The 262,263-nt window shown below is 39.5% G+C and overlaps 2 protein-coding genes and 1 pseudogene across 5 annotated transcripts; all 3 read left to right on the top strand.

Moving 5' to 3' along the window:
- Nucleotides 1-24,052: 24,052 nt before the first annotated feature.
- C9H9orf40 (chromosome 9 C9orf40 homolog) lies at nt 24,053-31,229 on the top strand. The gene is made up of 2 exons (XM_049895219.1): nt 24,053-24,784; nt 28,500-31,229. The coding sequence occupies exons 1-2, from the start codon at nt 24,368-24,370 to the stop codon at nt 28,656-28,658; spliced, it is 576 nt and encodes a 191-aa protein (XP_049751176.1). The 5' UTR covers nt 24,053-24,367; the 3' UTR covers nt 28,659-31,229.
- A 38,875-nt stretch (nt 31,230-70,104) lies between these two features.
- On the top strand, nt 70,105-261,858 carry TRPM6 (transient receptor potential cation channel subfamily M member 6). Of its 4 annotated transcripts, XM_049896191.1 has the most exons (40): nt 101,732-101,758; nt 128,039-128,118; nt 131,680-131,718; nt 144,029-144,206; nt 147,185-147,398; nt 150,788-150,912; nt 157,005-157,176; nt 160,190-160,358; nt 162,219-162,342; nt 166,209-166,281; nt 166,402-166,502; nt 169,553-169,687; nt 170,702-170,755; nt 173,369-173,509; nt 176,264-176,365; nt 177,965-178,242; nt 179,547-179,775; nt 185,796-185,948; nt 202,699-202,845; nt 206,184-206,312; nt 207,960-208,211; nt 209,760-209,934; nt 210,439-210,553; nt 213,568-213,761; nt 218,652-218,784; nt 226,675-227,114; nt 227,217-227,822; nt 228,005-228,117; nt 229,528-229,651; nt 233,423-233,514; nt 235,040-235,098; nt 237,107-237,132; nt 241,132-241,182; nt 242,886-242,951; nt 245,373-245,659; nt 245,945-246,027; nt 247,043-247,248; nt 252,060-252,111; nt 257,920-258,026; nt 260,894-261,858. In XM_049896191.1, the coding sequence occupies exons 1-40, from the start codon at nt 101,741-101,743 to the stop codon at nt 261,025-261,027; spliced, it is 5,976 nt and encodes a 1,991-aa protein (XP_049752148.1). In that variant the 5' UTR covers nt 101,732-101,740; the 3' UTR covers nt 261,028-261,858. The 4 variants fall into 4 exon arrangements, with proteins under 4 accessions (XP_049752147.1, XP_049752148.1, XP_049752146.1 ...); XM_049896190.1 differs by lacking the exon at nt 101,732-101,758 and adding an exon at nt 70,105-70,286 and having other exon boundaries at nt 226,675-227,822; XM_049896189.1 differs by having other exon boundaries at nt 226,675-227,822.
- Nucleotides 88,435-94,258, top strand: LOC126083082 (translationally-controlled tumor protein-like; annotated as a pseudogene).
- Nucleotides 261,859-262,263: the final 405 nt, after the last annotated feature.

Here is a 262,263-nt window from a genome sequence, read left to right as displayed (position 1 = left end):
AGCTAACATAGTCAATCATGGAAAACGAAAGCTTTTCAAACACAAGCTACCAGCTGGGAGAATATTGTCAGAAACCATCTATCTGATAATCTAATAACCAAAATACATATAAAGCTTAACAAAAAGGCAAACAACCCAGTCAAAAAAGGGGCAAAGTTCTGGAATAGACATTTCACAAAAGAGGACATTCAAGTGGCTACCAAACACATGAAAAGATGCTCAACATCATTAGCCATTAGAGAGATGCAAATCAAAAACACAATGAGATATTTCATTCCCAGCAGGATGGCTAAGATAAAAAAAATAATGAATGTTGGCAAGGATGTGGAGAGTTTGAAACATCCATTGCTGGTGGGAAGGCAAAATGGTACGGCCTTGCAGAAAACAGTGTTGCGGTTCCTCAAAAAACTAAAGATAGAATTATTATCTGATCCAGCAATTCCACTCCTGGGTATATACCCAAAAGACCTGAAAGCAGAGAGACAGATACTTTCATACACCAGCGTTCATTGCAGCTGTATTCACGGTAGCCAAGAGGTGGAAACAAATGTTCAACAACAGATGAATGGATAAACACAAAAATGTGTATACATACAATGGAATACTACTCAGCCAGGAAAACGTGAAGTCTTGATGCATGCTACCGTATGAACAGAGCTGGAAGACATCATGCCGAGTGAAATAGGTCAATCATGAAAGGACAGACACTGTATGACCTCACATATAAAAAAAAAACAAGAAAAGGCAAATGAAACCAGTTTATTAGTGGTTGCCGGGCGGGGGGTGGGGAGGGGATCATTACTTATGCAGTACTGACTTTCAGTTTATGGTGATGGAAAAATTCCACTGATTCAGGGTCGTGTTGCACAGCCGATTAATGTAATTGATGTCAATAAAAAGGTGAATTGCCCAAAGTTGTGTGGTGTTATTTACACTGATGGAGTAGCTGCTGAAGCTGTTTATGTACAACCAAATAACTCATGGGATTTGGTTTCTTGGTTTGGAGATTTAGGGTCATGGTTTCATGGGACATCCCAGTTAATTGGTGACTAATGTGTTTAGTGCTTCTGTTTTACTTCCTAATTTGTTGTGTAGTGCCTGGGGTCTTAAAAGGTTGCAAGCAGCCATCCAAAGAACAGTTGGTCTTTTGGCCTGGAGTAACAGAATAAGAGAGTCAGGAATTGGAGGAGGAAATGGAATGTATGGCTAATTGCCTTCATGAACAACTGCTTCCTTTGCCATGAGACCAGAAGAACTGGATGGTGCCCAACTACCTTTACTGAACAATTTTTTGTTTTGTTTTGCTGTGTGTATGTGGTTTAAGTGAAAGTTTACAAATCAAGTCAGTCTCTCATACAAAAATTTATATACACCTTACTATATGCTCCTAATTGCTCTCCCCCTAATGAGACAGTACACTGCTTCCTTCCACTCTCAGGTTTGGTGTCCATTCCGCCAGCTTCCGACCCCCTTTGGCCTCTCATCTTCCTTCCAGATAGGAGATGCCAACATAGTCTCATGTGTCAACTTAATCCAAGAAGCTCATTCTTCACCACTATCATTTTCTATCCCATAGTTTTTCCAGTCCCTATCTGAAGATTTTTCTTTGGGAATGGTTCCTGTCTTGGGCTAACAGAAGGTCTGGGGACCATGACCACCGGGGTCCTTCTAGTCTCAGTCAGACCATCAAGTCTGGTCTTTTTATGAGAATTTGGGGTCTACATCCCACTGCTCTCCTGCTCCCTTAGGGGGTTCTCTGTTGTGTTTCCTGTCAGGGCAGTCATCGGTTGTAGCTGTGCAACATCTAGTTCTTCTGGTCTCAGACTGATGTAGTCCGTGGTTTTTGTGGCCCTTTCTGTCTCTTTGGCTTATATTGACCTTGTGTCTTTGGTGTTCTCCATTCTTTGCTCCAGGTGGGTTGAGACCAATTGATGCATCTTAGATGGCCACTTCCTGGTGTCTAAGACCCCAGACGCCACACTCCAAAGTGGAATGCAGAATGTTTTCTTAATAGATTTTACATGCCAATTGACTTAGCTGACCCCTGAAACCATGGTCCCCAAGCCCTCGCCCCTGCTATGCTGGCCTTCGAAGCATTCAGTTTATTCAGGCAACTGCTTTTGGTTTAATCCAGTTGTACTAACCTCTCCTGCATTGTGTGTTGTCTTTCCCATCACCTAAAATAGTTCTTATCTACTATCTAATTAGTGAGTACCCTCTCCCTTCCTCCCTCCCTCCCTGCTCTTGTAACCTTTAAAAGAATATTTTCTTCCCCGTTTAAACTGTTTCTCAAGTTCTTATAATAGTGGTCTTATACAATATTTGTCCTTTTGCAACTAATTTCACTCAGCATAATGCCTTCCAGATACCTCCGTGTTATGACATGTTTCACAGATTCATCACTGTTCTTTATCGATGAGCAGTATTCCATTGTGTGAATATACCATAATTTATCCATTCATGTGTTGATGGGCACCTTGGTTGCTTCCATCTTTGCTATTGTAAACAGTGCTGCAATAAACATGGGTGTGCATATATCTGTTCGTGTAAAGGCTCTTATTTCTCTAGGATATATTCCAAGGAGTGGGATTGCTAGATCGTATGGTAGTTCTATTTCTAGCTTTTTAAGGAAGTGCCAAATTGATTTCCAAAGTGGTTGTACCATTTTACATTCCCACCAGCAGTGTATAAGTGTTCCAATCTCTCCACAGACTCTCCAACATTTATTGTTTTGTGTTTTTTGGATTAATGCCAACCTTGTTGGAGTGAGATGGAATCTCACTGTAGTTTTGATTTGCATTTCTTAATGGCTAATGATCATGAGCGTTTCGTAATGTATCTGTTAGCTACCTGAATGTCTTCTTTAGTGAAGTGTCTGTTCATACCTTTTGCCCATTTTTTAATTGAGTTATTTGTCTTTTTGTAGTTGAGATTTTGCAGTATCATGTACATTTTAGAGATCAGGTGCTGATCAGAAATGTCATAGCTAAAATCTTTTTCCCAGTCTGTAGGTAATCTTTTTACTCTTTTGGTGAAGTCTTTGGAAACCCTGGTGGCGTAGTAGTTAAGTGCTACAGCTGCTAACCAAGAGGTCGGCAGTTCAAATCCACCAGGCGCTCCTTGGAAACTCTACCGGGCAGTTCTACTCTGTTCTGTAGGGCTGTTATGAGTCGGAATCGACTCGATGGCAGTGGGTTTGGTTTTGTTTTTTGGTTTTGGATGAGCATAGGTGTTTGATTTTTAGGAGCTCCCAGTTATCTAGTTTCTCTTCTGCATTGTTAGTAATGTTTTGTATACTGTTTATGGTATGTATCAGGGCTCCTAACATCTCTATTTTTTTCTTCCATGACCTTTATCGTTTTAGATTTTATATTTAGGTCTTTGATTAATTTTGAGTTAGCTTTTGTGCATTGTGTGAGGTATGGGTCTTGTTTCATTTTTTTGCAGATGGATATCCAGTTATGCCAGCAGCATTTGTTAAAAAGGCTGTCTTTTTCCCCATGTAACTGACTTTGGCCCTTTGTCAAATATCAACTGCTCATATGTGGATGGATTTATGTCTGGATTCTCAATTCTGTTCCATTGGTCTATGTATCTGGTGCCGTACCAGTACCAGGCTGTTTTGACTACTGTGGCATATAATAGGTCCTAAAATCAGGTAGAGTGAGGTCTCCCACTTTTTTCTTCTTTTTCAGTAATGCTTTACTTCTCTTTTGTTTTTTACTTATCTGGGGCCTCTTTCCCTTCCATATGAAGTTGGTGATTTGTTTCTCCATCTCAATAAAAAATGTCATTGGAATTTGGATCGGAATTGCATTGTATTTACAGATCGCTTTTGGTAGAATAGACATTTTTTACAATGTTAACTCTTCCTATCCATGAGCAAGGTATGTTTTTCTACTTAATGTAGGTCTCTTTTGGTTTCTTGCAGTAGTGTTTTGTAGTTTTCTTTGTACAAGCCTTTTACATCTCTGGTAAGATTTATTCCTAAGTATTTTATCTTCTTGGGGGCTAATGTAAATGGTATTGATTTGGTGATTTCCTCTTTGATGTTCTTTTTGTTGGAGTAGAGGAATCCAGCTGATTTTTTATGTGTTTATCTTGTATCCTGATACTCTGCTGAACTCTACTATTAGTTTCAGTAGTTTTCTTGAGCATTCCTTAGGGTTTTCTGTGTATGAAATCATGTCATCTGCAAATAGAGATACTTTTACTTCTCCCTTGCCAATCTGGATGCCCTTTATTTCTTATCTAGCCTAACTGCTCTGGCTAGGACCTCGAGTACAATGTTGAATAAGAGTGGTGATAAAGGGCATCCTTGTCTGGTTCCCGATCTCAAGGGGAATGCTTTCAGACTGTCTCCATTTAGGATGATGTTGGCTATTGGCTTTGTATAAATGCCCTTTATTATGTTGAGGAATTTTCCTTCTATTCCTATTTTGCTGAGAGCTTTTATTATGAATGGGTGTTGAACTTTGTCAAATGCCTTTTCTGCATCAATTGATAAGATCATGTGATTCTCGTCTTTTGTTCTATTTATGTGGTGGATTACATTAATTGTTTTTCTGATGTTGAGCCGTCCGTGCATACCTGGTATGAATCCCACTTGGTCATGGTGAATTATTTTTTTTGATATGTTGTTGAATTCTATTGGCTAGAATTTTGTTGAGGATTTTTGCATCTAAGTTCATGAGGGATATAGATAGGTCTGTAATTTTCTTTTTTTGTGGTGTCTTTACCTGGTTTTGGTATCAGGGATATTCTGGCTTCATAGAATGAGTTTGGGAGTATTCCATCCTATGCTCTGAAATACCTTTAGTAGTGGTGTTAACTCTTCTCTGAAAGTTTGCTAGAACTCTGCAGTGAAGCTATTTGGGCCAGGGCTTTTTTTTTGTTGTTGGGAGTTTTTAATTACCTTTTCAGTCTCCTCTTTTGTTATGGGTCTATTTAGTTGTTCTACCTCTGTTTGTGTTACTTTAGGTAGGTAGTGTGTTTCTAGGAATTCATCCCTTTCTTCTAGGTTTCAAATTTGTTAAGAGCATAATTTCTCATAGTAATCTGATGATTCTTTTAATTTCAATTGGGTCTGTTGTATTATCGCCCATCTCATTTCTTATTTGAGTTATTTGCTTCCTTTCCTGTTTTTCTTTTGTCAGTTTGGCCAATGGTTTATCAATTTTGTTAATTTTTTCAAAGAACCAGCTTTTGGTCTTGTTAATCCTTTCAATAGTTTTTCTGTGTTCTGTTTCATTTAATTCTGCTCTAATTTTTATTATTTGCTTTCTTATTATAATATTTCTTATATCTGCTCTAATTTTTATTATTTGCTTTCTTATAATAGTTCTCATATGGAGTTGGAATCGAATTGATGGCACTGGGTTTTTTTTTTTTTTTTTGGTTTCTTCTGGTGCCTGAGGGGTTCTTTTGTTGCTCTCTATTTGTTCAAGTCATAGGGATAATTCTTTGATTTTGGCCCTTTCTTCTTTTTGTATGTGTGCATTTATAGATATAAATTGACCTCTGAGCACTGCTTTCACTGTGTCCCAAAGGTTCTGATAGGAAGTGTTTTCATTCTCGTTGGATTCTATGAATTTCTTTATTCTATCCTTAATGTCTTCTATAACCCAGTCTTTTTTGAGCAGGGTATTGTTCAGTTTCCAAGTGTTTGATTTCTTTTCCCTGCTTTTTCTGTTATTGATTTCTACTTTTATGGCCTTATGGTCAGAGAAGATGCTTTGTGATGTTTCAGTGTTTTGGATTCTGCTAAGGCTTGTTTTATGATCTAATATGTGGTCTATTCTAGAGAATGTTCCATGTGCCCTAGAAAAGAAAGTATACTTGACTGCTGTTGGGTAGAGTATTCCGTATATGTCTATAAGATCAAGTTGGTTGATTGTGGCATTTAGACCTTCTTTGTCTTTATTGAGCTTCTTTGTGGATGTCCTGTCTTTCATCGAAAGTGGTGTGTTGAAGTCTCCTACTATTATTGTGGAGCTGTTTATCTCACTTTTCAATGCTGTTAGAGTTTGTTTTATGTATCTTGCAGCCCTGTCACTGGGTGCGTAAATATTAAATATGGTTATATCCTCCTGGTATATTGTCCCTTTAATCATCATATAGTGTCCTTCCTTATCCTTTGTGGTAGATTTAACTTTAAAGTCTATTTTGTCAGAAATTAATATTGCCACTCCTGCTCTTTTTTGATTGTTGTTTGCGTGATATATTTTTTCCCATCCTTTGAGTTTTAGTTTGTGTCTGTGTTAGGTGTGTCTGTTGTAGGCAGCCTGTAGATGGATCGTGTTTTTTAATCCATTCTGCAACTCTCTGTTGCTTTATTGGTGCATTTAGTCCATTTATATTCAGCGTAAATATGCATAGGTATGGATTTAGTGCTGTCATTTTGATGTCTTTTTTTATGTTGTTGACAGTTTTTTTCCCACTTAAATTTTTGTACTGAGTAGTTTATATATTGTCTTTTTCTCATATTCACTGTTGTTGATTTTGTTTCTGCTGATTCTCTATTTTTTTCTTGTATTTTATTTTGATGTGTAGGATAGTTTGTCTCCTTTGTGGCTACCTTTGTATTCTCCCCTATTTTTCTAAATTTAAAACTAACTTTTATTCCTTTGTATCGCCTTGTCTTCCTCTCCATATGAAAGATTTATGACTACATTTCTTAGTCCCTCTTTATTGTTTTAATGTTGTCATCTTTTACATAATAACATCGCTGTTTCCCTGTTTTGAGCATTTTATCTTGATTTATTTTTGTGATTTTCCTGTCTGGGTTGACATCTGATTGCTCTGTCCAGTGTTCTCTAGTCTTGGGTTGATACCTGATATTATTGATCTTCTAACCAAAGAACTCCCTTTAGTATTGTAGTTTTTGTTTAGTTTTTACAAATTCCCTAATCTTCTGTTTATCTGGAAATGTCCTAATTTCATCTCCATATTTGAGAGACAGTTTTGCTGGATATGTGATTCTTGCCAGGCAATTTTTTTCCTTCAGTTTTTTATATAAGTCATCCCATTGCCTTCTTGCCTGCATGATTTCTGCCAAGTAGTCTGAGTTTATTCTTATTGACTCTCCTTTGTAGGTGGCTTTTCATTTATTCCTAGCTGCTCTTAAAATTCTCTGTCTTTGGTTTTGGCAAGTTTGATTATAAAATATCTTGGTGACTTTCTTTTAACATCTACCTTTTGTGGGGTTCGATGAGCATCTTGGACAGATACCTTCTCATCTTTCACGATATCAGGGAAGTTTTCTGCCAACAGATCTTCAACAATTCTCTGTTTTCTGTTATCCCTCCCTGTTCTGGTATTCCAGTCGCTCTTAGGTTATTTCTCTTGATAGAGTCCCATATGATTCTTAAGTTTTCTTCATTTTTTAAAAATTCTTTTATCTGATTTTTCTTCAAATATGTTGGTGCCAAGTGCTTTATCTTCACGTTCACCAGTTCTGCTTTCCAGTTGCTCAGTTCTGCTCCTCTGACTTTCTGTTGTCTAATTCTGTAATTTTATTGTTAATCTGAATTTCTGATTGCTGTCTCTATGAATTCTTTCAGCTTATTAAAATATTCCCCCAAATTCTGATAAAAAAAACCAGACTTAATGGTCTGACTGAGACTAGAAGAATCCCGGTGGTCATGGTCCCCAAGCCTTTTGTTGGCCCAGGACAGGAACCATTCCCGAAGACAACTCATCAGACATGGAAGGGACTGGACAATGGGTTGGAGAGAGATGCTGATGAGAAGTGAGCTACTCGTATCAGATGGACACTTGAGACTGTGTTGGCATCTCCTGTCTGGAGGGGAGATGGGAAGGTAGAGAGGGTTAGAAACTGGCAAAACAGTCACGAAATGAGAGACTGGAAGGAGGGAGCAGGCTGACTGATTGGGGGAGAGTAAATGGGAGTATGTAGTAAGGTGTTTATAAGTTTATATGTGAGAGACTGACTTGATTTGTAAACTTTCACTTAAAGCACAATTAAAAATTATTTAAAAAATTTTTTTTCATTATGTTCTGAATAACCTCTTTAATTTCTTCAGCTACTTTATCTGTGTGTTCCTTGTCTTGTTCTGCGTATTGTCTGATCTTCCTAATTTCATTCCTGATGTCTTGGAGAGTTCTGTATAGTAATCTTTTGAATTCTGAATCCAGTAATTCCAGGAAGGCACCTTCATCCAGATGATTCATTGATTCTTTGTTTTGAGAGCTTGTTGAGGTGATCATGGTCTGTTTCTTTATGTGACTTTGTATTGACTGTTGTCTCCAAGCCATCTATAAGTTAATGTATTAGTTTATTTTATGTTTGCTTACTGTATCCTAGCTTCTTGCTTTGTTTCATTTTGATATGCCCGAATAGTTTGCTTGAGTGAGCTAGCTTGATTAATTTTGCCTTTGGAGCTCTGACATCCTGTCACCTGATGGTTAGAGTTGTTATCAGGTGTATTAGTCTAGGAGTCCATTTACTTTTCTTGTATGAATTTAGCTCAGTGTCCAGGTAGGTGATCATCAAGTTTGTGGTAGAGGCTCTGTCCTACAATCTTAAGAGGGGCAAGGGTGATTGGTGTAGGGACCAGTATCTGGTTGAAGCAGGGGGTCACACTCTGAACAAGGCGGGGGCTGGGAATTGTCACCCACGTGTCTCTGAGGAAATCACGTTCCTCTTCCCTAGAGTGTACAGGTGGGTGGGTTCTGCAGACGGACTGTGGACACCCAATGTTTTGGGTTGTAATGACTGGCAGGTACCAGTTATCCTTGGACCCCTGTCATCGGTGGCTGGGTGACTCGAGTGGAGCCACCAGTCCTTAGGCCCCTGATGTAAGTAGGTGAGGGCCCTGTTTAATAGGGATAGCGGTGTCAAACATCAAACACCCACCTCTCTGCAGCACATCTGAAACAGTTGTAATCTGCCAGTAAGGGCCTACTCTCCTGAAATAGGCCCACACAGGTCCATGCAGTGGGGAAAGTTATTCAAAGTCCATGGACCATTTATGCCTGGACAGGAGCCGCCTCTGCCCTGAGGTCCCCAGGTTAGTGGAGCTGGCAAATTATCTTTTCCCCCAATTGTAAATTTATTCCTTTTTCAAGGCTGGGAGGATGGCTCCAGGTGCTCAGCAGGGCCTAACACGGACCCAGAGAAATCAACAGCCACTGAATCTGGCTTGGAGGCAGCGGGTGCAGTAAAATATATGCAAGTACTTAGCTTTTGCCAAGAGCGCCGTTCTTCTCTGGTTCCAAAGGTGTGAGTAGGCTGTGCAGCTGGCTGCTTTTCCTTGAGGACACTGCAGCCAAATGCTACTACCAGCCCGTCGCAGCCACTCCTGGGAATGATGCCTGAGGGATCCCAGCCATTCAGGTCTGGTAACTTCTCTCTGGTTCTGAACCATCTCTTCCTCCTGCTGCTGCTCAGTCTGTTTTCTAACTTTGCCTTTGATGTTCAGGGCTCCTAGATTGTCATAAATACAATCGTTTCACTTGTTTTTTCGGGTCTTTGTTGTAAGAGGGAATCACAGGAAGCATCTGGCTATTCTGCCACCTTGCCCCGCCTCCTCTTTACTGAAGATTTTGATCATTCTATAGAAGAATCCTGATCAAAATGGGAAAAATGGAGAACAAAACTTTAAATTCCCAGGGTGGCTGGATGAGCTCTGAAACTACTGCCCTGACATAGTCTTTATACTTTATACCAAAAATAGGTCCTGAAGTTTTCTTAAAACCAAACAATAGTTTAGCTTAAGTAGTAAAGAATGTCTGCCTTGAGTATTGTGTTTTTTAAGACCTATCAATATGGAATCAAATTGACAACAGCAACTCAAAAGATTAGATAGGAACCTTATGGTGCAGCAAGTTTATTTTAATGGGGGAGGAACAATTCATAAAAGGAGGGTGAGAATGGTTGCACAGCTCAAAGAACGTAACCAGTGTCACTGAATTGTGCACATAAAAATTGTTGAACTGATGTATGTTCTGCTGTGTATAATATCAACAAGAACAAAAATAAATTACTAAAAAACAAAAAAATAGAAAGCTTTTCCCCTAAGATCAGGACCAATACAAGGATGTCCACTTTGACCACTGGTATTCAAAGAAAAGTATTTTCTTTATAATTGCCAGACCAATTAGGCAAGGAAAAAAAAGAACGAAAAGGCATGCAAATTGACAAGGAAAAAGTAAACTATCTCTACTTGCAGATATGACTGTATACACAAAATCACATAGACACCATTAAAAAACTATGAGTTAATAAGCTAATTTAGTAAAGCTGTAGAGTACCAGGTCAACACAAAAATTTAGTTGGGTTTCTATACACCAGCAATGAATAATCAAAAAAGGAAATTAAGAAAACAATTCCATTTACAGTACAACTCATAAGAATAAAATGTGTAGGGATAAATTTAGCATAGGAGTTCATTGAAAACTACGAAACATTGCTGAAAGAAAGACCTAAAATAAAAGCCATAACCATTTCATGGACTGGAAGATTTAATATTGTTAAGATGATATTACTCTCCAAAGCACTCTAAAGATTTAATGTAATACCTATCAAAATTCCAGTAGCATTGCATAAATGGAAATGGCAATCTTCAAATTCATATGGAACTGCAAGGAGCCCCAACTAGCCAAAACAACGCTGAAAAAAGAAAAACAAAAGTGTAGGATTCATGCTTCCTGATTCCAAAACTTACTACAAAGTAACAATAATCAAAACAGTGTGGTACTGGAATAAGAACAGACATACAGACCAATGGAATAGAACTGATAGTCTAGGAATAAACCCATACATTTATGCACAACTGATCTCCAACAAACATATAAAGACCATTCAACAAGGAAAGAACAGTCTCTTCAACATATGGTACTGGGATACCTTGATTTCTCCGTGCAAAAAAAATGAAGCTGGACTCTACCTAACACCACATACAAAAGTTAACTCAATATGAATCAACAATCTATAAGAGCTAAAACTATTAGAAGAAATGGGTAAATCATGACTTCAGATTTGGCAATTGATTCTTAGGTTCAACAGCAATAGTGTGAGCAACAACAAAAAAAGTAAACTGGACTTCATCAGCAATAAAAACTTACACATCAAAGGGCGTTATCAAGAATGTGGAAAGACGACCTATAGAATGGAAGAAAATGTTTGCATTTGCCCATCTTGTATCTTACGAGGGTTTAATATCTAGAATAAAGAACTCTTACAACTCAACAACAAAAAGACAAAAAATTGGGCAAGTGATAAGCTATATCAACAGCCTACAAGCACATGAAAAGATGTTCAACATTATTAGTCATTAAGGAAATGCAAATAAAAACTACAATGAGAAGTCACACCTACTAGGATGGCTTTAATTAAAAAAAAAAAAAAAGGAAAATCACAAGTGTTGACAAGGATGTAGAGAAATAACACTTGTATATGTCTGGTGGGAATGTAAAATAGAGCAAGTGAGAAATAGTGCAAAGAGTATGGCAGCTCATTAAAAGTTTAAACACAGAGTTGCTGTTATAACCCAGCAATTCCACTCCTAGGTACATACTTAGAGAATTGAAAACGTATATCCACACCGAAACCTGTACACGAACATATATAGCAACATTATAATAGTCAAAAGGTGGAAACAACCCAATGGCCATCAATGGATGAAAGACTAAATTATGGTAAATACAATGGAATATTATTGAACCATAAAAGAACAAAGTATTGATATGTGCTACAACTTGGATAAACCTTGAAGCATTATTTAAGGGAAGGAAGTCAGTCACCAAAGGTCACTTATTGTATGATTTCTTTCATATGATATGTCTAGAAGAGGCAAATCCATAGAGAAAACAGTTTAACAGTTATCAGGGAGTGGGGAATGGGTAGTGATTACTTAAGCGGCACAGATTGTTTTTCTGGAGCGATGAAAACATTTTGAAACTAGAGAGGTGGTGTTTGTACAACATTGTGAATATATGATGGTTAATTGTATGTTATGTGAATTTCACCTCAGTAAAAAAAATTTTTTTAAGAACCACAATAAAAACTAATAGAAGAGAGGTTTAGGACCAGTCATTAGTAGAAAGAACCCTACACTTGACACTCAAACACTCTGGGTTTATTTTCCTGAACTATTGTTTGTGATCTCAGGCAAACCTCTCTGAGTTTGTGTCCTCATCTGTAACAAATAAACATTTGTCCTCATCTGTAGGATAGGATTAATACCACTTATTTCAAAGGGTTTTCATGAGGTCATATGAGCTAAAATATATGTGAAAGCACATGGTATATTCAATGTGTTGACTACGGTGTAGTGGTAGAAAAAGACGAAGATTGTAACAGGACGTTGTTGTCAGGTGCCGTTAAGTCAATTCCCACTCATAGCAATCCTTTGTACAACAGAAGGGAACACTGCCCGGTCCTGCCCCATCCTCACAATCGTTGTTAAGCTTGAGCCCATAGTTGCAGCTACTGTGTCAATCCATCTCGTTAAGGATCTTCCTTTTTTTTCACTGACCCTCTACTTTACCAGGCATGATGTCCTTCTCCAGGGACTGGTCCCTCCTGATAAAAACCAACCAAACCAAATGCAGTGCTGTCGAGTCGATTCCGACTCATAGCGACCCTGTAACATGTCCAAAGTGCATGAGATGAAGTTTTGCCATCCTCGCTTCTAAGAAGCATCCTGGCTGTACTTCTTCCAAGATATTTGTTTGTTCTTCTGGCAGTCCATGGTATATTCAATATTCTCCACCAACACCATAATTTAAATGCATCCATTCTTCTTCGGTCTTCCTTATTCATTGTCCAGCTATCACATGTATATGAGACGACTGAAAATACCATGGCTTGGGTGAGGCGCATCTTAGTCCTGAAAGTGAAATCTTTGCTTTTTAACACCTGAAAGAGGTCTTTTACAGCAAATTTGCCCAATGCAAATTTGATTTTTGACTGCTGCTTCCATGGGTATTGATTGTGGATCCAAGAAAAATGAAATCCTTGACATCTGTTTATCATGATGCTGCTTATTGGTCCAGTTTCGAGGATTTTTGTTTTATGTTGAGGTGTAATCCATACTGATGGCTGTAGTCTTTGATCTTTGTCAATAACTGCTGCAAGTCCTCTTCACTTTCAGCAAGCAAGGTTGTGTCATCTGCATACTTCAGTTTGTTAATGAGTCTTCCTCTAATCCTGATGCAGTGTTCTTCATATACTCCAGCTTCTTGGATTATTTGCTCAGGATACAGACTGAATAAGTATGGTGAAATCATACAACCCTGATATACACCATTTCTAATTTTAAACCATGCAGTATCTCCTTGTTCTGTTCAAATAACTGCCTCTTGGTCTATGTACACGTCCCGCATGAGCACATTAAATGTTCTGGAATTCCTGTTCTTCGTAGTGTTATCCATAATTTGTTATTAGCCACACTGTCAAATGCCTTTGTGTAGTCAATAAAAGACAGGTAAACATCTTTCTGGCATTCTCTGCTTTCAGTCAAGGTCCATCTGATATCAGCAATGATATCTCTTGTTCTACGCCCTCTTCTGAATCTCGCCTCAATTTCTGGCAGTTTCCTGTTGATGTACTGCTGCAACTGCTTTTCAGTTCTCTTCAGCAAAATTTTGCTTGCATGATTAATTTCCATATTCTTTTGGATCACCTTTCTTTGTAATGGGCACATATGTGGATCTCTTCCATGTGGTTGGCCAGGTAGCAGTCTTCCAAATTTCTTGGCATAGATGAGTGAGTGGTTCTAGCGTTGCATCAGTTCGTTGAAACATCTCAATAGGTGTTCTGTCAATTTCTGGATCCTTGTTTTTTACCAGTGCCTTCAGTACAGCTTAGACTTACTTCTTCCCTCAGTACCATCAGTTCTTCATCATATGCTGCCTCCTAAAATGGTTAAACATAAGCTTAGTAGCAGGTTACTAGCCACCATCTTTTTTAAAAACAAAGAGTGTACTTTGTGGCTGCATCAGGCAGTTGGTGTTGTTGCACCAGGCCATGGCCTCTCTGAATACTCTGTCAGCTATTAGTCTTTGAAGCTATGATTTCTCTTTCTCCTTCTGGGGTTCTATATTTCTGCTGGGCCACTCAAGAGGGGACAATCCACAGAGCAGTAATTAAAAGTGACACTAATAGGAAGTGGCAGTGCAGGCATAGAATACATCAAATCCATTATCAATTCAAATGTGCTAGCCACAATAATATATTGAATTAGTTCAAAGGGGTCAAGCAACAAGGTTATTTTACTTCCACTCCCCACTGCAAGCCCTACCCAAACCCCATCAGTGGAATTTGGGTACTTTTCTCCCCTACAGTAACACAGACCAATAAGCCTAACACATGCATCAGAGCAACAGCACAGCCACCAGAGACCAAGTTATTCCCCATCTGGGAGTGCAGGGGGGTGGAGGAGGCTAGTCACGGGAAAGAGAAGGAGCGATGGTGCTGAGGAAGATATTTAATTGTTGGCCTTTTCCTCCCTGTCACATCCTGCTCCAGGGTCAATGCTTGAGCCATGGGTTTACTTCTTTCCTCTCCGCTCCCTCCTCCACCCTATTGACTTCCAGCATCTGAGGAGCAACCAGCCTCCAGGACTCTACTTTCTGCCTATGCACACCACTGTGCTCTTCTCTGCAGTCCTCCGGCTTTGACTAACCTGGCAACCAGAGCCCTGTCCTCATTACCATCCAAGTTGAACTGTGGCAGGGGTTAGGTACAGGAAGCATAGTTGGCATTGCACTCTTAGACAAGGCTTTTCATTCACTTTTGCTTTTGAGCGGCCACCTGCTCTCAGCTCAACCAAACGAACCTGTTTTCAGGATACCAAGACTCTCTATTGAATAGCAGGGTCTTCATTGCTGAGATTAATTTCAGCTTTGGGGGCTCCTTGCCTCAGCAGCCACAGCCGTTGCCTTTTGGCTGTGGGGTTTGCTGCTGTGTTTGTCATGGTAACATCCCTTCTCCTGCCTGGAGGAGCTAGCTGTAATCAAGGCACCATTAGGGTGAGTTGTTTTAATCCTGCTCTCAATGCTCAGCAACAGGAAGTAGGGGACCCTTAAACTTCCCTACGTCACTCACAGTTTGGACAAGAGCACTTGCTACTGGATTCTAAGGAGTCTTGCAATATTCCTGAAGTGGCCTGCAGGGCCTTATCCTTCCTAATCCATAAAGCCGTGTCAGTCAGCATACCATCCTTGCCAACAAAACTGTGGCGTCTAGGATTTACCTTTACCCTATTTACAAGCTAGTTTTTTTTTTTAAGTTAGCTTGTTACTGTTTCCTGGATGCTGGCAGAAGACATAAGAAGTTGTACATATAGTACAATCAGTTCTGTGTACCTTCACCCACCTCCAACCGAGGATCACATTTTATATAACCGTAATACAATCATCAAACCAGGAAATTGACCCTGGTGCCATACTATTAACTAAACTATAGGCATTGCTTTTTTTTTTTCTTCATCCTTTCACTTTAAACTCTATTTGTATTTAAAATGTGTTTCTTTGACAGTATTTAGTTATGTCTTCTTTTTTATTCAATCTAATGTCTGCATTTCAATTGGGTGTTTAAACCATTTATATATAACACTATTATCGATAGGGTTGAGTTTAAACAAACCATTCTGCTAGTTTTTAACTTGCCCCATTTCTTCTTTATTCCTCTTACTTTCTTTTGGATTGTGTATTTGCTTGATTTTATCAGCACCACTGGCTTAGTTGGAAACCCTGGTGGCATAGTAGTTAAGTGCTACAGCTGCTAACCAAAAGGTTGGCTGTTCAAAACTCTATGGGGGCAAGTTCTACTTTGTCCTATAGGGTCGCTATGTGTTGGAACTGACTTGACGGCAACAGTCCCCCCCTCCCCGCCCCCCCGCCCCCCGCCCCCCACTGGCTTAGTTATAGCTCTTAAAAATTTTTTTGGTTTCCCTAGTGTTTAAATATACATCTTTATTACAGTCTACCTTAAATAGTATTATACCGCTTCATGTATAGTTGTGAGAACTTTATACTTCCAATTCCTCCCACTACATTGTTGTCATACATTTTATGTAATAAACCCCAGCATACATCGTTACTAACATTTCTTTAGACAGTGAATTTTTTTATTGTGCTTTAAGTTTACAAATCAAGTCAGTCTCTCATATAGAAATGTATACACACCTTGCTATGTACTCCTAGTCACTCTCCCTGCAATGAGACAGCACACTCCTTCTCTCCACCCCATAATTCCCCATGTCCATTCAGTCTGCCTTTGTCCCCCTCTGCCCTCTCATTTCCCCTCCAGACAGGAGCTGCCCACATAGACTCATATGTCTCCTTGAGTCAAGAAGCTCATTCCTCACCAGAATCATTTTCTATCCTATAGTCCAGTCCAATCCCTGTCCAAAGAGTTGGCTTTGGGAATGTTTCCAGCCTTGGGCTGATAGGTCTGGGGACCATGACCTCCAGAGTCCTTCTAGTCTCAGTAAGACCATTAAGTCTGGTCTTTCTATGAGAATTTGAGGTCTGCACCCCACTGCTCCCCCGCTCCATCAGGGATTCTCTGTTGTGTTCCCTGCCAGGGCAGTCATCAGTTGTAGCCAGGCACTGTCTAGTTCTTCTGGTCTTAGGCTGATGTAGTCTCTGATTTATGTGGCCCTTTCCTTTTTCTCTCTTGGGCTCATAATTACCTCATGTCTTTGTTCTTCATTCTCCTTTGCTCCAGGTGGGTTGAGACCCATTGATGCATCTTAGACAGCCTCCTGCTAGCATTTAAGACCCCAGATGCCACTCACCAAAGTGGGATGCAGAATGTTTTCTTAAAAGATCTTATTATGCCAATTGACCTAGATGTCCCCTGAAACCATGGTCCCCAGAACCCCACCCCTGCTACTCTGGCCTTCAAAGCACTCAATTTATTTGGGAAACTTCTTTGCTTCTGGTTTAGTCCAGTTATGCTGACCTCTCCTGTATTGTCTGTCTTTCCCTTCACCCAAAATAGTTCTTAAACAGTGAATTATTTTAAAGCAATCAAAATAAAAATTTTCCTATATTTATCTTTTTTTTTTTTTAAAAATAATTTCTGCTGTGGTGCTTTTAAAGTATGTCTACAAATTCTTTGATACTCCTCCCTTTGAGCTATGCAGACTAATTCTCTCCTTGAGTGTGGGCCGTATTTAGCAACTCACTTCTAGTGAACTGAATGTGGTGGAAATGTGTGGTTTCCAAGGATAAGTCATAAAAGACATTGCTGCTTCTATCTTTCTCTCAGATCACTTGCACTGGGGGGAGGTCACCCAAATAGCCCACATGGTGAAGATGTGAAGCCCCCAGCAAAGAGCCACATACATGCACTTGGAAGTGGATCCTCCAGCCCTAGTCAAGCCTTCAGACGACTGTCTCCTCAACCAGATGTGATGGCAAACACAATCAACAACCCTGACCCAGAACCACCCAGTTCACTTGAATACCTGGCCCACTTACTCTGAGAAAATACTTGTTGTTTTAAGCTACTAAATTTTGGGGTAAGTTGTTACACAGTAATAGATGAAACACAAAACCCTTCATTTGTTTGTGTAGGTCCAAGTTTTCATCTGGTATCATTCCTGCTTAAAGAATTTCCTTTAATGTTCTTATAGGTCTGCTGACAATGAATTCTCTCAGCTTTCGTTTGCCTGTAAAAGTCTTTATTTCCCCTTAACTTTTGAAAGACTTATTCAATAAGTATAAAATTCTGGATTGAGTTTTTTTTTTAATGTCATGCCATTGTTTCTGGTGAGTATATCAAACCAAAACCTGTTGTCATCAAGTTGATTCTGACTCATAGTGACCTTGTAGGACAGAGTAAAACTGCTCCGGATGGTTTCCAAGGAGCAGCTGGTGGACTGGACTTGCCAACCGTGTGAAAGCTCTAAAGTGATAAGTATAAAAAAAAAAAAAAAGTGATAAGTATAGCCTGCTGTAATTCCTGTCTTTGTCCCTTTGAATGTAATGTTTCATTTTTCTCTGTCTGCCTTCAGTATTTTTTATCTTTAATTTTCAGTAGTTTGACTATGATGTATCTATGTGTACGTGTGTGTGTGTGTGTGTGTGTGTGTGTGTGTGATGTATCTATGTGTGTGTGTGTGTGTGTTTTAATTTATCCTGTTTGGGTTCACTGAGCTTGCTTGATCTGTGGTTGGATGTTTTATTATTTTTGAAAGATTCTTGGCTATTATCTCTTCAAGTATCTCTTCTGCCCAGTTCTCTTTCTTCTTTTGAGACTTCAATTTCATGTGTGCTAGATCTTTTGTTGTTGTCTCACAGCTCTTGGATATTCTATTATTTTTTAGCTTTGTGTATTAGACTGGCTGTTCTTTTGGCCTATATTCAAATTCCCTGAATTCTTCAGCTGTGTCCATTCTACTAATAAACCTACAGAAGAAAATTTTCATCTCTAATATCATGCTTTTTATTTCTAGCATTTCCATTTCTCTTCTTATAGGTTTCATCTCTCTGCTGAAATTCCCTGTGTGTCAGTGTAGTCCATCACCTTTTCCAACAGATCCTTTAATATATTAATCACAGTTATTTTTAAGTCCCCATCTGATAGCTCCAATATCCAGATCACCTCTGAGCCTAGTTCTATTGATTACCTTATCTCTTGACAAGGGGTTGTTTTTGTTTTTTTGCTGTCTTCTGTGTCTTGTATTTTATTTGCATTCCACTTTTTGTACTCTGCCCTAGTGTGTCTCCTATGTACCATAAATACTGAAATAAACAGTATTTATACCTGGAAATAGGCATGTCTCTTCTGTTAGACTGGGATGGGAAGTGGAGTCAATCTTGCAAGAAATTGAACTGGGTTTGCATTTTGTTTTTATCTTCAGTGCATCACAGATGCTTCAAATTCCTCTAACAGTGGGCTGTTGTTACCATTTAGAGGTTAGTGTGCCACAAGGTTTTTTTTTTCTCAGTATTCCTGCACCTTCTTTACCTATCAGCTGTCTCCCCATGCCTGTGCCACAGGATTCTCTATTCTCTTCTTCCTCAGGAGTAGACAGCTATTTCGTGTTACTCTGTGCTAGGCTCATAGAAGGGACAGTGAGGGTTCTATTTGTCCTAGTCCAGATTGTGTTAGGCAGGCTCTTGTGCCTGAGCACATAAGTGGGTCATTCTCAGCATTCTCATCCCTCTACACATGTATTTGTGGTTGGTATCAACCAGAAGTTTCCTATCCCTCCCTTAGTAATAGCTGCAGTGGAGGATTCTAGGTGCCAGATTATTTTCTGTTCCTCTTTCCAAAATGTAGATATTTTTCTTTCTCCTTTTCCTCCAGAAATAAAAGGTTCTTACCTTTTATTTATTTGATGAATGACATAAGGTAATGAGAGGTGCAATTATTCTTCTGGTATGAGTACCTGGATGGTGGTACATAGGAGACACTCTAGGGCAGAGTACAAGATGCCTGTGGGTGAAACACCCAACTGGAAATACGTAATAGTCATTCATTCAACATATATTTACTCAGCACATAATACATGCCAGGAACCGTTCTAAGTGTTTGGGTGTATTAGTGAACAAAACAGATAAAGACACCTACCTGGAAAGTATCCTCCAGAGGGGAAGACAATAAGCATTACAATAAGTAAGTGGATTATATAATAGACTGGAAGGTGATAAGTGCTATGGAAAAAATTTAATACTGGGTGAGGGGAATCAGGAGTGCTGGGGAATGTGGAGTGAGTTTCAATTTTAAATATGGCAGTGAGCCTTGAGCTCATGGAGAAGTTGACCTGGGTCTGCTGCTCACAGGAAAGGTTTATGTGTTAAGCAGGCATTAATATCTGTCTCAGAGTTTTTTAGGATTAAATGAGAAATGTAAAAGGCCTGGAAGATAAGTAGTTGTTAAAAAGTTTTAAACCACTTTCCCACCCCAAACTTCTGTGAGATTTCAATCAATCTGAAACAGGCAAGGTTAAAGATGAGCAAAATAAATTCATCCCTTTTCAAATGTAATCTGTTCTTTACCAGAAACCACTGAGCACAAAACAGTTTCCCCTCTTTGTTGCTTTATTGTTACTAATGACGACTTCTGGGCCATTATCTATAAGAAGTGTTGGGAAAAGAAGTGATCAGAGTGCTTCTTGGGATAAATTATGGGATAGGTAGAACAGGTAGAATATCCAGGGTCAATACAAAAGTGGGGATAGAGGAATGGTTGCAAGGTCAACATGTTTTACATGAAGTGGTACAATGTTAACCTTAACCTTAAGTAGACTGTAAAAAGTTAAAGTTGTATATTGTAAACTTTAGAGCAAACACTGAGAAATTAATGCCAAGAAGCATAGCTAAAATGCCAACAGGCTAAATTAGAATGAAATTCAAAACAGTATTCAGTTAATCCAGAAGTCAGGAAAGGGGATCAGAGTAAGAGAAAAACAAAGAGAACAAACAGAAAATAAATAATAAAATAGTAGACCTAAATCTAGCCATATCAATAATTATGTTAATGTTACTATAACATTTCAATTAAAAAAAAACTAAGCATTTCAGTTAAAACAGAGATGATCAGAATGTTAGAAAAAACAAGACCCAACTACTTTATTTTAACCAAATAACGTGGACCTTCTGTTTGTTTGCCATCCATGCCCTCTACCCACGAGGTGTTTTCATAAGTGCCACTATGCCAATTTATGCCAATTATTCTTTACATATTTCTGTAAAAAAATTAGTATAGCACACTTAAAAAATATCAAAGGCACAACAAAGGAAGGAGAGTCAGGAATAGGAGGAGGCTATGGAATACGTGCCTCATTACCCCCATAATAACTGCCTCCTTTACCATGATACCAGAAGAACTGGATGGTGCCTGGCTACCATTACAGAACATTTTGATCAAAGATTCTATAGATGAATCCTGATCAAAAGGAGGAAAATGCAGAACAGAATTTCAAATTCTCCATGGACTCTAGGCTTTCTGGAGCCATGGAAGATGGATGAACCCCTGAAACCACTGCCCTGAGATAATCTTTAAGCCTTAAACCAAAAATATCCCCTGACATCATCTTAAAACAGAACAATAGTTTAGCTTAATTAGTAAAAAAGGTCTGCCTTGAGCATTATGTTATTTTAAGAACTACTTATATAGGATCAAATTGACAAAAGCAACTTGAAAGATCAGACAGGAACCTTAGAGGACAGTAAGTTTATTTAATAAGAGAGGAACAACCCATAAAAGGATGGTGAGGATGGCTGCACAAATCAAAGAATATAATCAATGTCACTAAATTGTACATGTAGAAACTGTTGGTGTATGTTCTGCTGCATATATTCTGAACAACAAAATAAATTTTAGAAGAAAAAAGTTGGCAGATTTAAAGGGAGAAACAGACAAATCCACTATCATAGTTGGAGATTTTAACACCTCTTTCTCAATGATTAATAGAATAATTAGACAAGAAAATCAGCAAAGACATACAAGATCTGAACAATACTATCAGTCACCTCGATGTAATTGACATTTATAGAGCACTATACCCACAATCGCAGAATAGATATCCTTTTCAACTGTGCATGGTATATGCACCACAGTAATTCATGTGCTAGGTCATAAAATAAGCCTCAATAAATTTTAAAAAAGGATTAAAATTATAGAAAATACAAATTAAATCAGGATGAAATTAAATTAAAAATCAATAACAGAAAAATATACATCGGAAACCTCAGATGTTTGCTAATTTAACACTTTTAAATAATTCATAGGTCAAAAAAGAAATCACACACACAAAAACAATCTTTGATGGTTATGAGCGAGGGGAGGGATGGGGATGAAACACATTAAATAGGCAATAGTTAAGTGGTAACTTTGGTGAAGGGTAAGACAGTACACAATACTGGGGAAGCCAGCACAACTTGCACAAGGCAAGGTCATAGAAACTCCATGGACACATCCAAATTCCTGAGGGACTGAATTGCAAGGCTAAGGCTGTGGGGACCATGGTCTCGGGGAACATCTAGCTCAATTGGCATAACATATCTTATAAAGAAAATGTTCTACATTCTACTTTGGTGAGTAGCATCTGGGGTCTTAAAAGCCTGTGAGCGGCCATCTAGAATACTCCACTGGTCTCACCCCTTCGGGAGCAAGGAAGAATGAAAAAAACTAAAGAAACAAGGGAAAGGTTAGTCCAAAGCACTAATGACCACATCTACCACGGCCTCCACCAGACTGAGTCCAGTACAACCAGATGGTGCCTGGCTACCACCACTGACTGCTCTGACAGGGATCACAATAGAGGGTCCCAGGCAGAGCTGGAGAAAAATGTAGAACAAAATTCTAACTCAAAAAGAAAGACCAGACTTGCCGGCCTGACAGAGACTGGAAAAACCCTGAGAATATGGCCCCCAGGCACCCTTTCAGCTCAGTCATGAAGTCACTCCTGAGGTTCACCCTGCAGCCAAAGACTGGACAGGCCCATAAAACAAAACGAGACTAAAGGGGCACACACCAGCCCAGGAGCAAGGACTAGAAGGCAGGAGGGAACAGGAAAGTTGGTAATACGGAACCCAAGGTTGAGAAGGGAGAGTGTAGACATGTCATGGGTTGTTAACCAGTCTTATGAAACAATATGTGCACTGTTTAATGAGAAACTAGTTTGTTCTGTAAACCTTCTAACGTACGAAAAAAAAAAACCAGGTAACAAAAAAAAAAATCACTAAGGAGGTTAGCAAATATTTCAAACTGAAAGATGATGAAAATATAACATTAAAAATTACATCGCCATGGAAAACGAAAAGACATCGCAAACTGGGAGAAGATATGTACAGTATTTACAACACATATTACCATGAGAGGATTACTTTCCAGAATCTATAAAAGACCCTTAAAAATGAGTCATCCGTTTGAGACAGCTGTGTTATCAATTTCAAACAAGAGGGAACAGAAAAATGAAACAAAAAAGCTTCGGTTACTACACTGACTTGTTTCTGTACTACTAATATACAAAAGTAAATAATTGCCCTATTGTCTCACAACAACCTCGAAATGTAAGGCCCTGGGTAATTAATATTTAGGTAGTACCTATCAGCTAGAACCACTCCTAAGGAGAAAGATGTGGCAATCTGCTTCTGTAAAGATTACAGCTTTGGAAACCCCATAAAGCAGGTGCATAGGAATCCACTCAATGGCAATGGGCTTGGTTTTTGGTGACCAGCTGGAGTAGAATCAACTTCCTTGCACACGTTCAATCTAGACAATTATTGTGCTTTCTCTCTCTAACGTACTTGTCTTTTCTTCCTTACATTTTTGTTCACTTGGTTATTGTTTTTGTCCAAAATATAAGCTACAAAATAAAACAGTAAATATACTGTTGTCTCCACCTCACTTTGCCATATAATACACACATTTTTGCTCTTAATATATAATGGAGGTCTTGGAATCTTAGTTATGACCACAGTAAACTAGGAATTCGGTGCGCTTCCCACATAATTTAAGAGGCAAACAAGTTTAGGTTTCGGCTGGAAAAGACAAGAGCTGTGCTTCAGTCTTTGCTCCTGCCATCGACCCAGCTATTTTCAATGAGCTCCACACATCTGCAACTTCTAAAAAACTTCTAGCGAATTTTAAATCAAGAGATTTTCGAAGAGTGTGGGGTGGCTACTTCACTTTCTACAGCAAACTTCATGTTTTGCATGTTTTTGCTGTTTCTTGTCAGTTCCCCCAGCACATATCCTCCTCCAGCTGTGTGTTTTGAATAATCTCTATCAATGTAGTCCTAGAGCTTCTAAACACTAGCTTAATTAGAACAGTGTGTAGAATCTTGCGTCTTAACATGGTGCAGACGTCTCGGTGGCCGCTGACTCGAGGCTGCGAAGACTGCCATAGACATTTTAAAGGTCTTAAATTTCCTACACAAGTGTCTAGAACGTTTTGCGCTTTACGACGCCCAGGATTCTCGCATCTTAAAGCACAACTCGTTACCCGCCTCTACGAAAACACGGTTACACCCCTCAGCGGCCATCACCCCGCCTTTAAGAAACCCGCCGCGGTCTTCCCGCCTCCCTCTGGGGCGCGCACTTCCGGCCGCGGGGACGCTAGGGAGCGCGCCTCGCGAACCTCCACCAACCAGCTGCTCCGCCGGGCTGGCGCGAGTGCGCGCGCGCACATTTGTGCGCAGGTTCGAATCTCCTCCGCTTCGCTGTGCGCCCCAACGTCCGGGTCGCAACTCTGCGGCGACGGGACCAGCGCGAGCCGGCCGCCCCTCCCCCTCCATCCTTTCCACTTTACTGCCGCCATCTCGCCCTGACTTCGTTCTCGCCCTCCGTCGCGCGCTCCGCCCTCGACCTCCGCCCCCGCAGCTATCGGCGCTCGGCTTCCCGCGCCCGGCCGGCTCCGCCGGAGCCTCTGGGGCCCATGGCCAAGCGGCGTGCGGCCGAGCCGCTGACGTTCCACGTGCCTTGGAAGCGGCTTCTGCTCTGCGACTTCACTGAAGAGCCGCCGCCGCTCTGGATCCCGCCGCAGGGGGCCTCGCATCCAGGGCAGCCCCTCGGTGTCCCTGAACTGCCCCGAAAGCGCAAAATCGGCGCGGGGGCCATGGCCGAGCCCTCGGCTTCGCCCAGCAAGCGCCGCGACGGCGGGGACGGCAGCGCTCCCGGCGGCCCGGGCGACGAGGAGTGTGAAGGCCACAGCCTAGCGACCAGCGAGCCGCCCCCGCGGCCCCGCGGGCCGGGGGAGGAGCTCCCGGGCGCCCGGCCCCAGAGGGGCGGTGGCGACGAAGGGGCGGGGCGCGCAGGGCCCCCGAGGGGAGACTGGGGGGCAGCGCCGTGCCAGGTAGGGTCGAGTGGGCTGGGTGCTTCTGAGGGCGGGTAGGGTGAGGGAGGAAGGGGCCGCTCCTTCCCCAGACACACTACGCGCCCCGGGAAGGAACAGATTGTACCGCTTTAGACTCGTTCGTCAAGACGCCGCAAGAGGCGAAAAAGTTGGGGCCACTGGCCCGAACGTGGATGCCGATCCTCAGGCCACACACGAGGGCACCTGGCAGCGTTTTGGGGGAGAGTCTGACTGAGCGAAAGCACTTTGCTAAACTAGTGGCAAAGACAACGTCGAGTGACGTGACGTAGAAGGGGCCTTGCAGCTTCAGCGCCTGTAACGTGTAAGAAGAAAGCGGGAGCGTGAGTTACAACAGACGGTAGAGTATGGTAAAGGCATTGACCGAGTCCACAGATAGGTCTAGCTCAGCAGCAAACGTCAGAGAAGGTGTGGCGCCTTCCTTGGTTTAACAATAATTATTCTAGAATTCGTGATTCCCTTCTAAAGAGGGCGACCAATGCTGTAGCCCCCAGTGGGACATATTTTAGGCAGGACAGAACTCATTTGACAGGAAGAACTTGCCTTGGTAGAAGCCCTTTTAACTCACAGTGTTAAAACTGCTCGTATGAAAAGGAGTCGTGCTTGAAAAATAATTTGAGGCCCAAAGATAAAGTGTACCTGAGGATGATTTGGGGATTCTCCCTCCTCGGGAATTGAACCTGCATCACCACTGCACCTAAAAAGATCTGGTCTGTCTAGATTTGCCCTGTTCAAAATGGCAGCCACTAACCGTATGACACTATTGAACACTTGAAATGTGGCTAGTCCAAATTGAGATGCGTCGTAAGTGTAAAATGCACACCAGATTTCAAAGATTCAGTATGAAAAAAGGAAAAATTTTAAACGTCAATGTGTTGATTACATGTTGAAATAACATTTTGGGTGTATATTAAAATTAAGTTTAGATGTTCCTTTTTATGTTTTCAATATGGTTACTAGAAAATTTGAGATTGTATTTGTGGCTAGCATATTTTTATTGGACATCATTGATCTAGACTTAGGAATTCAAGCTGATTTTTGGCATCTGTGGGCTGACCCACCAGGGGCCTTTGGGAATGCAGGGACCAAGTACAGGGTTCCAGATTTGCCAAACACTCTTAAGCCACTACATCATAGCATCTACCCCACATTTCTCCATTGTGTTCTTAAGTATCTTATAGAAGAGTTTGTCAGATACCTTCTAAAACAAAAGGAATCGAGGTTCATTTGGCATGACTTGTTCTTGGGGGAACCCCAGTACAATAATGACAGTTTTATAATTAGGAAAGATGTTTTATCCATGGTCATGAAAAATGATCTTTTAAACTTAGTCTATATGATGGGCATCTCTGGATGAAATTTACAAAGTGTAAATATTTCTCCCTTCAGTATAGAAAGCATGAGCCTTACGTAGAGTTTTTTCCTCAGACTGTTCTTATGTGTTCAAAATCAGCTTAAAAAAGTTAGAATGATAGTCTATTGGATATGGAGATAAGTTGTGTAGCTTGAAAACTTCCTCTTCAGACCATGTTTTGACTATCACGAATCAGGTACTCCAATCATACAAAGGCCTGTCTCTCCTTCCAGAATATACTCACTGCAGTATGCCACAAAACTGATAAGTAGTATAGAAATGGGAGCTAGGCAAAGAAAAATAATTACTTTGTAGACTAACATAAAGATGTCTCCTTAGGTTCTAGACACACGTGTTACCTCACCTATAGCAGTGACTGGACCTCTTCCTACAGTCTACAAAATGAATGCCAGGGAACAAGCTTGTCTCTAGGATTTTCTTTCTTCTTCACCAAGACTTGTCCTCTGTTCTGATTTTCTTTTGGCAAAAGCTCAAGAATCTATCATGTTCCCAATTTTTGTTAGGTTCCTTGTGCTGCTACTCTTCTGCAAACCTGGGAAGAGGAACATGCTCTCTCCAGCTTTCCTCTTTTCTTCCTGCCCCCAAAGACAGTTTTGTTCTAAGGGTTTTATAGCTAATTGCCAAGGGCAAACGGGATATAACTAAACAAAACATGGAAAAGTTAAAAAGCTTTTTCAGTTCATGCAGTAAATGTCTGGTTCCTTATGTCATCACCCTTGGAGTCTCATTTAGAAAAAATTTCCTTAAATGTGTCACTTCTTTCTACATTGAGGATGCAATCTAGGCAGAATAAAGGAAACCTCCTTAGTCCTAGAGCCTTGGAATATTTCCTAAGTTTCAGATGTTTTCTGTTTTTTACCAGACAACTAAACTAAAACCAGATACTGTTTCATTAAATATTTGTCATTTTTTAAAATTGTGATGTAGGTGAAAATGTACATAGCAAATAAGTTTCTCATTAAATGGCTAATACACAGATTGTTTGTGACATTGGTTGCCAACCCCTTGATATGTCAACACTCTCTTCACCTCAGGTTCCCTGTTTCCATTTGTCCAGTTTTTCTGTCCCTTCCTGCCTTCTCATCTTTGCTTTTAGGCTGGTGTGCCTATTAACTCCTATACATGATTGAACTACGAAGCACATCCCTCATGTGTTAGTTATCGTTAGTGCTACAGACCTGTCTAATCTTTGGCTGAAGGGTGAACCTCAGGAGTGACTTCAGTACTGAGTTAAAAGGGTTTCCGGGGGCCATAGTCTCAGGGTTTCTCCAGTCTGTCAGAACAGCAAGCCTGGACTATTTTTCTTTTTTTTTAATTTGAATTTTGTTCAACCTTTTTCTCCTGCTCTGTCCGGGGTCCTCTATTGTGATCCCTTCCAGAGCAGTTGGTGGTAACCAGGCACCATGTGGTTGTCCTGGGCTCAGTATGGTGGAGGTTGTGGTAGTTGTGGCCCATTAGCCCTTTGGACTGCTCTTTCCCTTGTGTCTTTGATCTTCTTCATTCTCCTTTGTTCCAGCCGGGATGGGACCAGTAGATGTGTCTTAGATGGCTGCTTGCAGGCTTTTTAAGACCCCAGACGCTACTCATAACAGTTGGATGTAGAACATTATAAACTGCGTTATGCCAACTGAGCTAGATGTCCCCCGAGACCATGGTCCCCAGCCCTCAGACGAGTAGCTCGATCTCTCAGGGCTTTTGGATGTGTCTGTGAAGCTTCTGTAACTTTGCCCTTGTCAAGCTGTGCAGACTTCTCCAGTATTATGTACTGCCTTACCCTTCACCACTTACCAACTATCTAGTGGTTTTCCCGCCCCACCCTTCCCTTCTTCAAGTATTTGCCTTTTTTACTGTAGTGTTACTTTATGCAGATTTTATTGCTCCATCGGCGCTGACCCTTACTGTTAGATTTTTTTTTTTTAATAGTAAACAGAAATGTTTTCTTCTACTAGAGAGAAAATTATGATTCCTAGGCTTATTGGGATGTAATACTTAGAAATATTGAATTCTTAACTATGCTAAACCTTAATTGTTACAACAGTCTTAGGTTGGTATCATTGCTGCTGAAGTTTTAAGGGGCCAGCACACACTTGGATTTATAAATTTTAGTTTATTAATTTAAAAGTTAGTCATGTCTTATACCAAATGGTATTTTTTTTTTAATAGATTATTATTTCTTCTTTGAAAGGTGAAACCTTTTAAGACTGTTTTCAGACATTTTCTTCAGCTGTAAAATGGGAGAAAATTGTGGGAATTGTTTCCGGAGGAAATTTACTTTTCCTGAATCATTAATGTATGTTCATCTCTCCTTTTTTCCCCACCAAGCATAATGAAGACTTTTGGCAGTATAATACCTTTCAGTACTGGAGGAATCCTTTACCGCCTGTTGATCTGGCAGACATTGAAGATGTTAATGAAGATAAGCTGACAGCAGCAACACTTCAGAGCAGTAATGAAGTGGCTGAGATTGAGATGGAGTCCTGACATGAGGACTTGGAGAAATAGTCCCTGCTGAATTTGAGGAGACTCTAAGTGAATTCATACACTTTTAGGGAAAAAAGTAGTTTTCCATACTTGGTGTGTTATCCCTGAACCTGAAAAACAAGGAAAGGTGGCTTTAAAGATAAATGCCTGCAGTCACTACTAAACTGCCTAATTCAGATTTGTCAAAGATGTAGTACAGTTATAGGGGAAGTGTTTTAGGTATGGATTCTTAAATTTTTTTGTTTAGATTGTAAATTTGAAGAAATGAATCCTATAAAAAGGAATTCTGACAGTTTTAGAAATAGATGGGAAACACTCAAATAATATTCCCTCCTATCTGCACCAAAAGGTTTATTTGTGGACATGAAGTGAAGATTGTTTTATAATAAGTGTTATTAATAAAATACTTTCTTAATACGTTTTATTGACTCTTAGTTGAACTCTTCTTAAATAGTTGACTTAACAACTATGCAAACTTAAAATGTGGGGAATTCTTTCTGAAAGTTGATATTGTTTATAAAGAGCTTCCTAAATGTAAAGAGGTATGAATTTCAATTTGGGTAGCATGTTTGCATAGCTTCTAATATTTGATATTTGTTGAACTGTTAATGGGCAATCAGAAATGCATAAAGAACAAATGGAAATATTAGTTGCAGTTGAGTTGATTCTGACTCATGATGACCTTAGGTGTGTCAGAGTAGAACTGCTGTATAGAGTTTTAAAGGCTGTGACCTTTCATAAGTAGATCATCAAGCCCATCTTCTGAGGTGCCTGTGGTTGGGTTTGAACCACCAGCCTTTCAGCTAGTTGTCGAGAACTTAACCATTTGCACCACCCGGGGACTCCCTAAGGAGAAGTGACTGGTTCCATTTTGCTCTCTTTTCCCAGGATAAAGAAATTTATCAGATGGTCACTCTTGGTTTTGAATTGCTTTGAGAGCATAGCTTTTATTGCTTATTACTTTAGACTTGTAGTTCTCAGCACTGACAGCTCTTCAAAAATCTTTGCCTTGGTACCACTCTTGAGAGATTCTGATCTAGTTCTGAGTGGGTGTTGAGTATAGCTATTTTTTAAAGTGTCAATCATTTCCTACCCCCTATTCCTTTAACATGCAGACAGGGTTGAGAACCACTAGGCTAATGGTAATTTTTCCTGTTTAAAGGAGATAACTAATTTTGAGCTGAAGCAATGCATCTTAACTAGGTTTGTTTTTATTTTGCCCTGGTGATGGCTTTTTTACAACTGAATTATTGTGTTGTTATTACTGTTTCATTGTTAAAGAAATAAAGTAAGCAATATGTATTTGAGTTATGTGAACATCAGTGATTATGTTAATTAACTTTAATGCTGCATCCTGACTTGGCTTTGTAATTGAGTTAACGCATCCCTACTTGTACATTTGTTGTTTTTGATGACATTAGATCCAAAATTCAACAAGAATGGTAAATTATAGTGAGAGAGAGGAAACAACTTGATGTTTTCTGTGTTTTGCAGGATTTCAGTATGGATTGACATTAATAAATGATAAACTGTGTAGTATCCTGGTTAAGAGTTCAGGCTTTGGAGTCAGACATGGTTCGAAGTTTTGCGCAGCCGTTTCCTGTCTATGTAGCATTAAACAAGTTAGTGTTTGTCTCCCAACCTCAGATTCCTAATCTGTAAAATGAGAATAGCATCTGGACCAATAAGCAACATCAGGATAAATGGAGAAAATACTGAAGTTATCAAGGATTTTATTTTGCTTGGATCCACTTAATCAATGCCCAGGAAGCGTCAGTCAAGAAATCAGATGACGTACTGCATTGGGCAAATCTGCAAAAGAACTCTTTCAAGTGTTAAAAAGCTAAAATTTCACTTTGAGCCAGACTCAAGCCAGGGTGTTTTCAGTCACCTCATGCATGTGAAAGTTGAACAATGAATAAGGAAGAATGAAGAATTGATGCCTTTGAATTATGGTGTTGGTGAGGAATATTGAATATACTGTGGACTTCCAAAAGAATAAGTCTGTCTTGGAAGAAGTACAGCCAGAATGCTGCATAGAAGTGAGAACGGTGAGGCTGCATCTCTCTCTAACTTTGGACATGTGATCAGGAGGGACCAGTCCCTAGTGAAGGACATCATGCTTGGTAGAGGGTCAACAAAAAAGAGGAAGACCCTCAACAAGTTGAACTGACACAGTGGCTGCAACATCAGTGGACTCAAACATCAATTGTGAGGATGGCACAAGATGAGGCAACATTCCGTTCTGTCATACATTGAGCCAGTATTAGTTGGAAGCAACTTGACAGCACCTAACAACACCCATAGAGACTGTTAATAAGTGTCAGGCAATGTACTAAGCACTTTACATGGATCATCTCGTGTAATTCTCACAACAGCATCTGCAAGGTAGATTCAGGAAAATCAGAATAGAAGTGCTGCCTATGGTTGTACTTCATTTCACTTTATATTGGGCTGCAGTTGTTAGGAGTTTCAGGATAAGAATTGGAATTGAAATAACAAGGATACCAAGCAAATGGGAAAGCAGTTAAAGGACTGTGGAAAAAATAAAATGGTAAACCTGCTTTCCTCCTTTTCTGCCTCAGAAGTATGTGTTTTTGTTCACTATTCTGTTCCTAGTGCCTGGTGCATATTAGGGAGTCAGTAAACAATGAACAAAAAAATGGACATTCTTAAATCTGTTGATGGGAAGTTAATATTAGCAATTTTACTTCTAGGAACATATCTTTAAAAGCTAGGCCATTTACCCAAAGACGCATAAACAAAAGGCTTGTTGCAGTGCCAATCAAATAGCGGAACATTAGAAATAACCTAGATGTCAGAAACCCTGGTGGCGTAGTGGTTAAAACCTATGGCTGCCAACAAAGAGGTGAGCAGTTCAAATCCACTAGGCACTCCTTGGAGTCTCTGTGGAGCAGTTCTACTCTGTCGTACAGGGTTGCTATGAGTTGGAATTGACGGCAATTGGTTTTTTTTTGGTTGGGTGATAATTGGACAAATTTCTACAATGGAATTCTGTGCAGCATCTGCATGTATTGAAAGCTTTTAAGAAATATTTTTAGATGATAAAAGAAACGAGTAATAGTGTGAATTTGCTAACTGAAACTATGTATACACAAATATATAAATGCATAATTGAAGGACTAAAAGATGAAGCTATTGATAGTGGTTACCTCCAGAAAAAGAAGTTGACAGTTCTTTCACGTATTTTTCTAATTCATTTTACAATTTTTCTAATTCTTTTTACAATATGTGAAATTAAACATATAAAGGCGCTTGTGCAAAGTTCAGATATTACAGAAATATATATATGGTGGTAAGTGAAGACTGCTTGTAAATTCAGCCTTTAGAGATAAAAACCAGAGTTGGCTCTGACTCATCACAGCCCTATTGGACTAGGTAGAACTGCCCCATAGGGTTTCCTAGGCAGTAATTTTTACAGAAGCAGACTGCCACATCTTTCCTGCAGAGCACCTTGTGAGTTAGAAACGCCAACTTTCAGTTAGTAGCCAGTAGCTTAACCACTACCCTACCAGGGCTCCTTCCCATAGAGATACCTACTATTAAAGATTTATGTTTTCTGTTAAAGGTACAATTTTTAAAGAACATGTGGACATACATTTGAGAAAGAACTAAACAGATACTTAAAATGTACTGTGAAGATTATATAAGTAAACAGGTAATTAAAAAAATATATTGTCAAGGAGGTGGTGAGACCTGAAATACAAGGAAATCCTAGCCAGACTTTGAGCTTTCTGAAAGTAGACATCAGACCTGTTTTTTTGTTGTTTTGCTTCCTTTATCCTGTGCCTGGTACATGATAAGACATCAGTAAATGTGTTTGAAGAATAGTAGGAGGGCTGTTCCAGGCAGAAGAAACAGTATGTGAAAAAGCCCTGAATAAGACTTATTTGAGGAACTGAAGGTATGGCTGGAACATAGAATGCGAAGGAATGTGGCTGGATCTACAAACAGGACCAGATCATGAAGGATATGTATAGATTATACATAATAAAGAGTTTAGTCTTCATCCTGGAGGCAGTTGGGAAGCCAGCATAAGATATCTAAGCAGAGAAGTGAACGCGATTAGATTTACATTCCTATACTAGGCTGCAGAATGGAGAATGGATTCAGGGCAGAGAAAGAATAAGAGTTGAATTAGGAAGTTGTTTAATCTAGGAATGTGGATGGAGAGACAAGAACAAAAATTGAGACACGCAAGAGGTAGAATACAGAGCAGTTCAATGTAGAGGTGGAGCCAAGATGCCAGAATAGACAGGCACTTTGGCCTGCCACCTTTACAACAAAGACCTGAAAAAAAAAAGTGAAACGAGTATGACAGGCTAGGACCCCTGAGCATCAAAGGCAAGCTTAGAAAACGAACAGAGGGATGGGGGAGAAAGAGATGGTATAGAAGCGAAGAGGAGTTACCAGACCTGAAGTGTGGGGAACCCTCAGACACCATTCCTGGAGTGGTGGCGGTGGGCTGGTACTAGCATTCGGCCACAGTTTCATCAGGGAGAAGCAGCCAGCCACACAGCCTACTGACACCTCCAGAACCAGAGAAGAACGGTGCTCTTGGCAAAAGATAAGTACTTGCGTATATTTTACCGTGTCCCCCATCCTCAAGCTGGCTTCAGTGGCTGAATTCCCCGGGCCTGAGACAGGCACTGTTGAGTGCCTAGAGCCATCCTCCCGGCCTTGGAGAAGGTAAAATTTGCATTTGAGGGAAAACATAATTTGCCAGCTCCACTAACCAGGGGAGCTCAGGACAGAAGCAGCTCCTGTCCAGGCATAAATGGTCTGTGGATTTTGAGCACCTTTCCCTTCTGCATGGACCTGTGTGGGCCTATTTCAGGAGAATAGGCCCTTGTTGGTAGACTCCAACCTTTTCAGCTATGTGGTGGAGAGGTGGGTGTTTGATATTTGACATTGCTTTGCCTGTTAAACAGGGTCCTCACCTACCCACATCAGGGGCCTAAGGACTGGTGGCTCCACTCAGGTCACCCAGCCACCTGCGATGGGTCCAAGGATAACTGGTACCTCCCAGTCTTTACAATCAAAAACATTGGGTGCCATGGTCTGTGTGCAGAACCCACCCACCAGCACGTTCTAGGGAACAGGGACGTGCTTTTCTCAGAGACACCTGGGAGTCAGTTCTTAGCCCCCTGCCTTGTTCAGAGCGTGACCCCCTGCTGCAATCAGATACCAGTACATACACCAATCACCCCTGCCCCTCTAAGACTAGGACAGTCTGTACCACACAGTTGATAATCAGCTATTTGAACACCTGAGCTGAATTCATACACAAAAAGTGAATGGACTCCTAGACTGATATACCTGATAACAGCTCTAGCCATCTGGGGACAGGACGTAAGAGCTCTAAAGGCAAAAATAATCAAGCTAGCTCACTCAAGCAACCCATTTGGGCATATCAAAACAAAACAAGAAGCTATGACACAGTAAGCGTGCGTAAACTAATACAATAACTTATAGATGGCTCGGAGACAGTAGTCAATATCAAGTCACGTAAAGAAACAGACCATGGTCACCTCAACAAGCTCTCAAAACAAAGAATCCAGGGATCTTCTAGATGAAAGGGCATTCCTGGAATTACCAGATGCAGCATACAAAAAATTAATATACAGAACCCTTCCAGACATCAGGAAGGAAATGAGGCAATATCCAGAACAAGCCAAGGAACACACAGATAAAGCAAATGAAGAAATTAGATTATTCAGGAACATAATGAAAAATTTAATAAGCTGGAAAAATCCATAGACAGCAATCAGATATTCAGAAGATTAACTAAAATTATGGAAGTAGTCAACGCAATAGAAAGTCGGAGGAGCAGAATGGAGCAAGTAGAAGCCAGAATTTCTGAACTTGAAGACAAATCACTTGGCACTAATATATTTGAAGAAAAATCAGATAAAAGAATTTAAAAAAATGAAGAAACCTTAAGAATCATGTGGGACTCTATCAAAAGAAATAACCTACGAGTGACTGGAATACCAAAACAGGGAGGGATAACAGAAAATAGAGAGAGAATTGTTGAAGATTTGTTGGCAGAAAGCTTCCCTGATATTGTGAAAGATGAGAAGATATCTATCCAAGATGCTCATCGAACTCCACATAAGGTAGATGTCAAAAGAAAGTCACCAAGATATATTATAATCAAACTTGCCAAAACCAAAGATAGAGAATTTTAAGAGCAGCAAAGGATAAACGAAAAGTCCCTTACAAAGGAGAGCCAATAAGAATAAGCTCAGACTACTTGGCAGAAACCATGCTGGCAAGAAGGCATTGGAATGACTTATATAAACAATCAAAGGAAAAAAATTGGCTGCCAAGAATCATATATCCAGCAAAATTGTCTCTTCAATATGAAGGTGAAATTAGGACATTTCCCTATAAGCAGAAGTTTAGGGAATTCATATAAACCAAACCAAAACTCCAAGAAATACTAAAGGGAGTTCTTTGGTTAGAAAATCAATAATATCAGGTATCAGCCCAAGACTAGAACATTGGGCGGAGGAATCAGAAGTCAACCCAGACAGGGAAATCAAAAAAACAAAGCAAGATTAAAAAAAAAAAAAAGCTCAAAACGGTAACAGCGATGTTATTATATAAAAGGAGACAACATTAAAACAATAAAGAAGGACTAAGAAATGTAATCATAGATCTTCCATATGGAGAGGAAGATACAGCGATACAAAGAAATAAAAGTTAGGTTTAAGTTTAGAAAAATGGGGGTAAATAATAAGGTAACCACAAAGGGGACAAACTATCCTACTCATCAAAATAAAATACAAGAAAAAAATAGAGACTCAGCAGAAGCGAAACCAACAACAATGAGTATGAGAAAAGGACAATAAAGATAATCTACTCAGCACATAAAATTAAGTGGGAAAAAGAAACTGTCAGTCCAATACAGTAGCCAGTAAACACATGTGGTATTGACCACTTGACAAATGGCCAGTTCAATTTGAGCCATGCTGTTAACTGTAAAGGCAGCTCGAGAAGACAAAGTATTATAATGAAATGTGTAAAAACCTGGAGCTGGAAAATGGAAGGAACACACTTGGTATTTCTCAAGCTGAAAACTGAAAAAATCCAGGCCTTGAGTTGGAATATTGAAGGATTCTATGGAGAAAACACTGAATGACAGATGAAGCATCAAAAGAAGGAATACAGGCATACCACGGAAATATTGCTGCTTTCGTTCCAGACCACTGCAAAAAAGCGAGTCACAAATATTTTGATTTCCCGGTGCATATACAAGTTATGTTTGCACTATACTGCAGTCTATTAACTGTACAATAAATAGTATTATGCCTTAAAAAAACTTTGCACGAAACTTTGCACAAGCACCTTTATATGTTTAATTTCACATTCATATTGTAAAAAGATGGCTCACATGAATGAGAGAAATATGTGAAAGAATTGTCAACTTCTTTTTCCAGAGGTAACCACTATTGATAGCTTCATGCTTCTTTTGGTCCTTCAGTTATGCATTTATATATTTGTGTACAAGTATACATAAGTTAGTTTTACTTAACAAATTCAAGCTATTACTCTAAAATTGCTTTTATCATCTAAAATACATTTCTTAAAAGCTTTCAACACATGCAGAATTGCATTTAGAGATTTGTCCAATTATCACCCAACCAAAAAAAAAAAAAAAACTGGTTGCTGTCAAGTCGATTCCAAATCAGAGTCCAACCCAGCAGAGAAGTAGAGAATACAGTGGGAGGGATGATTGTTGTCAAAATTGGCAAAGATTATGAAGAGAAGTGGCATGTCTGACCTCTGCTTCATAAGAATCTGCCTTGGGCTGTTGATCTTGATCCTTTCCCCCTCGTGAAGTTAGAGGAGGTCAGACAGTGTCCCCATGTCATTTTTACAGCTGCTATAACAGAAATACCACAAGTGGATGGCTTTAACAGAAACTTACTCTCTCCCTGTTTAGGAGTCTAGGAGTCTGAATTCAGGGTGCCAGCCCCAGGGGAAGACTTGCTCTCCCTGTTGGTTGTTCGGGAAGGTCCTTGTCATCAATCTTCCCCTGGTCTAGTAACTTCTCAGTGAAGGCAGCCTGGGTCCAAAGAATATGCTCTGCTCCTGGCTCTTCTTTCTTGGCAGTATGAGGTCCCTTCTGTCTTCCCAATCCTCTCTTTCATATCTCCAAAGAAATTTACTCAAGATATGGCCTAATCCTGTAGATTGAGTCCTGCCTTATTAACATAACTGCCTTTCTTGCCTCATTAACATCATGGAGGTTGTTGTTAGGTGCCATCCAGTCGGTTCTGACTCATAGCAACCTTATGTACAACAGAACGGAACACTGCCCGATCCTGCACCATCTTCACAATCGTTGTTATACCTAAGCCCATTGTTAAGCCACTGTGTCGGTCCATCTCGTTGAGGGTCTTCCTCTTTTTCACTGAGCCTGATGTCCATCTCTAGGGACTAATCCCTCCTGACAACATGTCCAAAGTCTGTGAGACATAGTCTCACCATCCTTGCTTTTAAGGAGCATTCCGGTTGTACTTCTTCCAAGACAGATATGTTTGTTCTTTTGGCAGCCCACGGTATATTCAATATTCTTCGCCAACACCACAATTCAAAGGCGTCAATTCTTCCAACTTTCACATGCATAGGAGGCGATTGAAAATATCATGGCTAGGGTCAGGCTCACCTTAGTCTTCAAGGTGACATCTTTGCTTTTCAACACCTTAAAGAGGTCTTTTGCAGCAGATTTGCCCAATGCAACATATCTTTTGATTTCCTGGCTGCTGCTTCCATGGGTGTTAATTCTGGATCCAAGTAAAATGAAATCCTTGACAACTTCAAACTTTTCCCCGTTTATCATGATGTTGCTTGTTGGTCCAGTTGTGAGGATTTTTGTTTTCTTTATGTTGAGGTGTAACCCTTACTGAAGGCTGTGGTCTTCAATATTCATCAGTGTTTCAAGTCCTCTTCACTTTCAGCAAGCAAAGTTGTGTCATCTGTATAACACAGGTTGTTAATGAGTCTTCCTCCAGTCCTGATGCCCTGCTCTTCATATACTCCAGCTTCTTGGATTATTTGCCCAGCATACAGATTGAGTAGGTATGGGACCCCATACAGCCTTAATGCATACCTTTCCTGACTTTAAACCATGTAGTATCCCCTTGTTCTGCTCCAATGGCGCCTCTATGTACAGGTTCCTCATGAGCACAGTTAACTATTCTGGAATTCCCATTCTTCTCAGAGTTATCCATGGTTGGTTATGATCCACACAGTTGAATACCTTTGCATAGTCAATAAAACACAGGTAAACATCCTTCTGGTATTCTCTGCTTTCAGCCAAGATCCATATGACATCAGCAATGATATCCCTGGTTCTATGTCCTCTTCTGAATCCAGCCTGAATTTCTGGCAGTTTCCTGTTGATATACTGCTGCAGCCACTTTTGAATGATCTTCAGCAAAATTCTACTTGCATGTGATATTAATGATATTGCTCGGTAATTTCCACGTTTGGTGGGATCACATTTTTTGGGGATAGGAATAAATATAAATCTGTTTCTGTCAGTTGGTCAGGTAGCTTTCTTCCAAACATCTTGGCATAGACAAGTGCATATATCCAGTGCTGCATCCGTTTGTTGAAACATCTCAGTTGATATTTCATCAATTCCTGGAGCCTTGTTTTTTGCCAATGCCTTCAGTGCAGCTTGGACTTCTTCCTTCAGTACCATCGGTTCCTGCTCACATGGTATCTCCTGAAATGGTTGAATGTTGCCTAATTCTTTTTGGTATAGTGATTCTGTGTATTCCTTCCATCTTCTTTTGATGCTTCCTGCATTGTTTAATATTTTTCCCATAGAATCCTTCAGTATTAAAACCCAAGGCTTGAATTTTTTCTTCAGTTCTTTCAGCTTGAGAAATTCTGAGCATGTTCTTCCCTTTTGGTTTCCTAACTCCAGGTCCTTGCACATGTCATTATAATACTTTACTTTGTCTTCTCAAGCCACCCTTTGAAATCTGTTCAACTCTTTTACTTCATCATTTCTTCTTTCTGAATTAACTACTCGATGTTCAAGAGCAAGTTTCAGAGTCTCTTCTGACATCCATTTTGGTCTTTTCTTTCTTTCCTGTCTTTTTACTGACCTCTTTCTTTCTTCATGTATGATGTCCTTGATGTTATTGCAAAACTCATCTGGTCTTCAGTTGTTAATGTTAAACGTGTCAAATCTGTTCTTGAGATGGTCTCTCAATTCAGATATCGAAGTCCTACTTTGGCTTTCATGGACTTGTTCTAATTTTATTCAGTTTCAACTTGAACTTGCATATGAGCAACTGAGAATCTATTCCTCAGCTGGCCCCTGGCCTTGTTCTGACTGATGGTATTGAGCTTTTCCATCGTCTCTCCCCACAGATATAGTCGACTTGATTCCTCTGTATTCCATATGGAGAGGTCCACATGTATAGTTGTTGTTTATGTTGGTGAAAAAAGGTATTGGCAATGAAGAAGTCATTGGTCTTGCAAAATTTTATCATGAGATCTCCGGCATCATTTCTGTCACCAAGGCCGTGTTTTTCGACTACCGATCCTTCTTATTTGTTTCCAACTTTTGAATTCCAATCTCCAGTAATTATCAATGCTTTCTGATTGCACGTTCGATAAATTTAAGACTGCAGAAGTTAGTAAAAATCTTCAATTTCTTCATCTTTGGCCTTAGTGGTTGGTGCATAAATTTGAATAATAGCCGTGTTAACTGATCTTCCGTAGGCTTATAGGTTTTATCCTTCACTGACAGCGTTGTACTTCGGGAGAGATCTTGAAATGTTCTTTTTGACCACGAATGCAACGCCATTCCTCTTCAAGTTGTTGTTCTGGGCATAGTAGACCATATGATTGTTCCGTTCAAAATGGCCAATACCTTTCCTAAGCATTAGAATATCAATGTTTATGCGTTCCATTTCATTTTTGATGACTTCCAATTTTCCTAGATTCATACTTTGTACATTGCATGTTTGGATTATTAACGGATGTTTGCAGCTGTTTCTTCCCATTTATGAGTCGTGCCACATCAGCAAATGAAGGTCCTGAAAACTTGACTCCATCCACATCATTAAGGTTCACTCTACTTTGAAGAGGTAGCTCTTTCCCAGTCATCTTCTGAGTGCCTTCTAACCTGAGGGGCTCGTCTTCTGGCACTATATCAGACAATGTTCTGCTGCTATTCATAAGGTTTTCACTGGCTAGTGCTTTTCAGAAGTAAACTGCTGGGTCCTTCTTCCCAGTCTGTCTTAGTCTGGAAGCTCAACTGAAACCTGTCGGCCACAGGTGACTCTGCTGGGTCTTGTATACTGGTGGCATAGCTTGTAGCATCACAGCAGCATGCAAGCCCCCACAGTATGACAATCTGACAGACACATGGGGGTCATAGAGGTTAAAGGTTAGGATTTAAGACAAATAGGATAATCACATCAGATCACAAAATGTTGGAGAACCACACAGTACTGAGAATCATGGCTTAGCCAAATTGACACACATTTTTATGGGACACAATTCAATCCATAACAGAATTCTACTATATGGCAGGGCTAGCTGAAATAGCCTATCACAGGAAGCCAGTTATTAGCAGTAATGTAGAAGAAATTTATGATTCAGACCCCTGAACTAAGAATGTAATTCTTCTCTTCAATGCACTTCAAGTAGGTCATCACAAAGCAACTAGATGGGTCACAATTGTGTCCAGGACAATAAAAAAATACCTGACTTACAAAGAACCAAGAAAATGTGACAAGTTTTCAAAGGAAAAGACAGTCAGTAGATGCCAACCCCAAGATGACGCAAATGTTAGAATTATCAAAGATTTTAAAATGGATTTCTCAGAAGAGAAAAAGAAAGTATAAAAAAGAAACAAATTAAAATTATACAAAGAAAAATACATTATCTAAAATGAAAGAGTAGATGTGCTAAGTAGCAGAATAGAGATGACAGAATAAAGCATTAATGAACTTGAAGATAGGTCAATAGAAATTATCCAATCTGAAAAAGAGGTTGGAAGAAAGATTTGAAGAATTAACAGAGCCTCAGCGATCTGTGGAACAATATCAAAATGTGTAATATTTGTGTTACTGGAATTTCAAATATTTGAACAACTTTATTCTCCTACATTTGACAATTTAGATGAAAAGGTCAAATTGCTTTAAAGGAATAAACTACCAAAGCTGATTCAAGAAGAAATAAATAACCTGAATAATCCTACATCTATTAGATAAATTAAATTCATAGCTTAAAAACTGACAACAATGAAACTCCTGACTTAGATGGTTTCACTGGAGAATACTACCAAACATTTAGTAAGAAATAATACAATCTCTTTTAGAAACACAAGAGAAAAAACTTTCCAATTCATTTTATGAAGCCAGTATTGCTCTCATACCAAAACTAGATAAATGTATTATAAAAAGTAAATAAATAAAACTACAGATCAATACTTCTCCTGAAAATAGGTACAAAAATCCTTTATAAAATATTGACAGATAAAATATAACAGCATGTAAAAAGTATAACAGTATATATTTTTTTCTGACCTATTAGAATAAGTTGAGTAGATATGTTATTTACTTGTTCATATAACAAGCTATGGTTATTTTTATTTGTTTTCCCTTTTCTTTAGTCCAAGATAGAGTAATACTATACGAGTCAACTTGACAGCGATGGTTTTTTTTTTTTTTTTTGCTATAGCCATTGTTACCCCTTATTATGGATTGAATTGTGTCTCCCAAAACTGTGTGTCAACTGGACTAGTCCATGATTCCCAGTATTGTGTGATTGTCTACCATTTTGTCATCTGATGTGATTTTCCTATGTGTTGTATATCCTACCTCTATGATGTTAATGATGTGGGATTATCGGCAGTAACATTAATGAGGTAGGATTCAGTCTACAAGGTTAGGTTTTTGTTTTAAATTAATCTCATTTGAGATATAAGAGAGAGAAGTGAGCAGAGAGACAGTGGGACCTCATGACACCAAGAATGAAGAACCAGGAGGGGAGCGTGTTCTTTGAACCCGAGGTCCCTGTGCTGAGAAGCTCCTAGACAAGGGGAAGGCTGATGACAAGGACTTCCCCCAGAACTGACAGAAAGAGAAAAAGTTCCCCTGGAACTTGCACCCTGAATTCAGACAGCCTCCTAAATTGTGAGAGAATAAATTTCTGTTTGTTAAAGCCTTCTATTTGTAGTGTTTCTGTTACAACAGCACTATAACTAAGACAACCCTTGTTCTTAGTCATCTAGTGCTGTTGTAACAGAAATACCATAAGTGAATGTCTTTAACAAAAAGAAATTTATTTTCTCACAGTCTAGTAGACTAGAAGTCCAATTTCAGGACATCAGCTCCAGGGAAGTCTTCCTCTCTCTGTTGGCTCTGGAGGAAAGTCCTTCTTGTCAATCTTCCCCTGGGCTAGGAGCTTCTCCAAGCAGCAACCCTGGTTCCAAAGGATGCACTCTACTCCTGGTGCTTCTTTCTTGGTGGTATGAAGTACCCAACTCTCTGCTTGCTTCCCTTCCCTTTTATCTCTTGTAAGATAAAAGGGTGGGTTAAGCAAATCAATACCATTCACAGTAGCCCCCAAGAAGATAAAATACTTAGGAATAAATCTTACCAAAGATGTAAAAGACCTATACAAAGAAAACTACAAAGTACTGCTGCAAGAAACTAAAAGGGACCTACATAAGTGGTAAAACGTACCTTGTTCATGGATAGGAAGACTTAACATAGTAAAAATGTCTATTCTACCAAAAGCCATCTATACATACAATGCACTTCCAATCCAAATTCCAATGACATTTTTTAATGAGATGGAGAAACAAATCACCAACCTCATATGGAAGGGAAAGAAGCCCCGGATAAGTAAAGCATTACTGAAAAAGAAGAACAAAGTGGGAGGCCTCACCCTACCTGATTTTAGAACATATTATACAGCCACAGTAGTCAAAACAGCCTGGTACTGGTACAACAACAGGCACATAGGCCAATGGAACAGAATTGAGAACCCAGATATAAATCCATACACATATGAGCAACTGATATTTGACAAAGGCCCAGTGTCAGTTAATTGGGGAAAAGATAGTCTTTTTAACAAATGGTTCTGGCATAACTGGATTTCCATCTGCAAAAAAATGAAACAGGACCCATACCTCACACCATGCACAAAAACTAATTCCAAATGGATCAAAGACCTAAACATAAAGACTAAAACGATAAAGATCATGGAAGAAAAAATAGGGACAATGTTAGGAGCCCTAATACAAGGCATAAACAGAATACAAAACATTACTAAAAATGCAGAAGAGAAACCAGATAACTGGGAGCTCCTAAAAATCAAATACCTATTCTCATCTAAAGAGTAAAAAGACCACCTACAGACTGGGAAAAAATTTTCAGCTATGTCATCTCTGACCAGCACCTCATCTCTAAAATCTATATGATTCTGTTAAAACTCAATCACAAAAAGACAAACAACCTAATTAAAAATTGGGCAAAGGATATGAACACACACTTCACTAAAGAAGATATTCAGGTGGCTAACAGATACATGAGGAAATGCTCTCGATCATTAGCCATTAGAGAAATGCAAATTAAACTACGATGAGATTCCATACTCCAACAAGGCTGGCATTAATCCAAAAAACACAAAATAATAAATGTTGGAGAGGCTGTGGAGAGATTGGAACACTTATACACTGCTGGTAGGAATGTAAAAGGTACAACCACTTTGGAAATAGATCTGGCATTTCCTTAAAAAGCTAGAAATAGAACTACCATACAACTCAGAAATCCCACTCCTTGGAATATATCCTAGAGAAATAAGAGCCTTTACACGAACAGATATATGCACACCCATGTTTATTGCAGCTCTGTTTACAATAGCAAAAAGCTGGAAGCAACCAGGTGTCCATCAATGGATGAATGGATAAATAAATTATGGTATATTCACACAATGGAATACTACTCATTGAAAAAGAACAGTGATGAATCTGTGAAACATTTCATAACATGGAGGAACCTAGAAGGCATTATGCTGAGTGAAATTAGTCAGAGGCAAAAGGACAAATATTGTATAAGACCACTATTATAAGATCTTGAGAAATAGTTTAAACTGAGAAGAACACATTCGTTTGTGGTTATGAGAGGGGGAAGGGAGGGAGGGTGGGAGAGGGTTATTTACTGATTAGATAGTAGATAAGAACTACTTTAGGTGAAGGGAAGGATAACACTCAATACAAGGGAGGTCAGCATAACTGGGCTGGACCAAAAACAAAGAAGTTTCCTGAATAAACTGAATACTTCAAAGGTCAGCAGAGCAAGGGCGGAGGTTTGGGGACTATGGCTTCAGGGGACATCTAAGTCAATTGGCAAAATAAATTCTATTAAGAAAACATTCTGCATCCCACTTTGAAGTGTGGCATCTGGGGTCTTAAACGCTAACAAGCAGCCATATAAGATGCATCAATTGGTCTCAACCCACCTGGCTCAAAGGAGAATGAAGAACACCAAGGTCACAAGGTAATTACGAGCCCAAGAGACAGAAAGGGCCACGTGAACTAGAGACTACAACATCCTGAGACCCGAAGAACTAGATGGTGCCTGGCTACAACTGATGACTGCCCTGACAGGGAGCACGACAGAGAACCCCTGAGGGAGCAGAAGAACAATGGGATGCAGACCCCAAATTCTCATAAAAAAGACCAGACTTAATGGTCTGACTAAGACTAGGAGAATCCCGGCGGTCATGGTTCCCAAACCTGTTGGCCCAGAACAGGAACCATTTCCGAAACCAACTCAGCAGGCTTGGATTGGACTGGACAATGGGTTGGAGAGAGATGCTGATGAGGAGTGAGCTTCTTGCATCAGGTGGACACTTGAGACTATGTTGTCATCTCCTGTCTGGAGGGGAGATGGGAGGGTAGAGGGGGTTAGAAACTGGCAAAAACGGTCATGAAAGGAGAGACTGGAAGGAGGGAGTGGGCTGACTCATTAGGGGGAGAGTAAGTAGGAGTATGTAGTAAGGTGTATTTAAGTTTAAATGTGAGAGACTGACTTGATTTGTAAACTATCACTTAAAGCACAATAAAAATTATTTAAAAAAAAAAAAAAGGGTGGTTAAGTGCTATGGCTGCTAACCAAAAGGTCGGCAGTTCGAATCTGCCAGGCGCTCCTTGGAAACTCTATGGGGCAGTTCTACTCTGTCGTATAGGGTCTCTATGAGTCGGAAGCAACTCGACGGCAGTGGTTTTTTTTTTTTTTGGTTTAAAATAAAAGGTGGTGCAGCCACACCCCAGAGAAACTCCATTTAATTGGATCAGGGATGTGACCTGAGCAACAGTGTTATATCCCACCCTAATCCTTTTTAACCACAGGCAGAGATTATGATTTATAACACATAGGATGATCACAAAATGGAGGACAGCCACCCAATACTGGGAATCATGGCCTAACCACGTTGACACATATTCTGGGGGGACACAGTTCAATCCATGACACCCCTAAATATTTTATTTGAATACTTCTAAGGCTATGAGTCTTTTGAATACCCATTTTTTAAATACCATTGTTCTTCATATAAATAGCTCAGTATTTTGGATCAGCTCTTTAAATTAGGTTGACTTTCTTTTCAGACCAAAGGTTGTAATCATCAGAATTACAGAGGCCATTATTACATAATTCTTTGATGCTTATTAAAATTTATAGGCCATATTTATCATTTTTTATTAATATGATAGCTTTTCTAAAATAAGCTTGTAAAACTGCAGGTGCAAAGTGTGGGTGTATTCAACAGTGCCTAAGAGCAATCCAACCCTAAGTTTTGTAGGCATCACCTGATGACTGTGTTCCATTGTTAAATAAGCAGCTGGAGAGTCTAGTAGGCAAAGTCAATAACCTAGTATATAACTCTCTATTTGTACACACCTCTACATCTATCTGTTCATTTAAAAAATGATGTGTACTCTTTCTGATTATGGAAGTGTTATGTGCCCTTTTTATGAGGACCCAAAAATATATAGAAAAATTAAAAGCCCATTTCCCAGAGACAACCACAGTTAATATTTTGGCTTGGTTTTTCTTAACTATAGCTATATATTTGAAATCATTATTATTTCTTTATTTAATCTTGGCTAAATGTTTTTTTTTTAAATGTATAATTTTTTTTCCAAATTCACATCATTCTTAGAAAACTCTTGAATTTTTTAAACATACTCTTGTGAGCTTTTTGTGAGTTTGAAATTCTCAAATAGTTTAAAGCACAATGATTTTGACTTTGTTAAAAAGAAGCATACTTATCATAAAAATTTAAGCAATACAAATAATTACAAAGAAGAATGTAAAATAATAAAAAAAAAATGACACTGCTATTTTTGGATCCCTTAGAAGCACTGTTTGCTAACATTAGGTGAACATCATATCAAGCACCTCTTAATGGATAGCTGAATGAATGGATAGAAATATATAGATGGATAGAGAAAAGGTAGATAGAAGCAATTTTATAAAATGGAATCATTCTATGTGCTATTTTGCCATTTATTTAAAAAAAAAAGGCATTACATGTACATTTGCATAAATTCAATAGAAGAAAAGAAATTGACGTAATATGGAAAGAAATTGCTAAATTAAGATAAATGTTTCCTCACCACTAGATATTTTAGTTAGGAAATGATTATTTGAAGGTTCAGAAAAAAATTTCAGGTGGAACACTATATGACCTAGACATTTCAATATTAGACCACATTCATTGATTTCCTTTAGTAAAAGGCAAGGAAATTAACATTCTCTCTCTCTCTCTTTTTTTTTTTTTTTTTTTCCCACTTCCTCCTTCTAATGTTTTTTGTTACTAATACTGTTTTTGGAGCCCTGATGCCTCAGTGGTTAAGAGCTACAGGGAGCTATGGTTGCTAACCAAAAGGTCGGCAGTTCGAATCCACCAGCCACTCCTTGGAAACCGTATGGGGCAGTTCTACTGTGTCCTATAGGGCCGCTATGAGTCAGAATCAACTCGAAGGCAATGGTGTTTTTTTTTTTTTTTTTGGTTTTATACTATTTTTACTTTGTCAGCATTTAAAATACTTAAATTCTCTTTGTTACCATAGTTACTATATTGACTTAGTCTTAATTCTATATTTAAATGAATTGAATGCCTGTCACCAAAAAAAAAAAATTTTTTTTCAACATATATATATATATATATTTTTATCACATTCAGTCCATTCTAGAGTTTTATTTTGTTTTTAATTCATCTCTTGGTTAGTGATTTCATTTCCAAGTACTTTTCGAAAGTTCATTTTTATATGTGTTGCTTTACTTGCTTGAAAAAGTCTGTGTTCTCACTTTATACTTGTATGATATCTTAGCTGGTATAAAATTCCTGAGTTATACTATCTTTCCCTCAGAACTTTGTAGATATTGCTCTACTATGACATTTATTGTTGCCCTGGGGCTTTACCAGCAACTTCTTTCATTTTTGATTAGCTAGAATTCATCGTTGGATAGTTTTTTTTCTGAGAATACCTAAGTTCTTCAGTTCTCGTGTGGTAGATACTATTTGCATATTGCCTTTACATTTGAACAAAGTTTGGGTGGGTGTAATATTCTTAGGCCTCGCTTTTTTCTTCTCAAAACCTTTTAGGCATTATTCTAAGTAAAACACAGATCAAAGAAAATTGTTTTAAAATGATAAATATCTAACCAAATACTAAAATGCTGAAGCACTGTCCAGTAAAAATCAAGAACAACACAAAAAAGGTAGAGTATCATCATTACTATTCACCATTATTTTAGCATTTCTACAAATACAGTAAGAAAATAAAATAATGAATAGTAAATTACTGAATCAATTTCTAGCAAACTTAAGAACAAGACAGAGATGCGCGTTATCACTATTTTATTAAAAAAAAAATGTCTGGGATTCCAGCTAATTGTTAAGAAACTTAAATAACCAGTTAAGTACTACAAAGAAAAAAACAAAATTATTTCTCTGTGCATATTTTTAAAATTTAATACTTAGAAAATTCAAATAGATATCTTACTAGGAATTTTTCTTAAATTTTATCCTTTGGCACACCCTCTAGGATGGCCAGAATCAAAAAGTCAGATAACTAGTATTGGAGCTGGATGAAGAAATCCAAACCCTTATATGTTGCTGGTGGGAATGTAAAAGGTGCAATCACTTTGGAAAACATCCTGCCGTTGCTCAAAAGTTTGAACATAGAGTTACCATCATAACCCAGCAATTCCACTCTTAGGCATATACCCAAGAGAAACGAAAACATATGTTCACATGGAAACTTATACATGAATCTTTCTTGTTGTTGTTGTTTTTAGTGCTGTCGTATTGGTTCCAACTCTTAGCGACACTATGTACAACACAATGAAACACTGCTTAATCCTGTGCCATCCTCACAATTGTTGCTGTGTTTGATTCCATCTTTGCAGCCACTGTGTCAATCCATCTCATTGAAGGTCTTCCTGTTTTTTGCTGACCCTCTGCTTTACAAAGCAAGAGGTGCTTTTCCAGGAACTGGTTCCTCCTGACAACATGTCTAAAGTAAGTAAGACGAAGTCTCAACATCCTTGCTTCTAAGGAGCATTCTGGCTTTATTCATTCTTCTGGTAGTCCACGGTATATTCAATATTATTCATCAACACCATAATTCAAAGGCATCAGTTCTTCTTCAGTCTTCCTTATTCAGTGTCCAGCTTTTGCACGCATATGAGGCAATTGAAAATACCATGGCTTGGGTCAAGCGCACCTTAGTTCTCAAAGTGACATTTTTGTTTTTTAACAGTTTGAAGAGGTGTTTTGGAGCAGATCTGGCCAATGCAAAATGCCTTTTGATTTCTTGACTGCTGCTACCATGGGCATTTATAGCAGCATTATTCATAATAGCCAAAAGGTGGAAACAACTCAATGTCCATCAACAGATGAATATATAAATAAATGTGGCGTATACGTACAATGCTGAATTATTCAGCAATGAAAAGGAATGAAGTATTGATACATGCCACAACATTGATAAACCTTGAATATGTTATGCCAAATGAAAGAAGCTAGTCACAGAAGTCCATATAATTCATGATTCCATTCATATAAAAGTCCAGAATAGGGAAAAAAATAGAGACAAAGTAGTTTAGTGATTGCTTAGGGCTGAGGAATGGGGGACGGAACAGAGGTATAGGAGTTTAATCCTAAAGGGTACAGGGCTTCTTTCCTTTTCTTTCATTTTCTATTGTGGTAAAAATATATATTAGAAAACATTTGCCAATTAAACAATTTTTAAATGGACAATTCAGTGACCTTGCTTATGCTTATCATGTCGTACAACTATTACCGCTTTCCTTTTCCAAATTATTCCACCAGCAGCGTTCCTTTCTGAGGTGACGAAAGTGTTGCAAAAATGACTTTGGTGGTGGTTACACATACCTGTGAATCTACTAAAAACCATTGAGCTGTGCACTTTAAATGTATGAATTGTATTGTATGTGAATTATATCTCAATAAAGCTTTAAAATTGGGGAAAAAAAAAGGCAATGGAATCACTGAAAAAAAAATTTTATCCTTTGAGAATCTATGAATATGATCCTGTGCGTCTTGTGTGATTGTGCAGCGGCCATCACATGAAGACAAAAATCACATGCTAAAGATGGCATGGTTCCTTGACGACATCCTTGAACAACTGCAAAGCCCTAGAGCCCAGCTGCCACACTTCTTACATGGATCAAATAAACTCCTTACTTATGTGTTGTTGAATCTTTCATTATTTATAGTTAAAAGCAATCCCATTAGATACAGACCTTTTTCTATTCTGTTAACCTGATCTCTAAAACCTGACATATAATAAGCAGTTGACAAGTATACTCTAAATAAATGAATGGATTTTTTTTGCATTCACCTTGCCTCGGGTGCAATGAAACTTTTCAATCTCAGGCTCAAGGTTTTCATCAGCTCAAGGAAATGTGTGTATTTTAAAAAATATATATTTGTTTAATTTTTATATCTTCGTCTGTTCCTTTTTCATCTCCCAGAAAAACTTAATTGCATGTGGGGCCTCAGATCTGTCTTTCAAAAATCACTGATTGTTTCCTCTGTAATTTCCATTACTTTTTCTTTATGTTGTGAGATATTCTTTAAAATTAATCTTTCATATTCTACAAATTTGATTCTCAATAGCTACCAGACTCCCCCCATTTCACCTTCTGAATGCATTTTAGAAGTTAATTTTATGTGTTGAACATACATTAATGTCACTGAACCATAAATGTGAAGAATGTTGAAATGGCAAATATTTTCTACATATATAGTTAACATAATTTTTTTCCTTTTTTTATTGTGCTTTAAGTGAAAGTTTACAGTTCAAGTTAGTTTCTCATACAAAAATTTATACACACATTGTTATGTGACCCTAGTTGCTCTCCCTATAATGTGACAGCACACTCCTCCACCCACCCTGGATTTCCCATGCCCATTCAACCAACTCCTGTCCTGTTCTGCCTCCTCATCTAGCACCCCGGACAGGAGCTGCCCGTTTAGTCTCATGTATCTACTTGAGCTAAGAAGCACACTCCTCACTAGTATCATTTTATGTCTTATAGTCCTGTCTAATCTTTGTCTGTAGAATTGTCTTTGGGAATGGTTTTAGTTTTGAGCTAACAGAGAGTCCCGGGGCTATGTCTTCTGGGGTCCCTCCAATCTCAGTCAGGCCATTAAGTCTGGTCTTTTTTACTAGAATTTGAGTTAACACAAAAATTTTTTTAAGTAAATTTTGATTTTTAGCAAAATATCCATGTTTTTCAAAAGTGAAATACTTTTACAAGACTCGTTACAACATGCCTCAGCCATTTGGCTGTCCCCAGAGGCAGCCATGTTCAACTCTTTTAGCTCATTGTTTTATACCTCCGTATCCCTGGTGGGCAGGAGAAAGATGTGGCAGTCTGCTTCGGTGAAGATTAAAACCTTGGAAACCCTATAGGTCAGTTCTACTCTGCACTGCAGTGCCACTATGAGTCAAAATCTACTCAATGGCAACGAGTTTTTATCCCTGGTGGTGCAGTAGTTTAAGTACTGCTCCTGGTGGGGGAGGAGTCTTGACTATCTAATTTCATAAAGATTACAGCCTAGGAAACCCTATGGAGAAGTTCTACTGTGTTTTGTGGGGTCAATATGAGTCAGAATCACGCAACAATCAACAACAACAACATCCCTAAATAACATGTTTTTAATATTGTTTCTCAGTTAGCTTTAACAGGAGCTGAGAATTTATCTCTTTCCCACCCCCATCACACATGTACACACACCCCCATTTCCAGATATAGATAGATTATAGCTTTGGTTAGTTCCATATTCAGGATTTACATTTTTTATGACTATATAAATAATATTTACAGGTGAGCCATGTAGTATATCATGATTATTCCTTTCCTGGAATAAATAATTTTTTTTTATCGCCTGCTTAGTTTTTTGCATATTCACTAATGTTTGTTTCAAGCCAAAACTGTCCTCTGCCTTGTAAATTTTTCTCAGGATATTCTGAGTATTTTATTATTTATAATTTACTGAAGAAATTTCCCCCACATTCTTTGGGTTTGCATAATCTCATCTAGTTGTTCCTGAGGCCTTCAGTCCAATGCTCATCTTGCACCCTCTCTTTACCATTACCTGTGGGTTCTCTTCACTCTTCCTTGTACTGAATTCTCTGTTTCCTGAATACTGTACTTTTCTATCCTTGGTTTATTCCTTCATTTTTGTGGAACCAATTTTATAGCCCCTCCTTAAGGAAGGAAACGTGGAAAATTTTTTAAGATGATAAACACATGAAAATATTTTTATTTCACCTCACAATATATAGTCTAACTGGATTTATTATTTTAGGTTGGAAGTAACTTTCCCTCAAAAAAAAAAAAAAATTCAAACCATTGAACCATGGTCTTTTAGCTTCCAATATTGCTGTTGAGAAATCCAACATTGTTCTGATTCTTCAGTTTTTGTGTTACATTCTTCTTTTAGAAGCTGGTAGAATCTTTTATTTGTTGGGAATGTTCTAAAATTTCACAATATTTTGAATCTATTTTTATCTGTTGTGTTGGGCACTCAGTACACACGTTCAGTCTGGGAATTTAAGCTCTTGTATTATGGGAAATTTTCTTGAAATGGTTCTTTGATAATATCCTCCACTCTTTTTTTCTCTTCTACCTCAGAAGTCTTGTGCTGGTCTTATCTTTTCATATAATTGTCTTTTTATTTCACTTTCTAGAATAATTTTTTAACTTTATCTTCTAATCTATCTATTGAGTTTTTAAATTCGTGCTATCACACTTTTAATTTTCAAGAGTTTTGTTCTCATAATATTCCATTTAAAATAACAATTCTATTTTTGTTCCATGGATGCAATGATGTCTTCTTATCTCCCTAAGAATAAGAATAATTTCTTTTTTTTTTGGCAAATTTTCTCTCCTTGCTTTGCCTTTGTTTATTGCATACGAAATGTTTTCTGAAATACCTGGTAAACCAAAAAAAAAAAAAAAGGCCCCAAACTCATTGCTGTTGAGACAATTATGACTCATAGCAATCCTATGGGACAGAGTAGAAATGGCCCATAGGGTTTCCAAGGAGCAGCCAGTGGATTCGAATTGGTGACCTTTTGGTTAGCAGCCGTAGCCCTTAACCACTGCACTATCAGTACTCGGAAATATCTGGTAGTCCTTGGCTATTTGTTCATATTTTAGACTTGCATAGTAAAGCTTGTAGGACGTTCTATGCATGTGTGAGGCTTGTCAACTGGAGCCTTCATTGTTGAGTGACCTGGCTAGGTCTTGTGTTGGAGAACTCCTAGCGTCAGTACTTTTAGGTCTTTTCTACATTTGACCTTCTGGCTACAAATTCTGGGATTCCCTCTACTACATCGGGATACTAGCCATAAGCTCAGGGGTCCCCAGGACACCTCTACTTCTGACATGCCGGCTCCCACAACTCCCTTGGTTTTGAAAATTAGCTAGAATGGCTCACAGGACTCCTGGAAAGCGCTGTTGTTACAATTACCAGTTTTATTATAGCAAAAAAGATACCAATGAAGAGACACACAGGACAAGGTCTGGAATGATTCCCAACATGGAGCTTCCATATCCCAAAAGAGATGTGATGTGCTACCTTATCACTTGCATTGATGTCTTTCACTAACTAGGAAACCCAGAGCTTCGAGGCTCAGAGCCTTTTTTGGGGCCTTATTACAAAGGCATGAATGATTGAATCATGTCCCCCACAACTCCACCCCAGCTGATATCATGCAGTGGTCTTTTTGGCCTAGCAGTCCCCACCCAAGAGGCACCTGATTAGCATAAATCCACAGATGTGGCCTGGAAGCCTCATCAAAGACACTTCAATCACTGGGGATATTCTGAGGTTTTAGAGGTTATCTCTCGGGAACCAAGAACAAAGGCCAAATTCTTTGGATAGCTTTAACTTCTTTACCCCATAGCCCTCATGGAGCTTACATTCTATAAGGAAAATATTTGGTGTATTACAAATGGATAAAGGAGACCTGGTGGCGCAGTGGTTAAGTGCTTAGCTGCTAACCAAAAGATCAGCAGTTCAATCCACCAGCAGCTATGCTGGAAAAAGATGTGGCAGTCTGCTTTGGTAAAAATTAAAAAAAAACAAAATAAAACCCAAACCCATTGCTGTCACTGACTCATAGTGGCCCTATAGGACAGAGTAGAACTGTCCCATAAGATTTCCAAGGCTGAAATCTTTACGGAAGCAGGCCGCTACATCTTTCTCCTGCAGATCCACTGGAGGGTTCGAATTGCCAACCTTTCAGTTAGCAGTCAGTTGCTTAACCACTGCACCACGAGGGCTCCTCTCTCTAAAGATTACAGCCTTGGAAACCCTATGAGGGGAGTTCTACTCTGTCCTATAGGGTCGCTTTGAGTCCAAATCAACTCTAAGGCAATGGATTTGGTTTGGGGTCTTTTTTTTTTTCTTTTGGATAAATGTTACAGAGAAAAATAAAGCAAAAAAGGGATATGAGGAGTTGGTGATGAAGGAGGGGGAGTTTTGCAATTTTACATAGCATAGCTAAGGAAGACCTTAGTGAGAAAATGACCTTTGAATCAAAGCTTAAAGGAATGAGGGAGAAAGCCTTGCTGTTATCTGGAGAAAGAGCAATCCAGGTAGAAGAAAAGGCAAGTGCAACAACCTAGAGGAAGAAGCTTGCTGGTGTTCTAAAAAGAATGAGGAAAACAGCATGGCTGGAGTAAGCAAGAAGAGGGTGCTAGGAGATGCAGCCAGGGAGATAAAAAGGGCGCAGACCGTGTAGGCCCTGCAGGATACTGTAGGACTTCATTTTTACTCTGAATGAGAAGGAAGCCACTGGAAGTCTGATCAGAGGAGGGACATGATCTGACTTATATATTAAGAAAATCCCTCTGTCTGCTGTGTTGAGAATAGACTGATGAGGGCAAGGACCAAGGCAAGGAGACCTGTCATTAGTAATTATCAGCCCTTCTTGATAGAGGAAATAAATGAGACTTGGCCATTACCAATACCACAAACCCACAACAGGGGGTCCCACACCACCAGCAGCGACATTACAGGGAGCTAGAAATGCAGAATCCAAAGCTTCCCCAGAGACCAGCTGAATCAGAAGCTGCATTTTAGGACAAGCCCCAGGTGATCCCTGTGCACATTAAAATTTGAGAAGCCTTGGACTAAAAACGATGATATATTGTTGTTGATGCTTATTAATCAGGGAAGGATACCATCAAAGTGACGTTCTAAGGCAGTTTTTATTTAGTAGCAAACAAAACAAAGGAGAACCAATTCGGAGGAAATTATAGTAACCTAGGAATTTGTGCCAGAAAGGCTGAACTGACATTCAATGAAGGAATGATATTAAGAATAAAAAAAATAATTTTACCAAAAGAAGGAATGGTGAGCAGGGGTTTTTGTTTTTTTTTTTTAAATGAACAACAACAACAAAAAAATCCACAGAAAAAAAGGCAGTCATTAAATACAGTAGTGAGTGGTGTTGGAAAGGAAGACTTTGATAAACAAATCATTTAACCTTAACATGCTTTATTGAGCGAGAAGCTGTTTGCAAACAGGAAGTGTCCAAACCAAAAGAGCCAAAGGGCTCATTCAAGCAATGTGAGTATGAGTTTTTAAAAGCAGTTAGGGGATTTCCAACAGGGAAGTTACAGTGATTGGATTTTAGTTATATCTTTAATCGAAGGGAGGGTTTACAGAGCATGGATCTTCCTGTCATTGACTTTCTAGATATATTTGTTGGGAAATTGTGGAGCCTGGCATGGTGAGTCAGAAACATTTTTTAACTGTCAAGTTGTTCTTTTCAAAAAAGCCTCTTTGGTTAGGACATTTTGAAATTCCCTATTGTTCTGTCAAGATTCGTATCTGGCACAATTGGCTAGTTTGATTTATTTATTCTTGGAAAGGCTTTGCTCCTGGCACAAATGGCCATTAATTTTTATTTAATATTTAACAGTAAGAAGAGACCATGAGACATAGAGAGAGTTGAATAAAATATGATGTTAAAGTTTCAAACTTTATTTACAGAGAGAATAATTTGGACCATTGCTAGAAATAAAGATGTCCAATGGAAAGGTAATTTGGTGAGAATGAGGATAAATAAGGCAAGTTTAGAATTGTTGGATTGTTCTTGGAGGTGGTTGGAAATGTTCAGCAAGCAGTCAGGAATCTCAGGCTGGAAAAGCCCTGAGGCTGAAAAAGTCACCTGCGGTTTTAGAGTCATTTGCCTGGAGTTACCCACAGAAGCAATGGAAGTGGTTAAGAAATGAGGGAGAAGACAAGAAGAAGACTATGCCCACATGCCTAAGACTCTGCTCTTAATAAAGCTATAGAAAAGGTAAGAACCAGGAGAGGGCAATCAGAGAGGAAGAAAGAGAATGAAACATCTCTAACCAAAAAGGGAGAGAATTTCTAATTAGCCAAGTATCATAGAGATTAGGAGCCCTGATGGTGCAATGGGTACTAACAAAAGGTCAGCAGTTTGAACCCACCAGCTGCTCAGAGGGCGAAAGATGTGGCTCTCGGGTTCCATAAAATATTGTAGCCTTGGAAGCCCTAGGAGGCGGTTCTACTGTATCCTATAGGGTCACTGTGAGTTGAATTTGACTTGATGACACACAATCACAGCAACATAAAGGTTAGAAGAAGTCAAAGAAGATGGTCCTTAGCACAAGGCAGATCAAGCTATTGGTGTGTTTCAAGACTGATTTTTCAGGGAGGAAACTAGAGGCTTATAGAGAGAGTGGGTGGTAAAAAAAAATCTACAATATAGATAGGTAATGGGGTAGTCAGATATCTACCACAATCATCTTTTTTACTACAAACTTTAAACCATATTTATCAAATGTTTTTATTAATTTATTAGGTGAAACTATTAAATGAAATTTGCAAAGGACACGCTTGGAATTTCTCAAGCTGAAGAAAACTGAAGAAAAAAATTGAAGCCTCGAGTTGCAGTATTGAAGGATTCTATGTGCAAAACACTGAATGATGAAGGAAGCATCAAAAAAAGATGGAATATACAGAGTCTAAAAAAAAAAAAATTTTTTTTTATACAGAGTCGCTGTACCAGAAAGAATTGGCCAACCTTCAACAATTTCAGGAGGTAGCATATGATCAAGAATTGATGGTACTGAAGGAAAAAGTCCAAGTTTCGCTGAAGGCATTGGCAAAAACAAAGGCTCCAGGAATTGATGGAATATCTATTGAGATGTTTCAACAAACGGATGCAATGCTGGAAGCGCTCACTCATCTATGCCAAGAAATTTGGAAGACAGCTACCTGGCCAACTGACTGGAAGAGATCTGTATTTGTACCCATACCAAAGAAAGGAGATCCAACAGAATGAAAAAATTATCAAACAATATCATTAATATCACACACAAGTACAATTTTGCTGAAGATCATTCAAAAGCGGTTGAAGCGGTACAACAGGGAACTGCCAGAAATTCCGGCTGGATTCAGAAGAGAACATGGAGCGAGGGATATCATTGTTGATGTCAGATGGATCTTGGCTGAAAGCAGAGAATACCAGAAAGACATGTACTTGTGTTTTGTTTTTTTTTTTAATTAATTTTTATTAAGCTTCAAGTGAACATTTACCATTCCAATCAGTCTGTCACATGTAAGTTTACATACATCTTACTCCCTTCTCCCACTTGCTCTCCCCCTATTGAGTCAGCCCTTTCAGTCTCTCGTTTCGTGCCAATTTTGCCGTCTTCCCTCTTTCTCTATCTTCCCATCCCCCCTCCAGTCAAGAGTTGCCAACACACTCTCCAGTGTCCACCTGATTTAATTAGCTCACTCTTCATCAGCATCTCTCTCGCCCCCACTGACCAGTCCTTTTCATGCCTGATGACTTGTCTTCGGGGATGGTTCCTGTCCTGTGCCATCAGAAGTTCTGGGGAGCATTGTCTCTGGGATTCCTCTAGTCGCAATCATACCATTAGGTGTGGTCTTTTAATGAGAATTTGGGGTCTGTATCCCATTGGTCTCCTGCTCCCTCAGGAGTTGTCTGTTGTGCTCCCTGACAGGACAGACATCGATTGTAGCCGGGCACCAACTAGTTCTTCTGGTCTCAGGATAATGTAGGTCTCTGGTTCATGTGGCCCTTTCTATCTCTTGGGTTCTTAGTTGTCGTGTGACCTTGGTGTTCTTCCTTTGCCTTTGCTCCAGGTGGGTTGAGACCAATTGATGCATCTTAGATGGCCGCTTGTTGGCATTTAGGACCCCAGACGCCACATTTCAAAGTGGGATGCAGAATGTTTTCATAATAGAATTGTTTTGCCCATTGACTTAGAAGTCCCCTCAAACCATGTTCCCCTGACCCCAGCCCCTGCTCCGCTGACCTTTGAAGCATTCATTTTATCCCGGAAACCTCTTTGCTTTTAGTCCAGTCCAATTAGACTGACCTTCCTTGTATTGAGTGTTGTCTTTCCCTTCACCCAAAGCAGTTCTTATCTACTGATTGATCAATTAAAAACCCTCTCCCTCCCTCCCTCCCTCCCCCCTTTGTAACCACAAAAGTATGTGTTCTCCATTTTTTCTATTTCTCAAGATCTTATAATAGAGGTCTTATACAATATTTGTCCTTTTGCCTCTGACTCATTTCGCTCAGCATAATGCCTTCCAGATTCCTCCATGTTATGAAATCTTTCAGAGATTCGTCACTGTTCTTTATCGATGCGTAGTATTCCATTGTGTGAATATACCATAATTTATTTACCCATTCATCTGTTGACGGACAACTTGGTTGCTTCCAGCTTTTTGCTATTGTAAACAGAGCTGCAATAAACATGGGTGTGCATATATCTGTTTGTGTGAAGGCTCTTGTATCTCTAGGGTATATTCCGAGGAGTGGGATTTCTGGGTTGTATGGTAATTCTATTTCTAACTGTTTAAGATAACGCCAGATGGATTTCCAAAGTGGTTGTACCATTTTACAATCCCACCAGTAGTGTATGAGAGTTCCAATCTCTCCTCAGCCTCTCCAACATTTATTATTTTCTGTTTTTTGGATTAATGCCAGTCTAGTTGGTGTGAGATGGAATCTCGTCGTAGTTTTAATTTGCATTTCTCTAATGGCTAATGATCGGGAGCATTTTCTCATGTGTCTGTTGACTGCCTGAATATCTTCTTTAGTGAAATGTGTGTTCATATCCTTTGCCCACTTCTTGATTGGGTTGTTTGTCTTTTTGTGGTTGAGTTTTGACAGAATCATGTAGATTTTAGAGATCAGGCGCTGGTCTGAGATGTCATAGCTGAATATTCTTTCCCAGTCTGTAGGTGGTCTTTTTACTCTTTTGGTGAAGTCTTTAGATGAGCATAGGTGTTTGATTTTTAGGAGCTCCCAGTTATCGGGTTTCTCTTCATCATTTTTGGTAATGTTTTGTATTCTGTTTATGCCCTGTATTAGGGCTCCTAGGGTTGTCCCTATTTTTTCTTCCATGATCTTTATCGTTTTAGTCTTTATGTTTAGGTCTTTGATCCACTTGGAGTTAGTTTTTGTGCATGGTGTGAGGTATGGGTCCTGTTTCATTCTTTTGCAAATGGATATCCAGTTATGCCAGCACCCTTTGTTAAAAAGGCTATCATTTCCCCAGTTGACTGACACTGGTCCTTTGTCAAATATCAGCTGCTCATACATGGATGGATTTATATCTGGGTTCTCAATTCTGTTCCATTGGTCTATGTGGCTGTTGTTGTACCAGTACCAGGCTGTTTTGACTACTGTAGCTGTATAATAGGTTCTGAAATCAGGTAGAGTGAGGCCTCCCACTTTCTTCTTCTTTTTCAGAAACGCTTTACTTATCCGGGGGTTCTTTCCCTTCCATATGAAATTAGTGATTTGTTTCTCTATCCCCTTAAAATATGACATTGGTATTTGGATTGGAAGTGCGTTATATGTATAGATGGCTTTTGGTAGAATAGACATTTTTACTATGTTAAGTCTTCCTATCCATGAGCAGGTTATGTTTTTCCACTTAAGTATGTCCTTTTGAATTTCTTGTAGCAGAGTTTTATAGTTTTCTTTGTATAGGTCTTTTACATCCTTGGTAAGATTTATTCCTAAGTATTTTATCTTCTTGGGTGCTACTGTGAATGGTATTGATTTGGTTATTTCCTCTTCGGTGTTCTTTTTGTTGATGTAGAGGAATCCAAGTGATTTTTGTATGTTTATTTTATAACCAGAGACTCTTCCAAACTCTTCTATTAGTTTCAGTAGTTTTCTGGAGGATTCCTTAGGGTTTTCCATGTATACGATCATGTCATCTGCAAATAGTGATAGCTTTACTTCCTCCTTGCCAATCTGGATACGCTTTATTTCTTTGTCTAGCCTAATTGCCCTGGCCAGGACTTCTAGCACGATGTTGAATAAGAGCGGTGATAAAGGGCACCCTTGTCTGGTTCCCGTTCTCAAGGGAAATGTTTTCAGGTTCTCTCCATTTAGAGTGATATTGGCTGTTGGCTTTGCATAGATGCCCTTTACTATGTTGAGGAATTTTCCTTCAATTCCTATTTTGGTAAGAGTTTTTATCATAAATTTGTGTTGAACTTTGTCAAATGCCTTTTCTGCATCTATTGATAAGATCATGTGGTTTTTATCTTTTGTTTTATTTATGTGATGGATTACATTAATGGTTTTTCTGATATTAAACCAGCCTTGCATACCTGGTATAAATCCCACTTGATCAGGGTGAATTATTTTTTTGATGTGTTGTTGGATTCTATCGGCTAGAATTTTGTTGAGGATTTTTGCATCTATGTTCATGAGGGATATAGGTCTAAAATTTTCTTTTTTTGTAATGTCTTTACCTGGTTTTGGTATCAGGGAGATGGTAGCTTCATAGAATGAGTTGGGTAGTATTCCGTCTTTTTCTATGCTTTGAAATACCTTCAGTAGTAGTGGTGTTAAGTCTTCTCTGAAGGTTTGGTAGAACTCTGCAGTGAAGCCGTCTGGGCCAGGACTTTTTTTTGTTGGAAGTTTTTTGATTACCATTTCAATCTCTTTTTTTGTTATGGGTCTATTTAGTTGTTCTACTTCTGAATGTGTTAGTTTAGGTAGGTAGTATTTTTCCAAGAATTTATCCATTTCTTCTAGGTTTTCAAATTTGTTAGAGTACTATTTTTCATAGTAATCTGAAATGATTCTTTTAATTTCATTTGGCTCTGTTGTGATGTGGTCCTTCTCGTTTCTTATTCGGGTTATTTGTTTCCTTTCCTGTTTTTCTTTAGTCAGTCTAGCCAATGGTTTATCAATTTTGTTAATTTTTTCAAAGAACCAGCTTTTGGCTTTGTTAATTCTTTCAATTGTTTTTCTGTTCTCTAATTCATTTAGTTCAGCTCTGATTTTTATTATTTGTTTTCTTCTGGTGCCTGATGGATTCTTTTGTTGCTCACTTTCTATTTGTTCAAGTTGTAGGGACAGTTCTCTGCTTTTGGCTCTTTCTTCTTTTTGTATGTGTGCATTTATCGATATAAATTGGCCTCTGAGCACTGCTTTTGCTGTGTCCCAGAGGTTTTGATAGGAAGTATTTTCATTCTCGTTGCTTTCTAAGAATTTCCTTATTCCCTGCTTGATGTCTTCTATAACCCAGTCTTTTTTCAGGAGGGTATTGTTCATTTTCCAAGTATTTGATTTCTTTTCCCTGGTTTTTCTGTTATTGATTTCTAGCTTCATTGCCTTGTGGTCTGAGAAGATGCTTTGTAATATTTCGATGTTTTGGATTCTGCAAAGGTTTGTTTTATGACCTAATATGTGGTCTATTCTAGAGAATGTTCCATGTGCACTAGAAAAAAAAGTATATTTTGCAGCAGTTGGGTGGAGAGTTCTGTATAAGTCAATGAGGTTAAGTTGGTTGATTGTTGTAAGTAGGTCTTCCGTGTCTCTATTGAGCTTCTTACTGGATGTCCTGTCCTTCTCCGAAAGTGGTGTGTTGAAGTCTCCTACTATAAATGTGGAGGTGTCTATCTCACTTTTCAATTCTGTTAAAATTTGATTTATGTATCTGGCAGCCCTGTCATTGGGTGCATAAATATTTAATATGGTTATGTCTTCCTGATCAATTGTCCCTTTTATCATTATATAGTGTCCTTCTTTATCCTTTGTGGCGGATTTAAGTCTAAAGTCTATTTTGTCAGAAATTAATATTGCTACTCCTCTGCTTTTTTGCTTATTATTTGCTTGATATATTTTTTTCCATCCTTTGAGTTTTAGTTTGTTTGTGTCTCTAAGTCTAAGGTGTGTCTCTTGTAGGCAGCATATAGATGGATCGTGTTTGTTTATCCAGTCCGTGACTCTCTGTCTCTTTATTGGTGCATTTAGTCCATTTACATTCAGCGTAATTATAGATAAATAAGTTTTTAGTGCTGTCATTTTAATGCCTTTTCATGTGAGTTGTTGGCCATTTCATTTTTCCACATACTTTTTTGTGCTGAGACGTTTTTCTTAGTAGATTGTGAGATCCTCATTTTCATAATGTTTAACTTTATGTTAGTTGAGTCATTACGTTTTTCTTGGCTTTTTTCTTGAGTTATGGAATTGATATTCCTTTTTGTGGTTACCTTATTATTTACCCCTATTTTTCTAAGTAAAAACCTAACTTGTATCGTTCTATATCGCCTTGTATCACTCTCCATCTGGCAGTTCAATGCCTCCTATATTTAGTCCCTCTTTTTGATTATTGTGATCTTTTATCTATTGATTTCCATGATTCCCTGTTATGTGTATTATTTTGTTTATTTATTTATTTTTTAGAGTTAATCTTAATTTGTTTGTTTTTGTGCTTTCCCTATTTGAGTTGCGTTGATATCAGGACGTTCTGTTTTGTGACCTTGTATTGTGCTGGTACCTGATATTATTGGTCATCAGGCCAAACAATCTCCTTTAGCATTTCTTGCAGTCTTGGTTTAGTTTTTGCAAATTCTCTAAACTTGTGTTTATCTGTAAATATCTTAATTTCTCCTTCATATTTCAGAGAGAGTTTTGCTGGATATATAATCCTTGGTTGGCAGTTTTTCTCCTTCAGTGCTCTGTATACGTCGTCCCACTCCCTTCTTGCTTGCATGGTTTCTGCTGAGTAGTCTGAACTTATTCTTATTGATTGTACTTGTGTTTTATTGACTATGCAAAGGCATTTGACTGTGTGGATCATAGCAAATTATGGATAACGTTGTAAAGAATGGGAATTCCAGAGCACATAATCGTGCTCATGTTAAGCCTGTACACAGATCAAGAGGCAATTGTTTGAACAGAACAAGGGGATACTACGTGGTTTAAAATGCACCAGGGTTGTGCCTTTCACCATACGTATTCAATCTGCATGCTGAGCAAATAACCGAAGAAGCTGGATTATTTGAAGAGGAACGGGACATCGGGATTGGAGGAAGACACATTAACAACCTGTGATATGCAGGTGACACAACCTTCCTTGCTGAAAGTGAAGAGGACTTGAAGCGCTTACTAATGAAGATCAGAGACTACAACCTTCAGTATGGATTATACCTCAACATAAAGAAAACAAAAATCCTCACAACTGGACCAATAAGCAAGATCATGATAAACAGAAAGTATTGAAATTATAAAAGATTTCGTTTACTTGGGTCCACAATCAATGCCCATGGAAGCAGCAGTCAAGAAATCCAGCAATGCATTGCGCTGGGCAAATCTGATGCAAAAAAATCTTTCTAGTGTTAAAAAACAAAAATGTCACTTTGAGAGCTAAGGTGATTCTGACCCAAGCCATGGCACTTTCAGTCGTCTCATGTACATGTGAAAGCTGGATATTGATGAATAAGGAAGATGAAAGAATTGATGCCTTTGAATTACGGTGTTGGTGAAAAATATTGAATATACCATGGACTGTCAGAAGGATGAACAAACCTGTCTTGGAAGAAATATAGTCAGAATGGTCCTTACAAGACAAGATGGTGAGACTTCGTCTCACATACTTTGGACATGTTATCAGAAGGGATCAGTCTCTGTAGAAGGACATTGTCCTTGGTAACGTAGGGGGTCAGTGAAACAAAGGAAGACCCTCAAAGAAATGGATTGACTCTGGCTGCAGCAGAGGGCTCAAGTATAACAGTTGTCAGGATGGTGCAGGACCTTGCAGTGTTTCATTCTGTTTTACATAGGGGTCACTATGAGTTCGAAATGACTCGACAATTACACTTTTTCCTATTAAGCCAGGAAAGCGTTTATTGTAGTTTTTTCCAGCCCCTTTTAGTGTGTCTGTGTGCCTTTTAAACATGGCATTGTGAAGATTGAATTGGAAGTAGACTTGGGAGAATGGGAAGTCAGGCAGGCAGCAAGCCAAGTGGTTCAGAAATCAAGAAATACTTACACTGAGTGAGAATAAAGGGAAAGTATAGATAAGACTTGGCAATCAAATTATGGAGCTAATATAACCTTTCACTGAAGTTTTAGTCCAACACTAGTGTCTATCTTCCAGGCCTACTACAAAAACCAAACCAAATCCATTGCTGCCGAGTCAATTCTGACTTATAGTGACCCTACAGGACAGAGTAGAACTGCTTCATAGAGTTTCCAAGGAGCGCCTGGTGGATTCGAACTGCCAACCTCTTGGTTAGCAGCCGTAGAACCTAGCCACTATGCCACCAGGGTTTGCAAAGCCTACCACAGAAGGTTGTATTTTCTTAATATTTCCCTGGAGCAGTGGTTCTGCTTACTTCTTACAAGCTCTGCTACTTTGAGCCTGAGAAGACTTGGTCTGTTAAACGGGAATAATTATAATTCCTACCTTATGTTGTTGTGAGGATTGAGTAGGACACTAAATGTAAAACAAGTGCTCAGTACTTAATAGGTTCTCAGTAAATGATGGTGATAAGGCTCCCCACACATGCCATCCCTTTAAAGTGTATGCTTGGGAACATACATTTGTTCTCAACTGTTGAAGGAATTCTGGGTATTTGCAGGTAAGGTGGGAGTTGTTCTGTGGGCTGCTTGGACTTCCCCCGAGGTTCTGAAGATAAACCAAAGGGAGTCTTTCTAGGAAAGGAGAGAGGATTTAGGAGAACCTTTCTCATGCTCCTCCAGACAGCCAGTTACCACAATCATGTGTGGGTTACCCAGATGCTATGGGAATAGAAGAAGCAGTAATGTTCTTCCAGTCTGAGACATTCCCTACTTGATTTCAATCTGCTAGCTCGACGCCTTCACTCCCATCTTGGTCTTCGGTCCTCCCTGCCTCAGTTTGAACCCAGATGGAATTCCTTTTCTCTCCCCAAGCCCAGAGTTCATTTCTTTGAGGCTTCTCTGCTCCCCTGCACCAAATCCCTTGTTTGGGTGAGGATGAAATCGTCTTCGGTAAGGCTGTTGGTGTTACAGCTATTGCAGTTATTAGAAAATTAAAGCATAAAGGGAGATATTTGATTTGTCCATGTAAAGTGACCCTTACATCAGGCATTTATATTTTCTTATCATTTATGTCTAATTACCTTGGAACACCATGAATATGACTATCACTAATTGGCCCTGATTAAGGTGAACATGCTCCGTGATTGTCTGTTCATGTAACATGACCTCATAGTATTTGTAATGAAAAAAATAGAGATAGTAACATTGAGTACCGCTCAAAATGTTAACATTGAACTTTGCCATATTACGCAGATAATATAACTTTTCACTGAAGTTTTAGTCCAACACTAGTGTCTATCTTCCAAGCCTACCACAGGAGTGTATATATTCTTAATATTTCTCTGGAGCAGTGGTTCTTGGCATTTTTGTCTGTCCATGACCCATTCAGTAAAGAATCTGGTGAATGCTAACCGTGTTTTCCCCAGAAAAGTGCACACAATCTTTAATTTTAGGGTGTTCACAAAAAAACCTGGTCCCCTTAAAATCTAGGTTAAGAACCCTAGTTCTGGAAGATTTTATTTTTTTTGCTTTTTTTGTATGCTGTTATAAAAATAAAAATGAGGGTGATTTAAAGTGTGCGTGTGCGTGTAAGCATACATGCATGTGAGTGTGTGTGGTATTTACCCCCCACTACCTAGCTATTTGTTGTGGCCCAACAAAAGCAAAAGAGGAGGTGAAAGTTAAGAATGCAAAGTGCCCTGTCCTTTACGCAATGCATTTGTTGTTGTTAGGTGCCATGGAGTAGGCCCCAACTCATAGCTACCTTATGTGTAACAGAACAAAACATTGCCCAGTCCTGTGCCATCCTCATAATCATTGCTATTTTTGAACCCATTGCTGTAGCCACTGTGTCAGTCCATCCCACTGAGCGTTTTCCTCTTTTTTGCTGACCTTCTGCTTTACCAACCATGATGTCCTTCTCCAGTCATTGGTCCTTCCTGATGACGTGTCCAAAATAAGCGAGATGAAATCTTACCAACCTCACTTCTAAAAAGCATTCTGGCTGTACTTCCTCCAAGACCTAGAACATTTGAAACTCACTCAGAGCACTTGGTATACGTTAGCTACAAAAGCAATATATTGGAGCAGAGAGAGAAATTAGTTGAATGTCTTTAAAATAGTTTGATAGCAATGAAACAGATCAAACTTGCTTTCTTTTGGAGAAGTGAAGGATGCCTTTTAATAGTCTTTTTTTTTTTTATTGTTTTTCTGATTTCAACCATAGTGTATGCTCAGATACAAAACTTTGGAAAGTCACATAGTCACAAAACACACTTATTCACTTTTATTATAAAAGTTTTCAGAGAAAAGTTGGATAGTACAGTGGATAATGTATATAGACTTCACGTAAATTCAATAAATGTTAACATTATTTTGCTGTCTTTTTTTTCCCCCTGCGTTACTTACCTTGCTGAGCCATTTAAAAGTAGCTATCATGAAAAAAAAAAAATTTTTTTTTTTATCATGAAGCTTCATCCCTTTGAATTGACCTACACACCTAAGAAAAAAATAATTCATGAAGCTTCATCCCTTTGAATTGGCCTACATACCTAAGAAAAAAATAATTCCATATCATCTAATATCCATTCCATTTTCAAATTTCCCCAGTTGTGTTCCTAAAAATAACTTGGCAATTCTAGAAAAAAAACTTCCAGAAGGACGACAAGAACTCTAACTCATCCATCTATTTCTAAATCAAGCAATTTAAATGATATCGGGAAAGTGAAGTTTATAGCACAATAAACACAGCTGACGACTAGCTCTTAAGCTCTTCATACAGAACTGTATTTGAGACCTAGTTTTGACTCTCGTGGGCTACTTGACACAAAATGCACAATCTCATTTCACCCTGTTGGTGGAGTGGAGCTCCGTAGTATGACCTGAGAGAAGCCATGTGTTTGCAATATTGTCTCAGGCTCCTGTTCCTGAAAGATACTGCACAAAACTTTAAATAAATCGCTGTAATTTCTATTTCATGTCTGGGTAAGATTTAGCTATTTTTCCTTTTCTTTTCTTTTTTTTAATAATTTTTATTGAGCTCTAAGTGAACGTTTACAAATCAAGTCTGTCTGTCACATATAAGCTTATATACACCTTACTCCTTGCTCCCACTTACTCTCCCCCTAATGAGTCAGCTCTTCTGGTAGCTATTTTTTCTAGAAGCTTTTATGAGATGCTGATCGTGTTGTTGTTGTTGTTAGGTGCTGTTGAGTTGGTTCCGACTCATAGCGACCATATGAATGAAACACTGCCCAGTCCTGCACCATCCTCACAGTTGTTGCTATGCTTGAGCTCATTGTTGTAGCCACTGTGTCAGTTCATCTCATTGAGGGTCTTCATCTTTTTCGCTGACCCTCTATTTTATCAGGCATGATGTCCTTCTCCAGGGACTCATCCCACCTGACAACACGTCCAAAGTATGTGAGACAAAGTCTCGCCATCATTGCTTCCAAGGAGCATTCTGGTTGTACTTCCAAGACAGATTTGTTCGTTCTTTTGACAGTCCATGGTATATTCAATATCCTTCACCAACACCACAATTCAAAGGCCTCAATTCTTTTTCGGTCTTCCTTCTTCATTGTCCAGCTTTCACACACACATGAGGTGATGGAAAACACCAGGGCTTGGGTCAGGCGCACCTTAGTCCTCAGGGTGACTTCTTTGCTTTTTAACGGTTTAAAGAGATCTCTTGCTGCCGATTTGCCCAATGCAATGTGTCTTTTGATTTCTTGACTGCTGCTTCCATGAGTGTTGATTGTGGATCCAAATAAAATGAAATTCTTGACAACCTCAATCTTTTCTCCATTTATCGTGATGTTGCTTATTGGTCCATTTGTGAGGCTTTTTGTTTTCTTTATGTTGAGGTGTAACCCATACTGAAGGCTGTGGTCGTTGATCTTCATCAGTAAGTGCTTCAAGTCCTCTTCACTTTCAGCAAGCAAGGTTGTGTCACTTGCATATCTAGATTGTTAATGAGTGTTCATCCAATCCTGACACCCCATTCTTCTTCATATAGTCTGGCTTCTTGGATTATTGGCTCAGCATACAGACTGAATAGGTATGGTGAAAGGATACAACCCTGACGCACACATTTCCTGACTTTAAATCATGCAGTATCCCCTTGTTCTGTTCAAACAGCTGCCTCTTGGTCCATGTACAGATTCCTCATGAACAAAATTAAGTGTTCCAGAATTCCCATTCTTCACAATGTTATTCCTAATTTGTTATGATCCACTCAGTAAATGCATTTGCATAGTCAATAAAACACAGGTAAACATCCTTCCGGTATTCTCTGCTTTCAGCCAGGGTCCATCTGACATCAGCAGTTATATCCCTGGTTTCACATCCCCTTCTAAATCTGGCTTAAATTTCTGGCAGTTCCCTGTCGATATACTGCTGCAGCGGCTTTTGAATGATCTTCAGCAAAATTTTACCACATTTGGTTGGATCACCTTTCTTGGGAATAGGCATAAACATGGACGCCTTTCAGTCAGTTGGCCAGGTAGCTGTCTTCTAAATTTATTGGCGTAGATGAGTGAGCACTTCAGTGCTGCATCCGTCTGTTGAAACATTTCAGTCGATATTCCATCAATTCTTGGAGCCTTGTTTTTTGCCAATGCCTTCAGTGCAGCTTGGACTTCTTCCTTTAGTACCATCGGTTCCTGATTGTATGTTACCTCCTGAAATGGTTGAATATTGACCAATTCTTTTTGGTATAGTGACTCTGTGTATTCCTTCCATTTTCTTTTGATGATTCCTGCATCGTTTAATATTTTGCCTATAGAATCTATCAGTATTACAACTCGAGGCTTGAATTTTTTCTTCAGTTCTTTCAGCTTTAGAAATGCTGAGCGTGTTCTTCCCTTTTGGTTTTCTATCTCTAGGTCTTTGCACATGTCATCATAACACTTTACTTTGTCTTCTCGAGTCACCCTTTGAAATCTGCTCAGCTCTTTTACTTCATCATTTTTTCCTTTTGCTTTGGCTACTTGATGTTCAAGAGCAAGTTTCAGAGTCTCTTCTGACATTCATTTTGGTCTTTTCTTTCTCTCCTGTCTTTTCAATGACCTTCATGTGTGATGTCCTTGATGTCATTCTACAACTTGTCTGGTCTTCGGTCATTAGTGTTCAACGTGTCAAATTGATTCTTGAGATGGCTTCTAAGTTCAGGTGGAATATACTCAAGTTGTACTTTGGTGTGCTTAAGATGATCATGCAGTAGTTAAAAAAAAAAAACAACCCATTGTCGTTGAGCTGATTTCAACTTATGGCATCCCTCTAGGACAGAGTAAGACTGCCCCATAGGGTTTCCAAGGAATAGCTGGTGGCTTTGAACTGCTGACTTTTTGGTTAGCAGCTGAACTCTTAACCACTATACCACTGGGGTTCCAAGTAGTAGTTAGTATGATAAAAATTGTTTAGAGAAAAAAGAATAACACTTTGATGTCTTTCTAGAGCCTCAAAGTTGTTGTCAGTTGCCATCCAATGACCTCCAACTCAGTATGATCTTAGGTATTACAGAAGTAAAAGTTGCCTGGTCTTGTACCATCTTCATGATTGTTGGTATGGTTGAGTCCATTGTTGTAATTGTAGAGGCGAGTTAACCAATAAGCATGGCACACACTAGCTTATAGTAAGCAAGGTATGCACGAGCTTAATTGTGCTTCTGTGTCAATCTGTAGTGCACATTTTTGATGTGGTGAGAAACAGGTGAAATTGTGCAGTATAGATTAGTAAGTATGCACAAGTAAGCCCATGCATACTTTACTTATTGGGTAAATGTCCCTGGGTTATTGTGTTAAACCATCTCATGGAGGGTTTCCCTAGCTTTCACTGACCCTGTACTTTACCAAACAGGATGTCCTTTTCTATTAAGTGCTCTTTCATGACAATGTGTCCAATGTAAGCCAGCCAAAGTCTCACCATCATCGCTTCTATGCAGCATTCAAAATTATGTTCTTCTCATTTTTCCATGCTGCTTGTTTCCAGAACAGGGAGAACTGATTTCAAAAGGAAACCAAAGTTTTTAGGCCTTAGCATGATTAGGAATAGAAACAGGGCTGGGAGAACAGAGATGCTGTAAATGTTATTTATAAAACTTGGGAATTTTAACATGAAAGATCTGAACAATAATCCATATTTTAACTTGGAGCACAGAAAGTAAAAGTAAAATCTTTTTTAACAATAGTTTAGTAACAGCAGCCTCTAAAACAGTTTGCAGGGATTCTGAATACAGCTTTAAAACATAGATGTTGAATTCAGTGTGCTAAATGCCAGCTCAGCAGGTAACAATGTGTTTCCAAAGCACAAGCCCAGGGTTGATAAACTGGTCTCCCTGCAGCTGGAGGACTCAAACAGATGACGACAAGGGTGTTAATCATTTCCCTTCCAGGCAATCTTAGCCACAAGTTCCTGCTAAAAGTGAAATCACCCCTCTGGTTTATGCTTAAAAACTTTTCACCCAGTTCATGCTGCAATTACTCCCTTCTAGGCTAAGCACATGGAAATCTGCGGGGCAATTCTGTTTTCAGCACCAATTCCATTTATAGCTCCCATAAGCCGGGGTTTATCTGATAGTGCGGTTGATGGAAACTTCAGGATAAAGTTAAATGGCTGAAGGTTGAGTGGAGCTTGTGCTGGCTGTGGTTATGAACAGGGTAAGTGAACAAGCTTCTGAGTTGCTCTTACGTTTATTTTCTCTTTTCCTGGATTTTATACACCATGAAGTGTAGCAGGCATAATCTTACAATTGCAGTCAACCTTTTAGATTTGTTTGGTGTTTGTTTTTAAGTGATCCTAGGCGAGAGAGCAAGAGGTTAAAATGCATAGTTAAGCATACAGGACAAAATTGCTTGAGTTTCCTCTTGAAAAAATCATTTTATTAATTCAACAGCTTTTTTGGTTAACTGAGCTGTTACCGAAGTGTCCTCATGCACTGAGGTAATGTTGGACTGTTCAGTAAATGGACTGAGACATTTTTATATAAATGAAAAGACATGAATAATTTTGATTATTGGGAATAGCCAAGCTAGAAAGTAAATGAAGCATTTGGAGGCAGACATAAAATATCAAATACTTCTGGTTCTAATAGAGATATTGTGCGTTTCTGTTTGCAAGGTAATTTTTTCTTGTTTCTTGAAATCTATTTGAGATAGTTTTATAAACAAAAGCTAGATTGCTTTTCAATGATTTTCTTGCTTGAAAAAGAAAATGATATTTGGGGAAAAAGAAGGACTTTCATTATGAAGAAGGCTGATTTTTTTCTTGCTCATTTCAAGTAAAATATTATTTCAAAAACAAATTCCAGATTTCTCTTTTTTGATGCCTGGAACAATCCTGGGCACATAGGTGATGGTTTGGAAATAGCTGTTGATCATTTCTCTTTTGTAACGTTGCCCCAATATTAATGGATCTCTCATGACATATTCTAGTTGCATGTATAAATGCTCATTAAGTACTAGGTCAGTGATGAATCAAAAAGGAAGCAGAAGACAGAGTCTTTACCTGAAGGAAATTTAAACTCACATCTTTGAATTCATATGAATCAAATGGTTTGCTTTTGGAGAACTTTAATTCAAACTTTTCTCTAATTGTTTAAAAAATTGTCGGGATGACATGCTTTTCACAACGACATTGCTCATCAGTGTCAAATTCTGAAAACCACCGAATGCTAATGAACAGGGTCGTGGTTAAATATCATGGAATACTACATCACCCAGGAAAAAGAATGCGGTGAATCTATGTTTATCAACATAAACCAGTCTAAGTTATATTGGTAAATAATAAAAAAAGTTTTAAAAAATAATAAGTATAGTATATTTCACTTTTGTACAAATAAAGGTGAGTATCTACATTTACTATGTTTGCAGGAATATTCACCAAACCATTTACTGTGACTATTTTTGGAAGCTAGATGAGAAAGTTTACTTTCTACCTTGTAAACACTGGGATTTAATTGGCAGGGACTTTATTTGGAGCCCTGGTGGCTCACTGGTTAAAGCACTTGACTGTAAACTGAAAAGGTTAGCAGTTTGAACCCACCAGCCGTTCGTTCCATGGCAGAAAGATTGGCAGTCTGCTTCCGTAAAGGTTTGCAGCCTTGGAAACCACATGGGACAGTTGTACTCTGTCCTACAGGGTGGCTGTGAGTCAGAATTGACTCGATGGCAGGAGGTTGTTGTATTTACTACTGAATCCTCAGTGTGTATACCAGTGTCTGCCACATAACAGACACACAAAAAAATAGTGTTGAATGAATGAATAGATAGATTTTTGTAATTTTTTTTATTGAACTTTAGATGAAGGTTTACAGAACGAACTAGTTTCTCATCAAACAGTACACATATTGTTGTATGGCATTGGTTAACAACTCCACAACAGGTCAATACTCTCTGTTCCCAACCCTGGGTTCCCTATTACCAGCTGTCCTGTTCTCTCCTACCTTCCAGTCCCTGCCCCAGAGCTGGTGCACCCTTTTAGTCTTCTTTTGTTCCATGGCCCTGTTCAATCTTTGGCTGAAGGGTGAACCTCAGGACTGGCCTCATTACTGAGCTGAAAGTGTGTCCGGGGGCCACACTCTCAGGGTTTTTCCAGTCTCTGTCAGGCCAGCAATTTGGTCTTTCTTTTTGAGTTAGACTTTTGTTCTACATTTTTCTCCAGCTCTGCCTGGGACCCTCTATTTTGATCCATATCAGAGAATTCAGTGGTGGTAGCCGGGCACCATCTAGTTGTACTGGACCCAGTCTGGTGGAGGCCATGATAGATGTGGTTATTAGTGCTTTGGACTAACCTTTCCCTTATGTCTTTAGTTTTCTTCCTTCTTCCTTGCTCCTGAAGGGGTGAGACCAGTGGAGTATCCTAGATGGTTGCTCAGAGGCTCTTAAGACCCTGGATGATACTCACCAAAGTAGAATGTAGAACGTATTCTTTATAAACTGTATGTCAATTGAGCTAGATGTTCCCTGAGACCATGGTCCCCACAGCCCTCAGCCCAGTAATTCGGTCCCTCAGGGAGTTTGGATGTGTCTATGGAGCTACCATGGGCTTGCCTTGTATAGGTTGTGCTGGCTTCCCCAGGATTGTGTACTGTCTTACCGCTCACCAAAGTTACCACTTGTCTATTGTCTATTAAATGTTTTCCGTCCCCACCCCTCCCCTCGCAACCATCAAATACTGTTTCTTTTTGTATGTAAACCTTTTCAAGAGTTTTTACAGTAGTCGTCTCAGACAATATTTGTCCTTTTGCGATTGGCTTATTTCACTCACCATAATGTCCTCCAGATGCATCCACGTTATGAGATGCTTCACAGATTCATCATTGTTCTTTAGCGCTGTGTAATACTCCATTGCCTGTATGTAACACAGTTTGTTTATCCATTCATCTGTTGATGGGCATCCAGGTTGTTTACACCTTTTTGCTATTGTGAACAATGTTGCAATGAACATGGGTGTACATATATCTATTCATGTGACAATTTATTTCTCTAGGATATAGTCCTAGGAGTGGGATTGCTTGATTAAATGGTATTTCTATTTCTAGCTTTCTAAGGAATTGCCATATCGTTTTCTGAAAAGGTTGTATCATTTTGTATTCCCACGAGCAGTGTGTAAGAGTTCCGACCTCCCCACATCCTCTCCAACACTTGTTATTTTCTGTTTTATTGATTCGTGTCAGTAATGCTGGGGTGAGATGGTATCTCATTGTGGTTTTGATTTGCATTTCTGTGATGGCTAGAGACCGTGAGCATTTCCTCATGTGTCTGTTGGCCACTTGAATGTCTTCTTTGGTGAAGTGTCTGTTCATTTCCTTTGCCCATTTTTTAATTGGATTATTTGTCTTTTGTTGTAGAGGTGTTGGATTTTCTTGTAGATTTTGGAGATTAGATCTTTCTCTGATTTGTAATAGCCAAAAATTTTTCCCAGTCTGTAGGTTCTGTTTTTACTCTTTTGACGAAGTCTTTTGATGAGCATAAGTGTTTAATTTTTAGAAGATCCTGGTTCTCTAGCTTATCCTCTGGAGCTCTTGTGTTGTTGGTTGTGGTTTGTATCCTGTTAATGCTGTGTATTAAGTCCTCTAGTGTTGATCCTATTTTTTCTTCTACGAACTTCATGGTTTTCGGCTTTATATTTAGGTCTTTGATCCGCTTTGAGTTAGTTTTTGTACATGGTTTGAGGTATGGGTCCTGTTTCATCTTTTTGCAGATGGACACCCAGTTTTGCCAGCACCATTTGTTAAAAAGACTGTCTTTTCCCCATTTGATGGACTTTGGGCCCTTGTCAAAGATCAGGTGACCATAGGTGGATGGATTTACAGCTGGGTTCTCAATTCCATTCCATTGGTCAGTGTATCTATCGTACCCGTACCAGGCTGTTTTGACTACCTTAGCTGTATAGTAGGTTCTGAGGTCAGGTAGTGCATTCTCCTTCAATAATGCTTTATTTGTCTGGGGCTTCTTCCCTTTCCATATAAAGTTAATGATAAGTTTTTCCATCTCTTTAAAGAATGCTCTTGGTATTTGGATTGGTACTGTATTATATTTGTAAATCGCTTTGGGTAGAACTGTCATTTTCACAATGTTGAGTCTACCTATCCATGAGCATGGTATGTTTTTTCCATTTATGTAGATATCTTTTGGTTTCTTGCAGTAGTGTTTTGTAGTTTTCTTTGTATAGGTCTTTTATATCCATGGTTAGATTTATTCCCAAGTATTTTATTTTTTTAGGGGCTGTTATAAACGGCACTGTTTTCCTAATGTCCTTTTCATTGTTCTCTTTATTGGTGTATAGGAATCCAACTGATTTTTGTATGTTTCTCTTGTGTTGTGCAACTCTCCTGAATCTTTCTATTAGTTCCAGTAGTTTTCTCGTGGAGTCTTTTGGATTTCCTAAGTATAGTACCATATCATCTGCAAATAGGGATAGTTTAACTTCTTCATTACCAATTTGGATGCCCTTTATTTCTCTTTCTTGCCTTATTGCTCTAGTTAAGACTTCCAAGACAATTTTAAATACCCAAAACCCAGTGCCATCAATAGGAGTGGTGATAAAGGGCATCCTTGTCTTGTTACTGTTCTCAAGAGGAATGTTTTCAGCCTCTCTCCATTGAGAACAATGTCGGCCATTTGTTTTGCATAGATACCCTTTATTATGTTGAGAAATTTCCCTTCTATACCTATTTTATTGAGAGTTTTTATTAGGAATGGGTGTTGGACTTTGTCGAATGCCTTTTCTGTGTTGATTGAGATGATCATGTGATTCTTTTCTTTCCTTTTACTTATTTGGTGGATTACACTGATTGATTTTCCTATGTTGAACCATCGTTGCATACCTGGTATGAATCCTACTTGGTCATGGTGTATTATTTTTTGATATGATGCTGAATTCTATTGGCTAGAATTTTGTTCAGAATTTTTGCATCTATATTCATGAGAGACACTGGTCTGTAATTTTCTCTTTTTTTGTGGTGTCTCTGCCTGGTTTTGGTATCAGGGTTATGCTAGCTTCATAGAATGAATTTGGAAGTATGACTTCCTTTTCTATGTTCTGAAATACTTTCAGTAGCACTGGTGTAAGCTCTTCTCTGAATGTCTGGTAGAATTCGCCAGTAAAGCCATCTGTGGCAGGGCTTTTTTTTTGTTGTTGTTGTTTGGATTTTTTTTTTATTACCTTGTCAATCTCTTCTCTTCTTATGGATCTGTTCAGATCTTCAACATCATTTTGTGTTAGTTTGGGTAGGTCTTGTGTTTCTGGAAATTTGTCCATTTCCTCTAGGTTTTCAAATTTGTTGGAGTACAGTTTTTCATAGTACTCTGTTATTATCCTTTTTCTTTCATTTGGGTCTGTTGTAATGTCTCCCATTTCATTCCTTATTTGGATTTTTTGCGTTCTCTCCTGTTTTTCTTTTGTCAGTTTGGCCAGTGGTTTGTCGATTTTGTTGATCCTTTCAAAAAATCAACTTTTGGTTTTGTTGATTCTTTCTATTGTTTTTCCATTCTCTATTTCATTTATTTCTTCTCTGATCTTTATTATTTCCTTTCTTCTGGTGGCTGTGGGCTTCTTTTGCTATTCTCTTTCTATTTGTTCAAGCTGTGTAACTAATGTTTTGACTTTGTTCCTTTCTTCTTTTTTGATGTGTGCATCTAGTGCTATAAATTGACCTATGAGAACTGCCTTTGCTGTGTCCCAAAGGTTTTGGAATGATGTGTTTTCATTCTCATTTCATTCTAGGAAATTTTTTTATTCCATCTATGATTTCTTCTATCACCCAGTGGTTTTTAAGCGTTATTCAGCTTCCATGTAATTGACTTTTTTTTTCTTACTCTTCCTGTTCTTAATTTCTACTTTGATGGCATTGTGGTCAGAGAAGATACTTTGTATTATCTCAATGTTTTGGATTTTGTTGAGGGTTGCTCTGTGGCCTACAATGTGGTCTATTCTGGAGAACGTTCCATGTGCATTGGAAAAGAATGTGTACTTTGCAGCTTTTGGGTGGAGTGTTCTGTATATGTCTATGAGATCAAGTTGGCTGATTGTGCTCTTTAGCTCTTCTGTATCTTTGTTGAGTTTCTAGATGTTCTGTTGTTTACTGAGAGTGGTGTGTTGAAGTCTCCTACTATAATTATGGAACTGTCAATTTCTGTTTTCAGTGCTGTTAGAGTTTGTTTTATGTATTTTGGAGCCCTGTCATTCGGTGCATACATGTTTATTATGGTTAAGTCTTCATGACGGATCATCTCTTTAGTCATTATATAGTGCCCTTCTTTGTCTTTTATGGTGGATTTTGTTTTAAAGTCTATCTTATCTGAGATTAGTATTGCCACTCCTGCTCTTTTTTGGTAGTTATTGGCTTGATATATTTTTTCCATCCTTTGATTTTTAATAAATTTACATCTTTGTTTCTGAGGTGTGTCTTTTGTAGACAGCATATTGCTTGATCCAGTTTTTTAATCCATTCTGTCACTGTGTCTCTTTATGGGTGCATTTAGGCCATTTACATTCAGTGTAATTATTGATAGGTGGGCGTTTATTGCTGTCATTTTGTAGTGCTTTTTTTTTTTTTTTGTGGTGCTGACATTTTCTTTGTTCCTCTTACTCTCCTGTGCTGAGTTTCTTTTGTTTGTGGTTTTTTTTTTTTTTCATTTCTTTTGTTTTTGTAGATTTTGTTTTTATTGAGACTTTATGTTTTTCATCTTTATTTTGATGAGTAGATTTGTTAAGTTTCTTTGTGGTTACCTTGAAATTTACCCTTATCTTCCTCAGTTTGAACTAGTTTATTATTACCTGGTATTGCTTTGCCTTCCTCTCCATTAGAAAGTTCTATACCTATCCCGCTTATTCCCTTTTTTATTGTTCTGATGGTGTTGTCATTTACAGCATAACCTTTCTGGTTCGCTGTTGCAATTGTTTTGGTTTTGGATAGTCCTTGAGAATTCATTTCCTAGGTTGGTATGTGGCTGGTACAGTGTCGTGTCCTAGATTCAGGCTCTGGTCTGATGTTGTTTGTTCTCAGAACAAAGGACTCACTTTAATAATTCTTGTAAGTTTTGTTTGGTTTTTACATATTCCCTTAATTTCTGTTTATCTGGAAATGTCCTAATTTCACCATCATGTTTGAATGAAAGTTTTGCAGGATACATTATTCTTGGTTGGCAATTTTTTTCTTTCAGTGTTTTATATATGTCATCCCATTTCCTTCTTGCCTGCATGGTTTCTGCCAAATAATCAGAGCTTAGTCTTATTTTTTCTCCTCTGTATGTGACTTTTTGTTTTGCTGGAGTTGCTTGCAGGAGTTTTTTTTTTTTTTTGTCTTTGGTTTTAGGGAGTGTGATTATGATTATGGTGTTTGTTTTTTGGGGTCTATCTTATACAGAGTTCATTGAGCTTCTCAGATGGTCAGCTTTTCATCGTTCATGATATTAGTGAAATTTTCTGTCAGCAATTCTTCAATGATCCTCTCTGTGTTTTCCATTTTCTCTCCCTGTTCTGGATCTCTGACCACTCACAAATTTTTGCTTTTGAGTGTATCCCACATAATTCTCAGGATTTCTTCATTTTTCTTTGTTCTTTTTTTCTGATTTTTCCTCAAAGTTGTATCCAAGTGTTTGTCTTCAATTTCACTGATTCTGTCTTCTATCATTTCAGACCTGCTCCTCAGCCCTTCTGTGACACTGTCCATTTCTGAAATCTTGTTGTTCGTCTTTTGGATTTCTAATTTTTCTTTTTGAATGATTTCTAGTTGTGAATTTATTCTGGCATTTTGTTCCTGTATTATTTTCCTGAATTGTTCCATCTTTTGTCTGTATTTTCCATGAATTTGTCTGCATTTTCCATAAATTTGTCTATTTTTTTCGTCTTTTTTGTCTGGTTTTTGCTTCAACTCTTGGATTGCTCTGAATATTAAAGATTTGAATTCCATATCAGGTAGTTCTAGTGCCTTTTCTTCTACTGGGAAGTGATCTGGTGTTTTATTTTGGACACCTACTGGAACCATCCTGTCCTGTTTTTTTTGTATGTTTTGATATGGTCTGCTGTCTTTGGGGCATTCAGTAATTATTTTGTTTCTAGATTGTAGATTTGTTTGTTAATCCTGCTTTTCATTTTTTTATGTCTGAGCAGGCAGGCTGTGTGTTCTTTGTTGTTTGCTCATCTGTAGTCACGGTACTTTTCACCTCCTTGTCCAATGGGTAGGGCCAGTCATTCAACTATGGTGCAGCAGGGCAGAGCCAGATGAAGGGGAGGGGCTGAGATGGGTTGTTTGTGGCATGTACTAGGGACAACAAAGTGGGTCAGGAATCCGTGCTGGGCAGTTTCCAGTAGGTTGCGCCTGTGCCGCTCAGGGATGTGATGCTCAGTGCACAGTACAGGTATGTAGGAAAGAGGAGGGATGTTGTGATGTGTGAAGCTGATGGGGCATGGGAAATAGGAGAGAGAGGAGAGAGAAGCAGGAGCCAAGAACAAACGAGCAAACAAATAAAGAAAAAAAAAAGAATGCTAAGGGAGCTTGTTGAAATGGAGAGATGAGAAACTGAGAAATGGAGAAAAGCAAAAAAGAAAAGAAAAAGAGGAAAAGAAAGAAAAAAAATAACTAGATGAAAATTTGGAAAAGAACCCCCCCCAGGAGTCCAGTGGGCTGCTTGTAGTGGAGAAGCGGCTCCCAGGCTGTGCAGTATAGCGTGGCTAGAGGGGATGTAGATGTCACATGCACCAGGTTTTCAGCAGACAGGAAAAGAAGATAAGTGTAGAGAGAGGAGAACTGAGAAAGGGAAAGATAGAAAGGGAAAAAGGGAGAGAAAAGAGAAAAAAAAAGAGGGGGAAAAAAAAAGAAACGCCCCCCAGGGAACCCACCTCTGTGACTGCACAGTTTGGGGGTGTGGCTCCTAAGCTGTGCAGTGCAGCCCAGCTAGAAGGGGCTCCCAAGCTGCCAAAAGAAAAAGAAAACAAAGAAACAAAGCAAGACAAGGGAAAAAAAGCCCCAGAGCTCCCACAACCGCGGTGTCGCAGGCCAGGGGAGTGGTTCCCCAGTTAAGTGTGGCTTCACAGCCTTTCGGGAAGAAGCAAAGATGGCACATGGAGGTGTTCCAGAAAAAGGAGGGTGAGGTGGTAGGAAGCACAGAAGAAACCAAAAGAGAGGGAAAGAACCCACACCAGCTCAGGGTCCCGGCCAGTGTGGGCAGGGCAAATCTAAGCAGCCTGAGGCCAAAGCAGTTTTCTTCAGGCCAAGAGACTACAGCCGGAGGGAAGCAGAGGAGGGGGGTGTTGGGAGGAAGGGAGTTAGGAAAGCATATATCACTGGTTACCAGGTGCACTGTCTCCTGCTGGGAACTTCGTGAAGCTCCTTCTCCTACTCCCTGTCCACTGATCTCCGATGTGGGTGGGGCGAATCCAAGTGGCAGGGTTGCTGCACTTCCTGGCCTCCCGAGCCACTGCAGCCAGCCAGGAAGCTCAGAGGTACAGCAGTGGGGACGAATGGGGGGTGGGAAAGTGTGTATCGCTGGTTACTGGGTGCTCTGTCTCCTGCTGGGGGTTGCTCGAAGCTGCATTCCCGTACTCCCTGTTTGCCAATCCCTGACAGGGGTCCAAGATGGTGGATCCGTGCTGCGTTAGCTGATGGCTGAGTTCTTTATCTCTTCTTTTGACACTTCAGGTTCCAGGAATGACATTTGACTCTGTTTTACCTAGTTTTTCGGGTCTTTGCTGTGGAGAGACAGTGTGGTGCTTCTGTCTATGGTGCCATGATGGCCAGAAGTGTATAATTTTTTTATTATTGTAATAATATATATAACACAACATTGGCCAATTCAACATTTTTCAGGTGCGCAATTTAGAGATGTCACCTATATTAATTACTTTGTGCAACCGTCACCTACAATCGTTGCCAAATTTCCCATCAATTTCTGTAATATTTACATTTTAAAAAATTAGCATGGGTAATTTATAAGCAGATACAATCCACAAAAATACCTTACTTTTCAAACTATAAAGATGATTTAGAAAAACTTTAAAAGCCTCTAATCCCCCTTCCTTCCAAATTACCTCCTTTTCTTTCTCACTTTTTGCAATGCTTTCCCTTTCCCTATCTTTTCTAGCTATTTTTAGTTCAACAGAAATGAAAAGGTTATGGAGGCTGTGCTCACTCAAGATTTTCTCTCTAGGCTTCTTACCTTGGGTTTGATGTCCATCCTCAGGAGTCCATCTAGCATTTCAGATTGCTACTATCTTTTTATATCCAATTTGAAGGTAAATACGAGAGAATACAGGCCGCACCCTATGACCCTGTATGTCTCCACTGCCTACCACAGGGCCTCATACATAGTAGGAATGTGATTTTGTTGCTGGGTATTCTTTCTGCAAACATTTGTGCAGGTCTTAATGATGGTGTACTACTGTAACCCCTGTCCCTAGACCAAGAACTATGGTATACGATAGGAACTCAATACATGTTCGTATTCAGTACATTAATTAGGGCTTGACTATGGCATATAATCTCTGTGTACGCTGGTGGTTAGAATTGGTTCCAAGGTGGATGGTAGGAGACTGTATCAGTTTTAGATTCTGTTCTCACCTGAGATTCTTTGGATTGCCAATGACTGAATATCTGACTAAAACTAAAACTGGCAGAAGTAAAAGGGGCATTTATTGACTCAAATAGCAATTTGACAGTGGACCAGGTTTGAGAAATAGGAAGACACTGTGCTCAAAATGATTTCTCTATCTGCCTTGTTTTTAGGTGCTGTCAATTCATTTTCACCTCATAGTGGTCTCATGTGACAGAGGAGAGCTGCCTTATAAGGTTGTCTTAGCTGTAGAGTGGTTGGGTGGGTTTGAACTGCCAACTTTTACAGTTAAAGCCAAGAACTTAACTGTTTGTGCCAGCAGGACTCCTATCTATCTATCTCTCTCTTATTCTGTTCTCAGACAGGCTTTCTCCTTGAGATCATAAAACAGCCACCAGAATCTCCAGGAACCATGTTCTTTCAGATTCAAATTCAGCAGAGAAGAGTGAAAACCTTTGCCGAGGCAGTCTGAGTAAACCAAACCATGAGACACTCTGAGTAGACAGGTACCAGCTGTGGCCGAGATGAGAATGTGCTGGTTTCTTGAGTTTCTAGGGCCAAGGGTAAAGCTTCAAGCAGAGCAAGTAGAGTGAGGGTCGTGAGGGGAGGATCCCCAAATAAAAATCAAGGCTGTTGCCTTAACAGAGAAGAATTGATGTCTTGTAGTCAGGTAATGAATGTCAAACACAAAAGAAGATAATTATTTCATTCGCTTCATTTCTACTGTATTTAAATATGAATAAGTTACATATAAGAAGCCCTGGTGGCAAAATGGTTAAACTCCGGGCTGCTAACTGAAAGGTTAGAGGTTTGAACCCACCAGCTGCTCCATGGGAGAAAAGTCCTGGCAATCTGCTCCTATAAAGTTTTCAGCCTAGGAAACACTATATGGCAGTTCTACTCTGTCATATAGTGTCACCATAAGTCAGAATCCTACTGGACGGCACACAACAACAACAAAAGTTATATATGCAAGAACTCATTCAACTCTAACTCCCTAAAGATGTACGTGCAGATAGCAATTGTTAAGAAGGAGACAGATGGGAAGATGGAGGGAGGAGATTACCTGAATTGATTGAAGCCAGAATCCTGGCCTAGAGCAGTGCTTCTCAAACTCTGCTCCATATTAAAATTATTTGGGAATAATCCTGATTCCAAGGGAGAGAATTATGACAGCATATGCAAAAATTTTTTCAAACTCTTTAGAAATCATAATTGTTGGTGGTAGTATTAGAATTGTTATTCTGAGATGGTTGCATGTGTTTGTGGAATACAATAAATTCAGATATGAATTCAGAATAATGAACAGATATTGAATTCCTCATCTTCTCTGTTCTTGAGTACCAGGATTCTTGGTGTGGTTGGAAAAAATACAGATTTAATATAAAAGAAGTTAAATAAAAATCTTTAGTTCATAATTAGAATTGGGAATTTAACTATGAACTCACAAGGCATTTTATCTCTGTACTGAAAAGGTGTAAAAATAATGGCCAACACATTATAAGCACCTGTGGCACCCAGATTTTTTCAAGACTATTTTCCAGTAAAATAATAAAATAAACCAGGGCTTCTTGGAGAGATAGCTGATTCCAGGTTTGAACCAAGGAATTTATAAGAAATTCCTGGGATATCGTGACATAGTAGATAGTAAGGAAGCTATCAAAGACTACAAGGATTATTTTAAAAGGACAAAGGACTCGGGAAACAATGTCAAGAGGCTCCCACTGGCTGAAGATGGGGCAGATTGAGTTTCAATAATGATAAGAATTATAGTAGATTGTGTATTCATTATCTATTGCAAATTACTTCAAAATTTAGGAACCTAAAGCCACAAACATTATTATATTACACAGTTCCTGAGTGTCAGGAATTTGGATTAGATTAGCTCTGTAGTTCTGTTTCAGGGTCTCTCACAAGATTGCAGTCAGGCTTTTAGCTGGGCTACATTCATCTGAATCTGGGTCTGAAAGATTTGCTTCCAAGCTCACTCATGTAGCTGTTGTCAGGAGGTTTCAGTTCCTCACCATGTGGGCCTCTCCACAGGGCTGCTTACAACAATAGCTTATCTAGAGTGACTTATGAGAGAGGGAGAGAAAGACAGAGAGAGAGAAAAGGAGAGAGATAGAGGGAAGGAGAGAGAAAAAGAGAGAGAGTGTCTCAGTCATCTAATGCTGCTGTAACAGAAATATTACAAGTGGATGACTTTAACAGAGGGAAGTTTATTCTCTCACAGTCCAGTAGGCTAGAAGTCCGAATTCAGGTCTCCAGCACCAGGGGAAGGCTTTCTGTCACTGTCAGCTCTGGAGGAAGGTCCTTGTCATGCATCAGTCTTCCCTTGATCTGGGAGCATCTCAGTGCAGGAACCTCAGGTCCAAAGGATGCACTCTGCTCCAGGCACTGCTTTCTTAGTGGTATGAGGTTCCCCATGTCTCTCTGCTTGCTTCTCTCTTTTATATCTCTATTTAATCTTGTAAATCTCATCCATCTCATTACATCATAGAGGTACGATTTACAACACATAGGGAAATCATACCAGATGACAAAATTGTAGATGATCATACAATACTAGGGATCATGACCTAGCCAAGTTGACAGATATTTTGGGGGAACACAATTCAATCCATGACAAAGAGATTGAGAACAATGAGAGAGTGCCCAAGACGGAAGCTGCAATCTTTTATAACCTAATCTCAGAAGTGACATACCATTACTTCTGCAGTATCCTGTTGTTCACACAGACCAACTCTGGTACAATGTGGGAAGGGACTATAGAAGGGTGTGAATACCAGAAGGCAGGGAACATTAGGCACCATCTTGGAGGCTGGTTCCCATAGTCTGAAACCTATCCAATATGCTTAAATCTTCGAGTTCACAATAATATTAAAAAATACAAAAACAAAAATAAACCAAACTAGTTAGGCTCCTTCTGAGGATGACAGGGAACTAATACATTATTTTGAAAACTGAGGAAATAATCAAGTTTTTCCTACACAGACTATAGCATCGGGCAACCCAATAGTAGATAAGGGAATGTTTTTGCTTACAAAATTACCTCAGCTAGTAAGTAAAAATGAAATAATAGGGTCGGAATTTTATTATAACTGCCAGTAATTAATGGATATAAAAATTGAACATCAAATTTTGCTATCTGCCTTGAGCATTGTGCTTTTTTAAAGAACTATCTATATGGGATCAAACTGACAGCAGCAACTTAAAAGATTACATAGGACCTTTGTTTGGGGGGGCAGTGCATTTATGTTCATGGGGGAGGAACAACCCAGAAGAAGAGGGTGAGAATGGTTGCACAACTAGAAGAATATAATCGATGTCACTGAATTGTAGATGTAGAAGTTGTTGAATTGGTGTATGTTCTGCTGTGTATATTTTCGACAACAGCAGCACAAATAAAATAATCTAAGAAATTGCTGACAATGAAGAACAAAAACAATTACACGACTCCTGATGAAAGAACACACCATCACTTAGATCTTGCCAAAGGGACTGAACCGCAATCTGATCAAGCCTCTATCTTCAGCTGTCAGTTTGCAGGAAAAGAGGTCAGAGGAAGATGTTAAACTATACCATGAGTATGCAGTCAGCAAAATTCAGACTGGTGGAAAGTATAGGTCAAATGGCCTGGATTACTCAACAGAAAATTCTAAGTAAAGAAAGGGATGGAGGAGGGCCCTGTAGATTAAAAAAGACATAAAAGACCAGACATAAAAGATTGACTACAGCAGCTGGGGATAAATAACTTGGTTGACTAAAAAAAATGAAATGGTTAAAGTCAGGAGAGTGGAAGAAAAAGATTATTATAAAAGTCAGGATAGTGATTCTTCCTGGAGGGAGGGACAGGGCTATGACCGAGGTGGAGCGTGTGGAGGGGTTTGAATGGCTGACAAATTTCTATTTCTTGACTTAGTAAGTGGTGACAGGGGCAATCACTCTAATAAATCCCTAAGACATTCATTTGCTTTGCGTGGTTTCTGTCTCTGTATTTTATTTTATAGTTAAAGATGTAAAAGACGGTTATTTCTGATGATAATACATGAATGTGGTAAAATATGTAGAAGTGGAAACAGACAATGAAAAGTTAGTCTTCCTCCCAACCCAGCTGCCAGTCTCAAATTTTCTGCAGAGATAGCCACTGTTGCCTGTTTCTTGTGTATCTGTCCAGAGAGACCCCGTGCATATTAAAACACACATGTACGTATGTAGATACATACATGCATATATATATATATATATATATATATATATAAATTCCCTCTCCCTTTTTAAAAGCATAAATGATAGAATACCAGGCACATGTTCTGCCCTTTGCTTATTTCACTAAATATTTTATTTCAGAGATTTTTCTCTACCACATAGGGCAAAATTGCACAAAAATTACAAAATCAGTCCATATTTCTAGGCTATAATCAACATATTTTAACCTGTAAATAGCAGTTGGCACAAACAGTTAAGCACTGGAGTACTAGCTGAAAGGTTGGAGGTTCAAACCCACCCAGAGGCGCCTCAGAAGACAGGCCTGGTGATTTGCTTCTGAAGGTCACAGCGTCGAAAACCCTATGGAATGCAGTTCTACTTTGCACACATGGGGTCGCTATGAGTAGGAATCTACCTGAGTGTGGCTAACAAGAACAACAAATAGCAGTTTAAATATTCTAAGGATATACTCAATTAAGTCAGTGGATATATTTCTAATTTCTTAATGTGCAGATATCATTCATATTGATTTTGAAGGTGCATATTTCTCATGAAGTTCAAAATGTATACATTCTTTTTCTCACCTGAACTTTCAGCCTAAACAAACCTGTTCACTCTTTGATTCAGACAAGATCACCAGGGGGGAAGGGCGGCTTGCAGAGTTAGCTAAGTGCTTGTTCAGCACTTCCCTCTATGAACTTAGCAGAGAGATTTTATGGCAAGTGTTAAAACAACACACAGGTGACTAACCTTTGTGCTTCTTAGTTGATCACGGTCTGTTTATGATGATAATTTGGCTTAAAGGAGACAGGTTTACAGAAATCCACAGCCTTTAAATTCTAATTTTGGGTTAGTAAATGTTTTCTAGAAACCCTGGTGGTGTAGTGGTTAACTGCTACAGCTGCTAACCAAAGGGTCGGCAGTTCGAATCCGCCAGGCACTCCTTGGAAACTCTATGGGGCAGTTCTACTCTGTCCTATAGGGTCGCTATGAGTCGGAATTGACTGGACGGCACTGGGTTTTTGGTTAAATGTTTTCTAGGCGTCAGATAATATTATGTTAAAAATTTTTGTTTGGTCAAGTGTTTTAACTATCTCTTTACTTCCTTTAACACTTTACAGTCTCTTAAGTAGTATTTGGAGCCCTGGTGGTGCAGTGGTTAAGAGCTACAGCTAATAACCAAAAGGTCAGCAGTTCGAATCCACCAACCGCTCACTGGAAACCCTATGGGGCAGTTCCACTCTGTCTTGTAGGGTCACTATGAGTTGGAATCGAATCAATGGCAATGGGTTTGTTTGGATTTGGTTAAGTAGTAGTTATCAAATACTTCAACATGGGGTCACCATGAGTTGGCATTGACTCGACAGCAACTGGTTTGGCTTTTGGTTTACCATAGAGTTAGAGTCCCTGAGTGGTGCAAACAGTTAATGCACTCAACTGCTAACCAAAGAAAAGGTCAGTGGTTTGAGTTCATCCAGAAGCACCTCAGAAGAAAGGCCTGGTAACCTATTTCAAAAAAATCAGTCATCGACAACCCTACTCTGACACACATGGAGTCACCGTGAATTGGAGTCAATTCGATAGTAACTGGCTTACCACGGAGTTAGCAATACTCAGTGCCATTAGGTACCGACAAAGACAGTACAAAGGCAGAGAGAGTGTTATGGATTGAATTGTGTCTCCTCAAAATGTGTGTGAACTTGGCTAGGCTATGATTCCCAGTATTGTGTGATTGTTCACCATTTTGTCATCTGATATGATTTTCCTACGTGTTGTAAATCCTACCTCTGCGATGTTAATAAGGCAGGATTGGAGGCAGTTATGTTAACAAGGCAGTACTCAATCTACAAGATTTGGTTTTATCTTGAGTCAATCTCTTTTGAAATATAAAAGAGAGATGTGAGCAGAGAGACAGGGGTACCTCATGCCACCAAGAATAAAGAAGCAGGAGGGGAGTATTTCCTTTGGACCCAGGGTCCCTGTGCTGAGAAACTCCTAGAGCAGGAGAAGATGGATGACAAGGACCTTCCCCTAGAGCTGACAGACAGAAAAAGCCTTCTCCTTGAGCTGGTGCCCTTAAATCAGACTTCTAGCCACTTAGAATGTGAAAGAATAAATTTCTCTTTGTTAAAGCCATCTATTTGTGGTATTTCTGTTATAGCAGCACTGGATAACCAAGACAAAGAGTTTACAGTCTTGCTGGGAATGCAAGCTATATACACATACGAAACAGCTGGTAATCAAGGTGGTATTATATATGCCTTGTGATTTGGTGACACAAAAGCCACAGTGTATGTAAAACATTTATAACTCTGTGCCATACATATAAATACACATGCATGCTAAATGATGTGGCAAGATAACTAAAAAACTGGCAAGATGCAGTGTGGAAAGTATATGAAGGGACAATAAGTCAAAAGCAGTTGAAAGAAGAGGCCAATCTGGTTGTCAGGCAAGACTCTATGCTGCAGAAAGTTCTGGAGCTGAGTTTTTCTTTTTCTTTTGCAATAGTTACAGACTCACAGGATGCAGCAAAAATACTACAGAGAGTTCTCATGTGCTCACATCCAGCTTCCCCAGTGGTACCTCTTATGTAACTATAGCACAATATCAAAGCTAGGACATTGATATTGGCACAATGTACATATTTTACGCATATTTCACCAGCATTGCACGAACACATTAGCGTGAAGTTGAGTTTTGATAATCAAATTCAACAGACAAAAGGAAAGAGTATAAACTGGTGAAAACCAGCCAACTCCTCAGTTGCCATTGAGTTGATTCTGATGTTCATGGTGACCTCGTGTGTGTCAGAGTGTAACTGTGCTCCATAGGATTTTCGATGGCTGATTTTTTGGAAGTAAATCACCAGGACTTTGTTCTAAGGCTCCTCTGGATGGACTCGAACCGCCAACTTTTTGTTTAGCAGCTGAGCGTGTTAACCATTTCTACACCACTAAGAACCAAACTAAAGAAAGATCAGAGAAAAAGCAAAGCCTCACAGCGAGAAGCCACTCGAAGTATTCTCTTCTATGATTCTTCCAACTCTTAGCCACTGTGTATTTAAAAAAAACCTGCTGCCGTTGAGTTGATTCCGACTCATAGCGACCCTATAGGACAGAGTAGAACTGCCCTGTAGAGTTTCCAAGGAGCGCCTGGCAGATTCAAGCTGCCGACCCTTTGGTTAACAGCCATAGCACTTAGCCACTACGCCACCAGGATTTCCTGCCACTACATAAAAAAAAAAAAAAAAAATCCTGGGTAAATTTACCACATTACTTTCCTCACCAGGGGTGGGCTTGTTGCTGCCTCTTCGCAAATATCACCCAAGTACTCCTGTTCTATTATTTTGATAATCTCGACAGTATCCCTCCTAGAAATAATTTGTTTTCTCTAAGCTAGTTTGTTAATAACTTGCTTGGAAGCCAGAACAGACTTTCCTGTGGAAACTGTGGTACATAGGTTATGGATTCCCTGGCCTATCTCCAGACCTATGTATCTCATAGTGTAACTAATGTCTGTACATTGTTTGAAATTGTTAGACATGGTGGTGGTAGGGCTGGCAAAGAAGAAGAAGGGCTCTAGGGGGTGAGAAGAGGAGGATTTCGGCTTGGGGGCTCTATGCTATGTCTGATAGACTCTTAATAGCTGCTATATACGGTGAGTAATACTGAAAGAACTCCCCCCTCCCCCTTTTTTGATACTATTAATTCCCCAAGGTAAAAAAAAAAAAAAAATCTTGCCTAATTCAGGTAGTCACCCATTTTACTAGCAGTTCTATGCAGGAGATAACATAGGGAGTATAGGACAGGCAGCCGATGAGAACTGGGTAGTTAAATACTAAAGAGAGCTTCTAGAGGGAAATACACCAAAATAATGATAGTGGTTATCTGTAGGTGGTGGGACTACTGATGATTCATATTCTTTCTCTCTCTCATTCTTTTTTCCCTTGTACCTTGGTGAATTCTCCATTCCCTACTCAGAAAAATAAGAGTGCTTCTAGAATAAAAGAGATGCATCCGAGTTTTTGAAGCAGTTCCTGAGTATGGTTATAAGGAGAGGAAGTGGAATTGTGTGCTCCTTTTTTTTTTTTAAGGTAAGAGGTGAGGTGGTGTCTAGGTCCAGCAGTCTCATGTAAGAGACTTTAGTGTTCACACAGACACACGTGTGTGTGGGCACACACACACGCATGCACACCTGCTATGAGGGCCTGGTTTGTTTGGCTGAAGATTCAAAACTTAACATAAAAATCATTTGCCTTCCTGTCCGCCCTGACTCATAGTGACCTCACAAGTGTCAGAGTAGAATTGTACTCCATAGGGTTTTTAATGGCTGAGTTTTTGAAAGTAGACTGCCAGGCCTTTCTTCTGAAGCACCTCTAGGTAGACTTGAACTGCCAACCTTCCAGTTAGCAGCCGAGCATATTAACCATTTGCACCAACCAGGAACTCCAAAACTTAACAGAAGAGAGGTACTTAACACTGAGAAGGAAGATGCATCCTTTTCTTAGGTTTCCTAGCGGGGTGGGAAGCTGCCATTCTCACCTTCAGAAGAGACCCTGCCAGAGCGGAGAAAAGAGCCCAATTCCTGCTTGGCCACAAATCTTTTAAATCCTGGGTTTACATCACCATTCTGGAAAAATGTATACAGAAAATCTCGTATTCCAACTCTCCTAGTTCTTGAACTTAACCTGGTATGAGCAAGGACTTGTGTTTTTTATTTCCACTACGCAATTACCACTTTGTAAAATACAGGTAGACTGTCTTACCACGGGGTTCTGTTCTGACCGCTTCATCATAAGTCAGTTCTGATGTAAGTGGAATACTTTGTTTTTTTTTTTTTTTTTCTTTAGTTTTTATTATTATTGCCTTTTACTGGCAGTATCTTTATAAATCCAATTTTTATTTGTCTTTGGGGGTTGCAAACATTATATCTGAGAATGATAACGTGAACAAATTACACACTGCAGCATTGTACGTAGTACATATTACTAACGATAAGATTAAAGAAAAGACATTTGTTAAGTGTTGTTCATCGTAACTCGAATACATAGTAAGTTGGGGACAACCTGTAAGGTAAAACCCGCGAAAGCTGGAACCTGTGTAAGGTGGAAACCTATCCGAGAAGGAAAACGCAAATATTCTCCACTAAAATGAGTGATAGAAAAGTGGTGAGACGGCACCCTGTCAAAGGTGAAAAACTTGTGAGACAGCGAAAACCAAGGCAGTCTCATTGAGTTCTGGCTCTCACAGGTTTCACTGTATTTTAGGTAAATATGATACTATTACATATTTCCTGTTTCTCCTGGTAGATATAATCATGCTGGCGTAAGCATGCTAATGACATAAAAGCTAAGGAATGCTTCAGCTTGCTTATTCTTCGTGCTTTTTTAAAATAAGGAACACTGAGTCCCAGAGAATTTAGATGCTTAGCAATTTGCGTCTGGCTATTTCCTGATACTTTTAAGGTGAGAGAGGGTGATTTGGAGCATGTATGATGCTGTATTAAAGAATATAAGAGAATAAGGCTGCTACTTGTATGTTATTTGCTTGAATAAACGTTTTTGCAGGCTGGCCCATGTAAATGTTGGGTGTTACCAAAACAAAAAAGAAGTAGTTCCTTTCTTCAGGGCATGAAATCTAGTAAAAACAAAACAAAAATCGATGAAAAGATTTAAGTGAATATCCCTTCTGCGATTGCACCAAGGGAGGTCTACAGTATTCAGAGAGAGTGCCGTAATTGTGAAGAGCCTCATGGCTGAGTGGGTGTAGGAAAGGGTGGGGGTGACATGACATGTAGGATGACTATGTAATCATGATATTTTGGGAGTAAAGTGTTGTTATTGTTAATCACTGACTCATGGTGACCTCATGTATAACAGAACAAAATGTTGCCGGGCTTGCATCATCTTCACGTTTGAGTCCATTTTTGTGTAATGCCTTCCAACCTAGGGGATTCATCTTTCAGCACTATATCTGACCATATTCTGTTGTGATCCATAGGGTTTTCACTGGCTAATTTTTGGAAGTAGGTCACTAGGCCTTTTTCCCTCTTCTGTCTTAGTCTGGAAAGTCTGCTGAAATCTGTCCACCATGGGTGACCCTGCTCGCATTTGAAATATTGGTGGCATAGCTTCCAGCATCATTGCAACCCACAAGCCATCACAGCATGACAAACAGATGGACCGGTAGTGGTGAGAATAAAATAGGGTGCTATGAATAATTAGGTGTATGCAAGAGACATACACTGGGTCTCTTTTGGACAAACAGAAAGTTACGGTGCCACTAGCTAAAAGATGAGACTCAGGAGATATTTCCATCAACCTAACCGGTAGGGAAGGATGGTAGAAAACTGACAGGAGCACCACAGGAGAAAAGATGTTAAAACTGGGCAGTTAGTGGGCACTGTCTTCCTATTTACACTTGCATGATCACGAGGCAGTTCTGTGACAGGCTTTAATGAGTTAAGATGAGTAGGCAAGAGTGAACAAGATGGAGGGTCATTAGAGAAGTAGACCCTTTTCATTTGGGAGATTGTTAGTCTTTCAGGATTCCTCTTTCCGGGAGGGGCCTGGGCAATAAAGATTGGACACTGGCAGCTGACGAGAGCGTAGTGGAGCCTGGGATGTCATGTCTAGGAGGTGCCACATAGATTGTCCAGTTTTAGCACATTAGTTGATAATTCTATCTGCTATGAGACCTGACTTTCTTTACTTAGAAATTAAAGCTATTTTTTTCCTCCTCCTAGTTCCACAGGGATTTTATGATTCATAGAATAATAAATGCCATGAATTCGGAGCTCCATTGGAGGAAGGATCTGGAGTTAGTTCAAGGCGCTTATAGTGGCAAAAGTTTTTGGACATGTTCAAGAAATTGCATACAAAATGGGTCATATGTGCTTACAAAACAGTGTGCAGACGAAGAGTCAGGAAGAGGAATGTATACTCTGCTTTGGGGCCTAGACATAGAATCATCAGGGCTTCATGTGCTTATGAAAATGCAGGCTATGTCTTTGTGCCCCTACTGGGAAAGGTCAATGTGCAACTTCATTCATTATGATAATAGATTCCGTGGTGAAATGCACATAGAGTTACTCTCACTCTTATGTTTTTGCTCTTTCTTCATTTATCTTGCTCTTCATAAATGTAGACAAACTAGTACACATGTTTCCTTGACAAAGAGGAGACTGGCATCGTTGGTGTGTGTTCAGTTACACAGCTATAATCCAGTTGCTGTCAGTCAATTCTGATAGTGACCCCAGGTGTGTCAGAGTAGAACTGTGCTCTACAGGGTTTTCAATGGATCATATTTCAAAAGTAGATCACCAGGCTTTTCTTCCCAGGTGCCTCTGGATGGATTCAAATTGTCAACTTCTCAGTTAGTAGCTGAATGTTTAACCTGTTGTACTAACCGGGGACTCCTTAAACTGCTATAACCAAAACAAAGTTATCTAAACTGCATGGTTAAGAAGCATCAGGCTATTCAATGCAATACATTAATCATAAAACATTAAAAAAAAAAAAAGCACTGGTGCTAAACTTTTGGCTCAAAGAGTGGGTCTGTGATGTACACGTTTTATTCAGGAAGAACAAATGAGCAGAAAAAGTGGAATATGGAAATTTCAGCTATTCATCTAAGTCATCCCAAGATAAGTGAGATTCTAATTAATTTAAAAAATTCTAAAATAATAGGATCATATTACACAACACTAGGAAAAAAACAAAAAGAGGAAAACATTTCTTTAAAACATTTTTTTCAACATAGTGTTTTGGGGTAGTTGTACTCATACAGTACAGTATTCCAGCTCCTTCATTTACTTGTTTATTTTTGCTTTGCATTATCCTCATTGTGCTATCAACTACATAATTGCCTGTCTAATAATTTCCTTAATTACTCCCCTAATGATAGACTTTAAGTTCATTTCTAAGTTATTATATGGCATAATTTTGATACAAATATCTTATTACATAAATTTGCATCATATATAGGTTTTTGTGTTTTGGCAAGTTCTAGATGTGTTCTCCCTGGGTCACAGGGTTATGACGTCTTTAATGGCAGACAACGTTTTATTCTTAGATTAGTACAATAGTCCCCATTTTACCAGAACCTAAAATGGCTTAATAGATTTTATGGTTGAATAACCAATTCTGAATTTAATATCTACCTAATTTTTTTCTCAAAAAAGTTTGAATTATTATACCTTCAAGTATATTAGAGAAATCCATGGGTATCTATACCATCAAGTAAACCACATGGCATTTGTTTAGAAAACCATGTAATCTAAAGATCCCATCAGTTCTGGAAGGGTACAGGTTCTTTTGCTCAGCAGACATCTTATTGTGCTGACAGTTAGAAAAAAGTTTAGAAATGCTTTCACTAAAGTAAAGTTTTAAAAAATGAAAAGCTAGCAAAATAAAACCACATTAATAAAAGGAGTCTAGGTTATTTTGGATAGGAACATTTATGTGTAGGAAAGGCCCTGGGCCTTTGGAGTCAGACCTCTGCCACTTACCCACTCTGTGACCCTGGGCAAGCATTTGACTTTTCTAAAACTCAGTTTTTCTTATAAAATGGGTGAGAATAATGTGCTCAATAAAAATAAGACATTTAGGCTTTTCTATCCACTCCTCTGCCCACCCCGCCTTGTGTCATTCCAGCTTCTTCATGCTTGCTTTGAGCTCCAAACTTGATCTTGAGCACATCTAGATGAGATGAGATGGGATGGGATGGGATGGGATGGGATGGGATGGGATGGGATGGGATGGGATGGGATGGGATGGGATGGGATGGGATGGGATGGGATGGGATGGGATGGGATGGGATGGGATGGGATGGGATGGGATGGGATGGGATGGGATGGGATGGGATGGGATGAGATGAGATGAAAGTTCGCCAACATTTACAAGACCTGGGAGATGGAGAAAGGCTCTGCCTGGATGTGAAGGGGAAGATAGATCTGCAGGACAGATGGTAACTTTGGTAACTCCCTCCTTGGTGGAAATGCCTCCATTGAATGTCACGAGGGTGAAGGTACCCAGAGCATAGCAATCATTGGTCAACACCAGTTATGAATTATCACTTGCAGGAAATCAGCTTCACAAAAGAAATCAACAAAAAGTGCACCAAAGATTACATGAAATCAATCAAGGCAAACTTGAAGAAGAGAGATCAGAAAGAGGGGTAAAATCTTCTATGATGGGCACTACAGAACAAATCAAACACATCCTTGATAATTTCGAAAAGTACCAGTTCTTTATTGGTGAAAACATGAATCCAGGTGGTGTGGTTGTTCTGCTGGAATACTGTGAGGATGGTGTGATCTCATATAGGATTTTTTTTAAGGATGGTTTAGAAATGGAGAAATGTTAACAAATTCGGCCATTACTTGGGATGTATTACCTGTCACCCTAACTAGCTGCTGCTTTTCATCCACACACCAACAAGATTTAGGCAAACGGGACTGGTGTCATCTTGAGCTCTTCATTTATTTTGACCTTAATTAATTACTTCTATTGTGCTTTAGGTGAAGGTTTACAGGACAAATTAGTTTCTCATTAAACAACACACATCTTGTTTTGTGACATTGGTTGCTGTCTTGTTACGTAGTGCTGCTATAACAGAAATACCACAAGTGGATGGCTTTAACAAAGAGAAATTTACTTCTTCACAGTAAAGTAGGCTAAAAGTCCAAATTCAAGGTGTCAGCTCCAGGGGAAGTCTCTCTCTCTGTCGGTCTTCTCGTCAATGTGCCCCTGGACTAGGAGCTTCTCTGCACAGGGACCCAGGTCCAAAGGACTCGCTCTGCTCCTGGCACTGCTTTCTTTGGGGTATAATGTCCCCCTCTTTGCTCGCTTCCCTTTCCTTTTTATCTCTTGAGAAAGAAAAAGGGGTAAAGGACATACCACAGGGAAACTCCCTTTACATTGGATCAGGGTTGTGACCTGGGTAAGGGTGTTACAATCCCACCCTAATCCTCTTTAACATAAAATTACAATCACAAAATGGAGGACAACCACGCAATACTGGAAATCATGCCCAGCCAGATTGATACACACATTTTTTGGGGGACATAATTCAATCCATGATAGTTGCTAATCCTGTGACATGTCATGTGTCAACACTCTCCCCTTCTTGACCTTCGGTTCCTTGTTTCCATTTGTCCAGCTTTCTTTATTTTGACCTTAATTTAATTGGAGTGGAGGCTTTCATTTTTAAGGAAAAAAAATGTGTAGGATGCCTAAAACTAAAATGCATTTAAACTCACACACACACAAAATAAGACATTTAGCAAAGTACCTGGCACAAAGTGAATGCCCAATAAGTGATAATTTCTTCTTTCTCTCATTCATGGCACACATTGATAATGTAAAGAGTATTTCAAGAAGAATATTACAATATTTTAAAAGACTTGCATTTTAGTTCAATGGACTGTATGTATTATTTCTGTAAATTCCTGTGAGGTTATGCTGATTTCAAAATAAAAAGTTGGGAAAAATTGCTAGAGACATGAATCAGGAGTGAAGGGATCAAAGAGTTGATTCCTTCTGGTTAAAGTTCACTTAACCCTTTCCATCTCTCAGTTTTCACACCTGAAATGGAGAAGTCCAATTCTATAGCCCACTAGAGCACTTGTTCTGTGAATAAACAACTGTGGCTCACCTTCTAGGGAGGACATTGTATCCATTGTGTTTTGACCAATGGAATGTTAATGGGGGAGCAGCTTAGGGTGAACCTGAAAGTCACGGAGTTGGGCCCTGACATATTGGTAAGTCACCCTTTTGTTCTGTTTGGGATAAGGTACATGAATTCCTGTGCCTTCAGACAGCTGTTTAACAGGGACCCCAGTTTATATACTGTCATCTTAGGGATTCTAAGCAGGGACCCCCCTCTTCTAAATCTTCTCCTCCCCTCCTAAAACCTCTGCTTCTTGCATGTCTTCTCACTCCAGAGCTGCATATTGTATGTTCTTGGAAGTGGTTTGACTCTACCAAGGATGGTTTGAATTTGCAATAGCCACTTTGGGAAACTGGGTTCCCATTTGCTTTGTCTTTTTTTTCATATTTGTTTACTATCTTTTGTATTACTGTTTTGTGTTGTGCTGTTCAAAAGTGTTGCTTGTAATAAGAAGGAGAATCACAGGGTAAAACACAGGCGTAGGCTTTATACGCCTGTTCTTCTAGCTGGCCTTACAGACTGGTGAGTTTGTGATTCTCACCGAACTGGCATCCACCTGGATGAATGTTGCTGTGAGTCATCTATAAAACCGGAGGAGGTTCTTCTTCTGTCTTGATTTTTGGTCATGAGAGCTTGGTTTTGTCCAGAGAGAGTGTTCTGTCTGGTTTTCCACCTGCGGGGGGCACAGTTGTCAGGTTTGCCTTCCAAAGTGGCCAACCGTTAGATTGGGGGCACGAGAACCTTTACAGCTATACAGACCTGTGTTCAAATATTTGCTGGGTTCACATCTTAATAGCTGTGTGACTGTTGATGCTCTCAATGAGAATTTCTGACTTTCAGTTAACTCTCACAGAGTTTGAGGAAAAAAAATGAAGAAAAAGATAATACATTAACTTTTTAATTTATCTATTGCTGCACAACACATAACCCCAAACTTAGTGACTTAAAAAAAGCATCAATTTATTATTTCTCATGATTCTAAGGGCTGACCCTTGCTCAGGTCACATCTCTGATCCAATGCAAACAAGTTTTCCTGGGATGTAGCCTGTACCACCTTTTATCTTACAAGAGATAAAAGGAAAGGGAAGCAAGCAGAGAGTTGGGGACCTCATACCACCAAGAAAGAAGTGCCAGGAGCAGAGCGTGTCTTTTGGACTTGGAGTTGATTTAAGACTTTTGCTATGATATGATCGGGTGAATGTATCTTACATGTGGCAAGGGCATGAATTTTGGGGGACCAAACGGTAGAGTGTCATGGATTGAATTGTGTCCCCCCAAAATATGTGTCAACTTGGTTAGGCCATGATTCCCAGCATTAAGTGGTTGTCTTCCATTTTCTGATTTTCCTATGTTTTACAAATCATAATCTCTGCCTGTGGTTAAAAAGGATTAGGGTGGGATGCAGCACCCTTGCTCAGGTCACATCCCTGATCCAATGTAAAGGGCGTTTCCCTGAGGTATGACCTGTACCACCTTTTATCTTACAAGTCGTCTTAGTTATCTAGCGCTGCTATAACAGAAATACCATAAGTGGATGGCTTTAACAAATTTAAGTTTATTCTCTCACAGCCTAGTAAACTAGAAGTCCAAATTCAGAGTGTCAGCTCCAGGGAAAGGCCTTCTCTCTCCGTCAGCTCTGGAGGAAGGTCCTTGTCATCAATCTTCCCCTGGATTAGGAGCTTCTCCAAGCAGGAACCCTGGGTCCAAAGGACATGCTCTGCTCCTGGCACTGCTTTCTTGGTGGTATAAGGTTCCCAACTCTCTACTTCCCTTTCCTTTTATGTCTTATAAGATAAAAGGTGGTACAGGCCACACCCCAGGGAAACTTCCTTTTCGTTGGACCAGGGATGTGACCTGAGCAAGGGTGTTATATCCCACCCTAATCCTCTTTAACCACAGGCAGAGATAATAGCACACAGGAAAATCACAAAATGGAGGACAACCACACAATACTGGGAATCATGTTGACACATATTTTTGGGGGGCACAATTCAATCCATGACACAAGAGATAAAAGGAAAGGGAAGCAAGCAGAGAGTTGAGAACCTCATACTACCAAGAAAGAAGCACTGGGAGCAGAGCGCGTCTTTTGGACCTGGGGTTCCTGAGCGAAGAAGCTCCTAGTCCAGGAAACGTTAGATGACAAGGACCTTCCTCCAGAGCTGATAGAGAGAGAAAGCCTTCCCCTGGAGGTGATGTGCTGAATTTAGACTTCTAGCCTACTAGACTGTGAGAAAATAAATTTCTGTTTGTTAAAGCCATCCACTTCTGGTATTTCTGTTATAGCAGCCCTAGATAACTAAGACAGTCTGAAAACAAACAGTTACAAAGGAATGGATTGGGAGAGCTGAATTTCATCCTTCATTAATTGCAATGCACCCTTGTCTGAATATATATATGTATATGTGTACATATATACATCTCTTTAAACTACCCCCACTTGTGGAACACCCTCTAGGCCTGTCATAATTTCTATTTCTTTCAGAATACCACTGTGTTTATTTTGCTCCCTTTTTGCCCCTGAAAGGAAAGTAGTGGTGACCCAAGTGAGGGCCACGAAGGAGAGATAGTAATATGCTAGAGTAGTGACGGGTTGGACAAGAAGATTCCCTATGGTGTGGTTTTCTCTTCTTGGTGCAAGAAATAATTTTTCCTGGGCTAAACAGAGAGGCCAGGAAGTATTACTGTGCAAAACCCCCAGCAACCTTCATTCTCCTCTAAGAAAGGAAACCAAAACCATATCCAAATCCAAGCTTGAAACAATTTGCTCCAGGAGAATAATGCACGTATTAAAAATACTCCTTAGTGACCTCTAGTTATTAGGACTCATTAAGGTCTTCATACATTAAAAAAAAAAAAAAAAGTTTATCACACCCATTTTCTCAGCTGAAAAGTTAGCTGGTCATCTCCATTTCCAAATCAATAGGTTTACCTTAAAAGTTGATGCAATATCTTAAGACCTTGTTTGATCAGCATTCAGCCAGTGACAATGCCTACATGACCTATTGGAAGGCTGGAAGACCTAAAAGACCAGGGGGAAAAAAGAGGTCAGAGAAAGGAGAAGAAAATACAGGAGAAAAGAATGGGAAGTAGAAGAAAGGGATGAGAGGGTAGCAACTGAGAAAACAAAGCACTGTTTATGCTGATAAAGGTTACCAATAGTGCCCCAGGTACTGTCTCAATTTAGATTGTTCATCTTCCTCCTACAAATTTGCAGGCTGGACAATGTCGTATTCATCTTTGTATTTCCAGTGCCCGGCAGGATGCCTGACAAACAGTCTGTGCTCAGGAAATATTTGTTGACCTGAATCAAACCACACTAGACTACTAATGAACATTCTAAAATTTAAATTTCATGGCTAGTCTCTGGGCATAGATCAGAAGACTTTTAGAGACAAGATTTTTAATTCATTGAGATATTTGTGAAAGATACAGATTCCTGGGGGGGGGTCCCATCCCAGAAATTCAGGTACTAGAGGTCTGCGGTTAGTGAGTGGGGTGGGTGGGGCCTGGAAATCTGACTTTTAATAAATACCTTGAGTGTTGCTGAAGCAGCTTGGGAACCAACCAAACGAAACCAAACCAGTTGCCTTCAAGGCGGTTCCTGCCCAGTTCTACTTTGATACACTTGGGGATTGGGAACCAAAGTCCGCTTATAAACTAGCACATCAGAAGCTTTAATCCTTTCATGAAGAGTGGACCATATAGATCCCACCTATATTTCCCACCTCTCGGGTTTATTTGTAAAGTACTATACCACTGACAGTACATGCTGCTGGCACGAGGGCATCTGTGTAACTGAAATGGAAGAAACAGGCGTGTGCTGCAAAATTAGTTTTTACAGGGGGTATTGTATGAAGTGCTAAATCAATTTTTTTTTTTTTAAGGTAAAATGTGGATTTTTAAAAATCTTGATGTGTGACACATGTATTCCTCTGGACTCTAGTGGTAGAGTTAGGGGTCGGACACGTATGTCCCTCTGGACTCTGAGGGTAGAATTTTTAGGATGAGGCCAGAAAAAACTCCACATTACCTACCAAAAATTCAGACATACTCAATGATTCAGCATGAATTCCATTAACAAGAAAACATTATATAAACAAAAAATTAAACAGAAAAAGTGATTCATTCATGAAGGGCTTAAGTTCTGGAATTACCCTCTTATTTTGGCTCTATGTACCTTAAAGCTTGATCTGAAAAGAAGCTATGTCCATCCTAATATGTAGATTTAACAAAGAGATAAGCTAGAGGATGGTAGTCACAGTGGACCAAGAGTCTGAAGAATCTTGGGTTCCAAATGTCCAGTCTTCTTGGTGGGTTTGCAGATTTCTAAGAGCTCTCCTGACAGTGCTCCTAGTCCTGTGAAAGACCAACAAGTCACGGAGACATAGGGAGAACACAAATTAGAAGATTACTTGCCTTAGAAGAACTTCTGAGCCTGTAATCTATTTACAGATTGTCAGCTTTTTGAAGGGGATGGTCAAAGGGAGGAATGGAGATTAAATGTGTTCATAGAAAAACAACATCAACAAAATGCCAATACACATCAGATGTTCAAATTTTTTAAAAATAATTTATTTTATTTTTGATATTGTTGAGAATATACAAAGTAGGACATAAACATGTATGATTCAATGACATTGATTACATTCTTTGAGTTGTGCATCCATTCTCACCCTCCTTTCAAATTTTCTAATAAATAAAGAAATACCCATTAAAACCACATTGAGAAATTGGGGGGGAGGGGCTGTTAACTGTATCTGCAAATGGTAGCTCACCGGGCAGAAGGTTCAGGGTGGACCGATGGGGAAGTTCTTATTTTTAAGTCAGTGTCAGGAATGAATAAGTAGCATTGTTATTTACAACACTTGTAATAATGCCAGCATCATCTGTCCACATGCTTTGTGCCACCTGTGCCCATATACAGGGATCCACCCATCATCACTAACCACAGCCTTAATCATTACTGCCTAGCCCAGAAATCCCAACTGAAAAAACCGGAAATAATAAAAACATTTGTATGGTGCTTTAAAGGACATTTTGGAACACCGATGGCATAGCGGTAGAGCTGTGGATGCTAACCAAAAGGTTGGCAGTTCAAATCCACCAGCCACTCCTTGGAAACCCTATGGGGCAGTTCTACTCTGTCCAATAGGGTGGCTGTTAGTCAGAATCGACTTGCCGGCAACAGATTTTAAAGCACGTTAAACAATTTCATTTGTCCAGTACAACCCCTTAATGGAAGTGGGTTTATCCAACATCGTGGAGATGCCCAGTATCTCTTAGGTGGTACAAGCAGTGCCGTGAACTTATGTCCACACGCCGCTACACTGACTCAGCCAAGAACGCAGTATCATAAAAATATCTGATGATGGTAAACACCTCATTTGATCCTCAAAATACTCCTTTTGTCTAAGTAAGTTCAGAACTGCTGCCTTTCTTCACAGGAGGTGACTGAGACCAAAAGGTACCGTAACAAATCCACAGGCTGTAAAAGGCAGTGTGTGGAGTTGGTGCCCAGGTCTTCTGACTCCACAAGTCAAAAGCTCAGACGAGTTTTTGGTATTGGGGCCTGCAAGTCAAGAATAAAAGCAAACATGCTGTGGAGGGCCCACAGGTACGCTTAGGGGCCCCAAGGCGATTCCACAGATCTGAGCCCAGGGACCCAGGTGGCTTTGGATGGTACTGGACATGCAACTATCCAACTAGTACCCAGAATAGCTAGCACTTACAAAACCGGCTTTAAGTCTTCTAGTCTCCACCCAAAGATAAAGATCACATCTGAGGTTTCAGCCAACATGGGGCGCTTTATTAAGGGCAGGTCTCACAAGCCTGTTCTAGGAGCTGGAATCGGGCCAGTGAGGGGGTGGTGTCAGCGGAAACCTAACGGGGCCGGGGGTTCAGCCTGTGGTGATGAGGAAACATTGCGGGAGAAGAGGTCCGCTCGCGGCCGGCGACGTGGGAGTCCAGACGAGGCGCGAGTCGGGAGCCGGGCTGAGAGGAGGTGGTAGTTCTGAGCGGCCAGGGACACGTCTCTCCGGCCGCCCGCGGCTGCAGGTCACCGGGGCGGGGACGCGAGCGAGCTGGGCATCGCGGTTGTGGGCGGCGGCAGAAGTGCCCAGGCTGCTACCTGCACCCCTGCGCCTGCCTGCGCACCCGGCAGCGGAGTCCAGAACGATGAGAATGCACATCAAGGTAAACTCAGCCGCTTTCCGCTCCATCCCCTCTCTCAGCGCCGCCTAGACCCCCAGCCTCCAGTCTTCCGTGTTGGCTTCTCCAGACTGCTGGCGCCGAGCACAGCAGGTGGCTCTGGGGGCCTGGAGAGGGAGGGTGCCCCACGGCCGGGCCGCTGGGACAGAGCAGGGAAAGCTTGGGAAAGAAGGGACTTGAGGGAGAGGAGTAAAGATTCTGGCGCTGCCTTAGTCTCTCTCTTATAAGACCGGCAAACCTCAAAGTGGCTATCACTTACCTATTTAGTCTGAACTTGCACACATTGTATGTGAATAAGAAATACCATTTATTGAGCACATTGCATTTCAAGCGTTGTACAGGATGCTTGACAAACACTAGTTCATTTTTGCATAGTCTGGTTAAGGCCACACTCTCTGGAGCCAGATGCCTGAAATAGTTTCCCAGCTCCACCACTTACCTATTAGCTGAGATCTTGGGCAAGTTTCTTAACTTCTGTGCTTCTCCTTCCTCATCTGGAAAGTGAAATGGCTGCTATAATTTGAGGATTAGATAAAATGCTGTAGGCCATGCACTTAGAATAACGCCTAACGTATTTAGCAGGTTCTAATTAAAAGTTTTTTTTTAATTAAAAGTAAGTCAGAATTGACTGCAACTAACAACAACAAGAAGAGTTTGCTGTTGTTTTTGGGTGGTGAAAACATTTAACAGCATGGGTGCCTGGGAAGAAAGCCCTGGCAATCTACTTTTGAAAAACCAGCCATTGAAAACCCTGTGGAACACAGTTCTACTGTGATACACGTGGGTTCGCCATGAGTCGGAGTTGACTCTATTGGCAACTGGTTTTTAACTGCTGTTATTATTTCATTGTTATTTCATCTTTACAATAACCCTATGATGTCTAAGTATCACCCCCCTCTTCCATGGTTTAACCCAGAAACCCAGGTTTACAGGTGTGGAAATGGAGCTGAGGGAGGAAATCAGAGTTAAGATTTGAACCCAGGTCAGTGCTTTAAAACACTCAAGAGCATAGATGTTCTGTTCACACATATGCTTTTGATCATGTGTCTCTAGGGAGAAGGTGCATCACCCTTAACTGCCAAAGTGGGAAATGGTTCTTCAATGTCTTTTCCTCTGTAGACAAGTTTGGATGTTTTGTTTTGCATCTGCTTTGGATTTGTCAATGAGCAAGAACGGGTGCTCTGTTAAAAATAAAAGCAAAGATATTTATTGAAGGTTCAAGATAGTTGAAACTGGGGACACACTTGATCTCACCCAGAGAAACCAAATGCTCCAAAATGGCGGAGTCACAGAGGCATTTTTATGAGGTAAAATACAACATTCTTGTTTTCTTTTTATTGTACTTTAAATGAAAGTTTACAGAGCAAAATAATTTCTCATTAAATAATACACATATTGTTTTGTGACCTTGGTTGCCAACCCTAGGACATGTCAACACTCTCCCCTTCTTGGCTTTGGATTCCCTGTTACCAGTTTTCCTGTCCCCTCCTGCCTTCTCCTCCTTGCCCCTGAGCTGGTGTCCCCATTTAGTCTCATTTTGTTTTATGGGCCTGTCTAATCTTTGGCTGAAGGGTGAACCTCAGGAGTGACTTCAGTACTGAGTTAAAAGGGTGTCCGGGGGCCATACTCTTGTGGTTTCTCTAGTCTCTGTCAGACCAGTAATTCTGGTCTTTCTTTTTGAGTTAAAATTTTGTTCTACATTTTTCTCCAGCTCTGTCCAGAATCCTCTATTGTGATTCCTGTCAGAGCAGTCAGTGGTGGTAGCCAGGCACCATCTAGTTGTGCTGGATTCAGGCTTGTTGAGGCTGTGGTAGTTGTGGTCCATTAGTTATTTGGACTAATCTTTCCCTTGTGTTTTTGGTTTTCTTCATTATCCCTTGCTCCAGACTGGTTGGGACCAGTAGAGTATCTTAGATGGCCACTCACAAGTGTTTAAGATGCCAGACGCTACTCACCAAAGTAGAATGTAGAATATTTTCTTTATAAACTACGTTACACCAGTTGAGTTAGGTGTCTCCCAAGACCATGGCCCCCAGCCCTCAGTGCAGTAATTCAGTCCCTCAGAGAGTTTGGATATGTCTATGAAGCTTCCATGACCTTGCCTTGGTCAAGTTGTGCTGACTTCTCAAGCATTGTATACTGTCTTACCCTTCACCGAAGTTATTTCTTATCTATTGTCTAGCTAGTGTTTTCTCTCCCCACCCCTCCTCTCCCTGTTAACCGTGGCAGATTGTTTCTTTTTGTGTGTGAACTTTTTCATGAGTTTTTATTGTCCTTTTGTGATTGACTTATTTCACTCCGCGTAATACCCTCCAGACTCTTCCATGTCGTAAGATGTTTCACAGATTCATCACTGTTCTTTATGGTTTCGTAGTATTTCATTGTGTGTATCCAACATTTGTTATATTCTGTTTTTTTGATTCATGCCTCTAATGTCAGGGTGAGATGGTTTCTCATTGTAGTTTTGATTTGTATTTCTCTAATGGCTAGTATTCTTGAGTATTTCCTCATGTGTCTGTTAGCTGCCTGGATGTCTTCTTTGGTGAAGTGTCTGTTTGTATCCTTTGCCCATCTTTTAATTGTATTGTTTGTCTTTTTGTTGTGGAGGTGTGGGATTTTCCTATAGATTTTATAAATTAGACCTTTGTCAGATATATCATGTTGTTGTTAAGTGCCATCGAGTTGGTTCTGACTCATAGCTACCCTATGTACAACAGAATGAAACACTGCCCAGTCCTGCACCATCCTCACAATTGTTGTTATGCTTGAGCCCATTGCTGCTTAATCCATTTCATCGAGGATCTTCCTCTTTTTCGCTGACCCTCTATTTTACCAAGTGTGGTGTCCTCCTCCAGGGACTGATCCCTTCTGGTAACGTGTCCAAAGTATGTGAGACATAGTCACACCATCATTGCTTCTAAGGAGCATTGTGGTTGTACTTCTTCCAGGACAGATTTGTTTGTTCTTTTGGCAGTCCATGTTATATTCAATATTCTTCACCAACACCATGATTCAAAGGTATCAAGTCTTTGGCCTTCCCTATGTTATAACTGATTTTTTTCCTCCAGTCTGTAGGTTTTCTTTTTACTCTTTTTGTGAAGTCTTTTGATAAGCATAAGTTTTTAACTTTTAGAATATCCCAGTTATCTGGCTTATCTTCTGGTGTTTGTATATTGTTAGTTATGGTTTGTATTCTGTTTATCCCGTGTATTAGGGCCTCTAGCATTGACCCTATTTTGTCTTCTATGATCTTTATAGTTTTTGGTTTTATATTTAGGTCTTTGATCGATTTCAAAATTGTTTTTATGTATGGTGTGAGGTATGGATCCTGTTTCATTTTTTTTACACATGGACATCTAGTTTTGCCAGCATCATTTGTTAGAAAGACTGTCTTTTCCCCATTTAATGGAATTTGGGCATTTGTTCAAGATCAGGTGACCATAGGTGGATGGATTTATATCTGGGTTCTCGATTCTGTTCCATTGGTCATTGCATCTGTCATTGTACCAGTACCAGGCTGTTTTGACTAGTGTATCTGTATAGTAGATTGTGAGGTCAGGTAATATGAGTCCTCCTACTTTCTTCTTTTTCTTCAATAGTGCTTTACTTATCCGTGGCCTCTTTCTTTTCCGTATAAAGTTAATGATTAGTTTTTCCATCTTGTTAAAGAATACTGTTGGTATTTGAATTGGGATTGCATTGTATTTGTAGCTGGCTTTGGGTAAAATTGACATTTTCACAATGTTGAGTCTACCTATCCATGAGGATGGTATGTTTTTCCATTTATGTAGGTCTCTTTTGGCTTCTTGCAGTAGTGTTTTGTAGTTTTCTTTGTATAGGTCTTTTATGACCCTGGTTAGATTTATTCCTAAGTATGTTATTTTTTTAGGGACTATTGTAAATGGTGTTGCTTTCCTGATTTCCTTTTCGTAGTTCTGTTTATTGGTGTACAGGAATCCAACTGATTTTTGTATGTTCATCTTGTATTCTGCTACTCTGGTTAATCTTTCTGTTAGTTAAAATACAACATTCTGATTGGAAGTTGCAAGATTAGGTAAGCAAGAGGTGGGACAATTTCAACAGGGAGGAGCTTTACAGTGATTGGTTGGAAACACAAATGTGGGCTATTTGGATTGGTTAGTTTAAATACATGACTAAGGGGGGTTTTACAGGGTAGTCACAAGGTAATTATCTTAGAACATTTCTGAGGGCTTCTGAGGGGTGTCCTTGATGCAAGACTTTCCCTTAGGAATGTTCTTTCAGTATCCTTAGTTTAACCACAGAGAAAAATGTTTCCTTTGTTATGTACTTTTAAGTCTATCCAAGAGTTTGACAGTTGCAGGGGAAATCTTTTGTTATGTACTTAAGTCTGACTAAAGTTTTGACTGTGGCAGGGGAAGTAAAAGGAGCTCAGACTTGGGCGAATCATTCTGATAAGATTCAGGTGCCTCAATTTTGGAACTCTCACACAGATTCTTCCATGACTTATAAAGCATTAGATGTTTTGGCTCAATTGGCATCCATTATCTCATCTGGGTTTGGCTGTAATAATCTGTTTGGCTGTTTCTTTGCCTTCCCACCGGGGGTTGTAGACCATTTTAGATGGGACTCAGCATGAGCTTCCTTTTTTGGCCCAAGACTGGGGACTAGTACCCTGGATATTTATTAAATTTGTCTTGAGAGATAAGAATAGCAACCCCTGTTATTGAAATGAATAGCATCTTGAGTTGATTGTAGCCCGGAGGAAAGGGAAAAGAACCATGCAATATATTGATGACTTGCCACAATTTTTGGTCTCATTTTGCCCATTTTCAGTTCTCTAACTAATTTTGGGGCAAGATCTCTATACCAAAACTATCAAGCATTTAGTAAACACTGTACCTGAATGTCTTGCCTCTTTCTTTTCTCATCGGGTTTTATTTTATCTTTAAAAAAAATTTTTTTTAAATAACTGTTTTTTAGGTCATGGATTTTAAGTATAGGCTAAAGAGCCCAAACAATCTCAGAGTGACTTTCATCACACTTTTGGAACAATCTGACAGTGTTGGAACTGAAAGTGGCTGTCCTACCTGTAACATTGTTATTTCTTTGTATCACATCAGAGTTCTACACGGTAACTCTTTCAGGTAAAAAAAAGCTAACTGTTAAGTAACATACACTGATGTGGATCTCAGTATTTTTCTTTTTACTTTTATTGAAGTTTTAAATACATACAGCTTATAGTCAAATAATTCTGTAAGATTTATTACTAAAAACAGTAGAATCTTCCATTATTTCCTGCTTTTCATTTCCTTTAGCTAGTATTTATTCATGTCTCTAAATAGTACTTATATTGCTCCTCCTTGATTTTTTCAGGTTCAATCATCGTATATTGACTTTCCAGCATGGAACATAAGGCTTTAGTTTTCATTACCTTCCCGTTCCTGCCACTCATATGCATCTTCTTGCTCCTTCCATCCATCCTTGGAGTATAGTCATTTCATACTTTTTGGCTATATTAATATTTTATTAGGTCAACATTATTATGCCTTCTGAAACACTAATAAGAATTGGGTTATGTAGTATTCTATGCTTACTTTCCCTTTCTTTTGTTTTTCTTGGAATTGTCTTTATGCAGGTGTGCAGAATTTACTATGGAGTTTTTACTTATTCAACCCCAAATTCTTCATCAGGTGTCTGAATCTCCTCTCAAGATGTTCCAGTGGGATAGCTGTTTTAATCAGTATTACCTTCTTGAATACAGTTTTTCTGGAGCCTTTTGACCTGCTTAGCCAGTCTGGACTGGTTCCCCTTGATGTTTAATGCACAGATGTTATTTTGGGGTCCCTCTTCTCTATCATCTTGGGCATTCCTATTGTCTCTCTGCTGTATTGGATCCTATTTCCTATATTATATGTCACTATGAGTCAGAATCGACTCAGCGGCACTGGGTGTTTTACTCTTTCTTGTTTTCTTCCATCATTTTGGTGAAGCACATTCTCCAGTAGCTTTCTGAGAAAGGGTGCATGTAAGGTAACTTGAACTGATATATTCTTAAAGCACGTTATCCTTTGTCTTAGTTATCTAGTGCTGTTATAACAGATATAACCACAAATGGTGGCTTTAACAAGGAGAAATTTATTTTCTCTCAGTTTAAGAGACTGTTGTTGTTGTGTGTCATTAAGTCCATAGATGCCCTGGTGGCACAGTGGTTAAAGTGCTCACGGGCGAACCAAAAGGTCAGCAGTTTGAACTCACCAGCGCTCCTCAGGAGAAAGATGTGGCAGTCTGTTTCTGTAAAGATTTACAATCTCAGAAGGCTGTAAATGAGGCAGTTCTACTCTGTCCTACAGAGTCACTATGAGTCACAATTGACTCAACAGCAGTGGTTTTTTATTTATTTTTTTTTTATGTGACAGAGTAGAATTACCCCATAGGGTTTCCTAGGCTATAATCTTTATGGGAGCAGGAGTAGGTCACCAGGTCTTTTCTCCTGCAGAGCTGCTGGTAGATTCAAACCACCAACCTTTTGGTTAGTAGGCAAAGGCTTAATTGTGCCACCAGGGGTCCTATAAATCAGAATTTCGGGCATCAGCTGTAAAAGACTTTATTTCTATGTCAGCTCTGTCCTTGTCTCTTTTCAGCTTCTATCCCCCTCGGTTCCCTGGAGATCTTCATGTGGTGTGGCATCTATCTTCCCCCATTTGTGTTTCCTTGCTTCCGTGCCTAATCTGTTTTTATATCTCAAAAACGATTAGCTTAAGACACACCCTACACTGATATGACTTTATTAATATAACAGAGAAAACTCTATTCCCGAATGGGATTATATCCGCAGGTATAAAGGTTAGTTTTCTAACACGTTTTTTTGAGGGGAGGGCACAGTTTAATCCCTAAAATCCTTCCAGATTTTTTTCTTAAAATATTTCCACTGTTGTTGTTAAAACAAACAAACAAACAAAAAAATCAAACCCATTGCCGTTAAGTCATAGTTAGCTGTTGTCAAATTGGCCCCTGACTCATAGTGACCCAATGCACAACAGAATGAAAACTACGTGGTCCTATTTCATCCCCATGATTGGTTGCAGATCGGACAGTTGTGATCCACAGGGTTTTCATTGGCTGATTTTTGGAAGTAGATCACCAGGCCTCTCTTCCTAGTCCATCTTAGACTGGATGCTCCAGATTTTTTTTTCCTTAAGAGATTTCCACTAATGATACACAAATATTTTCTTGTAAGTAATTCAAATGCTACAAATAGAAATTCAAACAGAAAATTCCTTCAACGCCTTATCCACCATTCCCTCCAATCCAGATGTAATCAATCTGTTATTAGTATGCAGTATATTATTTAGGTGTATTATGATACACAAAACCTTGGTGGCATAGAGGTTAAGAGCTATGGCTGCTAGCCAGAGGATCAGCAGTTCAAATCTACCAGGTGCTCCTTGGAAACTCTATGAGGCGGTTTTACTCTGTCCTACAGGGTTGTTATGAGTCGGAATTGACTCGACAGCAATGGGCTTGGTTAAGAAAACAAAAAACCAGACCCATTGCCACCAGGGTTTCCGGTCTTGGTTATGGGTGTGTATTTATTATTATGATTTATATACAAGTGGAATCATACTGTATATATAGATGTGTAACTATACACTTAATAGTTTTTGGAGATCTTTCCATGTCAATTCTTATTGATGGCTTCTTGAATAATATGTTCAGATGAGTTGGACCAATCAAGAGTATGCACACAGTATTTGAAAACAGTTTTCGTTAACTATGCCACCTTTAGGAGTCCCTGGGTGGTGCAAATGTTTAAGCTCTCCACTGGTAGCCACTAAAGGTTGGCAGTTCAAACCCACCCAGCGATGCCTCGGAATATAGGCTTGGTGATCTGCTTCTGAAAGGTCACAGCCTTGAAAATCCTATGGAGCACAGTTCTGCTCTGATATACATGAGGTCTCCCTGAGTTGGAAAGAATCTCACAGCTACTAAAAACAATACCACCACCTTTGCACTGTCCTCTTCATGACCAATCACTCTTTAAATTCATTAGACCAATACATATTTATTGAATGCCAAGCTCTGTTCCAGGACCTAGGAATAGACAGTGAATGAAACATATTTTATTTTTGAGGTAGAGCAGGATGGTGAGATCCTTCACAATGATGGAATTGAGCTCAGCTGCAGCTTTAATTTAGCTTTTTGGTTCCTCTCCTAGAGTACCAGTGCCAGTGTGTTAGAGCAGAACTGTGCTCCATAGTGTTTTCAGTGGCTAATATTTTGGGCAGTTCTATTCTGCTGTATAGGGTCACTGTGAGCCAGAATTGACTTGATGGCAATGGGTTTGTTTAGGAAACCCTGCTGGTGTAGTGGTTAAGAGGTACAGCTCCTAACAAAAACATTGGCAGTTCAAATCCACCAGCTGCTTCTTGGAAACTCTGTGGGGCAGTTCTGCTCTGTCCTATAGGGTTGCTATGAGTTGGAAACAACTTGATGGCAATGGGTTTAAAAAAATATATATTTTGGAGTAGACCACTAGGCCTTTCTTCTGAGGTATGTCTGAGTGGACTTGAGCCTCCACCCCTTTTGTTTAGAAGTTGAATGCTTAACATTTTCACTACCCAAGACCCCTGTCCTACAGTATAGGCATCATACAATCAAGTTTCTCTTTCTCTGTGTAAAATCATAAGCCCCATACTTTGCATGCCCCAGATCAACAGAACCATAGACTTGAGATATAGAAATAGATTTTCACAGAAACACCTTATAATGGGATTTGTCCTACACTTTGAATATGGTGATTGTGTCTTATTTCAGCTGGAATTCAACTTTTGCCTGGCATCCATAACTTTTGCCCTTTTCTAGGGTGGACGAAGGGAGTGGCAGTGAACTGTTCCTGGGAACTGTCTTCTGACTGACTTGGCAACATGGCTTTTACCAGGTGCTCTTGCTAGAGGCAGCCCAAATTTTCCATTCCTCTTGATGGTGACATGAGTGTTGTTGTTTCCATTGAAGTGGTCATTTTGTTTGCCTCTGAGGCTAGATTCTTTCTTAGGGTTTTCAAGAGAACATAACTTTTTTCTTCAAGAGCTGCCCAGTCCACTTTGTTTTGAAAAGAGGAAATTTACTTGGTAGCAGAAGACAAATATCTTCCCCAGCCCTGGTTTACCTGCATTTTCCCTGTGGGCGTGTTTGGTTTATAGCCTAAGCCTGACTGGGAAGGGTCATCTGCCCCTTCCTGGCTTTGGATCTGGTTGAAATAGTTTGGGACTGAATGGAGGTCTGGATTCTGACTGTGCAATATTTTCATGGGCGAGATCAGCCTGGTGAATTCGACCGTTCACCATTCTTCCACCACTCCCTAAATTCTGTGGCTGTCTTTCAGAATTTCATTCCAGGAAGGCTCCAAGTCCACTGGGGTGAATGACCTGAATGACTAAATTCTCACCTCACTTACTGGTTGTGGACTGGAAGATTCTTACATTTTGTGTGTGTGTGTGTGTGTGTGTGTGCAACTATCGCCACTATTTATTTTCAAAAACTTTGCATGCTCCGAACAGAAACTGTACAGATGGTCATTTTTGACTTGAGCAGACCACATGGCCAGGGAAGAAAACATCCCCGCTGGCCAGAAACTTGTGATTCCTGGAGCATATAGTTGGGTAACCTATGGGAAAATGCATTGCCTCTTAGGGAATGTTTTTCCTCTCTGCTTGTTTGCAAATTTGACATTCTCTTCACCTTCCCTAGTGTCTGGTTGTGTTGGGATACCAACCAGAAGGACCCTCTCAAGTTGCCCACAAATCAAAGAAATTTGGGTGAGGTCACAACTTTTTGCTTGTGATCAAAAGATTATAGGGTCTGGAAATCATATGACATATTTCGGCTGTCCTATTCTTTCCTTTCTCACTGCTTTCCCTCAGCTGGAACCTGAAAAAGGATCAGGGTGTGCTAATTAAAAAAACCCATTGCAGTCGAGTCAATTCCACCTCACGGCGACCCTGTGTGTTACAGAGTAGGACTGCTCCGTAGTGTTTTCTTGGCTGTAATCTTATGGAAGCCCATTACAGGCCTTTCTTTCCTCGGTGCTGCTGGGTGGGTTTGAACCAACCAGCCTTTAGGTTAGGAGTTGAGTGCAAATGACTTGTGCCACGCAGGGGCCTCAGCTCTCTAGACATATTAGCAGGGGGGTGAGAAGAGTGGTAACAGGAACCACCGCTACCACCTCCACTACCAGTTGCTGTTGAGTCTATTGGCATTCATAGTGTTACCAATCACCAATCTGACACAAAGAGTCCTTGTCTCTTCCCTAGTAAGAATACACTCAAAAGACAAACTTTATCTTCAGCAAGCTTTATTTCACTTGAGTCAAGCATAAGGAGTCAGTGGGGTCTAAGTTTCTCCAAAAGATTGACTCAAAAAGGAAAGTGAGGCTAGGGCTTACATGGGTTCAGTGGAGACAACAGAGTAATGAATATTTAGTGGGCTTCTTTCAAGGGGTGGGTACTTCTCAAAATGGCGGTGTATGCTAATTAGGTTGTGCACTCATTTGGAATCCAAGGTAGAACCCTCTGATATTCAAGATGGAGTCCTCTCGGCAGCCCTTGGCATCACTTATTATGGGATATAGCACAAGCACACTGATCTTTGGCACTACATCGCCACCTCTGGAGGGCTAAGAAAGGTTAAACAGCGAAACAGTGGTCACATTTTGTTCTTCTGCACATGTGTAGCCTGTAAAGGGGGGAAGGGACTAGAAAAACACTAAGAAGGAGATAGCAAAAAGTTGTTTCAACCTTATCTCATGTTGACAGGGTGTGGTTCCTGTTTACCCAGCTTCTAGATAGTAATCTTTTAACAGCTCTTTTGTTCCCCCAGCGCAGTTAACCCTATCTATCTCAATAGTGACCCCATGTGTTTTGAATGGCTGGCTTTTTGAAAGTAGATCACCAGGCCTTCCTTCAAAGGCACCTCCGAGTGCACTCCAACTTCCAACTTTTGGTTAGCAGTGGAGCAACTTAACTGTTTTTACCATCCAGGAACTCCAGTAAAAGGAATCAAGAGCCAGAAAACCCTGTTCTACCCTCTTCTGGCCTCAGGCAAATCACCTCGGTTTCCTTATCTGTACAACAAATAAACCCCAAAACCAAACCTGTTGCTGTCAAGTCGATTCCAACTCATAATGACCCTATAGGACAGAGTAGAACTGCCCCATGAAGTTTCCAAGGAGTGGCTGGTGGATTCAAACTGACGACCAAATTTTTGGTTAGCAGCTACAGCTCTTAACCAAATCAAATAGTCACCTTTTTCTAAGAACCGTGAATCTGTTTGAGCCAGAGATTCCTTTGGGAATTGGAGGAAAGCAAAAAATCAGAGTTTCATACATTCAGACCAGCACGGGAATCCAGCCTGATGGGGACTAAGGCAAACTGGTTAGTGGAAGTTCTGCCTACCCTTAAATTGGCTGCCAACCCTCAGGCACACCAGCCTTTTGTGGGGTGCAGGCCCAGTGTTACCTGATTCTGTTTTTTCAAAAAAATACAAAAGTACAGATTCTTTTTGTATGTGAAATTCCTTAGTTTTTATATTTTGTTACATTTCAAAAGATTTTTAAAAACACCGCGTGGGCTGAACAAAACTCATTTGTGGCATGCTTTCTGCCTATGGACTGTTATTTATTTTTATTTGTAATTTTTGTTTTCTGCTCTGGACTTTCTTCCCTCCTCCCTTCCTTTCTTTTCTTTCTTCCTCCCCCACTTCATTCCTTCCTGTTCCCCCCTCTTTTAAAAAGAATTAAAAGCTCTATCAAAATCTAATTCACACGTCATGCATTTCACTTATTTAAAGTGTTCAATTCAATGGCTTTCAGTACATTCACAGAGTCGGGATTCCATCACCACAATCAATTTTATAGCATTTTCATTACCCCCGCCAAAAAACTCCACTTCCGTCAGCTGACATCCCTCAGACTACCATCCCCACCAGCCATAGGCCGTAGGTTAGTAAATCACTTTCTGTCTCTATGGACAGAAATAGCATGTATTAGTACTTAATTTTTTTTGTGGTTGAAGAATATTCTTTTGTATGGATATACTCCATTTTGTTTATCCATTCTTTAGTTGATGGACATTTGGATTGTTTCCACTTTTTGGTTATTATAAATAATACTGCCATAAACATTCATATACAATGTTAAAAACCTAAATGCTCAGAGAAACATCAAAAATTAGTGTAACAGAGTATTGTGAGTAGATGTGATTTGAACTGGGCAGTGTCAACCTGAAGGTATTGGGAAAGCACTCTGAAGAAGGGATAGTGAAGGCATGTTATGTAGGTGGGTTGGGAAGGGTAGTTTCCTGAAGGTCATTGTAATTCTCCAAAGGAGCTCAATGCCTAAGGCAAAACATCTCTGCTAAGCTGTAGAGCCCTGGTGGCTCAGTGGTTAAGAGCTTGGCTACTAATGAGAAGGTTGGCAATTCTAACCTACTAGCTGTTCCTTGGGATTGCTAGGGAGCAGTTCTACTTGGCGGCAATGGGTTTTAGGCAAACAGTTCTTTAAAGGCTCAAGGTTCAAAAGGGCAAATGGCCTGGGTGGGTCACCCCCACTCCATGGACCCAGAAATCTGGATTTTAGGAGAATTAAATGGTTTTATATGGATATGTGTTTTTATTTTTATTGGGCATATACCTAGGAGTGGAATTACTGGATTATATAGTAACTCTGTGATTACTATATATATTGTTTATTATATAGTAACTCTATGTTTGGAAACCCTGGTGGAGTAGTGGTTAAGAGTTTGGTTGCTAACCAAAAGGTTGGCAGTTTGAATCCACCAGGTGCTCCCTGGAAACCCTATGAGGCAGTTCTACTCTGTCCTATGGGGTTGCCATGAGTTGGAATCGACTTGATGGCAATGGTTTAAAGACACTGCCACACTGTTTCCCAGAGTGGCTGCACCATTTTACAGTCTCACCAGCAATGTATGATAGTTCCAGTTTCTTCACATTGCATCAATTTCATTTCATAGCGACCCCCTAGGACAGAGTAAAACTGCCCCATAGGGTTTCCAAGGAGTGGCTGGTGAATTCAAACTCCAACCTTTTGGTTAGCAGCCAAGCTCTTAACCACTGTGCCACCAGGGCTCCATAGTCATCCTAGTGGGTATGAAAAAGTATCTCACTGTGGTTTTGATTTGCATTTCTCTACTGATTAATGATGTTGAGCATCTTTTCATGTGCTTATTAGCCATGTGTATCTCTACTTTGGAGAACTGCTCAGATCCTTTGTGTGGCTCTTTTTTTTGGGTACAGCTCCTGAGGTTTTTCTTCTGAAAAATACACATACTCACCTCTATGCAAAAGCTAGTATGTAATTTCTAGGGGTTTGTGACCCTCCTGACTTATGTGTCTGAGGATACCTACAGAGGGCGTGGTATGTGGCAGGCATTTGCTTGATCAGGAAAGTGATTTGTAAAGCCTGAAACACCTGACAGCTTCAGGGATCGGTGTTAGTGCAAGTTCTGAGGGTACGTGGTGGTGAAGTGAAGTGGTTAAAGACATGGGCGGGAGTCAGGTTGCCTGTGTTGCAATCCTAGTGTCACTTATGAGCTGTTTTGTCTTTAGGTAAATTGCCCTACCCTTCTAAGACTCCATATGCTCATTTGTAAAAAGGGGATACTAACAGCACCTAGGGAGCCCTGGTGGTACAGTCGTTATACTCTCAGTTGCTAACTGAAAGGTTGACGGTTCGAACCTACCCAGCGGCTCTGAGAGAGAAAGACCTGGCAGTCTTCTCCCATAAAGATTATTGCCTAGAAAACCTTATGCGGCAGTTCTTCTATGAGTCAAAATCAATTCGATGGCACCCAACAACAACAACAATAACAGCACCTACTTCATAGGTGCTCTCCTGTGGATTAAATAAGTTAACATAAGCAAAGTGCTTTGCATTGTGTGGGCACATAGAAAGTTCTCAGTCGATTGTTAAGCTGCTATTTATATTGTTTTTTACAGAATATGTCAGTGGTCTTTGAAAATGAAAACCCCTTCCTTCTTCCTGAAAAGATAGATATTCTCTACTGCCCTTTTAAAGGCAATGAGGTTTTTGTAAACTGAATCTTGTAATCTTCTCAGAGAAGAGAATTTCTTCCAGGGCAGATTTGCTTGTTTAAACAAGTCCATAGGGCACTTTACAGATCCTTGGCCTGGGTCAGTTAATCCTCTCTAACCTTTGTCCCCACTGTCTGTGTCTGCTTTCGAGTGGCTTAAGAAAACAAAATAAAATGACAAAACAAACAAACAAAAGACCCCTCAGTCTTTGTCCTTTTCTGGCCTAGAGAGTTTCAGCATTCTACACCGGCAGTTTTGCTCTTTGATCCGAAGGTCAAGGAAGTAGATATTATTGGAATAAACTAGAGAAGATTGTCCAAAGTCTTAAAATTTAAAATCCTTGTAACATTAGCTAGAGTTTTTAGAATAGCTTGAAGAAAGGCAAACTAGGAGGGAATCCTGAAGTGGTGAAAACTTTACAGGTTGGATCTTTATCTTGAAAGGGGCTTAGAGGCCAGCCATAGGCTCAGGTTTGGGTCTTTTGCGCTTCTTACACTCACTGCTCTTAAGGAAACCACATTCTTGAGAAGCCACCCTTATAAAGGTTAAATTTCAGACTAAAATTGCAGAATTGCATTTTGCTCCCTAGGAGCTTCAGGTGAGCAAATACCTGAGTGTGAGAAGGAGGGGCTATTTATCCTGAGGGAATCCTTCAGATACTTCTCTGTGAGGTCTTCTCAGAGTCAGAATCTCTGCTTTAACTAAAGGGAAGAACTGCTGTCAGGGCTAGGCTGAGAGCTTCTGAGAGATACCGGAATTACATTATTTTGTCCCTTTTGTTCTCTGACCTACAGACAAGGATGTTTTTTGTACCTGGGTTTGCAACTGAAGGTGGCTAGGATAAAATGTCACTCCTTATAAACACGAAATTATCATGAAATGTTAATGAGCACTTGAATGACACATTCTTAAAAAAAGAAAAGCTTTTTTTTGGGGGGTGTTTTTTGTTTAATCCCTCTTTTATAATTGCCTTTTTGGGTCATTTCAAGGTCTCTTCCTTAGAATATATTTTTTCTCATTTTACAAAATCAGAAGAAATTAAATACGTAAGAAACATCTTAATAATCACAACTCAGTACAAACGGAAGTCTATCCTGTAGTATGGCTCCTCAGTGACTTAGAGAAAGGCATTGTGGGGCAGCAATGCTCCCCTTTCCTTCCTGAATTGCACTGAAAATACAGTCAGCCTCTAACAACATTGGAACTTCGAAAATCAAGTAACGGCAAGAAGTAGAAATTGGGACAGAAAAGGAGGGTGACAATGGTTGCACACCTCCAAGAATGTAATCAATGTCACTAAATGGTAAATGTAGAAACTGTTGAATTGGTGTATGTTTTGCTGTGTATATTCTCAACAACAACAACAAATTAATAAAATTTAGAAGAAAATAGAAACTGGGGATTTTTATTCTACCAAGTGATAAACCAGACTAGGAAGGCCCGTGATGTACTTCTGAAATATCAGCCAATAAAAACCCTTTGGGACCCAACGGTCCAATCGCGTTGTGCATGGGGTCGCCATGACTCTGGGTTGGACTTAACGGCAGCTAACAACAATAACGACAACAATCTAATTTATTCACAGACTCTTGTTCCTGACTGAATTCTGAATCTCAACTTCTTGGACCTCCCTTTTTCTATAAAAATACCTTTTTCCTTTCAGAATTTTAGGGGAATTAAGTTATTCAGGATGTGAGTTTTTCTTTTTGAACAAAAAATGGTTTGTTTTTGTTGTTAGTTGCTGTCATCTTCAACTCACGTGACCGCATATACAACAGAAGGAAATATTGCCCAGTCTTGTGCCATCTTCACAATTGTTAGTGTGCTTGAGTCCATTGTTGCAGCCACTGTGTATTTTGAGTGCCTTCAAACATAGGGGGCTTATCTTCCAGCTCTGTATCAGACAACATTCTGTTGTGATCCACAGGGTTTTCATTGGCTAATTTTCAGAAGTAGATTGTCAGGCCTTTCTCTCTGGTCTGTCTTAGTCTGGAAGCTCTGCTGAAACCTGTCCACCATGGGTGACCCTACTGGTATTTGAACACCAGTAGCATAGCTTCCGGCATCATAGCAACAAGCCAGCTGCCACCGTATGACAAAATGACAGCTTAAAGTAAGATAAAAATCTTGCAGATCTCTATCTTTTAAGTTAAAAATCTTAGAGTGAGATAAAAATCTTAATTTACCTTAAAGATGAAAAGTCTTAAATTAAGATGAAAGACTTAGAGTAGGGCACGTTCTCAGTTGATAATTTAGTGGAATTTTCTTGGAAAAGAATCTCCCAAAATTGCATCCTGTGGAAACAAGTTTGTGATACCCTCGGAGGTGATACTTGGTCAAATGTATTTGGGGAATGCTGGATAGTGTATCCCTTCTGTATAGTCATAATACTTGCAACATGCTTATGTGGTCACAACATATGTTCTTTTCTTCCATGTGATATCTTTGTTATATAGAATACACTTTAGAAATCACTAGTAAAATGCTCACGTATGTGCCCAAAACTCACTATGGGTTGGAATCAACTCCATAGCAATGTTTTTTTTTTTTTTTTTTTGCTTGTTTTGGTGCCCAGACCTCAGCTAGGCACCGGGGATACTACACTGAATACAACAGTTCCCACCTTCGGGACTTGAAGTATAGTGGGTCTAAGAAGGTTATGACACTAGAGTCTGTTGGGGTGAGTGCAGAAGGCTCGGAGGTCTTATGGAAGGAGATTCTGTTTCAGGCTTGAGAGGTTCTGGAAAAGTCTTCTGGAAGATATGAAGTCTAAATTGGTGAGCAGAGGGGGATGGAGAGTGTTCTAGGCAGAGACAAGAGTGTGTATGAAGACCTAGAGGTGAATTCAGAGAACTCAAAGTGTTCATTGGTTTTAGAATGCAGAGTCTAAGGTACGGAGGGGCAAGAGATGAAGGAGAAGGAGCAGTGGCCAGGTTGTTCACTCAGTAAATATTTAATGGGCAGCCAAAATGTGGTAGGCTGTGGGCTGTAAACCTTGTGAAGGACTTTCAAACTTCACCCTGAAGACAGTGGAGAACCATTGAAAAGTTTTAGGTGAAATTGACTTAATCTCTCTCCACTTTAAGAATAGGCATAGTCTAGAGCCTGTAATAAATTGTAGAGAATGGATGGGAGAAGGGAAAATTGGAGGCAGAAAGACTACATGGGAGACAATCCAGGCAAGAATAATGGTGACTTTAACTAAACAAAACCAACCAAACTCATTGCCATTGAGTTGATTCCAACTCACAGTGACACTATAGGATAGAGGAGAATTGCCCTACAGGGTTTTCAAGACTGTAATCTTTACAGGAGCAAACTGCCACATCTTTCTCCCATGGAGCTGCTGGGAGGTTCAAACCATCAGCTTTTCAGTTAGCAGCCAAGCACTTTAACCACTGCACCACCAGTGTGCCTTAACTTTAGCTAGGGTAATGGTAATATAGCTGCAGAGAGTGGGCAGATGCAAGAGATAATTAAGAGAATCAGTAGGCCTTGGTGATTTATTAAATGGGAAGTAAGGATGGGGAGGAACCAATGATGCTCTAGTTTCTCACTTGGACACCTGGGTATTTGGGAAGCACTTTGGACATATAGGAAGGGGAACAGGGTTTGGTGGGGGAAATGAAGAGTACAGATTTGAATAGGTTAAATTTGAACTAAGGCTCTCTTGTTTCTTATTAAACCTGGTAAGATAGATAGAGCAGGTTTTATATACCCAGTCATCAGATGAGTCAGATGAATTGCTGATAGTCAATGGGCAGTAAGAACATCAACCCAGTCCTCCAACTCCTCTGTCTCTTTTCTCTCTACTATCATCTACTGCTTCTCATATAAAACGTGGCTTTTGTAGAAATAGAATCAGAGAACCAGAACACTCTGCTTCCTTTGGTTGAGGTCTTCTAGCCTTCAGTTGTCTTTGTAGCTGCTCAATATTCACGTGTTTTCAAAGTTCTGAAGATAATTTTTAACTTCTGAAAATCAAAGCCATTTTGAATGCTTAAGGAGATTGGTCTTTTGGCAATGACACTTTTTATTTTACTTCTTGTTATTATTTTTAAATTGAAGGAGATTGGTCATTGTGAAATCTTTTCGGAAGGAAGGAGTGTAAATTAAAAAAGAGAGACAAAACTGTAGTTTCCTAAAGCAATTGAAATGCATTACACTCAGTGTATTCTCTAATGTTTAAAAGTTGCTAATAACTCATACTTTGTGGTGGGCTTGTAAATTGGTATAATCTCTATGGAGGGGATCATGGCAATATCTGAGTTGATCTAGATATTTCATTTCTAGGTACTTATTCTACAGATACACATGCACTTGGAAGCTATACTGTATGTATGTTTCTTAAGAAGAGAAACTATTTAAATATACATCCATAGGTGATTGACTAAATAAATGGTACGGCTTTCATACAAAAAGGAACACTGGGCAGCCCCTGAAAGAATGAAGCTGCTCTATGTGTACAGATATGTAACGATATCCAAGTTATTGATAAATGAAGAAAAGAAGCAAGATGTAGAACAACTTGCATAATATGCCTTGATTTATGTGTTTTTTTTTTTTTTAGTATATATGCTTATGTATATTGAATATTGAATATACCATGACTGCCAAAAGAATGAACTTGAAGTTCATTCTTTTGTCTTGGAAGAAGTACAGCCAAGATGCTCCTTAGAAACAAGGATGGCTAGACTATGTCTCACAGACTTTGGATGTGTTATCAGGAGGTATCAGTCCCTGGAGAAGGACCTCATGCTTGGTAAAGCAGAGGGTCAGTGAAAAAAGAGGAAGAACCTCAACGAGATGGACTGGCACAGTGGTTTCAATAGTGGGCTCAAGCATAACAAAGATTGTGAGGATGGCAGGACTGGGCAGTGCTTTGTTCTGTTCTACACAGGGTTGCTATGTAGGGTCAAACTGACTTGAGGGCACTTAACGACAACAACATGTTTATCTATGCATAGAATATCTTTGGAAGACTACCCAACAAACTGTAACAGAGATTAGCTTTTGGGGAAGGAAACTGGGCGGCAGGAATATAGGGATAAAAAAGGAGGCAGATTTAACTTTTCCCTGTATCATCTGTTGTACCTTGTGGATTCTGTGCCGTTTACAGCATTACTTTTTCTAAAAAAAAAAAAAGTTGCCAGGGCCTGGTTTGGCATGTTCCAGGAGTGAAGGCTTAGAATACAAGAGCTAAGTGCAGCATTTTAATGAAATAACACTGTTTGCTATGTGGCAATTCGGCACACAGTTGCAAAGGGTTTACATGATGTGATTACGATTAGCTTTTTTTAAGGGTGGAGTATCTATTTCTAGGTGCAGCTAAAAGTGCTGATGAACATTTACAGCTGGAAATTACTCTAATAACCTCTGGAGTCATTCACCCAGGGAGAGCAAATTTTCTCTAGTTTGCTGGTAGAGATTATTTACAGGCTAGAGATAAAGGCAAATTTATCCTGTTCTCGTTCCTTCCTGCCCTCCCTTTCTCCTTTCCTCAGTTCCTTCTTCTCGTCTTTTATCCCTCACTCCGTTCCTTTCATTACACCTGGCCCTGACTTATACAATTGTCCAGTGATCTTTAATTACATTTGCTCTTAACCTTCACCCCAAATTTCTCTTTCCTCAGTGTAGATTTCTGCAGAGCCACATATTCTGAGGCATGTGTTGCAAAGGTCTGTTTATTATAGAAGTCTCTGGAATGTTGTATTGCAGTTTTCTCCATAGGGTGTCCAGTGGGATATTAATAGGTGTGTTCCCTACCTACCTTCCACCATCCATCTGCCAGCTTGTTGTACTGTGGTGGCTTGTGTGTTGCCATGTTGCTGGAAGCTATGCTGTTGGTATTTCAAATACCAGGAGTGTCACCCATGGTGGACAAGTCTCAGCGGAGCTTCCAGACTAAGACAGACTGGGAGGAAAAGCCTGGTGACCTACTTCTGAAAATTAGCCAGTGAAAACCCTAAGAATCATAACAGAATATTGTTTGATATAGTGCTGGAAGATAAGCCCCCTAGGTTGGAAGGCACTCAAAATACACAATGGCTGCACCAATGGACTCAGGCATACAAATGCTCATGAAGATGGCACAGCACCAGGCAACGTTTTGTTCTGTTGTACATGGGGTCACCATGAGTCGAAGCCAATTTGATGGCGATGAACAACAACAACACGTACCTTAAGTTTAGTGGACCCTTTTTTGAGAGAACTTTTCATATGATTTGTAATGCATAGGACATTTTTTTTTGGGGGGGTGGGTAGGACATACTTTTTACTGGGTGGTTTTTTAGGACATACTTGGGGAAATGTGCCTTACCATGTTGTCGTAATATTGCCAAGTGCTGGTGATGAAACGGGTGCTCTGAATGCACGTACGTATTTCATCTCCTACCTTCCTTTCTCTCTCTGGGTCAAAGGGGCGAAGAAGCTTTGTTTTGGGGAACTCTGAGGTTTGCAGACTTCAAAACTAAATGGACTGCTACGCTCTGTAAAACACAGAAAGGGCCTTGGGCAAAATTACCAAGAAGGAAAAGTTTGTCATCCATCCTTGGCTGTCCACATCATTTCCTCTAGCTCCCCTGGGCCTCTAAATCCATTTCCATTCTCTCTTGCATCTTCACTCTTTGACTTTTCATTGACTTTTCCATTGTCTACAAAATCCTGGGTTTCTCTACATAAAATAAACTTTCTCTCAACTTTGCCTCTACAATCTAGTGTATAAGAGCTCTGGCACTGGAATTAAATGGAACCCACTCCTTCTCTGTAAAGGTGATAATAATTCTACCAGTCACAGAGGTGTGAATATTACTTTAGTTGAAACACAGGGAGCACAGCCCTTGGCATATATTAAAGGGTAACTTAATGTTAGCTCTTTTATTTTTGATAACCATAAAATAAATAAAACAAAATCTTAATTTGTTGTTGAGTCGGAATCGATTTGATGGCAACGGGTTTGTTTTTTTTTTTTTTGTTTTCAATATTTATTTTTCCGAGAATATTCTCACACTAGTTCTCGGGTGATGAAAATGGTTTGTGCTTGTGCTACTAGTTGAGAGGTTGGCGGTTTGAACCCACCCAGTTGCACAGTGAAAGAAAGTCCTGGCAATTTGCTTCCATAAAGATTACAGCCAAGAAAAGCCTATGGAGCAGTTCTCCTCTGCATTCCTGGGGTCACCATGAGTAGTCATTGGCTCGACAGCAATGGATGTTTTGGTTTTATTCTTTCACTAGCTGCCGCCTCTGCTTTACAGTTTATCTTCTGAATCCCTCTCAACCTGCTCTCCAAGAGGGAATCTGTTATCTGAAAACTCTAAGAAGCCCCATTGTAGAAATACTTTGGCTAGGGAAGGGATTCATTTATGCTTAGCTACTGTTTCTGGTGGGTAGTGGTTAAGTGCTACAGCTGCTAATCAAAGGGTCGGCAGGGAGTTCGAATCCGCCAGGCGCTCCTTGGAAACTCTATGGGGCAGTTCTACTCTGTCTACAGGGTCGCTATAAGTCGGAATGGACTCGACGGCACTGGGTTTGGTTGGTTTTGGTACTGTTGGAAGACGAGTCTTTGGACATTTCTTTGCAATTCCACGCTTTCCACAGGCCTAGGACTGGATGTAAAATCTGATTATGTTGTAGAGTGAGACACTGAGGCTGGGACCAGCACTGCATTTCCCTTCTGCCTTTACTTCCGCCAAATACCAACGATTGAAAAACAACCCCCAGAGCACCGGGTATATAAAGACTGCACTGTCCACGGTAGATGCAGATATGGCATAATCTCGCCACCTCCAACTGCCACCATTGCCAGCACAACTCGCTGCTGCAAGTGGCAGAGGCTGGTGCCTTGGATCTTGGCTCCACATAAATGTGGGCTATCGAATCAGAACCAGCAGACATTTGGTGTCTGTTGAATTGGACACGGGAGTCTCACGGACGGTATATCAAAAAGGACACTAGCACGAGGTAGAACAAAGGGTAACAGTTCTAAATTGAGCACAGTTTGAAACCCTTGCAAATTAAGGTGGCTTTTTTTTCCCCGCAGTTTTGAGATAAGAGATGGGGGTTGCAGGAGAAAAGCTTCTATGTTCTTGTTATGGCACAGGCTTCCTGTTTACACCTCTGGAGGGAAAACTGTATACATGGGCTCCTGAAGTTCTATTTTAAGTTTGTCCATTTTGTTGCTTGTTCAGCACCCACTGGGTTGGGCCCTGGGGCAACGGTGATGACTGGCAGGGGCCTGTAGCGTCTGGGGTCAGGGGGGAAAGTGGGTTGGAAAAAGTAATTTGTAGTATGCGAGGCACTATGGGTAGGGATATTTGGAGGTCAGGAGGTATTTTCTATGGAAAAAAAAAAATCAAAGTTAAGTTCCCAGGCTACTAACAGAAAGCTAATTTTTACCTTTGATATTATCAACAGTAATAATAATAAAACCCAAAATCAAACCTGTTGCCATTGAGTCGATTTCAACTCATAGCAACCCTGTAGTAAGAATAGCTAAGCCTCATTGAGCCTTAGTAGGTCCCAGACAGAATTCTAAGCCTTTAATTTACCTAATGCTTTTAATAACCCTACCCCTTACCTGTTGCCTGTTGCCACTGAGTTGATTCTGACTCACAGCGACCCTGTAGGACAGAGTAGAACTGCCCCATAGGATTTCCAAGGAGTGCCTGGTGGATTTGAACTGCCGATCTTTTGGTTAGCAGCTGTAGGCCTTAACCACCATGTCACCAGGATTTCCTTAACAACCCTAGGAGGTAGTAGTGGTGGTTTAGTGGTAGAATTCTTGCCCTCCATACAGAAGACCTGGGTTCAATTCCTGGCCGACGCATCTCGTGTGCAGCTACCACTTGTTTGTTAGTGAAGGCGTTTGTGTTGCTCTGATGTTGAATAGGTTTAAGTAGAGTTTTCAGACTAGGAAGAAAAGCCTGGCAATCTACTTTTGGAAAACCAGCCAATGAAAACTCAATGGATTACAATAGTTTGATATGCAACTGATCCTGGGGATGGCGCAGGACGGGGTAGCCTTTTGTTCTGTTGTGCATGGGGTCACCATGAATCAGGGAGACTCAAGGCTGACAACAACATGAGGTAGTATTACTATCTCTGTTTTTATAGATCCAGAAACAGGCATGAAGAAGTTAAGCAAACTGCCCGGGTAGTGCTCCCTGCAGAGTCAGCTATCCATTCTTTTAAAAGAAGGGAGTGGTTAAACACGGCTTGCTTAATTTGTGTGTATAAACCCATTGGCATCGAGTCGATTCCAACTCGTAGCAACCCTGTAGGACAGAACTGTCCATAGGGTTTCCAAAGCTGTACATCTTTGTGGAAGCTGCCTGCTACATCTTTCTCCTGCAGAGCGGCTGGTGGGTGTGAACCACCGACATTTCAGTTAGCAGTTGAGCACTTAACCACTGCACCACCAAGGCTCCTAGTTTGTACATATAAGCTCCTAAATTAGCAACCCTTTTTGGCTCTGTATTTAATGGTTAATCAGTACACGTGAAGCTTAATGATACCGGTTGCTTATCTGTTTCCTTCTTTTTACTCTAAGTTCCTTGAGAGCAGAAACTGTGTTTACCAATTTTTATAAGACTTATTAATTCCCAGACAGAATCTAAGCCTTTAGTTTATATAATGCTTTCAACAGCTCTGTGAGGTAGTATTGGTGGTTCAGGGGTAGAATTCTTGCCTTCCATACCGGAGACCTGGGTTCAATTCACGCCCTGTCCTGTGGAGATGTTTCCAAAGTATTTGTTGAATGAATTAGTGGATTCCGATTATTTCCTCACTGACAGTGAAGACTCTTTGAGGACATACCAACTTCCCTGTAGCACATTCCCAGTGATTTCCAAAACATGAGGTACTTAGTAAATGTTTGGAGAAAGAATGCACAATTGAAATTATTAAAGTTTTTGAATAGTGGATGGATCTGGCTTACCAGTTCTAAAAGATTGTCATTTCTTGTAATAAATGAACTTTAAAAGGCCACTGTCCATTTAGTTCATTAGTTCTAAATGCCGTTGACTCTGGATTTTTCCAAGTTTATCTGCTTTCAGTGCTTTGCCAATTTAGTAAATGTTCTGAAATACATATAAAAGCTGCTGAACATGCAAAAGGGGCAAGTGAGTAGAATGGTTTACAATGGCTCTGATTTTGATCCGGGAAGTTTTTCTTGTTTATAGATAACAACTTTAAATGCACAGGAACCAGTCAATCTCTGTGGGTGTTTTTGTTTTGTTTAGTTTTATCCTGTCTTTTGTTTAACAGGATTTGGACCCTGATTATGTACTGTTCAGTGGTAGGATTCTCGCCTTCCATGGGGGAGACCTAGGTTTCATTACTGGCCAAGGCACCTCATGTGCAGCTACCACCCATCTGTCAGTGGAAGCTTGCATGTTGCTAGGATGCTGAATAGATTTTAGTGGAGCTTCTAGACTAACATGAACTAGGAAGAAAGGCCCAGTGATCTTCTTCTGAGAAATCAGCCAGTGACAAGCCCTGTGGATTATAGTGGTCCAATCCGCAACTGATCATGTGGATGACGCAGGACCATAGTATATCATTCTGTTGGGCATGGGGTCAGGGGCTGACTTGATGGCAGCTCACAACAGAGGTTCAGTAGTGAACAGGGTTATGCTTAGTGTTGGTTCATATCCACAGTAGTTTAATGTTGAAGTATGCAAAGGATTTCATTAAAAGTGGCCTCGTTTGTAATTACCTAGGGACCTGAGGAAAGTGTGATAATGAAGTTTCACAGCTGGATTTGTCACACGTTTTCTGTCCCAGTGCCCTTCCATCAGTGTTACAATAGGAAGAGGTGTCCAAGAGTGAGGTCCAGACTCCTTTGCACCAACAAGGAGTTTGAACCCCCCCTCGTAGATTCTACACCTCCCTTTCATCTCTGCTCTAATGCACATGTGTGTGTAAAGTTATAACCACACTTACATCCTTATACCATGTGGAGTTAAAACGTTTTCATTTTAAGAGAAGTCCAAGGTCATTAGTCGTTTGGGTATTCTTGTGCAGGGGTGGATTACCCAGTAAGTAAGGTAAGCATGGCCTTACTTGTGCATACTTGCTAACCTGTAGTGAACAGTTTCATATGTTTTTCATGAGTGAAACTGTTCACTACAGATTAGTAAGTGCGCATAAGTAAGGCCATGTTTACCTTGCTTACTGGGTAGTCCGTCTCTGTCAGGGATTATAAATTTGGAAAGAGGCTTTGATTCTATAGGAAGGTGCTGTGGGGTTGGGAGAGAGACAGATGCCAGCTGTATTGAGAGGCAGAATCCTTGATGAGGTGAAAAAATGTGAAAGTGTTCACTACTGATTAATAAGTAAGCACAAGTAAGGCTGTGCTTACCTTGCTTATTGGATAATCTGCCCCTGTTACTGTGGATCCTGGGTCCTCTGCTTCTAGACTTGCAGTATGGCTTATGGAAGAGCTTGGCTATTACCTGAGTTTATACAACGGGAGAGATTTTGTTAGGAGGAGGACTGAGAACCAGCGTCCACCTTGGAATTAGGGACAGTCATAAACTGCAACGTGAAGCAACAACTGTCAGTGGTGAGCTAAGTTTACAGAACGTGTATTGACTCTTGCTGGGGTGGCATCTCTCCTCTGACACTGTCCAGCTTCCTCTGGAATCTTAGCCAAAGTGGGATTTTATGTGTGCAAACTTTGAAGTTTTGGGAGTTTGAAATTCACTCAGGATTATGGTGCAAGATATGAGAGTAGCTTTTAGCAGATCTAAGGGGGCACATCATTTGTATCTTTACTTTCTTGCAAGAATGTGTGCTTGGAGGCATTTTGTCACTTAAGGTGAGATTATGGTCAAATTATCTTTGGGAATATGTTTAAGTTCTCATTTGGCTTATTCTTGCCTATTTATCTGTAATACCCATTGCAGTTGAGTCGATTCCGACTCATAGTGACCCTATAGGACAAAGTAGAGCTGCCCCATAGAGTTTCCAAGATGCGCCTGGTCAAACTGCTGACCTTTTGGTTAGCTGTAGCTCTTATCAGTATCTGTGAAAGAATGTTAAGGTTGAGGTTGTTAAGGTTGGCCTTAGTATTTTAATCAGAGGCTATATTTCAATACATTTTCCTATCTGAGCCACTGTGGTTGCATTGCCTTTTCACTTAATTAAGATATTAAAATAATGACACTTTCTGTTTAGTCCCAGAAATCCTGGATTGAAGGAGTATTTGACAAGAGAGAATGCAACAAAGTCATACCCAGCTCAAAAGACCCTCACAGGTACAATATTTTTTTATTTATTTATTGTGCTTTAAGTGAAAGTTTACAGATCAAGTCAGTCTCTCATACAAAAACTTATATATACCTTGCTATTTTTTTTTTTTATAGCTGCTCTCCCCCTAATGAGAAAACACACTCCTCCTTTCTACCCTGTATTCCCTGTTTCCATTCAACCAGCTCCTATTCCACTCTGCCTTCTCATCTCCCTTCCAGACAGGAGCTGCCCACATAGTCTTATGTGTCTACCTGAGCCAAGAAGCTCATTCCTCACCACTATCATTTTCTGTTTCATAGTCCAGTCCAATGCCTATCTGAAGAGTTGGCTTTGGAATGGTTCCAATCTTGGGCTAATAGAAGGTCCAGGCACCATGACCTCTGAGGTCCCCGTAGTCTCAGACCATTAAGTCTGGTCTTTTTATGAGAATTTGAAGGTTGTATCACACTCTTCTCCTGCTCCATCAGGGATTCTCTGTTGTGTCCCTTGTCAGGGCAGTCATCGGTTGTAGCCAGGCACCATCTAGTTCTTCTGGGCACAGGCTGATGTAGTCTCTGGTTTATGTGGCCCTTTCTGGGCTCATATTGATCTTGTGACTTTGGTGTTTTTCATTCTCCTTTGGGTTGAGACTAATTGATGCATCTTAGATGGCTGCTTGCTAGTGTTTAAGACCCCAGAGGCCACTCACCAAAGTGGGATGCAGAATGTTTTCTTAGTTCCTTTTGTTATGCCAGTTGACCCAGATGTTCCCTGAAACCATGGTCCACAGACACCCCGTTCCTGCTACACTGGCCTTCGAAGCATTCAGTTGTATTCAGGAAACTTCTTTGCTTTTGGTTTAGTCCAGTTGTACTGACCTCTCCTGTATTGTGCAAGTAAAATTTTTATTTAAAAAAAAAAAATTTTGTTTTTTTTTTTAAAAGCAGGATTCTTTGGGGGACTGTTTGTGGAAACCTAGTTAGAGATATGACTGGTGAGAGTTTTTTTAATAAAAATAGCTGATTTACCTTTAGTCAATTTTTTTTTCCTCTTTTTATTAAAGTAATACATTATCATTGTAGAAAATTTGTTAAGAACAGGGACCTTGTCATTTGGCACTTCACTTTCACCTCAGTGTCTATGACAGTGCGTGACACATAGTAGGTGCCTGAGAAATATCTGTTGAATTAATGAAGGAGGAAACAGTCAGTCATAATTTCATCACCCGATGGAGGTGCTGTTAACACTGTGGTGTGTTTTATCCCAGGCTTTTCTCTTTGATGCACTTGTTCCTGTTGCTGGGGGTGGGGGGCATGACATCAGGGAAATATTGAGGGCTACATACATTCTGTGAGATTTGGGCAAATAATTTACAGCTTCTGAGGGCTAACAATTATTGTGAATGTTTCTTATCCATCACTAAATTGTCTGTGGATCTGATGGCTACTTGGGATACTTTAGGATATTGTGCTCAGATTATACCAACAGTTGATTTTAGTTCCATTTTTCTCCCACGTGTTTTTCGTGTGAGCAGATAACCAAAAACCAAAAAACCCAAACCCAGTGCTATCAAGTCGATTCCAACTCATAGCGACCCTATAGGACAGAGCAGAACTGCCCCGTAGAGTTTCCAAGGAGCGCCTAGAGGATTTGAACTGCTGACCCTTTGGTTAGCAGCCGTAGAACTTAACCACTACGCCACCAGGGTTTCCATGAGCAGATAAAGGGCAGCAAAATGGGATGATTTGAGTTTGAGTCCTCTGAGTTCTTGGCAACCCTTTGGACTCTCTACTTGGAGAACAAAGTTCAAAAATGCAGCCAGTGAAAGATAGGGGAAGAAAGGTCTATGGAAAATTCCCCAGAGTAATCAGGTCCACGAAATTAAGATTGAGTGGCATGGTCCTTGCCAAAAAAAAAAAAAAAAAAATTACTAAATACAAAGGAAAGGAAAAATGAAGAGCAATATTTTAATTAGGGGAACCACTCTATTTTTATATTTATTGAGCATTTGGTCTTATACTCATTTGCAGTTTAGAAATTACAACCTGATGATTATCAGGGGTAGCTTCATGGGGTCCTTGAAATTCTAGTCCTTTGGGGATGATTAAAACAGAGTGCTCCTTCCCTTTGTTAAATATTTACTAGTCCCACCCTCATTGAATTACCTATGGTTTGTAAGCCCTGTGATTAGAAATTCTCATTTTACCTGTTTACAAAATGTTTATGGAATGCCAAGGTAACCTTGTTTTTTTCCCTTCATCTTTTATGACACTTTGTAATGTCATGATGGCTGCAATGGAAAGCAGATTGAGTCCACGTAGCTGCTTCTGCTTCTGTAAATGGAAAATCAGCTTTGCAACTACCTTGAACCTCATGAAAAGGATAAACTTCAGGTCATTAGCCTGTAGACTCTAGGAGAATATCAATGATCGTAATTCCATGAATAATCAAAGATATAGTAGTCTCTGTTTTTTGTGGGATCATAAAAAAGTTAATATATGACTGTTGTTATTCTTCCTACACTAGCTTTTTCCTTAGATCCTGCTAAGATTCTCAAAAATCTGGCTGTCATGGAGTTTTCTTTATGGTACACAGTTAAAGGGATACAAATTTATCTCTTTTGCTAATGTTTTTTGATTGATTCTTTTGTAGCTCCTAACCAGAACCAAATCTGCTAGATTCTGTGATAATTTTCTTTTTCTTTTCATTTTCAACTTGTTAAAGTGAAGCTTCTGGGGAAAGAGATTCCCAAAAGGCTGGCACGGGAAGGAGAAGTGAAAGGCCTGAATACTCATTTCTGAATAATTTAGAATAACGTGAAGTGATGACCCTTTGTTCCATTACATTAACTAGACTTCTCTGTTAAAATTTCTTCACACCTGAGATATAATTAGTGATATAATATTAACCCCCTACAGCCAGAAGTTTCTTCTGAATCATAAAAAAGAAAGATTACTAAGGATAATAATTATAATCATATCAACTGCCCCTTGTATTGGTAGTATTTTATGGTTTAATTGCTTTTATATATATTTCTTACTTGACTCTCAAGAATTCTGTTATTACCGTAATTTGATACTAGTAATAGCTAGCATTATCATACACACTACAATGTATCAGGAACTGTAAGATACTTTATATATATTATCTCAGATAATCCTTTTAGTAACCTTACCAAAAAGAAAAAAAAAACCAAGCCCGTTGCCGTCTAGTTAATTCCAACTTATAGCGACTCTATAAGACAGAGTTGAGCAGCCCCAAAGGGTTTCCAAGGAGCAGCTGGTAGATTAGAACTGCTGACCTTTTGGTTAGCGGCCATAGCTCTTAAGCACTGCACCACCAGGGGATTGTTTAATCAATGAGATTGGAATCCAGGTATTGTGGTTTCAAACTCAGTATTCTGTTCATTAGATCATAGTTGCTATGGTGTAATTACGTTTGGTAAATAATACGTGGAAATATTTGGGAAATGATATATGAGTACTCTGCAAACCTTGATTTCCAGACCACAGAAGACAACAGATATTTATTGTATAAATATCGCATATGTCAGTAAACTAACCAAGGTTTTTATTTCATTAATTTAGATGTACTGGAGACTGCCAGGTCTGCCAGAATTTAGTCAGGTAAGACTTAGATAAATACTGTTACCTTTGTTTTTTAGGCAAGGTCTTTAAACCTAATTGAGACAGCTTCTTCACATCTTGAATGGACTCAATGAATGGGCTTTATGAATTCATTCTATTCACCGTTTCAAGGGAAGTTTTAAAAAAGAAATGTGAGTTTTTTTGGAGGAGCGTGTTTATTTGAATGTAAGGATTACTTGAATTACTGAGCCATAAATGGCTACAAGACTTTGGCAAGAGCTTCTACAAATGGAAACACTTGCAAAGCATTAGTCATTAGAATATCATATTCTGTTTGGGTATTGAATATGCTTCATGTACATGCAATGCCGTGTTTGAGCTATGACTTGCAAGTGATATGAATGCATACTGAGCTTATAAGTAAAGATAATTCTTTAGTGTAATACATATTTAAACAGTGACTTGCCTTTTAAGCTATGTATTTGTATCTGGATTTTACCTTTCTGGTTTTTGTTGTTGTTATTGTTAAGTGCCATTGAGTCGGTTCTGACTTGTAGCGATCCTATGTACAACAGAACAAAACACTGCCCTGTCCTGTACCATGTTCACAGTTGTTGTTATGCTTGAGCCCATTGTTGCAGCCACTGTGTCAATCCATCTCCTTGAGGACCTTCCTGTTTTTTGCCGTCCCTGTACTCTACCAAACATGATGTCCTTCTCCAGGGACTGATCCCTCTTGACAACATGTCCAAAGTATGTAAGACACAGTCTCGCCATCCTTGCTTCTAAGGAGCATTCTGGCTGTACTTCTTCCAGGACAGATTTGTTCATTCTTTTGGCAGTCTATGGTATATTCAATATTCTTTGCCAACACCACAATTCAAAGGCGTCAGTTCTTCTTCGATCTTCCTTTTTCACTGTCCAGCTTTCACATGCATATGATGTGATTGAAAATACCATGACTTGGGTCAGGCGCACCTTAGTCTTCAAGGTGACACCTTTGCTTTTCAACACTTTAAAGAGGTCTTTTGCAGCAGATTTGCCCAATGCAATGCGTCTTTTGATTTCTTGACTGCTGCTTCCATGGGTGTTGATTGAGGATCCAAGTCAAATGAAATCCTTGACAACTGCAATCTTTTCTCCGTTTATCATGATGTTGCTTATTGGTCCAGTTGTGAGGATTTTTTCTGTTTTTTAACAGGAGGGAAATGAAGTTTCCTCAATTCTAATCATAGCCTGAAGTTTACGTTATGGATTGAACAAGTACAAAATTTATTTTTGTAAAAAATTTTCAAATTCCAAAGTTGAGCAATTCATGGTGAGAGGAAAACATAATCCATAGATATGGGAGGAGAGGGATAGGGTGTCTGGGGGAAGAGGCCCCACTTGGCTGATCTTTCTGTTTTCCCTTCAAATTCTTTTTTCTTTCTTTTTAGCAATTATTTAAAAATTTGTTAAAATCCCAAGCAAAAATGAAAATATGTTGAAAAGAAGTGAAAAGGTGTCATTTACTCCTCCTGCTTCCTACCTTGTTCTCCAGAATCTGCCCCTGTCAAAATCTTCCTAATCTCATGATTTTAGAGATAACAAATGTGAACAAATACAGGAAAAGTCATCTATTTTTCATACTATCTGGAATTAAGGAACTGTTGAAACTTGTATTTTTCATACCTAGCTAGGACCTAGTTTTATTTTTTCAATATGGAGAGCCTGATACAAGTTACTGAGCAGTGCTTTTTCATTTTTGTCTATTTATGATGCCCTCTTTGTCATATACCAAGTTCCCGTCAGCCTATGGCCCTGTTTCTGAGCTAGCTTTTCAGTATCATTGATCTGTTTGTCCATGTCTGTCGAACATTGCTCTGTTTAATTAGTACAGCTTTGTCATATATTTTAATAGGGCAAGTTCTCTATGCTTTATTCTTCAAAAAAAAAAAAAAATTTAATTGACTCATTTGGACACTTCTATACCCATGTGATTTTAAGAATTTGTTTGTCAAGTTCCCGGAAAAATCCTCTTGGAATCTTGGTGGTGCTTTTACTAAATTTATAAAATAATTTGGGAGATAGTTGATATCTTTATAAATTCAAATCTCACAGTAAGCTTTAGTTCTTGTTGCTGTTAGGTGCCATCAAGTCAGCAGCCCCCGACTCATGGCAACCCTGGATCGTTGTTATCTGTTGGATTTTTCATTGGCTGACTTTCAGAAGTAGATCAGCAACCCTTTCTTCGTGTCTGTTTTAGTCTAGAAGCTCTGCTGAAACCTGCTCAGCATCATAGCAACTTGGAAGCCTCCACTGATAGAATGGTGATATCTGTGCTTGGGGTGCATTGGCTGGGAATCAAACCTGGGTCTTCCACATGGAAGGCGAGTATTTGTTAGAGATGTATAATTTGGGCATTCCGAAAGTTATAACTAAAGAGATGAATGTGGAATCTTTTTTTTTTTTTTTTTAAATATGTGAGTGATCTTTCTATGTGATTACCTTGCTACAATTTAATGAACTGGTAAAAAAAAAAAAAAAAAAGAAACTGTGTTGACTCATACCAAGTGGATTAGACTAGAAGAGCGCTTAGAGCAAAGTAAATTCAAACTGAACAACAGACCTATCAAAGAGTAGTGAGTTATTGCTCCAGGTGTGAATTTTGGTTGCCTCAATGTACGTTTTGTTTCGAAAAGGCCACAGCCAGATGAATCATTATTTACTTGCATTTTGTGAACAGGTGTGTTTTCATTTTGAAGAGTGATTCTCATTCCAAAAGTTGATACGATTACACATTTCCCATCAGTAGATCTTGACTTTGTGTATTCTGTATATTGGGGATTACTTTTCCTTCTTTTGAGGTTAAGATCCCTTTTATTATGGAACCCCAGTATAGTTCTCCATATTCTGAATTCTTGTTTTCTCTTCATCCTGTTTTCTTGACCCTATAGGACAGAGTAGAGCTGCCCCATAAAGTTTCCAAGGAGCACTTGGTGGATTCGAACTGCCGACCTTTTGGTTAGCATTTGTAGCACTTAACCACTATGCCACCAGGGTTTCCTCTTGAGTATTACCCTCCCCCCCCAAAAAAAAAAAAACCAAACCCAGTGCAGTCGAGTCAATTTCGACTCATGGCGACCCTAAAGGACAGAGTAGAACTGCCCCATAGAGTTTCCAAGGAGCGCCTGGTGGATTCGAACTGCCGATCTCTTGGTTAGCAGCCATAGCACTTAACCACTATGCCACCAGGGTTTCCATTTTGAACATGTTTTTATGTTACTTTTTACACACTCTGAGGTTTTTGTCACCTGTGTTTGTTCTGTCTCTCCAAAGAGACTGTGAACTGTAGAATTTTTATCTCCCTTGTAAGTCCTTCCTGTGTGCTGTCTTCCTGTGTGCTGATAAGTATCATTGACCTACTGGTTATCTCTTTGAGGAGTGGGTTGTAGACAGTGGGGGTCGCTACATTTTCCAAGTTACATAATGAAAGAGAAGGAAAGGACATTAGAAACCACCTTGTTTTTTGGTATGAGCTTCAGTGACAAATGTTTAAAATGAGAGTTAGATAAACCTAGCTAGAATTTATAAAACTGCAGATATTTTTCCTTCTACATTTTCAGGCATTTTTCTAAAATGCACATGTTATTTTTAGAACAAGAAAAATATTAAAACATTTTAAGACAAAGGGTACCTAAACCACTGTCATTTTTGGATTTAAGCGTCATAAGTCACTTTGAACCTCTGATTAAAGTTATGAAGCCTGTCCAAAGAAAATCCATATTCAAATTTCTATGCTTGCTCTTTAAACAATGTCCTGGTCCACAGTTCCCCATCTGAATAGTAACTCGTGCAAAGGCCTCCCTGTTTATCTTTTTATTTTCTAAATCTGTTTACTTGATGGTAAACATATCCAATGAGAAGCAAAAAGGCAAGGAAATCCAGGAAAGAACGAGAGTTCTGTTTCCAAAAAGTTCCAAAGAGGCAATAAACTCACATACATTTGAGTACATGATTGAGAAATGTGGCTGACTGTAGTAACAGTGAATTGTAGCTGACAAACGGAGGTTCCAGAAGAAAACAGCTGAAGTGCAGGCAGGCTAGACCATAAAAAAGGGAGGAACCAGTCATCTAGGAAGCAATGTGGCCTAGCATAGGAGCACTGGATGGGGACAATGGCACAACTCCACCAGATCTCCATGTCCTGAACTGTACTGTTGTTAGGTGCTATTTAGACTCATATGACCCCATGTGACAGCACAGGACTGCCTCATAGGGTTTTCTTGGCTGTAACCTTTATGGCAGCAGGTTGCTAGATCTTTCTTCCATGGAGCCACTGGATGAGTTCGAACTGCCAACCTTTTGGTTAGCAGTTGAGTGCTTAACCATTGTGCAACCATGGCTCCTTTCCTCAACTGTCTATTTTTACTGATTTCAGTTACCCTCCAGAAACTTTGCTGGACTACACACAGACTCTCAACATATTCTCTAGAATGTTGGCTTCCAAACTGGAATGAATAAATCCCAGGGAGTTCAAAAAACAATCCACTGGGTTCCTGGAAGAGAAGTTAGAATTTCTATTTCTATTTTTTTATGTATTTGTTTTTTGGAGGCCTGGTGGTATAGTGGTTAAGAGCTCGGCTGCTAACCAAAAGGTCAGCAGTTCAAATCTACCAGCCACTCCTTGGAAACCCTATGGGACAGTTCTACTCTGTCCTGTAGGGTTGCTATGACTCGGAACTGACTCGATGGCACCTAATGACAACAACTTTTTTTATCTAAAAAATAATTAAAATTTAACTAATATATTTTTTAATTTCACATAGTTCAATAATATGAAGTGTACAAAAGTGTATAGTGAAAAAATCTCCCTCCCACTCCTGCCCCTAATCAGCCCAGTCCTTCCTTTGTACATGGTTCCCACTGTTACTTGTTTTTGTGATTGCTCTCAGAGTTTTTTATACAGATATAAGCAAATAGAAAAATACATATTTTTCTCTTTGTTTTCCACAAATGGTTAATGGTAGAATGGCTTTTTCTCCTAACCGTATCCTTTAGAGATCTTTCCATAACAGGACATAGAGAGCTCTACTTGCTTTTTTACAGAATATGGATGTATTCTTAGAAGGGAGGATGGCAAGACTTGGTCTCACATACTTTAGACATGTTATTAGGATGGACCAGTCCCTGGAAAAGGTATAGTGCTTGGTAAAGCAAAAGGTCAGCAAAAAAAAGGAAGATCCTCAAAGAGATGGATTGACACATTGACTGCAACAATGGCTCAAACATAGCAACTATTGTGAGGATGGTGCAGGACTGGGCACTATTTCATCCTGTTGTACATAGAGTTGATATGAGTTGGAACCAACCAGACGGCACCTAACAACCACAACAACATGGATATGTCATAAATTATTTAGCTGGTTCCGTATTGATGGACATTTAGATTATTTGCAACCTGTTGCAATTATTTAAATGTTACTATGAATAACTATGGGCCTATGTAATTTCACTTGTAGCTTGACTAATATTTAATATGTGGATTGACATTAATATGTGACATAAATAGAAATATACAGGGGTGTGTGCTCCAAAGATTTTTGCTGCTAACGGAGGGTATTTATACATTTTATTGTGAACCCCATAATTAAAAATCTGGCGATATACACCCCAATACATGTATCATATGTATATTTATTTTAAAAACCATATAAATAGGGCACTGGGTTGGGGTAGTAATATATTACATACATTATAAAAACCAAAAAAAGAGGTATAAAAAGATTAGGTAATATGACCAACATTAAAAATATTTTATTTCAGTAGCAGATGAAACCCTTTGCCCCTTCCAAGATAATATTATTTACAAGGACATGGAAAATCTAATGACATTTCACCTCGTAATGTGGCTTACAGAGAACTGATATGAGGAGTAGGAAGGAGAAGTGTGGGTTCTGCTATTTTCTTATTGTTTGATTGTGCTTGTATTCTTAGTGTTCCATCTTGTGGTTTCTTTTTGGGAAGCTTTATAAATTGCTTTTCCAGTTTTAGGGCTACTTTGGTTGAAACAAGATGATATAATCTCTATATTCATGTAATAGTCACATGTAATTCATGATATGCTGGAAGCACTTGAGTTCATGAGGACAACATTGTCAACCTGTCTCTTCCTGAAGTCCGTCATTGAGACAACTGAGGGTACCTTTTTCAATCTCTGTTAGTAGAAGTTTAATTTCATGCTCATTTTAAAGAAAACAATATGATGGGAGTTCTAATATTTTCTTGCCTTATGCCAGTGAGTTTCCAGGTATCCCTAACTTTGGGGATCACTGCTTCAGGGTATTTAGTGGAGTCTTGTTACTGATTTTATGTCTACTTGTGTGTTGTGAGGAGCCCTGGTGGTATAGTGGTTAAAAGCTTGGCTACTAACCAAAAGGTTGGCAGTTTGAATCCACCAGGCATTCCTTGGAAACACTATGGGGCAGTTTACTCTGTCCTATAGGGTTGCTATAAATTGGAATTAACTTGATGACAGGGTTTTGGTATATTGTGTGTGTGTGTGGGTATGTTCATGTGGTGCGGTGGGTCACTTTTGTGTGGCCTTTCTTGATATGGTCTCACAACTCCCACCCACATGACTTGGTGGGACTGTGCAAATAAGGAAATTGTGGCCCACTAAGGGAATTAGTTTTGTGATAGGTTTAAAAGAGATCCAATTTAGAGAAAAGGGAGGATTCCACCACCACCAAGGAAGAACAGCCAACAGCAGAGCATGTCCTTTGGACTCATAATCCCTGTACTGGGAAACTACCGGAACAAGGAGACTGAGGGAGAGAGACAGAGACAGAGACAGAGACAGAGACAGAGACAGAGACAGAGACAGAGAGAGCTGTAACACTGAAGACGGTGAGAATTGGTGGCAGAGAAATGGCGGCAGGAGAGGTCGGCAGGAAGGGCCTGCAGGAGACAGCATGGTGAGCCTCCTGGCCTACGGAGCAAGAAAGCTGAATGCCTGTGGCAAGGAGGCTTGCTGGCAGAGTAGGGTACTTCTGGGCAATTGATGGAGCTAGGTTTCCTGACCCACAGAACTAGAACTGAATGCTTTCAGGCTGAGGCTTACTGGCAGAGTGGGGTGCCTCTGGGCTAAAAGAGCTTCATAACACTTGCCTGAGCAGGGCAGAGGCTGAGGGCCAGAGAGAGGTATGCCTGTGAGCAGGGCTGTGAAGAGGCTGTCCTGACGGAAGAACTGTATCCTCAGTGTTCCTGAACCTGAATTTTAACCTGTTACTTCCCTAATGAACTCCATAATCATGAGTATTGTCTGTGAGTTCTGTGTGGCCATTGGAATGAATTATCAAACCCAGCAGAGAAGCAGAGAGTGCCGTGGGATGTCAGTTAATGTCAGAATTGGTAAAGATGGCAGAGAGAGGAGCCATGTCTGACCTCTGCCTCATAGAAATCAACCCTGGGCTGTGGATCTTGATTCTCTTTTCCCCTTGTGAAGTTAGAGGAGGTCAGATGCTGCCCCCATGCCATTTTTACAACTTGTTTTATCAATTACTGAGAGAGAAATAATTTAAGTCTTCAAGTATAATTTTGGATTTATCTGTTTCTTCTTTCAGTTCTATCAGTTTTACTTTGTGCATTCCGTTTTTTGGTGCATGCACATATAGGACTGTTATGTCTGCTTGGTGACTTGGCCTTTTTATAATGTAATATCCCTCTTTATTCCCTGGTAACATTTCTTGTTCTGAAGTCTACTTTCATATTGACATAGCCACTCCAGCCTTTTTTTAATTGATTGCATGGGATATTTTTCCATTGTTTTAATCAGTATATGTCTTTATATTTAAAGTGGGTTTCCCTTGAGCAACATATGGTTGGGACTTGTTTTCTTTTTATCCAATTTGACAATTTCTATCTTTTAATTGGTATGTTCAAATCATTTACATTTAATGTAAAATATTGATATGGTTGGATTTAAGTCTACCGTTTATTGTTTTCTGATTTTCCCTTTCTTTTATCCCTCTATTATCCCTTTCCTGCTTTATTTTGCATTATTTTATCTACTAACTTTGAATCGACTCAACGGCAACTTTCTTTTTTTTGGTATTAACTTTTTTGCTGTGTCTCTCGTGTTCTTTTTTAGTAGTAGCTCCAGGGATTACAATATACATACCTAATTTTTACTACTTAGGAGTTAATATTTTACCACTTCAAGTAAAATGTAAAAGTCTTACAAACATATTGGTTCCTTTACCCTCCCCCCTTTATAATTATCTTATGTATTATATTAACATATGTTGAAATCTTCACAAGTTACAATTTTTGGTTTCCATAGTCATATATATTTTATAGAACTTTAGAGGAGAAAAATAGTTTTTTATATTTACCTAGATATTTAACAACTCTGTTGTTCTTCTTTCATATCTGAAGTTTCAAGGTATCATTTTTTTTTCAGCCAGAACTTCATTTAGTATTTGTTTTAGAACATGTCTGCTGGTGATAAATTCTTTTAGTTTTTCTTTTTCCTTTTAGTTTGTCTTCATCTTAGAATGTTTATATTCTGCCTTACTCCTGAAGGATAATTTCACAATATAGAATTCTGGTTTGGCAGTTCTTTTTCTTCTTCAACACTTTAAAGACATTGTTCCACTGACTTTGGCCTTTGTGATTTCTGAGAAGAAATCTACAGTCATTCAAATCCTTGTTCCCCTATATATAATGTGTCATTCTTCTCTAGTTGGTTACAAAACTTTTTTATCTTTATTTTTCAGCAGTTTAATATTGTTGTTTCTGGTTGTGGTGTTCTTTGAGTTTATCCTGTTTGGGGCTTGCTGAGCTTCTTGAATCTGTAAATATATCACCATATTTGGGAAGTTTTTGGTCCTATTTCTTAAAATATATTTTCTTCAAATATTTATTCTTTCTCCTTTCCTCCTGGGACTCCAGTGACACAAATGCTAGACCTTTTGATATTGTCCCACAGGTCCCTGAGGCTCTGGGTACCTTTTCAATATTTTCTTCACTCTGCTCTTCAGATAGGATTATTACTACTGATTTATTTTCAAGTTTACTGATGTTTTCCTGTATCATTTTCATTCTGCTATTGAGGTCATCCGGTGAATATTTTTATTTCAAATATTGTACTTTTTAGTTCTAAAATTTCCACTTTTAAAAATAGTTTCTAGCTCCCTATTGGGCATTAACATCTTGTCACTAATTTCAAGTGTGTTTACTTTTACTTCATGGAGTGTGGTTATAATAACCCCCTCCCCCCAAAAAAAAACCCAGTGCCATTGAGTCAATTCCAACTCATAGCGACCCTATAGGACAGAGTAGAACTGCCCTGTAGAGTTTCCAAGGAGCGCCTGGCAGATTTATATGGGTTATAGTAGTTGCTTGAAAGTCTCTATAATTCTAATTTTTCAGGGTTGGCATCTGTTGATCATATTTTCCACTGAGAACTGGTCACATTTTTATTTCTTTCTTTCCTTTTTTTTTTTTTGTAGATTGAGTAATTTGTATTGTGTCTTGGACATTTTGTCTGGGTTCTTTTAAAACGTTCTGGAAAATATTAATTTTCTTTGTTTTAGCTGAAAATCAACCCAGTTAGATTTCTACCACAGGTTCTAATCTTTTCTGAGTGGGAGTTCCAATCTTAGTTTAGTTTTAAAGCCTTTGCTGAACTGACTTGGGTCTTTCCTGAACATATGCTACTCAGAGGTTATTCTGAGACTTGAACAGAAGTTTACATCTGTCTTCAGTTTTCAACGTCTTTGTTACACTGCTCTGGGTCTGTCTCATGCATGTGCAATTTAGTAGTGAGCTTGAGACTTGTGTGGATTTATACACAAATTAGGGCATCACCTTTTCAAGCTCTCTTCTCTCCGGAATTCTCATATTCTCTGTGATCTGTAGGGCTCCCCGTTTTTGTTTCTTCTTTGCAGAATGAAGGGGTTTTTCTCAGTTTTAGCTGCCTATGCAACCACTTCTGTGCACCTCTGTGACTATGATCTGCCCTCAGGGCAAAGCTAGGAGACAAAAACGAGTAAACAAAAACAGGGATCTCCTGTATTCTGCACACCGTGTTGTTTCTGATGTGTGCTGTCAAGTCAGTTCTGACTCATAGTGACCCTATAGAACTGTCCCATATAGTTTCCTAGGCTGTAATGTTTACAGGAGCAAATAGCCAGTTTTTTTTTTTTTTTTTCTCCCATGGAGCTACTAGTGGGTTCCAACTGCCAACTTTTCTATCAGCAGCCAAGTGCTTAACTGTTGCACCACCAGGGCATAGTGACCCTTTTCCTCATTCCTCTGCCTCAAAAGATGAACTTTTTATTGGAGTTTTAGCCTCTCGTGCCACCACTGCACAGTTCCATGACTGCATTCTACCCTTAGGTTAAAGTTGTTAGAGAAAAGAGAGAAAGAAGGAAGGAAGGGAGGGAAGGAGGGAGGAGAAATGGAAGGAAGGAAGGGAAAGAGGGCGGGAGGGAGGGAAGGATGGAGGAAGGAAGGAAGGAAGAAAAGTAGAAAAGAAAACCCAACAAATTCACTCCTGTACCTAGGTGCCTTCTCTAAATTTTTACTCTTTTCCACTATCTGCCTATTTTTGTATACTTTTTGGAGTCCTCAGGTAGTTGCCTTTTTTTGTACTTTGAAATGAGATTTTAGTTGTAACCATCAGGAGATACAGGCTATAGTGGACTTACTTCCTCTTGGCCAGAAAAGGTAGCTTGGACTCTTTAGTTCATATAATATGTTTTTGACTTTAGAAATGACAAGAGATTATGAAACACCAACTTACATCAGTTTTCTTTTATATATCATGCTACATGTTACTGAAAAAACCCGTATAATAACAATATTAGAGACAATTTGAAAAGAAAAAAAAAAGTCAGGAAAGGCCACACCTAATTTTTGACTGTGTTAATGTGCCACACTTCATTAAATAATTACTATAATGAAAAGTAAAAGTAGGTTGTTTTTTATTTCTTAATTATAGTTAGTATTATAATAAATATAAGCTTGGATATAGGCTTTTGTGGTTATTGAATTGTTTCTGAATTTCTAGGATTGGTGATTCTGGATTAGAAGGCAGGAATATATTAACTATTAGTTTGACTTGTCATTGTACTTTAAATATATTAAACAAGTTTTTGTGTCTTCAGGGGTATATGAATGTGTTAATATCCCTTTGGTCTTATCAATATCTGTAACATCCACTTTCATGTTATAGTTTCAAATTATTTAGCTGAAATTATTCACTGTACTTCAAAATTCCATTAATTCACAATTCTAGCAAGGGCAAACATTTTCCTATGTAATTATTTATTATTTGTTTCTCCTTTACCCTGAATCATTTACAATGTTGGATAAGCTCTTTGTAACAGGTATATAATCTGACATAATTTGACTCAAATAATTTCCCAGTCTGCAAATATATCATTTTTCATTGAACAAATTTCAATTTTTCACTGAATATAATAGATGTTTTAAAGTATTTTATATTCAAATCTCAGTTTTTCCTTATATCTTCTAATATGAGAAATTCATCACACTTTCACAAAAATAGTGAGTATAATATGATCTTTTCTGTTAGTTTTTACATAGTTTTAAGGTTTCATCTTTTAATTTGCTTAGTTTTTTTTTTTAGTTTATTTTGTTGTATAGCATAACTTATGAGTACTTATTAAATATTTTTCAAAATTGTTAATCCTATGCAAGAACATATATTAAGTCTGTCTTCAAAAGCTTGTTACTTATATTAAATTATTATATAATTTATGCTTATAGTCCAAGTCTCTTTCACATTTCCATTGAATTCTATTTTTACATATATGTGCAATTTTTGTTTTTGGTCTTTTCAAAATTAAAGTTTATACACAAACATGTTTTTGGCATTTTTTTTAGTGAAATTATTCCTACTGGAATTCCTAGCAGAGTGGTTAAAATCTCTGTGTCTGGAGCCAGAATTCTGTCTCTGAATCTTGGCTTTATCCATTATGAGCACTGTGACCCTGGGAAAGTCACTTAACCTCTCTAACCCTCTATTTTTCATCTATTAAGTATATATGTATGTATATGTATGAATTAAATATATTAAATATGTAAATTAAACATTTAAATATATATTTCACTTAAAAACAAATCCAGTGCCGTCAAGTCAATTCCGACTCATAGTGACCCTATAGGACAGAGTAGAACTGACCCATAGAGTTATTAAATATAAATAAACACATAGGTATAAATTTTAATGTGACTTTTAAAAATTGTTAATCTCTGTGATCTATACATTGCCTTAGAAAAATGTAGAACAATTGCATCTGTATTCTAGTCTGAAATTGGTTTTTCTCCTGAATTTAAGGTGTTACTGTGGGCGATTGATTGGAGACCATAATGGAGTAGATTATTCCTGGACCATCTCAGCTGCCAATAATGATGAAAATGAACAATGGTCTGTTGAAAAGCACACAACAAAAAGCCCTACAGATACCTTTGGCACTATTAAGTTCCAAGATGGAGAACATACCTACCATTCCAAGGTTTGCGTTTGTGAATAATCCAAATTGTTTTGCTGATATTTAACAAAGGATAGCCTCCAAACGTGTTAGGATCTCCAAATGTAGATAATCGATTGACTTGGTTTGCAAATGTGGTCAAAGTTATTGTGTCTGAGGGCCACTGTGCCTTTCCCAGATGTGGTGTGATCACCTCTTTATTTGACTGGCCTCTTTTGGCAAGCTTATACCCTCTGCAGAAGAGAATGGCTTATTGTCCTTCAAACAGTTGTAATAAAATGTAATGAGACTGTCTTTTTTAAGGAATGCAAAAAACTTGAGGAGTGTGGTTTTAGCTGAAGCATGACTATAGCAGTTACTTGTAACTAGTGGCTGAACACACCTCCTGTGTCCTCGGTAGGGGCTATTTTGGAAAGGAAATGGGAGAATTTCTTTCTGTACCTACTGAATGATAGCACTTGGCCTTTCTGGTCCAGTTTCTCTACTGTCCTTAAAACACATACTAATTTTACTTGCGATTGACATAATATTAAAACGTATTTTCTCTTGAGCATGTTAACCACCTGCTGCCTTATTAGAATAGAGATGGATTTTCATGGGGGTAACTGCAGGTGGATCCCACCTTACAAAAGCTTGGAATCAGCTGTGCCATGGAATGTGACCATCAATTGAATGGGATTGAAACGATAGTTCCTAATAGTACAATCCTGATACAACTTTACAGTAATCTGCAATCCCAGTTATTAACCCTCTTACATTTAACTTCATGTGTTGATGTTTTCTCTCATTGACAGGAAAACTGCCCTCGTTCCCCACTGCAGTCATTTTTGGGAGCTGGCCCTTAAAGACTCCTGGATGTAATTTTTTCATTCAGTTTTAGTCTTCTCCCTTTTTCTTCTGTGCTTATTCATAATCATCTCCATTCACTCACGGCTTCATTCATTCAATAGATCTTTACTGGGTGCCCACACTTTGCTATCCCCCAAGGAGCATAAAATGTTCCATGTGCCGATGTTGCTTACAGTCTAGTGGAGAAACAGGAAACAAATACACAATTGTCACAGAGGGTGATGATTATGAAAAGGGAATACATTATGCTTTGAATGGATGAAGAGGGTAACTCCTTTTTTGGGTGGTGGTGGGTCATATCAAGGAAGTCATCTGAAAATAGGGACAGCTAAGCTGAGATCTGAAAGACGAACAAGGCATATCGTGTCTGGTGAGGCAAAGGAGTAAGACCATTCTAGGCATAAGGAATAGCTTGTACAAAGGTCAAGGGAGAATTTGATTTATTGAGGAGAACTGAAAATACGGTTAGACAAATCCCTTGATCATTTACATGTTTTTATGCTTAGCATTAGGCTCCCTGTTACAACCAGTGTACCTGAGGGCATTTTATTTAATCCTGCAGAAGACAAGAGGCTATCCTTCATACTTAGATGCAGAATTGCACTTCAGATTTACTTCATATTTATATTGAGCTGTGGGAAAGTTTGTAAGAGCTATATTTTCTCCCTCCACCCCATTCCTCTTCTAGGTTCCCCCCTACCCCGACCTTATTCCACAAGGGAAATGAGGCGACTCTTTGTCAGTAAGATTCAGTCTTAGGGAGTTGGTTTTAAAGGAGGTAGGGAGGAAAGAATGAATCATTTACCTTGACTGTAGTCTTTGCTTGGCTTCTGACACAAGCTATTGTGTAGTAGAAAAGACTCTAGTGTTGATATTTAGTTCATCAAGGTTGCATATCCTGAAATCTGAAGGAGGGAGAAATGTCTTCTAGGACTAAAAGGACATATAGTTGAAAGAGAGGGGCCACTGGGGGAATAGTTGAGATAAAGAGAAGGTACTAAAGAAGAGCTTCCTCCTCTGCCCTCCTCGAGTTTATTGTTTGGAGCAACATAAACCATGTCACGGGGGTCACATTGTATTTTTTCCTACTAGTTAATATTTAGTAAAGCCCGGGTGGCTTAGTTTCCTCACTTGCAAATTGAATCCTGGGTATCCTTAGAGTCTTTCTGTCTCTCACTTTCTGTGATAGCTGCATCATCCATCACCATGTTCAGGAATTCTAACATTTTAAATATGAAATAAAGGGAATATGTTTCAAGAAGTTCAGAGATGAGTGAAAAATTGCTCTATGTTCTGTAAAATAACGTGGTAATTCTTATGACGACCTCTACCTGTGATTATTTTTGGCATAGTTTTATGACTCATGGTTTTTTGTTGACCTTATTTCTTGCTGTAAATCAGATTTACCCTTGTTATTAGTTGGCATAGGCTTGAGGAAGCAAAATCATCTCGACAAGATTTGAATGGTCCCTAGGTGGCTGCATCTGCTGGAAAGACAAAAGTCAATCATACAATAGAATGCAAACGTTTCAGGGAATCCCTGTTGGTTTGAATTTCCCTCATTACTTGTTTCTTTTGGTTGCATTACTAGTCAGAAAAGACTGTTTTGTGAAAAATACTTATTTTGGTTGAAAAAAAGATTTTCAGCGGGGTATGGGTAGATTTTATGGGTAGAATATAAAACTTAACAATAAATTTGCTGTGCATGTTCCTTAATCTTGTTCCTTAATTGAAATTGTGTGAATGCGTGAAATGGTCAAATACATTAAGAGCCGTAGCATTTATAAAAATGCCCCATTTCACCTATTTCTTAAAGCTCCTTATTAGCGGGTTTACTGAAATAGAGAGTTTTGCCAGTTGTTTGAAGTATTTCTGCCTCACTTCAGACCCCCTGGAGAGCATTGGTGGACCAACCTTGAAAACCAGAGGAAACCTTCCTGCAGTGACTTGTAATTCCCAGAAGGAACTTAAAGGGGTGTGGGATCCTTTAAAAGTAAATATTTCTATTATATGAAGAACAGTTTTTAAAGAGATCTCAGTCACTTCCTTCCAAGTTTGGGCCATTTCACTTGTACTGCTGTGTGCTTGTTGTTTCTATACCTGGCATACATTTGTCTTTATTTTATGTTCATGTATATGTACCTGTCTTCCAGTATATTAGAACTTCTTATGATACCAAGTTGGATCATCTGTTACATTTAATGTTGAAAGAGTGGAAGATGGAACTTCCAAAGCTGGTGATCTCTGTCCATGGGGGTATCCAGAACTTTAAGATGCCCTCCAAACTTAAAGAGATATTCAGCCAAGGTTTGGTCAAAGCTGCAGAGACCACGGGAGCATGGATACTGACTGAAGGCATTAATACCGGTAACATACACTCCTGTGTCTTTTTTTTTTTTTTTTTTTTTAATTTATTGTGCTTTAAGTAAAAGTTTACAAATTGAGTCAGACTCTGATATAAAAATTTATAAACACCTTGCTATATACTCCTAATTGCTCTCCCCCTAATGAGACAGCACACTCCTTCCCTCCTCTATTTCTTTTCATGTCTATTCGGCCATCTTCTGACCCTCTCTACCCTCTCATCTCCCCTTCAGACAGGCAGTGCCAACGTAGTCTTATGTGTCTACTTGAACCAAGAAGCTCATTCTTCACCAGTATCATTGTCTATCCCACAGTCTAGTCCAATCCTTGTCTGAAGAGTTAGCTTTAGGAATGGTTCCTGTCTTGGGCCACCAAAGACACAGGGTAATTATGAGCCAAGAGACAGAAAGGGCCACATAAACCAGAGTCTACATCAGCCTGAGACCAGAAGAACTAGATGGTGCCCGGCTATAACCGATGACTACCCTGACAGGGAACACAACAAGGAACTCCTGAGGGAGCAGAAGAACGGTGGGATGCAGACCCCAAATTCTCGTAAAAAGACCAGACTTAATGGTCTGACTGAGACTAGAGTGACCCCGGAGGTCATGGTCCCCAGAGCCTCTGTTAGCCCAGGACAGGGATCATGTTTTTTTGTTGTTGTTATTCCCTCTTTCTAAACTGTGAATAAGGCAAAGTGACACTTAATCCCTTCTCTTCAGCACTCCCAAGAGATGTGGTTTGTGAGGGAGAAACATGAAAAGCCCAGCGAATAGAAAATAAACCCAGAAGAATCGTAGACCTTTCCTGGAGTGTGTTCTTACCATTGTCACTGGGTGAACTTCTGACAAAGATGAATGGTCTTTCATGAGATTCAGGCTACCCTGAGGCTATAAGGGGCATTAATTCTGTACAACTGTGTAACAGGTGTGGGCTTGGGCATTAGCTAAAGTTACATAGTCATTGTCAAGTTCTCAGACATTGGAAATCAGTGATGTGTGTAAAAATTGCATTGAGTGTACTGGGCACGAGCAGGTAATTACATTTTTGATGTATATATATTTTTTAAACTGCATAATTGCCAGTACACTCAATGTCTCTATTTGCTTGTTGCTGACTCTCTTTTATACCCCTTGAAATTCGCTTCAAGAACTTCATCTAGTGGAATCTTAACTTCTAACCTTAGTCTTTTGCATTGGTGTTTATGAACTGGCTGCACATTAGAATGCTGATTAGGAAATTGATTAGATTCTTGGAGGGTGGAGCTCCAGAAGAATGTCTAATGTGCAGCCAGGGTTGAGAATGGTGACTCCACAAATCTTCTCTAAGCAATCAGTTATTAACTTTGTAGTTTTCCATTTTCCCTCTTTTTTTGGTTTTTCCTTTTTTAATTCTGTCTTAGTTATCTAAAAAAACTAGTGAGGCTATAAAAGAAATACCACGAGTGGACGGCTTTAACAAACAGAAATTTATTCTTTCACAGCCTAGGAAGCTAGAAGCCTGAATTCAGGGCACCAGCTCCAGGGGAAGGCTTTCTCTCTCTCTGTTGGCTCTGGGGGAAGGCCCTTGTCATCAATCTTCCCCTGATCCGGGATCTTCTCAGTGCAGGGACGCTGGGTCCAAAGGATGTGCGCCCCTCCTGGTTCTTCATTCTTGGTGGTAGGAGGTCCCTCTGTCCCTTTGCTTGCTTCTTTCTTTTATATCTCAAAAGAGACTAACTCAAGATACAACTTAACCCTGTAGATTGACTCCTGCCTCATTAACATAGCTGCCTCTAATCCTCCTCCTTAATGTCATAGAGATTAGAATTTACGACACAGAGGAAAAACACATCAGATCACAAAATGGAGAACAAATGCACATTACCGGAAATCATGGCCTAGCCACGTTGACACATTTTGGGGGGACACAATTCAATCCATAACAGATGTCCTGGCTAATGCCTCCTATTCAATTCTTTCCATCCTTTAGATCTGCATTAGATGCCATCAAACCTGTGAAGCATCCTCTAAATATCTCAACTGGAAGTGCTTACTTTTTATTTTTGAATTTCTATAGTGTATATTGTTTGCAGCACTTGTAAGATGTTTATACACACTGAAACCTGTGAGAGCCGGAACTTGACTGGGCTGCCATGTTTTTCTGGATCTCGCAAGTTTTTCACCTTTGATGAGGTTCAGTCTTACCACTTTTCTATTGCTTGTTTTAGTTGAAAATATTTGAGTTTTCCTTCTCTGACAGGTTTCTACTTTACACAGGTTCCAGCTTTCTCAGGTTTTATTGTATCGCCTGACAGGTTGGGAGGAGCCTGTGTAGTAGCCCTCTTATCTGGTTTTGAGCTAGAGGGCAGACTTTAGCACTTGGCAACACATTCTGATTTAACAGATAATTCCTTTGAAGCCTGACTGAAAAGGAATGAAGGAAGCAGATGACTGAAAACAACCAAGTAAAATGAAACCTAGGGATTTGGCCTGGAGTAGTTCATTTTGTACCTTTTATTGAGATAATTATTGCTTCACATTCTTGGAAGGAAATGAGTGTGGCAGAGTTCTAAGTCCATCCACTTTTATTTCTGGTAGTAGAAGGAAGGGGAGGTAGGGAAAGTTCACATAGTTTAGAAAAAGGTAAACTCAGGCAAGGCTTTTTCTTTGACTGACTAACTGCATTCCATACTTTAACTTACTTATTACTTTTTTTGTCTGTTTTTTTACTTTTAAGTTAGGGACAACCAAGGAATACAAATACAATAGTGTGAAGACGATTGAAATAGCTCCTATGAATCAAAGAAATGGGAAATGGCAAATCCCTGGGGCTTCCTTAACCAAAACTCAGGGTCTGACCTGATTCAACCACAACTCTGTAGGGCCTGGTTGCTCAAGGAGTGGTCCATGGGCCAGCATTGTCAGCATCACCTGGGAGCTTGTTGGAAATGCAGAATCTCAGGTCCCACCCCAGACTTGGGGAGTCAGAATCTGCATTTTAACATCATCCCTTCAAAGAAGCAAGGGACACATCTCCAGGATATTTTGCTGGGGCGGTGAAGATTAGGGAAAAAAATACTGAGGACATTTATGATGTCAAGGCTGGCCTTGCTCAGGAGGGACAATACTCAGGATATTCTGGTCAGGGAAGAGAAGAGTCAGAGCTCAGTTTGTAGGCAGAAAATGCCCAAAAGGAGGGGAGTATTTTCCAGGTAGAAAGGTCAGTAATAAAAGAAAGAGGTGCTAAGAGAGAGTAGAGGTAGACAAGTTATCAGAAACTAAGGCTTCTGTGCTAGAATTTTCCCTAAGACTGGCCTTTTGTATATACTTGCTTATTTGTCTCTTTCTGGCAGCCACTGTGTTTTGCATGATTTGTGAGTTAAAGTTTGACTTCTAAACTGGTTTTCACAGGAGTGTCCAAGCATGTTGGGGATGCCCTGAAAGCCCATTCCTCCCAGTCCTTGAGAAAAATCTGGACAGTTGGAATCCCTCCTTGGGGTGTCATTGAGAACCAGAAAGATCTTATTGGAAAAGATGTAAGTAGACAATTCTTTCACAATCAATGGAAATGAACCTATATTCGACTGCCAGCTTAACACTGCACCTGAATGTCTCGTAAACATCTCAAATGTAATATAGGTAGCCCTTGACTTACGACGGGGTTCCGTTCCAAGGACTCTACCATAAGTCGGTTGTGATATAAGTAAAATATCTTTTTTTTTTTTTAGTTTTTATTATTATTGCCTTTATTGTCAGTATCTTTATAAATCTGATATTTATTTGTCTTTGGGGGTTGGAAACATTACATATAAGCTTAAATATATATTTTAACACATACATGCATACGTACATAAAAAAATACACAAATCTTAAAAATCTACTCTAACAATGAAAAAGAGTTAGACAGTGTTGGCATTTGGTCAGTTGCGGTAATAACTCTACTGTGGAAGGTTCTGGATCATCTGGATTGTCTCTGGGAATGGGGATGGAACTTCTAGTCAGAAAATTGGTGAGAGTTGTCTGTAGGGTCCTTTTCTTTTTTTCTTTTCATATTTCACGATAATATCTCACTGCTTTCTGAATCTTTCTGTTGACTTTAACAAAGCAATCAGTGTTTAAGTCCATGTTTTCAAGCAACTAAAGCCCCTGATTTAGTTTAGAAAAAAATCCAGTTGCTCCTTTTACTGTAAAATTTTTTGACAACTTCTTCCTCTTCCTCATTATTTCTTTCTTTTTCAGTATTTCTATCCTCTCCAAAATCCAGTAAGTCCTGTTCTGTCAGTTCCCCTTCTTTGTAATCTATGAGCTGTTCCACATTGATGATATCAAGTTCTAAATTCAGCATTCTTGCCATATGGACAGTTTTTCCACCGATCTCTTCCATCATATTATCCTGATCAAATGCTTGGAGCATGTTCACATAACTCAGCAATATTTTCCATATCCCCTACATACATTTCCCTGTACCTTCCTCTCAGGAAGATATACCAATGATAGGATGTACAAAAAAAAATGGCAAAAAGGAAGGTTGTAAGTGTGGTTCTTCATAACTCGAATACGTGGTAAGTCGGGAGTACCTGTATGTCTAAAACCAAGCTCCTAACTTCCTACTACCTTCCTTACCCCATCTTAGAAAATGGCAATCCCCTCCTTGTGGTTGCTTAGGCTAGGAACCTTGGACTAATCTTGAAATGATCTCTTCGTCTCACACCTCAAACATTATCCATCAGCAAGTAACGTCAGCTCCATTATTAAAATATATCCGGAGTCTGACTTCTTCTCATCACCTCCACTGCTACTGAGGAAGTCCAAGCCACCATTATCTGTCACCTGGATGATTGTAATAGCCTTCCCAATGTTCACCTTTGTCTCCTATACAGTGTGTTCTCGGCATAGTAGCCAGAATGACTCCTCGAAAACATAAGTCAGATTGTGTCACTCCTCTGTACAAAACTTTTCAATGGCTTCTGTTTCGCTTGGAGCGAAAACCAAGGTTTTTGCAATGGCCTATGTGTAGTAAAGCAGGGGACATTAGGGATTTACTCCTGTTTACTTATTTATTGATTCCTTGACCCTATCTGTTATTATAAAGGGAATGGACTTTTCTAAAATGAATAGTGATGCATTAATTTTTCTTTTTAATGCTAACATTTTTTTAATAAAAAAAATCAGATATTACAAAAGGTATACAGAAGATAGCCACAGTTTATACATTTTGGTGTGTGATCATTATTGAGTTTTTTATTAATACCACAAGTGGATGGCTTTAACAAACAGAAATTTATTCTCTCAGTTTAGGAGGCTAGAAGTCCAAAATCAGGGTGTTGGCTCTAGGGAAGGCTTTCTCTCTCTGACTGCTGTGGGAGAAGGTCTTTGTCAATCTTCTCCAGGATCTAGGAGGTTCTTTGTGCATGCAGGAACCCTGGGTCCAAAGGAGAAACTCAGCTCCAGACTTTTCTTTCTTTGTTGTAGTAGGTCTTTCCCTCTCTCCATGCTTCTCTTGCCTTTGATCTCTTGTAAGATAAAAGGCAAAGCAGACCACATCCCAGGGAAGTTCACCTTACATTAGATCAGGGCTGTGACCTGAGTAAGAGTGTTGCATCCCACCTTAATCCTCATTAGCATGTCAGTATAAGTCAGAATCAACTATGGCAACAGGTTTGTTTTTTTTCTGTTTTTAGTCCTATTTCATTAACTTAATGGACAGCTCACTCCCAAATGGGACCATCAACGCAGGCATAAACCAAAAAGAAAAAAACCAAACCTATTGTACAGGCTAGGAAGCTGTCTTCCATATTTCTTGGCAGAGACAAGTGAACACCTCCAGCACTGCACCTGTTTGTTGAAACATCTCAATTGATATTCCATCAATTCCTGGAGCCTTGTTTTTTGCCAATGCCTTCAGAGCAGCTTGGACTTCTTCCTTCAGTACCATCAGTTCCTGATCATATGCCACCTCTTGAAATGGTTGAACATCAACTAATTCTTTTTGGTATAATGACTCTGTGTATTCCTTCCATCTTCTTTTGATGCTTCCTGCGTCATTTAATATTTTCCCCATAGAATCCTTCACTATTGCAACTTGAGGCTTGAATTTTTTCTTCAGTTTTTTCAGCTTGAGATACGCCGAGCGTGTTCTTTCCTTTTGGTTTTCCATCTCCAGCTGTTTGCACATGTCACTATAATACTTTACTTTGTCTTCTCGAGAGGCCCTTTGAAATCTCCTGTTCAGTTCTTTTACTTCATCAATTCTTCCTTTTGGTTTAGCTGCTTGACGTTCGAGAGCAAGTTTCAGAGTCTCCTCTGTCATCCATCTTGGTGTTTCTTTCTTTCCTATCTTTTCAATGACCTCTGGCTTTCTTTATGTATGATGTCCTTCCACAACTCACCTGGTCTTCTGTCACTAGCGTTCAATGCATCACATCTATTCTTCAGGTGGTCTCTAAGTTCAGATGGGATGTACTCAAGGTCGTATTTTGTATCTTGTGGACTTGCTCTGATTTTCTTCAGTTTCAGCTTGAACTTAAATATGAGCGATTGATGTTCTCTTCCACAGTCGGCCCCTGGCCTTGTTCTGACTGATGATATTGTGCTCTTCCATCGCCTCTGGCATAGTGGTTAAGTGCTACAACTGCTAACCAAGAGGTCAGCAGTTCAAATCCGCCAGGCGCTCCTTGGAAACTCTATGGGGCAGTTCTACTCTGTCCTATGGGGTCGCTATGAGTCACTACGAATCGACTTGATGGCAGTGGGTTTTTCTTTCCACAGATGTAGTCAGTTTGATTTCTGTGTGTTCCATCTGGCAAGGTCCATGTGTACAGTCACCGTTTATGTTGGTGAAAGAAGGTATTTGCAATGAAGAAGTCGTTGGTCTTGTAAAATGCTATCATTCGATCTCAGGCATTGTTTCTATCACCAAGGCCATATTTCCCAACTACTGATCCTTCTTATTTGTTTCCAGCTTTCGCATTCCAATTGCCAGTAATTATCAATGCATCTTGATTGCATGTTTGATCAATTTCAGACTGCAGCAGCTGATAAAAATCTTCTATTTCTTCATCTTTGGCCCTAGTGGTTGGTGCGTAAATTTGAATAATAGTCGTATTAACTGGTCTTCCTCATAGGCATATGGATATTATCCTATCACTGACAGCGTTGTACTTCAGGATAGATCTTGAAATGTTCTTTTTGACGATGAATGCAACTCCATTCCTCTTAAAATTGTCATTCCCAGCATAGTAGACTATATGATTGTCTGATTCAAAATGGCCAACACCAGTCCATTTCAGTTCATTAATGACTAGGATATCGATGTTTATGCATTCCATTTCATTTTTGACTATTTCCAATTTTCCTTGATTCATACTTCATACATTCCAGGTTCCGATTATTAATGGATGTTTGCAGCTGTTTCTTATTTTGAGTTGTGCCACATCAGCATATGAAGGTCCCGAAAGCTTTATTCCATTCACGTCATTAAGGTCGACTCTACTTTGAGGAGGCAGCTCTTCCCCAGTCATCTTTTGAGTGCCTTCCCACCTGGGGGGCTCATCTTCCAGCACTATATCAGACAGTGTTCCACTACTATTCATAAGGATTTCACCGGCTAAAGCTTCTCAGAAGTAGACTGCCGGGTCCTTCTTCCTACTTTGTCTTAGTCCGGAAGCTTAGCTGAAATGTGTCCTCCATGGATGATCCTGCTGGTATCTGAATACCAGTGGTACAGCTTCCAGCATCACAGCAATATGCAAGGCTCTGTAGTATGATGTGGGGCCAACTGACTGGAAGAGATCCATATTTATGCCTATTCCCAAGAAAGGTTATCCAACCAAATGTGGAAATTATAGAACAATGTCATTAATATCACAAGCAAGCAAAATTTTGCTGAAGCTCATTCAAAAATGGCTGCAGTAGTATATTAACAGGGAACTGTCAGAAATTCAGGCTGGTTTCAGAAGAGAACGTGGAACCAGAGTTATCATTGCTGATGTCAGATTGATCCTGGCTGAAAGCAGAGAATACCAGAAGGATGTTTGCCTGTGTTTTATTGACTATGCAAAGATATTCGACTGTGTGGATCATAATAAATAATGGATAACATTGGGAAGAATGGGAATTCCAGAACACTTAATTGTGCTCATGAGGAACCTTTACATAGAGCAAGAGGCAGTTGTTTGGACAGAACAAGGGGATACTGATTGGTTTAAAGTCAGGAAAGTTGTGCATCAGGGTTGTATTCTTTCACCATAACTATTCAATCTGTATGCTGAGCAAATAATCTGAGAAGCTGGACTATATAAAGAAGAATGGGGCATCAGGATTGGAGGAAGACTTATTAACAACCTGCGTTATGCAGATGACACAACCTTGTTTGCTGAAAGTGAAGAGGATGTGAAGCACTTACTAATGAAGATCAAAGACCACAGCCTTCAGTACGGATTGCACCTCAACATAAAGAAAGCAAAAATCCTCACAATTGGACCAATGAGCAACATCACGATAAATGGACAAAAGATTGAAGTTGTCAAGGATTTCATTTTACTTGGATCCACAATCAACAGCCATGGAAGCAGCAGTCAAGAAATCAAAAGACGTGTTGCATTGGGTAAATCTGCTGCAAAGGACCTCTTTAAAGTGTTGAGGAGCAAAGATGTCACCTTGAAGACTAAGGTGCGTCTGACCCAAGCCATGGTATTTTCGATCGCATCATATGCATGTGAAAGCTGGACAATGAATAAGGAAGACCAAAGAAGAATTGACGCCTTTGAATTGTGGTGTTGGTGAAGAATATTGAATATACCATGGACTGCCAAAAGAATGAACAGGTCTGTCTTGGAAGAAGTACAGCCGGAATGCTCCTTAGAAGCCAGGATGGCGAGACTGTGTCTTACATACTTTGGGCATGTTGTCAGGAGAGATGAGTCCCTGGAGAAGGACATCATGCTTGGCAGAGTACAGGGTCAGCAGAAAAGAGGAACACCCTCAACAAGGTGGATTGACACAGTGGCTGCAACAATGAACTCAAGCATAACAACGATTGTAAGGATGGCTCAGGTCTGGGCAGTGTTTCGTTCTGGTATGCATAGGGTCACTATGAATTGGAACTGGCTCGACGGCGCCTAACAACAGCAACAACATTGTAGAGGCTAGGATTTACAACACATCACAAAATGGAGGACAACTACACAATACTGGAAATCATGGCCTAGCCAAATTGACACATATTTTTGGGGTGCGCAATTTAATCTATGACATGTAATAAAAAAAATTATGTGTGTAAATAGAGTGTTGATAGAAATTTACTGCTACAAACTTGCTTCTTTAGCTTAACTACTTATCATAGTATTTCTCCATGGGTTTTGTTGAACTTGTATAGTGAGTCTATAGCTGTAGCTGCTGTGGGCAATAGCTACTATGTACTACTCATGCATAGTAGGACCACATATCGATTCATTGAAAATTATACAAAAAGTAACCTGATCCCTCACTACAGATAGTTTGAGAAGCACTGCTCTAAGGAATAAGTATTATTTTTTTAACCTCTACAGTCTAGAGAGAGGCCTTGGGAGCAGTTCAGCCTGGAGAGTGATTTCGAGTTCTGACCTCCTTTGTCCTTGCTGTCTCTCAGGTGTTGTGCTTGTACCAGACTCTGGGCAACCCCCTCAGCAAGCTCACCACACTCAACAGCATGCACACACACTTCATCTTGTCTGATGATGGGACTGTGGGCAAGTATGGAAATGAAATGAAGCTCAGGAGGAATCTGGAAAAATATCTGTCTCTGCAGAAAATACACAGCCGTGAGTACCATTGGAACTCAGTCAACATGTCCTGCCTGGGGGAGTATGAGGCGGGGGAGCGGGGACTGCTGTGAGCAAGGTGCTCCACTGACATCTGTACAGACTGCTGCTAGCTGCGGTTGAGTTGGACCCTGACTCATAGTAACCTCATGTACAGTAGAAAGAAATGCTGCTTGGTCTTGCACCATCCCCATGCTCTGTTGCAAATTGGACTTGTGATCCATAAGGCTTTCACTGGCTGATTTTCATAAGTAGATTGTAAGGCCTTTCATCCTGGTCTGTCTTAGTCTGGAAGCTCCACTGAAACGTGTCCAGCATCATAAAAACAGGCAAACCTCCACTGACAGATGGGTGGTGGCTGCACTTGAGGTGCACTGGGAATCAAATGTGAGTTTGCCACATGGAAGGTGAGAATTATACCACTGAACTACCAATGCTCCCAAGTCAGCCCCTGTCCTAAAGCAGTCAGAGAGATTAAGTTAACATGGGTGAACACAAGCCAGAAGACGACAGATTATACAAGGCGGTGCAGAATTGTGGTGATGTTGTGAGAGAGGAAAGTCTTTGAGTGACAATATAGCCAGGGGAGGAAGGTCCTTGTCATCAATTTTCCCTTGGTCTGGGAGCATCTCAGCGCAGAAACGTCAGGTCCAAAGGATGTGCTCTGCTTCCGACACTGCTTTCTTGGTGGTATGAGGTCCCCATGTCTTTCTGCTCACTCGTCTCTTTTATATCTGAAAAGAGATTGGCTTAAGACACTATCTAATCTTATAGATCTTATCACTATAACTGCTGCTAATCCATTTTATTACATCATAGTGATAGAATTTACAACACATGGGGAAATCACATCGGATGATAAAATGGTAAGACAATTATACGGTCATATAAGGGAATCGTGATCTAGCCAAGTTGACAGATATTTTGGGGGGACACAATTCAATCCATGACGTAACCTTTATTGGGAGCCCTCGTGGCACAATGGTCAAGTGTTTGTCTGCTAACCAAGAGGCTGGCAGTTTGAATCCACCAGCTGCTCCCTGGAAACCCTATGGGGCAGTTCTACTCTGTCATATTGGGTCACTATGAATCCACTTGTTGGCAACGAGTTTAACCTTTATTGACAGTGTTAACCACAGGAATTGCTCAGGGATCTATGCAGCACTGTTATGTAAGCCCAGGGAGCAAAGTCTTTGTCTTTCTTATTTCCTGCTAACTCCCTCTCATTGAATGAATGAAAGGAACTCTGATGTTGCGTATAGCCGCAGGTGACGTTTCTACTTTCAAAGACCTTGACGTTTAAGGTTTAGCTGGAAGATTTATGGAGGTGATTCCAGCAGATTGGTAACACTTATTGACCTAAGAAGAACTGATAAAAATTAGCAAAACAGTAAATTAACTACACACACACACACACACACACACACGAAGAAAGAAAAGGAAAAAGAAGCTCCCGACAAAGGCAAAATACTTATGTATCAAAGCTGATTTTATACAAACGGCGCATTAAGGAGATTTACTACTATAGTCCCACCACGTGCCTATCAGTTTGTGGTACTGTGATGGCTTGCATGTTGCTATGATGCTGGAAACTATGCCACTGGTATTTTAAATATCCATAATGGACAGGTTTCAGTAGAGCTTCCAGAATACAGAGATTAGGAAGAAAGGTCTGGAGATTTACTTTTGAAAATTAGCCAGTGAAAACCCTATGGATTGCAACATATTATGTATTATTTGATACGTGCTGGAACCCTAGGTTGAAAGACGTTCAAAATACACAGTGACCACAAACGATGATCATAAAGATGGCACAGGACTGGGCAATGTTTTGTTCTGTTGTAAGGGGGTTCCCATGATTCAGAGCTAACTTGACAGCAACTAACGACAACTAACTACCATGTTTATATTTGTCTCTGAAGTGGTCGAAAGGGATTTACACTGGTAGAATGAAAACACTTGAATATTTTGATGGTTTCTTTCATTTCTTTCAACGTGGCCAGGGGAAGTGCCCAGATTAAAGATTGTGAAGAGATACCTTTTTTTTTTCCTTTTCTGTTTTGGTTTTATTAGGAAGCCAGGCTTCTTAGAGTCCCTGGCAGACATTTGATGTTGGCAGAGGATACTTACAAAAAGAAGACTCATATCGTAAAGTTGCTGTATGACTCCCTGGCTTCAGACTTTTGGAAATGTGACCAATGTTGCCTCCTGTTGTGTGTTTTTTTTTTTTTTTTTTTTAAGAATGACTCCATAGTATTTTGTTTCCTTTTTTGCCTGCTTTCCTTTAGTAAAGTTATATAAAATCATGATGAGAAACTCTAACAGTGAAGAATGGGAGAGATGAACAAATGAAAGCCCTTGAGGGTAACCCATCCCTTCTTGTTCTTACACAACCACAATTAAATTTTATTGAATTACCAAAAGTTTGATTATTTTTGTTTATGAGCGACGGATACCCTGGATCCATTTTAACAGGCTGCTTACTTTTAGATATACTTGAAAAATTCCTTAATGAAAAGTTAAAATTTTGTATTTCGGAGTCCCTGGGTGGTGCAAATGGTTAAGCACTCGGCTATTAACCAAAAGGTTGGCAGTTCAAATCCACCCAGAGGTCACTCTGAAGAAAGGCCTGGCGATCACCTTCCAAAAGATCACAGCCATTGAAAACCTTATGGAGCACAGCCTACTCTGCATACGTGGGGTCACCGTGAGTCAGAATTTACTTGATGGCAACTAGTACTTATATTTTAAAGTTTACTGAAAGCTTTTAACTACTTTTTATCAGGTAAAAGCTTGAAGATACTCATACTATATTTATCCCACATTTTGTTTGAAATCCAAGCTCTTCACTAGGTCTTAAAGTAAGGAAGCCCAGGTAAATAAGAGCGTCACGCTAGGGCGAGTAATGAGCATGTATGGTAATTGAAAGACTTGCGTCTGGAAATCACAACAGGGGATCGGCTGACATAGGAATCCTGTTTAACACTGTGGTATCGTTTGTGATCTGAAACAGGTACAAGGCAAGGTGTGCCCGTGGTGGGTCTGGTGGTGGAAGGAGGCCCCAACGTGATCCTCTCAGTGTGGGAAACTGTGAAGGACAATGACCCAGTGGTGGTGTGTGAAGGCACAGGCCGAGCCGCTGACCTCCTGGCCTTCACCCACAAACACTTAGTGGATGAAGGGTGAGTTGTTGCCTCCCTATTTTTGAAATCATTCCTGTATTTTAGTTCTTTAAGCTGAGGCTGGAAGTCATTTTTCAGTGACTTTTGTATTTGTTAACCAACACCACAATGTCCTCCAGCGATGAGAGTTGCTGCTTCCTTAGCTGAAGAATGACCTGCCTTTAACAGGGAAGGTTCAGCCCCATCAGAGCTGGGAGAAAGAAGCAGCGCTGGGGGGAGGGAGGCAGGAGGGGCTCATGCACTTGCACTTGGCTATTGTAACTGAAACAGCCCTGCAGTGAGTGAGGGGACCAGTGTGGGCCCCAGGTCACCTTCATTTGCCATTTAAAAAAATAGCAATAATTGCTGTATTTATTTCTTCCAAATTTGGAGGTAATTGATATCCTGGCCATATATAGCCTATGTTGTGCTTATTTGAGGTTTTAATTATTTTCCCTTTTCAAATAAGAAGGTAGTTTTTCTCTAGCCATCCCTATATCCAGTGTGATTCTTCTAGTTTCGTATTTCTACTGTGTGAATAAATACACCCGTTGCCGTCATGTCGATTCTGACCCATAGTGACCCTATAGGACAGAGTAGAACTGCCCCCACAAGGTTTCTAAGCATTGGCTAGTGGATTCCAACTGCCAACTTTTTGGTTAGCAGCCATTGCTCTTAACCACTATGCCACCAGGGCTCCAAATAAATATAGTCCCTTACAGCTAAGAAGGACCTTGTGGCGCAAGGGTAGCGCGTCTGACTCTAGATCAGAAGGCTGCGTGTTCGAATCACGTCGAGGTCATGGATTTTTTGGAAACCCTGGTGGTGCAGTGGTTAGGTGCTATGGTCAGCAGTTCAAATCTACCAGGCACTCCTTGGAAACTCTACAGGGCAGTTCTACTCTGTCCTATAGGGTCACTATGAGTCAGAATTAACTCAACTCCAGTGGGTTAAGAGCTAAGATGTTAACCTCACTGATTTACTTAATAGACACTCAGTCACTGTGTATGTTATAACTGCTCTGGGGATCCTTTCCTCCTGATTTCTTTCTCTTTTGTGACCTTAGCCTTCTGCTTCCTCCCTGCTGCCCCTTTGCCTATCCTTTCGCACTTCTACCCATCCTAAAGCCACCCTGGATGTTATGTTTTGGGGTCTCATCTTTTTGAGAATATGTTGCCCCTAATTTCTGGGGATTCACAGTCCTCCCCACCCCCAAATGTCAGCCTCATAAATGTATAGAGATCAAAGTTTATTAGGGGTTACCAGGGGCGGGAGCGAGGAGGGAGGGGGAGTCATTATTTAGGAAACACTGAGTTTCTGTTTACGTGGATGGAAAACTTGACAACAGACACCGATGATGGTTGTGCGACATGATTCATGTAATTGGTGTCACTGAATTATACATGTAAATAATGTGGAATTTGGCAAATATGATGTTACATATTTTTAACAACAGTTAGCAAAAAAAAAGGGCCCTGGCCCAGTGTCCCTCTTTTTGGGGTTCTGGAAGATCACCCTTGGTGGTGCAGTGATTAAGAGCTACGACTGCTAACCAAGAGGTCAGCACTTTGAATCCACCAGGCGCTCCTTGGAAACCCTGCAGAGCAGTTCTGCTCTATCCTGTAGGGTCACTAGGAGTCAGAATGGACACGACGGCAATGGCTTTGGTTTTATGGGTTTCTGGAAGACCATCCCATTCTCACTTTGAAATCCAGCGTCTTCCAGTGCCACTGCTTCTTTTTGTTCACCTACTCTCTTGGCAGAACTGACTGTAGAAACCTTCTAAGTCAGGTGGGGCCGGTGGGTTTTCTCGTACTGCTGTTGCTGGCTTCTCCCTGTCTTTGGGTTATGTCCAATCACGGGCATCTTTCTCTCTCCTAGGACTCTACGTCCTCAGGTGAAGGAGGAGATCATCCACATGATTCAGAACGCTTTCAACTTTAGCCTGAAACAGTCCAAGCACCTCTTTCAGATTCTAATGGAGTGTATGGCGCACAGGGATTCTGTGAGTAGGATGACTGCATGCTTTAGGTGACTTTAAAAAATGCTGATTTTCAACAATTGTAATATTTTTATTTATTTTTACAATGTTTTTAAAACATCGACTGCTTCATTCTTAACTTGATTGTATGTAATTCTACTGAACCTGACCCTTAGTCGAGTACACTTGGCATCTTACTGCCAGCTTCCTAGTTTTCAGATCCCAGGGTCTACCTGGGAAAAAGCACAGAGATAAAATAACATAGCAGTGTTGCCGAAGAGTGAGCACATTTAGTGAAGAGCACACATAAACATTTTTAGTGGGTAAGCGAGCAGCTCTATGTCTTAAGTGAACTCAAGTCTGTTGGGTTAGATGCCGTACATCATAGTATCCTGAGTAAATGCTGCAGGAGGTCGTTGGGGAGATAACTGGACAATGGGAAGTGTGAGAATATACCCTGAGACAGAAAATGGAGTCTGCAAACTGTGGGCTCCAAACATAATGTAGATTAAAGGGAAAGTTTTTAGTGTTTTAGGGCACTTTGATCAAAGCACTTTTCATCAGTGATTTGGATAAAAGTTTGTTGATGATATGACCAGAAAACTTTGGCTGAATGTGATCTTTCCAGAATTTGAAGGCTGGATCAAATTATGTAAGATTTTTGATAGTATTTAAGTACCTGGTCTTAAAAATCCAATTGCACAAGTCTAAACTAGAGAAAACGTGGCTAAACACGAAGATAAGCCAAAAAGTATTGCTACTAGGGCTCCAGTTTGTACATGCACGGGTTTATTCCAAAAAAAATGTGATTAAACATGTTGCTTTGGAGGCAGACAAGTTCCTTCAGTAATACGCTTGTCTTAGTTATGTTATTGTTCAGTGCTGTCGAGTCAGTTCTGACTCATAGTGATTCTATGTACAACAAAACGAAATACTGCCTGGTCCTGTGCCATCCTACAATTGTTGTTATGCTTGAACCCATTGTTGCAGCTACCATGTCAATCCATCTTGTTGAGGGTCTTCCTCTTTTTTGCTGGCTGTCTAATTTACCAAGTATGATGTCCTTCTTCAGGAACCGATACCTCCTGATAACATGTCCACAGTACGTGAGACAGAGTCTCACCATCCTTATTTCCAAGAAGCATTCTGGCTTATTTCTTCCAAGACAGATTTGTTCATTTTTCCAGCAACAGAGGAAACCCTGGTGGCATAGTTGTTCAGTGCTACAACTGCCAACATAAAGGTCGAATCCACCAGGCACTCCTTGGAAACTCTATGGGGCATTTCTACTCTGTCCTCTAGAGTCACTATGAGTCAGAATCAACTCGACAGCAATGGGTTTGGTTTTTTGGTTTTCTGGCAGCAGAAGTATACTTTTTGTGCCATGAGAGGAAAAAAAAAAGAAAACGATTTTGAGGTCAGGGCTAATATCAAATTTTTAACAAAGTTTGGTGGACATCTTCCCAAATCATTGAAGCTTTGCAAAGTTTATGGGCATGCTGCCCCACATAAAATTACAGATTTTAGGCAGGTCAAGCATTTTAAGGAAGGCTGGAAAGACCACAAAGGTGAGCCAAGAGAGGGAAGACTGCCCAGAAGGCTATGGCAACTGTTTTTTTGGATTCCAAAGAGGGTAATCTTGACAGACTTCCTCAAAAGACACAGGACAATCACGGGGGCTTATTTTGAAGTTGTTTTAAGAAAATTGAAAACTGCATTGTGAGAAAAAGGCCAGGGAATTTGTGCTGAGGAATTTTTTTCCATCGTGACAATGCACCTGGTCATTTTTCCATGGTAACATGGGCTGTCCTATAAGAATTTCGTTGGGAAACCTTACCCCATCCACCCTATAGTCCTAATCTTACCCATTCAGACTTCTTTTTGTCCCCCAAACTCAAAGAACATTTAAAAGGAACACGATTCGAGTCCCTCGAGGATGCCAAAACTGCCATTTTGATGTGGCGTAAATTGAAGAGCACAGAATCCTTCGGGTGAAGGATTAGAAAGATGAAAACACCGCCTTCAGAAGTGTATAGACCTAGAGGGAGGATATGTTGAGAAACAATAGCTTCACATTATGATATTTTTGTTTAATAAAGATTTCTATGATTTTGTAGCAGTACTTCTGGACTTACCCTCGTATATGTGAAAAACTATTTGAAATTTTAGTTGACCTAATAACATCAATAATGACCATATTTACAATTGGCAGTATGTTTTCCAATGTATTTTTTCCCCTGAAATAGCCCCATAAATTCAATATGACAGTGGTTGTTTATTTCAGTTTCAGAGATGATGAAGCTGAAGCCCAGAGAATTTAAATAATTAGCCCAGGATCACGCAGTTAAGAAATGATAGAACTGGAAATTGAACTCAGAGATCAAGTTTTATACTCAATTCACTACACTTCCCGTTTCCCAGAATATTCAGTAAGTTAAGGACAGGACAGATTGGAGAGTTCTCCTTTTTGTTTGTCCCTTCCTGTCATCAAGTGGAGTAATCAATGATGTAATTAATGGAGTAGTTAATCAAGAGGGGGTAGAGAAGGTAGCACAGGTTTCGAGTATTACAGGAATTAGGTTCCTAGCTCCTGTACAGTTGAGGATTGATTTTACTCCTGTGCATGGAAGGGCTGTTGGGTGAAGGGAACAGCATGCAAGGTTGTAGAAACGTGGTTTTATACCTGTATAGGAGATTTCTCAGGGGAGTCTCCTCGTTTTGTAGATGTGGAGATTGAGATTGAGATGCCTTCAAACATGTACCAGAGTCTGCATGTTAGTAACATACTTGGGACTAGAATTGACCACCCTTGGCTCTTTTTGTTAAGCCAGCTCCCTTTACTGTATAAAATACATTTTCCTTTGGAAAGATTGAGATATCTTGGTTTATAGCAGGTGGTTTTTTAAAATAAAAAACAAAGTCCTTAGCTTCTTGGATCAAGTAGACACATGAGACTATGTGGGCAGCTCCTGTCTGGAGGGGAGATGAGAAGACAGAGGGGCACAGAAGCTGGCTGAATGGACACAAAAATATAGGGTGGAGAGAAGGACTGTGCTGTCTCATTAGGGGGAAATCAACTAGGACTATATAACAAGGTGTATATAAATTTTTTGTATGAGCGACTGACTTGATTTGTAAACTTTCACTTAAAGCACAACAAAAATTAAAAAAATAAATAAAGTCCTTATTGTCTTAAAAAATCAGTTGCATGCCAGGTTTCACAGGACACTTTTGACATCATAAGGATCATCTGTGCTACCATCGTACTTGCTCATTGTCCCACTTGTGTCATGACAAATCCTTGAGCGTTCATTTCTCATTAAAAAGGCAAAAATCTTAGTTTCTAAGGCTTGGTATGCCTTTAGAATGAGAAGTGATTTTATTGACTTTAGGAATTCACACTGGTGTTCTTTTCATTATAGCACATGCATAGTAAATTAACATGTTACAATCCATTAATTTTTTATTTATTTTCCCCAAGTGCCCATACTTCTTTATTACCCTATTCTAAAAGTTTTCTTTTATACACCCTCCTCAAAAAAAAAAAAAAACAAAAACCCAAACCCATTGCCATGGAGTTGATTCCCACTCACAGAAACCCTGTAGGGCAGAGTAGCACCATCCTGTAGGGTTTCCAAGGAGCGACTGGTGGATTCGAACTGCCACCCTTCTGGTCAGCAGCTGTAGCTCTTAACCACTGTACCACCAGGGCTTCTTTCTCTTGTATAGGTGAAAACAATTTTTTTTTTTAACTCTATGTCATTTTTCACATTAATGAAAAGTCTTTTCCTCAATTCATTAGCTCAGTAGCGAATTCTATGAATACTTTTGAAAGATTTTCTTTGCTGGGTCTCCCAAATGTATGGCGTTCTATTTTTCAATTATTACAGATTACCATATTTGATGCCGATTCTGAGGAGCAACAAGACCTAGATTTAGCAATCCTAACAGCTCTATTGAAGGGTAAGTGTTTGAATAGGGTTACAGTTGTTTCTCACTTCCTCTTTCCACATTCAATGGCACTTTGTGTTTTTAAGTAGATATTTTGAATGTAATACATATTTGTTCTTTATTTCATTCTAGGCACAAATTTATCAGCATCAGAACAATTAAATCTGGCAATGGCCTGGGACCGAATGGACATTGCCAAGAAGCAGATTCTAATTTATGGACAACATTGGAAGGTACAGTGAAAACTAAGTTACTTGATAAAAAATATTTTGTCACTCTTCGGACATAGATTGGACTGGACAATGGGTTGGAGAGGGATGCTGGTGAGGAGTGAGCTTATTGGATCAGGTGGCCACTTGAGACTATGTCGGCCTCTCCTGCCTGGAGGGGAGATGAGAGGGTGGAGGGGGTTAGAAGCTGGCGAAATGGACACGAAAAGAGAGAGTGGAGGGAGAGAACGGGCTGTCTCATTAGGGGGAGAGTAATTGGAAGTGTGTAGCAAGGTGTATATGGGTTTTTGTGTGAGACACTGACTTGATTTGTAAACTTTCACTTAAAGCACAATAAAAATTATTAAAAAAATATTTTGTGTCTTGGTTTGTTAGGAAGGAGCAAAAGAGAAGATTGGGGGAGATATTGATTGATTTGGGAAAGGCTGTGGGAGTAGCATCTGGGTGGCTGGGCGCCTAGGGACAGATAAAACACTTTTCTCATCCACTTTGCTCCCTGAAAACACTTTTTTCTCTGGCCCTTCCGCCTAATTAAAGCTGAAAAATGGAGATTGGGGGAAAGACAGAATGGAGGGATTTTTAAAATTTATTTGAATGGGAGGATTTTTATATTGTTATTTAGGACTTCATGTTTATCTTATTTTTTATATTTAAAAGTAATAAGTGCTCATAATAGAAATTGATGAAAACAGAGAAAAGAAGAAAGATATTCCATAGTGCTAATGATAATAACTATCAACATTTCATTAAAAAATATATAGTTGTGACTATATACCACAGGTCTACTACTCTGGCCTATAGGGTTGCTATGAGTCGGAATCGAATCGACTGCATTGTTTTTTTTTTTAATTAAAAAAATGAATTATTATTATTTTGGGGTCAAAGGAATACATGTACATTTTTTAAAACATCCAAATGTACTAAAGGACTACAAAAAAAAAAAAAACAAAAAAACATAGGCACTCTCTGTCCTGCTGCACCCAAAAGCCTAACACTTTTGATATATATATATATTTTTTTTACTGCTCTAACATTTATAAATCTCCATAGTTCTAAATAATAAGTCACGTTGCTGTCTTCTGGTTCACCAGTCTTAAAGATCCCTCAACATTTTTGTCTTGTGCTGGCACTGCTACAACCTGGATCTGTTGCCTTCTATTCCTGGTGCTTGTCAGTCATCCATGAATCTCCTGTCATTATCTTGGGAATTCTTTTGCCTGCTTCGTCTGCTGGAATTCCTGTTTTCCCTATCTCATATCTTTTTCTTCATTTTCAAGGCGAGCATCCTTGAGTAACTTTTTGAGGAAGGAGGTATGGGAGATAAATATTTTGAGATGTCTGAAAGTATTTTTTCAAGAATGAGAATAATTTTCCTTCAGAAGTTTGAATCCTTGGCTCCCAGAGCCTAGCATTGCTGTTTTCTGATCTTTTGTGTGTGACCATTTTTTTTTTCCTTCTCTGGAAATTTTTAGAATATTCTTTTTGTTCAGTGTTTGGAGATTTCACAATAATGGGTGTTGTTGTGAGTCTGCTTCTATCCATTATGCTGGACACATGATTTCAATTTGGCATCATGTGTTTCTATTTATGGAATTTCCTTTTCTCTTCTCTCTGTTGCCTTTCTGAAATTCCTCTTATTTGAATGTTGGACCTTATGGACTACTCTAATTTTCTCATCTTTCTTCTCTCAACTTCCATATCTTTTCTTTGGTAGGTTTTCTCAACTTTCATTTTCCAGCCTTCTATAGAGTTTTTCATTCCTGGTAGCATACTATTAATTTCTAAGAGCAATTTTTTTCTCTGATTGTCCAACCCCCTCTTTTTTTTTTTTTTTTTTAATAGCACCCTGGATACAGTATTTTTTTTTTTTTTTTGTAACCTCTCTGTGGATATTAATGATAGATAGCTCCTTTGAAGCTTTCTTTTTCATGTATTGACGGCTCCTTCCTAGTTGAGATTTTTTTTTGGTCTGTTTGTTTTGGTGTTCATTATGTAAGGGTGGAGGTTAGAAGGCTCATTAGAAGTTCTGATCCTATAGGTGAAGCTTGACAACTTCGAGCTTCACAGAAGGAGGATCTAGCTGCCATTTGCTGGTGGGACACTAATGTCATCATAAAAACCCACATATCTTTTATATTGGTTACATTACCAGAAAAGATTCTTCTAATTCTCTGCCTCGAATGTAAATTGACTTGCTGCTGGGGTTATGGGAATGAAGTGGGGAAAGGCAACTGGGAAGGTTTCAACATTGAGGTTCAGCATGTATTTATTTCATCCTGGTGCTCCTATGTTGGAAACCCTGGTGGCGTAGTGGTTAAGTGCTATGACTGCTAGCCAAAAGGTTGGCAGTTTGAATCCACCAGGTGCTCCTTGGAAACTCTATGGGGCAGTTCTACTCTGTCCTATAGGGTTGCTATGAGTTGGAATTTACTTGGCGACCGTGGGTTTGGTGCTCCTAGGATTTTGTGGTATAGATCTGATTTGTTCTTCATTTTTTCAATTTTCAGTATTTGGAATTCTGGGGTCTATTAAGTCAATCACCATTGACCACCTGCTTTCCAACTTCCAAAATGTTGTGCTGTGTCTCCACTCTTGTTCTCTTTGGCCTTGTGGAGCAATTAAAAACAAAATTCTTTTACTGCAGTTTAGTGGAGTTTTGGATAGGAGTAAAATAAGATTATTGTGTTCAATTTACCATTTCTACCCAGAAGTAAGGTACAGTTTTAGTGGAAACAATGTTAAGCTAAGAAAAGAAACCTTGGATTTTTATTAGTATTGCATTAAACCTGTAATTTAGGAAGCACTGAAATCTTTGCAATAGTCAGTCTTCTCATCCAAGGACATGGGATGGTTCTTCATTTATTTAAGATATTTTTATGACTTCGAGTTCACTTTTTTTTTTGCTTTTTTCCTCATCTTGCACGTTTCTTAGTAAGATTGTATTGTATATATATTTCATTTAAGTATTTTTGAACTTAAACACATGAAATTCTTAAGTAATTTCAACTTTCTGAATTCTCTTTATGTCTCTTATTTATTTCTGCCCTCTGAAGCCTGGCTCACTGGAACAAGCAATGCTGGATGCTTTAGTGATGGATCGGGTAGATTTTGTGAAACTCTTAATAGAATACGGGGTGAACCTCCATCGCTTTCTTACCATCCCCCGACTGGAAGAGCTCTATAATACTGTGAGTATTGAAACATATCATCATTTCATCAGTCAGCTCCCTGAAGATTCGTTTACTAATTAGCTTAAGATTTCGCTGTCTCCTTCAATGTTCATGTACTAAAACAGTTTATAGAGAGAGAGACTTCCCGATCCAAGAAGAAACATTCTTATCAATTCTATTTTATCCTATGGTCATTTCTAAACTAAGAAAATATAGTAAGATATAATTAAAGTCCAAGATGTAAATTAGCACAAATGGCTTTTATGGAGTTATTGAAAGCATATCAACCTAAGTCCACTTCTGAAATTCTCTTCCTGCAAATATCCTATGCAAACTCTGTTGAAACTAGACTTGCTTAATAATTGTGAAAACACCAATTGCTCAAGCCATGCACCCTACTTGAAATGTCTTCGCTTTTAGTTTCCTTGAATTTTGCTTTTTATTCAAAGACCTATTCAAGTCCTGTCTTCTTGTTTACCCAGTTATCTCCCTATATTAGTTGTAACTGTTTTCAAGGATACGCATCTTCATATTATTGGTTTTTTAGTGTAAGTACCCAGTCTCTTCTATTAGATTGTAAACACCCTAAGAAGAAAGGGCTTATATTGCTATTGAGTTCTTTAGAGGCCTGACTGAATATAGCAAGTGTTCAATAAATATTTGTTTTTAGAATGGAATGGTATGATAGGATAGATTAGGCCAGAAACTTCATATGTGATAAAGCATAATTATAAATTACATGAAATTTGTTTCTGCCTCTTGCCATATAAATTTCATTGAGTTCTTGTCTCTCTCTCTCTCTCTCTGTCTCACACCTGCACACACATACACACACATTTTGCTTTGAAAATATTTCAATCTAATTACGTCTCTTGGGAAATACCTTTCTTAGAGTTAATTGGCTTAAACTTCATTGCTAAAGATGTTGATGAAAAATTTCAGTATCTCGGTTACTTATACATACTGAAATAATTTTTTTCCCCTTAGCACATGGTAATTGAAGGGGATAATTCTTCCTTTTGTTTATTGCAGAAACAAGGACCTACTAATATGCTCTTACATCATCTTGTCCGAGATGTAAAACAGGTAACCTAATTACAATGGTGTGGTGAGAATTTCTTTGTGTGTTGCTTTAGCTTTGTGATAGAGGCGTTACCAGATTTTGATTTGTAAAATATAGATCTGGATTTTTCTAGTGAATTACCCTCTTTACCTATGACTCTCAATCATTTCTTTACCAAACCACACTTTTATATTTTTTCCTCTTCATTTTTTTTAATAGTGCTGAAGATTTGATCCACCAAATAGGTGACATTAGTTCATAATTATTTCCTCTAAAAAAAATCAATTGGAGACACACAAAACTGCCAATCAGAATTTCATTTCAGCATGATACCACTTTACCACCACTGATGATAATAAAACCAGCTGAAAACAAAGAAACTTGGTGATTCTGTTTTCTTTTTTGGAGGACAAATACATGATTTCCATTGTTAGCATTGTTTTAAACATTGGCGGTAACTTGGGACTTTATCAATTTTTTTTAGTCTAAGCATTGTTCTAGGGAGTCAGGATAGAGCTCATTCTATACTGTCACTAATGTTTTGTTCATGGTGTTCTCATTAAGCATTGAGTTAGATTACACTTAAAATATAATTCTTTGATCTCCCATTAGTTATCCAAACTTTGCAAGTTTAACAGACTTTGTGCTTAATTCCTTCTCTTTTAATTACCAAGAACTTTTATTCACATCGACAGAAAATTGAGAGTGCTTTTTGTTTGTCACCATGCTTAAAACCCAGCCATGGCACATTTTACAAAGTTTTTCCTCCAGCAGTTCTTGAAACGGTCATCTTTCTGAAGTCTAATATTTGATGGAAACAGTGTGGGCTTTCTGCATGTGTTGACTTGGTGAGGGAGCCAGAGTCACAGGACTGAAGAGGAAGACATTTAATTGGCAAATTCAAACCCACTGAATTCTGCCTCATAGCTACCCTACAGGACAGAATTGAACTGCCTCATAGGGTTTCCAAGGAGCGTCTGGTGGATTCAAACTGCCCACATTTTGGTTAGCAGCAGTAACTGTTAACTACTAAACCACCAGGTTTTCCAGTTGGCAAACTAGTAGTAAGCAAAAGTGTCCATGCTGATGAAGCCAACAACTAATAGGTTCTTGCCGAGCAGACTGGCAAATTGAAGTCAGCCAGACTTGGAGTTGGAAGAACAGAAAGGTTTATTCACAGTTTGCAAACTGGGAGGCAGGCAGGGTCTCACGACCTAAGGCTGCCAGCTCCCTGAGCTAAGACAGATTTGCTTCTTATACAGGGAGTGACATACATATTCATGAACAGTGAGGGAAGGATCTTCAGTCTTGTGATGCATGCTCAGTCTGCATAATTTTTGTGTATGAGTTTTTGTGCACGGCTTTAAAAATACTGCACACAGCCCTAAAAAAATGGTGAGGGCTTGCTGCTGCCGTCCAGGAAAGTTGTATAGTGGGTAAATTTGGAGTTGGCGTGCCTGTGCCTTGGCATCCTGCTAGGAGAAGAGAGGAAACCTGGGGAATCAACCAGCCGTGGTGAAGTGTTGAAAAAGTTTTAACAAAATGTAACAAGAGTAGACTTTTCTGAAAAATAGCTATTATGGTATGGTCAGTAACCCTCTGCCACGTTCACTGAGGTAAATTTAGTTTAAGTTCACTTATATCAAAATGAATTTCCTCAAATTATTTCCTTAAACTTTGATTCTCTCACAATAAAAACAGAAAAAGGAATGAAATAGGTCGAATATATAAGACCGTTGTTTTTGGTGTTCCTTGAAAAAAGTTAATTCGAATGTGAAAAAGGAAAATGAAATGATTCACACACACGTATGCACGTATACAAAACATTATTTCTTGTTCAAAGCTTAGTTTGCATTATTCACAAGTTATTCATTTCAGAGACTGTGTTCAGCACTCTATGTACTTATAAAAAATTTACCGGGAAGTAGACAATTACAAAGAGGTAGGAAGGTAGGTTTTAAGGGGCCAGAATAATTTTCATTTAGACTAAGACCGTCTCACTTGGAAATCTACAACTCACCCCTCCTACCAACAGTAATATTAGTCTTGGCACAGGCTCAGGGTTTGGTGTCTCATTTGGCTCTGCCATTTGATGTTCCTATTTCTCTTTGTTCTACTTCCTTCCATATTCTTCTTTTACATATAATGTGGGCAACACAGGGAAAAGTGTTAGAACTATGTCAGTGAAGACTAAGGCTAATGATTTAACCCAGTGTTCGTTTCGAATCGTATATATCCAAGTATATCCTTCAGTGATTTTTTTTCTGTTGTAGTAGTTATATTATTTCCAGGTAAAAAATAAGCTTTTAAACTACATTTAAATGTATTTTATTTTAGATTTGTATACGTATATGTGTAAGCATGAGAGAGAGAGCAAGTACATAAGCAGATAACATAGACTCATTCTTTGTCTATGAAACTAAAAAAATCTAAATTAAGGATAAGTGTCTTTTTTTATTGGGACAAGTGTTTTATATCAATAACTGGTCATATTACTTGATCAATTTGTAAGTATGATTGAAAAATGAATCTACTCTTTGAGGTTGATTTGGTTACATGCTAACATCATGGTGAAAAAGATAGAGAAAAAGAATTGAAAGTTATAATTTGTGACATTTTTGTTGTTGTTGTTGCAGAATACCCTTCTCTCAGGGTACAAAATCACACTGATTGACATTGGATTGGTAATAGAATACCTCATTGGTGGAGCATATCGGAGCAGCTACACTAGAAAAAATTTCAGAGCCCTGTACAACAACCTCTATAGAAAACGCAAGGTAATGTCAATGGAGGGTGCCCTAGTAAAATGAAGGATAATTAGGATTTGTAGTTTTACACAAAATGGTTTGAGGAAGTTCAGATAGGATTAGCTTCTAAAATGGACTTTCTGCTCATCAACATTTACTATGTGCTATGTATAAAAAAAAAATTTTTTTTTTATGTATAAAGTACCGTGCTAAGTGTTGTGTGCTGATCTTAGATGGACATAAAGATCAGAAGTTTAGAAACTAGAAGAAACAGATTTATGAGTAACTTGCCATAGTACAATATGTATTACGGCAATAAAAAAATGTGTTATATTAAAATATATGCTATATGAACGGCAATGGGTATATGATATATGCGTTATATTGATAGATATAATACGTGCTGTATTGACTAGAAGTAATGTGAGAAGAGAGACGAGAGGCAGATGCAACCAATTCTTTTTTCTTTCTTCTTTTTTTTTGTTTTTAAAGATACAGAGGTTAAAATTTTCATAGGATGAGATGTATAAAACACAATATTCCACAGTCTGGGGTTGACAAATTCGGGGTAATTGTGCAGAGATTATATTGGAAGATGCATGCAGAATGTACTTAAAATATATATTATACATATTTTATTTTCCATCATAGATTTTAAAGTCTAGAAATATAAAATTAAAATGGCTGGTTATTAGATTAGCAGAGATAACATTAGTCTTTTCTTAAAATTGCTGTTACAGACCAGTAACCAGAAAAGACTTATTCTTATTAGAGGACAGGGAAGTATTAGAAACATAGGTTGGGGGCATTTTTGGTTGGGGAGGAGCATGAGCAGTGAAAGGCATGGTGATGTGGACATCAGTGGGTTTTTGCAATGACCAGGAGACCTGTGTTGCAGAAGAAGAGGAACTCAGAGGGTTGTTAGAGACGAGGTGGAGAGGTAGTTTGTGCTAAGACCACATGAAGAGTCTAGAATACCAAGCCAGTTTTGACCCTTTATTTGTAAAGAATCAGATGAAGTGAAAACCTAACTTGGCTTTAGGGAATGAACAAACAAAACAAAACTAAAGGTAACTCAAAATCACAAAGAAAATATTCTTTACTAAGATTTCAAAGGCATAGGGATACACTTATGGAGATATCAGCTACTTCATTTAAACAAAATAACCATTGCAATGAGGTTACCAGTGGCAGGTGGCAAGTATGAAGACTGACTGTGGCCACGGTGAGTGCCCAGTGGGGAGGCTGTTAGCCATGTTACCTTAGGGACCTTTGTAGAAATGATCCATCAGTATTAAATGACCCATTTCTGTGGTTCTTTTCAATGGAAGGAGTACAGAGATATTGTATTTCATAGAACACAAGACTGTAGTAGTTATGAGTACATGGTTTGGAGTCAGAGAGATCTCAGTTTGAATCCTAGTTTTGCTAATTAGTAGCTCTGTAACTGGATCAAGAAACTTAACCTCTCTAGGTGTCAATTTCTTCATCTATAAAATGGGAATATTAATACCCCCTCTCTAAATTTGCCAGCAGGATTAAATAATACCCCGGAGCCCATATTGCTGCTACATAGAGGGTATAGAATAGCTGTTAGAGATGATAGTTATTATGGTTATTACAATAATGATACGATTAGCTTTATATCATACTGCTGTTGTTGTTGTTAGGTGCTGTCAAGTTGGTTTCAACTCATAGAGACCCTATAGGGCAGAGTAGAACTGCCCCATAGGGTTTCCAAGGAGTGGCTGGTGTATTTGAACTGCTGACCATTTGGTTAGCAGCCAAGCTCTTAACCACTATGCCACTCATACTATTACTACTACTATTAATTTGGGTATTATCTTTAAAAAGTCTTGATCCCATTACTTCTGTGTCTAATTTTTATCCATAAGACACAAACCAGAAATAAATAAAGCAATACAAAGCTTATGGTTTGGTATCATACATTTTTACCTTAGTCCTTTTAAGAATGCTTCCTTTTTTGTTTCTCATTGATGAGAACTTCATGATGAAAACTGAAAAAAAAAAAAAAAAAAAAAACCCAAACCCACTGCCATCGAATCGATTCCAACTCATACAGACCCTATCCCACAGACCCTATAGGACAGAGTAAAACTGCCCCATAGGGTTCCCAAGGCCGTAATCTTTATGGAAGCAGACTGCCATATCTTTCTCCCATGGAGCAGTTAGTGGGTTTGAACTGCTGACCTTTCAATTACCAGTTGAGTGCTTTAACCACAGCACCACCATAGCAGTGAATTATGTTGCCATTGCCCCCATCCACTGGAATTCTAGTGGATATATTATGTAACAGCCGGAAAAGTTCCAATAACTTTCCAACTTAACCTTAACCTTGGAGCTGTTTGTGGATCGGGACTTTTTCTTATCAGTACTGTGAATCTTTATTGCCTATTCTGAACTTTTTCCAGGTATAAAACTTCCATTGATTCCAATGGAATTTCCACATAGAGAAAGACTGCAGACCTATAACAGAAAACAAGACAGCGTGCTCTCTTAGATGTTAGGAAATTGCAGTGTACTAAATAAGGAGACTCTTGTTAGGTGAACTTTCCTCCAGGGAGATTAATTACTAATCATGGATGAGAGACAGAAATGTCAGATATTTGGTAGGACACAGCATCATATTTAGTTTTCTTTATTGTCTAGTAATGCAATGTTGATTGCTACCACTGTAATTTTCTTTTACCATTTTTGTTTTATAAAAAGTAAAATAACAATGTATGCCAGAGAGTGACCAGCTTTGCTCAAATCCTTTCCCAGCCCTCCCTTCAGCGGAGCTGCTCCTCAGGAAATGGAAACGAGTCTGTGGAAAGCACGTTGCATTCCCAATTCATTAGAACGGCCCAGCCTTACAAACTCAAGGTACCATTTACTTGTTTTTAGACTTGAAAATAGCATTGGTTTTGTACACTGAGACTGTTTCTTCATTTAAAGTTGGATAATGAGAGGTACAAATAGAGGGACCATTTACAAGTACCATAAAGAAATGGTGCAAGTAAAGAGCATAACACAGCTGTCCTCTAACAGCAATGAGCAAAGGCTCAGGACAGAGCGCTGGCAACTACATGATTGCCTGGGCTTGGACTTCAGCCTCTCTCCCTTGTTTCTTCCTCCACCGTGTCCCAAGAGTGACTCAGGAAGGCAGTCCATGGGCTGGTAGCAGAAAATGTAATCATTAATCCAATTCCCGTAGCTGTTGAATCTTTTCCAACTCACAGCTATCCTATAAGACAGAGTAGAACTGCCCCTTAAGGTTTCCAAGGAGTGGCTGGTGGATTTGAATTGCTGACCTTTTGGTTAGCAGCCAAGCCACCAGGGCTCCGTTAGTGCAATACCACACTTTTGTTCCCCTTTTCCCTTCTTCACCTCTCCCTCCAACTGACCTTTTGTATCTTCTTTTTGCCTCTTTGAGCCTTTCTTGAAATTAATTTTAGCCTGATGTTAATGTTACAGGTATGACAATCCAAGTGTATTTATGTGTATGTGTGTGAGAGCAAGGTTGTGATTCCCTTTCTCCCCATGTATCCTCAAGTCCGCCTTCGTCTAGGGATGAATGCTTTTGCTCAAGAGTTTCCATGTAAATGGCTACTATGTTGGCCTAGAGGAATGTTTTCCATAGTTCTGGGTTTCAAGTATATTTTATAAATTCACTCTTGGCCATCATCAATGAACGTAAATTCCTTTTATTTATAGAAATGGAAGAAACTTATGATAATTTTTACTGTAACTCCTTTAATTCCAAATAATAATTATTAAATATTTGTTATTTGCCAGGCATTATGCTAAATACTTGATTGAATTTGGGAGGTGAGTTGGTAGGGAAAGAAATAGTGACAACTGGGAAATGATCCAACCCACTTCTTCAAAGTAATAATTCTAATGCAAAATGGTGAGCATTAAAATACGAAGTGTTATAGACGTACATGGGGAGTTAGAGAATGGCATTTGGGCTCAACTGAAAAGGGTGGGTTTACCAGGTGGAGAATATAATTTTATTATTATATCATCATTACTAGAGGAATAGAATCAGAATAAAGGAGCTCAAAACCTATCCATTTGGATGTGTATGGGCAATACTAGTGGCATTTTTCTAAAGGGAAGGTAATGAATCTGTTTGCTAAGGTAAGGTTAGAGACTTTTATAGTTTTCATTTATCCAGCTGATTGTTATTTCTACCTGTTCTCTTGAGTACCGTAAGGGACACTATTTTAACTTATGTTAAATGAACTGAAGGCATCTCAGCTTAGGGACACTGCATCTATTATATGCAACAAAGAATAGGTTACCTTAAAAGGTCTAAATTTTGTTTGCTAGTTTATAAAGTCTTATTATTATTTCCATCTCTGTTTAGCATTGATTAAAAAAAAATATCTCTAAGGCACCTGTTGTGTTTCATTAGGTAAGTAGAACCATCATACATCTGCTTATTTGGAAACTCATCCCTACTTTATTTTCTAATAGGAAAAGTCTGTTGCACTTCATAAATCAAGGAAGAAGTCAAAAGAACAAAACCTGTCAGAGGACCCCGAGGCTGCTGGCTTTACTTACCCTTACAATGACCTGCTGGTTTGGGCTGTGCTCATGAAAAGGCAGAAGATGGCCATGTTCTTCTGGCAACATGGCGAGGAGGCCACAGTTAAGGCCGTGATTGCTTGTAAACTGTACCGAGCAATGGCCCATGAAGCTAAGGAGAGCAACATGGTGGATGATGCCTCTGAAGAGTTGAAAAATTACTCAAAGTAGGAGTTCTCTCTTCACTTCATAGTAAACATCGACAGTTCTTAGAATGGTTAGACGCTTTTATCTCACCTTAGAACTTACAAGATGAGTGGGCTTAAAGCTGTGCATTTCATGGACTTTCCTGTTAAGAGGGTTTAAGTGTTTTAGGAAACCCTGGTGGCATAGTGGTTAAGTACTATGGCTGCTAACCAAGAGGTCAGCAGTTCAAATCCATCAGGCGCTCCTTGGAAACTCTGTGGGGCAGTTCTGCTCTGTCCTATAGGGTCGCTATGAGTCAGAATCGACTTGATGGCAGTGGGTTTGGCTTTTTTTTGGTTTAAGTGTTTTGAAGAGCTTTGTGGAATAAAGGGAAAAGAGGTATCCTTCAAGTTAAGAAACTTGGGTGCTAGTTCCAGTATAGCTGTTTACCATTTGGGCAAGTCAGCTGATCTTTCTGGGCTAAGGCTGCCTGACTATGAAATGTTCAATTGAAGATATTGAAAGTCCCTCACGACTCCCAAATTCTTTGACACTAAGTAAAACGTGCTGTTTACTTTAAGTATCTCAGGTGAGTTAAAACAAAGAAACAAATAAATAAATAAATGCATTGTATTGAAGAACCAGAGAGTGATGGTGGAGACAGAAAAGTTTTTGATTATTAAATTTAGAAATATTGGTGATTTTTAAAATTTTTCTTAATAGTGAGAAAATAAGGGAAGCTGAGTTAATGGAAACTAATGTATAATTTTGATAAAAAGAAAAACAAACTCCAAAAAATGATAATATCTACTTTTCAGAGGAAATACCTTCCTGAAACATCATAAAATCAGAAACCTGAGGGTGTTCTCAGGTCTGGCGTCTTCCTAAGTTGTTTACAGATTTTGTAAAATCTTCAAAATCTATCATATTTTTAAAAATCTTCGGGCGGGGGGGCGGGGAACTGGTTCCACGATTTTCCTTAATTGCTTGTTCAGACTTTGAACAGTCTTTTCTGCCAAGAAATTCTTTATTGAGTCTTATCAAGGAGTCCCAAACCAAGATATGTATAGCTCATTGTATTGTGTGGAGTGGCTTCTTCCCATGAATAGCTCAAGTACTTCTGGTGTAAAGCAAATTCTCTGTACTCCAGCATATATCCTCTAGTCCTGTTCCTTCAGGAAATTAAGAACAGCTGAGAGGCAATCCCCCTAAAATAACTTCTGTAAAACTGAGATTATTAAATTGCTGTTTGCTCTTTTTTTTTTTTTTTTTATCAAGGCTCACATCTAATCTTTGAGAATGTTTCTGGAGCTCTCACCTGTATTGATTTTCTCTATCATTACAGACAGTTTGGCCAGCTTGCCCTGGACATGTTGGAGAAAGCATTCAAGCAGAATGAGCAAATGGCCATGAAGATGTTGACATATGAACTCAAGAATTGGAGCAATGCTACTTGCTTGAAACTGGCTGTGTCTGGAGGATTGCGACCCTTTGTCTCACATACTTGTACCCAAATGCTACTGACAGACATGTGGATGGGGTGCCTAAAAATGAGGAAGCACTCTTGGTTAAAGGTAAATTTACTTGCCTTATGGAGTTTAATTTTAGTTTAGTTTGAAGGTGTATACCCTTGAGCTCCATTTTTTACTTGTTCTAGAAGTATATCTTCAGGCAAACCAATTAGTATCTCTGATTCTCACAGATGAGTTGGGGTCCTTACCTGTGGAACCTCTGACAACTACTTTGTCTCCTGCTACTGTAGTTTCAGAGCCCTGGTGGCATAGTGGTTAAGAACTTGGCTGCTAACCAAAAGGTCGGCAGTTTGAATCTATCAGCTGCTCTTTGGAAACCCTATGGGGCAGTTCTACTCTGTCATGTAGGATCACTATGATTTGGAGTCGACTCGATGGCAACAAATACTGCAGTTTCTTTTTGAAAACAGGGATAATCTTATCTGTTCTGTCCACCCGAAAAGCATATTCAAGTGGAGGTGTTCAGAAGATGTAAAAAGCATATACAAGCATGCAAGTTTTTGTTATTTCCAAACTCCTTTGGCCCTGATAATGACCACAACAGTAACTGAGACTTTTTAGTGGAATTTTTTCTCTGCTTAGGAATACTAACAGATATTAAACTAAATAAAATTAATTTTGGTTGTTCTGCTCATCCAATGTGTTGTTTCAGAGAATACGTGACTGTTTTATAAGGCTCCCTTCACACACGTTTGTTCACACCACTAACCATCTCCGAGGCCCCTATTTCATTATAGTGCAACCTCGTTCCTTACTCTTGAATAATCGAGAGTAATTTAGTTAACCACTAAGGACATTTAATTTTTGACATCAAACCTAAACTTAAAGCTTTAGGGTAGGGTTGAGCCTAAAAAGCACATGTAATTATGAAACAAAATAAAAGGGAATAAAGCATAAGTATTAAGGGGTTTATTTTATATTTTAATATAATTCTCCCTCAAAGAAAAAAAACCAAAAAACCAAACCATCTAGTTGACTCTGACTCATGGTGACCACATGTGTGTTAGAGTAGAACTGTGCTCCATAGGGTTTTCAATGGCTGATTTTTTCAGAAGTAGATCCCCAAGCCTTTCTTCTGAGGTGTCTATGGGTGGAATCACACTGTCAACCTTCCTGTTAGCAGTCCAGCTCTTAACTAGTTGCACCACTCACCGAAAAACACCAAACCCATCGCCGTCACGTTGATTCTGACTCATAGTGACCGCACAGGGTTTACAAGGCTGTAAATCTTTATAGAAACAGACTGTCACATCTTTCTCCCACAGAGTGGCTCGTGGCTCTGAACCACTGATCTTTTGGTTAGCAGCCAAGTGCCTTAACCACTGCGCCATCATGGCTCCTTTGCACCGCTCAGGGACTTGTTTTTCTCCCTAGAGTTCCCGAAAGTACAAGGTATCCCATACAAATGACTATTCTTAAAGATACATTTTTGATGCACACTCTTTAGAAGGCCCCCCAAAATAAAGATAACAAACTATAAAATATATGAGTTTGCACATTTTAATTTCCACTAATTAAATAACAGAAACAAGAGAAATGTCAATGATTATCTCATGTAGATACCTCTTTAACAAAGTATCAAAAAAAAAAAATAGCACTAAATTTTTTCCAGAAGTAGTTCACCTTTAGTCTGTTTCTATTGCAGCCTTGGAGATGATGAAGCAGAGATGTGAATGGGTTCACTTCGAACTACACAAGCTCTGGCAATAAAAAAAAAAAAAAATTAAATGCTCAGGGAGTGAGATGAGTATAAATAGCTGACAGTTTGAGAAATAACTTTCCCCATGGTCTTGCCCTCTACGTATTTTGGTTTGCTATTGAAGAAAGCAAGAGGTCATTAAACAGAAAGGAAAGAAAGAAAAGACCAAAATGGATGTCAGAAGAGACTCTGAAACTGGCTCTTGAAAGTCGAATAGCTAAAGCAAATGGAAGAAATGATGAAGTAAAAGAGCTGAACAGAAGATTTCAAAGGGTGGCTTGAGAAGACAAAGTATTATAATGACACACACAAAGACTTAGAGTTAGGAAACCAAAAGGGAAGAACATGCTTGGCATTTGTCAAGCTGAAAGAACTGAAGAAAAAATTCAAGCCTTGAGTTGAAGGATTCCATTGAACACAGGAAACATCAAAAGAAGATGGAAGGAATACACAGAGTCACTATACCAAAAAGAATTGGTCGACGTTCAACCATTTCAGGAGGTAGCATATGATCAGGAACTGATGGTACTAAAGGAAGAGATCCAAGCTGCGCAGAAAACATTGGCAAAAAACAAGGTTTCAGGAACTGACAGAATACCAATTGAAATGTTTCAACAAACAAATGCAGCATTGAAAGTGCTTACTCATGTATGTCAAGAAATTCAGAAGACAGCTTCCTGGCCATCCAACTGGAAGAGATCCATATTTATGCCTATTCCCAAGAAAGGTGATCCAACTAAATTCAGAAATATCGAACAATATCATTAATACCACATGCAAGCAAAATTTTGGTGAAAATCATTCAAAAGTGGCTGCAGCAGTACATCAACAGGGAACTGCCAGAAATTCAAACCAGATTCAGAAGAGAACGTGGAACGAGGGATATCATTGTTGACGTCAGATGGACCCTGAAAGCAGAGAATACCAGAAGGATGTTTGCCTGTGTTTTATGGACTATGCAAAGGCATTTGGCTGTGTGGATCATAACAAATTATGGATAAATTGTGAAGAATGGGAATTCCAGAACACTTAATTGTACTCATAAGGAACCTGTACATAGATCAAGAGGCAGTCATTTGAACAGATCAAGGGGATATTCCATGGTTTGAAGTCAGGAAAGGTGTGCATAAGGTTGTATCCTTTTACCGTACTCATTCAATCTGTATGCTGAGCAAATAATTTGAGAAGCTGAACTATATGAGGAAGAACAGGGTATCAGGATTGGAGGAAGACTCATTAACAACCTGCGTGCCTTATGCAGATGACACAGCCTTGCTTGTGGAAAGTGAGGAGGACTTTAAGCACTTACTGATGAAGATCAATGACCGCAGCCTTCATTATGCTTCAACATAAAGCAAAAATCCTCACAACTGGACCTCTAAGTAACCTCATGATAAGTGGAGAAAAGATCGAAGTCGTCAAGAATTTCATTTTATTTGGATCTACAATCAACAGCCCTGGAAGCAGCAGTCAAGAAATTAAAAGACGCATTGCTTTGGGCAAAGCTGCTTAAAGACTTCTTTAAGTGTTAAAAAGCAAAGATGTCACCTTGAAGACTAAGGTGTGCCTGACGGAAGCTATGGTGCTTTCAATCGCCTCATATGTGAAAGCTGGACTATGAATAAGGAAGCCCAAAGAAGAATTGACATCTTTGAATTGTGGTGTTGGCAAAGAATATTGAATATATCATGGACTGCCAAAAGAATGAACAAATCTGTCTTGGAAGAAGTGCAACCAGAATGCTCCTTAGAAGCAAGGATGGTTAGACTATGCCTAACATACTTTGGACATGTTGTCAGGAGGTATCAGTCTCTAGAGGAGGACATCATGCTTCGTAAAATAGAGGGTCAGCAAAAAACAGGAAGACCCTCAATGAGGTGGATTGACACAGTGGCTGCAATAATGGGCTCAAGCATATCAGTGATTGTGACGATGGCCCAAGACCGAGCAGTGTTTCGTTCTGTTGTAAATGGGGTTGCTATGAGTTGGAACGGACTTGATGGCACCTAACAAATTAAGAAGTTAATGACTTCTTGCTCCCCGTATGTTGTTATTAGCTGCTATCATGGTGGTTCCATGCACAACAGCCCTTATACCAAAAAAGAGACTTAAGTGAAGCAAGATAAAATGATTTGCCCCAAAATATAGAAGTGAGTTAGTAAAGTAGGCTGGATCTAGGTGATCTGAGCTTAATGCCTCTGAGCTGTAGTAAGCCACGTTATTTTCCAGTGTCTAGATCCTAACTCATCAGTGCTGGTATTGTGACTTTTGGGACCACATTAGCAAATAATTGTTGAGATGTCCTGGTTAGACTAATTCCAAGTGGATGAACACTGGAGGAAGACCATATAGGATTATGTGGATAGGAAACTCATTAAACTGCTTTTAGGATAATAGGCTCTAAGTTATCTCTTAGAAATGGAATATTGATGTCATTGTTTCTCAAGTCATTTGTTCTGCAGTGGGCAAGGGCAACAAAATGTGAGGCCTCATCAGGAAGTGGATTAGGAATGAATTAGTGTAATATTATCACTGTGTGTGCTAACTGTGATGTTTCTAGACCTAGAAGATCACATGTGTTTTGGGTTTTACATCTGAAAAGAAAACAACATACAATCCCATATCAGAACTGGAGAAAGTGCAGAGAACTTTCCCAGGAGATCAAGCTTTAAAATAAAACTATAAAAGGCCATTTCAGCATGAAAAAAAACAAAGATTAACAAGGCTATAACTTTGGTTTATTTAATCATGAATGGTATATAACCAAAAAAACCAAACCCAGTGCTGTCGAGTCAATTCCGACTCATAGGGACCCTATAGGACAGAGTAGAACTGCCCCATAGAGTTTCCAAGGAGTGCCTGGCAGATTTGAACTGCCAGCCCTTTGGTTAGCAGCCGTAGCACTTAAGCACTACGCCAGCAGGGTTTCCAAACGGTATATAGTTAGGTTTAATCCTATTTTTGTTCACTAAATTCCAGAACACTAACGTCTATAAGGAATCAATTTGATGGCAACAAGGTTTTTTTTTTTTTTTCTTTTTGTAACAGTTTTATTGAGATACAATTCACATACAGTTTGTTCATTTAAAGTGTACAATTCAATGGTTTTTAGTATACTCATTGAGTTGTATAACCATATTGGTTTGGTTTTAAGGTCTATGAGAGAGGTGTGTCTAGCAAGTTGATTTTTACAGCATTTAGTAAATATTTTGAACCTTTCACCTTGGAAGGCCATACAAGTTGAACATAAAAATTCTTTTCAAAAGAGTACACATAAATTCATGAATGATAGCAATGCAATGATAAAATTGTGGATGCCTGAATCTATACCTTCCTTGAGCTTGACTGGCAGAGAAAATATTTGTGTAGGATGGGAAATGACTCTAACAGAATGTGACATTTGGTATGTTTTTATAGTAATTTTAAAATATGGAAAAATTTTAGTGTGTATTATGTGATATCCATAGTAACTACTAAATGGCTTTTAAAAATTATTAAATCAATATGCTTCAATTTTTTTTAATACGTTAGCAATATCTCAATATTGAAAAAATACTTCTTGCTGCCTTTTTTTTGGTACCCCTAGGGATAAATAATAACAGTGTGGTATACATATTTTTTAAACTTTTAAATGAATATATGTAAGTGCATATATCTGGGTTTTTTAATTTTATTTTTTTACAAAAAATGGGTTACGTTCTTCGTATGATTCTATAGCTTGTTTTTTTCCCCCACTGAACAATATATCTTGAATACTTTTTTTTTTATTATATTCAACATTGTTTTTGTCTTTTTAATGCTTGCATAGTATTTCATATTGCATAGTTGTCTCACACCAGCTGTCCCTCTGTTGATGGACATTTAGGTTGATGCCAGTTTTTTGCTATTACAAATAGCTCTGCAGCGAACATCCCTCTTCACATTTGCTGGTTCTGATGATCTTTTCTGAGAGAGAAACTTCTATAACTGGAATTGTCATTGTTAAGATGCCGTCCAGTTGGTTCTGACTCATAGTGACCCTGTGTACAACAGAATGAAACACTGCCTGGTCCTGTGCCATCCTCAAAATCGTTGTTAAGCTTGAGCCCATTGTTGTAACCACTGTGTCAATCCATCTCGTTGAGGGTCTTCTTCTTTTTTCAGATCCTCTACTTTACAAGCATGATGACCTTCTTAAACTGCTAGAAGAATGAAAAATAACTGGAATTACTAAGTCAAAAATTTTGTGTAGAATTGGGGTAGGAACTGAACTGAGGATGAGCTTGACATTTTGTATACACTTAACATTTTAATTTTGTTACTTGAAAGATGTTTGTGCTTTATGTAACCTGTACTATTTATTTTGCTTTGCTTTCTTTTACAGATCATCATAAGTATTCTTTTACCGCCCACCATTTTGACCTTGGAATTTAAAAGCAAAGCTGAGATGTCACATATTCCGCAGTCTCAGGACTACCAATTTACACGGTATTATGGTGACCAGAACCCCAGCAGTACCAAAGAAAGTGCTTGTGTGGTTAGTACAGCATTATTATGTCTTACATGTAATGTCACCGTGAACTGAGTTTTCATAATATTAATTGCACTGGAACACACCCATACATGGAATTTGTTTATATGGCAATCTGTTAAATGAAAATTTCTGCTAACAGTGTTTCAGTCCAGCGATGACAGATGATCCCGGAGTTATACAGTTTTTTAAGATGCCTTCTGAATCATTTAGTTCTCTTCTGTATAAATTTAGCTACGTAATACTGTTGTCTAAACTAAAATTATGCAGAAGAGAACTAAATGTTTGATTCAGATGGCATTTAAAAAATGTTATGCAATACTATCGTCCTCCCATGTGTCTGTCAGTTTGTTGTACTGCGGGGGCTTGCGTGTTGCTGTGATGCTGGAAGCTATGCCATTGGTATTCAGATACCAGCAGGGTTACCCATGGAGGACAGGTTTCAGCTGAGCTTCCAGACTAAGACAGACTAGGAAAAGGACTCTTCAGTCTACTTCTGCAAAGAATGCTAGTGAAAACCTTATGAATTGCAGTGGAACATTGTCTGATATAGCGCTGGAAGATGAGCCCCTAGGTTGGAAGGCACTCAGAAGATGACTGGGGAAGAGCTGCCTCTTCCAATTAGAGTTGACCTTAATGACGTGGATGGAGTAAAGCTTTCAGGACCCTCATTTCCTGATGTGGCATGACTCACAATGAGAAGAAACAACTGCAAACATCCGCTAATAATCGGAACCTGGAAATCATCAAAAATGAAGTGGAATGCATAAAGATTGATATCCTAGGCACTAATGAGCTGAAATGGACTGGTATTGGCCATTTTGAATTGGAAAATCATGTAGTCTACTATGCTGGGAATGACAACTCGAAGAGGAATGGTGTTGCATTCACCATCAAAAAGAATATTTCAAGATCTGTCCTGAAGTACAGTGCTGTCAGTGATAGGATAATATCCATACACCTACAAGGAAGACCAGTTAATAAAACTATTATTCGAATTTGTGCACCAACCACTAATACCAAACACGAATAAATTGGAGATTTTTATCAGCTTCTGCAGTCTGAAATTGATCGAACATGCCATCAGGATGCATCGATAATTACTGGTGATTGGAACGCGAAGGTTAGAAACAAAGAAGAAGGGTCAGTAGTTGGAAAATATGGCCTTGGTGATGGAAACAATACCAGAGATCGAATGATAGAATTTTGCAAGACCAACAACTTCTTCTTTGCAAATACCTTTTTTTACCAACATAAATGGCAACTATACACATGGACCTCACCAGATGGAACACACAGGAATCAAACTGACTACATCTGTGGAAAGAGATGAAGGAAAATCTCAATATCATCAGTCAGAACAAGGCCAGGGGTGGACTCTGGAACAGACCATCAACTGCTCATATGCAAGTTCAAGCTGGATCTGAAGAAAATCAGAACAAGTCCACGAAAGCCAAAATACGACCTCGAGTATATCTCAGCTGAATTTAGAGACCATCTCAAGAATAGATTTGACTCATTGAACACTAATGACCAAAGACTAGACGGGTTGTGGAATGACATCAAGGACATCATACATGAAGAAAGCAAGAGGTTATTGAAAAGACATGAAAGAAAGAAAAGACCAGCATGGATGTCAGAGGAGACTCTGAAACTTGCTCTCAAACGTCGAGCAGCTAAAGCAAGAGGAAGAAATGATGAAGTAAAAGAACTGAAGATTTCAAAGGGCATCTCGAGAAGACAAAGTAAAGTATTATAGTGACATGCGCAAGGAGTTGGAGATAGAAAGCCAAAAAGGAAAAACACGCTTGGCGTTTCTCAAGCTGAAAGAACTGAAGAAAAAATTCAAGCCCCAAGTTGCAATAATGAACGATTCTACGGGGAAAATATTAAATGACTCAGGAAGCATCAAAAGAAGATAGAAGGAACATAAACCAGAGACTATGTCAGCCTGAGACCAGAAGAACTAGATGGTGCCCGGATACAACAAATGACTGCTCTGACAGGGAACACAACAGAGAGCCCCTGAGGAAGCAGGAGCGCAGTGGGATGCAGACCCCAAATTCTTATAAAAAGACCAGACTTAGTGATCTGACTGAGACTAGAAGGACCCCAAAAGTCATGGTCCCCAGACCTTCTGTTAGCCCAAGACAGGAACCATTCCCAAAGCCAACTCTTCAGATAGGGATTGGTCTGGGCTATGGGATAGAAAATGATACTAGTGATGAGTGAGCATCTTGGATCAAGCAGACACAAGAGACTATGTGGGTAGCTCCTGTCTGGAGGGGAGATGAGAGGGCAGAGGGGGTCAGAAGCTGGCCAAATGGACATGAATACAGACAGTAGAGGGAAGGAGTGTGCTGTCTCATTAGAGCGAGAGCGACTAGGAGTGTATAGCAAGGTGTATATAAGTTTTTGTATGAAAGACTGACTTGGTTTGTAAACTTTCACTTAAAGCACAATAAAAAAAATCTGTGTATATGTTAAAAAAGGTGGAAGGAATACACAGAGCCATTATACCGAAAAGAATTAGTTGACGTTCAGCCATATCAAGAGGTAGCATGTGATCACGAACCGAAGGTACTGAAGGAAGAAGTCCAAGCTACACTGAAGGCTTTGGCAAGAAACAAGGCTTCAGGCATTGCTAGAATATCAATTGAGAAGTTTCAACAAATGGATGCATCGCTGATAGTGCTCATTCATCTATGCCAAGAAATATGGAAGACAGCTTTCTGGCCAACTGACTGGAAGAGATCCATATTTATGCCTATTCCCAAGAAAGGTGATCCAACTGAATGTGGAAATTATAGAACAATATCATTAATATCACATGCAAGCAAAATTTTGCTGAAGATCATTCAAAAGTGGCTGCAGCAGAATATCGCCAGGAAACTGCCAGAAATTCAGGCCGGTTTCAGAAGAGGACGTGGAACCAGGGATATCATTGCTGATGGATGTCAGATGGATCCTGGCTGAAAACAGAATACCAGAAAGATGTTTACCTGTGATCATAACAAATTATGGATAACGTTGCGAAGAATGGGAATACCAGAGCGCTTAATTTTGCTCGTGAGGAACCTGTACATGGATCAAGAGGCAGCTGTTCAGACAGAACAAGGGGATACTGAGTGGTATAAAGTAAGGAAGGTGTGTGTCAGGGTTGTATCCTTTCAATCTGTACGCTGTGCAAATAATCCGAGAAGCTGGACTATATGAAGAACAGGGCATCAGGATTGGAGAAAGACTCATTAACAACCTGCATTATGCAGATGACATAACTTTGCTTACTGAAAGTGAAGAGGACTTGAAGCACTTACTAATGAAGATCAAAGACCACAGCCTTCAGTATGGATTACACCTCAACATAAAGAAAACAAAAGTCCTCTTAACTGGACCAATTAGTAACATCACGATAAATGGAGAAATGATTGAAGTTGTCAAGAATTTCATTTTACTTGAATCCACAATCAACACCCATGGAAGCAGCATTCAAGAAATCAAAAGACTCATTGCATTGGACAAATCTGCTGCAAAGGACTTCTTTAAAGTGTTGAAGAGCAAAGGTGTCTCCTTGAAGACTAAGGGGTGCCTGACCCAAGCTATGGGGTATTTTCAATTGCATCATATGCATGTGAAAGCTGGGCAATGAATAAGGAAGACTGAGGAAGAATTGACACCTTTGAATTGTGGTGTTGGCAAAGAATATTGAATATATCATGGACTGCCAAAAGAACGAACAAATCTGTCTTGCAAGGAGTACAACCAGAATGTTCCTTAGAAGCAAGGATAGCAAGACTGTGCCTTACATAATTTGGTCATATTGTCAGGAGGGATAAGTTCCTGGAGAAGGACATCATGCTTGGTAGAGCACAGGGTCAGCAGAAAAGAGGAAGACCCTCAACGAGATGGATTGACACAGTGGCAGCAACAATGGACTCAAGCATAACGACGATTGTGAGGATGGCTCAGGACCGGGTAGTGTTTCATTCTGTTGCGCATGGGGTCGCTATGAGTCAGAACCGACTTGATGGCACCTAACAACAACAAGAATACTATGGTCAGACATAGCATGTACAGTAGACCTTATTAACCCCATACGTGATTAAGCAAAATATTCTAAAGCCAAAATAAAAAACAGCTGCTCACCTCTTTAGTTTCCTTGTGACTAGTAGAATAAATAGACTCTACTTCTATGAGTCGGAATTGACTCAATGGCAGTGGGTTTGATTTTGGTTTACTTCTCTCAAGTAACGATCAGAAATGCCTCATATTCTTAAAATATTTATTCACAAAGGTACAGGTTTGGAATTTGTATTGATTTTTGTTGGCCTACTCTACAAATCTGCTCACTTGTTGAATCCAGTGGCTCTGAATACTTTTACTTGAGTTTCAAGATTGAGTCTCTTTTTTTTGAGCTACTTCTCTTGCAGCCCATCTTCACTTGAAGAGTTTCCAACATGCTGTGGGTGTATTCTTTGCTTTTTATGCCTCAGCTTGGATTATTTCTTATGAAGTTGTCATTTACAGTCAGGTGTAGTAAATATCTTTTTTGGTACTTACTAATTTTTTTTTTTTGTAATGTGTTTACCTGGTTTTGGTATCAGGGAGATGGTGGCTTCATAGAATGAGTTGGGTAGTATTCCGTCATTTTCTATACTTTGAAATACCTTTAGTAGTAGTGGTGTTATCTCTTCTCTGAAAGTTTGGTAGAACTCTGCAGTATAGCCATCCGGGCCAGGGCTTTTTTTTTAGGGGGGGGGCAGTTTTTTTGATTTCTGTTTCAATCTCTTTTTTTGTTATGGGTCTATTTAGTTGTTCTACTTCTGATTGTGTTAGTTTAGGTAGGTAGTGTTTTTCCAGGAATTCATCCATTTCTTCTAGGTTTGCAAATTTGTTAGAGAACAATTTTTCGTAATAATCTGATATGATTCTTTTAATTTCAGTTGGGTCTGTTGTGATGTGGCCCTTCTCATTTCTTATTCGGGTTATCTGTTTCCTGTATTTCTTTAGTCAGTCTAGCCAATGGTTTATCAATTTTGTTAATTTTTTCAAAGAACCAGCTTTTGGCTTTGTTAATTCTTTCAATTGTTTTTCTGTTCTCTAATTCATTTAGTTCAGCTCTAATTTTTATTATTTGTTTTCTTCTGGTGCCTGATGGATTCTTTTGTTGCTCACTTTCTATTTGTTCAAGTTGTAGGGACAGTTCTCTGATTTTGGCTCTTTCTTCTTTTTGTATGTGTGCATTTATCGATATAAATTGGCCTCTGAGCACTGCTTTTGCTGTGTCCCAGAGGTTTTGATAGGAAGTATTTTCATTCTCGTTGCATTCTATGAATTTCCTTATTCCCTCCTTAATGTCTTCTATAACCCAGTCTTTTTTCAGGAGGGTATTGTTCAGTTTCCAAGTATTTGATTTCTTTTCCCTAGTTTTTCTGTTATTGATTTCTAGTTTTATTGCCTTGTGGTCTGAGAAGATGCTTTGTAATATTTCAATGTTTTGGATTCTGCAAAGGTTTGTTTTATGACCTAATATGCGGTCTATTCTAGAGAATGTTCCATGCGCGCTAGAAAAAAAAGTATACTTTGTAGCAGTTGGGTGGAGAGTTCTGTATAAGTCAATGAGGTCAAGTTGGTTGATCGTTGTAATTAGGTCTTCCGCATCTCTATTGAGCTTCTTACTGGATGTCCTGTCCTTCTCCGAAAGTGGTGTGTTGAAGTCTCCTACTATAATTGTGGAGGTGTCTATCTCACTTTTCAGTTCTATTAAAATTTGATTTATGTATCTGGCAGCCCTGTCATTGGGTGCATAAATATTTAATATGGTTGTATCTTCCTGATCAATTGTCCCTTTTATCATTATGTAGTGTCCTTCTTTATCCTTTGTGGTGGATTTAAGTTTAAAGTCCATTTTGTCAGAAATTAATATTGCTACTCCTCTTCTTTTTTGCTTATTGTTTGCTTGATATATTTTTTTCCATCCTTTGAATTTTTGTTTGTTTGTGTCTCTAAGTCTAAGGTGTGTCTCTTGTAGGCAGCGTATAGACGGATCGTGTTTCTTTATCCAGTCTGAGACTCTCTGTCTCTTTACTGGTGCACTTAGTCCATTTACATTCAGCGTAACTATAGATAAGTGTTTAGTGTTGTCATTTTGATGCCTTTTTATGTGTGTTGTTGACAATTTCATTTTTCCACTTACTTTTTTGTGCTGAGACGTTTTTCTTTGTAAATTGTGAGATCCTCATTTTCATAGTATTTGACTTTATGTTTGTTGAGTCGTTACATTTTTCTTGGCTTTTATTTTTAGTTATGGAGTTCTTATACCTCTTTGTGGTTACCTTAATATTTACCCCTATTTTTCTAAGTAAAAACCTAACTTGTATTGTCCTATATCGCCTTGTATCCCTCTCCATATGGCAGTTCTATGCCACCTGTATTTAGTCCCTCTTTTTGATTATTGTGATCTTTTACATATTGACTTCAATGATTCCCTGTTTTGAGCATTTTTTTTTTTAATTAATCTTAATTTGTTTTTGTGATTTCCCTATTTGAGTTGATGTCAGGATGTTCAGTTCTGTGACCTTATGTTGTGCTGGTATCTGATATTATTGGTTTTCTGACCAAACAATTTCCTTTAGTATTTCTTGTAGCTTTGGTTTGGTTTTTGCAAATTCTCTAAGCTTGTGTTTATCTGTAAATATCTTAATTTCGCCTTCATATTTCAGAGAGAGTTTTGCTAGATATATGATCCTTGGCTGGCAATTTTTCTCCTTCAGTGCTCTGTATATGTCATCCCATTGCCTTCTGGCCTGCATGGTTTCTGCTGAGTAGTCTGAACTTATTCTTATTGATTCTCCCTTGAAGGAAACCTTTCTTTTCTCCCTGGCTGCTTTTAAAATTTTCTCGTTATCTTTGGTTTTGGCAAGTTTGATGATAATATGTCTTGGTGTTTTTCTTTTTGGATCAATCTTAAATGGGGTTCGATGAGCATCTTGGATAGATATACTTTCATCTTTCATGATGTCAGGGAAGTTTTCTGTCAGCAGATCTTCAACTATTTTCTCTGTGTTTTCTGTCCTCCCTCCCTGTTCTGGGACTCCAATCACACGCAAGTTATCCTTCTTGATAGAGTCCCACATGATTCTTAGGGTTTCTTCATTTTTTTAAATTCTTTTATCTGATTTTTTTCCAGCTATGTTGGTGTTAATTCCCTGGTCCTCCAGATTTCCCACTCTGCATTCTAATTGCTCGAGTCTGCTCCTCTGACTTCCTATTGCGTTGTCTAATTCTGTAATTTTATTGTTAATCTTTTGGATTTCTGCATGCTGTCTCTCTATGGATTCTTGCAACTTATTAATTTTTCCACTATATTCTTGAATAATCTTTTTGAGTTCTTCAACAGTTTTATCAGTGTGTTCCTTGGCTTTTTCTGCAGTTTGTCTTGTTTCATTTCTGAGGTCATCCCTGATGTCTTGAAGCATTCTGTAAATTAGTTTTTTATATTCTTAACTGATAATTCCAGGATTGTATCTTCATTTGGAAAAGATTTTGATTCTTTTGTTTGGGGGGTTGTAGAAGCTGTCATGGTCTGCTTCTTTATGTGGTTTGATATCAACTGCTGTCTCCGAGCCATCACTAAGATATAGTAGTGATTTATTCTATAATTGCTCACTGAGTCTTATCTTGTTTTGTTTTCTTTCAATATACGTGGATGGGCTACTAGATTGTGCTGTCTTGTTTGTTGTAGCCCTTGACTTACTTATGACCTATTACCAGCTGGTTTGGGCTGTTGCCAGATATACATGCCTGAGTCTATTCACTATTCTTGAGTAGAATCTGATTTTGGGTCATCAAGTGTGTGCTGCACCCTAACACCTATCCACCTCGAGAAGTAGTGGTGATAGTTGTGTGCACCAGATTCTATTAGCAGCTGGGGTTCACACTCCAGAGGGGGCAGGATGCTGACAGGCTTCCCCCAAGTGTCAGTGAGGTGGGTGTGTCTCTATTCCTATAGCACCTTGGTGGGAGGGCTCTGCACCTGTACCTTAGGCCCCCAATGCAAGTACCTCTACCGATTGGTAGGTGTCACCCTCCTTAGACCCCTAAGGCAAGATGCTAGGTGGTCTGGGGGGAGCTTCAGCTCTCAGTTCTCTGTTGTGGGTCAGTTAGGGCTCTGTTGAATAAGCAGAGATATCAGACCTGGGAAACTTGTTTTTCCAGTACATCCACTAAAAAACAATGCAGTCAGATCCCTATCAGAACTGCCTTTGCATCATAACAGCCACCTTGTTCCCTGTAAGGATGAAAGCCCAAGATATGGATCATATATGCTTGGCTGGAGCTGGTTCTGTGTTTTTAGTCCAGTTAGGGATGGATTTTTGGTCCCTGGGTTTTTTGTGGTTGCTTCTCTCAGGCCGGAAGAATGGGTTAGGAAAAGACCAAAAAAAAAAAAAATAAATAAAAAATGGGAAAAGCAAAGCCTCGGAGCCAGAGCCGTTCTCCCTCTGGCTCAGGAAATTCCAATGTTAATGAAGCCGCCTGGGAAGGGGAGGGGAGGGTTCAGAAAAACAGCAGAGAGTAGCACCCCGGAATATAGCCAAAGTTGCTTATCTTGCTTGGGATGACTATTTTATCTGAGATTCCTGAGGGGCATGTCACCTATGTGTACTGGCTGTGTGGAAATTGTCCCCGAGGGTCTGGCCCGCTGAAGCAGCAGTCAGATCCTCCGCTGCCAGTCCAAAGCCCAGTGTCAAGGTTCCCCTGCTGGGACACTGCACTCCTGGCTCCAAAATCAGTCGCTGCCTCCCGGGGACTTCTTGTCTCGCCAGCCGCATTGCCGTGCTGCTCCCGCGGACCGGCTGGGCCCCCTCCCAGGGTTAGTTCAGGGGAGTAGGGCTGCGCCCCGTGTTTGCACCGTGACTGGATGCCGTGCTCAGCTCCCTTGTGCCCAGTCCAAAGCCTGGCGCCAATGTTCCCCGGCTGGGACGCTGCACTCCCGGCTCCAAAACCAGTCACTGCCTCCTGGGGACTTCTCCTCCCACCAGCCGCTTTGCCACGCTGGACCGGCTGGGCCCCCTCCTGGGGTCAGTTCAGGGGGGTAGGGCTGTGCCCCGTGTTTGCGCCGTCACAAGTTGTTGTGTTCAGCTCCCCTGGGCCCAATCGTAAGCCCGGCGCCAAGGTTACCTGACTGGGATGCTGGCCCCAGGCTCCGAAAACAGTCGCTGCTTCCCCGTAGTTGTTCATTTTCCGTCTCTGTCACTCAGGTCAACTCTTTAAAACAGTGTTTGTTGTTCAGGGTTCATAGATTGTCACGTATGTGATCGATTCACTTGTTTTTCTGAGTCTTTGTTGCAAAAGGGATCCGAGGTAGCGTCTACCTAGTCAGCCATCTTGGCCCCCCCTCCTTGGTACTTACTAATTTAATGAGTCATCTTTCTCTAGCATCTCGTCTGATGTGCTTTTGCATTTATGGGGTATTTGTTGTAATATTTAAAAACATTCTGTAAATATTAAGACTAATTCATCATATTTATTTATGGCTAGCATCAGTTCTGATTGGTTTAGCATTCATTCTGATTCTTTAATACCTTTTTCAGATCAGTTGTTAAGTATTTTGACCATCACCCCTGGGTGTGTATGTATGTTTTCCTTCCTTCCTTCCTTCCTCTCTCCCTTCCTCCCTCCCTCCATCCGTACCTCCATCCATACCTCTCTCCATACCTCCATACCTTCTTTTCTTTCCTAAATTTGATAGTTTCATCTGGAGTACTCAGAATCCAAGATGGCAGGTCCATTCTAACCTCTGTAGAATCTGTGAGAAGTTATCCCTTGCAAAGCTGGGGTAAGGAGCCCTGGTGGTACAATGGTTAAGTGCCCTGCTGCTAACCAAAAGGTTAGTGGTTCAAACACACCCAGTGGTTCTGTGGGAGAAAGACCTGGCAATCTGTTTCTGTAAAGATTACAACCTAGGAAACCATGTGGGGAAGTTCTACTCTGTCACATGGAGTTGCTATGAGTCAAAAATCAACTTAACAGCACCTAAAAGTAACAACAAAACTGGGCTACTCAACTTGGCTAGAAGATTTGGCCCTTGAGTATAGACTAATTTTTTTTTTTTTTAAGTAAAAAGAAGAAATGTAGTGTCTACCTAACCCCTTGCAATGTCACTATATTCACAAGTTCTTAGTGGAGGACTGTTTGGAGCAGAGCACAGAGCAGTCACTTCAAATGGCCTGATCGACAGGTATTAATTACTTACAGAATAAACTGGGCAGGGATGAGTAGAACAGCACACATTGTCATCAGCCTAGGTTCCCCAAAGTTAGGCACCTGTCCAGAGGTTAGATCTTGTCCAAACACACCCAGTTCACATCTTGGGAGAAAAACACCTAAATTTCTGTCACCCCGGATTAAATACTAATTTGACAGTCATGTCTATGTGCCAAATAACATGTACAGAGAGCAGCTAGGGAAAGGGGTTATGAAAGGGGGCAATAAAAGGTAAAAGGGGGTAACAAAAGCGGAAGGCACCCTGTAGGCAAAGGACATCATTTATTGCCCCTGTTCAGGCTATTCTAGTTTTACTGAAACCAGGAAACAGCTCTTCCTTCCTTAGCCCACTAAGGTAGAACTCTGGCATTCTTCAGAGGGCAATCATCTTCCCCCAAAAGCACATACTTTACTTTGTGTCCACCGAAGCCCTGGTGGTATAGTGGTTAAGAGCTTGGATGGTAATCAAAAGGTCTGCAGTTCGAATCCACCAGCTACTCCTTGGAAATGCTATAGGGCAGCCCTACTCTGTCTTATAGGCTCACTATAAGTATGTACATTAAAACCAAAAAAAAGCCAAACTTGTTGCCATCAAGCCTATTCTGACTCATAGCAACCCTATAGGACAAAGTAGAACTGCTCCATAGGGTTTCCAAGGAGCCACTGATGAATTCGAACTGCTGACCTTTTGGTTAGCAGCCGTAGCTGTTAACCACTGTGCCATTAGCAGCTGGGGAGACGGTGAGTGGGCAATTATAATTATAATATAATAATTATAATGTGCATCTAACATCCCTTTAGAAATAGGGTACGTACAATCATTATATGCGGAACATTCTTTTTGGCTTTATGAGTATTTAAGCCATTCACGTCTAGTTTAGTTTACTTGTTGAAGTGTTCAACGAAGGAACTTTGTCTGTCTGTCTGTCTGTCTATCATCTATCTATCCACACACACCAATGTGTAAATATATTGGAAGTTTCTTACAGGTGGTAGAAAATAACATTTTAAGTGAATATAACTTCACTTTTGGCTCGCACAGGTTGTATTTTCTAGTTTCAAAGGAAGGATAAACTTTCACAAACATTTAAAGACTTTGCACATAGCTGGAGCATTCCACTAAGCAGCTGATCCTAAAGGGGGAGAATTGTAGAGAAAGAATTTCTTTCTCAAATGGCAATTAAATATGCTCTTAACATTAAAAAATGTAGTAAGTTCTCATGGTTCCCCTGAAAAATTAAATTTTGGCTCTAATATGAAACTATTTACCACTGAGTTGACTCTGACTCATGGCAACCCATGTGTAGAACTGTGCTCCACAGGGTTTTCAGTGACTGATTTTCAGAAGTAGATTGCCAGGCCTTTCTTCTGAGGCACCTCCAGGTGGACTAGAACCTGTCTGTTAGTAGTCAAGCACATAAACCGTGTTAACTGCAATTTTGCGGGCCAGAGCCACCTGCCACAGATACCCAATTCCTAAGACAGGGGTGAGGTGAGTAGCAAGAGCTTTAATTTGTATCGATACACAGGAAACAGAGACGAATGATCTCCTTCAAAGCCTATCTCCCCCAAATGGAGACTGGCTCAAAGATTTTTAGGGCAAAATCACAGGTTTTAGGAACTTATGGAATGTCATTCTCTCCTGGGGTGGTTCCAGTGATCCTGGTCCCAAGGTATCATCTCATCTGCTCAGGGGGTGACTGGTCTCTTGAGGTGATTTCAGTGGTCATAAGACTTTCTTAGATCGTATCATTTGCTTTTACAGTCTGAAAAGGACGTGAGTCATGAGTAAAAATTCAGGAACAAAAAAGGAGCTGAGAGGTCAAGACTAAGTTTAGAAGAGAGATAAATGGTGTAGGTCCTATTCATGTCATGGTAGAGCAGCCTGTTCCAACTGTTTGCACCACCCAGGAATTCCTTGGCTGTAATATAATGGTCTTGTTTATAACAACTGCCCATCCAAGTGGCATGGACGTGGCCCTGCTGATTTACTAATTCAATGAATGTTTAATGACTACCTTCTGTGTGCCAGACAAGGAATGAAGTCCTGGGGTTACTGCATTTACTAAGGCAGATGTGACATCATTCAGGTTATTCATGAGGCCTCATCATTCCTCAGTTTAAAACGTTTCTTGAAAAAGCCTCAAATCTGTTCTGTTATGAGTGGATTGCAATAATAGTAACACATTTTCTTTTGTCTTTGAATTTAAGCAGTAGTTATTGATTATCTGCACTGGGTTTAGAATTTTGATGGGCAGGGAGGAGGGAGAGGAAGAAGCACTTTGGCAGGTAAGATTTCATAATGCTAATTAATATCAGGTAATTGATTAGGTGAAGAACATAATTTGCATTGTGTGTTTTGGGTGAAAACACCAAGAGAGGTGCAATGAAGACGCTGTTTTAGATAGAGTGTCTTTGTGCTTTGTCTTTGTGGTACACTGATGAGTGACAATGAATATAATGGAAGCTCTGCTGGTGACAGGAGAAATAAAGGCCATTTTTCTTGAGCTGAAGCTGAATAGAATCAGTTACTTCACTCATTCAGTGAGATTTTCTAAAATTCCTTATTGAAATTTCTAAGGGAAAATCACGTTGTGAAAAGTATAAATCGTTCTAGTTACTAACTCCTTGAAGAAAACCCTCGTGGTGTATTGGTTAAGTGCTACGGCTGCTAACCAAGAGGTCTGCAGTTCAAATCCACCAGGCGCTCCTTGGAAACTCTATGGGGCAGTTCTACTCTGTCCTATAGGATCGCTATGAGTCGGAATTGACTTGACGGCAGTGGGTTTTTTTTTTTTTTTTTTTTTTTTGGTAACTCCTTGAAAGAATGGCTTTAAAAAAAATCTTGGTAAAAATATATGTAAACAAAACATTTACCATTTCAACATTTTTTAAAAGTACATTTTAAAAGTGCATTTCAACATTTTTTAAAAGTACATGAATTATGTTTATCATGTTGTACAACCATCAACACTATTCGTTTCCAAATTTTTCTATCACTCCGACTTTTGGTGACATGAGCTTTCTTAGAAACAAATCATAGCGAGATGGCAGAGTGGATTAACCAACGGAAGAAGAAGGCTCTTCTCACTAAGGGTCAGTAGGTGAAGATTAGTAACTGGGGACTGTTTCCTGACTGAGGTAGTATCTGATCTGTGACTTGAAGAATGTGGAGAGAGGCAACAGCATTCAGTGGGAAGGAAGACTGCACGTAGGGGCACTTAGGTGGAAGAAGGCAAGGCATATAAAACAGTGCCAAGTTATATGGTTTGGCTGAAGCCCAGGTTATGGGGGGTGGGCATAACTTGAGAGGTATTTGTAGGAATAGCTGGAAAAGTAGATTGAGGCTCAGTCATGGAGACTGTTGTATGTTTTACGAAGGAGTATAGTTTTTATTTTGTAAATCATGCAGAGCCAATTAAGGTATATGGCCAGAGTAGCAAGGTGACCTACTAGGAAAATTATTTTGCCTCCTGTGTATGGGATGATTTAGGAAGACAAGGTGGAAGAAGGGAGGGCATTGGCTAGTGTAACAGTTTGGGTGAGAAGTAATAAGGGCTTAGCTAGGGAAAGTAGCAAAGGAAATGATGAGGAAAAGACAGATTTTAAGAGAAGAGACAAGTAGGGTCTGAACGTTGGACATGGGTGACAGGGTGTTGGCAAAGATGGCTGAGAGATTGATGGGGAAAATGAGGCCACCTTGAAGGGACACAGGGGCAACTGGAAAAGGAGCAGATTTGGAATGGGAAAGATGAGTTTAGTCTGAGACAAGTTGTTAGATCACAGTGAAAAATATTAAGAAACTTGAATAATGAAATCTATATTACCAAAGCATCATTAAACAGGAAAGATGTAATGCAATGGAAAATAGGCATGAACTGTAGTAGAGTTGAGTGTTGTCATTTTACTTTTATTTTGTGTGCCTGCTGATATCAGATTCCTGGAGGGAGGGAGAGAGAGAGAACAACCTGTGAATGGAATACACGTTTGCTAAGATAAGTATTTTTGCTGCTTCCTTCTTTTAAGCGAAAAAAGAAAAGTCCTGAATCTGAATTTCTATTTCCACATTGTCTTCATCATGGAGTTGGTGTCTTTGAATGAAGCTCAGAATTGGGCTCAATTAACACTTTATAATCTATACCAAACTATCAGGAATAACCAAGAGCTAATGAAACACTCCTAGAGAAAGCAATAAAGAAGTTATTTGATAACAAGGTTATTTAATAACAAGTTATTTAAATTACTTTCTGGAGTCTTTCTGAAGTTGTATAGATGTCATTAAGATGACTTTTCTAATAGGCTTTAAGCTATTTTAACTCTAGGCTGGCTCAGACCTGTTAGGAATGGGGTCACTTCCTACGCCTCTAAGTCACAACCCCAATCCCACTGCCCGATGTGATGCGAATGACTGAACAATCAATTAGGCACTGCAGATAACCCATCTAGATGCCTGAGGCCACAAAAATCACATTTTCCTGAAACTAGATGGACAATTCAAGCAAAATATGATTCACCCCTTGGCTTGAAAAATCTTGCTGATCTGACATTATTAGATAGAAATGTTTTGTGGATAGGCTAAAGAAATGTACTAGTCTGAGGGATAGCAGAGTACATTTCCCTTATTTTCTTTTAATACTACTTTTCAAAAATTACAAAAGCAATAGATTTTCCATTAAAAAATTAAAACCGCACAGAAATCTATCAAGTAGAGCAAAATCTCTTTTGCTTTCCTTTAACCACCCTTAAATTCCCCCTTCTCAAAGGTAACAGGCAACGAGACCAGTTTTTTTTTTTTTCTTTCTTTTTTGTTTTCTCCTTTTAAATTAAATTAACTTCTCTGTGGTCACTCATGTAGTTGTATTCATGCAGCCTCTGCTCATCCCAAAGCTACTCATTGCACATTACCTACAAGGGTTAAGCTGTCTGACACATAATGTGAAGTTAGAGGGCACAGCCCACAAGACCACCCTCCCTTCTGGCACCAATTGTAAATTCTACTCTTAGGTTTGATAATTTGCTAGAAGGGCTCACAGAACTCACTGAAAACTGTTTTTCGCATGGATATGATTTATTATAGCTAAGGGATACAGATTAAAATCAGACAAGGGATGAGGCATATGGGGCAGAGTCTAGGAAAGTTCCAAACGTAGAACTTCCAGTTGTCCTCTTCCTGTGGAGTGGAGTGGAGGACAGTATTACATTCTCGGTATTGATGTGTGATGTTGTGCACAGAGTATTGCCAGCCAGGGAAGTTCATCTGATCCTTGGTGTCAAGTCTTTACTGGAGCTCCGTGGTTGACTTCCAGTATGGCTGACATCAGTTTCCAGTCCCTTCAGAGGTATCAGTTCCTTTGATACCATGTGCCTCAAATTCTCCACCATAAAGCACATTGTTAGACTTCCTGGTGTAGTCCAAGGCCCCCAGGTAAACAAAGACACTCTTATCAGGCAGGACACTCCTAGGGTTTAGAAATTATCTACCTAGAAGGTGAGAATTCTACCACTGAACCACTACTTCCCTTTAGTAAAGAATTTAACTCCATCCAAAGAGAGGTCTGGCTTTTGCTTTTGGCCCTTGGGAGGTAATTTTTTTTTTTTTTTTTTTAATGTAGAAGATCTCAGTTTGATTCTCAGCCAGTGCACCTCAAGCGCGGCCACTAGCCATCTGTTAGTGGAGGGTTCTGTCTTGCTATAGACGCTGAACACGTTTCAGTAGAGCTTCCAGACTATGAAGAAAGACCTGGTGATTTACTTCCAAAAATCAGCCAGTGAAAACCTTATGGGTCACAACAGTGCCATCCTTTTGTGCCCAGGGTGTCCGTGAGTCAGGGGCCAACTGGATGGCAACTAACAAATTCTTTCCTACCACACACATAAGTTTTTTGTTATGGAAGATTTGATTCTTTTCCTAGAAAAATGCGCGTGCAAAGAAAACTTACATATAGTGGCAAGAGGCTCAAAGAACTCTGGAAGCTCACAGAGTCCACTGACTAAAGGTAGAGAACGTCTGCTATAAACAAGTGGGGGAACTGTCAAAAGCTACAGTCCCACCATTAATGCTGTGCCTGGCTTTCCTATGACTCTGAAAAAATGCATCATCAGTTGGTGTTGGTTTTTTTCTTCTGTATTATGGAAATAGTTGTATCATTCATTATTGATTTCACTGGGATTTTATGACTATCAATAGGTTCCAAAATTACTGATAAAGGAGATTAAACAGAACAGGGACCACTTTTAAATCTTGAGGATTACTCTTACTTTGATTAGGTTTGCTTTTTGGAGATTCAGTTTACAATTCAGAAATACCTTGTGCTTCTTACCTAGTCGAAGATTTATATAATACATGAAATTTTCTCTCCCTTCAAGGCTAAGAGTCTAATTTGGCTGGTGGGTGCTCAGTTCATTTGTAATATTTATTATATTTCTGAATGTTTGTACCTGTCCATATTTAAGCCCCTGACAATAAAAGATTATTTTGTTTATTTTGCAGAAAGACTGTGATGTAGAAAGGGGCAAAGATGAGAAACTAGGTGAAAATCAACACTTAGATTTAAAGAGTGAACCCAAAAGCCTCCCATGGACGAGGAAGGTCTACGAGTTCTACAGTGCTCCGATTGTCAAGTTTTGGTTTCATACGGTTGGTCTCATTGCAACAATTATATACAGTATTAATTATGGTTAATGATAATGTTGGTAATGATATCATTAATTTGCCAATTTGTGATTAAAAATGTAGAGGCGAAGTAAAAAGAAAAAAAACTGGGGAGGATGAGAAAGGACGTAGAAAAGAGGATCAGAGGAAGAAGCAGAAAGTTTAGAGGGGAAAACCTCCTATTTTGAGAGTGAAAGAACAAGCATTTTCTTCATTTTCTTTCTCGGAGTGCTTAGAGTTCGCCCAGCTGGGACTGAGCATTTGAAGTTTTGTGGAACAACACAATTAACAAGTGTTTGAGGATTAAGCAGTAGGTGGGTGGATTCTTTTCCCAGCTTGGGCAAGAAAGCAGCGGTTGAATCAACTTTTTTGTTGTAGGAATAATGTGTTGTATATATGATAATGCAAGCATTTGCTTTTGAGGACAGTAAAACTTTTAGAGGTCTAATTGTATGAACGAATATTAAATCTCTTATGGACAGTAGAGTTACAGAGAAAGCCTGCACTGTGCTTTAAATGTTTTGGGTGCTTTTTGCATTTATTTAAGAAGCATTTATTTTCCTGATGCTTATCTACACTTAAGTTGCTGATGGCCAAGATTTTGTATTTCTAAAACATCTAAAGTGTGAATATAGAGGGATATTTATCTATATGTGTTAATATTCACTTGATCAACTGTACACTTATTTCATACACATATTTGCTAAGCACATAGCTCTGAATTCAAAAATCTGTTTTCAAAAATCAGATCTAACTTCGTATAATGAGGTTTCAGCACTTTCGTAAATATGCAGCTGAATATCCAGAGACTCTGATGGTAGCTCCGAAAGAATTTTAACCACGTCACATCACTGAGGAAGAAGTATTTAAGTATTTCTTTCCTTAGGGATTTCCAGTGCATGAACTTTTAGAGAGAGGTGCAAAGCTAAGCAACAGAACAGAGCGAGCCAGATCGACCCTCCCTAACACAGGGTGTTAGCAGGGAGCACAGGCATCTGGGGGTACGGTGGTTAGTGCTGGGGCTGTTGACTCAAAAGTCAGCAGTTCGAATCCACCAGCTTCTTCTTGGAAACTGTATGGGGCAGTTCTACTCTGTCCTATGGGGTCACTATGAGTTGGAATTGACTTGATGGCAACAGGTTTTTTTTTTTTCTGATCCCATTGTTAGAATATAGCATGTGTGCTTTATTGAAGCAGTGTCTTGTACAAATATACTAGTGATGAAAAAGCAAAAATATAAACATTTTTGGATCAAGTTTTTAAGAATTGGAAATATTCCAATATTTACAGTGTTTTTGTGAAGCTTAATTTTATCTAGATATGAACACCTAGTAGGTTGCTTGTAACCTTGCTGTCGAGTCGATTCTGACTCATAGTAACCCTAGAGAACAGAGTAGAATTGCCCCATAGGATTTCCAATGCTGTAATCTTTATGGAGGCAGACTGCCATGTTTTTCTCCTGTGGAGAGACTGGTAGGTTTGAACCGCTGACCTTCTGGTTAGCAACCAAGCACTACACCTCTGAGCCACCAGGACTTCTTGGATGAGTGAACAGATCAGCTTAAAACAGTCTTTAGTAACCTAACTTGTTCACAAGTAAAGGAATTTTGGCTTGGTTATCAAGGAGATCATTTATTGAATAAGTTTGTGGTCTTTGCTTAGACATGTGTCACATTCACATAGTTAGACATTATCTGTATTGGAAAGAAAGCATTATGGCTGAAGATCACATAAGGTTCAAGCCATACAGTAGTTTTTACTGAGCAATTACTACTATCTTTAAGATATACTATTCTGTGCTGGTGAGGTGAGAAGCAGAGAGCGGCAAACATAGATCCTGTCCTCAAACAACTTATGGTCTAGTAGTGGAGAATGTTTATATATATAATGATTCTAATATAAGGCAGGGAATCACAAAATGTAAATAATGAAAGAAGTGTGGAAAAATGGATGAAAGTCTTAAGGCACACCTCAGAGTACAAGTTAGGGCATCACTTGTATTGTCACCATGAAAACAGAAAAATGTAAAAATGGACTGCTTGACAGAACAAACTTGTTTAAATTATGTGTCAGGAGTCATCAAAATTACTCAGACTGTGAGACATAGGCCAAGAGAAGTACAGGATTAATGAAATGGATGTTAACTTTCTTATTTGCTTCCCTACTCCAGCTCCTTAATTCATAGGCTGTAATATCTACTGTGATTGCCTGAAATGCCATCAATTGTATGTAATAACATTATTATATAATCAGAAACAGCTAAAGCCATTCCCTGTGTTATCTGTGCAGAACTAAAGTTATCAAGAAGCAGACTTCTCAAACTTAGAGTTCAAAAAGTTATGACAAATAGGCTCATGGTTAAAATAACATGATTCTTGTGAGGCTGGACACACACACACACACACATACACACACACACACACAAGCACACCTTTCTCTCTACTGATCTGGGTTTTTTAACACGAGGGTGGATCAGTGAGTCCTACGTGTTATCTGAAGCTATTTAAAGGAATGCACCGTGTCATGCGTCGTTGGTGATAATGCAAATTGGTGATGCCTTTCTGGTGACACTTTAGCAATATGTGTCACAGTTTTAAATGTGTGTATCCGGCTACTCTACTTCTGAGAATATATCTTAAGAAGATAAGAAAATGAGACAAGATTACAAAACTATTAATCACTATGTATATGTGTGTGTGTGTGTGTACTGTGTTTTAATTCTTTGAGAGATTAAAAATCTAGGTATTATATACACAGTTAGTAATTAAACAAACATTTGTCAAATGTCTACCTTGTGTCAGGCAGAGTGCTGAGTGCTGAAAAAAAAATAGCATCCAACAGTCTTTAATTACAAAGGCTTCACAGTTGGACAAAGTTTTTCTATTAACCAGCATTTTTTAATCAACATAAAATTTCCAACGATAGTTATATTTGAAAATATGCACCTACTGAGACTGCTCGCCTGGCACACTTGGCACAGGCATTTTCTATGTTTAAAATGGAGGGGAAGGCCTGTGATTCCTCCTTGGCTTATGGTTAGCCTACCAGTGTCCCTGTTGGTCTCCGGACATTCTGGTCAGGAGTTAACAGGATGAGGCAATAATCTTCATTCCTGCCGTTAAATTCCAGGCTAGAAATCCATGAATTCTTATGCTTTCCTTGCTATTAGATTGTCCATAACCTGAGGGTGGTCCTAGTTATATTTTCATGTAATCGCATCGAAGTGCATGTGTGTGTTTCTGCTCAGTTTGCAGTGTCTGCTTGGTATTCTCCATTATTACTTTTACTCACGTCCAGGGAATGTGTATATATCTCCCTCACAGATGGCTTATTTGGCATTCCTCATGCTGTTCACTTACACTGTGTTGGTAGAGATGCAGCCCCAGCCCAGCATGCAAGAGTGGCTTGTTATCATTTACATCTTCACCAATGCCATTGAGAAAGTCAGGGAGGTGAGTTGTCCCCGATGAAAATCAACAGGTCAGGGGTGGGGGTGAGACTGGAAGTGCCGACCCTGATTTGCATGATGATGTTGTTAGTTGCCGGGGAACTGACTCGAGCTTCTGACGACACCAAGTACAACAGAATGAAATGTTGCCTGGCCATACACCATCTTCACCATCATCGGTATGCTTGAGTCCATTGCATGATACAGGAAAGTTATTTGGGGGAAAATCCCGGATCTCAGCTCTTTATTCTTGCCAAATGTGATCTGCTGGTAGCTGTTCTTTGGAAGCAGCTTAGACAATATCTTAGTTTATTAGTAGTCTATTAGTCATCTTCAAAGAAATCGTCTTAATATGCTTATCAGTCCTGAAGTGATACGTGATGTCATCTAATTATTAGTAGACCGTCCAACTATTTGATTTCCGAGAAGCGTTCTTTTGACGGATTTATAACTTAGCATTACTGTATTGTCAGTTTCCTCTCACAGAATGGCACACAAATGGCCCAAGTTGTGCAATATATAAAAAGTTCATTTATAGCTCTTGAAAGATCCTGCAAAACACGTTTGAAAATGGAAACTGAAGATCCCTTTAATGCAAGTCACCTGAGAAACAAAACAAAACTCTCATTTCTAGTTTGCGATGTGTCACTTAAAAAAAAAAAGGATTAACATTCCCATGCAATAATTGCAGTCACATACAATTATGACTTAAACTGCTTTAGATGTGAACGTAGATGTCTTTCTGTGTCTATGTGCGTATGTACATTTATTTTGTCCTAGAGCTAAATGTAACCAACATTATTTGCTAAGTAAATACAGTCTTACTGTTATAACTATATTGCCTGCTACTTACTATTGTGGACTTCATAGATTAGAGAATACAATTCAGAAGGGAATTACTATCCGAATTCTCCCATTTCTTAATGCTTCAGAGAAAATAGGCTTACTACTTTTACATTTCAATTTGTCTGATATTTTGCAGGGATAATTTCTTACAATAGTGAGTTCCAATATCATGTTCTTAGTAATTTGTCAACAATTCACTAGATAGCAGTATTAGGGCTAAAAAAAAAAAAAAAAAAACCAAATCCACTGCCGTTGAGTTGATTCTGACTCATAGCGACCCCACAGGACAGAGTAGAACTGCCCCATAGAGTTTCCAAGGAGCACCTGGTGGATCTGAACTGCCGACCCTTTAGTTAGCAGCCATAGCACTTAACCACTACGCCATCAGGGTTTCCAATATCAGGGCTAGGTTACAAAATTCCTTGGTTTCCTTCTTTGCATTCTCTGCTATGCCTCATGAGATGGTTCATTGCAATACTGAAAGTTTTAAAATGTCTTGGTGCTCCCCTTTTGTAGTTTAGGATTAATTAAAAGTAGAAAAACTACGTTTTTGTTTGGACTTCTGACTGACTTTTCAAGTGGCTGGCTGGCATTAATGGTGGCATTAAAATATATTTGTAGAATTATTTAAATATTGATTACCTGAGGATAAGCAAAGCCTCTAAAATCTCCGTGTAATCTAAGGTTTGGCAGAATTCAAATTGCTCTTTTAATGAAGGGTTGATGTTATTGAAGAAGACAATATTGCTGAAACTCTTAGGTTTTACCCCATCCTTTACATTTCTCTCTTTCTTTCTTCTTTTAGGTCTGGATTTCAGAGCCTGGGAAGTTTACTCAAAAGGTGAAGGTATGGATTAGTGAGTACTGGAACATAATGGAAACTGTGGCTATTGTCCTGTTTTCAGTTGGTTTCGGCCTTCGATTGGGTGACCCTCCTTTTCACACAGCGGGAAGACTTATCTACTGCCTAGACATCATATTCTGGTACACGAAACTCCTGGACTTCCTTGCCGTGAATCAACATGCGGGTCCGTATCTGACCATGATTGCAAAAATGGTAAGTACAGTCTCATTTTGTATTCTTATGTGCTTTTCAGTGGTTATACCTAATATGGTTAACATCCAATAATTTAACTTTTTTTTTTAAGGCCAGGTTAATATGGAATTCAGGGGCAGTGGTGGTTTAGTGGTAGAATTCTTGCCTTCTGTACATGAGCCCCGGGTTCGATTCCTGGCCAAATGTACCTCAAGCACAGCCACCACCTATCTGTCCGTGGAGGCCTGTGTGTTGCTGTGATGCTGAACAGGGTTCAATGGAGCTTCCAGACTAAGATGGACTAGGAAGAAAGGCCTGACAGTCTACTTCCAAAAAATCAGCCAATGAAAACCCTATGGATCACAACAGCTCTATACCATTGTGTGTAGGGTTGCCATGAGCCGGGAGTGGACTCGACAGCAACTAACAACAACAATATGGGATTAAACCAAATTTGTCTCTGACCTCAGTAATTCCTGAGGGCCAGATTTGTGACCCTCAATAACCATCGATATATTTTCTGCTGGAATACTGAAATATTTCTTTTTCTTTCACTCCTCCCCACTCCCCTAGGGAAAGCACTTACATAGTGCTTACTATGGGCCACACACTGTTCTAAGTATTTTGTGTACACTAATTTATTTAATCTGCATAACACTTCTATAAGATGGGTACTATTATTACCCACCTTTTACATACAAGGAAATGGAGGTTAGGCACATTTCCAAGGACATAGGTGGAGGACCCAGGAATCCAGTCTGAGCCACTTGGCTCCAGTCTGTCTTCTGAGGCTGCTGACCTTGTGTTAGTCTTCTCCATGTGGTCTTGCATGAGGGCCTAAGACCTATGCTATAGGACGTACAGAATCTCGTGGTCATCTATGGCTTTTCCTTCTAGAATACTCACTGGCTGGGAAGGGTCAAGTTTTTGAGAATGAAGGGTAGTGCTGAAAACGGAAGAGGACAGAGAAGGGAGAACCGCCCGGATCCGAAAAGATGTTCTTACTTTACACTCCTCTCTTAGACCAGAAATGTTTTCTCTGGTCTTGGTGACATTGGTAAATGTTAGATAATGTGTGCTGAGGTAACTGATACTTCTCAGTGATTTAGTACAACTTTATTGCTCCCTCACACAAAGTTTGATGAAAGCCCCGTAGGGTTTTTAAGGCTGTGATTTTTCAGAAGAAGATCACCAGGCCCTTTCTTCCAAGGCGTCCCTGGGTGGGTTCAAACCGCCAACCTTTGGGTTAGGTAGTTGAGCATTTAACTGTTTGCACCACTTAGGGACTCTTTCCCTGTCACTTAAGGATCCAGAATTCCTCCATTTTGTGATATAGCCATGTCAACATGCAGCTTCCAAGTTCTCCTATGGCAGGAAATGAGAAGGATGAGAAAGTCCAATGGGACAGGAAGTGACAGAAGTAACTATCACTCCACAGCCCATTGGCTAGAATAGGTCACGTAGCCCCAGCCTAATGGAAGGGAAGATGAGAAATGTAGAGAAGCTCATTAAGTTGTTTTAAATTTCAACTCTCTGATAAAATTCTCCTTGTGCTGTGCTATTTTGTAGGCAGCAAACATGTTCTACATTGTGATCATGATGGCCATAGTCCTGCTGAGCTTTGGAGTAGCACGCAAGGCCATTCTTTCTCCAAAGGAGCCTCCCTCTTGGAAGCTAGCTCGAGATATTGTATTTGAACCATACTGGATGATATATGGTGAAGTCTATGCTGCAGAGATAGATGGTGTGTATGGGATTTGCTGGGAGCAGTTGTGGTTCAGTGGTAGAATTCTCGCCTTCCATGTAGGAGACCTAGGATTGGTTCACAGCTGATGTACTTCAAGCACAGACACCACTCATCTGTTAGTGGAGGCTTTCGTCTTGCTGTAATGTTGAACAGGTTTCAGTAGAGCTCCCAGACTAAGAAAGACTAGGAAGAAAGGCCTGGTGATTTACTTCTGAAAAATCAGCCTATGAAAATGGTTTCATCCCAGTGTGCATGGGGTCACCATGAGTTGGAGGGTGATTTGATGTCAGCTAACAACAACAACATCGGATTTGCCATCACGTAGAAATTGAACCTTTGTAGATACTCAAAATTTTAAAAATTTGGACAGCCATAATCTGAATGTTAGAAATGTCAAATATTTGTGGTATTCTGCAAACTTAATGTGCTAAATATTTGTCTAGAGTTATAGGACTGTAATTTATCTTATCCTTCATTTTTTAAAAAATTCCTTATTTGCAGTTTGTGAAAGCAATCCATCTTGCCTCCCTGGTTCTTTTCTTACTCCATTCCTTCAAGCTGTTTACCTCTTTGTGCAATACATCATCATGGTGAACCTGTTGATTGCTTTCTTCAAGTAAGTTATTTTACTTAAATCAAAATGGGGATAGGTATTTTGAGTAGATTTACATGTATTTTGAGAGCATAAACTTTTATTTTTGTGTGGTCCATGTTTTTATCATCATGATTTTTAAATATGGGCATGCAAGTATTGGTAGGGAGGCAGCAGACAATGGAAAGAGAAAAAAGCAATGAATAGAGAAAATTATAATAAAGGCAGAATAAAAGAAGATCATGAGTTGTAGTTAAGCAATAAGTTAGAATGATTAAGCAATAAATTAGAATCATGGAAGAATCCAGTTGATGGAGTTAAAAGCTGGCTAAAGAGTTCTTGGTAACTTTCTTCGCTTCTCCTCCAGTATATCTCACTCTTCTTCTGTCTCACTTTTTACTTTTTCTCAGTCTCCTTTTATGGATTGTCTTCTTCTCCCCAACCTTTAACATTGGCACATTCCGTGGGCTCAGACCTTGTTCTTCTTCTGGTTTCTGGATATGCTGACCAATGCTGACAAACCCCAATTCATATGTCCAGCCCAGATCTCTTTCTTATACTCTAGTCTTGTGGCTCTATCTGCCCCCTTGCATCTCTAGTGGAATGTGTAATAGATTTTCAAATTTAAAATGTCCAAAACGGAATTCTTGATTCCCCCTATTTCCCTATTTCTACTTGTAATCTTTTCTAAACCTGTGGGGAAGACCACGAGTGTCTGTGGCAACTCCATCTTTCCAGTTGTTCAAACCAAAAACCTTGGAGTCATTCTTTGATGCCTCTTGCACCTCTACCTCTGAACTGTCAGAAATGCCATCAATCCAGCCAGGCCCTAACCACTCCACTGCTACCATAGAGCCTCCTGACTTATTTCCCAGCTTCTGTCTTTGGCCCCTAGATTCTTTTCTCAACACCGTAACTCAAATGACCCTTTACAAACTTATGCCAGATGATGTCACTTCTCTGCTCCAAACCCTTCCATGGCTCCCCTTTTCCCTTTGGGTAATAGCCAGTGTTTCTGTAATGACTGTAGGACCTTAATGTGATTTTGCTTTGCTGCTGCTTCTCAAATCATGCATCACACTGTTCTTCCCCTCACTCTTTCCTCTCCAACCACACTGGCCCCTCACAAGTTTTCAAACAACACCGATGTGTTTGCACTTGCTGTTCCCTCTGATTGGAGTGCTTTTCCCCCTGACACTAGTGTGGCTCCTTCCCTCACCCCTTCAAGTATTTGCCCAAATGTCCTCTTTCTAGTTATGCTTAACCTTAAGGTTGGATTTAAAAGTGAAGCCTTTTTTCCTCTTGTGATCTCCTGGGCGTGCTTCATCTCCTTTACTTTTCAGAAAAAATGTGTACCTGTTTGTATTATATATACAAAAATATTTTATAATTTCTTTATACATTATGTTTTTCTGTTTATCTGGCTTCTCTACTGGAATGTAAACTCCACTCTGACAGGTATTTTTCTGCTGTTTTTGCTCATGAATGTATTCTCAGCACCAAAAAGAGTGTGGGCATGTTTTTTTGTTTAATGGACAAAAGGAATCAAATGAGGTGATGTGCAGAAACTAGAATTTTCTGTGTGTTTCGTACATGCCAGGCACTGTGCTAGGCATTTATTCATTGTTTGTATCGCTGAAGAGTGAAAGGTAAGAAAAGGGAGTATTAATTCATGGAATCTAAGTGAAGAAAATAGAGGAGATAAGGGTGGAAGGAGGCAAAAGAAATCAGAATACTTAAAATACGATGGTTGTTTTATTGTATGTATGTGGGAAGGACATACCTTCCCACTCATTGTGAGATTAGGTGATACGTATCATCTCTCTTAGCCCTGCCATTTTATGAATTTCTAAGTTTTGTTACTGTTCAGTTATTGTTTTTGATTTTTCAGCTTTTTTTTTTTTTTATATTTCAAATAGTAAAAGAGGGTGTGTGATGTTTGTTTCTCAAGAAAAGTCAGGTGTCAATAGAGGGGTAAGAAATCCTTCCACAGGCAAATCTTTTCACTTTAGTGATGATGAGTACATTGAGAACCAAACAAACTGAGGGACCCCAGATCTGACTACTTGTCCAGGGACTCTTTACAGACTGAATTCTTTATACCCACAATTAAAAAGAAACCTGAAATACACTGTCAAGAATGCCACCTGCTGCTGAGCAGGCTGTGATCACACTTGGAAGGAGAGTAGTATACAACCAAGTGGTTCCCAGACTTTAACATGCGTGAGAGTCACCTGGAGGGTTTGCGGAAACACACATGGCTATAATGCTCAGTATGCTTGTTAATCAATCAGGGGTTACTTTGATTGTGAAAACCAAAAACCCTGTTGCCATCGAGTTGATTCTGACTCATGTCGACTGTACAGGACAGAGTAGAACTGCCCCATAGGGTTTCCAAGGAGCGACTGGTGGATTCAAACTGCTGACCTTTTTGGTTAGCAGCCATAGCTCTTAACCACTCCGCCACCAGGGTTTCCTTTATTGTAAAGTTAGTCTAAATAATTTATCTAGCTTCTAAATAGACGCTCTGTTTATTGATTTAGGATGAATTGGTTCTTCTTCCGTGTCTCTTCTTCATTAATACTGCTTCATTTGGGTGTTTAATCTAACAGTTCTCATATTTGACAATATAGCTTCATAAGGTTGATGATACAGATGGATACTAAAGCTATTTACCGCGAAGGATGAATTTACGAAGGGAGCTTCTTATATGAGGAAGAGATGATGAGCCAAGAATACTGAGTTCCAGAGGGAAGTTTCCATTCATTGAGTTTAAAATGTTAGCATTTTTTTCTAAGAGTACTTTCTGCCTTTCGTCATTATTCTGATTAGCGTATTTCATTGTAGAAGGTGATTCATGCATTTTGTTTGGTGGAAGAAGAATTGTAAACCCAGTGGGTATTACTATTTTCATTGACTATCTGCGTGGTAATGTTAAGTGACCCAGTCCTAAAAATTGGAAAATAAACGAAGAATCTAACTACTATGTTTTAGGATTTTGTATTATAACATTGGCCCTTTCTTACTACAACTTACAGCAATGTTTACATGGATATGAAGTCTATGTCAGATAAACTGTGGAAATACAATCGCTATCGCTACATCATGACCTACCATGAAAAGCTTTGGCTGCCTCCACCTTTTATCCTACTGAGTCACATTGGCCTCCTCATCCGCCGCCTTTGCCATCGTCAAGCTCCAAATGACCAAGAAGAGGGTGATGTTGGATTAAGTAAGTTTTTATTGGTGGGGCAGGAGGGAGAGAGTAAAGAGTAAAAATTCAAAGTGAAGATACTGGAGAATTGTAAATAAAATTGATGAGACAGGATGGAAGGCTCTGAAAGCTATTTAACAATAGAATATCAGCTGACGCTCTGTTGTTATCAGTTGTTGTAGAATTGGCTCTGACTCATGGCAACCTTATGTATAACAGAACCATCTTAGTCATCTCATGCTGCTATAACGGAAATACCACAGGTGGATGGCTTTAACAAAGAGAAATTTATTCTGTCTCTATCTAGTAGGCTGCAAGTCCCAATTCAGGGCGTCCGCTTCAGGGGAAGGCTTTTTCTCTCCGTCAGCTCTGAAGGAAGGTCCTTGTCATCAATTTTCCCTTGGTCTGGGAGCATCTCAGAGCAGGAACCTCAGATCCAAAGGATGCACTCTGCTCCCGGCACTTCTTTCTTGGTGGTGTGAGGTCCCCATGTCTCTCTGCTTGCTTCTCTCTTTTATGTCTCAAAAAAGATTGTCTTAAGACACAACCTAATCTTGTAGACCTCATCAATGTTACAGTCGCTAATCTATCTTATTACATCATAGCGATAGACCTTACAACATATAGGGAAATCAGATAAAATGGCGGACAATCACATAAAATGGTGGACGATCACACAACACTGAGAATCATAGCCCAGCTCAGCTGACACATATTTTGAGGGGACACAATTCAATCCATGACAAGAAGGAAACATTTCCTGATCCTGCATCATCCTCTTAATTATTGGTATGTTTGAACCCAATGTTGAGGCTATTGTGTAGTACCTTGAAATCTAGGGGGCTCATTTTCCAGCACAATATCAGATAGTATTCTGTTGTGATCCATAGCGTTCTCATTAACTAATCTTTGCAAGTAGATCACCAGGCCTTTCTTCCCAGCCTGTCTTAGTCTGGAAGCTCCACTGAAACTTGTCCACCAAGGACGACCCTGCTGGCATTTGAAATACTGGTGGCATAGCTTCCAGCATCACAGCAACATGCAAGCCACTACAGTATGATAAATTGACAGACAGGTGGTGGATCTGGGTCTACGTAAATACGTTGATCTCATTATGTGGTAGTAGTGACTTTGGCTAAGATTACCTAATTCTTTGAAAGAAAAGTATAGTTAGCAACAGAAACTCTGCCTGAGTGTGTAAAGGAGTTATGCCACCTAAGAAACCCATGTCATTCTCTGCTGACCTAGGAACTTGTCAGAAAAACTTCTAGAGAGTAATCCCAGCGACCTATGCTCATTTCCCTGTTGCTGAAAGGAATTAAAGAAGGCCTTGGGGGTCTAAGGGAAATAGATAAGCAAGGTTTTGCTTAACTTATTAACTGGACTCATGGTTCTCTGGTTTCTAATCTATTGAGTATGGAGGTAATTCAGAAATGGATGTTTCATATTTTTAAGACCTTCAACTTTTTTCTTCTTCCCTTTTTTTTGCAAAGCTTAAGTCTACATATTTGGAGGTTTTCCTGGTTCATCTTGCTTAGCCAAATCTTGACTACGTGATACGACTATCATTAGAGAACATTGCTTATCGTATTTTTGCAGATCTTCAGTTCCTATGAAGCAGTTCCACCATTGGTACCAGACCTCTTAGGTAATCCCTAGATGGAGAGGAAATTGGATGCATAAATCTTTATCCCTGTTCCTATGTTCAGAATACCTCTTGTCTTAGTTGTCTAGTGTTGCTATGACAGAAATACCACAAGTGGATGGCTTTAACAAAGAGAAATTTATTCTCTCACAGTATAGGAGGCTAGAAGTCTGAATTCAGGGTGCCAGCTCCAGGGGAAGGCTTTCTCTCTCTGTCAGCTCTAGAGAAATGCCCTTGTCATCAATCTTCCCCTGGTCTAGGAGCTTCTGAACATAGGGACCCTGGGTCCAAAGGAAGTGCTTTACTCCTGGCACTACTTTCTTGGTGGTATGAGGTCTCCCTGTCTCTGCTTGGTTCTGGCTTTTACATCTCAGAAGAGATTGATTGAAGATACAACCTAATCTTGTAGATTGAGTACTGCTTTGTTTATATTAACTGCCTTTAATCCTGCCTCCTTTATATCATAGAGGCTCACCTTGACCTCATAAAGGTAGGATTTACAACACATAGGAATATCACACACTATGGTAGACAAAATGGTAGACAATCACACACTACTGGAAATCACGGCCTAGCCAAGTTGACACACATTTTTGGGGGACAAGATTCAATTCATAAGACCTCTGAAAACTGAAAATTCTTTCCTTAGTCACTTAGGGGAAGATACCTTTGGGCAAAAGAGTGTGACAGAGAATGATGTGAGAACATTTATTCTCTTTATGCCAGGTGTGACTATTTGGTGATTTTGCTTCAGAAATAATAACGTGTTTGATTACAGGGTGCTGCTGTTCCCTCGACTAAACATTTTACCTCATTTATGGAGTAAGCACTGTTTTATCTTTCTAAAACTACAAAAGAAAAACTGTGAGTTCCAAAACACACCTGCCCCCAGGGGTTTCACATAAGGCATTGTGGATATTACTTATATACATTCAGGTGAGCCCCTTGGGGACAGGCCATCACTGCGGTGTACTGAGAGAGTGATATGGTTTTGGTCCTGATTGTTGGCTCTGTGAACTATTTTTCTCTTCTCGAGTCACTTGCAAGATTTGTCTTTTCCATTCCTTCCCCAAAGAGACTCAGGCTTTATAAGGGTGCCAAAGTGCAACTGAAGTTAACTTGAAGGCTTATAACTCTACGGTAAATTTTAGCCTTCTAAACCCTGGTGGAGTAGTGGTTAAAAGCTATGGCTACTAACCAAAAGGCTGGTAGTATAAATCTACCAGACGCTCCTTGGAAACCGTGTGGGACAGTTCTACTCTGTCCTATAGGGTTGCTCTGAGTCGAAATCGATTCCACGGCAACGGTTTTTTTTTTTGAATAGAGAGCAGCCCTGGTGGTACAGTGGTTAAGAGTTACGGCTGCTAACCAAAAGGTCAGCAGTTCGAATCCACCAGCTATTCCTAGGAAACCCTATGGGGCAGTTCTACTCTGTCCTATAGGGTCGCTATAAGTTGGAATCAACTCCACGGCAATGGGTTTGGTTTGGAAAAGAAAAGCTTAAAATCAAATGCCAGGCGTTAGGAACAGAACCATTGCCGCCAAATAGTAGAGTGTGAAGTCCCTGGGTGGTGCAAGCAGTTGATGTGCTCGGCTGCTAACTGAAAGGTTGGAGGTTCGAGTACATTCAGAAATGCCTCTGAAGGAAGCCCTGGTGATCTACTTCTGAAAAATCAGTCGTTCAAAACCGTGTGGAGCACAGTTCTACTCTGACACACATGGAGTCTCCATGAGTCAGAATCAACCCGACGGCAACTGGTTAGCAGAGTGTGAACTGCTTGAGACATCCTGGAGCTAACTAGGATTTGGCCAGACTTCCTAACACCACACCAAAGAACCTTCCCTGGTCTCACCTTGATCTGGGCTTATAGGATGATTTTGGTAAATTTTCTGACGTATAGAAGTGAGTTTACCCTGAGTAAATTTTCTGGTGTATTAAGTAAGTTCATCCTGAACTCTGGAACATTCCTGATTGTGACATTGCTTCCAATCATCTGCACTGAGGATAAAAACGTTTGCATGAGGGGCAGCAGTGCCACCAGGTGGACAGTCACAAGGAAGCACCACTTCCTGCAAGTTGCACCAGCCACTGGCATTGCTGTTTGGGTTGTTTGCTCTCAGGAATCCACAGGAGGCTGAAATCGTGCCAATTGTGAAGTTTCTCACTCCTGTAAGATTCTTCATTGTGAACCGACATTTAGAGTTGGGGTAGGGGGTGGGGTGACTGCATTTTCTTTTTTAATGTCCGAAGAATTGTTCCATACCATATAAATCAGAACAAATTGTGCACTTGAGTTGGTAACACATTTTACTTCTGAATATTATTTGCTTTTTGCCAATATATTTTCATTTAAATTAATTTTTTGGTCCTTCAATGTATTGTAAAATAATGAAACATTTATATTTTTAATAAATCCCAGAGGACTATAATGGTTCCCCCCCCCCCCAATTTAAGTGGATCTATTCAAGGAAGAGAATATTTCTAATTTTACTCTTTTAGCAACACCATTTTACTTTTACATTTTCTGAGTATTAGAAACTTGTCCCAGAGATGATGTATTATTATTCTGTTACATTAGAGTGAGAGCTCAAGGTCACAGGTGAATGTGAATGGTGACATTTGATACGGAATTTCATTAGCCTCATAATATCACAAAATCGTATGTCTCTTAATGAGCTGATTACACCAGGCAAGGTATATATCCTTGATTGGCCATTGAGTGATAATAATTGTCTTTTTTCAATAGAAGGACTTATTATATACAAAATCGGTGTAACAAGGCAAAACTTTCTTACGTTTGCTCAATTAATTTAACAGACTTTGCCTTCTTCTGATCTTGATTTTAATTTAAAGGTTACTTATTGCCATTTGGGAGGCCAAAACAGTTGGCGGGGAAAAAAGGAAAGACAACCAAGTTCTTTCCCCCTTCCATGTAAATAATAGTGATTTTTTTTGTGTGTGTAAATATGTAAAGACATTGTAACCTTTGAAAGTACTGAAAAGAATACATGAGCACATTTTTAAATTCCCACGTCTGTGTATACAGCAAGTAGGAAAGAACCAAACTGGTATTTCCAGTTGATTCTACCTGCTGCTCCTCCATCAGCCTCAGGAATACACTGTGACAAAGCAGCAAACTCTGACCATGCAAGCTACAGTTTATAATTTTCGACCACTCTGGAAGAAAGCCACTCTTACCTTGTATCAACTTCCTACTAAGCGTGAATAGTAACTCTTTTTGTGTACCATGCTATGCCCACAGAACTTTACCTGAGTAATGAAGATTTGAAAAAGCTTCACGATTTTGAAGAGCAGTGTGTGGAAAAATACTTCCATGAGAAGATGGAAAACCTGAATTGTAGTTGTGAGGAACAAATTCGAGAGACATCGGGAAGGTAAAAGATGTATCTTTCTCTTTATTCCTAAACTGCTATCAAAGGAGCCCTGGTAATGCAGTGGTTAAGAGCTCGGCTGCTAACTAAAAGGTCGGCAGTTCGAATCCACAAACCATACCTTGGAAACCTTATGGGGCAGTTCTACTCTGTCCTGTAGGGTTGCTATGAGTTGGAATTGACTCGATGGCGACAGGTTTGATTATTTTGGAAACTGCTATCAAAACCTGATTCTACTAGAATGTCTATGAAAGTAGAATGTGTTACTTCAAAACCAAGAGATCTGAGTTCTCTAAAATCTAAAATTCAGCAGCGTTTAATACTCATTCAATCGATACATGTTTACTGGGCATCTACTATGTTCCAGGGACTCTTCCCATTACTAGGGATTAGTGGTGAAAAACAGGCGAGCATCTCTGCTCTCATAAGATTTACATTCTGGTGTGCGTTTGTGTGTGTGTGGGGGGGGGTGGAGGACAAAATATAAACAAGTGAACACATAATTTACTATCAGTCAATTAAAGAGCTATGAAGAAAAATAATGTAGCTTGAGGGACTAGGGAACGAGGGAGGTGAGTTGGGGGTTGGTTGGACTGTTTTGGATAGTCTGGTCCAGGAAGGTTGCTCTGAGGAGTTTGAGGAAGTGACCATGTGAGCAGAGACCTGAAGGAGGAAGAGACGAGAGGGAACCAGGCACAGACATCTGGAGGAATAGCACACCTGGCAGAAGAACAACAAATACAGATGCCCTGAGGCAGAAGGCAGCCTGGTGTGTCCAAGCGTAGCAGGCAGGCCCTGGAGGAAGTGAGAGTGTGTGCATTCTTTGGATCGGGAGTCACAGAGTTCATGGGGGCACCTGACCAGCAGTTACCAGGCAGTGAAGTTGATGGGAGCCTCACTGAGGTGGGTGAAGAGAGAATAGAAGGGGAGACAGTAATTACAGAAGCTTTTTTTTTTTTTTTTGAGAAGTCTTACTGTGAAGGGAAGCAAGTGGGATATGGGGACCAGGTGAGCTTTCATTTTATTTTGTTTCACATGGAGGTAATAAAACACTTGTATGGTCCTGGAAATCATGCGCCAGCAAGGGAGAAACTGCAGATGTAGGAGAAAGGCAGCTAGCTGTTTGCTGAAGTGAAGTCCTTGAGAAGGTGGGGAACAGGAGAGAATATGACCGGTATAAAAGAGGATGCTGGTAGGGTGGTGAGAACACATCAGTTCTTGAGGATGAAAACTTTTGCCCGTGTCGGAGGAAGTGAACATATTACGATCACAGACAGTATGGAGTTATTACTAATTGTAGGTGCGTGGAACTCTTATAAATTTGGAGGACTGCATGATATTGCATGCACTTTTAGAAACATAGAATTGCTCTGGTAACTGGCGAAAAATTGACAGAAGTTAGCTGTGTTCCTACATTTTTGAACTTACATGGACCTGATTATAAAATGCTACACCTAATTATGCCCCATAGAGTTTTCCAGGGGCAGTTCTACCCCATCCTGTGGGGCCTCTGTGAGTTGGAATTAACTCAATGGACGTGATTTTGGGTTAATCTTTACAGAAGCAGATCACCAGGCCTTTCTCCCTCAGAGCCAGTGGATGGGTTTGAACTGCCAACCTTTCAGTTAGCAGCCAAGCGCTTAACGTTTGCATCACCAGAAAGCCAAACAACCAAACCCATTGCAGATGAGTTGATTCCAACTCACAGCGACCCTATAGGACAGAGTAGAACTACCCCATAAAGCTTCCAAGGAGAGCCTGGTAGATTTGAACTGCTGACCTTTCGGTTAGCAGCTGTAGCTCTTAACAGGGCTCCTCCACATAGATAGATAGCCATATTAAGAAAATATAGCTTTATTTAAAAGTGAATCACGTTAAAGACTTTCTAAATGGTTTACTACGGGCATAAGTAATAACTAGAAGTTCTGGACTTTTTATCGATACTTATGTAAATATATGTTTATGTAGTTGATCAAATTTAATATTTATTAAGATATTTATGTAAATATATGTTTATGTAGTCGATCAAATTTAATATTGAGAACAAATTTAATATTAGATTTTATTTTACCTAAATGATATCTTGGGCCATAGTTGTCCATGAACTTCCCTTTCTCTTTCCATCTTCCACACATCTGTCGCCTTTACAGTTACAGTCATTCAGCCCTGTGGGCCAGCTGGATTCTCAGTTTCTTGTGACACATACACTCAAATAGGAGGTTACAGAGCCAGGAGCTTCTGCCATGTACTAGCTATATGCCCTTGAGAAAGTTTACTGAGGCTCTCAGGACCTTAGTCTTCTTATCTGTAAAATGGGCATGAAAAGAGACCTACTTCTTAGAGATGTAAGGATTAAATGAGATAATGTAGGTGAACTGTGTGGCTCAGTGCTGGTAGATAGTAATGGTACAGTGAACATTATTATTATTAAATAGACTTTACAAGTTATGAATATATTTCTTTTTAAATACAGATTCCCTTTCAAACTTTAAGAAAAGGGGAATAAATAGATAAGATGGGGTCAAGATTGCCCCCAGATTCTGAGCCAAGATGAGATCATAGAGGGCCCCTTACTTCAAACTATAAACTAAGGAAGGATTTTAGGTGGTCAGTGATACAGACAGATGTACCTTCTAGGTAGATTCCTTTGGTGATGGTGTGGATTGAAGGGGTCAGAGTTAGAACCAGGGTGACCACTTTAGAGAATGATGCATCAGTTGATGAATCACAATGCAGGATAGAAGTGGTGGAATTGAAAGAAGAGATATTTAGGATGGATAGTTCTCAACTTGTGTTAGTGATTGAACGGGGATTGGATGTTGATGTTAGTAACTGGATGGGGCGAGTAGAGGCCAGGATGTTTCTTAGATCCACAGTAGAAGTAATTAAGTGAAAGGTGGCACTACCAAAATAGAGAATAGGAGGAAAAGGTGTTGGGACAAAGCAGTTGGCTTTAGATTTGGTGAGTTTGAGATTCTTGATGCCCATTTAGCCAGAAGTATCTAGGAGGCTTTGAATGTACAAATCTGAGACTTGGGGAAAGTTTCAGCTGGATGAAGAGATTTGGAAGTCATCTCCTTATGGTTGGAAATTAAAACTGTGACAGAGGAGGTGATTATGCCTAGGAAACAAGTTGTTGTTGTTAGGTGCCGTTGAGTTGGTTCTGACTCATAGTGGCCCTATGTACAATGGAATGAAATACTGCCTGGTCCTGTGCCTCCTCACAATTGCTGTTATGCTTGAGCCCATCATTGCAGCCACTGTGTCAGTCCACCTCATTGAGGGTCTCCCTCTTTTTCGCTATCTATTTTACCAAGCATGATGTCCTTCTCCAGGGACTGGTCCCCCCGATAACCTGTCCAAAGTATGTGAGACCAAGTCTTGCCATCCTCGCTTCCAAGGAGCATTGTGGTTATACTTCCTCCAAGACAGATTTGTTTGTTCTTCTGGCAGTTCATCGTATATTCAATATTCTTTACCAACACCATAATTCAAATGCATCAATTCTTCTTCAGTCTTCATTATTCATTATCCAGCTTTCACATGCCTATGAGGCTATTGAAAATACCATTTTTTGGATCAGGCACACCTTAGTCCTCAAAGTTGCTTTTTTTTTTTTTTTTAACACTTTAAAGAGGTCCTTTGCTGGAGATTTGCCCAATGTGATGCGTCTTTTGATTTCTTGACTGCTGCTTCCATGAGTGTTGATTCTGGATCCAAGTAAAAGGAAGTCCTTGACAACTTCAGTCTTTTCTCCCTTTATCATGATGTTGCTTATTGGCCCAGTTGTGAGGATTTTTGTTTTCTTTATGTTGAAGTGTAATCGAAACTGAAGGCTGTGATCTTTAATCTTCGTCAGTAAGTGCTGCAAGTAATCTTCACTTTCAACAAGCAAGGTTTGTCATCTGCATACTGTAGGTTGTTCATGAGCCTTCCTCCAATCCTGATGCCACATTCATCTTCATATAGTCCAGCTTCTCGGATTATTTGCTTAGTATACAGATTGAATAAATAGGGTGAAAAGATGCAACCGTGATGCACATCTTTCCTGACTTTAAATCACACAGTATCCCCTTTTTCTGTGACAGAGGAAGTGAGTATGCCCAGGAAGCAAGTAGAGTGAGAAAACTCAGTGGGCTGAGAGTTGAAATCTGGGAGGTGCCAACACCTGTATAATGGGTAGAGGTAGAGGAACTTGTGGAGAAGAATAAAAATAATTGGCCAGAAGAGTATTAAAAAAACTAGTAGAAGGTAGTATCCTGAACCAAATGCATATAGAGTGAAAACTAGTGAACTAAACATTTACAAACAAGTAATTCAATAATAATAAAAAACCCTAACACCATTAATCATCATATAATTACGCATATATTTTTTCTGATGTCTAAATAGATGGTAGTGTTGTTGTTAGGTGCCATCAAGTTCATTTCGACTCATAGCAACCCCATGTGACAGAGTAGAACTGCACCATAGGGTTTTCTAAGCTATAGTCTTTACAGGAGCAGATCTCCAGGTCTTTCACTCACTGAAGCACTGCTGGGTTCAAACTGCCAGCCTTTCGGTTAGCAGCTGAGTGCTTAACCATGGAGCCACCAGGGCTTTTTTCCTTTGGATTAAACAGAGAAGGCTTAGAAGGTATATGGGTATGTAGCTTCTGAAAAATATTCTGGATACTTTCAAGGTCTTCAGAATTTGATTATGAAGCTCTAATTAAACTTTAAAACATAATCAGTTTCCCCCCTTGATAGAGCTATCTGTTTTTACACTATTTTCCTTGTAGAGGTCATTTCTGAAGAGCTCATAGGTTAGGTATGGGAGGGAGGGAAGAACATTGTTTGGAAGTAATTGAGCAATAATTTGAATAAGGAGGGAAAGGAGGTATCTTAATTTCCTAGTGCTGCTTTAATAGAAATACCACAAGTGGTTGGCTTTAAAGAACAGGAATTTATTTTCTCAAAGTTCTAGAGGCTAAAAGTCCAGTTCTTAGCCAGGTAGATTTCTTCTGTGAGTCTCTCTCTTAGTTTCTTCCAGCTATCCTTGGGTTTCCTTTGCCGTAAATAATCCTCACATGTTGTCTGTCTTTCCCTGTGTATGTGTGTGTGTGCCTCTGTGTCTATTCTAGTCTTTTTATAGCTCAAAAGTGATGAGGTTTAGGAGCCACTCTACAGTGGCATGACCTCCTCCTTGGAGTCTGTAGCAAGTGACAACATTCCGTGACAGCAACAAGACTGGTGTTTGGCCAAACTACTGGGAACCATAGCCTATCCAAGTTGACACATAAAATTAACCATCACAGGATGTTAAAAAGATAGTTGCATGTTTTGTTAGGTGAGGTTGAGTCGATTTCAACTCATAGTGACCCCATGTGACAGAGTAAAACTGCCTCATAGGGATTTTCAGGCTGTAATCTTATATTCTTATAGAATTAAGTGAGTTGTGAAAATAGAAAAATAAGAGAATGTACTAAGGCTGTTTTATATCTTTTTTTTTTTTTTTTTTACAGTATTTAATTGGCTAGGTCCCACTCTCCATATTTGGAGTGCTGACTTGTTTTTGACTCCATTAGTGTAAGCCAACACTTCTATCTCTGTTCTGTGGAGTAAGATGTTATTAGGTGTTCCTCCACATTAAGCATGTTTGGGTATGTTATACTTGGTAAATGCTGCATTGAAAAAAAATTTAATATAGTAACTCAACAACAGAGAGTTATAGTTTGAGCAGGTCCCATCATTATTTGACCATGGAACCTTTTTGAGGAACGTCTATAGATACCGCCCAGGATTGGAAATGTTAGTGTAATTTGTTTAGTGCTCCCTGGGAGTCTAGGAACCCAAAAGAACCTTGCCCTAGATCTCGGATAAGTTACTGGGAGGTACTAGAGTGCAGTGGTTAATGCCATCCAATATGGAGTCAGTCTGTCTGGGTTTGAAGGCTGACTTCATTACTGACCAGCCATGAGGCGCTGGCCACATGACCTAATCTCCTTTCTACGAAAGGAACAATGATAATGCTTATCTCACAGGCTTGTTAGGTGGATTAAATAAAATAATACATGCAGGGCCTTTGTAAAGTTCCTGGCACGTAGTGAGCACTTAGTGACTATTATGGTGATGGTGACAATGATCGTAACGATCCTTGTTAATATCTCATTTTAAAGTATCTTGTCTGAAGGCCTACAATAAAACAATAACCATTCTGGTCTTCCCCCTACCTCCTACCTTGCTCAGAGGAAATAAAAATCAGAAGAGTTTATTTTACATGTCAGAATGACTGAAGGGCTAGAGTAAATTAATGTAGTTGGTGGTCTAGGAATATAATTAAAATGTGTTTCACAGGACATTGAGCTTTAGAAAATAAGTGCCTGTAAAAGCAAGAGGACCCAATTTGAGGGTGACCAGGTTATTCGTCTAACAGGTTCCTATTGTAGTGCGTTACCTGTTGCTGTGAATAGTTGCTGGTTTCTATTGTATCCATTGGCTGTGACTGCTAATGGAACTTAATGAGTCTCCATTTACTGCTGTCCAGATTGCACTGTTTTTGAATTAGATGAAACAGTGAACTGGATGGAGAGGTACTAATTAAGCATATTTGGAAGGGAATATACATATATTTTGTGCTCTTTCCCTCATCATCCTTGCCAATTCTGGTTTTGCAGTTTCCAGAGGGTCAGGAAGCCTTTATTAAGATTCCATTGAGTTATAGAAGTTGAATTGTATAGCAGAAGGAGGAAAGAGATGGCTCCACCCGCACAGAAAATAATAAAAATTGAAAACACCACCCTCTTTATTTTTTCATACCTACCTACAAAGCTCCCAGAAAGAAGAAATGGAAGATCTTTCAATCCATGTGACTGGAGAAATGTCCTAGAAAGGGAAAGTCTAACACTGCTTTGGAAAGTACTTGATACAGCGTGAGGTGTTTAGCCTGATGATATAACCACTGCTTCCTTTGCCCCCAAATAAGACTGGGGATCATTTTTTAATTCTGCATATTGTCGTGTCAGCCATAAAACTGTTGGTTAGATTCCCTCGATTGCTGTTTTTTGCTTTATTCCTGTTCATCAGAGATTTTCACTATCGAGAAATTGGAAAGTATCTTCCTTCCCCCCACCAAAAAAAGAATAAAGATGAAGCAGAGGAATAAAAGAAAGAAAGACCACTCTTGAAGGCTGACTTTAAGTACTTTATTTAGGAAACATATATGAATGATAAATTTGTGTAGTACTTGCATAGCTGAAGATTATCTTGTGTTGCTTTCACGAGAATCAATAGCTGGAACTGATAATATTGGGTTAACATTTTCAAAATAATTAAAAAAAATTGCCTCAGACATTTTGTGAATATAGTTTTATTTGGAACTTGGGAATCCTATTTAAACTGCAAACTTGGAGTTTGTTGTTTTGTTTTTTAAGCTCTGTAAAGGCCTCCCCATCTCCCAATTGCATATTTGATAATTGATTCTCTTCCTATCATTCTGGTTTCTTCCTCAGGATTTTCTTTCCTCACCAGAATAGTCCAGTGCTTGCCAAGAGAAGAGCTTTAAACATTTGTCATGTAAATTAATGAATAAAAATGGAAGGATTAATCAGATGATTGAAGGAATAACCAGCAGGAAGGTGGAAATTTAGTTCTGAAATAGTAGAGAGAAACAAGGGCTGGAAATGTAGATTTTTAACTTTTCCTCATTGGGGTGATAATGAAAACTATAGGAGTGGGCAGGATCACCAGACTGGAGTATATACTGGAGAGAGAAGAAGGAAGGAGATAGACCTAACTTTGGGAAGCAGCTAAGGCTGAGGAACTATCTAAGGATATAAACAGGACAGGAAGAGAGCAAAGCAGATTGCCATCGGCTTAATGTGTTTGTTGGTTTTCTCCCTTCTCTTACCACTAGGGTTACAGAGATGTACTTCCAACTGAAAGAAATGAACGAGAAGGTGTCTTTTATAAAGGACTCCTTACTGTCTTTGGACAGCCAGGTGGGACACCTGCAGGACCTTTCTGCCATGACTGTGGATACCTTAAAAGTCCTTTCTGCTGTTGACACCTTGCAAGAGGATGAGGCTCTCCTGGTCAACAGAAAGCATTGTTCTTGCAGAAAACTTCCCCACAGCTGGAGCAATGTCATCTGTGCAGAGGTTCTAGGCAGCATGGAGATCTCTGGGGAGAAGAAATACCAGTATTATAGCATGCCCCCTTCTTTGCTGCAGAGGCTGGCCAGAGGCCAAAATCCCCCCAAAGTGGAAAGGGGGCCCCTTCTTGAGATTACAGACAGTAGTCTGAGACAGGTTCCAAATGTAAACGATGACCAGAAGGAGCAAGAAACAAAAAATGGTATAGGTGCTTCTGGGGCATCCCTTAATTGGCAAACATACCCAAAGAATGGCCAGTTTCTCCTGGTCCCTTCTAATCTAAAGCAAGTTCCTTTTTCTGCAGAAACTACTTTGTCTCTGTCCAGACCATCTGAGGAAGCAGGGGCAGATATGCTGGCAACTGAACAGGTCGTCCAGAGTGAGGTCCCTACTCATCTGAGTTGGCAGACACCAGTTTTCTCAGACCAGGGGTCAGTAGCAGAACCCAAGGAGCAGTACAAGCCAATCACTCAGGTACCAGCCAAACAAGACAAGGGGGAGCAAGTTCTACCCACTTTGAGTTCCAAACCTGCACCCATGAAAGCAACCTCCCTTCCTTCCCAAGCGGAGAGCATGCGGACTGGAGGTGGATATGTGAACTGGGCATTTTCCGAAGGTGATGAAACTGGTATGTGTAGCATCAAGAAAAAATGGCAAACCTGCTTACCCTCCACTTGTAACAGTGACTCAAGCCAGAGTGAACCCAGCCAGATGCAAAACCAGGCGAGATCCTTATCCGAGAACTCAACAAGATTGGCCCAGTGTAGTGACTGCTCGGAGGTGGGACCCTGGCTCCAGCCAAACTCTTCCTTCTGGATCAATCCTCTCCGCAGAAGCAGGTCCTTCATTAGGAGTCATAGTTTTAGATTCCACAAGGAAGAGAAATTGATAAAGAGCAGTAAGATTAAAAGTAAGGAGGAATTTTTTTTTTTAATTGTATTAAGTCCTTTACATTGTTCTAATTTTTAAAAAAATCTATTACTTTAGACTGCTTTACCATTCTCCCCATTTTCTTGGCCTTTTCTGTAAAACAGCGTAGTTTCCCTGTGCTGTCTTAAACTTTCTTCCTCTTGTGAACTATTTTCCTTACAGATCTTTCACAGTCATCAGATATAGGGCCATCGGCATGGGTCAAAGCAAAAATTCTAACCAAAGACAGGAAATTGTCAAAGAAAAAGAAGAAAGCACAAAGACCCCAGGTGCCAGTAAGTCTATCCATATTCTGTCTTTCAGATTTTTGGCAATTGAGGTCATGGCCTATTTTAACTTGGTTTCTCTTTATTGAAGAGTGTCATGTACACAAAATAGTATTTTATGGGAAAGAGTGAAGATACAGACTTAAGCATTATCAGAGAGGATATATCACAATTTATGTATTTACTCATGTGTTGAGGACTTTTGAGTTGTTTTTAGTTTTTGAGTATTCCAAAATGAACATTTGTGTACAAGTCTTTGTGTGGACATATGTTTTCATTTCTCTTTGATAAATACCTAAGAGTGGACTGTTGGGGTCATATGGTAAATGTATCTGTAAGTTAGAAAATGTTAAAATATTTCCCAATAAGGTTGGACCATTTTATATTCCCACCAGCAGTGTTTAAGTGTTCCAGTTCTTCCACACCCTCACCAATCCTTAGTATGCAGAGTCTTAAAGTATAGTCATTCCAGTGAATGTGTAGTGGTATCTCATGCTGGTTTCAATTGGCATGTCCGTGGTAATTAATATCGTTAAGCATCTTTTCATGTGCTTATTTCCCATCTATATATCTTTTTTGGTGACATGTCTATTCAGATCTTTTGTACATTTTAAAAATTGGATTGTTTGTCTTCCTATTGCTGGGTTATAAGAATTCTTTATATATCCTAGATACAAGCCCTTTGTTTTGCAAATATTTCTCACAGTCTATGGCTCGCCTTTTCATTTTCATAAATGTCCTTTGAGGAGCGTGAAGTTTTGATTTTGATGAAATCCACTTTTTTTCTTTTAAAGCCTATGCTTTTTGTATCGTATCAAAATTTTTGGGGGGCCAAACTCCAAATCACTAAGATTTTCTCCTATGCTTCTTATAGGAGTTTTATAGTTTTAGCTCTTACGTTTAGGTCTAGATTTATTTTGAGTTAATTTTTTGTATATGATGATAGGTAAGGGTTGAGATTCTTTCTTTCTTTCGACTCCAAACCTTAAATGTGTTTCCCCCTCAATATCAACGGTTCTCAAAATGTGGTTCCCTCCCAGAAGCCTGCGCATCACCTGGGAACGTCTGAGAACTGCAAATTCTTGCCCCTCCTCCCGCTCCAGTGCTACTGAATCAAAAATCCTGGGGGTGGAGCCCAGCAATCTATGGTTTAACACAGCCCTTCAGGTAATTCTGATGCTCACTCAAGTTTGAGAACCCCTGATCCACATCGTAGTTCTCAGTCATGACTGCAAATAGAAACCACGCTGATGCCCGAGTCTTGCTAGCTTGAGTGATAGGAGTTTTTTCAAAGCTTCCCAGGTGATTTCGATGTTCACCAAGGTTGACAACCACTGCTCTTTGCTATGGTGCCTCCACTCATGTCACTTAAAATGTTTGCACATCTCACTGTGTTCTAATGAGCGCCTTTCTCTCCAGGTCATAACGGTCAACACTTGCTCTCAAAGTGACCAACTGAATTCAGAGCCAGGAGAAAATAGCATCTCAGGAGAAGAGGAGTGCAGCAAGAACTGGCTCACGGTGTCCAAACTTAGCCAGATAAGTATGTAACAGTCTACCGTTTTCAAACGCTTTGGTAGAGTTTTTTCAATGTAGGGTCTTTAGACCACTGGTGATCCCTTCTCTTATTTTAAGTAGAAACGAGGGAAAGGAAAGGTGATGACACATTCTAAGGAAAACAGCCCTTTTCGGTGTTTTAATTTTTATGAAAGGGTCACATTTTCCATTTGTTTAGTTGAATGGTTATTAGAATCCAGAAAGGAAAAAATGAGATTTAGATAGTCTGTAACATTCAGAGCTGTTGAACCTGGTTCAGGGTATTTCCTGAACTCATTGCACTGAGTTATAGTTATTTACTACTGCCCGCGTAGAGCGTTTATTCTGTGATCAATATCCCTTAGGCTTAATAATCATGGTGTTTGTAGAAAAGAGAAGAGAATCAACCATTTAGGAATGAAGACTATGAGTTGGGCAATAATGTGAATGTGAAATAAACCTGGATAGATAAGAAGAGGGCAGATTATGAAGAGAATGGAAAGCAATCATGAGAACTTTGAACTTCTTGCACTAGACAATAAGGGATCTTTATGTTTTTAAACAGAGGGGACTATGTGACTGAGGGGTCGTAAAGATTTAAAATTATTTGGAATACTAAACTTAAGATGAAATAGGCATCGTATTGAAATTTATGTTATCATGCTCCTTTAAAGCCCAGCTGTGTTTATGATGTATGTTTATATCAGTAGTTCTTAATTAAGAGGTGGTTTTGCACCACCCACCACTCTGCCACTAGGACATTTGGCAAAGTCTGGAGACATTTTTGGGATGTCACAACTCGGGTGGAGGGTACTACTAGGTGGATATTGGCCAGGAGGCTGCTAAACGTGCTACAATGCATAGGACAGTCCCCACAACAGAGAATTATCTGGCTCAAAATGTCAGTGCCAAGGTTGAGAAATTCTGATTTATATTTTAAAAACACTCAATTGTCTCTTAAATCACTGAGAATCAGGTAGGCTTTAAGCTGAAAGAGACATTAGAAATTAAGTCATCGAGAACTCTCTCAGTTTACAGATATGGCTGGAGGACTTAATTATCTTAACCCAAATCACACAGTTTGCTAAAGACCAAAATTTTGAATAATCAGTTCCCACACCTTAAGAAATAGTTGTGGGACCAATTATAAATATATTCATTTTATTTATAAATATTATATAATTGTATTATATAGTATTCATTTCTATTTTTTATAAATAGTGCAATTAATATTAGGGTTATTGTATATGGTTCTTACTAGAATTATTTAAATTCTTTCCAATGAATTTCAAACACAGCAAGATATGGGTAACAGGAGCATTCTGGGAAAGAATTTCATTAAGTCAAATCAGAAAGGGAGAGATGACTTAGAGAAATAGGCTTACCCCAAGTAATTTGCTAGTCTGAGGGGGTGATGGTACCCAATATCTTCCCTGGAAAACATCTGGAGTTGAGAATCTCCTTTTTGAAACTTGTCCAAGTTAGGAATTAGTTAAAAAAGAATTCTAAAAATTAAAAATTTGTGTGTATGTGTGTGTGGGGGATGGGGTGGGTGAGAGGTAGGGAGAAATGATGTATTAGGTAGCTCTCTTACACAAGTAAGGTTTTCAAAAAAGTGACTATGAAAAGAACAGGTATATTTTCAGTTTTTCCTATAGGTATTTTATTTGAATTATAATACTGTGCTATCATTGAAACAATGTTTATCATAATTTTATGATATTCAAACATAGTAAAGAATATCATATATGAAGTGTTATGATTTTCTAGTAGAATGTCTGCACTTCTTACATACTTTTTTTCCAGCACAAAGTCATTAGGTGGAAAAAAAAAATACAACCATTATCTTCTACATTTAGCTAGTGACTTTTTAAAAAATATATGTTTTATTTTATTGTTGTTGAAAATATACGCAGCAGAACATATACCAGTTCGACAATTTCTACACGTACAGTTCAGTGACATTGGTTACATTCTTCCAATTGTGCAACCATTTTCACCCTCCTTTTCCGAGTTGCTCCTCCCCCATTAACATTAACTCAAACTCACTGCTCCCTAAATTTTCTATATAATCTTTCAAGTTGTTGTTGTCAGTTTGGTCCCACGTAGACAGTTCAAAGAAGAGCACAATGCTCAAGGCAGTCATTCTTTACTAATTGAGCTAAACTATTGTTTGGGTTAAAGACTACTTCAGGGGATATTTTTGGTTTAAGGCTTAAGGTTTAATTAAAGATTATCTCAGGGCAGTATTTTCAGAAGTTCACCCAACATCAGTGGCTCCAGAAAGCCTGGATTCCATGAGAATTTGAAATTCTGTTCTGCATTTTTCTCATTTTGATCAGGATTCTTCTACAGAGTCTTTGATCAAAATGTTTAGCAATGGTAGCCAGGCATAATCTGGTTCTTCCGGTCTTATGACAAAGGATAACCAGTGACTCTTAATAAATAATGTTTTCAGAATTAATCCAGTCAGTCATTGATTAAGTGGTTAGTGGACACCTACTATATGCCGTCAACTCTGTTAGTGCCATATATTTAAAAAAAAAAAAAAAAAACAACTGTAGTGATCCTCACCATACTTTTAAAGAAAAGGCTAACAATTAAACCAATTTGATTCCCTTTCTAGCTTTTTTAAAAAGTAACCTTAGAGCTGCTAACCAAATGGTCAGCAGTTCGAATTTATCAGGAACTCCTTGGAAACCTTATGGAGCAGTTCTGCTCTGTCCTGTTGGGTCGCTATGAGTTGGAATTGACTTGATGGCAATGGGTTTGGTTTGGTTTTTTGGACTATGATGCTTAACATTTAGTTCCTAACATTTTAGAACTAAAATTCCACATATTTTAAATAAAGCATGAGAGATAGGGGGCAGGGGAAAGTGAATGTAAAAAAATTACTAAAGATCTTGTTTTATAGGAGAGGCTATGGATGATTTGAAAACCCTGGTGATGTAGTGATTAAGAGTTCAGCTGCTAACCAAAAGGTCAGCAGTTTGAATCCAGCAGGTGTTCCTTGGATACCCTATGAGGCAGTTCTACTCTGTCCTATGGGGTTGTTAGGAGTTGGAATCAAACTTGACAGCAATGAGTTTGTTTAGCTGGTTGGCTGGTTGGTTTTATGGATGATTTGGAGTTCCTGGGTGGCACACACTGTTAAGCACTCGACTACTAGCCAAAGGGTTGGCAGTTCAAACTCACCTAGAGGTGCGTCGGAAGACAGTCCTGGCCATCTGCTTCTGAAGGGTCACAGCCTTGAAAACCCTGTGGAGCAGTTTTATTCTATACATATGGGGTTGCCATGAGTTGAAACTGACTTCATAGCAACTAACAACAACAACATGGATAATTTAACTTTTCTTATTTTGATAGAGAAATGTAAGTTTGTTATAAAAGTGAAGGTAACTATAACCCATTGCCATCCAGTTGATTCCAATTCATAGCAACCCTATAGGACAAAGTAGAATGGCCCCAGAGGGTTTCCCAGGAGTGGCTGGTGGATTCGAACTGCTGACCTTTTGGTTAGCAGCTGTGGCATTTAACCACTGGGAAATCAGGGCTCTAAAAATGTAAGTATAGAAGATTAGGAACAGAATATATAACGTTCTTCCACTCGAGAAGATAAAAGGACAAAGGTAACTTGGTAAAACTTGGGCAAAACAGAAAAGGAAAATTATATCCAAGTTTAGAGGAATGTACTGTGTTCAGTAGGTTCTATTTGAGAACTGTAATTTTAATTTAAAATATTTTCATGTGTTCTCCAATTTTTCTTCCTTTTTACAAGGTTTAGAACCTTACGTATATCAGAAGATGAGAAGTAAAGAAATCAAACGACATGCTGTGCAAATCAGTGATTACCTAAAGCAGTCTCAAGAGGTAAAAACATCTTATTTGACAGTTTTTTAATATAGCACTTGCACACACAATTCTTCGGTTCATTGACTGTGTCTGTTTACCTTATTATGTCTTTTTACTTACGAATATTTATCTTTTTTATTAGCATTAAATTTAGATCTTTTTTCAAAGCTACCCATTGAATTTCTGCTCTAATTTTTCCAACCCATACCTTATCCTTTCCTTGTTCTGCCTTCTAAAATTTACCTATCCATTTGGTAATTTATTCTGGGGATGTTTAGCATGCGAAAGAATTTAGGAGTTTTTGAAACTGTTTGCAAATATATGAAAGTTTTCCTGTGGAAGACAAATAAGATCTTTTCAACACAGTTTTAAGGGGTGGCTCTAGAATCAGCATATAGAAGCTACTGGGAGAAAAACTGGAGGAGAAATTGTTTGCAACTGGAGATTTCCAAGGAGGGAATGGTTTATTTCTGGAAACAGTGAGTTCTGTAGTTCTTCAAGTGTAGGCTGAACAAACCCTTGGCAGATGTGATAGATGGGATTCGAGCATCACAGGGTGAAGGACCATCAGAATTTCTCCAATGCTGAGATTCTCTGATATTGCAGTCTATCTAATTTTACCATCTACAAATATCTGCCTTGTTTTAGTGCCGCTCACTGTGTGGAAAGCTTGATCTAGTTAGGGTATCCCAAGACGCCCAATTTTGGTCTTACTTTGAACGTTATATAGATGAACTTGGAAAACATATATATACTGACAAACTCAGAGGTTCTTGTAAGAGTGTAATCTGTGAAAGACTTTGAAAGTCAAATGTAAGGCTACTTGATGGTCACTGGAGGCGGGAATTTATGTTCAAATCCTGGCTTTGCCAATTCTAGGTTACAAAGCTATGTACGTCAATTAAACTGCCACCTTCATTAGCTGTATCTCTAAAATGGGGCTAATGCCATTCTTATGAGAATATTGATAATGAGAAACGAAAAGAACAGCTATAAAATTGCCTAAAGCAATGCCCCGAGTGTACTAAGTCTCCAGAAACATTAGTTGAATCTCATAGGAAATAGAATGATGTACACGCGAATAGTGTTGTTTTAAATATTTCAATTAGTAGAGGACTTATCATTGCTGTAAACTGCAATCATCAACTGCAATGACAATCTCCTGATGATAGGACATACTAATGTAATCATGGTTGCTGTCTGTCAACTTTGACCTCCATCCCTTCTTTCCTGTCATGACAACTGATCACTCCTTTTTCTGTTAACACTTGCACATTTTACATTTTCTCTTCAGATGTCCCCATAAAAGTAATTTTACTCTGTTAAAGTCCATTACTACATTGAGTTAATTATTCTTATATTGTGTTAACATCAGGCATCTTTCTAGCTAGCGTTTAGTATATAGATTAAAAGAGAAATATTGGACTAGATGAAGGAAAAGAAAAATCCGTTCTCCATGGGGTATGTTTTGTGAACATTTTACTGGAAGTTTGGGATGGCTGTTTTTTGGGTGTACATGTAATGATCTCTCCCTTCTGCTCAGGATCTGAGCAAAAACTCGTGGTGGAATTCCAGGGGCACCAACCTCAACAGGAACTCCCTGTGAGTATTCTAAATTTCTCTCTTTAAGCATCTTTGACTTCCATTTTTTAACCTAATTGGGAGCAAAAGTTTAATATGGCCAGAAAAGGGAAACAAGTGCAGGTCAACTAACAATATTTTTTTCTTTTGTTAGCAAGAATGAAAATCATTTATTCTTCAAGTTTTCCTGTTTCTGGCAATAAGCGCTCACCTCTGTTCCTTTTAAGAATATAATGAGACATACACTCCTACAGCAAATTAAGCATTTGCCTTTTCAGTGCCAAAAATGGAATGATTATTGTGGCTTTTCTGGTAGATAAGATTGTGCATTTGCATGAAGAAGGAAAATAAATCTCCTTTGCCTAAATAAAAAGACTTGGAGTGAAGATCTAATTACATTTAATTTTTAGTTTTAAAAATAATTATTTTTTCCTTTTAGCTCATGAGGTTGATTTTTTTTTCCTTTGTTTTTTTCAGTAATGTTCCAATTGTTTGCCAAAGCCATAAGGATTGGGAGAGAGAGAAAGAGAAACAGAGAGAGAGAGAGAAAGGGACAAGGTGGGGATAGGGCAAGGGAGAGGGGGAACTCACATGCTTATAGATTTAAATAGCCTCCTGGAATTTTATTTATTCAGAGAAATAAAAAGTTAAGCTGTCAGCTACTAACTGAATGTTTGGCAGTTCGAATCCACCCAGAGGTACCTTGGAAGAAAGGCCTGGCCATCTACTTCCAAAATGTCACAGCCATTGAAAACCCTATGGAGCACACTTCTACTCTGACACACGTTGGGTTGCCATAAGTCGGAATCGACTCAGTGGCAGCTCGTTTGGCTTTTTTGGTTTTCTGGGTTTTTTTTTTGAGTTTTATTTATTCAGAGAAGTAAATTTTGAAAACCAGCCAAGCAGAGATTATTTTGTTTTTGTTATTGTGTGGATTTTTCCAGTTATATCATCAAATTAGCTATCCACGGAGCTACAGAGTTGGGGGTGGAGGTGGGGAGGGATTTAAACCTATTTACCCCACCACTCTACAGGAGGGCCAGTTCATACTAAGCAGGTAGAAGGTGACTTTCGGTCAGCAGTCAGCTCAATTTGAGACAGTCTTTCCTCTGGAGCTCCCATCACCGTCTCTGTGCAAGCCTGCCTCAAAGGGCACACGACTCTCTTCACCCAAAGGTTCACTAGTTTGTGCTCATGCAGAGTCGTGGGTTATTGCAGCATGAAATTAAACAGTAATTGTCATTGTACTTTCTTCCCTAAGGACCTTAAATACTGGAGATATTCTTTGAATGCATTTATTCAGACTCGCCTGTGGCCACTTGTGCACTTGAGCAGGGCAAGTAACAATTTAAAGAGAGCTAATTTCAGCCCATGAACGTTTAGGGGCCACGTGGGCTAATGAAACTGATTTGTAGGCTTGTCCAGAGACATTGACAGGCTCCTTTGTAGGCATCTGCTTTGCATAGTTCAGAAACCCTTTAGTTTAATTGACCCAAAACATCACAAACGCAGTTAAATCTTATATATGTTGTGTGATCACATAGCTAATTAAAAAAAAAAACTGCTTTCAGTTAGCTTTGAGCATAGTAAATGATTTCCATGACTATCTGGTGCTCCAATTTTTCTATGAAAATAATTGTGGGACAGTATGCTGTTTATTGATAAAGATATTGGGCAGATGTAACTGATACTTACCTTTCAAAGATCTTTATATATGTGTGCGTGTTGTTGTTAGGTTGCCATTGAGTTGATTTCGACTCATAGCAACCCCGTCTGACAGAGTAGAACTGCCTCATAGAATTTTCTAGGCTATAATCTTTATGGGAGCAGATGGCCATGTCTTTCTCCTGTGGAACCGCTGGGTGGGTTGGAACTGCCAACCTTTCGGTTAGCCATGAGTGCTTCACTATTATGCCACCAGGGCTCCGAATATATAATCTGTGTTGTTAACTGTTTCATGTACTCTTTCCTTTCTTGATCATTGAACAATTTAAAGCATGATTTAAATAACTTCATTTTTTTCAAACAGGTCGAGAAGTTCAAATGGAGTTGATAGTAAGTTTTTATATTTACAACTTTCATTATTTATTTTTTTTTATCTTATTAATGATTAAGGTTCACTGTCCTGCTGAGATTTTTGGAAATTCTGTTTATGATTTTTGTCTACTATACAAAGTAGGAAGTTCCGTAGAAGAGTAGATGATTGAATATCTTTCTCCAGATAAATCGGGATTGCTACTTGGTTTAAAGGTTTTTTTTATTACATGTGTTTTACTGTGATTCTCCAGTTATTTCCGTGAGCGAGGGCATAACCACTGAGTTCATTTCCTCTGTTCCACAACTCGGTCACTTGTTTTTCCATATTGCTGACTCAGAGCCATTCATGAGATTGTATGCAGATACCTTCTCCTGCATAGTTTCAGTATAACTCAATGCCCAAAATGGCTTAGTAGGGACCTAAGCCATGTGAGATAGCTCCCCGGCAAAGCCCCTCTCAGTAGCTACTCTCAAACTTCACCACAGTCTTTAGGCCCCTTTACATAGCCTTGACCCATCTGATGCAGAGTGGATTTTTTTCTTCTAGTTCCATCTCACTTTTTCAGGTTTTCAGTAATCTCTTTGCAGGTGATTTCTTCTCAGCCTACAAACAGATTTCTATCCAAAAGGAAAAAAAAAAATCTTGATTTTACCTTTTGTTCACATTTCTACCTCTATCCCTCACCTCCAAATTAATTAAAAGAGTATTGATGGTTGTCTTCAGTCCACTGCCCCTAGTTTCTGCCCCACAACTGTGAGGACACTCCAACTGTCAAATCATATGACTTCTTTTCAGTCTCATCTAACTTGTGACATTTGATCTTGATCATTTTGTCCTTCATGACATTCTTTCCTTTCTATGTTTCTGTGAGGGTCTTCTTCCACGGTTGGCCTTTTCTTTCTTTGTTGACTTGCTCTCAGTCTCTCTGATGGCCTCCTCTTCCTTTACTCAAGCTGGGAATCTGTCATTTACAATCCTCTTCCCATCTGACTGCTTTTTTTATGTCAGCCTCGCCTTCTAACTCCATTCTACCCCCAAGCATCTTTTTTTTTTTTTTCCTTGAGGACTTGGATGCTTTTTGTTGTTGTTGTTATTCTGCTTTAAGTGAAAGTTTACAAATCAAGTCAGCCTCTCCTACAAAAACTTATACACACCTTGCTATGTGACCCTAGCTGCTCTCCACCTAATGTGACAGCACTCTCCTCTTCTCCACCCTGCATTCCCCGTGTCCATTCAGTCAGTTCCTGTCCCCCTCTGCCTTCTCATCTCCCCTCCAGACAGGAGCTGCCCACAGAGTCTCATGTGTCTACATGAGCCAAGAAGCTCACTCCTCATCAGTATCCTTTTCTGTCTCATAGTCCAGTTCAATCCCTGTCTGAAGAGTTGGCTTCGGGAATGGTTCCTCTCCAGTCTCAGACCATTAAGTCTGGTTTTTTTTAATGAGAATTGGAGGTCTGCATGCCACTGTTCTCCCGCTGCATCAGGGATTCTCTGTTGTGTTCCCTGTCAAGGCAGTCATTGGTGGTAGCTGGACACCATCTAGTTCTTCCGGTCTTAGGCTGATGTAGTCTCTGGTTTATGTGGCCCTTTCCATCTCTTGGGCTTATATTTACCTTGTGTTTTTGGTCTTCTTCATTCACCTTTGCTCCAGGTGGGTTGAGACCAATTGATAAATCTTAGATGGTGACTACCCTCAAGCATCTTTGAAAGCTGCCTGTTTTGCTCCATGCCACTGTTGCTGCCTTAATACCTCCAACATTTATTTTCCTAGAGAAAAAATGTATGCTTTCTTTTGTTCCTGATTTTGTGTTTACATTCTGTGTGGTTTCTTTCCCTTTGAACTTCCCCATGTTCCTATTGGAATGATCTTTCTGAATGATAAATCATCATCTACATAGAAACCTTCAATGGCTCCCCATTACCTGCAAATGAGTCTTTCTCAATGCTTTTGACTGTCTGGCTCCAGTCCAAATTTCCAGCTTGATCCCTTTCATATTGTCAATATTTCTGCCACGCAGAATATGATCAGCCACTTACTAACAAACACCTCCACGTGGATGCCAACAGCATTTCAAGCAAAATGTCCCATCTCTCTTCTTACCATCCCAGGAAATGGCAACTCTATCCTTCTGGTTGTGAGGCCAAAGTCTTGAAATCATATTTGGCTTCCATTTTCTCACACCTCCACATCCAACCCATCAGTAAACCCTTTAAAATATATCAAGAATCTGATTACTTTGCTATCTTCATCATTACCACTATGTTTTAAGTCACCATTGTCTCTCCCCTGTATTGTAGTATCACCTCCAGACTATTACTCTCTAATAGTCTGTTTCCCAAGAGCGGCCCAAATAGTCCTTTTAAACTGAAATTCAAATCAAGTCACTCTTCTGCTCAAATAGCTGTCCATTTCACTCTGTAAAAGGAAATCCAAGAACCGTCTACAAGCCTCTATTAATCTGCTCCCCAACAACTCTCCAGCCTCATTTCCCCTCCACTCACGTCAACCTTGCCACATATGGTCTTTCTTAAACATGGCAAGCATAGCCCTGCCTCAGGGTATTTGCTTTGCTGTTACTCTTCATTGATCAGGCCTATGCTCAAATTTCACCTTATCAGAGAGGCCTTGCCTAACCACCCGATATAAAATAGTAACCGCTCTGTCCTCCATACTTCCTGACCCTCTTAACCTGATATATATACTCTACTGTGTAGTATATACACTATATATTACATGTTTATTTGTTCAGTTTCTATTTCCCTTTACCAGGATGTAGGCAGACTTTATCTGTTTTGATTACTGCTCTTTTCTCGAGCATAGGCCAGTGCCTGGCACATAGCAGGTGCTCAATAAATAGGGGTTGAATGAATGTGAACAGAGTCTCATAGCTCCTTAAGCAGTGAAGCCAAGATTAAAACGCAGCTTTATCAGTCTCAAGTGCCCTTATCTTTTAACTATTTCACGCTATTTGTCTATGAAGGCCCTACCTTCTAGGTAAAATCAATATGTTCTATATTATACTACATAGCAAACCATATTGCAATTATAGTTTACATGGCTTTCTCTCCCAGTATATCACTTTTTGACGAGGGTGGGAGCCATGTTTTAAGCATATCTCTCATGCCTAGCATGGCCAGTATTGGAAGCTGAATACTTTTTTTTTTTTTTAAATTACTATTGAATGAATTCAGAAAGGAAGAGTCTTTCCTGCTGATCTTACTTTTTACCATATACCCCCCAAAGGAGGTGGTTCTTGTTCCTTTCCTTAGCCAACAACAAGAAGCCTGAGAGATCTGTGAAACTAGGCTCATTATGTTGCTTACTCTACTAGGTACAAAGCAGTTGCCACCAAGAGACTGAAGCTCTCCACTTTAATTTTGCTTTTATGAAATGGCAAAACTGTTACAGAGGGTTTCTCTGAAGGCTTGTGATTTCGGACTTGAACAGATAGAAGAGAACCAGTTAAACTTGGAGGAGGTATTGCTCCAAGTTGGTTACACAGTCCCCTATAACCACATATATCCCTTTGTGTTATATCACCCACTCCCTCCTTTGTTTCTGGTATATATCTCTTAATCTGTTGTTATCATTTTAGGTCAGTGAAGTAGTCTGTGAATAACTTGGTATTAATAATGTCTTTATATGGGTACTGTATCTTCATAGGGAGCTCAGAGAATTGTGCTTTTGGGATGTCATGAAGTGTGATGGGCAGCTGAGTGCCTTCTGCAACCCAGAGGTGTAATTGGTTCAAAGGAAATACATCTTTGAAGCTAATATTACCTGTCTCTCTTCAATTCCCTATATAAATATATTTGGAGATATTACATTGATGATTGGAAGCTGTCAGGATACCATAAGCAATAATGTGGTTAAAGAATATTAGGCAATCTTTTTCAAATACTGAGAAGCCATTCTGATTAACTTGTTCAATAATAACTTTGAAAGCAATATATTCATAAGCATGTATTTATCTCCAGCTGAATAATTAAAATGCCAATCTTCTCCATAATTTCAGAAATCTCAGCCTCCTTAAAAAGCCCTCAAGAGCCTCACCATCATTATTCAGGTAGGATGCGTGTGTACATAGATGCGTCAACTGGGCTAAACATCTGTGGTTCCACATTTGCAAACAGAAACATGGATGAATTCTGTAATATTGCTTGGCTCCCCACCTGAAGAGTTGTGGTTCACCCTGATGAGAAGAAGATTCAATTTTTTTTTTTTTTTTTTACCTTGCCACTGATTGGGAAAAATAAATTGCTACGATTTAAGAGAACTTGGATTAAAAAAAAAAATAATAAGTGTTACAAGTTCCAAACTGGGAAGGAAAAAGAGGACCTTAAGATCTAAAGATTCCTTACAAATGCAAAGCCAGCCCAAAGCCAGAGCTCTCAGTGCTTTAGGTTGGGGAGGACGCTGGCCTGAAACTAGTTCTTTGAGGGTTTTATACCCGCATCGGGCCCTCTGGGAACATGGCCACTGAACGAATGCCAACCCTGTAGAGTAAGATCAACAAAGACGTTTTACAAAAATGTTATTAAGCAAAGATGTCAAGGGTCTTGACTCTTTTAAGCAATATCACTTTACAGTGCTTCAGTTGTCTTTCTTTCAAAGTGGGAATAATTGTACTTGCCTTTCCAGAGGAACAATCCGCCAAAGGACTAGTTGAGAATTAAAAGGAAAACACTTTGAAATGCAAAGCAACATAACAACCAACTGGACTCATGCCATTGGGTGGTCTCTAGGGAGTCTCTGCTGTCAATGATTGATGAGATAATAAATAGGCAAGTCTTTTATGCAGTCTAAAGCTCAGTACATGGGTAAGAGCTTATTGGTGCTATAATTACCATTATTAGTATATTAAGGTTATTTGGTTAGAGTTCAGCAATCGACTGCTTTATAGTGCATTCTCCTTGGTCGTGAGTAGTGTTTCTGTGGATCCCCGACTCCTCATTCCAAGCCCTTCTAACTGGGTCTTTCAGCTCAGCAGTAATCTATTATTTTGACTCTGGCTGTCAACTTAAGAAAGTCTCTGGTGAGGAGTACTGTAACTCATATTGACTCTGATCTGCTATGATAGGGCTCTTAACAGGAAAACGCAGATCACTTGCTCCTAATTAAAATTAGTCTTCAGCTCTCTCTGGGAAACGAAGGTGAACTGTGCAAAATCAACAGTAGATGTCCCCATAGCCCAGTGTGTGTGTTCAATTTGCCCTGGAAAATGGAAACAGAATGAAGACCACAAACTAAAATGCCATTTAAAAGAAAGTTCCATGTGTTCACGGATTAATATAGGTTTGGTTTTCAGGAGAGTGGAGGTGGTAGTTCTGCTTCAGACCATGTTATATAGTCTCATATAATCTGTTCCTATATAAGGCATCAAAAGACACCAAAGGTATCAAAATACTCCATCAAGTATTATTACTTTTTAAACTGTATCTTAGATAATATTATTGGTACAGACAAAACCAAGAGGTCTTTCTTTGAAATGAAACATTTTAGCCTGATGTGAATACTTTGATGTTGGCGAGGCTTTTGTAAATTTAACTCACTCCTGCATACTTAAAATAGTAAATCTTTTTTTTTTTTTTCTTCCCTGCGGTGGGTGTGTATATATATATTTGTCATAGCAAAAAATTTTGCCATTTTAACATTTTTTACATGTATAATTCAGTGACATTAATTACGTTCGTTGTGTTGTGCAACCATCACCGCTATCCGTTTCCACATTTTTCCATCACCCTTAAGTAAATCTGTTTTTGTTTGCAGCCATTGAAAGGAACAATTTAATGAGGCTTTCTCAGACCATACCATTTACACCAATCCAACTCTTTGGTGAGTGCCATTTCTATCTCCTTGAGGCTCTGCCAGGACAGAGGCATAACAACATCTAAGTACCTCAAAGGAAAACCTATTTTGTAGCATTTTAGTTGAAAATTTTGCTTTGCTGGTGGCTATGGTTTAGGGAGATTAATTGCCTAAAATGGAAAACTCTTGTTAACTGCCATGTCCAGCATCTACAGTTAAAATCTAATACCATGGGCATGGGACCTCTACTGAGCAGCCGGTGGGAAGAAAGCAAGGATGTTGCACCTGGCATTCACTGATTGAAGACTGGAAGTAAGTAGGAAAGAAAGGAGCAAACCAACCATGCATAATAAACACAGAAGGAAGTGATCAATGTCAACATGGCAAAAGCCAATAGGCATCCGAAGAGAAATGCTTTGTATATTGTTTTCCTATTTGTTTGTTTTGTTTCATGTCCAGTAATTGCTCTTACTTAAAAAGGAAATGTTCTTTTTAAAGGCCAAAACCATAAAGAAAAACAAGCTCGCATTAGCCCAGGCTACTGGAGTTTCTCTGCCCTGCAGCATAAAGCATGAGCTGATTAACAATATAACAAGGGTCTTCACCGTTCTAGATCTTCAACCCCCTCACACTGTTTACATGGGGACAGATCAGGTTGGCTTCTCGTCTTTAATGCAAACAAATGCCATCTCCTTCCACTTTTCTCCATAGCGGGTTTTGCCAATCAGTAGCCTAGCTCCAAATCCACTAGGTATTTAGAACTCAAAAGAGATGGTTAGTGGCATTTATCTGGGCACCAAGAATAAATGATTGAAAGTGTGTTACTAAGCATGTTGTTAGCTGTTGTCGAGTCGACCCCTGACTCATGGTGGCTCCATGCACAATGGAATTGGACTGTTGTGATCCATAGGGTTTTCACTGGCTGATTTGCAGAAGTAGATTGCCAGACCTTTCTTCTTAGTCTGTCTTAGTCTGGAAACTCCACTGAAACCAGTTCAGCATCACAGCAAAACACAAGCCTCCACTGACAGAGGGATGGCGGCTGTGATTGAGGTACATTTGTTGGGAATAGAACTCGAGTCTCCCACATGGAAGGCAAGAATTCTACCACTGAACCACTGTTGCTCCCTACTAAGCATTACCTGGACATATTTTTTTGATACACAATTAAATGCAAAAAGAAGTGAATGGATTCTTTTTTTTAGTAAATAAGTGTAAAAACCAAAAAAAAAAAAACAAAAAAAACCACTGCCGTTGAGTCAATTCTGACTCGTAGCAGCCCTTTAGGATAGAGTAGAACTGCCCCATAGAGTTTCCAAGGAGCGCCAGGTGGATTTGAACCACCAACCTTTTGGTTAGCAGCCATAGCACTTACCCACTACGCCACCGGGGTTTCCAAACCAGTATAGTGTTCACAAAAAGCCATTTGATTCAGAGGCGTAAGGAGAAAATTAAACACAAGCTCCACGGAAGCTGTGTACAGAATATGGTACTTCTGATATGAAGCACTGAACATTCTATTGCGTGGAGTCTAGGCTGAATAAGAATTGCTTCCTGTTCAACAGCCTAAAGTGAAAGCAGTAGAGCATTTAGATAGCATTTTGTACCGAAAATCTTTTAGGTACAATTGAGTTTGTATCTGAGGTTCTAGTTCACTTTAGCAACGTTAACATATTTAATCTTTACAACAACCCAGTGAGGTGAGCGTTATTCTCATCCTCATTTTACTGATGAGGAAATTAAGGCTTTAAGTACTTTGTCCAAAGGCACAAAGGCAGGAAGGAGAGGATGGGGGTGTGACCTTGGTAATGTCTCACTCAAACTGGGTTAAATCATGCATTCTGAATGGTGGTAATTCACTCCCAAGGGGGCAAAAAAAATCTTTTTCTTTTTACATATAAATACATATACATACAGTTCATAAAGAGATATACAGGATATCTGCAGTATTAAAATTTTACGGGGGCATAACTGAGAAAAAAAATGTCTGAATAGGTTCCTTCGGGAGATGATAAGAAATATGATTCTCTACAGTTATAGTCTGGAGCCCTGGTGGCACAGTGGTTAAGAGCTTTGGCTGCTAACCAAAAGGCTGTCAGTTTGAATCCACCAGCCGCTCATTGGAAAGCCTATGGGATAGTTCTACTCTATCCTATACAGTCGCTATGAGTCAGAATCAACTCAATGGAAATGGGTTTGGTTTGGTTTTTGACAGTTATGATCTACAATAAAAAAAAAAAAAGATCTACAATAGGAACAACTTATTCTTGTATATCCGTTAATGCTTTGTCTATGTCCTCATTCTGCTGTAGTCCCTGACGAGATTCAATTCCCGTTCTCTCTGATCACTTGAGAACCTGAACTGACTCTGACTTGATATTTAGGGTGGCCATAATGTCCTGGACATAGTCATCTTATTTAACAACTCATCTTCACTTCTTTTTGCAGCAGGAGAAGAAGTGACTGTCTACAGGCTGGAGGAGAGTTCCCCTTTGAACCTCGATAAAAGCATGTCTTCTTGGTCCCAGCGTGGGAGAGCAGCCATGATCCAGGTGTTGTCCCGAGAGGCATTGGATGGCGGCCTCCGCAAAGCCATGAAAGTCATCAGCACCTGGTCTGAGGATGATGTTCTCAAGCCAGGGCAGGTTTTCATCGTGAAGTCCTTTCTTCCTGAGGTTGTACAGACATGGCATAAAATCTTCCGGGAGAGTACTGTGCTCCATCTTTGCCTCAGGGTAAGCCTGAAACTCAGAGGTTAGAGCAGAGATAGATAGGTCAGGGAAAGGGGAGCTGGCTATATCCCATCTAAGGCCATTATCCCCAACCTAAAGGGTAGCCTGTTATTTTTTGGAGGTGCTGATGTTTTGTTATGTTTGTTTTACAGGGTTTTGCTTTTGGGGTGGGGCATGGTGGGAGCTGAATAAGGGTAAAAATCACATTTGAGAAGCCTCTAGTAATTTATGGTCATTAATTAAGAGGCATGTGATAATAAACCAGTATTTTTATCAATGCTCCTGCAGGAAATTCAACAACAAAGAGCTGCTCAGAAACTGATCTATACCTTCAACCAAGTGAAACCACAAACTATTCCCTACATGCCAAGGTGAGGAAATCCTGATTGCCAGCCCCTTCATTTTAAGTAGTTATTCCCATCAGTCTCTTCTCAGCCTCATTAAAAGCCTAAAACCAATCTTGATTCTGACTCACAGTGATCCTATAGGACAAAGTAAAACTGCCCCATAGGGTTTCCAAGGCACAGCTGGTAGATTCGAACTGCTGACCTTTTGGCTAACAACCAAGCTCTTAACCATTGTGCTACCAGGGGTTAGTCATGAGAAATGCCCAAACTCACCTGGATGTTCCCCATGACCCTATTTTTGGGTTCTTCCTTCCATAGCTCTGGAGACTGGTAAATAGAGACTTAGATTCCCGGGGTACCTTGTCTTAATTTATTGAACTTATGTGAATGAACATGGGAGAAAGATGTGGCAGTCTGTTTCCACAAAAATTTACAGTCTTGGAACCCCTATGGAGCAGTTCTGCTCTGTCCTATAGGGTTGCTATGAGTCAGAATCGACTCAACAGCAGTCGGTTTTTTTTTGGCATATGAGTGAAAAAGAGAAGTCTTAGGAGAGGCCATGATTAACATCTCAGTTATGCTGAGCAAGTAGATCCTAGGTGTAGTTACTAATGTCCAGGAACATAATAGAAGAAAAACGTTTATATTTTAAGCGTAGTTTCTTCCTCATATCTTATAGAAATTAGACGCTGTGTAAGAAGGATATCTTGTTACTCACTAGAGTGTCACAATACATTTATATTCATTTATTAAGACATATCATAACCTGGTGCTGAGGACTTATAGTACGGTTTTATTGTTTCATTTACAAGGAACTTAATAAAGCATGGCAAGAAATGTTGGGTTCGATAACTCAAAGAGAAGGGAAGGGGGTAGGCATGGGAAAAAACTCCCAATCTTTGCATTCCAGCTCTTCCATAGGAAGGGCAAGGACATGTGCATTGAGGCCGCACCAGACCAGAGTTAGGTAATCTTACCTGTTGTTGACTGTTTAGTAATGTTGCTTTGTGAGGATCAATGGTTTCTTTTTCTATCACAGGTTCCTGGAAGTTTTCTTAATCTACTGCCATTCAGCTAACCAGTGGTTGACCATTGAGAAGTATATGACAGGGGAGTTCCTCAAGTACAACAACAACAACGGTGATGAAATTGCCCCCAACAACACCTTGGAGGAGCTGATGTTGGCTTTCTCTCACTGGACCTATGAGTACACCCGGGGAGAGCTGCTGGTTTTAGATTTGCAAGGTGATTGATAACATAGGACTTGGAACAGCCAGCACGAGGCAACGTCTAGGAAACATTGAGGAGGGGCTTTATTGATGGCGTTGTCACATACATTTGGCCTCATAAAACATGCTGGCTTTCTTTGCTCAGTGCCGTAGTTAAAGTCTTTTAGTGGAAACAGCCTTCAAAAGTATGTGTGCTTGGTTTTCCTTTGGTGTGCTTTGTTTTTCATTTGAAAATGGAAAGCTGGTATCAGCTTTCTGAATGCATTTATTATTTGTGAAGCTGTTCTAAGTGGGAGTCCCCAGACAGATGTCCGAGATCTTGTAAGAACTAAGACGGGCAAGGTATGGAGTTGCTTTATCTAGCTTTGAAGGGAGTTGGGGCCGTTTATTACAGAGACATTGCACAGCTGTGATCATGGGCACCTGCTATGTTGTTCCCCACGTAGATGAAGGGAAAAATACTAGCTGCTTAAAATTTATACACATCCGACACATTGACCTGGTGGTAAAATGGTTAAGCACTCAGGTGCTTTAACTGAAAATTTGGTGGTTCAAACCCACCCAGTGGCTCTGCAGGATAAAGACCTGGCAATCTTCTATAAAGATTACAGCCTAGAAAACTCTGTAAGGCAGTTCTGCTTTGTCACATGGGGTCACTGTGAGTCCGAATTGACTCAATGGCACCCAACAACAACAACAAGAACAATGAAACATTAACCCAAATAGGGAATGATTTTTGTAACAAATTTTCCAGTTCTATGGTTTTTCCTTGGTCTTATGTGCACAAAGAAAATTTAGGTGTGCACTTATACACACGGGAACGTTTAAGTTCCGGGCAATTTTCAGGATTCTGAGCTCATTGCTTTTGCCATTTATAATTTAGCTTGCTCTCTTTGCTGTCTACCTTGATAGGACAGTTTATGAAAGTACACACTCAATCTGAGAGAGGCGGGAGAGCACACTCTTATTTAATGGAAGCCTTTGATCGGCGCATCTCCCCACTATCACCACCTCACATGTGATTTATAATCCTGCAGCACGAAACAGAGTATCTCTGGAAGGCTTTCCTTGCGGGGACAGAACGAAATATGTATTAAGGTCAAAGTTTAGTCCTTGGGCTCATTGATGGGGGGCTTTGGTTTTAAATAAGGGATTTAGCCCAGGAGATTTCATATAAGTTATCTAATTTAATCCCAGAAGCAGCACCTCGAGGTAGATATTATGGGGAATTTTGGCCCAGAAAGTTTAAATAATTTGCCCAAGGTTGCACAGCTACTTATGGGGGAACCGAAATGCAGACTTTAAGCTGGTTTGACAGTCTGTGTTCTTTCCTCTTCACCATACTGACTTTGATTTAAGTTTCATACCTATAAGACATATCCATGGTGTGGTTCACTTCAACAGTTTGGGCCTTTTTCTTGTCCTCTCTGACTTTCCCAGCTCTGCTGTCCTGGGATTTTATGCTGAAAGCAAGGATGGAGGCTGAGGAAAGCTGAGATAAATAGGCAGTCCTCTGGCCTTGTTAGCTCTGTCCAGTAAGAATGCAAAGACATTTTGATTGAAATTTGTGCCATGTGTTCAAAGATGCCTATACACTTTAAAACCATGTGTAAGAATTTCTGTGCTTTCAGATTGCTGCTGTTCACAAGGCTGAATTATAATTCTAACCCTCAAACACAATATTTTAGGAAGCGATATAAACAAGGTTAAAACAACCGACATGCTTCAGCTTTTAAACCAGCAAGTACTTGACCCATAGAAACCCAGAGCCCTGATGCCCAAGGCATCTGTTTTGGGAGCTCGAGTTGGGGAGAGGCTGATTACTTGCATCTGTACTTGAGTGTCTGTGCTTTGAGTTTTGGGTGGAGTTGTTTAAAAAGCAAAAACAGGAATAAACAGAAAACCAAACTAAACAAAAAACAACCAAAGAAAAACTTTAAGGAATTAATGATGACTCTTCAGTGTGTTTTGTATTCCACTTGAATAGGTTTTTGTTTAATGATGTTTATGTTTGGGGATTTTTATGTCTCTTAGTAATCCAAAATGACATTAAACAGAACAAACACTGTGTTGATGGTCTTGGGGGAAAAAGGGAATTAACTCTATTCTTTTACTGGGCAATTATGTCCATTACAGAAATAGGTCACTCCAAATAAACTTTGTCAAAACATTGACCTTCAAAGAACAGAAGACTGGACGTCATAGAATGAACGTGAAGAAACTGAGACACTTATTAGAGAGTTTAGGCCAATTGGTTAGGCCTGAGTTAATGGAAAAGCATGAATCCTATAGTAGTAATTATGAACGTTTATAAAATGCTAATAAGAATAATAGCTAAGGTTTACTGAGTGCTTATTTGTGCCAGGCACTTGGCTAAAAGGCTTATGTGCAGTATCAGATTCAATCCAAACCAAGTTGGAGAGGAAAAAATAGGGAAAATATAATGATGTGTTTTTAAAATCTCATAGGGGTTTTCAGTTCAGTTTTGTATTATACTTAATTATTTGTATTTCTAGTCCTTGGAGAGTTGATGCACACTGTCTGGGAGGCGAGGAGTGGAGATTGAGAGGCTAAGAAGTAGCAGTTGAGGGCGGGTACTCTGGAGTCTCAGTGCCTGGGTCTGAGTCCTGACCCTCCAAGAATTAATGCTATGGCTGTGGGCATCCACCTTCGGTTCCACTTCTCTCATCTGTACACAGGGAAACTCTTATGCACCTACCTCATAGAATTTTTATTAAAAAAAAACCAACCAGTTGCCGTCGAGCCGACTCCAACTCCTGGTGACCCCATATGTGTTAGAGTAGAACTGTGTTCCACAGGGTTTACAGTGGCTGATATTTTGGAAGTAGATCCCCAGGCCTTTCTTCCAAGGTGCCTCTGAGTAGACTCGAACCACCAACCTTTCGCTTAGCAGTCATATGCTTAACCATTTGCACCAGCCAGGGACTCCTATAGAGTTGGTAAGGGACTGAAATGAGACAAGTTCTTGACATATAGTAGCCCCTCAGTAAATATTAGTTATTCTTGTTGTTATTATAAATCTCTGTGTGGCCCTTCAAAATGGAGCTTAATCTTCAGTTGTGGGGATTTTACCCTTTGCTGTGTGACCCTGGAGCTCCTGCTGGTGGATCCCAGCTTCTGCCTCTAAACATTGAGGTCCTGGTCAGCTTGCCTTGGCTCCCTTATGCTTTGAGGGAAAGATGGTATAAGAAACACTTGGACCGTTTATTCCTTCTGTTTCTTCTCCTTTTTACTTTCTTCCAAGGGAATGCCAATTATTAACACAGGTGCTGCCACACCAGGCAGGAAGGGCAACTCTCAGGACAGACTCGGCCAACTTCCCATCGCTTGTCATTATACTGTGGTTTTCAGTCTCTTTTCATTTAGAAATCCTACACAGGAGGGCCTGACTCATCATCATTACACTTGAAACCCAAAGTTTAATTCCCAGCAGTAAGAATTAAGAACAGTTGCATTTCAAATTACAGTCGTCTGTGGCATTCTTTTTTTTTCTTTTTTTAAGTTCATTGTATTTTTCAAAGAGCTTTTGGAGGTAATATTTTTTGATGCAAAAAGCAATTTCCAGAAGCAGTCAGTATTAGCATCCACATCATCGTCATCGATTCTGCCGCTACAAACGATGTAGAATTTCACGATGTATCCGAAGCTGTTGGGATCAGGACCTAAATTTCTGAATTCCAACCCATAGTGACCCTATAGGACAGAGTAGAACTGGCCCATAGGGTTTCCAAGGCTGTAATCTTTATGAAAGCAGACTGTCACATCTTTTTCCTGCTGAGCAGCTTGTGCGTTTGAACTGCCGAATTATAGTACTTATTAGACCTCTTCTAAGGCTTGCTATTCAATGTATGAATAAAGAAGCACAGGTATTGCAAAACAACAACTTAAAAAATATTTTGATAACTATATTTCAATGTCCTTGGTTTCCTTTGTAATCCTATGTATTTAAATTGTGTGTTTTAAAGCATTATTTTTAGATGATAGTCCCTTAGAGTCACCAAACTGACGAAGGGGTACATGATGCCAAAAATGAACAGATAAACAAATACATACATACACACACACGTACATATACATACATACACACACACATACATATACACACACACACACACATGCATACATACATAATACCCCTACTCTAACAGTTTATTTTCCTGAGGAAGTCAAATCTTAGGGGAAAGGTCACTATCTATTTGATGTCCCCCTTTGATGGAACAGAGGTTGTACCTGCAAAATCCCACAGCACCTTACACCTTGCTGAGCCCTGATGGACTCACCTAAGGAGACCCCTGAGGAGTGGAAGGAACACAAGCTTTGGTCGAGCCAGCCTTAGTTTAATCCTGCTAAGGCCACTTATGGACTCTGCAACCCCTGACAGACGATGTAATCTCTTTGAATATCAATGTACTCATCAGTAAAAAGAGAATATGAGGATGCTAATATTTTCCTTTTATGGTGGCTGAGGGTTAGAGAAATTAAAACTAAAATGTCTAGTATATTCCAAGTGGTTAATGAATGACAGCCACCACTATTAGTAGCTGTGAACATACAATGAAAACATTTATTTGTGGCCTGGTAGTTAGTCATTAGCAGACTAGAGGTGGCCTGCAAGAATTAGTGACTCGCTGAAATTTTCCAACAGTCTTGGAAGGTGTTTATAGTGCATGTAATCCATATGATACATAGTTTATTACAGAGTGAATGTAAGTTTAAAAACGAAATTAAAATTTGATTATTGTTTTCTTGAATTTCTGAAAGAATGAAATCCCCTTTGCTAAATGAATTTTGTTTCTTTCTTTTGAGGTGTTGGAGAAAATTTGACAGATCCATCTGTTATAAAGCCCGAAGACAAACGGTAATTTAATTTCATGTTTTCATTTAGAAAATTGCGTTTATCACATTGTACGTGTTTTTATAACTTATATATATATTTTGCCTAGATTCTAGAACGGCTTTGAGGCAGCTTACGTGTGTGTGTGTGTGTGTGCATGTGAATATTTGTATGTATATATATACACCAATACAATAAGATTTTTTTAAAAAGACATAGATTAGGAAATGGGGGCAAAAAATATGTCAATAAAATTAAATTAAATCTGAAGTTAGGTTAGTACATATACATTACAAAGTCTAATGCTGTCGTCAGAATTGTGTTGCAAAATTGTCTTTTGAGTTTTTTAGTGGCCTGAAGAAAAGAGACACCTGGGTAAGTTCAGCATCCACTGGTTTCGTGACATGAAAACAGTGTCATAGGAAAGCGCAATTTCCTTTGTGGGCTTCACAATGGGGCATTGCATCTTATGGGCAGTATCTTCCATCACGTGCCTATAAAATGAAAGCTCAGGGCAGTAAGTGTGCTATTCAGTAGCAGGAAATGTATGAAGTCCAAAATGAGATGGTTGAAGATTGAAGCATCAGATGGTCTGACTTAATTCGTGGCTGAAGTTTACATTTTATAGAGGGATGAATGATCTGAATGCCCTTTGAATTCTCATGGGCATTTTATCCCATCACCAGGTTTTGGGGAATACTTGGCAGTAAAGGACCTGAGGTTGTAGCCTTCTGGTAAAGGTGAAGTAGAGAGAAGTGATGGTGCTGATGAAGGACTGGTCAACATGGCAGGCAGAACAATGACAACACAAACCAGCTGCTGTTCAGTCTATTCTGGAGGAGAGCTATGCTTCTGAGAGTTTTCAATGACTGATTTTTTTTGGAAGTAAACCTGCAGACTTTTGTTTTGAGGCACTTCCCCGTGGACTTGAACTACTATCTTTGTTAGCAGTTGAGCGTGTTGACCATTTGCACCACCCGTGGCAAACAGAGGTAGTTCTCTAACGTGAGCGTGCACTAGGATCACCAGGAGAGCTGGTTAAAACAGATTTCTGGGCTCTACCCCAAGAGTTTCTGAGTCAGTTGATTTGGGGTAAGGCCCAATAATCTGTATTTCTAACAAGTTCCCAGGTGATGCTGACTCTGTAGATCTGGAGACCACACTTTGAAAACTGTTACTTCTTCATTTTCCTTAAACGTCTACACTTAGCACATGGACTATAGAAAAACAATGTAAAACTACATAAGTAGGCAATCCCTAAGCTTTTACTTTTCCCAACACAGGGACTCATATTAAAATATCACTGCCTTAATGCTCTGTTCTTTCATTGAACTATTAGAGGATTAGAGAAAATAGTCCCATCTGTAGGCTTCTATGCAAAGAGGTCTTTCTAAAAGTGTTTAGCTGTTTAATTGGATAGGTGAGCTAGAGAAGATAAAAGTCCATCACAGTGCTCATGATGCATCCAGTTCCTTTCGTATTTGACCATGGAGCCCATGTTGTAACCCTGGGGGTACACATAAAGGTTTTATTACTTTTCACTTTAGCTCTACTAACATGTTTTTAGCTAAAAGTATTATTTTTTCGACAGCCCTGTGTGCCCAAGGGCTTGTAGAAGGAACCTGGTACTATAAGCCCTTCCTTTATAACTTTGCGGTGAAATTTTTTTACATATATAATGAACCAAGTTTATGTGTACCCTGGCTATCATTTATTACATTTTAACCTTGGCAGATATCATTTACCATGACCTGAATATTTCTATCTTTTAGAATTCTAAGATTTTATTATCCCACTTGACAGTTGAGTATTTAATTGCATTCTATCTGGCAGTTGGTCTCAGTTTCTATTAACGTCACCTGAGGAACTTAAAAAAAAAAAGATGCCCAGGACTGCAATCAAATCAGAATCTCTGAGAATAGGGCCCTGATATCTGTATATATATATTTTTTTCTTTTTTTAAGTTCCTCATGTGATCCTTATGGGCAAACAGGTTTGGGAACCTCTGTCTTAGGGCAGACTTTATTTTTTACGTCAGGAGTGTAGGAGTTCTGGAAACTGATAGGATGGTATCATTGTGGTCTGCCTGGTTGGTCATCCATATTGGGTGAAGTTGCTCTTCATGGTGACGAGAACAAGAAATACTATTACCTCAAGCTGGTAGGAAATTACATCTAGCTAGTTTAAGGAGGTTCTCATTTTTTAATGTCTTCTGAGTGGTAGGCCCTTGTACCTGAAGTGTGGTCCACAGACTAGCAGCATCAGTGTCACCTGGGAGCTTGTTAGAATGCAGAATCTCTGGACCCTCCCTAGACCTCCTGAACCAGAATCTGCATATTTCACAAGATCCCCAGGCCATGAGGCATAAATTAAAGTTTGAGAAGCCCTGACTTAAGTGAGTGCTGTCCCATATACTAGTTATTTATTTTTTATTTTAGCTTTTTTTTTTATTAACTTTTATTGAGCTTCAAGTGAACGTTTACAAATCAAGTCAGACTGTCACATATAAGTTTATATACACCCTACTCCGTTCTGCCACTTGCTCTCCCCCTAATGAGTCAGCCCTTCCAGTCTCTCCTTTCCTGACAATTTTGCCAGCTTCCAACTCTCTCTATCTTCCCATCCCCCCTCCAGACAGGAGATGCCAACACAGTCTCAAGTGTCCACCTGATATCATTAGCTCACTCTTCATCAGGATCTCTCTCCTACCCACTGTCCAGTCCCTTTCATGTCTGCTGAGTTGTCTTTGGGAATGGTTCCTGACCTGGGCCAACAGAAGGTTTGGGGACCATGACTGCCGGGATTCCTCTAGTCTCAGTCAGACCATTAAGTATGGTCTTTTTATGAGAATTTGGGGTCTGCATCCCACTGATCTCCTGCTCCCTCAGGGGTTCTCTGATGTGCTCCCTGCCAGGGCAGTCATCGATTGTGGCCGGGCACCATCTAGTTTTTCTGGTCTCAGGATGATGTAAGTCTCTAGTTCATGTGGCCCTTTCTGTCTCTTGGGCTCTTAGTTATTGTGTGACCTTGGTGTTCTTCATTCTCCTTTGCTCCAGGTGGGTTGAGACCAATTGATGCATCTTAGATGGCCGCTTGTTAGCATTTAAGACCCCAGACGCATATACTATTTATTTTAACCTTGACACCAAGATAGGAGGTATGCATTTTCAATCCCAGTTCACCAATGAGGAAGCTGAGGCTCATTGAAGACTGTAACTTGCCTGGGGAAGAAGGTCAATGACAAGGGACTAGTTCTTCATTAGAAGAGAAGATGCTTTTGTGGTATAAATTCTAATATTGTCTCAATTTTGCACAGCCCTTTGCCTGTGAAGACAGTTATTAGGCCTTCTCTGCCAGCTCCTGTCAGGCCACTTGACTTACTTCCCCAGTTCAGTTCACTGAGCCTGAGTGGAAGCTGCTTTGGTTTTTTGATAGTTTGGGATTGTATATTTTAACTCATTGCCTTGATAGTTTTGGGTATTTGACAAGTGTGAAATGATGATGAGATGTTCCTTAGTAAATCTGTGTATAAAACAAACAAACAAACAAAAAAAACAAACTCATTGCCATCGAGTTGATTCTGACTCATAGTGACCCTACAGGATGGAGCAGAACTGCTCCATAGGGTTTCTAAGACTGTAATCTTTACAGAAGCAGACTGCCATGTCTTTCTCCCATGGAATGGCTGGTGAATTCAAACCACAGACCCTTTGGTTAGCAACCAAAGGTTTAACCCCTGTGCCACCAGGGTTCCTGTTAATCTATGTATTGATGGCACTAATTAGCATTTCCTTGTATGTGGAACCAAACTACCACCTGCTTTTCCAGTGTTATGAAAAACCTGGAAATCAGCTAGTCATGTCTTTTTTTTTTTAAAAAATTTAGTTATCTGAGGCTGCAAGAGTCTAAGCAGGCTGTAAGATATAAATGCAGATAAATATTCCTGCAACCCTCCTTCCACTCTTCTCTGCACAGGAAGTGGTTGGACCCCTGATGTACATGTTTTATAGTCATTTTGATTCTCTTGGCTGAATTTTCACAAAGCTTATAGAGGGAAATGATTTCGCATACAGCTTTTATCTTTTGAGAATCAATGCTACGTGTCTAAGTTGAGAGTTTTCATGCTATACTTTGAGGACAGAAATGGCAGGTATGGAATGCAAAAGGGTGACCTATTCCAGTGGGGTCATGCTGGAGAGAATAGAAAAAGGTTGTCTTCAATTCCGATGACTACTACCTTCACCTGGCACTTTGTCGGCCTCGTAGAGTTCTGGTGCTGATACAGAAAGATCCTGTTCTTTGCCACATTGAGTTTTACCTTATTGCACTGGCTCCTTACCAGATGGACTAAAAAAGAGGAAGAGTTAACAAGAGCCAGTTTATGAAGCCGGGTAAACACCACCAGAGCTGTACTTTGTAAGAGCGATTGAGTGACCAGGAAAGTTAATCCTGGGTGTCTGTTCACTTTGTCTTCCCAAGAGATTTCCTCCACCTACTCGCATCACCTCAGAGCAGAGAGGCAATCTGAGATCAGACTGACATCACCCCTCATTCTGAGCTTGGCACATCTTCAGAGCAGCTACTGTTATTCTGCCAAAAGGAAGTGGAAATTGAGATAAATGTTTCAATTCTCGAATGGAAGAAAGTCCATTTTTACACCCCGTCTCTTTTGAAAAACCACATTCCTCAGAAACGAAGTTTATTGTTTCCTTTTGTGATAGTTTGCTTTTCTTTTTTTCTTAGAACTTGGTATTTAAGAGCGGTAATTGAGTTCAGATTTTAAAATGTGCTGTTTCCACTGTGCATGTCATTAAAATAAAATATTAGCTTTCAAAAAATTTCTTTGGAAGTGTTTCTGTTGTGCTGTGTTTCATGGTGTGTAGAATGTCAAAGTCTGAAGAATGATGGTTGTGCGTGACATGATAATGAATGAACATTGATCCTAGAGTCTGCTAAGGATCTATTATAATTATAAACCCAAACCAAACCCACTACCAACAAGTTGATTCTGACTCATAGTGACCCTATAGGACAGAGTAGAACTGCTCCCTAGGCTTTCCAAGGTTGTAAATCTTTACAGAAGCCGACTGCCACGTCTTTCTCCTAGGGAGCAGCCAGTGGGTTCAGACCACTGACCGTTCGATTAGCAGCCAAGTACTTTGACCACTTATAGAGTATTCCAAATGTGCCTAACGTATATGCTTCTATTTGTAATTTGGTCACCTACATTTAACATATGTGGTTTACTTCCACAGGCACTTTGTCTAATAGTAGTCTTGTGTTTCCTAGAGAGAGTGCAGCTGTAGCAGTTTGCATGGTAGAAGGCAGCTTCTGGGAGAGCCTTGAGCACTTCCTTCTTTGTCAGGTGTTTGTTTTTGAGGATGTTGGTTATTGTTAGACAAGTATCTGGGTTTGAAACGATGCATATGAATGTTTTTTTAGAAGATGTGTCCCAAGAGCAAATTTATTTCACTTTCATACCTTATCTTTGGGTATTCTAATAGACCATTTGGTAATGAATGTCATTCTTTCACCCCTTATGCATTAAAAAGGGTCTCGCTGTATTTTGTATTTTGTACGTAGAAATTTTACTTTTCTATCAGATTGAAATGTCTTTCACAGTAGGTCTTGGAGTTGGGTACAGAGATTTAAGTGCATTTGAATTTTAAATTTGCAGACCTAACATTGTTGCCACCCCAAAGTGCTCTGTTCTTTGATGACTCCTTCAAGTTTACTGGGTTACTACGGGAGACTGTTCGGTATCTTAGAGAATCCTAGTTGAGTTCCTTTTTCTTCACTGTGATCTAATTGATATTCTGATATTTCCTCTAGATCAAGAGGAATGGTGTTTGGACCAGCCAACTTAGGGGAAGAAGCAATTAGAAACTTCATTGCCAAACATCGCTGCAACTCCTGCTGCCGGAAGCTCAAACTCCCGGGTATGCCCCAAACAATTCTATTTTCCCCTAAGTAAATCTCTCAGAGACCAACATCCATTGTAACCTGGGATGGAGTAGAAAATCTTAATCACATTTTTATCTCATTCACCGTCAAGGCCTAACTTTCTGACTGCAAAATTTCCAAGTCTCTAAAGGGATTAAAAGGGCAGGGATTTACTTCAGGTTCTGCCAAAATGCGATAAAATAACATTGGTCCCGATACTTGTCACAGTCACTCCGAGGGAAAAGTTCCATCAACTTAAATGGGGTAAAATTGGACCGAGGCAGGCCTCTGCCCCTCCCCTCTGGGTCTTGTCCCCTCTCTGCTGATGGCTGTAACATGGGGCCCCAGTATTTCTACTATATTCTTATTTACCTATTAGACACCAGGGAGAGTGGAGAATGAAGGGGAATAGCAGCTGTCAATCAAAGTTGCTGTTTTTCAGTACAAAAACCTGCCACTTTAAACACACCTTACACTATTTATTTATTTTTCTCTGATTTGGTGCTTCAATATATTGTCACCACAGAAAATCATCCTAAAAGAAAAGCAAGCAGCTAAAGGTCTGTGCCCCACCCCCAAATTGGCAGTCCTGGCTTAGAGGCTGCGTGATCCCTCGTTGCATTCTTTTGTCTCAGAGGGGTGCTTTCTGTCCCCATCAGCTTGCTCCCTCTTTTTCTTAGGTCATACCAAGCTTGTCCTTAGAGTAGAACTTCACATATTTTAAGCCGAGCAGTCCTTCCGGCGTTATAGCAAACTTTCATACCCTGAATTGGAAATCAGTAAAAGGTCATCATCCATTGTAACCTGGATGGAGCAAGGGTAAATTTACAGGAAAGAAGGACAATTTCTAATCTTGTTGGTGTTAAAGGTAGGAGGACCTCTTGTGGGCAAGACCTGGCAAAAGGCTGGTTTATGGAGAAGGACAACACTTGGCAAAAGACTGGCGTTTGGAGCAGGCCTTCAGTTTCAGTGGGAAGTAGAGAGTCAGCCAGGGGTGCATGGTAAGGGTAGTGGGTATGCAGGATGGAAAGATTGACCTGTAGCAAAGAGGGGAAGGCCGCAGTGCTCAGCTTATAGCTGCCCAGGACAAACTCTCAGCAAACCTCAGACCACACCTGAGCAAAGAGATCAGTCCATAGCACATTGGCTGGTGGGCAGAGCTGACTACTTGGCCTCCTGCTGTGGCAAAGGGAGCCCAGGAAGAGGCTGGGCTGGGCTGAGGGGCATCAGGGCCTCCAGCTAAGAGGCTCTGCAGGAGGCAGGAACTGACAAATATCTGAGTCACCCATGGTGCTCACAGGCAAGAGTTCAGCCCATTAGCTCAGTGTTCACAGACTGACTCATTTTGCCTCTTCCCAGGTCTGACTCATTTTGCCCTAGACAGGGTAGCCTCCCATTCTGGAAGACCCAGGGCCTACCCAGGAGAAAGGGAGGCTGAATATCTGATTTGCTGCTTCCAGTCTTTGAGCTCAGGGAGCAATTCTCTATGATTAAGATTGAAATAATGTTACCTACCCTGGTGGGATTTTTTTTTACCCTGGTGGGATTTTGGAGTCCTGGTGGTGCAGCGGTTAAACACTTGGTTACTTACGACTGGTTGGAGCCCACCAGTCGTTCCATGGGAGAAAGATGTGGCAGTCTGCCTCTGTAAAGATTACAGCCTTAGAAACACTATGGAACAGTTCTACTCTGTCCTGTAGGGTTGACGTGAGTCAGAATCGACTTGACGGCAATGGGGTTTTTTTTTTTTTTTGTGAGTTTTGAGTGCGTAATTCAATAATTCCTTCATTTCTAGACTTAGTCTAAGGTTCCTTCCAAAACCTTAGTTAGCACATCTTAGTGGAAATCAGAAACATCTTTATTACTCAGACATTTGGTAATCTGAATTAAAAAGTTTAGTCTGGAAAAGAGAATTAAGAGTGATTTTCTCTTTTGTTGGATTATGTCTCCCTTTTTTTTTTTTTTAAAGAGAGGCAGTTTAGGCTAGTGTATGAGCGTATGGTGTCCAGAACTAGCCAGGCTGAGGTATATATGGTTCTGCTATTCACTGTCTCTGTGCCTTTTGGCCTCTATTCCTCATCTGTAAATTGGAGATAATAGCACCTATCTCATGAAAATGATGTGAAGTAATATATGTGAAATAGATAGTGAGTGTTCAATAAATACACCTTGTTATTTAAGTACAGTATTTATTAGTTTTCTGCCCAGATAATCCCCATTTAAAGTCAAACAGCAAGCAAAGGAATACATGTTTAAAGTTAGAAAATTTGAGCAACACAGGACAAAAAGGTACATAAAAATTTAAAGCCCGCCCTCGTTTATACCTTTCTTACCAAAGCTTACTAGTTTTTTTTACCAAAGTTTACCCCTATTAATAACTTCTTGTGATAATTTTCTTCTTCAAATGAAAGAAGGAGATTTTAGGAAGCAGTGGAGGAGGCTTTTATAGGCGGGTGCCAAGCCTGAAGTACAGCTTTGTTGGAGAGAACTGACCACTGAAATCTAGAGGCCACCATTTTGGCTGACACCTCTGGTCCTGCTTATCATTCAGCAGCAGAAATGCCTTGTTTGCTATTTGCCCTTACTTAACTCCAGCCACGTTTTCAAAGAACAGGATCTTTCCTCCCCACTCCTACCACCAATAAACACGTGTAAAGGAGTATCGGGGAGTTAGAATTGCACATGGGCATGAGAGGAGGGGCTTTTAGTTGGACTTGGTTGAGTGTGTGCATTCCACATATCCATGACCTGGGGATGGAGTCCTTCCTGTCTAAACGCTTGGTAATGCCTAGTGTCTAATCTGTTCGTGTGAAATTATGTTCTAGAGCATTCCCTGTAACTGTCTTAACTGTCTGCCTTGCAGATTTAAAAAGAAATGACTATAGCCCGGGAAGGATAAATTCCACCTTTGGACTTGAGACCAAAATAGAACCAGCTGAAGGGTGTCCAGCAAGGGAAACGGGCAGTGATTCCCCAGAAGACCTCACCCGGTTGTAAAAGGGAGGGGTAAGAAGAAAGGTTGGTGGTTTGAATCCACACAAAGGCACGTCGGAAGAAAGGTCTGATGCTCTACTTCTGAAACATGAACCACTGAAAACCTTATGGAGCACAACTCTACTCTGACGCACATGGAGTCTCCATGAGTTGGAGTTGGCTTGACGGCAACTGTTTTTTTTTTTTTTTTTAAGAAGATGACAACCATTGCCTTCCCTTCTTCCCTTCCTTGAACTGCATGGTGACAGGACCACTGATCATGGCAGAGCCTCTGTCAGGGTAACCTTATACTGTGGGCCTCCCTGGAACACGCCTTCTGAGCCACACATCTCCCCCTGCCCAGACACCTCATTGGGATTCGATGAGAGTTCTCCTCAATATTGACCTCTCTGCAGGGGCTCTTGGCATGTGCTCTTAGTCCTCGCATTCCATGTGAATGCACGTGAACGAGTCAGCTGAAAATACTGTTTCTTCATACCCCGTTGCTTTCGCGGGTCACTCGGAACACTTGGAGCAGAATGTGGGCATTGAAGACCAGTGAGAGGAATTTTTATTTTCTCACTCTGTGTGCAGACCCTGCCCCTCACTGCTATTCATCACCTCACCTACATATCGTATTTATGTGTATATGTGTGCGTTAAAAAGTTATTTGACTTCTTTGTCTCTCCTTTCCAGTAGCACAGGCTTTTGAAAAGCCTGTAGATTGTAGCGCACTCTTCCTGTACAAGCTACCCAGCAAAAAGTTAGCATCCTGGTGAATTCTAGATGGGTTTGAGGTCTTGTCAGCGATTCATACGATGCCTGGGCATTTCAGGTTTCTCTGAGAGAAAGGAAGAGGGACATCTAAAACAAATGCCCTTGTATCTTTTTTTTTTTTTTTTTTAATAAGAGAGCAAGGATATGTAAGACTGGAAATTATTAAGAAATGTTTTCCCTTCTTTTAAGCTCAGGGTATTATAGGTTAGAGAATTGGCTAAGTCGGTCTGTAAAACACCACTCCCTTTTCTAAAGCCGTGTATATAATATTACAGGTTAAATTACTCTGTGTCAGGCCCTATGGGGAAAGATGTGGTTTCTGACTGAAAACATGTTTCAAAGGTGTTTACTTTGTTCCAGTGCCATTTCACTGGCTTATGTAGAGTGCTGTTTGTATTTTAAGGACTGCCTGAGAACATGTAATCAGTTTGAGGCCTGAAGTGAAGGATTCTAGAAGCTGCACTGCACAGCATGTGGGGGGGA

The sequence above is a fragment of the Elephas maximus genome, chromosome 9 (genome assembly GCF_024166365.1).
Source record: "Elephas maximus indicus isolate mEleMax1 chromosome 9, mEleMax1 primary haplotype, whole genome shotgun sequence".
NCBI lineage: Eukaryota > Metazoa > Chordata > Mammalia > Proboscidea > Elephantidae > Elephas > Elephas maximus.
The sequence above is the reverse complement of the archived record's forward strand: the minus strand, read 5'-3'. Positions and strand labels throughout refer to the sequence as shown.

Excerpts from the sequence above, each read along its gene's own strand:
- C9H9orf40 (XM_049895219.1), top strand. The coding sequence starts at position 24,368 with ATGGCCAAGCGGCGTGCGGCCGAGCCGCTGACGTTCCACGTGCCTTGG. Across the intron at positions 24,785-28,499 it reads GGGGGGCAGCGCCGTGCCAG|CATAATGAAGACTTTTGGCA; the intron begins GTAGGGTCGAGT and ends TTCCCCACCAAG.
- TRPM6 (XM_049896189.1), top strand. Across the intron at positions 131,719-144,028 it reads GTCTGCCAGAATTTAGTCAG|GTGTTACTGTGGGCGATTGA; the intron begins GTAAGACTTAGA and ends CCTGAATTTAAG. Across the intron at positions 206,313-207,959 it reads CCATTGAGAAAGTCAGGGAG|GTCTGGATTTCAGAGCCTGG; the intron begins GTGAGTTGTCCC and ends TTCTTCTTTTAG.